At 41.0% G+C, this 236,515-nt stretch overlaps 1 protein-coding gene across 2 annotated transcripts; it reads right to left on the bottom strand.

Annotated features, from left to right (window-relative positions):
- Positions 1 to 46,248: 46,248 nt before the first annotated feature.
- STAU2 (staufen double-stranded RNA binding protein 2) lies at positions 46,249 to 217,327 on the bottom strand. Of its 2 annotated transcripts, none has more exons than XM_056854148.1 (14): positions 217,138 to 217,327; positions 216,056 to 216,186; positions 214,905 to 215,064; positions 211,101 to 211,236; positions 191,218 to 191,377; positions 182,711 to 182,818; positions 170,784 to 170,996; positions 161,232 to 161,369; positions 156,392 to 156,523; positions 153,593 to 153,653; positions 140,871 to 140,920; positions 122,669 to 122,782; positions 47,939 to 48,027; positions 46,249 to 46,631 (listed from the first exon to the last, which is right to left on the bottom strand). In XM_056854148.1, the coding sequence occupies exons 1-14, from the start codon at positions 217,325 to 217,327 to the stop codon at positions 46,538 to 46,540; spliced, it is 1,776 nt and encodes a 591-aa protein (XP_056710126.1). In that variant the 3' UTR covers positions 46,249 to 46,537. The 2 variants fall into 2 exon arrangements, with proteins under 2 accessions (XP_056710126.1, XP_056710125.1); XM_056854147.1 differs by having other exon boundaries at positions 46,250 to 46,631; positions 140,871 to 141,178.
- Positions 217,328 to 236,515: the final 19,188 nt, after the last annotated feature.

The raw sequence follows: 236,515 nt of genomic DNA, 5'->3' as shown, positions 1-236,515 counted from the left end.
ATTTTGCCTACCTAAATGTGTAAGTACAACACTGCCCTCCTTTAGAAATGTAAATGCAAAGCCTGGAAAGATGGCACAATATATTATTATAGAGAACAGATCAGAATCATCCTTCCTCCCTCCCCTTCTTTGACTTTGGCCACATGTCTTCACTTTAATTTGATCCCAGCTCATGATGATGATCTCAGATTCAGGTCCAATAGTAATGATGTAGTAAAGAGCTGGAAAATGACAAAGTCTAAACCTGGTGTTCAGACTCTTATAAGTGCCCTCCACCTGAAGTTTCCACTGCAGAGTTTCTCTGATTTGATTTTGGTTCTGTTTGTCTTGGCACATTGGCTTGTGGGTCTGCTGGGATTACTGGGTTCTGCAATAGTTCTGTGGAGCTTGTTGTTGGTTCTTCTATGGGGTGCATTTGACCAGTGATTGGTGCTTGCAGGCATGGCTTTTGCCCTGGAAACAGCTTGGAGGGTCCCCTCCCCCCCGAAAATAATGGAGAATAGCCGTGGGCACCCTGTTCAGGGGCCTATAGAATTGGACCCCTTGGTCCAATCTACTTGAAATTTGGTGGTTATTTAAAGGACAGGCACCAGCAGCTCCATTGTAATTTTGGTGCCTGTATCTTTACAAATACCTCCCCAGCCAACAGGCAATTTTCCCCATAGGGAATAATTGACCTGAAAACTTCAGAAATCTGAAAAAACCTGAATTCAAATAACATACTGGTATTTGGTATTCAGGAATATCAGGAATACCAGAATTTTGTGTCCAACATACCTGAACCCAAAAAATACTGAATTATTTTGCACACCCCTAGCAGTTACTGAAAAGTAAACAATGCCTATTACAGAGGCAGTTCACATATAATGGAGCAAGAGCCTAAATATGTCTATATCTATCTAATGTAACTTACAAATCAAATTTCAAAGTGCTATGTGTGCTGGTAACACTTTGGCCAGACTTCTTTATCTGGTTTTGTTTTCTATCAAAGATGTAACTTCCAAGCTCTGAATTCTCAGGAGTGCAATAGGGCAGTTCCCTGAAATCACAAAGAAGAGATCAGAAGCAGCTGCCCTTTAAAGCAGGCCTATCAATTTCTCCTGAAGCCCTTGGAAAATGAGATAGGGGAAGTATCTCTGGGAAAAAAAGATTAACACATGCCATTAATAGATAGATAAAAGGAAATAGCCAAAAGTCTTTGGCACCTTTGAGGGGTGCATACCACAGCATATAATACAGGCAGAACCATACAGCTGTCAGGTTTATACTTGGATAAAGCCAACTCCATGGAGTAAATCTGTGTGGAAGCACCTGTAAAATACTTATTTAAAGCCTGTATTTGAATTTCCTCTTGGAGGCAGGGAAATCTTATATTAAGCATACACAATACTTAAACTGAAGAAACTGTGATGTCCAAATACACTGTAGTCAGAACTTAAGTCAAAGTAAGTGGTCATATCTGTACTAAAATGCAGTCTAATCACAGTAAAATTACTGCAAATTGGTATAATTCCTGTCTTGATAGCTAGATAACAATGCAGCTATTTTGATCATCACATCTTGTCCAGTTGAGTCATAGTGTATGTTTGTAGAAAATCTTTCTGACACTGGCCAAATACCAATAGAACTCAGATGGAATGATCTGGCCCTACCCTGAGATAGAAAAGACTAGGACAGTGATGAAGGGAGAGGAATTGCAGATCCTTTTAAGACACACAGAAGTTGACACAAATGCATAAATCTTTAGTACTTGCTACTCAGTTTTGAAAACGTAGTCCTTACAGACAAATGTAGTCATTACAGAAAGGGCAGCTGTAAATACTTTCAGCGCACAGCTTGCACTCACAATTGAAATGAGTTGCTAAAAATACTGGTGATTATAGGCTATATAGGAGTAGCCGTTCGGTGTATATGAGTTTAAAGAATGATTACTCAAAGATGATGAGCTGTTTGTATACAACTGCTTAAAGGAAGAATAGTTGTACACAGCTGGGGGAAAAATACAAAGCACAGAAACTGTTGGTGATGCAACAGTAAAAAAATTCTTCTAGTAACCAGTGGTTATAATGCATAGTCGGCACAGGTTGGTTGGGGGGGGAAACAAAACAAAAAGATTCTCCCCACCAATATGTGAATAAAATGGAGAAAAAAGTCAAAAACAACATCAGCACATATATTAACAGACAATAATCCACGTAATCACTGATGGGCAGCCCATTCCTGAGGGGGGGTAGTTCCGTGGCAGCTGGGAGCAGAGCACCCACACCTCCTCCTCAAAGGATTCCTGGCCACGGAGGATGTAAAAAAAGTGATTTTTTAAAAATAAAAAAAGGAAAATACACCCCATTGAGAAGAGCGAGGCTATGATACCAAAAAAGGTGTTGTAGCTACACTGCCATGCCAGGGGACGTTCCCGGGGTGAACTGCATTAGGAAGTAGCCCAAAGGCAGCTCCATCCCCAGGAATGCCCCCCATGCCAGTACGAGCTTTCCCTTCTGGGAAATCCCTACCGATGTGCCTGAGCTGGCAGCGGGGGCTGGTTGCTCCCGGATGCCGGCGTGTTTTCCCCCATGCTGGCATAGGTGCCACCTTATTCTGTGATAAGGTGGCATCTATTCTGGCACAGGGTCACACCAGCTCCTAAGAAGCTTCAGGATTGGGCACAAAACATGTTTGTTTCAAAGAACTCTGCATTATTCAATCAGTCATTTGAAAAAACCGTAGAACAACAGTGGGAATGTAAAATTACAAAAAACATGATGTCAAAGTGCTCAGAAGTCCATGAATACACATAATAATGTGCAATGTTCCAATTAATTCCCTGGTGTTAAGTTGGTCTATTGGTCTACCGGTACTTTACAATCACCCTTATTCATGGAAAACACAACAAATGGGGAAATGATATGTTCCATATTCCCTGGAAATATAAATGCTACAACAATCCATTGATAGCAAACTGCTGATGCAGTAATTAAAAGAACCCATTTTATTCCAATGAAATCTGGAATGAATATCTTTCCCAATATAAAGGATTAATCTTGGCAACAAAATCTTCAGATCTAGGGGATCATAGGCTTGTGGGGATAAGACAGATCCTTCATATTGAAGTGAGCTGCTTATTCATTCTTTATAGGAAACCCACATGTAAATTTTGCTGTGATAACAGGTATTTGGTGATAGAAAGTGCTGTCAAATTGCAGCTGATTTATAGCAACCCTGCCAGTCAGTCAATCTTTATTATAGACCACAAGCCATACATGGGGTTAATGGTGACCCCATCAGGTTTTCAAGGCAAGTAACATTCATAGGTGGTTTGCCATTGCCTGCCTTTGTGTAGCAACCCTGGACTTCCTTTAGAAACTGACATTTCCTGCATGCCATGGCAAAGGAATTGGCATCAGCTGAACTTCCTCACACAACTGCATAAAGGCACCTGTGCCGATAGCTTGAATAGGGTTGCCGGGTCCTCCTTCGCCACCCGCAGGAGGTTTTTGTGGCAGAGCCTGAGGACGGCAGGGTTTGGGGAGGGGAGGGACTTCAATGCCATAGAGTCCAATTCCCAAAGTGGCCATTTTTTCCAGGTAAACTATCGGCTGGAGATTAGTTGTAATAGCAGGAGATCTCCTGCTTGTACCTGGAGGTTTCAACCCTAATCTTGAAGCAGGTGTGAAGCCTGCTTTGTGTTGAGCTGCACAACCACAATGAGTAGTACCAATGTGTCTTCATAATGAAAATAAATATTAATGAACATGTAAAAAGAATGTAGAAAAGGGCAAGAATCCAGTAGCACCTTAAAGACTAACTTTAAGTTAACTGGTTTGTCTTTAAGGTGCTACTGGACTCTTGCCCTTTTCTACTACTGCAGACAGACTAACACGGCTACCCACTGTGAATTATGTAAAAAGAATGTTTCACATTGTTCTAAAAAAGCAACATTTTCCTGGCAGATTCTGTTTTTTTTTTTTTTGTAGAAAACCCTTCTTCTATGTAGAAAAGTCTCTCTAGCTATTTATAGCATGTCCAAATGTGCTTAATTCTTAGCCCAGAATCCTATTTGCAGAGGTCAACCAAATTGCATTCCAAACCTAGTACTGATTTAAAATAATGGTTTCTGCAAAACTTGTCACTGGATTACTCTTTCAGAGACGTAGATAACTGGCTCCTTTGTTTTCCTAATCCAATTAAGATCCTACATAGCAGCAAAATCTGAGAAACAGCAGAAGCTCAGTGAATAAGAAAGTTAGTGGTCTGTGACTCAGATGCTGGAGAAGAGTTTTGGTTGTCTAAAAACTGTCAGAACTTTTCCAGATCATACCTATAACACACTCCAAATTCATTGCCCACCGAAACGTCTGCCTGTTTCAGGTTTTCAGTGACCCTGCAGACTCCTTGTTCTTGCTGCCATTTTCTTCTTTTCTGAAGGCATATATGGATAAATAATGGAAATAATAGAAGTGTATACCTGCTACAAATAATTATTGGTTTTATACTAGTTGGAATTATACACAATAATTCCAAGCATCCTGTGAACTGTAGTCTTGAGAGAGTGCTGATCATTTTCTGTTAGATACACTTAAGTGTTTGGTCATGAAACAGTGTCCCAATTTGTCTAAACAAATTTTTTTTTTTAAACGAAGACACCCACAATAACAGCATAAACACTCAGAAATATCCTGATCTTATGTACGTTTCTAAGAAGTAAGCCCCACGGTATTCAAAGGAACGTTGTTCTTTTTTTGTACCATCAAGTTACAGCTGATTTATAGTAACCCCATAGTTTTTCAAGGGAAGAGACTTTCGGAGCTGGTTTGCCATTGCCTGCCTCCATGTCATGACTCTGATATTCCTTGGTGGTCTCCCATCCAAATACTAACCAGGGCCAACCCTGCTTAGCTTCTTAGATCTGATGAGATCAGGCTAGCCTGGGGCTATCCAGGTCAAGAAAATATTAGACCTGCAGCCAAACCTGGGCATTACTATAAGAACATCATACCTGACCTCCTCCTCACCCCCGTTACAGTTGCCAGTTCTATAGAAATGAGGAATAACTCAAAACCAACTAGCCTGTAGTGTAGAAGCATCTTCGGTTTCTTTAAATTATAACACCATGGAAGATCAAAAGACCACCTGATCCAAGACAAGACCTTCCACCTGCCATTTCTCTGCAGGTCAATCTGCACAATTTAGACATCAATAAGACTGTTAATTGTGTACTTACAGATGGATAGATCTTTGTAAGAATCATCCCCTAAACTGGGTATTTATAAAGAGTCTGCAGTGTAATGGGGGTTGCGTGTTCAAGCTGATCTGCCTTTGATATATGGTATTGTGGTAATTACACACAAGATTAAAGGGGAAAATGGAGGCCAGAAAGATTTAGTCCTTATCCACTAGCAAATGGACCTTAAAAGAGGAGTCTTTTCAGGGAGAATATCTATCTTTGATTTCTGGCAGATACATTTTTAGGGCTATTAGCAAGAAATGGTAAGATTGCCTACTCCATTTTAGGAAATTCCTGGAGGCTTAGAAGAGTGAAATTTGGAGAGGTAAAGGAGCTCTGGAGGGATGTGATGCCATTCTAGGACATCCATTTCTCAAGATATACCATAGAGTCTGCCCTCCAAAAGTTTCCATTTTTTCCAGAGAAACTTTTTTCTGTAGTCCAAAATCAGTGTAATTCCAGGAGAGTGTCAGGCCTCACTTTGAGGTTGGTAACCCTATTCCCTGCTATTTTAATATGCATATATGTGCACACACAAACACAATATACACATGTTAGAGTAAGTGAAACAAACAAGCTCAGTCTACTTATGTGACTTGACGGCAAAAAACGAAAATGAAGAAGCTGTCCAAAGTCCCCTGTGGGGAGAGGGTGTGGGATATAAATACATAAATAAACAACAGGGAGAAATTAAGCAGGCTCTCCTGTGGTGGAGGCAATTCACATTTCTCTACACCAGAGAAATAAACACACAGGGTTTATCAGGCTTGATTTATCCAAAGGTCATCATACACTTTATTATCAGGTCTTTTAAAAAGATATGGAAACATACCTTCTGTCTATTGTATGTCAGCTCATATTGTATATGACAAGGCTTAATATCCTATACCGTTCCATATTTTTTACACCAGGCACAAAGACCTTCAGAATTCCAATGCTTACAATGAAGCAAAGAAGTAAAAAAGGTCACCTTCTGACAATAACAGATCCCAAGTGAGACATGCCTCCAAATCTTGGATTCAAGTCTATATGAAAATTGTGCAAAAAAATATCAAGATTCCTTCCCAATTATGAGAGAGAAATTAGTTACCACAAACTGGTTTCCAAGTTGCCCTGTATTTTTAAATATTTAAAGTCTTAAGGAGCAGATTTAAATATTTAAAGTCTTAAGTAGCAAACACAGCATCAGGCAGCCAAGCTATCCCTTTTGTCTGTAGGAGGAAATCATCCTTAATTCCTGACTTGCTGGCAAAATCGATGCTGTTTTGCTTTCTAGCAACTGCAGTTTTTTGTTTCCGTTTCCCTTCCTGTCCCCGCACCTGACCAGTCAGATGTAGAAATATTGTCAGTGTTCCTAGGAATCACCTTGGGGGCTGAGCTTTTGTTACTGAATTGTTGAACCTAGAGCTAAATTTACTCTTTCACATGAGACCCATAAGGCAATCTGGTGTGCTGAATATTCTTAAACTAAGGAAACTGAAGGACTGAGATGGCTGGGAAGCACAAAAATTAAATGTGCACAAGGCCTGAGAGAATAAGATGGAGTAAATGCTGAAATCCCTTCGGGAAATGCAGTTTCTACAGCTGCTGGTGCTTCCTGTTCCACGATGCCTGGAGGTTTTTTGTTGTTATCCTGGTCTGTTCTCCCTCAAAACAGCTTCAGAATCCTATATGGAATCCTAAAGGTCTTTATGACCATGTCATACACTACATTTTTAAAGTGTGCAGCTCAAAACGTAATGACCAGGATCCCGAAAACCAAATGCCATTTTCTGCTCATGGACCCGCCCTGAGCCCAGCCTTGGCCGGGGGAGGGAGGGCTAGAAGTACAAAAATAAATAAATAAATAAATAAATAAATAAATACAATCCCTACCTTCTCTCTACATATTTCACCCATACAATGATATTTTCTTAGTAATATATAACTAACAAGCTACATGGCCAGATTTTGCCTACCTAAATGTGTAAGTACAACACTGCCCTCCTTTAGAAATGTAAATGCAAAGCCTGGAAAGATGGCACAATATATTATTATAGAGAACAGATCAGAATCATCCTCCCTCCCTCCCCCTTCTTTGACTTTGGCCACATGTCTTCACTTTAATTTGATCCCAGCTCATGATGATGATCTCAGATTCAGGTCCAATAGTAATGATGTAGTAAAGAGCTGGAAAATGACAAAGTCTAAACCTGGTGTTCAGACTCTTATAAATCATGGCTATTGATTACTGCGGAGCAGTTCTTACCAGCCTATTCTTGGGAGATTTGACACTTCACCTGCTTTCAAGTTAAGAGTGATAAATTTCCTTGAAGGGAATTTTCCATTCAGAGCCCTCTTTATGGCTTCAATGGTATAGGGGAAGGATAGGTAGGCAAGCTCAGAATTCTTGATTTCAAAGTACTGCACCAAGGAGTGATCTGGTATATTTATTGTGATCACTGCTTTTAATTGGAATTAAATATATATTAAACATATCCAAAACTTGTGTGATCAATTATTTTGTAACTGGTTATTCTTTTTAAAGGCATGTTTAATTTTGTAGTGTACTGTGGTCCTTTATGGGACATTAAAGATATGGTTATCTGTGTGTGGATGACTGGGGAAGGCACTGGCAAACCACCCCGTAAACAAAGTCTGCCTAGGAAACATCGGGATGTGACGCCACCCCATGGGTCAGGAATGACCTGGTGCTTGCACAGGGGTACCTTTACCTTTTTACCTATCTGTGTGTGGATTGCCAGTTTGCCCCAAAAGTGCCTGTGGGCCTGAAAAGCTTTAGTGCTTTGGATCAATACATTTTTTTTTAGAGTAAACATAGTATTTGGGTTTCTGCTTCTGTTGCCTCTTGCGGAATCAGTAACTATATCAGTAACTTCCTACTCAAACCTAAAACAATGTCACAAAAGTGTTTAGGGTGGAGTTATGCCTTTTCAAGACCTCTTGAGGATGCTTCATTTATTTAGGATTAGGGCATAGAGGGGAAAGCCTAGCTTTGTTGAGAGGCCATATGGCCAAGGACATCTTGAAATGGTCCAAGCCTAAAGAACAGGGACAGGGGCTGTGGCTCAGTGGTAGAGCCTCTGCTTTGCATGCAGAAGATCCCACATTCAATCCCTGGCATCTCCAGTTAAAGGGACTAGGCAAGTAGATGATGTGAAAGACTTCTGCCTGAGACCCTAGAGAGCCGCTGCTGGTCTGAGTAGACAATACTGACTTTGATGGACCAGGGGTCTGATTCAGTATAAGGCGGCTTCATGTGTCTGTAACTCTTGGAACTTGTATGTTGGGCTTGACTGAAACATGATGCTGACAAGGCTAAGACAGGCTTATGATCTTGTTTAAATTGTGCTGTAACATGAACGCAGCAGCTACTTACCTAGCATACTGGCACAATATCCACAAGTAGCTGCTTATAGGTTGCAACACAGTTTACATGAGATCCAAAGGTGCAAGTCACATAGGAAAGCTCTTTTCTCACATTTAATTCAGGTAGGGTTGCCAACTGCCAGGTATTAGCAGGAGATCTCCTGCTAATTCAACTGATCTCCAGCTGATAGAGATCAGATCGCCTGGAGAAAAATGGCCGCTTTGGCAATTGAACTCTATGGCATTGAAATCCCTCCCCTCCCCAAACCCTGCCCTCCTCAGGCTCCGCCCCAAAAATCTCCCGCCGATGGCAAAGAGGGACCTGGCAACCCTAAATTCAGGTCTACATCTGAAGCCCTGCTTGGAATTTCGGTCTTAGCCAAGCAGTGAAGGAGGGCAAAGTTCCTAAGCAAGTGGCTTGTGTTCCTAGTTGTATTTCAGCTTTTATGTAATAGAGCATTTTATTTAGTCTAAATTTTATCTTGCTGTATTAAGGTTGCCAGGTCCCTCTTCACCACTGATGGGAGGTTTTTGGGGCGGAGCCCGAGGAGGGCGGGGTTTGGGGAGGGGAGGGACTTCACTGCCATAGAGTCTGATTGCCAAACCAGCTATTTTCTTCAGGCGAACTGATCTCTATTGGCTGGAGATCAGTTGTAATAGCAGGAGATCTCCAGCTACTACCTGGAGGTAGGCAACCCTATGCTGTATACATATTTTCTTGAAATTAGCGTCATACCAGATTAGCAAGGGGGACTCAGAAGCAGTTTTTAACAATGGCTTGTGCTTTTTTTGGGGGGAGGGCATGCAATCGGACCTTTGGATGACAAATGAGTGAAAGGATTGCTTAAGGATGATGGTGAGGTGGCAGAGAAACTGTATTAATTGTGCAAAATGTGGGGGCACATACCAACTCTGGAATTGTTGTTTTGGAGAAAAGTGCCTGAAGAACTCAGCCAAATTGAGGAGACGAAAGAGGAAGCTCAACTTTGCAAATTAAAAGCTAATAAGTCTCTGGGTCCAGAAGACCTACTAGCAAAGTGTTCTTAAGAAACTCAGATGTTGATCTTCTTATGCTCATTTTACTGTAATGTGAATTGAGCTGGAAAATGGTCCACAATCCACATTCACATGTACGCATGCCCTTCCCAACCACACACGGTAGCAACACACACAAGATGCAGCATGCAAACACCTGATTTTTCTTGTAGTTTCTGCTCTGTAGCATAACCAGGACCCCACGGTTCATAAATCACTTTTATATTAGTTGGTGTTGGGATGCTGTAAATTAGTCTGAAAACTCAGGAGAAGTACTATTGAAGAAAAACTGGAAGAAAGGCTTTGTAGAGCAGGGTTATCATCACCTCTTATTCTTCACAGAAATTTTTCATGTTCTACATGGCATAGTTTTATATGGTTACCAGTATAATCCTAAGTAGTGTTAAACCCATTGACTTCAATGAATTTAGAAAGGTGTAACTCCACTTAGTGTTACCCTGCCTATGTTATTGTGTAAGCCTCAGGTCAGTCTGCAGTTATTATTCATTACACCTATATGGGTCCTCCATGCAAAGGAGCTACACTGCTGATTACCAGATACTGGAGGCAAATAAAAGGGTAATGCCCTACTTTCATGCCTAGAAGCATACAGTGGGCCGGGGCTACAATGACAATGCTGTAATAGGTGGACCTGTGATGTGAACAAACATCACATCTTATGTATATTGTTATGGATGCTAACACTTGCTAATAGTACACAATATTTAGATGATGTTTCTTCAGTGGGAGCTAATGGAAGGAGATGATCTCCTAATAGCTGGAAATCTCCAAGTGTTTTGAAATGAGATACTTGTCAGAGCTTGGGAAAGATGACACCCCCTTCTGTTGAGAGGTAGGGACAGAGAGACTGGCAAGAACCCAGGCAGAAAAGTTTGGCCTTAGACAACAAAGAAACTGAAAGGAGAATTCTAGCTACAATTAACTGGAAATTGGGGTCCTGCTTTTAGATCTGTGCAAGTTTCTTTCTGGAAATCAGATGCAGAAATTCTCTCCTGTATTCTTGCATGAGCAGAACAAGTTCCACAAATGGAGCAAAAGCTCATGCAAGGATGTGTGTGGATTCCTTCCTATCACTCCATCTTGTGGTAGACCCCGCAAGTTTGTATCCCATATCATGGACAAGAGTCCCTGATCACCACGTGTAGCTTTTGGACATCACAAGTGGCTCTACTAGGAAGAAGGTAGCAAATGTCCATTTTATGAACTCGCTCTATTTATGAAAGAGTGGGATTCAACATGGTACTCTTGAGTGGCTGAGTGTAAGTGAAAAGCCTGGGAATAACATTGGACCCCCATGTTGCTCTTAGAAAAGCAAGTTGGAGAAGTGGCTACAAACACTTTCTATTATCTGTATCAAGTGTTGGTTGCCTATCTTGATTGTGTTGACCTTGCCACACTGACCCATGTCACTGTAACCTCAAGGCTAGATTATTGTAATGTTTTGAATGCAGGGCCACTCTTGAAAACTGGAAACCTCAGTTGGTACAGAATGCTCATGTCCAATTTGTTATCTGTCTTAGTGGCCCTTATGAGGGCAAAAAGACAGAGTATAAATGTTGTAAAACAAACAAACAAACATAAATAAATAAAAATAAGTGACTATTTCATTGTTGCCAGTATTATGTTCTGTTGTTGACATAAATGGTTGACTCCTATGATTTCCTGAAGCTAGCTAAGCAAGGAACAAAGGCAGGCTTGTTCTGGTGGAGGAAGGCACATCGCTTAGCGAAAGTGAGTCATTAGATCTATTCCATTTTGTTTTAATTTTCTACTTTATTCAGCAAAGGTTCAGGGACTTTTAAGAGAAGTGAGCAATAAGCATTATAGATGGGTGGCTGGCTAGATCCACCCTGCACAAAGGAAAGAACCTTTTTCAGGTGCAGACTGTATTCATAATAAAAAATGCCGTCCCTGTTTAATTTCAATATCCTAGTCTTTCTGGTGGGGGGGAGCTTTAATGCGCCTGAGAGATTAAAATTTCCTGTTACACAATAAGAAGGCGGTAATATCACAGAGGAGACGGAGGTAATAAAGGAATACCACTGTGATATTGAGAGTGAAGCAGTCACTACTGCATTGCTGTGCAAGTACAGATATTTAGGATTGGAGTACTAATGTATTGTGACCTGCAGTATTGTCTGTGGAAAGCAAAGGGGAGGAAGAGAAAATATATATGACGTTTTACATCTTATATGTTTTCTCTAATCACACCAGGAAAAGAAGAAGACCCAACATGAGATGAATGGACTCAATAAAGGAAGCCACAACTCTCAGTTGCAAGACCTGAGCAAAGCTGTTAACAATAGGAAGTTTTGGAAGTCATTAATTCATGGGGCTGCCAGAAGTCGGAAGTGACTTGGCAGCACTTAACACACACACAACCATTGTGTGTCTTGCAATCTTATACTCAGAACAGTTCCAAGTCTTAATTCCAACTCTGCAGTTTCTGGTTTGTAATGATCTTATTCGAGCCTGAGGCTGTATTTAAATGTGTGTGGAGTGTAATGGTTATCCATATTTCATGAATAGAAATGAGAATGGCACCAAATCACGCTTTTCTTAGTAAATGCAAACCTATAGCAGCACAGGAGTTAAAGGAGTACTGAACGAAGCTCTTAATGTTACTCTGCAGTTAAGATTCCACAAGCTCATTTACAAGAAAATATACAAAGAAGCCATTAATTATCCAGAATGTCCTCATATAAGATGATTTTAGCAGCAAATCCATGCAGCCCCAGTTTTACAAGAAATCCGAGGGAGATATTCAATCCGCTTGACAGGATTACGGTAAAAGGAATGCTATTTGATTGGTTTGCTGGTGATTCAGAAAAGAAAATCCAATACACAGTCTTTTGGCAGCAATGCTGAAGTCTGAATGGACCTTGACCCCTGAATAAACAGTGACTATCTCATCCACCTACAGTGCGTGTAGGAGTTTCTATGTAGTAAAATGAGGCTGAATGAGAGAGAAAGTACTTCAGCTGGGTTTTCTTTTCACATTACGGAAAATGAAGCAAAATCATGAATGAGCATAAGAGTAACAATACTGGAATTCCCCCTCTTCCTTCTACTAGGTTGTCTGGTATTTTGTGATGTCATCTTTTCAGCTTTTTATCTCAATCTGCATTGGCAAAAATTCCTCAATATGTCAATCATAATTCCAAGTAAAATGTTTTTAGTGGATTCTGTTCCCATGTGGTAATTAAAATTACAACAGGATGCAAAAATTAAGATAAGCCCCACAGAAATTTATCTTCGGGAAATGCTCCAAATAAGAATGCAAAATGGAAAAGCCATTTATAGATATTGTGTGCATCTCACTGTCTGCCAGTTGCTCAGGGGACTTAATATTTTCCTCAGAAATGTAACTTACAAAATGTGTCAGGAAAGAATCCTTTCTTGAGCAATAAGTGAGGGGAAAGAGCTGCTACAAACCGTATCTATTGTTACAATGAACTGAGGCTCTAGCAGCCATTTCCACTTTTTAAAACTTGGAATTAATGTACCTGTAAGAGGGGGGGAAAGACCTATCAAAAAGGCTATAGCATGAACGCACTACTTGTCCCCAACGCAAATGTTAACATTCATATGGAAAAATGAATGCGTGAAATATTAGTCAGAGGCAAATCACAACAATTCACCTCAAAAACTAGCTGACCTGGAAAAGCAATTCATAATTTTATTACTATAATAAATAAATTACCCTAACAACAGGGACTGCAGCTGAGAAGTTTCTGTTTGGTTATAAATGCCATTTATGCATGGAAGGTTTTGTTTTGGATTTGCTGCTCTGTAGATGCACATTTTCTCCATCCAGATTCTCAAAACTCAATGATAAGGCCCCCATGCAGAGCTTTGAGAATTCGGATGGGGGAAGTGTGCATCTAGAGAGCGGCAAATCCAAGGTAAAACCTCCCATGCCAATGTGTATTCAGATAATTTAAGTTTCCTTTGCCATCCTAACCCTGGTCCACTATGGGCCAGGAAAAGCACTGAAATTCATCATAAAAGATGCAATTACAGGCGATCATTCTTTCACGTGTAGATTCTTATTTAAATAAAAATTAGTTCAAACATCATATGAATCCATGGTTTAATCAAACTAACTATGGTTAGTATGATTGCCGGAACATGAGCCACTATGGTAATTATGGTTAATTAAGTTATGTCAAACTTGGATCTGAAACCATAGTTTGAAGTTGGTTTATTAGCCTCAGTTGGGTCCTGTGGTTTTTACATGTTGTATTAATGCAGACACCCTGGTTTGTTCTCTGATACTGCTCTTGCTGCAATGTAGTCTGAATACTGGCTACGAGTCTGCAGGGGGGCAGCAGAGAGAACACTGGGGCAGTTCTCTGGAGTTGAATACTGGTTTGCAAATTAACAGCTCATTCCTGAGCCTTGCAGCAGCTGGGGAAGGCATGGCTGAGGTGCCGCCATGGCCCCTCCAGAGGATTCACTGCCGCTGCAGGGGGAAAACCCCCTTAAAAAAAAAAGCAAAATGGGGGAAATAGCCCCATTGAAAACAGTGATGTTGCACCAACAAAAAGCTGGTGCAGAACCACTGTTTCTGAAGGGGGCATTCCCGAGCTGAAAGGGGTTAGGAGGCTGTCCACCGGCAGCCCTGCCCCCCCCAGAACGCTCCAGGAAAGCCTCCTAGGATGCCAGCAGAAGCACTTGTGCCAGCAGGATGCTGGCAGGAGGCTTAGCCAGCATCCAAGGGCTGGACTGCCACGGCAGTCCTGGGGGGGCACTGCAAGTGGCACTATGCCGGCATCTGTGCCAGTTTGCATGGCACAAGTAGCATGGATGCCAGATTGGGGGCAGGTCATCTCCTAAGCCCATTTGGCCCTCTGGCTCAGGAATGGGCTGTTACTGCAGTTAAATTAAATGTGAAATAAACCATGGATTCCCATAGACTTGGATCCACTTGTAATTTCTGTGGCTGGAAGAAATTTCTGTCCACAAAGCAAGAGTACCTTTCTTCTCTCTCCTGCTACAGTCTTATATGCCCCCATAGTACTGTTTCTGTGGATTGGGAACCCTCAGGAACAGCAAGAGCAGAAAATCAGAGGTCTGCAGAGTGAGGGAACAACTGGTGTCAATTGCCTCTACCTTTCTACAGAAATCCTTGGGTGGATTCAAGCCATTATGACTGTTCCAAGAGTAATTTCCAAAGAAGAGACCTTTGGTCAATTTCATGAGTAATTGCCATGTTGATTTTATCAGTTGAGTTACTTTAGTACTAGGCTATGTTTGGTGATTGCCAAATATGTAGAGATTGTAAATATGGTATTTATGTTTCTATACAGAGTTGAGAACATCCTGCTAATTCCCCTGTTAGTTTCTTCTCCAAGTTGCCCTGTTGACCACCATCTCCTTAACCTTCTTTCTAGTAACGATAGAGGCACCACACTGATGGCTGCCACATGTATAAATGTAGCTCTGAGACTCCATGATACTTGTTTAAATACAGGTTGATCAGCACTCTGGAATTTAATCTTTGATTATTCTATTTTTACTTGTTCAGGTTTGTTTTAATCATTGGATTCTGCTGTTCATTTGGTTAGTTTTAAATTGTTTAGATGAGGGGAGGTTGGTTCTGTTGCATTTTACTCTATTTTAAAACTTTCTACAAGAGTCCATGAGCTCTGTAGACAAACCTGTTGATAAATTGGTGGAAGTGATAGTTATGTTTTCATCGATTTAACATTTTAGCCTCTTCTGAAATTGTGGGAATTTGCAGAGTTGTCTATGAAATTTATGTAGGATCACAGGTATTTTGTGCTGCAGTGGGACAAGGGGGAGCTCGTGAAGTCCCACTCTACAGAAGCAAATCCCTTTTGTGAACTCTCCAGTGGATTTAAGCCTATGTTTAGGCCAAAAATTGGCCAGGTGGAGTGACTTGCTGGGTCATTGTTTCTTATGCTGTCTGTGTAAATAATACTTGTCTTCTGTTTAGCCAACCAACTCAAAGCTTACCTTTGACATATAGACTTTTAAGTTCTGTAAGGATAATCTGACCAGGCTAGCCCAATCTTAGCCGATCTTGCAAGCTAAGTAGGGTCAGCCATGGTTAGTATTTGGATGGGAGACCACCAAGGAATGATTTAGCATCTGATTCCCCACGAACATGTGCTATAGATGAGAGGAAGCCCCCCCCCCTTCTGGCTGTGCTCTGCTGCCAAGGTGGATGGCTCTCCACACTGGGCCAGGTGGCCTGGCTGTCCAGTGCTAGACCACCAAGGAATACCAGAGTCACTGCACAGAGGCAGGCAGTGGCAAACCACCCCTAAATGATGCATATCTATAATCTGGATATTTTCTTTATGGAGCTTTCCAGTTTTATTTTCTAATCAAGCTGGTTTATTTTGTTACAGCTTTATATCATTGACACATCTGGCAAAGTGGGTTCTGACTCATGAAAGTAGATGCATCAATAAATGTGTCTTTAAAGTCTTAGGAGACTTTTTGTAAAGTTGGCTGCAGCAGAACAACATAGCTACCCTCTTGAAATCTGCTGTAAGAACCATCCTGTCACTTGGTGGTGTGACCTTGAAACTGGCATTCTTCAAATTTTGACAGTAAAACTTGTTTTTAAATGTTTATTAAAACATTTATAACCCTGTCTTTCCCCATTGCTTAAGCATTGTTGAACATAAACCGGGGTGGTGGGTTTTGTGTATGTGTGTGTGTGTCTGCAGCCTAATTTTTAACAGCATGGTGGGAAACTGAATGATTATTTATGATGCATACAGGAATCAAGAAAATGGTCTGCCTATAAGAAATATAAACCACAAACCACTGCCTGCTATGATGTAGGGTGTTGTGGAACCATGGCTTAATAAATTCTCCTCTGGGAAGAGCTGTAAGGCAGGCTTTAGTCTGGCTCTGACCACCCACCATATTTAAGTATAGGAAATAGTTCTTTCCCAGCTCATCTTGAGCTTTTCATTTGTTCCTTTGTGATCAAACTGCATAGCTTGACTCCCTCTGCTTTGAGTCATCTGGAACGATTACTTTACAAGCAATTGATTGCAGTATACTAGCTCTCAGGGGAGGTGGCTAATGCAACATGAAAAGGAAAAAAAAAAAGGGAAATCCCCAGTGCTCCAGGGGCTCTTTCAATCCCAATCCGTATTTCCGGTTATTACACAGATTTCCGGTTATTGCCTTTTGCAGCTTTTCTGTTTAAATGCCCATCAATATGATAGGCACACTGTAATGCAACAGATAATATGTGATGAAATGGAATTAAAATAATAGCAAGTGGGCAGGAGAACATTTTTAAGCATTTGAAGAATCATGTTCTGCAGATTGTACAATTCTGCACACAGTTGTTCATTGTTACTTACTTCTGAGGTTTCATGCTTTGTGAAGGAGAAGTTCGCGACACATCGTGAAGGAGAAGTTCATAAAATCTGGATTTTGTCTATTTATTTAGAGCATTTATACCCCACCTTTCTACCAATATTGGCCTCTAAGGCAGTTTCCCACATTATTAAAAACAGTTTTAAACAATAAAAATGAAAATATAATGAAGATAAGAACACTGGGCTGAGATTAGACCAAACTATTTCTTTTTCTTCTGGGGCACAGCTGAAGAACAGAGGAAGGAGAAAGAGATCAACAAAAGTTTGCACCTCAAATGGTCCTCCTGCTGCCGTGCCTTTCTGAGTTCTGGCATAGGGGTTAGAATGTTGAACTGACCACCAGATTAAAATCCCCATTTGCCAAGAAATTCACTGGATGATCTTGGGCCAGTAAATTCCTCTCAGCCTATTGTGAGGGTGGTGGAGGAGAGAACCATATGGGCTGCTTTAAGCTCCTTGAAGGAAGGGCAGGATAAAAATGTAATAAATAAAAGTAAAAAATAAATGAAGAAGAAGAGTTGGTTTTTATATGCCGATTTTCTTTACCTTTTAAGGAGACTAAAACCGGTTTACAATCTTCTTCCCTTCCTCTCCCCACAACAGACACCTTGTGAGATAGGTGAGGCCGAGAGAGCTCAAAGAGAACTGTGACCAGCCCAAGGTAACCCAGCTGGCTTCATGTGTAGGAGTGGGGAAACCAACCCTGTTCACTAGACTAGAGTCCGCCACTCATGTGGAGGAGTGGGGAATCAAGCCTGGTTCTCTAAATTAGAGCCCACCACTCTTAAACACTACACCATGCTGGCTCTCACAGATGAAACATGTGGCTGTCACTGGTGGACCAGGGCATTTTTTCTTTTACTCCTTTTATTGGTTCCCATTTTTTAAAGATATTTGTATACTTTAAAAAGAAAATGATGAAACAACTTTCTTATTGTAATGTGTATGGTTTATGATAATCTACACTGTCCTAAAAGCACTTAATGTATTGGTATTTCTTCCCCCTCCCTTTCTACTTCCTTGTGTTAATTGTCTTCCCTAGACCAACAGCTGCTTCAGCTGAAATGTGCATAGGTTTGTAAAGTTTCCAGTGTCTCGTAAGTAGTATACAGTCATTCATAATTAGTATTTTTGGCAGCAATCTAGCACTGATGCAGAAAATGTCTGTCTACAAAAAGAGGTCAATGATCCAGTGTCCACAAAATACTTTCCCCTCCAAAATGTTTATCTATACAGTCATTAAGTGTATTCTTGAGCAATAATGTTCAAGTCTTGAACTGAACTTTCCTACTGTTTCCCAGTAGTTCTGTTGGGGGTCACATAAGCATAAATAGGAGCCATAAGAATATTTCCCAGTAGTTCTGTTGCGGGTCACATAAGCAAAAATAGGAGCCATAAGAATATTCATTTCCTTGGAACGTCTCTATTAATACGCTAAGGAGTTCAGAAATCCTAAAGTGCATTGACTGTAACAAAAAAAAAGTCTGCAGAAGTGGTATGGAAGATGATTAAACTCATTTTCAAGTAGATTGTTTGCAGGAATTTAAGGTTTCAAGTAAGGGAAGCAGAAAACAGGAAGCATCTCTTCTTTCCAAGTAAAGAGGAGCCAGATGTCATTTGTTTGTTATGGGAACTTGGAGCACACTGAAATCTTCACAAGAAAAACAAAAATGATAATAGAAAATAATTCAACAGCAGTTACTGTAAAGTGAGGGATTTCTTTAGAAAGGAGGCAAGAAAGAAGAATTCGGGAAGGCAGATCTCCAAAGATGGGTATACTAGAGAACCACAACATTTGCAGATGCATGTTTATTTGTAAATTAATACAACTTGTGTCCATTCTCCTATTCTCTCACTCAAAAACCCATTCATAGTAATCATACTGTAGCTCTCTTCAAAAATACATCCATATAGAATGCACACTTGGAAGGCATATTGGTATTGTGTCTACTGGACATAAGAACATTAAAAAAAAACCATGCTGGATCAGACCAAGGTCCATCTCCTCCAGCAGTCTGTTCACACAGTGGCCAACCAGGTGCCTCTAGGAAGCCCACAAACAAGACGACTGCAGCAGCACCATCCCGCCTGTGTTCCACAGCACCTAATATGCCGGTATTCAGCATACTCCTGTGATGATGGAGAGAATAGGTATGCATCATGACTAGTATCCATTTTAACTAGTAGCCATGAATACCCCTCTCCTCCATGACCATGTCCGCTCCACTCTTAAAGCCTTCCCAGTTTGTATCATAGGTTAGGGATGCCAGGCTGGCTCCCCCAGCATCACAGCAGCACACGAAGTCACTTTCCACATAAAACTGGAAGTGATGTCCTAATGGTGGTGGTGATATTCTAGGGTGATATTCTAGGGTGGTGATACTCTATGGTTAAACCACAGAGTTTTCAGCAAACCCTAGACTATTGCTCCCCCAATGGAATGATGTCACTTGCAGTTTTTGCCAGAGATTTGACCGTTTCCATTCAAATGTCTGATCATTCTAGGTGTTGGTGTTTCCTGGCCACTCATATCCTTGACATTGTCATTGCAGTTGTACCTGTATTTGACATGTACTGACAAGAGCTTTTGTTTTAACCTAACTGGACCCACAACTGAGTTTTAAACAGAGATTGAAGCCAACTGCACAGGGACTGGCTGAATTATCAGGCAAGACACTATTAAACAGTGACTGTCAGATAACACAGTGTGATCTCCTCAGCTGCCTTGAGTCTGTGTGATTACATCTTTAACACATCAGTAACTTAGCCTCTGGTTAGCGAGCTTCAACGAAGCATGACTAATTGGCAGATGAAAGTGTCTTTGTCGGGATTAGCTTTAATGAAAAGAAAAGGGATCGTTATTTTGGTAGGTTGAAATCTTTCATAAATCAAAGCAAATACTGACAAAGCAGCTTCGTACAGTAAGAATGAAGCTACTGTGGGTGAAATTAAGGGAGCAGCTACTTTTATATAAATCACAGGCTAGGGTAGCATTTATAGAAGAGTCCATGGGAACGAGACCATTTAACTTCAGGTGTAAAGAAAGTGATGTTTGGCCACCATTAAAGCATTGGCTTACACCCCCCCCAAAAAAAAACACCCCCACCCCAAACAGATGGATGAAGCATCATTATTAGTTTTTCTTTTCTTCACAGAGGAGGCTTAGAACTTTCACCCTGGTTCTGTATCAAGGCATAACAGTGTGTGCTGCTGAGGGCATATAAACTGGTACTAAACATGTGTTCTAGCCACAAGGCCACCATATTGAAAGTGACCCTCCAAAGGCCAAATGGCCTTTCCAGAGGAGTGTGCTATTGCATAAAAAATGTACAGTCATCTATCAGTAGATGCAGGACTCCAAAGGCTTTTTCCTATCTGGCACATGCAGCATGAAGGAAACATGCTCTCCCCCATTTAATTGTGGCTTGAAACACATTGCTTCTCTAACTCTCAAAATGGCAGCCCTGCTAAATAATATGTGAAGGTTGTATTTTATGCCGTTGGTAAATTAAATTTGAACCATCATTTGTGCTGCTGTTAGAAATAAGCAATTAGGTTGCTTCTGAGTCTTTGACAAAGGAGAAGCCATTTCACTCCCAGTGTATTCATGTGGTCCAGATCTTTTAAAAAAATCATTCTAGGAGGAGTGAAAAAACCCTGAATGATATGGGGGGGAAAATTAGATGTGTTTTGTTTTTTTCCTAGAGGACACCCCCCTCCCGAAATCCCCTATTTATGAAAAATGCTTTCAGTTTAGTGGAAAGATGACTACAGCTGAGCATATGAATATTGTATAGTGTCATCTACGAGGACAGAGTCATCCAAATGGTGTGTGCATCTTGGTGCACAGGGCATACAAGATTAATTCCAGCTATCAGCAGAAATGAGCACCTTTAAACAGATGGCAAGCCAAGTCCATTACTATCACTTTACTTAGCAAAATGCAAGATTAACATAATGAAACTGCATGTTAATCTTTCTCTGCCTCCTCTTCACATCAGCATCACTTAAGTTTTCAGCAATGGCTACTGCAATATCAATTACAGCTGCCAGAAGGCATTTCCCCATTCTTCCTCCAAGCCCACAAATGTGAGTCTCTGTGCAGGCAGCTTTCAGTTGACTTGCCAGCACAAATAGTTATCAGGAGGACTCTGCAGATCTTCTGGCCTTTGCCACAAATGGAGGAATGTGGACTGGAACTGGTAGCATTCCCCTCCAGTACCTACCACTGTATCTCATGATACACTCTGCCATGGACATTTTCTGGGTGACCTTGGGCCAGTCACACAATCTCAGCCTTAACCCCGGCAATTATTTGAATGGGAGACCTCCAAGGAATACCAGGGTCATGATATGTTGACAGGCAATGGCAAACCACCTCTGAATGTCTCTTGTCTTGAAAACCCTACAGAGTCACCATAAATCAGCTATGACTTGATGGCAAACACACACACCAGGTTTATCAGTCATTTTGAATATTAGGGAACTCATCCGAATATTCTGTTTATTGTCTGGACTGTGTCAAGTAGATTATACAGGGCAGGGTCCAACCCGCTTTCCTACTGGTGAAAAGGGGAAGAGCCACCAAAAAGGCTATGCTGAGAATCATGGGACCTGTATGGACAATACACATATTCCTTGTAAAGATCCAGCATGGTGTAGTGGTTAGACTAGGATCTGGGAGACCCAGGTTAGAATGCCCGCTCTGCCATGGAAGGTTAATTGGGTCAGTTTCATGCTTGTAGTCTAACCTACCTAACAGGGTTCTTCTGAGAATAAAATGGAGGAGAGGAAAACCCTATAAGCCAGTTTGGGTCCCTATTAGGGAGAAAGGCAGGGTATAAATGGAGTAAACAAACAAACAAACAGGGGCCGAAGTAAGATCAGACTGAATGAAAAAAATGGTTGGATCCAATCTATACAATATACAAATAGATGTGTACACCTTTGCTTATTTTCCATAATTTGTTCTGCTTCTGGTGGGCCTGTGGAAGAATAAGGAGATCTATTGAGACTTAAAAACCCTATTCCTAACTTCTGGAAATGTTGTTTGGCTCTTCCTCTGGTTCTGCGTTTTTACGAAGTACTACCTACAGATTTGCAAGTTTATCTTCACTTAATTATATATGGTTGCCAAAAAGGCAATGGAACTTTGAGTAAAGCAAATTTTAAAAGCAGCCCATTGTTCTGTTAATTTTTATATTCATATGTAAAATATCTATTGAGAAAGATGAGCTGGTTGTTTTAAAACTAAATCTTTCCATGTGGAATTTAAAGCTTTGAATTCTTAATGAAGCATAACACAATTCACACTTAAAAAATGTCAAGATTCTAACAAAGGAGGCAAAGGGAAATGAAGACATACATACCCACACACACCGTATATTAGCTTATGCCTTTTGCACTTGCATTATCAATCTGAAGCAGCAACAGATATCCATACTTGGAACCTAGCAAATGCAAACAGGTGATCTGAAACCCCAACAGTGTCTCCCCTTTTCCTGCTTCCTTCTCTTCTTCCTACCATCCACCAATCTACTTTTATCTGCCCCCTCAACTTCAGCTTTCCCTCCTTCCTTCCCCCAGCATCCTCTACATGGGAAAACTATGGACCAGTTGCATGGCAAGAGGCCTGCCAGGAATTCCCTGGGTCACCTCATTTTCCCATGTATCTTCTTCCCAACACTATTTCCTCTTTCTCTCCTCCTGGCAACCCCCATATCCTCATCTTTTCCAGCTTCCTTCTCTTTTTCCAAACCACAAACAAGCCTACCTTTTATCTCTCCCCTTCTTTAGCTATATTATTTCATTTATACCCCACCTTTCTCCATAATCAATACCCAAAGCAGCTTACATAATTCTTCCTTCCCCCATTTTATCATCACAATTACTATGTGAGGTAAGTTAGGCTGATAATGTGTAACTGGCCCACAGTCATCCAGTGAACTTCCATGGCAGAGTGGCAATTTGAACTTGAGTCTCCCAGATCCTAGCCTAAAACTCTAACCACTTCACCACACTGGCTTTTGTGGTGTGGATGCTGTTGAACAATAGCAAGCAGTTGGACCCTAGTGAGCTATGCAAGTCAGGTGGTAGCAATTCATCTGGTGTTTGCTGATGGACCCTGCCTGGCCCTTCCTTAAAGTGAAAACAGCCCTGCAAAGGGCTGCTCCCTTTGCCTTTTACTAACAGAAACCAAGGCCTGAAGGTTGGCAATACTGTTGTGGTTGCCTAGCAACTGCCATGAATGCAATTTGTTTCTTAAAGATACAGGCACTGCTACTATAATTTGGGCTGGTTTAACCCCTCCGATGTGTGTGTGTTTTTTTTTTAGGATTTCAGATTTTTCTGCAAACCTGGGGCATTTTTCAGGTTTGTAGAAAGATCTGTTTAGTCTGTTAATGGCTCCAATTTCTAAATGTAAGTATGCACAGATATGGCCATATAGAGAATTAGCTAGATTGATGATGCACAGATCTGTGGGACAGAGAGGAGATCTGAATTCTGGCACCTGTCTGTATGCCAGGTGTAACTCAGAGACCACAGGAAGCAGTCCCACATCTTGCATGGAAGGGATTTGCATCCTACGTGAAGACAGTTTGAACGGTTTTATAGCCCACTTCATGCCAGAGATTCCTGCATTCAGTTTCAAATATTTCTTACAGTCTAAGGTTCCTTCCTGATAGTTTCTTCTTCCAATTCAGAAGGTCTCCTGTCAACCATCATATCTATTTTTACCCAAGGCACCTCCTGAATCTCCAGTCTGACACTAAAATGCAAAATATCCATTGGAGAAACCTGTATTCAGATGTGCTGGATATTGGCAGCCTTTCCACTATTAAGGATACTGACTATACCTATACTGCTAAATGTCATTCATGTATGTAGTTAATTCCTACCTGGTACCCTTAAGAGTTTTGAATAGTCTCTGTAGATCTCAGAAGAATCTCATGCTTCATCCTTTGTATTATGAGAGCTCTGTTGAGAGCTGAAAGAGTAAAACTTTGTAGAGCAAAATTAACCACTCCTGTGCTTGCAGAACGTTTTTTTAAACATGCACTAATCCCTATAAGATGAGAACTCCTTGCTCAAAGGGCCTTCCAGCTGCTATGAGTCTTGCTGTCCATCCTTCCCTAACACCAAAGTTTCTTTCCCTGATCATGTCATGCTTTTACTCACAGCCTAATTCTGAATTTCCACCCAACTGAATCCTTCATGCCTTTTAAAAAAAATTCTAATGAGACTATCCATGGGAAGAACAGTGAATGCCGGGCTTGAGTTGGCTCTTAGATTGCAATCCTTTAGGGGAATGTTGCCTTGTTGTCTCTAAACCATCTTGCACACTTCTGGTGCTGCATAAATAATGGAAAACAGCAATGCTCACATCAGATCAGAACACAGGGGAATTCAAGCAGTTGGCGTTCTTGGATGCTAAAAAGAATATGGCAGAAAGATGGATGTCAGAAAAATAAACAAACCCATAAATGCAAAATCTAGGCTAATAGCATTTAAACCAACATGTATTGCAATCCAACATGTGGCTGCCTAACTCAAAGAGTGTTTTCATACTTGGGGGACAATTGTAGTTCAGTTTAAGGTGTTTCTGGGGTGGGGGGAGTCAGATGGCAGATCAGGTGATTCAGAATAATAGACACTTGCAAGACTGTATTGCTGATGTTACTGCTAAACCAAATAGGAGAACAGGGATTTGAAGGACTGGTGTAAACTACACAGTCCAAAACAGTAACTGTCACATAAACAAAACCATGTTAGATAGTAAATTTCCCTTTCGCTCTGTCCTATCAGGAATTGCTACTTAGCCCCAACCTTTTGTGTTAATGGTGTGCATCTCCCACAGTGAAATGGAGGGATTTGTAGTGGTGTGGCTGGACTGAGATATGGAAGTAGGCAGTTCTGAGGTTGACAGAAATGAACCAGGTCCATAGTGTTTGTAGGGATGCTAGGCAGGGTTGCCAACCTCCAAGTACAAGCTGGAGATCTCCTGCTATTACAACTGATCTCCAGCCGATAGAGATCAGTTCACTTGGAGAAAATGGCCACGTTGGCAATTGGACTCTACGGCATTGAAGTCCCTCCCCTCCCCAAATCCCGCCTTCCTCAGGGTCTGCCCCAAAACCCTCCTGCCGGTTACGAAAAGGGACCTGGCAACCCTAATGCTAGGGTTGTGAACTTTTAAGCTGAATCCACCCATTGATCCCTCTGTGATCAAGAACAGGATAGAGGCCTATATCCATCTCCAGGACAGTGAAATATCAACAGCAGAACCTAGACCTCTCTGGGAGAGTGGCACTGTTTCCCTTGGTTTTTTACTGCAAGGAAAGCAATTTAACCCTCCCCAAGTCATTATTCAATTTGAAGTTTCTTTAAAACCTCAGTTATGAAAACTAATTAGCCTGGGTTCTGAACAGCTACAGACACACATAAGATCTTACAAAGAAGATGAGAAGAATGTGTTCTTAAAAATAAAGGGGGGATTTAAACAAAATGCATGATTGTCTGCGAAGAGAAGTGACAAAAATATTTGGTAGGCCTTAAAAGAAGCAAATGAAGGGAAATCAAAGATACTCTCTCTAAAAATATCCAATATTTTTCCAAACCCAGAAATATTCTTTGCTCTTACATCTGGCATGCATCTGACATTTCATGGAATAGGCTGGAAGATACTTGGAAAAGGCAATTTGGAATGAGTAGCTGATCTTGTCAAATCTCAGGACCTAAGCAAGATCAGCCCTGGTTAGTAATTGGATAGAAGTCCACCAAGGAATGCCAGGGTTGTTGTGCAGAGGCAGGCACTGGCAAACCATCTCAGTTGTCTCTTGCCTTGAAAACCCTATGGGGCTGCGATAAGTCGGCTGTGACTTGAAGGCACTTCACACAAACATACAACTGGCAATTTTATGGATCAGCTTAAGTTATTTTTTTCTGAAGGCACCTTTCTTACCTTGCTCCTTCTTGTAGCATACTTGAATTCTGCAGGTAGCTGTTGAGGGGCCTGTTGGATGGTTTGGCTTGCCTTCCACGTGGACTAGGGGTTCATCTAGATAGTTTTGAAAAATGTCCTTCGGTGATCTTCTTTTACCAATTTCCTGGAATAATTTTGTGATGATCCTGATATTGATTTGTTTGGCAGCCCCTCTTCCTCTTCCTTCAGCTGCCCCTGTGAGTTCACAAGCCAGCCCAACTTGTTTCAAAAGTGAGAAGTGTACCAGCCACACTCACAGCCACTACAACTGGATATCTAGGGTTGCCAGGTCCCTCTTCACCACCGGTGGGAGGTTTTTAGGGTGGAGCCTGAGGAGGGCATGGGGATGGGAGTGGAGGGACTTCAATGCCATAGAGTCCAATGGCCACCATGGTCATTTTCTCCAGGTGAACTGATCTCTATTGGCTGGAGATCAGTTGTAACAGCAGGAGATCTCCAGCTACTACCTGGAGGCTGGCAACCCTATGGATATCTGTATTATTTCCTCTGATAAATGTCTCTTACTAAATTGCCTCCCACTTCCCAAGGGGCTGCTGCTAGTTTATTTCCTTTGACTACTATCATTCCCTAGTGCCTGTCAGACTTCCATTCCTTCCAATCAAGTTGTTTGTCTTCGTGTCCCATAAAGCCCTTCATTTATCCATTTATTGCTGCTGTCCCTAAGGCCACAGAAGCAGCATTGGGACTAGGAAAGCTGTGCACAGCTCCTTGCTTCTGTTTCTGCAGCAATGAAAGCACTGCTCTAGACATTGCCACGATGAGATATGGAATCCTTTCCATGCCCACCTCTTCTTCATGCAAGACTGATTGGGACGCGGCCAATTAATGCTGGAAGTTGCCCAAGCCTCTATATTAGCTTCAGTTACAGTGTAGCTAAGAGGTAACTCGTGCTTGCAGGTTACTAAATTGCATGGCTTCCAAAGGCATGCTGATATTCCTGAAATAATGCTTCCTTCTGTACTAGTGGCAAGGTTGTAGCTGGGAGAGCCAGCGTGGTGTAGTGGTTAAGAGTGGCGGACTCTCATCCGGAGAACTGGGTTTGGTTCCCCACTCCTCAATGTGAAGCCTGCTGGGTGACCTTGGGCTAGTCACAGTTCTCTCTGAACTCTCAGTCCCAACTACCTCACAAGGTGCCTGTTGTGCGGGGAAGGGAAGGTGATTGTAAGCCAAATTGAGAAGAGGGGGGAAATCCAACTCTTCCTCTTCTTGTTCCCAACAGTTTTTAGGGTTGCCAACCTCCAGGTTGAGCCTGGAGTTCTCCAGGAATTACATTTGATCTCCAGACGACAGAAATCAGTTCCTCTGGAGAAAATGGCTGCTTTGCAGTGTGGGCCCTATGGCATTATACCTGCCAAGGTCCCTTCTTTCCCCAAACCCTGCCATTCCCAGGCTCCACCCCCAACTCTCCAGGGATTTCCAAAAACGGAGTTGGCAGCCCCAACTGCTATGGTTTCTGCTCTTTTACTGGGACTGGGATTTTTAAATCTCACTCTGTGCATAGACATGCGAGACTACTGGCTTTCCAACAGTCAGTGCAATCCATGCAGAGTTACACTCTTTTAAGCCCTTTAATGGACTTTAGAAGGGTGTACCTGTGCTTAGTATTATCCTTTGTATTCCCTAGAACCCCAAGATTCTGCAGAGGATGACTAATATCGGGGAGCAAACTGCCTACAAGACAGTTGGTGGCAGTTGCTGCTGATTTTAGACCTCAACTAGCAACCACAAGAAATGTTGGGTGCATCTCAGGTGCACGTTCAATTTGCACAGGATGACAACTTGGCTTACCAGATCTTGCTAATATCTAACACAAACGGAGAATGAGCCTTACGCCTAAAGAGTTTCTGCTTCAAACTGCAATGACTCATTTGAAATATTTTATCTGATACCCGTGGAAGGCCTTTTGTGGCTTAGCATGATTAGAATTCTAATCAACATTGTTTCAAATGGTCTGTAACTTTAAAAAAAACATGGTTTGTGCAGACAGGCTTGGTGAATCGTGCAATTTCCAGCTAAGAAGGAATTACACTAATGCAGGCCTGCTTTTATCTGCTCAGCAGCAAGCCTTCTGCTTATCCAGAATTAAGGATAATGAATCTTTTGCACCCACACAAACAGGTATAATGTGCTGGCACAACAGTTTATGGGACTGAAGAAGGGATAGTATTTTAGGATTAATGCAAGGCTAAGACACATCCAAAGGGAAGGCAGGATGGCATAGCCCAATCTCATCAGATCTTGGAAGATAAGCAGGACTGGTACTTGGGAAGGGAGGCCACCAAGGAAGACTCTGCCGAGGAAGGCAATGGCAAACCACCTCTGCTTGTTACTTGCCTTCAAAGCCGTTTGCCGGGGTCACCACAAGTTGGCTGCAACTTTACATGTGTACAAGTCACATGCCCCCTTGCATTTGGTCTGGAACCCAACCTCAACTCTAGTCATGGCAACACAACAACCATGCACTGCTTTGTCAGTTCTTCCTACTTCAATGTGGCACTGCCAGCACAGTTGGTATTTCCCTATGACAACCACCAAATAACAATAAGCCCACTCCAACAAATTTAAGCACCTATAAATCTACTGGTTTCAATGGAAAATTAAACATATACTGAGCTTTCTCCTACTGAAAGCAATGGAACTTAGACCTGGTCTGCACATGCAGCTTACGAAAGTGGCAAAATGGTGGAGGAATGGAATGTATGGCTCCAAATTACTGGTAGAGCAAACTGCCCATGATATAAATAACTCCCAGCAAATAAGAGCCAGGAAGCTCAAGTAAGGCAAGCACCAATTGTGGTACTGTCTTTAAAAAGGAAGAGGGTGGGGAATCATAAGGACATGCCAGTTCCTGCTCAAAACTGCCGTGGATCAGGGCCAGGAAAGAGGTAGAGGATGACAGTGATCCTGAACACTTTGCGTACCATGACTTGCCCCAGCTCTATTGATACTGATACTTCAGACAAAGAAGCATTCCTAGTAGGCCCTGAGATGCCTATGGTACAGGTTGCTCTGAATTAGTGTTGCCAGGTGGGGCCTGGAGAGCTCCCAGAATTACAATTGATCTCCAGATAACAGAGATCAGTTCCTCTGAACCAAACAGCTGCTTTCATGGGTGGACTCCATGGCATTCTACCCCATAAATGTCCCTCTCCTCCCCAAGTCCTGCCCTTCCCCTAGGCTTCATACCCAAATTTCCAGAATTTCCTGATTCCTAGTGGGAGTCCTGGTGGGAGTCTGAGGGCAGGTCATGAGGAATCCTGGAGGTGATATCATGCCTTTCTAGGAATTGCCAGAAGCGCTATGGTAAATCCATACATTTTCCAGTGATTCCTAGAGTGGACTGATGTCACTCCTGAGTTTTACCATGTTAGCCAAAATGCTCGGTTAAGAATTATTATATGGAAGAATTAGCATTCAATAACCGGCACTGGACATAACCTGCAGGATCTAACCTGTGCCTACAGGAGTCCAAACTGTGATTCAAAGAATAAAGCGGAGTCAATGGTTTCAGTTTCAAGGATTTACTTATTAATTGTATGTACACAGACACTCAAATAACATGTACACAACAACACAGAGAGCCTAGGAATTAAAGAGAGTAGTATAGAGACGTTTGCCCATGTGGCAGGCCCTCTGAAGATGGATAATACTGCACCTGATCCAGAAGCGGAGATGTCTGGGGTTCCGTGGGCTAAGATACTGGGAAAGTGGGGAGAAGAAGAGGGGTTCCCGGGACTCGACCAGCGAGGTGGGAGGGGAGCGTGGTCAGGCTGCGCAAAACCTAAACCAACAAAGTGACAGCAAGTATGCCAGGGGAAGACCTAAGATAACGTATGGACTAAGGAGACCCCAGTTATACCTTTTCCTGGGGGCGGGGTAATGAGACTACCCCTTCATGGTTCCCGTTGTGAAACAAAAGGTGACAATAACTCTAATGGTCGGCTGCCGGGGTGGGGCAAAAGGGCAATTGATATGCGCTATTCTACTCCTACTGATTTGTGCAATTCTGGGGGAACCGGGAGTTGGTTGTTGATGAGGTTAACGAGCTGGAACAAAGACGCGTGCAGCTGGGTCCGGGGTGGGTCGCTTTGCATTGTCGGGGGAGTGATCCTCCATTACTGCTATCTTGATGCTTTCCAATGGGCCATCAAGCATGCAGATGATGCAGGGAGGGGGGGATTGGCGACAACTACGTGCTTGGCAATTCCTTGCGAAATGGCTTCTGCTGGAACGGGCGCACAGGAAAATGGGTTCCCTCTGGTTCACATGAGCGGTTGACCTGGCCATGGTTCCTTGGCTGCCTGTTTTGCGGGACGGGATAGGAGCCCTTTCAGTGGCGATTCGGGCTGGCTGTCATGTCTGGAATGGTGGTGTCATGCAACTGTTGGGGTTGCCATGACCAATCCGGGAGATTGGCAACCCGTTTGCTTACAACCAGGAAGTGACTTCACCCCATCACCTGCTGGTGTTTTGTTTTAATTTACATTATTTTTCTTTGTGCAGGAAATGGGAGCTGGGAGTGGGGAACTGGCGAATCTCTTCCCAATCTAAAGTTAGCAACCCTACGCTGAACAGACCCTGTGGTCTTTTCCCAGGAACCAGGCCTGGTCCACATTCCCAGGGATTCAACTGACCAGGAGCCTCCTGAAGAAACTTGTACCCTGTCAGTACCTCGGGCTGACCTGGTGCCAGTACAGGAGCCCAGACAGGACCTTGTGCCCCCAGGGTCTCCCCCAGACTACAGGGTACAGAGACAGAGAATGAGCGGGGCAGAGGAATGGACCTGACAAGGAACACATGATGGGCAGTCTGGGGCCTACTTCATTTCAACCTTTTTCAGGAAGAATGAGGACTGCTGTAAATCTTGGCAGGAGCTGGGATGTTAACCAGGCTACTAGGAAGGACAAGGATTACAGTCTTCCATGTAAACCTGCAGGTTGCTAAGCACCTTACTGGTTCAACAGCTCCCACTGGTCATTTGTGCCTAGCCATAAATGAGCTGATCCTTCCTCTAGCCCTGTGGGGTTGCTGAGTCTTTCAACCAGTGGGAGGGTTGGGTGTGGAGACATGGGGGGTGATGTCATCTCCGCTGCTATGTCACTTCCAGGGAAAATCTGGAAGTGATGTAGGGTTGCTCTATGATACTCTAAGATAAAACCTTCCGCTTCCCCTCTCTCCCTGCCTCCCTGTCAGAAAACTGCTGCAATCTACTAGAGACTGAGGGACAACAGGCCTATGCTGCAACCAGGCCAGAACATTCCAGTCTTCACACTGAAGCTACCAGATTTAGGGGCCGGGGGCGGGTAGTGGCCCATGGAGCAAAGGCAGGCCCAACGGAGTGGAGCCAAGATGCAGCACAACTGCCACCCTTGAGAGTGAAACTGTGATTTAAGTGCTCTTGAAATCAGCTAAGTTCTGGTAGCAGTGTATGCTGTTAAGAAAGGGAATACGCTCAAAGCAGTTAGATTTCCTTGTTTGGATTCATGACTTGGTATAATCCAAGTGAGAGACAAATGCATACATAATCAAGGTTGCTCTCAGGCTCCTTCCATCACCAAAAGGGATAGTCACACCATGCTATTTAAGTATGAATGCTTACCAATGAATACTGGGGAGAAAATCACTTTGTGAAACAGCAGGCTATTCCCAGTCTTTGATCTGAAGGTTTTCCTGAAAGGTTCATAACTTGGGAAGCATTTATAAATTGTTGCAAGCTTCCTGTGGCCTCCTTTTATCTAATTACATAATAAAACTTGAGATTCTGTAACAACTGTAGTAGCTGCCATTTAAAGAAATAAATACAATAATGATACACAAATTAGGAGTTTGCACAACCACTGCAGTTCTTGATACATACTTTTCCATCCTTTGTAAAAATCAAGCATCTTTAATGGAAGATAAAGGACCAGGCACATTTTTAGCAAATACAAAACCAGGAGATGCTGAGAAGAATAGAAGGAGAAAAATTGCAGTGCCATCCCAAGCAGGTCTACCTGCAATATTACTCAGTTCTGTTCAATGGGGCTACTCGCAGTTAGGTGATTGAGGGTTCACTATAACTCTCCTCAGCACAAGCTTAAAAGTAGCTTGATAAGCTTGTTCGAGCATTTTTAGCAACCCTTCATTGGAAAAGAACTTTCAGACACTTGTCGGTTTCCTAGCGGTAGCAGCCAACATATACTATGTTTCTTCTCCTGTTTGATCTCTTCAAGACGGGTTTTCTTTTAATATATAGAATTATTTCAGCCTGCATAGAGATGAAACATGGGTGTCTCTTTGATCTGAATACAGATGTCACAAACTTAAATTGCTCTTGTGCTTGTTTACTGCCTCTCTCTGCTGCTTTCATCTTTTCTTTATATGTAGAATACACTTGGAAGTTTCCTGGTTTCAGGAGCCTTGAATCAGCCTCCAGTTTGCTGTGATGACTGAATACAGGTATCAGGGAAAATCAGTTTGTTTAGTCCTGACAAACTGGATTTCTAAATCAGGATTTGACCAATATTTTACACACATTCAAGGGAGAACACTGTAATTTCGCTCATAACGTTTCAGCTTGCTCAAGAGTTTATATGGATTGTTTTTTGAAATCTCTGCAGACCAGAAACTTTATCAGTTTGAGCTGGGTGGCAAAGACAAAGCATTACCTCCTTCAAGAATTATTGTGAGGTAACTTGCTTTCCTAAGCTCTAACAATTAAAATAATGTATGGCAACATGGCATTGATTAATCTTGTAGTGATATACCAAATTTGAAATGCATTTGTTGAAAATTTAGTCCAGAACATGCCTCTTGAAAATCCATGCTATTAGTGTTTGGGGGTGCGGATGGACTAAAGAAGAGCATGCAAAGGGTACCTAGGCCTTCCCAACCTGTTTTATAGGTAAAGGAATTTATCAGAAAATGCAGACTTCTGTGCCCATCCTTCTTGACTTACTTGGAAGATCTTGAGTGTGTGTAGAAGAACATCTGAACCCTGCCAGTCTTTGCCAACTAATGGTATCTTCTGTAACATCTCCAGTGAAACAAATGCAGAATCACAAGAAAAGAAAGGGGAACATGTTTTTAAAGCACTGACAATCTAAAGTTGGTCTTTGCCTAAATGATCTCAGTTACATGAACTTCAGTTATCCAAACCTCTTGAACATTAAGGTATCAAAATTAAGACCATATCATAAGCATTCCCTCTTCTGAACTGGATGGTCCCACATCCAAATAAATCTGAACTTCTGACTACCCAAATGCTTGGGATGAACAGCAGAACAGTTTAAGCAACAACAGTCAGCTTAATGAGAGAATGAACTAGACCAGTAATGGATACAAAGGATTGATGCATGTCCTTAAAAAAAAGTTCTAGTACTATTACTGCAATCCCAGAATTAAACTGGGATTTGCACAGATGATATTGTAAAACGGCTTGGAAAATCATTGTAACATGCACTGAAATATACTTCATTTGAAGATTAGAAATCCTGAAAATTCCATATTTAAAGAAGGCACCCAAATCAATAGAACCTTCACCTTTTGCTATAGAATATTTATGACTACCCAATCTCTTGCAACGGTAAATTCTACATGGTAGATTTTGCCCGAATGGTTCATTCATTTCCATCTTTTTCTTCAGAGCCATGAGGTCTTCTAAACACAGTCTTTTAGAAATCAAGGCTGCAATCCTAAAGACACTTTCCAGGAATAAACCCCGCTGAATAGCAGGGGACTATACTGAGTTGAATTGCTTAGGATTACTTGGATCTATTTAGTGGAGCTTACTCCCAGGAAAGTATCCTGGGATTGAAATGTAAAGCTCTTGTTTTTCAGATGTTGTAACAGCAATCATACTCTGCAATAGTCTTGCCTTTGCAGGGCATTTATAACCAGGCCATGATGGGTTGCCAACTCTGAGTTGGGAAATTCCTGGAGAGTTAAGAGTGGAACCTGGGGAGGGAACTCAGCAGAGATGTGACGCCATACTCCCCTCCACCCAAACTGCCATTTTTTCCTATAATCTGGAGATCAGTTGGAATTCTGGGAGAACTCCAGGCCCTACCTGGAGGTTGGCAAACTTATTTCAGATGCACACACATCTCTTCCATGGTTCTGATCAACTACAATACAGCTGCAGAATATGCATCAGTGGTCTTGGGGGGCATAGTAATCAACATTCACTCGTGAATATAGAAATAATTCCTAGAATACACGCCATCTGTTGAAAGGTTAAATGTGCATTTGGAGGCCATCATTTGGGTCTGAAATTAACCAGTTCAAATTCCTTCTTTTTAATTGCATTAGGCCCTTCAGTTTTCCTGATGAAAATCCTTCTCTTGTGTGCAACTGTGTGCTTCGTTGGGCCTTGGGGCCTAATTAAATATATCTCGACAATAAAATTAAGCTTGTAACCTGTTACAAATGGGTCCCTTAGCCCTTTAAAATAAGAGTAGATGTACTACATAATTTCAAGTGGTTGTGCTGAGCCACAGTCCTTAATGAATCTCAAACCTGGATCTACAAAATGGTATCATGGGTAACGGAAACAAATCCTGCCGGTGGCTCTGCAGGACTAAGTAGGAATAAAAATAGCAACGCTTATGTTGTCAGGAAATTGCTCAGATAGGTGTTGGAATTCTCAAACAAGAGAGCAGGCTTATGAACAGACATATATGGACCATATTGAATAGTGGTCCATATATCACCCCGAAAGCCAGTATGGGGTAGTGGCTGAATGCTGGAGGATCTGTGGGACCTGGTTTCAGATATCCACTCAGTCATGAAGCAGAGCCAGTTACACTCCTTCTTAACTCATGGTGTTATGGTGAGGCAAAAGTCAGGAAGTGAGGATCATGTATGCAGCTTTTTGCTCATCGGAGAAAGAGCAGGATAAAAATGTATTAGATATAACTAGAGATGTGAGGCCTGGGGGAAAACAAAACAGTTTTTTCAGGGCCTTCCTACCCCCAATTTTTCTGAAGAAAAAGTGATGTTTGGGGAACCACTGTAAAAAAAAAACTCATGTCATGTATTTTTTTCATTTGAAATGAGTGAAATGCTTTTAAAAACAGTGTTTTACTCATTCCAAATGTACAGCGTTAACAACGAAGGATTCCGCCCCCCAATATTTTTTAAATGGGAATTTTGCTGAGCAGTTTAAAAATACCTATGAAACTTTCTTTCCTTCGGGAATGAAAGAAATTCTTTTTAAGGGAAGGTTTTACTCACACAAAAAGTGTAGTACCAATTTTTCTGATGGAAAAATTTGCAGAAACCCAACAAGGCAATTTTTCTAGGTCTGGAAAATGGTGTGTGTGTGTGGGGGGGAGGTTGAGGCCCCTCCTCTCCCCACACCATGGTCCCAATCCAGGTCAAGCCCTTGCAGTGCTACGGAGTGGAGGTCCCACAGGAAACTGACAGCTGCAGTGCCACCGCCACCAGTGCCCATGGTGGTCACACACTAGACGTCATGCCCAGATAGGGTCTAACAGCTCATTCCTGAGCCTTGCAGCGGCCAGGGACAGTGTGGCCAAGGCACCGCTGTGGCACCTCCAAAGAGGTTTCCTGGCTGCTGCAAGGCTTAAAAACCTCTTTAAAAAACCAAAAATTCAAAAATGGGGGGGGGGGAAGTCTCATTGAAAACAGCGATGCTGTACCAGGAAAAACCTGGCGCAATAACACTGTTGCTGGAGGGGGCGTTCCCAGGCTAGAGGGGCTTTGGAAGAGGACTACCGTCAGCTCCGCCCCCAGGAATGCCCCCCCCCATGCCAGCACAACTTGTCTCTTCTGGGATTTAGGTCCTGGAGAGACTGCAGCGTCAGAGGTTGAGGTCCCTCCTCTCCCCACACCATGGTCCAGCTCCATGGCACTCAGGACCGACAGAACTGCCCCCACCGCCAGCGTAAGTGCCTCTTATTCCTTTATAAGAGGGCACTTACACTGGCGGTGACCATTTTCAGCCCCCCCCCCGTACCTAAGGAATGGGCTGTAAGTCTGCAGCCAGTCAGAACCCACCCCCCAGCACTATATTATGCAGGACACCCATAGCTCAATGAGAAGGCAAGTGGAAGGGGGCTGCGTGCAAGGCAGACCAGTAGTTGCTCCTCATGGGCATGTAGTGACAACTCTACCTGTGGCTTGCAAGTGCAGCTTGCGTAGGCAAAGACACTTTGCTGAAACAACAGAACTGGCAACCCCATTCATTAGATGTGCTCTCCTTCCTGATCAATAAATGTGTGGGTTGCTGTACAGTCATAGAAGGTGGGAAGTGGAAATCATGCACGAATGAGTGAATAAGGAGGAGCAAAGGCTCTTGCAGAGCATAATACCTTAAAAAAAAAAATTAAGATGAGCAATAAGATTTTTTTTTTTAACGAAGAAGCAGCCGGAAACTGGCCTAGGAAGAAGCAGGACACTTAGGGGACAAAAGAGACAAGGGATTGCTAAAGGAAGAGAGGGAGATTGCTTTAAAAGTGACTGGATTTTTTGCATCTGTTTTCATTATGGAAAAAGTTGCTGAGGATGCTGCATTCAGAAAGGATGTTGGAAGAAATCAAATACTGGTGATGAGAGGTGAAATTCTAAGGCTAACAAAAAATCAAAAGCTAACAACTTAGGTAAAACCTTTGATTGAGATAATTGGAAGCTTTGTAGTAGGGCATCATTGGTATGCTAATAACAGCTCCAAATTTCTTTGAATAAACCATCAGAGGAGGTGACTTTAGTGCTGGGCCAATATACAGAGGCTCTGTTCAAGTGGCTGACAGAAAACAAGGTAAAGCTGAATACAGATCAGATGGGGGTGATGCCTGTTGATAAGGCAGAGACCTTGGCAGGGTTTGCTCTGCCGCTTTGGATGAGTTAGCACTGAATGGGCTACCTCTGCAAAGAGTTTAGGGGGTATTACTTGGTTCTGCAATTTTGTTAGATGAGATAAATACAGTGGCAAAGAATGCTTTCTATGTGCTTCATCTGAGGCAGAAACCTGGCCATGTTGAATTTGTACTTCTATAAGGGTAGGCTATTGCTACACATTCTGTGTAGCTGTTCTTGAAAAATATACAGAAGCAAAAATTACTGCAAAATAGGGCAGCTCTTAGGAGGGAAGGCAGCATGGTACAGCCCGATCACGTCAGATCTCGGAAGCTAAGCAGGGTCAGCCCTGGTTAGTATTTGGATGGGAGACCACCAAGGAATACCAGGGTTGCTGGGCAGAGGAAGGCACTGGCAAACCACCTCTGTTAGTCTCTTGCCATGAAAGCCCCAGAAGGGGTCGCCATAAGTCAGCTGCGACTTGACGGCACTTTACACACACACACAGGGCGGCTCTTGGAACTTCTTCACAGACTACTGTTTTACACAGACTACTTCATGGACTACTGTATGCATAAGAAATTCAATATGTTGATCTTCAAAGCCCATCACAACTGTGGGGCAGCTTACCACAGAGATGGTCTCTTATAAGCCTATTTACTATCGCAGTTCTTCCCAGGGTTTCTTCCTAGTTGAACCCTTTCTTCAAGCTTTCCACTCTTTCTCAGTGGCATCACTCTCCAAAGAGGTGGGTAAGTCTTTCACAAGAAATGTAAAGACAGGGATTTAGTAAGTAATTTAATTGTGCATTGTCTGATTTTGATTTTGCTTATTGCCCGTTGGTCAGACTTTTTTGTAAATCATCATCACTGTGGTCAGAAGGGAAATTGCCATAAAATAGTTCAAAAATTAAGCAAGTAACCAGGTTTGGATGGCATAAACAAGGAGTCTTAAGGACCTCAAATGTGAAATGGTTGATCTAACATAAATATACGTTGCTAAAAAAACTAGGGTTGCTGTGCAGAGGAAGGCACTGGCAAACCACCACTGTTAGTCTATTGCCATGAAAACCCCCAAAAGGGGTCACCATAAGTCGACTGTGACTTGATGGCACTTTACACACACAAACTGGCTTTGCTTCCAGGGGACTGGAAGGTAGCATCCCACATATTCTCAGACTGAAGGATCAAGAATATGAGGGAACACAGAGATCCCTAATTTCCCTGTGCTAATTTCCTTGTGGGACTGGATTCTAAGGCTCAGTTTAGCCATCTTGTCAAACCATGGCTTAGGCTAACCAGAGTTTAAAACTCAAAGAGTGATTTAAGCTTCCACATGTATAAAGGCAACTTATGGTTTTGAAGTGCTTGTCTGCTTTCACATACTACTGCCCTGGAGGCAGTCATGGCTATAACTGTCAGTTCAAACATTATTTCTACACTGATAGCATAATCTGTAACAGGATGAAAGCAAGTCTATGAGACATGGTCAGGGCTGAAAATATATTGCGGTGTGTTTGGAGAACTCCTCCAGAAGGCAAACATATCTGTAGCTCATGCAAAATTCATGTTATCAGTGGATATCCTGGGAGCTTCCACTCTAGCTCTTTCATCCTAATTGGAAGTATGAGAGATCAAAACCCAGAGCACAATGTGGCTTACAATTCGACAGTCTTTCTGTGCAAACACCAAAGTTCATATCAGGTTTAAAATCTGTGCATCCATTTCTTTTAAAAAGAAAGCTTAGTTTAGACATTAAGACTGTGAAAAAAAGCCTTGGAAATTTGTGGGAAAATCTCAAAAGCTATTTATCCATTTCATTTATATCCCACTTTCCTCCAAACAGTGCAGGATGTTGAGGGAGGGGAGCCTGGGAGACACATGTCGGATAGGTTGAGCTTCTGTTTTCCTTCTTGTTGGGTGTGGCCAGAAATGCAAGTCTTTTAGCAAAAGCCAAAGGGCTCTTGGCTGGCAGCCTTGAGTGAATGTCCCAGTGGATCCAAGGCAAGCCCAGGATGTTGTTTCGTGTACCTTTTGTTCTTTTTGTCTCTTTGTATTGTATTCTGGTATTTTGGTAAGCTGCTTTGGGTCCCCACTGGGGAGAAAGGCAGGATAAGAAATGCATTCATAAATGGGATTATTCCTGTGTTTTAGGCTGGAAATGTAACTATCAAGGGCACAAGGGTGCAATATGGCATAAGATTCAAGTCCAGGCCTGTGGGTCCCAGTCCAAAAGTTTAAACACTACACTGCTGCTCTAGATGTATGGCCAAGCTGGTTTTCCAGTACTTAAAGAGGTGGGGCACCAGCTCTGCATTCTTCTCTGTGGCAAACAAAAGCGAGGAACAAAACTGATTTCCTGCCTGGATCGTTGGAGGAAGAGAAATTGACCTGGCTTGCGTAATGGAGACTTGTTTGGAAGAAAATGATGTGCTTCATGTCCCAATTAACTTGTCTGGTTTTGCAGCCTTTTACCAATTTCACTTTGGAGAGTGAAGAGGAGGAATGGCTGTCATCCTCCATGAGTCTTTCCTCTTTTCGCAGACTCCCAGCACAAACTATCACTGGCATTGTTTGTATGCTTCTTATGTTGGGGGTCTAAGGATAGATTAGGTATCCTGCTGGTTTACCTACCCGCCTAGTTCCCCAGTGGGCACCCTGGTGGAATTAAAGAAGGTTCTTGAGGGCATGATGCTGGAGACACCAAGACTGGTTGTTCTGGGGCACTTTAACAGTCACTCTTTGGGGATTAACGCATGGGCAGAATGTTCCTGGTTCGCTCCTCTGTTATCTCACAATATTTTAATCCCACAATATTTAAGTCTGGATAATCAAACGCATGATGCCAGCCTATCCCACATTAAGTCTGAAACAAGTAGCTGCTGGAGGCTCCCCGTGCGTTTGAACCAACCATATAATGTGGGATAGTTCGCAGTGCGGGATAGCAGGGGAGTGACATCGCCCAAGGATTGGCTGAGGGGTTATCCAATCAAAGGGCGATTCTCCCTTTTTTTCTTGGAACACCAGCGTTCCGGTATACCATCGTCTCGACCTGTTAAGCATTGATCTTCTCAGGCATAAAATGGCTTTTTGGAGTGGGGCAGTGGAATGCATACTAGAGTGAGGGAGGTGCGTTGGTGCTACTGAAAAAAAGATGTGGGTATTTTTTTGCTGAGATTTTAGAAAACCGGCAATCTGGTGAAGCTAGCATACCTCAGAAGTTTACAGGCATTGCAAACGAACTCACTAGTAGAAGCTGGTGTGGATGACAGGATGGATTGTGCTAGTCCCATGGGATGTCATCCCAGTCCCAGAGCTCTGGGTTTAGAGATCTTACTGGAAAATCCATTCCACATTTTCTTTGCAACTCTGTTTGTGCTGTAATGTATTTCAATGGAGCGCATGCAAGGCAATTGGCAATCCAGGCTCCTTCAATAGGCTATGCATTCTCTCCCATTGTTTCTAATCGGCTAGCCTGTCATTCATTTTAGTGCATCCCGACTTCACCTCTTTGCTTCCACCCACACCCGGAAACTAGCTGCGATGATCCCGAGGTGGCCAGCCCAGAGGAGAGGGGAAGGAAAGCCTTGTACATTTTTCAGCGTGCCACTTCAGAGGTTCGCAACAGCACAGCGGATGGGAACGTGTTGATCAGATTGACAGACCACGTTTTGCTTCCACCCAAAGCTGGAAAGTTGTGCCTTTTCCTTCCGAGTGTAAATAAAGCTGTGTTGTGAGGGCGAGGCAACAAGACTGGCTTGGCTTATTCAAAACAGGACAAAATGGGCATTTTAATTAAAAAGACGGGACGGCCAGGAAATGTGACAAAAAATGGGTCAGCCTATACAAAAGGAAGGTAGGACAGGACTGTGCTTCAGCTGCCATTTGCCTTGGGGTGGGGGCTCAGTCCCCCCTCGCAAGATCGGGGGGGGGGTGGCTCGAGGGCTTGAGCCCCCCCCCAAAGTTTACGCCTATGTGAGGGAGACCAGTAAGGGGCGTGTCCTTGAACGAAAGGAGATTAGTAGCGGGCTAGTCATGTGATTATACGCACGCCGGCGTTCCAGTAATGTAGCGAAATTTAAAAAAAGTAGCGGTTTAGCACTGAAAAGATCGCTAGAAAACAGGGATTGCTTAACCCGGGTTTTTTTGCCTTAATTCGCTATTAAGGTGGGTCCGATGCGCAGCACTTGGACGGTCATGCGTGTGGACCACGGAGATTCGCTACTATTAAGGCACAAAAGCGAGACAAATTGGCCGTGCGTTAAACCCCTTTGTCTGCCATTGGTATCTCTCAAGTCATCACGGGGCCAACATATGAAAAAGGTCACACCTTGGACTTAAGGGAAGGTCTGATTTCCAGGTTGGAGGTTCAGCATGTGCCGTGGTCTAACCACTCTCTACTCAAAGCAAGGGTGAATGTGGCTCCAAAATTTTGTAAGGGAGGGGGATTGTTAAAATGCCCCATTCATGGAGACTCATGTATCCTACTGGAGTCCAGAATACTCTAAGGGTTGCAAACAAATGTTGAGGCTGCAATGGGAGCTTGCAACATGAAGCTCCTATAAGTGATCTGCAAGGTTCCCTCCGGTTGACCTCTCCCACCCTTGGAGAAGAAACTGGCCCTGTGGTTTACAAAGCTGGATGACCTGAAGAGAGCTGGGAGTTATCTAGAGCAATGCTGGTGGAATGGTCATACAGAATCTTAGAAAGTGTGCTATAGAGCTCTGTGGAAAAATTCCCCCCAACCAAGAATTCTCTCCAATATTTCAATCATTATGATCACTCTGTGTGTGCTCAAGAACTCAGCTGTAAACTTGTAGCTGGGTGACTGAAGGGGTTGAGGAAGGAGCAATCAAGCCTCAAGCATAGAGCACTCAATCTCTTGGTTATGCTAATGACTCCAGCTGAAACAGGACAATGGTTTACCAACTCACACCCAGCTAGAATGTCACACCCAAAAGGGTCAGTGTGTGCGTAAGTGCCATCAAGTTGCTTCCCGCTTATGGCGACCCTATGAAACAGTGTCCTCCAAAACATCCTATCGTTAACAGTCTTGCTCAGGTCTTGCAAACTGAGGGGCATGGCTTCCTTTATAGAGTCAATCCATCTCATGTTGGGTCTTCCTCTTTTCCTTCTGCTTTCAACTGTTCCTAGCATGATTGTCTTTTCTAGTGACTCTTGTCTCCTCATAATATGTCCAAAGTATGACAGCCTTAGTTTAGTCATTTTAGCTTCTAGGGACAGCTCAGGCTTGAATTGATCTAGAACCCACTTATTTGTTTTTTTGGCAGTCCATGGTATCAATAACATTCACTTCCAACACCACATTTCAAAGGAATCTACTTTCTTCCTGTCAGCTTTCTTCAGAGTCCAGCTTTCACACCCATACATAGTAATAGGGAATGCAATGGCACAAATTAATTTGATCTTGGTTGTCAGTGACACATCATTACACTTAAGAATCTTTTCTAGCTCCTTCACGGCTGCCCTTCCCAGTCTCAATCTTCTTCTGATTTCTTGGTTGCAGTCTCCCTTTTGGTTAATAATGTAGTCAAGGGGGAAAAAGTCTTGAACAATTTCGATTTCCTCATTGTCCACCTTAAAGTTGAGCAATTCTCCAGTAGTCATTACTTTTGTTTTCTTTTTGTTAAGTTGTAATCTTGTTTTGGCACTTTCTCCTTTAACTTTCAGCAGTAGTCGTTTCAAGTCTTCGCTGTTTTCTGTCACTAATGTAGTATCATCAGCATATCTCAAATTGCTAATGATTCTCCCCCCAATTTTCACTCCACCATCTAAATCTAATCCAGTTTTCCTTATATGTTCTGCATACAGATTGAAAAGATATGGAGATAAAATACACCTTTGCCAATTGGAAACCATTCTGTTCCTCCATATTCTGTCCTAACAATAGCCTCTTGTCCAGAGTACAGGTTGTGCAGCAAAACAATCAGAGAGTCAGAGGGTCAGAGAAGGAAACTGCTAATTGACTAGAATGTATTCTCTTTTTTGAAGCAAGAAGATCAAAATGACCCCAAGGTGGGATGGGCTCACCAGGGCAGATTATAAATTCTCTGAACACAGAGAAGCTCTCTTCCATTTCCTCTTTCATCTGGAGCAGGTCCTTGGATGGGCACAAGCCAGCAAGGGACAATGGGGAGATGTCCCAAATCATGAGAACTAAGGCAATGCTTAGCTTTAACTACTCAACTTCAAGTAATACTTGTCCCATTTAAACATTGTTTAGGATGACTGCCGAGTGTAGGGAAAGGGGACCGCATATTTTCACCCTTTCTTTGTTTCCTTGCTCAGCCCGAATGCTTGAACAGACCATGTGTGTGTTTTCTATTATACAAATCCATGTATCAAAACAAATAGAAAACATCTTTATAATATTATCCATATCTCTAAATTGAAATATAAATCTCAAAATGATAATGCCCAGAGCTGCACTGATTCTTCTGGTTTAATATTATTCCAATATTTTATAAATAAGAGCCATCTTTGTATAAACAATTTATGTGCTGGAAATCTCTTTTCTTCTCTTTGCCTATATGATGTTATCCATCAGCATAATATACCAACATCTCCTGAGCCAAGACTCAACAGAGGGACTCATCTTTTGATTCCATTGCTTAGCCACCAACATCCTTGCTACCAAAATCAAATTCCTTAAAAAAAATACCCATTTTTCTCTCCATCTGCGGGAGCATCTGACCAAACAGGATGAACATTGGAGTACATTCCACCTGTTCTCCTACTATTTCACTCAGGATTCTACAAATCTTTTGCCAGAAACTGGAAAATGCTGGGCAGCTCCACCATAAATGGATATGAGATCCTTTATCTGCGGCACAACGCCAAAATTACTCTGATGTCTTTTTAATAATCTTTTCCATTCTAGAGGGGTGTAGTACCACCTAAAAATAAGCTTTAACTCATTTTCTCTGATGGTAATGTTTATTGAGGCACTCAAAATATCTCTATATATACCATGTGTAATATTTTTATTCATTTATTAAAGTCTCATATTTTGAATAAGCCTGATCTCTGGAAACACATCACACCTATTCAGTCTTGCTATCTGAGGGTGGCTAAAGGTGAGGAACAGTGGGTAAGCTCACCCTCCCTGGAGCACAATAGCTCAGACTTACAAAGTTGTGATAGATCACCCCTGTGTCAACTTGTAGGAGTGGAGAAGGAGGCATGGCAACTAGAAGCGTCTGAAGAGGCAGGTAGCGAGTGCCAGACATGGGACTCCATGTAGCAGGAGATACTCTCCTAGTTGCTGGTGGCAGGGGGTGTTATCCAGTTTGTTTTTGGAGACTGAGGGGATGGGATGGCATCACTGAATGAAGACTTGGGATGGCTGTGGGGTTTTACAATTTCCTGGGGACCAACAAGGAGGAATGGGGGGACGGGGGCGGGTGTGTGCGCCTGTTCCTTTACAAGCTCATTGGAAGTCCTATGAGGCAGCAATGACAGGACCAACAATCTTTCTCTGCTACTATTGCATCAACTAGTTAACAACCATCCCAGCTGTTTAACGTATCTCACCATCTGCTGACTCCTAAATCTGAGCCTTTATTGTCTCAGAGACACATAATTGTGATGCTTTTGCAAAAAAATTTGCTGATAAAATTTCTCGAATATGCTCTAATTTGGATGCCTGTTGTAACCTAGCTCAGACAGGATGTCTGGTCAGTTAGGTACCATTTTGACCCAATTACTGCGATGGACATTGGTCTGGTAAGGCCACTACTCGTTCTTTGGATTCTTGCCCATCCTGGCTGCAGAAATCAGGTAAGGACCCACATCAAAGAGTCCCTGGTGTCCATCATAAATTAATCACTGTCTTTGGATGTCTTAGCAACTCAAAAGATGTGGTTATCCACCCACTTCTTAATAAACATAAAAATTATGTGGCCAATTATCACCTAATCTCTAATTTACCCTTTTTGGGCCAGGTGACTGAGAGAGCAGTGGCAGACCAACTCCAGGTCTTCTTGGATTATTAATCTGATCTGTACCCTTTTCTGTCTGATTTCAGGCCGGGTTATGAGATGGAGATGGTACTGGTGGCTTTTGTTGATGACCTCCTTACATGTTTTATGTAAAACTATTTTCTGCATTGTTTAACACATTGCGTACAATACTCTATGTTTTACTTCAGATTTATGTAATTCTAGTCCTCGGACACTGCTTATTAGATATCTCATCACACTGATAGCATCAACTTACACTGTATAATACGCCTTGAAGCTCAGTGAGAAGGCACACTATAAATATGGTAAATAAATAAAGCCAACATTTACTAAAGTCACAGAATTGGTCTTTGTCCAGGGAAAGATTTTTTAAAAGTAAAGAATATTTATGAAAGTTCCTAAAACACACACAAACACACTTCAAATTCGTCCTCCTTAGGGATTCTATGTCTTTTGGTGGCAAACTCTTATTGTGAAATGTATATATTTGCAGTTACCTTATCATGTTTATTATGCAGTTGGGGGCTGAACGTGATTAAAAAAAACAACCTTGCTCGTAAAATAGGTGGGGCAATATCGTCATAGGACAAAGTAGCACACTAGAAAACACAACCTTGCTTCTCAATATATAGCAGGAGACAGGTGAAAATGTGACTGGTGATTACAAACCAAGAAAAAGACCATACAAGCACTGTATACATGAACTGATGTGGTTTTACTGCATTTTTCTGCTTGCTTAATTCAAATATGTTGGTACAAAATGCAGGTGCAAATCCCATCTCTGTCAACTGTGGAATTTGATAGCAGTTCTTTGTCACCCCTTTTTGTCCCTCTTCGTAGCTGACATTTCCATGCTTTCTGCTGTTCTTGGCCAGAATGCAGATATTAAAAACATTCAGTTGATGCAAATGATGGGTCAACACCAAACACAGAACGGGGTGCCAACGTGCTTTCGTACAACACAGAGCAGAATGAAAGGGGTGGGGGGAAGTGTTTGTGGGAGGCCAGGTGCCTCTTTAATCAATACATGGCAAGGGAAATCAAATACCATCACTGCTTTCTCTTGGAGTACATCGTTCAAAACATCTGTTCATATCTAAGAAAATACTTGTCATGATTTAAATTTTCAGTTTGCGAACAACTCGGAGTAGTGCATCATACAATCATAACGTATTCCATAAGGATACGAAGAATGCATAATGTTGGCATAAAAAGAGAAGCCGTATGACTATATATGAAGACAACAGCTACAACTGTCACAGCACTGTCATTGGTTAATTTTCAAATATTCAAGCATAATTTTGTTTTTTTAAAAAGAGAAAAGCTAAACTTATGCTAGGCTATGAAAAAGTAATAATAAGTCCACATTGGGTTGAGTTCTGTTTCTTCTAGATAATAATCAACCGTAAACTTAACTTCTCCCTACCTCATCAGACTTAGTTAATTACTTGCTGTTTAAAAAGCCAGTGGCCTGGTCAGTATTTTGCTGTCTCTGGAGTAGTTCTGAATTATTAGATGTTCAGAATTTGGAGGGAAACAGGCAAAGGTTTAATTTATTTCCCTCTTCTGTTCAACAAACAGTACCATGTACATCATCTCTTGTGTTAGAATAGTGTTGTCTTCACATAAGACTCAAATAATGGTATTAGTCATCCATTTCCTTGTACACATAACACCCTATTGCGTGTTGACAGGTTTATAAGGATGCAGTGGCAGCCGCGGGTGCTGGGAGGCTCCTAGACGACAGCCTTTGAATCCTTGCAGTCCTGAGCGTTGGTGCCTGAGTTAGTCTGTTTATTGTCTGCGTTTTCGCCCAGATGCTTGACTTGTCTGAAAGATTAATACATTAACAAGAGTGGTAAGGTCCAGGGTTGCACATCTTTGAGACATTTTTATTAGCAGATGGCACATGAGATTCAAAGGTCACCACAAGGGGGGACATTTTAGAGTGAAAAAACAATATTTATGTTCGGATACTATGCTGGTGAGATCATGTAGTAAATGTTTCTGATTAAATTAGTTTACAAACAGCCACTATATATCAGTTGAAAATTCCAACTCCAACTCTTGCTTTTCTGCTACAGTGCCTGCTTATTGAGGTCTTTCCCCTACAAGGAGGAATGTGTAGCCATCTAACTGCATCCTGTGTGTGAACAATCTGGTGACTTATGGTGCCTTTAATAGGTCCCCCCCCCAATTTCTTTCTTTCTTTAAATGTCTACACAATGTTTTTCCAGATTTATGCATTTCCCCATTCTTTTAAAAAGCAAGACTGCTTTTAAAGAGAAAATAGTGGGAAATTTGCTTGTCTTTATTTAGATATAACATGATTCAAGGGTACCCTGCATCTACACTGCTGTATAAGTGCAGATTTCATGAAACTGCACATATATCATGGTACTTCTCTCACAAAGCAGATGCGTAAAGAATCTGGAACTACCTGCAGTGTACAGGTAATGCAATGCGACTAAATTTGACCACTGTGCAGTTCTGATTTCTATACTGATTGCTTCTTGTATTTTTAGAAATCCACTACAAAGCATCGTTCTATTTGACCTTTTATTTAGGGGATGCTAATGCACACACAAAAACTCCCCTGTTCTTACAGGTTTCTTCATTCACTTACGTTGATGGGACAGTACTCAAAACATAAAGGGAGTCACAGGCTGTGCTCTTTACTCCAATGAAATGGATGAGCAGCTTATTTGTGTGTGGCACAAAGGTATATTCTGATGTCTGTGTGGACATCAGAATATACACAGCACTCTAGATTATGGTGGAGAACCTTGTGAGACTGGAAATAACACTACCCAACTCTACCTTTACATGGCATATCTTAGCTGACAATAAGGAGGGATTCTTTAAATGTGACCTCATATCACATTCACGGCACTAAAAGCACAGAATTCATGCATTCAAAAGACCTTGTTAAAAAGGTTGGCTAGGAGATCACTAGTTAATCTAACATAATTTTGAAAGTTATTCTCAGTGATGCTACCAAATTGTTACAACCTCTATACAAACATTAAAGCAAAAATATTCTGTTACAATCTAAAGGGCATTACACCTTAATTACTTTTAAAAAATCTTACCTGGCACATCTCCGAAATACTTAAGAATACTGAATACTATCTTACTTTTCAAGGGATCCATTTTCAACCTTTGTAGTTTCATCCACTGGATCCAGGCCTTCTTCTGAAAACTGTTTCAAGGCACTTAAAGCTGCCTGTAACACAGAATAATTTTTAAAAGTATTACAAATACACAGAAAGTACATTATTAATTCTGCATATGGAAGGTTTTTTACACATCAGCTCTGAATGAGGGACATAGCAGGAAATGGTAAATATCAGCGCAAGAAAAATATCCTAATAAAGAGGAACAAGGCACGTTTTATCGCATGTAAATGGGGCTGCCCAACTTTAATGATGGTTACTATTCTTTTATCAGCTTTAGTAGTACTCTAAAACAGGGGAAGGCCAGAAAGCCAAAAAATGCACAACGTCAATCTGTAGAGAAGTCGGTATACTGGCAAAAAAGGTGGGGGGAAGAGGAGAGGTGAGGGTTGTATTTGGCTAGACAAGCTGGGAGCAAGACGAGCCCCAGTAGCTCTGGTAGCACAGTCCTCTGGTTAGAAAAGTGGCTTGGCCAACCAAGAAAATGGTCTTGTGTACTACCATTTGGCAGAGGTGGTGAGCGTTGCCTACCTTTTCTCTAACAAAAGTGCCTGTATAAAATAGGCTGTATAAAAAGAAAATATTGAAATGTCGCTGTATTGCCCAGATGCTTGTTTCCCTGCTTCTAGTATTACTTAGAAGCCACAAATAAACATTGTACTACATACTGGCTGCCAAAAAACATACCCCCCATCTCTTTCTTCCTCCCCCATAACATCTAGAGATACAAAATGTGTAATGTTCATCACACTGTGATTTTCCTTATAAGTGGCTGCCAATGAAAAGTAGTGTAGTAGGGAAACATGCACTATGAAGTCATTCCTTTACAGACATTAAAGGAGAAAGGAGGAGATGTAGGGCCATGTTTTCTGGCTGTAGCCATGGATCTACCGAGCCATATACTTCCAGTTTAAATTCACAGTATTGTAAGCACGCGGCTTCTACAATCTTCTTATTTACAGAGGCCAAAGTCTTTGACATACGGATTAACTGCTGGTATCACAACATCTCTTCTGTTTTTCTTCCTTCATAATTCAACTATTATTATTTTCAAATGAATACCCAGCTTGCTGGGGGTAAAGGGAAGATGACTGGTGAAGGCACTGGCAAACCACCCCGTAAACAAAGTCTGCCTCGTAAACGTCGGGATGTGATGTCACCCCATGGGTCAGGAATGACCCGGTGCTTGCACAGGGGACCTTTACCTTTTTTAATGCATTAATATACCTTGGTTTTTACCCATCTGCACAATGCTCAACATTTTCCTGGATAACAGCAAACAAAAATAAGCAATGGAACTAAAAGGAGTACTTGTAATGAATCAAAGGCAAAAGATGCCATTTTGCTGTTCAAGTTAAGCAGGCTCAGTGCTGTAACTTTGCCTGGGTACTACACGTATACCACTATATGCTTTCCAAACGAAAAGCAGGGCATAAGTGTGACAAATAAAAATCTCTCATAGGGCTATCCAAGAGACTCCTTTCTATTAACATGTTTAAAATATTTTAGAATGAGAGTTCCTTTCTTAGCAAATAGGATTAAGCAGCCAAAAGTTTCATTGTGGTTTCACTAAGTACTTCTGGTTTTGTTCCGGCTGCAAAGCTATTTTGTAGCACCTTAATGAAATATTAACCTAGTTTCTCACACAGTTTAATGAAGCAATTCGTGGGAACATCTGTTTCTTTCTTTACCCAGGACATCTTTGAAGGGAAAATCACAACAAAAGCACAAGTAATGCTGACTGAAAGTTTTACTTCTCATTCAAAGAATTTCAGGGATAAAAAGGTGAAACTTGTGTATCTGACTTTTAAAAAATCCCTAAAAACAGTTAGTACTGGGTTTACTAAGGATTGGCCATTAACTGGTCAAAAAAGATTTGGTGAAATAAACAAACATTGTCAAATATGGGTCAAGAATCTTTAAGCCTTTAACTTTATTAAAACAACAAAAAAGATACTTTCATAATCAACAGGTCTGATGCTTATGGTAACCACAAAACTAAATTAGTGAACTATTGTGAAGCAATGAAGTTATTGAAAAAAATTATAATGAACTACTGTAACTTTTAACAATGTTATGATAAGTTTGCTATAACTGCAAATGGTTCACTGAACAGTTCTTCTTCTCCTTAGCTTTTATCCTGGAATTTCAGAGTTAGCATACAATTTCATTTTAAAAAGCTAAGTAACAGCAACTATCATAGTAAGAGCAAAAAAAAAGAGTTTTTAATGTCCACTCTGTTCTCATCCCAAGGTTGGAGTAGCCCCTTGGTGGTTCTGGTCTTTTTTGTTGGATCAGACACAAAGAGATATATGAGATAATTGAACGAGTTCATCTGGAGTTTTGGGACTGGCTGTTATCAATATATGGATGACACTCAGTTCTGTTATTTCATTATTTAAGCCTCCATATACACCCTCCTCAGTTCTGAACTGATGCCTTGAAAATACTCATGGACCCAACCTTGCTGGTCCAAGAGTGCTTTCCACCAGCTGCAGCTGCTTCACACACTTCCCTTTTCTTAGACTCAGCTGACCTGGTCATGCTAATCATTTTGTAACCTTGTGGTCTGACTACTGTAACATGTTCTATGTGGGGCTTCCCTTGAATATTAATTTAGAATGTGGTACTAGGCCCTGGACTTACCTATCTGAAAGACTCTTTCTCACCTGTCTCTCTCCGTAAGTCCCCATGCACGAATGACTGGCCTTTAGCTGTCACCTTCTGTTTGTCCCCCCACCCTACTTAAGACTGCCTGCCTGACACCCACCAGAGCCTGTTCTCTTTCAATTGTAAGACCCTGCTGGGGAGTGGGCTCTCAGGGAAGGGCATTGTCCTTAGAAGGTTTTAGGAAGGGTTGTAAAGCTGTTTTATTGGATAAGGCTTTTAATCAAGCTTGCGATGCAGACGTTTTCTTGGGGGAAGGGGCTTAATGGTGTTTTACTTTATTATGGGTGGCCTTATTTTAAAATTTTAAGACACTTTGAGCCATAAGAGAAAGTTAAGAGATAATGTGTGTGTGTGTGTGTTAAGTGCCGTCAAGTCACTTCCGACTCATGGCGACCCTATGAATGAAAGTCCTCCAAAATGTCCTATCTTTGACAGCCTTGCTCAGGTCTTGCAAATGAAGGGCTGTGGCTTCCTTTATTGAGTCAGTCCATCTCTTGTTGGGTCTTCCTCTTTTCCTGCTGCCCTCAACTTTTCCTAGCATGACTGTATTTTCCAGTGACTCTTGTCGTCTCATGATGTGACCAAAATACGATAGCCTCAGTTTAGTCATTTTAGCTTCTAGGGTCAGTTCAGGCTTGATTTGATCTATAACCCACTGATTTGTTTTTTTGGCAGTCCACAATATCCGTAACACTCTTCTCCAACACCACAATTCAAAGGAATCTAACGTTTCATAAATAAAGGCAGCTATGCAAAGTAGGTAAAAGGCCAATGAGTCTTTTTTAGAGAGACCTACTGTTATAGCAGGGGGTCAGATGGAGAAATTTTGCCATACTGCTTGGCCTGCCCCTGCTGTGGGATGAGGGGAAAACAATCTGCATTCTGCTCTTACTAACAAATGATAATAGTGAAATGAAAATGGGAAGCTGCCACCTACACAGCAGAATTCTCAGCTTCATGGAATATTTGACTACAGTCAAATGATAGGCTTCCAAACTGGCAATATTTAGGGTTGCCAACTGCCAGGTAGTAGCAGATCTCCTGCTAATTCAAGTGATCTCCAGCCGATAGAGATCAGATCACCTGGAGAAAAATGGCTGCTTTGGCAATTGAACTCTATGGCATTGAAGTCCCTCCCCTCCCCAAACCCCGCCCTCTTCAGGCTCCTCCCCCAAAATCTCCCACCGGTTGCGAAGAGGGACCTGGCAACCCTAGCAATATTGGACCAAACTGACTAGTGAGACAATCCTAACTTCAGTACTTTAGGTAGCACTTTAAAAAGGTGTTCTGCTAATCATGTAATGAGTTGATGTGCTGCATTCTGCAATTTGTCACTCTTTACAGTTTCACTTTCTAGATTTTGTGTGCAAAGGATGGTGGAAAAGATCCAAGCTTTCCTGCAATCAGTCAGCACAGAGGTTTTCTGCATACTGTCCCTCTTCCTGGATATTATCCTGTCCTTGCTCAACTGCTGGAACTTTCCCCCTTAACACCGTTTTAAAATGTTATCACTTGCACTCATGTATTCTTTCATCATTTTCACCAGAGTGCTATGCACATTTCTTTTAGAAGCTGAAAACTGATCAATGCAAAATCCCAGAGCTGGTCTCTTTACATTCTGTATTATAATCCATTCCTTTTCAGAACATTGCATTAATTCACACTTGTGTATAGTTGCATATTTGCACAAGCAAAACTACAGGCAAAGGTTGCATTTGTGCACAGAAAACCCAGAAGATAGGACTGGTCAGTAAAGGGGAGAAGTGTGAGATAAAGTTAAATAGACCCAAAGTATTAGCAGGTTGAAAGAACAATGTCTTTGTGCTGCAGCAGTAAACTTGACAAAACTAACAGCGCAATCCTAAACAGAGTTACACCCTTCTAAGCCTACTGGCTTCAAGAGTTTTAGAAGGATAGAACTCTGTTTAGGATTGCACACTAATAGCATTTAGCTCTGGCCCTACAAGTAATTGCTAAGCTGTGACATCCTGACCATTAGATAAGGAAAGGTTGGACTATAAGATGTGCCCTTGAGCCCCTGACAATTGTACCCCCACCCCCAATTTCTGGCTATGGCCCTGTGTATAGAAAGGTAGATTAAAGACGTTAGAGAAAATATATTAGAAAGAGTGGGAAGAAGGAGACAGCATGGCTGAGTTGTCTCAGCAGTACTATTTCCTTCCCACTCTGCCCACCGATGAAGCTGAAGATAAAGGATTTGTGTGTGGGTGATGCAGAGAGAGTGAAATCAAACAAGGGACAGAAGAATGTCAGAGTATATAGGACAGAATGAGAGATGCTATTGGTGAAGACTTGCTGTACTACTATATTTTGGGGTCATTAGCTTTCCTAGGGCCTCAATCCCGACAATACCAGCTCACCTACCTGTATTTCTGACAAGGTTTGCTGGTTGACTCAAGAAGTTAGGTAGATGTATAAGGATTCAATTAGCTAATGTTACAGACTCATGAGGATCTACAAAGTCCCAGTACTACTTATTACACTTCGGATGAACTGAACTGATATACGGAATTGTTAAAATCTAGTAAACTCTTGATAAATGAATAGCAGAGAAGAGATATGGGCTGAATATTTGACATGATTTTAGTAGACAAATTCCTCTTCTGAAGCCTGAGCACTTCCTCAAATGATTTTTTTCTTCCCAAACAGCATCTGCACAGATATATAGAAATATTTCTCTCCCCCAGAAGATTTTACAACTGCCTTGAGAGCAAAGCCCCACAGGTTATGAAACAGATGTCTTTACACATTTCATATATCACTTGTTTTCTGTGCAGATACAGTGATGCCAAAAACACAATGCCAACAGGATGCTCTTTGTTTGTCTTGGCTCTTCTCACTCGAAATATGTGTTTGGATCTGGCTGGAAGTGGATGTTTCCAATCATTTTGGTCACTTTTAGCTTTCCTTAAGCCAATTAGCAATTAGCAAATCATATTGAAATTTGTTAATTCCACCCCCCTCCCAATTCTTTCTCTGTAGGGAATTCAATATTTTGTAATGGCAATTTAGTAACATGAGGTCATCCTTGCACAAAGCAGTTGCATACAGAGGCTGTTCAGCTTGCATTCCTATGATAACTATTTAATCCTTTTTAGTACAACATACAGATGTAGTTCTTTCTCCTTTTACATCTATGTTTCATTTCCACTTTTTCTCAAAATGTTCTTTAACAGTACTCTTGTACGAACCTTCTTAGATCACCTTACTGAGAGTGACACACACATCTGAGAGTAGGAAATAAATATTTTCTGGTCACTCCTATGATGGAGCCGATACAGAAGCTACTAAACAACTTAGTCAATCTACCAGTACGGTTTACTGTCTTCCATTCCTTAATAGTGTGAGAGACTACTATCTAATTCTTGTGGCCCATTTTGCTGCATGCCCTTCATTAGAGTATTTTTGAGAGCCAAAAGGGTTGAGGTGGAGAAGGGAAATGGGAAAAAAGAAGACTTGGACTTTAGTTCTGCATCATGAAGCTAAAGTTGCTATCGGTTTACAGCCACCATTTGGTATGGCTTTGAGTTAAGAGCTTCCTACAGTTGATACGGGGGTTATAATAACTTAAGCTACAGAAATACCAAAGGCTACAGAAGTACCAAAGGTAATTACTTAAACAAGCACTAAATCCCCATCCCTACTTCTATTTTTCCTGTCCTCCTTTTAAATAGCAAGGGAAATTGGGGGCTGGATCCAACCATCTTTTCTGCTGGTGAAAAAGAATGTTCCCCAAAAGGCTGTGCTGGGGATCATGAGACCTGCATGAACGAAAGACACATGGGATGAGGCAAATTCAATGACACTGAATGAAAAAGCTGGCCGGACCCAATCCTTGTAGCCTGGTGTTTGTAAAATTACTACCAGACTTGTGGGTCAAGAGCATAGACCTCTGCTTCAGAAAGTGGCCAAGATAGAGTTCTAAGGGATCTGTCTCCCCAACCCCCTATCCATTGTGCTATCAGCGACAGGGGCTTAAACATTTAACAGGCCTCTAAACGCAAGGCAGATTGTTGAGTGAACGAAAGTGCTCCATCAATTAGTTCTGCTCTGGAAAACTGAAGTCAGTGGACTGACATCTGGCTTTAAATTTCTCTGCTGTTTTAAAAACAAACCACAAAGGATTTCCATTTTAATTTTGTCCTCTATGGGCAAAAATTCATCACCGATATTCAAGCTCTTGAATTTCACTGAAGTGAAAGGTGTGCATATTAAACTACTTTAAAATGCATGCTATTTTCTTAAAAGTAAGCTTTGACATTTAAAAAAACAACATGCCTGTTTTTAGTGTGTCACTGTGAGAAGCTAGTTTTCCAAGTATTTAATCTTTTAAATTCTATGCACGTATTTTAAAACATTCTTTGTCTTCGACATTCTTGGCCTGACTCTGGCAGCTTCACATAAATGATACTGAATTGGCCTGACACAGCAACACCAAAACCAATTCTGTCAGCCGCAATTGTAATAAACAGGCAGGCAATTGAAAGCAGGTGCACGGTGGGGAAGGAATTGAGGGCATCTGCTTATTACACAGCCATTGTGCCCATGCAGGCTTTAGTGCCTCTTCATCTTTCTTGTATTGCAGTGGACACCTGCAAAGATCAGGTGCCAGTATCCTGTCAAAAGCATATCATTTTTAATCAGTGCTGGGACAGGAAAGACCACACAATGAGATCCAGGGGAGAAAATGGCACTGCGCCAGATCCTCTGGCTGTGTTCAAGCTGAGGAAAATGGGCATGAGAAAACAGTGTTTCACTTACCTGTAACTGTTGTTCATCCAAGGTCTTCTGTGCAGGCACACATTGGGGACTGCGCACGCGCAGGCCTGCCGCCGGGAAGATTCCATAGCTTCTAAAGGCTAGAATAGGGGGCGCCGCTCCGTCTGCGCATGTGTCCGCTTTCCCGCCGAAACGGAGCCCTCTAGGGGCGGCGCCCCCGTATTCCCTCTCTCCTGCCAAGTGTATCTGCAAGCAAGCATAAAGAGTAAGAAGCTCACAGCGGGGCAGGAGGGAGGGAACATGTGCCTGCACAGAAGACCTTGGACGAACAACAGTTACAGGTAAGTGAAACACTGTTTTCGTCTACAGGCTTCTGTGCAGTCCCACATTGGGAGATTACATAGCTACTCACCAAGGAGGAGTGAGTGAGCTGTCAGTCAAACAAAGAATGTAAGACCGCTCTCTCAACTGCAGCATCCTTTCTACTTTCAGAGTACACCGCATAATGCTGAACGAACGTATCCGGAGACGACCACGTGGCTGCTTTACAGATGTCCTCCAAGGGAACACTGCTCCGGAAAGCTGCAGACGAAGACAGTGCTCTAGTAGAATGCGCCCTGAGAGAACTTGGACAGCACACACCAGACAGCCGGTAACAGGTACGGATAGTGTGAACAATCCACCTGGATAAAGAAGCAGATGAAGCTGGGCGACCCTTCTTAGGTCCAGCAAAGCAAATAAATAAAGCATCAGATTTTCTAAAATGCTTGGTACGGTGTAAATAATACAATAAAGCTCTTTTAACATCAAGTGAGTGTAGTGTGATTTCAGCAGAGGACGTCGGCTGTGGAAAGAAAACTGGTAAGGAAACAGTTTGGGATAAATGAAACTTAGAAACTACTTTTGGTAGAAATTCACAACTGGGCCTCAGGACCACCCTGTTAGGAAAAAACTGGATAAATTGGGGGGGAAGCCCGTAGAGCCGCCAGCTCACCAACACGGCGAGCTGAAGTGATAGCCACCAAAAAGCAAACCTTCTTGGATAACATAGAAAGAGATGCAGTGGCTAGAGGCTCAAAGGGTGACAGCATCAACCTAGAAAGGACTAACGACAACGACCATTGTTCAATTTTCCTAGGAACAGGAGGAAGCAAATTGTTAAGACCTTTTAAAAACAGTTTAGACGTGTAATACGAAAAAAGAGGACCATCAATCCATGCATGAAAGGCAGAGAAAGCTGCCATATGCACTTTAACCGAAGACACAGACAGACCTGAGTTCTTCAGTGTTAACAAGTACTCTAAAACTTTAGACAAAGGAGCTGAGTGGGGTCGCAAGCCCTGAGCCTTAGCCCATTGGGAAAAACGGAACCATTTACAAGTGTAGGAATAACGAGTAGAAGGCTTCCTAGAACTAAGAAGAACCTTCAACACATTTGCGGGAAAACTCAGTCCTGCGGCAGAATCCGCCATGCTGTCTGACGGAGCCTGCTGGGATCTAAGGTAAGCGATCTAAGGACAGCTCTAGGAATTGAGAATTTCTTAAATTGTGAATGAGCAAAGGGATTAAACACTCTTACGAACCAATTTTGTAGGGAGCGCATATGCAGTCTGGCGTAAGGGACCACTGCAGTAGTGGAGGCCATTAAACCCAGGAGCACCTGGATATCATGAGCAGGGCGAAAACGGACTGACTGGAAATTTAAAACCAACTTCCTAATAGCACAACGTCTATCTTCCGGTAAAAACGCTCTACCAAGGGAAGAATCCAGGATAACCCCTATAAACTGGGTAGATCTAGAAGGGTCCAGCTTGGATTTATTAAAATTGATCAAAAAACCCAGGGAATGTAACAATTCCACAGTAGTTTGCGTATGATGCTGAACCAAGAGGCTTGTGGGTGCAGTGATAAGCCAGTCATCGAGATAAGGGTACACTGTTATACCCTGGGACCTAAGGTGTGCTACAATTACCGCCATGCTCTGGTGAAGACATGTGGGGCGGTAGAAAGGCCAAACGGGAGTACCAAGTACTGGAAGTAGTGGCCGCCCACCTCAAAATGGAGGTACCTGCGTTGCTCAGGGGAAATTGCAATGTGGAAATAAGCTTATTTCAAATCAATAACGGTAAACCACCAACCAGGGTTCAATAAAGCAAGAACATGTTGCACAGTTAACATTCGAAACTTTTTTTTTTAAAATAATTTTTTTATTATTTTCACAATTATTTACTGATAGGTAACTTTTCAGCAACACATTCATTTGAAATATAAGATATAGAATAAATTTAACAGCGTCGTTGAAAAGCATTTCATCCATTAATAAAATGTTATTAAAATAAAAGACTTCCCCCACAACTTCCTCCACCTTGCTATAAATTTGTCTACTCTTTTTGTATTGAGATTCTAATCCAAAAATATACATCAAACTTAATTACTAAATCAATTCTAAAATATCTAATTCATTACAGTAGTTACGTATTAATTATTAATTTAATATATAATAAAAAAGAACATTTTTTTCAAGAATATTCCTTAAGCAAAAGAATTAGATCAGTAGTAACAAAATTCACCAGTTATCATTTAGTTTCTTATTTAACCCTCCATATCTCTCTATCACCCATGAACTGCATGCTTCCTGTTAACTTTTTTCTTGTTGTAAGCTTTGATTTTTCCAGCACTTCTGTTATTTTTAGGATCCAGTCTTTTTTGTTCGTGTGACAAGGCCAACTTCTTTCCCTCTTGTTCTTGTTGTTGGTCAGGATTAGGGCCAACTAGATCTTTTTCATGGTTTTCCAAAAAATGTTTTACGTCCTCCTGTGAAATGATAGTAAATTTGATCTCTTTATAAGTAAAAATGAGTCCCTGTGGAAAGATCCAACAAAATCTTATTCCATTCTTCTTCAATGTCCCAATAAAATCTTTATAGATATTTCTCTTCATCATCAGATGTCGCGGAATGTCCTTGAGAATTATAAGTGGAGTTCCATTCACGGACAAAGGGTTGTCATATAAAGTTTGCATAATATAGTCCTTCATCCTGATGTCATAAAAGGAAATTATAATGTCCCTGGCTTTTGTCTTCTCCAATCTGGCAGGTAGAGGGATTCTGTATATTTTATTTATTGAATAATCCAGATCTTGTTCATTTATATGGATCAGGTCAGCCAATGATTTTATAATGGTGGTTCTAGAACCTCCCAGTTCTTCTGGAAAATTACGAAGACGAACATGTGATTGTCTTAGCTTCATCTCCAACATAGCGAAATGATCTGTAAGGGTTTGCTGTTGAGAGTGAATAGTTTGAATTTGTTTATCTTGAATTATCTGTTTACTTTTGATATCTTTCTGTTCTTCAACTGCCTGTTTGATTGACATGTCCATTTTTCCCATATCGGTTTTTATTGTAGAAAGATGAGATTTCATATTTTTAACCTCACTTGTCAAAATATCCAATTTCTGACTGGACTGATTGGTAGTTTGTGTCAGGCTAGTCAATATGCTGGTTAGCTGAACCAGTTGCTGAGATACTTTCTCATATTGTTTGGTAAAGATATCATTGTGTTTTACTAACATTTCCTGTATGTCCTTGTCGATCTTGTCCATTTTTATTTCTGAGATTAATTCCAAACATTTACCAATAACAAAAGTGTGTTGTAAGTGTGCTGGCAGGAGCCAACTTTTTAATAACTAAAAACTTATTCAAACACTTGAGATCGAGGATGGGCCGGAGGCCTCCATCTTTTTTCTCAATTGAAAACAACCTGGAGTAAAACCCCGAACCCAGGGTGTTCACAGGCAACACTTGAACTGCCCCTTTCATGACCAGTTCTTGCAAGGCTTGCCCCAAGGCAGGATGTGGCAGAGGAGACGGTTGTGGAGGAGACCTCAGGTAGGGCAATGAAACAAACTCCAATGAGTAACGAAACTGAACAATGTGGAGAACCCAAGAATCAGTAGTAATGGCCCGCCATGACTGCAAGAAGGGGGCCAAGAGGTCGCCAAACCGAACCATAGAGGGTACCCCTTCCCCCTCTAGTCAGAAAGCAGGCTTCTGGTCCTGCCTGGGTGAAGCGGCCTTATTCCCCTGATTGCGAGGTCTGTTGTGCCTGCGCCTGCTCTGGACCGGTTGGTAAGGTTGATAGGGTTGGTAAGGCCTATTTTGCCAATATGAGGTCTGGTTTTGTCCCTGACGAGGCCAACGACTCTGGGACTGGCGATCCCTATAGGAGAAACGAGGCCGCTGGAAAGTAGTAGAAGGTGGTGCAGAAACCCCCATATACCTGGGGGTCTGTTTCCGGGCTTTCAATTGCTTCAAAGCCTTGTCGAGTCAGCAAACAGAATTTTACCATCGAAAGGTAAATCTTCGATGTGATTCTTCACATCTTGGGATACACTGGTAGAACAGAGCCAAGAAAACCTCCGGAGAGATACAAAGGTAGCCATAGCCCTGGCTGCGCAATCCGAAGCATGCCTCCCCACATTCATTTGGTTGCTGGCTAACTTAATTCCTTCCGTCATCACAACTTTGGCCAAGGATTTCTGCTCGTCAGGTAGAAACTCCATAAACGTACTCATACGGTTCCATAAGTAACCTTGATACGCAGCCATAAAAGCCTGGTAATTGGCTATACAGAACCCAAGGGCGTCAGCAGAATAGCCCTTTTGGCTAAGGACCTCAATTTTCCTGCTATCCTTATCCACAGGAGTAGAATTGATGCTCTGGCGATGTTTAGCCTGAACCTCCGCCACTATCATTGATGAGGTTGGGGGATGCGAGAACAAGAATTCGCACTCAGATGGCTGGATCTTATAGATGTTTTCCACCTTGCGCGAAGTGGAAGAACAAGTAGAGGGTTTCTCCCAAACTCGTTTAGCATTGTCCATAAAGTCCAAGAGGACAGGCAATGAAATGGTTGTTGGAGCGTCAGAATAGATCGGCGCCAAAATCTTCTCTTTGGGCTTAGGGATAGAAGAGGTGATGTCAACCTCCAAGGACTTAGCCAAGCGCACCATCTGATCCGCAAACCCCCGGACATCCTCATTAGGAGAAAGCGGGAGTCCACTAAAGGCTTCATCGGGCGATGGATCCGAGGGAGCCTCGAACCCAACATCGGAACGGTAGTGTGCTGAATCTTTATCAGAGTCCGAACCACTACTGCAGACTGAAAACTGAGAGTCCCCAGCCGGACCTGGAACGGGAGGCTGAGCTTGGAATGAAGTTGACCAAGGAACTGCTTGTTGATGATAAGCAGGAGGGAACCAAGGCATCATATAAGGGTTCCATTGGGCCGGAGTCTGCATAGGCCATTGTTGGGGCCATCAGTTCTGTGGAACTACAGGCTGCTGAGATGGTACGGATCCAGCTGCTTGAGCCGAAGTAGAAGGCTGGTTCGGAGCTGGAGGTACAGGCGGTAAAAACATGGACTTCGCCAATTCCAAATCCGCCACTGAAAAGTCAGGGAAGGCTACCTGGGAGCCAGGGGACTCAGAGCCCAAGCGAGGAGAAGGGGTTCTAGGAGGAGGAGGTGTAGCAGAATCCTCCAACCCCGTCGGATCCATAGTGTTTGGAACCGAAGAGCCCGCAGTCACGGCTTTAACTGCTTTGGAAGACTTCACCGGCTTATCAAGGTGCTTAGTCTTACGCTTGGCTTTCTTAGCCGTCGGTTCAGAGGAGCCCTTTTTCTGTGTCTTGGATGCAACAGAGGCTACAGGGCATTTGCTCTCAGCAGAGGATGGAACCATAGCCATGGAACCGACTGGATCCAATATGGCAGATTGCTCACGCCCGGCTGAAACATTCGAAGCTGGCGTCTTTGAGCTCAATAAAGCCTTTTCATACAACCAGGACTTCAACTTATCAGACCTGGCAGACCTGGCTCTGGGTGTAAAAAGAACACAAATCTGACACGATGCCATATTATGGGCCTCACCCAGGCAGTACACGCAAAGAGCGTGATCGTCCGATTTAGGCATTTTGGAGCTGCATTTTTGACATTTCTTAAACACAGCAATATCCGAAGACGACATAGTAGATTTTTAGTAGGTAAAATGAACAGATACGTCACCAAGAACAGATGAAGAGACTAGCGAAGCTAGAAAGGTCCTTTCCCGAACGGCGGCAGAGAAAGAACTGAGGGAATACGGGGGCGCCGCCCCTAGAGGGCTCCGTTTCGGCGGGAAAGCGGATGCATGCGCAGATGGAGCGGCGCCCCCTATTCTATCCTTTAGAAGCTATGGAATCTTCCCGGTGGCAGGCCTGCGCGTGCGCAGTCCCCAATGTGGGACTGCACAGAAGCCTGTAGACGAACAGCAAGAACTTTAGCAGTGTGTCTCTGTGTGTGTTAAGTGCCATCAAGTCACTTTTGACCCATGGCGACCCTATGAATCAATGTTCTCCAAAATGTCCTATCATTAACAACCTTGCTCAGATCTTGCAAACTTTCCTCAAATTTATTATGTGTATTAATTTGACTCACTCATGCAATGTACATGAAAATACACTAATTTATGCATAAAAGGGATATTTGTATGAACTAGGGTATAGGTAATAGCTGCTTTGTACAGGAAGGGACTTATCAGGTTAGGGGAGGGCTGACCTATCCAGTCTTCTGCCATAGCATTTAGGTGGTACATGGATGTACTATTTAGCGCTGGCTTTGGGCTACATATCCTATGCAAATAAATATGACAAATAAGTGCTGCAGACACAGTTGGGCATTATGGGAAACTTTAAGCAAGGATTAACTGTTCTTGAATTATTTTCGATTGTGTTGGGAATAAACAGACTTTCTATCAACATCAGTAAGGAACATCATCTACCCACTTTTGTGTATATAGAGCTTCATTTTCTTGTGTCCTTTAATGTCAAAATCCATATCATTGTTCAATTCCCATATATTATTGTTGGAATTTCCTCTATCTATCCACAGCAATGAAACAAGCTGATTTTGTTTACTTTTGATGCTTTCACTTTCATCAATATTAAGCAGGTAAACAACCAGGGTTTCATCCCAGAGCAGGTAAATAGGTTTGAAACTAAATCTGTTTGAAGCAAAATCTGTTTCTGATGAGATTGGATTGTTCAGACCCAATCTGATCTGCAGAGAGATGTTTCTCAGGAAAGAAGGGCAACAGCATTCCTAAAAAAGGAGGGCCGTGCACCAGTATGGCAGAGTGCACACCACATTTTGAAATGGGCAATTTATTTATTACATCATGAGATCAGCCCACCAGCATTCTGAGGTGGAATAGTCCCAGGTGAGACCGAGTAGGTTCATACACAACAGTTATTTTGGGAAGGGGCTAGCTTATAAAGTGTTTTCTACTTGCACAAGGCTAATTTAGATCTGATCCTTTATCTTTGTAATAACCCATCTTTCCCAGGTTTCAGCCACTGTAACTGCCCCCCTTACATGTGTTGGGTACCCAAGAGGTTGGGTGAAATAAAATTCAATTAAACAATAAAGTACATTTATTACAAAGCACTCTTGCATACATTAAAAATAAGCCCTTATGGCAACAAATACAGGGTTGATAATCTAAACTAGGGGTCTCAAAACTGCGGCTCCAGAGCCGCATGCGGCTCTTTGGCCCGTTGAGTGCGGCTCTCCGAACTTGGTTCGGAGCCCCTGCTCTTGCGCCCGCTCACGCCGGCAGCCAGGCTGCGGAGCCGGCGCACCTGAGAGAGAGAGAGAGAGAGAGAGAGAGAGAGAGAGAGAGAGAGAGAGAGAGAGCGGGTGAGCAGGCACGCTGTCTCTCCCCTCCCCCCGCCGTGGAGAATGGCCGGGTCCCCCTTTCCCTTGCCGTCAATGGTTGGGAGGCTAAAGCCTCCCCTCCCCTCTAGCCGCACGATTGCTGGGCGGGCGACTCGGCGGTTCCTGGCCCCCCGCCTATCAGCTGTTGGGCGGGCTTCCTTTGGTAGACCTGGCCTCCAGCTGAGTCCCATTGGGAGCCATGTCTACTCACTGGCTTTCTTGGCGGTAGACCTGGACTCCGAGAAGGGGAAAAAGTCCCCCTTCAGAGGCCAGGTCTACCCATTGGCTTCTATGGGCCTCCGGAGGCCAGGTCTACTGCCAAGAAAGCCAATGGGTAGACCTGGCCTCCCAATGGGACTCAGCCGGAGGCCAGGTCTACCAATAGGCTTTTGTGGCGGTAGACCAGGCCTCCAGACGAGGACTCCGGACGGGGAGGGGGAAATGGCAGGGACTTACAATTTAATTTTTATCAATAAATAAGATCACTATTAAGTATATCAAGTTTTATTCAGTGTACCTATAGTTTAATTAAGACTTAAAACTTTAATTAAAGTTTATTAAGTTAATAAACAGTGTACCTACCTATATAGTTTAAGAAATTTGCTCTCAAAAGAAATCTCAATCGTTGTACTGTTGATATTTGGCTCTTTTGACTAATAAGTTTGCCGACCCCTGATCTAAACCCACATGCCAAGCGTTTCGGCCACTAGGCCTTCTTCAGTGATCTAGTAAACCATATTATGCACAAAAAAACCTTCATTAACCGATAAAACTATTCTGTATCAGCCTGGGTATGTATTATAAGATTTATTCCAAATTGACTATGCGCCTATGGTATCAGAGCGTTACTGAAACTTTCATTTTTTGGGTTGATACTGATATGCACATTTTGAATGTAATGCCAGCCCGTTCCAGAAACATTCATACTGCATTCCTTGGATGTGTGCTTTTACGATTCAATTTTATTTCATCCAACTTTGTTTTTAAGTTGGGTCATTCCCCCCCCCTCTTTTTTGTCCATATATTACATGTGAACAGATGGATGCATAGGGAATATTAACTGCAAATACTATCTGTGAGGTTTGAAGGGAAGTTCATGTGAATGAGTTCTAGACACTGAATAAGGTTATCCCCCCCCCCCCATCCCCAAGTAGGTGGAGAACCATTAAAGAAATCCATTTGTTTTGCTGGGATGGCTTACAGAAGATTTTTCACTATTTGTTTTGCTTCTCTTGAAAGAGGGGGAAAACACGCACTATTTTTCACTTTAAAGACAGCCAGGATATTATTTCAAAGGACTATTTGTTTAGCTACAGATACTTTTGCTCCAGAAACAAGCCTTGGAATATCACGTTTATTTTAAGAATATATTAAGAACGAGAAAAGAAGGATTATATGACTGTTCTCCCATGTAAAAAGATCTTCAAATTGTACTGCCTGTCAGTCTTTGTACAGCTTTTTCTTTTTGCTGTCAAGTCACAGCTGACTTATGGCGACCCCATAGGGTTTTCCAAGTAAGAGATATTGGGAGGTGGTTTGCCATTGCCTGCCTCTGCATCAGGACCCTGGTATTACTTGGAGGTCTCCCATCCAAATACTAGCCAGGGCTGAGAGTGTGTAACTGTCCCAACACCTTAACCACTATACCACACTGGCTCTCACTAAGGTTAAATTATTTGTAAGCAGCAACACAATTTCCCCCACACAAATCCAAGATTAAACTAAGATGTACAGTACAGAAAGTGTGCATTTATATTATTTTTGCATCATATCTGTTGCACAACATTTACACAGATATTTCCTAATAACTTTATTCAACCTCTCAACAACCCTGTGAGGAAGGTAATTAATATGTTATACAAGTGGGAACCTGCAAAGATTTGCAAGTTAAATCTCCCTCTTCCCCACTGTCTTCTCTTTCCCTCCCTTGAAAGTCCCTGTACCTCTCCCCCTTTCCTACCAATCCACCATCCAACCTACCTTTATCTTCCCCCATCTTCAATTTTCTGCCCTACTCTACCCCTGGCACCCTCTATCTAGAAAAACTATGCCTCAGTTGCGGTGCTGGTTGCCAGGGTGGGCCCAGTTGCACAGTGGGGGACCTGCAAGGACTTGTGAAGGGCACTGTTCTCCCCTGTCTCAACTTCCCCACACTATTTCCTCTTTCCCTCCACCAGCCAACCACCATATCCTCACCCTTCTCTGCTTCCTTCTCTCCTTCCCACCCACCCACCTTTTATCTGCTCCTCCATCTTTGGCTATATTTACTATTTATTTACTTCATTTATAGCCCACCTTTCTCCACAATGGGAACCCAAAGAACTTGACTGCATTCTCCTCTCCTTCATTCTAAACTCAGAACAACCCCGGGAGCAAGGGTGGACTGGGAGTGAATAACTCTGGGAAGGGCCCCTTCTCCAGCCTGCCCTGGGCCTGTGTCTTAAAGCAACTCTTTTCTATAGTTCAGACTTTTTCTGCAAACCTGGGGGTGTTTTTAAAGATTGTAGAAAGATCTGTCTTGTCCATTCAAGTGTCTAATCTCTACCCCTAAACACCCTCAAATTTGGCTGACTTGTGTATTAGAATATGCAAGCGACAACCCACAAAGACTTGTGGGGGGGATCTCATTTCCCCCCCCCCACTATTTTCTCTTTCCCTTCCCTGAAAGCCCCCAAGGGCTTTCGTCGGGTGGTTGCTATTGAACAGTAGCAAGCAGCTAGGCCTACGTGAGTCATACAAGTCAGGTGGTATCAAGTCACCCAGTGATTGCTGTCAGGCCGGGTCCTGATGAATCTTCCTTCAAAGGCCAAAACACCCTTGAAAGGATCCTTCCCCCTCCTCTTGCCTTTTACTGACAAGCCTAGAGTTGCCAACCTACAGGTGCAACCTGGGGATCTCTCAGAATTGCAACTGAACTCCAGACAACAAAGATCTGTACCCCTGGAGAAAATAGCTGCTTTGGAGGGTGGACTCTATGGCATTATATCCAGCGGAGGCATCTCCTTTTCCCAAACCCTGACCTCCTCAGACTGCACCACAAAATCCCAACCTGGAGCTGGCAACCCTAACAAGGCCTAGCCCCAAGGTGACTTCCTTCAAAGACCAAAACAAGCCTGGAAAGGGCTCTGCCCCCTCTCCCTGCATTTTACTGACAGAACCAAGCTTGGAATGCTGTGCTAGCCTAGCAACAGCCATTGAGGAAATTACCGCTTAAAGATACATGCACTCATTTTGGGGTTTTTAAACCCCCCAATTAAAAAAAAAAGATTTCCCTGCAAATCTGGGGCATTTTTCAGGCTTGTAGAAAGATCTGCCTTGCCCATTTGTCATTGGATTTAAGTCACCTCAGATCTGGCCAACTTCGCTCTAAGAATATATGATGATTACAGTTGCAGAAATTGTGACTTGTTCAGGACCGGCCAGAGAATTTATGGCTGATTAGGGCTCTGCCTCCCAATCATGCTGGTCACTATACCATACTGGTACCTTAATCCGGAGTACATGAGAATTCTGTACCCAAACAGAATCCAACCTCTTACAATACTTCTTCATTCATGTTAATGGAAGAACAGTTTTATATATTAAAATGGACTTACATAAGAAAGTGCACACTATTAAAAAGAAGGAGAAACCAGCAACTTCAGGAGCTCCATGGATCAACATGGATCTCTAGATGAAGATGTGTCCCTTGTACATCTTTAAGCCTAAAGATGCTTAATTATGGACAAAATTCAACCTCTCTCCTAGCAGTTTAGAGCCACACAGCATGTTCTAGTTTCCAGTTACAGACTCGGAATGCTGCTTCCACAAAGCAATTATTTTCCATGGAGCTCTCAATATGGCCATGCATGCTAGAAAAGGATGCGCTGCTGCTGCTTGTAGAAAGGGAGGTTGAATTTTGTCCATAAATAAGCATCTTTAGGCTTAAATGTTGATTCAGTGCACACATGGAGCTCCTGAAGCTGCTGGTTTCTCCTTCTAAACAAATACTTCTAAGTAAATTTATGTCTTCATAAATTTTGTCTGTAACAAAATTTTTTGAAGCACCATGTGCTGAAAGTTGCATTTTTATCCTTTCCTTTCCCCCTTAGAAGCTCCTTGATTCATATATCTTGAGCAGCATAATTATAAATCTATTTAAGGGATATAAGGACTCAGATAAATTTTGTTACTGCCAATGTAACTTTAGGACCTCTGCACTTAATAAATAGGGGCTTAACTCAGACACAGAGGTACTAGGTTCAATCTGTTAGAAGAAGAAGAATATAACTTGATCTTAGATCCTCATAAAAATGACACTCCAGGAGCACGTGTGCCAGAGAATCAACAGAACCAGAAAAACACAGGCAGGTCCTTTCCGAATATGGTAGGTTCATGTATCTACCTTGCATAACCATAGAAGGGTTAGCATTTAGTCTAGCAAGAAAGAAAGCTCTTATGAAACAAGGAGTTGTCAAGAAATCAGTATAAGCAGGAAAGCAACGTGGGGGAGGAATTTCAAAGAACTGAGATGAGCAAACACGACAAGCATGAAACGATGTGCACATCTTCATCAGTATACATATATTACAGTTAATATTGAGTTGTGGTCCAGTGCTTTTATTACAACTATTGAAACAGACTTTATTTAGTCAATCCAGTTATCAGACATGAACTGAAACATGATCAATGCAGGAGTATATGCTAGGCCACTTTTAGAGGAAGCTGAGTTTTTCACCACTGGATTACAGTTTCACACTGATCTCAAGCTTTTCATATAGCAGAATCTGTAACTTTTAAAAACATAAATATCAAACAAGAAAACTTGAGAAACTATTCAAGGGAATCCCTTATGACAGTAGACTGAATTCATGGACTACTGAAGCCAACAGATCCTCAAAGCATTCCCAGGGAAGTTTAACTAGGTCCAAAGACTCACTCTCTTCTCCCATTGCCAACTTATTATGCTTAACAATAGTGCAAAATTTCAAAGTACAGCCAATAGTTAACCTAGAGAAATAGGTTAATATTTGCAGGACCTCTGTTGCCATAAAAAGGAGCATTTCCAAGAGTATACTAGGTCAAATTCTAAAATTGCAAACAGTTTTAGCCTTCATGCTGAAGAAGAGTAAGAACAGCCACATTGATTCAACATTGTCGAACCTTGTAGTGCCTGCTATTTGTGAAGAATGAGAAGGACTTTATTTTATTTGTTTTTATTTAAAACATTTGCATGTAGTGTCAGTTAGGGTATGCTAGATGAAACAAAAAAAAAATCTCCACCAGTTGGCAGAAGACAATGATCGAGTGGGATAGGGAATCCTGGGGAGGGAATTCCATAATTTTGGTATCACAACCAAGAAGGCTCTTTCTTGTATTGCCACCCATCTAGCCTCAGAAGATGGGAGAACTCAAAGCAGGCCCCTGACAGTGACCATAACAGTCTGGTACATTTCTTTTGGAGTAGGCAATCCTTAAATTATGCAGGTCTCAGGCAATATAAAGCTTTAAAAGTCAATACTAGTACCCAGATTTAGGCCCAGAAGCAGACTGGAAGCCAGTGCAGATGGAGCAAGACTGGAGTGGTATGGTCTTTATGACCCACTCCAAACAGCATTCTCTTACTGCAGTACTGCAGTAATCTAATATAGATGTTACCATGTAAGCACCAAGACCTTTCTTACTCGAGAAAGACCACACATGGCTTGCAAGCATTTTCTGTGGTGGCACCTCACCTTTGGAAAGTGCTCTCCCTTGAGGCTTGCCTGGCACTTACTTTACTTTCCGTTAGGCACCAGGCCAAAACCACATCTTCTTAACCAAGCTTCTCATTAGAGGTTTTATCTTGTTTTTTAAAATCACCCGCTTCTATTTCATGGCTTGTTTTTACACTGTTGTGCGGTTAAGCTGCCTTGAGCAGGACCCTGAAGGGGTGGCCCAGAAATATCCTAAATGAATAAATAACTAGAATCCAAAAAATGCCTAACAGTGCTCAGTCTTACAAAGGCATAGCATTTCTTCCATTGTGCCTTGCTCCTGACTCGCACGGGAGAATGTTTGGTTGGAAAGCAACCCAGGAATTCCATGAAGAACTGCTGTCAAGCAGTTAGCAGTGCAATTTTGTCCTTGATAATGGCTGATGACTTGTCCGCATCCCATTTCAACCTCTGTTAGCTCCTTTAATGGAAGTGTCTATAAAGATCCTCCCTAAAATATGCTTTTCCAGCACACTTAATGTCTTTTAATGTCTTTCCAATTAAATCCAGATGTGAAAAGCTTAAGGAACAGTTCTCAGGATTGAAAAAGATGACATAAATCTTGCAGCTGACAGAGATCCCACTGAGCTTGGTTGGGGAAACTCACAGAGGACTTGTTGTGGGCCAGGAAAGCTGCTGGGTATAAAGACAGATGTGTACACTCCTATTGAAAATGCTGAAATAAAGAAACAGCCTCCCGAAACAGGCCAGGGCACTGACAAATACTACAAGGAGAGCAGGCCAATCCTGCAGGGTATAGGCTGCACCCTGTGAGGTTGTGATCTCTCTCAGTTCCCACTACCCAGAACAGTTAATTTGTATAGAGAGTGCTGAGCATTTCACAAGAGGAGGTCTCTGCTTTCCTTTTGCTAATAATGAATAAAGGGTCTCCTCCTGCAAGATCCCACTAATTCTAGTGGGAATCGAGAGTTCTCTGCACTTCTCAGGAAGTACTCATCACCTATAGAATCCCAACCAGCTTCCTTTCTTTCCACAAAGCAGGTTACCAGCCTGTTTTTTTAAAGGCATACGAACTGCCATATTAATTGCAGATTTCCATAATCAGATGAGAATCTAGGCACTCCCAATGACTGAACAATGCCGCTGGGCGAAAGCTGTTTATGCAGCTGGCAACTACAATTATTCCCAAAGCTAATTTGGACCACAGTAAGTATTCTTTTTCCTCAGCAGATGCTAAGAAGTGGCTTATTCCAAGCCGTATCTATTTAGAAAGAACAACAAAATATCCCACAGTCAAATTTTATAGATTTTCTAGGAAGGATAACTACAGCTACTGAATTTTCACATCTCTTCTTTAAAAGAGTTAATTCTCCTCTTTCCCAGAGCTGCAGTCCCAATCCATATCCAGTGAACTGATCACAGACCTCACCATAATTCATAGTCTGGCCTCGAGAGACTTTTGCTATGAATGACATGACTGAAAAAAAAAAACACCCTATAGTTAACTTCAATATCAAGCCCAGTATGCTATGGCTCACATCGAGAAAGTTGAAATTATGCCTTCTACAACTTGTTTGAATATGTGGCTGTTGTTTAAGGGCTAACAGTTTGAAAATGACCTTAGAATACATAAACCCTTTGGCATTTTGGCTGTGGAACCTTCAACCAGACATTATTTTTTCATTTCAAAGAGAAGTCTTGTTGAATGGACAGGTCTGCACTGAGCTCTCATAAAATGCCAATCAGGTGGAGCTTTAATAATCACACTACAGAGGCACATGGTCACTCCCTACATCTCCTGCCCTTGGAATGGGTCATGCTGCCTCCAGAATATTTCCATTCTCAGTGTAATGGGGGAGGGGAAGGAGAAAGAGTGCATTTAGATCTCTCCCCCTTAAACTAATGGAGACCACCAGGTTGGCTCTGATTTATGTATTTTCTTTGCATTTTATGATACAGAAATATTCTCTTCTAATTACAAATTGCATTGTTCTGGCTCACTGCCATTGCTTGGATATGCAAAATGCTACATTCCACATTCTGTCAATTCTGGCCGCAAACATGATACAAGAAACACTACATACATGATTATATATAGTTTAGCACAGTGAAATAGTTTGGGTCCCCTATAATCTTGGACAATGAAAATCTAACACAGTGCCTAGGTTTCAGAGTCCTGGTTCTGCAAGTATCCTGTTTTGCAACAATTTCCCCATCAGTAATGCAAGATTACTAAGATTTACATTGTAAACTTTTTGCTGAATTCTGAAATGTTTCTTTAAAAATCATTTTGTGCATGCCAACTACAGTGCAATCTTGTGCAGTGTTACTCCAGTCTATTGAAATCAATGGGCTTAAACCAGAGTAATTCATCGTAGGATTGCAGTTAGTCTTTGATTTTCATATATCCTTTTGTTAAAAAACAGACAGCAATAAAGTAACTTTTAAAGAGTTTTATACAAAGCCCATCTCTGTTCTGGGTTAATTTATGCTACGTATGTCCTGCTGAAGACCTGACCTAGATGCCCAGGCTAGCCTGATTTTGTCAGATCTCAGAAGCTAAGCAAGGTCAGCCCTGGTTAGTACTTGGATGGGAGACCACCAAGGAATGTGTGTGTGTGTGTTAAGTGCCGTCAAGTTGCTTCCGACTCATGGCGACCCTATGAATGAAAGTCCTCCAAAATGTCCTATCTTTGACAGCCTTGCTCAGATCTTGCAAATTGAAGGCTGTGGCTTCCTTTATTGAGTCGATCCATCTCTTGTTGGGTCTTCCTCTTTTCCTGCTGCCCCCAACTTTTCCTATCATGACGGTCTTTTCCAGTGACTCTTGTCGTCTCATAACGTGACCAAAATACGATAGCCTCAGTTTAGTCATTTTAGCTTCTAGGGTCAGTTCAGGCTTGATTTGATCTATAACCCACTGATTTGTTTTTTTTGGCAGTCCACGGAATCCGTAACCCTCTCCTCCAACACCACATTTCAAAGGAATCTATTTTCTTCCTATCAGCTTTCTTTACTGTCCAGCTTTCACACCCATACATAGTAATAGGGAATATGATGGCATGAATTAATCTAGTCTTGGTGGCCAGAGTCACATCCTTACACTTCAAAATCTTTTCTAGCTCCTTCATGGCTGCCCTTCCCAGTCTCAATCTCCTTCTAATTTCTTGGCTGCAGTCTCCCTTTTGGTTGATGGTGGAGCCAAGGAATAGAAAGTCTTGAATAATTTCAATTTCCTCATTGTCAACCTTAAAGTTGTGTAATTCTCCTGTAGTCATTACTTTTGTTTTCTTGATGTTCAGCTATAGTCCTGCTTTGGCACTTTCTCTTTTAACTTTCAGCAGTAGTTGTTTCAAATCTTCACTATTTTCTGCCAATAATGTAGTGTCATCAGCATATCTCAAATTATTAATGTTCCTCCCTCCAATTTTCACTCATCTAATTGGCACTCACCTTCATCTAAATCTAATCCATCTTTCCTAATTATATGTTCTGCATATAGATTGAAGAGATAGGGAGATAAAATACATCCTTGTCTGACACCTTTGCCAATTGGAAACCATTCCGTTTCTCCATATTCTGTTCTAACTGTGGCCTCTTGTCCAGAGTACAGGTTGCTCATCAAAATGATCAGATGTAGTGGCACACCCATTTCCTTTAAAACCAGCCATAGCTTTTCACGATCCACACAGTCAAAAGCTTTGCTGTAATCTATGAAACACAAGCTGATTTTCTTCTGAAATTCTCTCGTACACTTCAGTAACCAGCGAATATTTGCAATATGATCTCTAGTGCCTCTTCCGTTTCTGAAACCAGCTTGAACATCAGGCATTTCTCGTTCCATATATGGTAACAGCCTTTGCTGTAAGATTTTGAGCATCACTTTACTTGCATGAGAAATTAATGCAATGGTCCAATAGTTGTTGCAATCTTTGATGTCTCCTTTCTTGGGAATTGGAATGTAAATGGATCGTTTCCAGTCTGTGGGCCATTGTTTTGTTTTCCATATCTGTTGGCATATTCTTGTCAAGATTTTGATGGACTCCATTTCTGTGGCTTGGAATAGCTCTATTGATATCCCATCTGCTCCTGGTGATTTGTTTCTCCCGATTGCTCTCAATGCAGCTTTTACTTCACTTTCTAAAACTGTAGGTTCTTCTTCAAAAGATTCTTCTTGGAAAGAATCTTTTATCCTTTCATCTCTTCTGTATAGTTCTTCAGTGTATTGTTCCCACCTTTTCTTTATTTTGTCCTGTTCAGTTAATGTATTTCCATGTTGATCTTTCAGCATCCCTAACTGTGCTTTAATTTTCCCTTTGATTTCTTGGATCTTGTGGAACAGATCTCTTGTTCTTCCTTTTTTGTTGTTCTCTTCTATTTCTTTACAATGGTTATTATAAAAGGTCTCTTTGTCTCTACATGCTAGTCGCTGGAACGTTGCACTTAGACTTTTGATTCTATTTCTGTCACCTTCTACTTTTGCTTCTCGTCTATCTCTGGCAATTTTAAGAGTTTCCTCAGACATCCATCGAGGTTTTTCTTTTCTTTTGGCTACAGGAATAGTCTTTGCACATTCTTCCTTGATAATATCTTTAGTTTCCACCCATAATTCTTCAGGTTTACATTCACTTGAACTCAGTAATACAAATCTGTTCCTTACATGGTCTTTAAACTCTTCCGGAATATTGCTTACATTGTATTTTGGTGCTATGAATGTTTTGGTGTTTTTCTTAAGCTTTATCTTGATTTTCGATATTACCAATTCATGATCTGTACCGCAGTCGGCTCCTGGTCTTGTTTTGGCCGAGAGAATAGAGCTTCTCCATCTTCTGCTTCCAATTATATAATCTATTTGATTTCTATACTGGCCATCTGGTGATGTCCATGTATACAATCGTCTATTTGGTTGCCTGAAACATGTGTTTGCAATGAACAGATTGTTGTGTTCACAGAATTCTATGAGGCGTTCTCCTGCTTCATTCCGTGCTCCTAGCCCAAATCTGCCAACAACATTTGATTCTGCTTTGTTTCCTACTTTTGCGTTCCAATCACCTATGTTTATCAGCATATCTTGTTTAGGTGTGTGATCAATTTCTTCCTGAACACTGGCATAAAAACTTTCAATTTCTTCCTCATCAGCATCTGTTAGTCTCTTGCCTTGAAAACCCCATAAGGGGTCGCCATAAGTTGGCTGTGACTTGATGGCACTTTATATACACACATGTCCCACTCTGAAAGTGTCTGTAATCCACAAGAAACTGCGTAAGTAAATTTTTTTGCATGAACATACGGAACGACACATTATTTAAAAGCAATAAACTATTCAGGACTGCGACAGAAAAATTAAGAAAAGCCCACATTTGTTCCTGGCAACTGAATGCCTAACCCAGGTTTGCTGCCCCACTGTTAAATTCTAACATATTTACTTCTATCCCTCACTATTCAGTAATCTTAACTTTTGGTGTTGGTTGGATAAGAAGTGTAGTCTAAAGTAGGGCAGTGGTGGGGGACATAATGGGCAGATTGGCTGGCTAGTCTCTTGTCCTTGTCCAGCAATATATTAAGACAGCCTAAATTCTACGCTGTTAGAAAGGGGTTTCTTTGATTGCTGTTTTTAACATTAGACATGGCAGCATCCAATTTACCCTTTTTCCCTTGGGAGGCTCTGACAATCAGCAGGGAATTCAGAATGTACTTTTAAACTGGGTGACTATTGCCATCTTTCCCAGCCCCAGGTTCTAAATACCCAGGATTTTTAAGTGCACAGAGAAGTTCTAAGTCCAGCGACTAATCAAGCAGGTCTATTCAGAATGCTACATAGTAAGGATGACTCCCAGGAAAGTGTTCTTAGGATGGTTCTGTTAGTTATCTAATGTAATGTTTATATTCTGTGACTCTTGTAGATCTGAGTAGCCCTATGTTTATACAACATTTATTCAGGGTTCCAGTCACCCAAATGACACATATGTACTTCTCTTATTTGAAAATTATGAAATATACCTATGAAAATTATCATAAAGAACACCCTTCACATAAACAGCACAAGAACACATTCTTGTTGCTCACTGGAGTTCCACTTGTAAAGAATAGCTGCAGAATGTCATGACGCACAGCTCAATTAAGGCACTGACTCTACATATGGCAACTGTAAAAAAGGCAAATAGTATGCTAGCAATTATTTGTAAAAAAAAACAAAAACAAAAAACACCTGAGAATAAAGCTGCCAGCATCACAATGCCTTTAGATAAATCAATGGTATGGATAAATTTAAAATTCTTTGTACAGGTCTAATTGGCTCAGACAGCCCATTCCCGGGGGGAGGTGCGAATAACCTCAGGAGGCGGCGTGACCTTGCCGCCAGCGTAAGTACATGTAATCGTGTGATTACACGTACTTACGCCAGCGGGGAGGCAGGGCTGCCGGCGGACAAGCGCTGCGGGGCCGCGCCTCGCCCCTCCGCCGGCACGACCTCGCCATGGCACTGGCCATGGCGTAGAGAGGCTGCTCTGGCGCGGGGCGTTCCAGGGCAGAATAGGGGAGGAGCCGCTTACTAGGTGGCTCCCTAACCCGTTTCGGCCTAGTACGCCGGCGCCGGGAATGGCGATATTGCAGGCGCAGCCTCGCTGTTCCTTATGGGGCAAAAAGCCCCGCTTGATCACGGCTTTTTTTCCTTCAACGGCGTAGGCAAAACGGCTTAGGAAGAGGTGCCACTGTGCCTCTTCCTCGCTGTTCCTCTACACCGTCAGCTCAGGAATGGGCTGTAAGGCTAATGTAGAGTTAGAAAATATGAAGGGGAATCGAAATGCTCAAGGAATTGGAGCACCTTTGCTATGAAGAATGGCTAATGTATTTGGAGCTCTTCAAGTTTAGAAAAAAGACAAAGTGGACACAATAAACTTTTATACAATTACTCATATATGGAGGAAGTGAACACAGCATACTTTTTCTCCAATGATGCAAGAACTCAGTCAACGAACGTGATTAGCAGTTGATTCAAAAGAATTTCTTAATACAACACATCATTAAATTATGTATCCTGCTGCTGCAAGGGGAGGTTATATTTGCTAACTTTGATGGCTTTAAAAGAGAATGACAAATGAATGGAAGACAGGTTTATCAATGGTTATTAGATATGATGGCTAAAGGGAACTTCTACCTTAAGAAACAATACACCACTGGATACCAGCGGCTGAGAAGGAGGACAGTAGCAGAGGAAGTCTATTGTCTTCTTCCCTGCTCAGAAGCTGCCTGGATGGATTTAGTTCCACTGAGGAAAACAGGATGCTGGAGTATATTAGTGTTTTGCCAGATCTGCCAGGATTGTTTTTATATTCTTTATGTTCTAAGAAAAAGAAGGAAGCAAGAGAAAATAGATCCTTCTCCCTTTTGGAAAGAGCTGGCTAATGTGAATATATCCTAAGTTATGTTGGTGGGCTAATTTTGGCCTAGTTTTATATGTTTGCCAACTTCTGAGAGACATCATCTGCCAGGTACCAGGTTTCCTATAGTATTTTAATTTTAGGAACCTATCCAACTTGCAGTCAACATCATTTATTTGACACTGCTTAACTCCACAACTGCAGGCCTGCTTTTTCTCCATTTACAGTTACAGTCAAAAAAGAAATGAATGTGTCCAGAACTATCTCAGGCAGCTGTATCTGTTAACTGCTATTTTATCATTCCTACTTAACACTCATTATTAAAGCCATCAATTATAGTTTTTTAAAAACCTTCTTTTAAAATCTGGCAAATTACAACGGCATCTAAACTGTGTGCAGGATGGCTGCTAGCTGGACAGCAGAATCCTAGGACTGATGGTCTTCCACAGTGCAGTCCAAAGCAACAGTAAACACTTCTAAGTCAACTGAAGTCAATGGGTTTAGAAAGATATAATTCTGCTTAGGACTGTACTGTTAATAACTTTAGTATTAATAACTATATGCACAGTACCATCATCCCTTAAGTGTCCACATACACACACACTACCCCCCAAAATGGCTGAATTTTATGTTGTTGTTTTTTAAGAACAGTTTTTGAGATAATAAAATAGTTTTTCTGGAAAGCAACGAGGTTTGTCAAGCAATTTGAATGCCTATAACTTAATGAGCATTACCTGATGTGTGTGATATATTTGTCCCTAAAAGGAGGGTGTGTGTGTGTGTGTGTAAAGTGCCATCAAGTCGCTTATGGTGACCCCTTTTGGGAGGTTTTCATGGCAAGAGACTAACAGAGGTGGTTTGCCAGTGCCTTCCTCTGCACAGCAACCCTGGTATTCCTTGGTGGTCTCCCATCCAAATACTAACCAGGGCTGACCCTGCTTAGCTTCTGAGATCTGACGAGATCAGGCTAGCCTGGCCATCCAGGTCAGGGTATAGAGTTGTAAATAAACCCAGAGGGAAAAAAAAAATAAAGTAATTCAAAACCAGTACTTCACATTAAACTTGAAAATGCTGGAGTGATTTATGTGGAAGTAAATGGACAAAAAGTTGGGCTATTTATTATATATACAGCATTTGTCAAGATGCAATCTAATAACTGGACCTCCAGCTTTCTTGCAGGACTTTCCTTCTTTCATAAGCAGAGAGAGTTTAGCAAGGAACAATATTTAGTTCAGCAAGTATAAATACAATGTGATGCCCATCCATTCCAAAGTAAAACGTATTTTATTCCTAAAATACAAAAAAATGGACCATATATATCTACTTCCTCCACTGTCAAAGTAGCCAAAAATGTCTTGAAACCAAAATCCTGAAAGTCTATAAAGTTCTCATCAGGAAAATGGAAGCTCTTTATGGGCTAAAAACAAGGCTTTCCCGGCAAGGAGCTACTTTCCCAGGAAGCAACTACATATTTGTATAGAACTATCAATTTCTTCACTTGCATGCTGGACTAGAAAAGGTAAATTTGATGTTACAGTTCTTACATGCCATCCTTAAGATTAGATTGTAAGAGCTAAAGTACAAGTAAAATTCTAAATTTTCACCCAGGATGTGGCGATGACCACCAACTTGGAAGGCTTTAAGAGGGGAGTGGACATGTTCATGGAGATAATTCACAGTGGGTAGCCGTGCTGTCTGTCTGCAGTAGTAGAAAAGAGCAAGAGTCCAGTAGCACCTTAAAGACTAACAAAAATATTTTCTGGCAGGGTATGAGCTTTCGTGAGCCACATGTTCATGGAGGATAGGGCTATCCATGACTACTAGTCAAAATGGATACTAGTCATGATGTATACCTTCTCTTCTGTATACCTTTTCTTCTGTATCAGAGGAGCAAACCTATTATATTAGGTGCTGTGGAACACAGGCAGGATAATGCTGCTGCAGTCATCTTGCTTGTGGGCTTCCTAGAGGCACCTGGTTGGCCACTGTGTGAACACACTGCTGGACTTGATGGGCCTTGGTCTGACCCAACATGGCTTTTCTTAGCTTCTTATGTTCTTAACTGTTTCTCCTGGGTTTCTCACATGGGCATTCTCATGGAACCAAAGGATCATATAGGGAATGGAATGACATCACACCACTGAATAGTCGGCCAAGTTAGGCTATGTGACTACAACACTGAAGACAAACAAAGCTATCCAAAGTGAGGGTTAGTAAAATAGATTATTCCAGCCATTTGGGAATGACAGTGAGTTGGCCAATGGCGCAGTGCTACAAAGCTAGCCAGATCAATGTTACACAAGAAAGTCACTGAAAGCATGCAAACTCAATTCAGAGTAGGGTTGCCAACTCTGGGCTGGGAAATACCTGGAGATTTTTGGGGTGGGGCCTGAGGAGGGAGGGGTTTTGGGAGGGACTTCAAAGCCATAGAGTCCAATTGCCAAAGTGGCTATTTTCTCCAGGTGAGCTGATCTCTATCGGCTGGAAATCAGTTGTAATAGCAGGAAATCTCCAGCTAGTACCTGGAGGTTGGACTCAAAAGATTCAAATTTGATAGGCCCAAACCTTATTGTACAGTACAAGAGCCTTCTAAAAATTGGTGTGTTTTTTGTTCAGGAAGAATGTTTGAGTGTTTGTCCTACTGGTTCATTTGAAAACAGCTTATTAGTTGCTTCTGGATATCAATGACAGAAGTTTGAACCTTGTGCCTTGGGCTGAAACTAGTCTTTGCAAATCAAATATAATATGCATATTCCCACAAGTAATCTGGCATGATCGCCCACATTTGTCAACCACCTGGTCACCATCTTGCTGCATGTTTACAAAACTCATATGGGGGAAGACAGGCCCTGTGAACGTACCCGAAAGTGTGTGACTTTCTTTGTTTCTCAAGTTTTTGGTATAAAACATCTGGTTTATTTGCTCACTCATGGAAAAAAATGCTTGTAAAATAAATTTCAACTTGAAAATCTGTTGTAGTCAGTACATTATTGCTGTGACAGTCCAACAGGTGTTTTGAACTTCAGCTGTATCAACAAATTTATTTGGCTAATACAAATGACTGCTAAGTACCACGTAGTATTTTCGAGACATGGACTGGGAAATATACACTTCTCTTACAGGCCCTCTGCATAGAATAGGCAGATTCCAAAACAAAGATTAAAAAAATCTCCCAAATATATATTTTTTTAATCTGAAGGGAAAATTTACTAAAACCAGTTCAAATGAAAAGAAATTTTGAATGTTTGCCAAATATAGGGCTGTTGCCTGAGTAACAAAATTTCATTTATTTATTTACTTACTTTATACCCTGCCCTCCCCAGCCACTAGAAGGCTGTGCCCCTGCTGCTGCACTTGTGGATACTGCAGCTGGTACGCAGAAGAGATGGGACACTGCTAATGCATTCAGACTGGAACCAGTTTTTTTAAACCTTCTTGCACACTAGATGTAAAGAAACATCAGCTGCATCCTCTGGCACATGAGTCTTGCCACCTGGTCAATAGAAACCACCTGAACAGGGTAGAACTGAATTGGACAGCATGCAGAGGGAAAGGGTAAATAGAAAATGTTATGAAATGAGAAGTGTATATGGAAATGTTTTTATTTACGTTGTAAGTTCACTCCAAGGCATAAGTCAAATAACAACAATTTTAAAACCTATATTTTTCCCCATTGGGCAAACAGAAACTGGTAGTGAGGAGCCAGATCAGGAAAAAAAATTAAGTGGCATTATCCTGCTGTATTTATCGTGGAAACATTAAAGAAACTTCGAACCAGCCTTGTTTAACAGATAGTTGCAGTTTTATATAGGAAAGCTCTGTGGGAAAAGCGTTAAACAACTCCATGCACCGTTTTTTTTAATTTGTAGTTTTTTTATTTTTATTGTTTTTATCTCGCACATACAAACAAACAAATACAATTCGTAACAATTTAACATCACACATTATGATGAATTGGATCAAGAGGTAATGACTTTAAGAATAGTAGGTTAAACCTTTACCCATTGGAACGTATTGAGTAGTTAAAACAGGTATTTAAAATCGGGAAAAGCCAACATATCAAATTTTTCTAGGATTGGGAACCATGTTTCTAAGAAAAGTGACTCTTGGTTGGGGTTTTCCATTTGCTTACTTTTTCTGATATTTTTTCCATAATCAGGAAGTCTTTGATACGATTCAGCCACATAGAAACTGTGGGAGGATTTTTGTTTCTCCATTGTGATTCTATTATTATTTTTGCTATAGAAATAAGAATTTGTATGAGCTGGATTCTAATCTTGGGAATTTTGGGATCATAGCCTTGATTTAGTAGTATGAGTTCTGGTTGTTTTGGTATGGAATAACCTGTGAGTAAGAGGATTTCTCTTAGAATATCGTCCCAAAAAGAATTAATGTGTTTGCATGACCACCAACAATGTAAGTAGGTACCCAGACTACCACAATTTTTCCAGCACTTTGGAGAGAAGGAGTTATTAATATGGTTTAATTTCACAGGAGTTAGATACCACCTTGTCAACAGTTTCACCATTTGCATCTTGACAGAAACTATTCTTGATGTATAGCTGTATGATTTCCAGGTTTGTAACCAATGTTTGTCTAAAATTATTTTTCTACAATGTTTGTTCCACTTAGTTAAGTAGGTAATAACTCCTTTTTCTAATGTTTTCCCCAGTAAAATATGATAAAGTTTTGAGATTAAGCCTTTTTGTCTATTGGTGAGTAATTTAACCAGAGTTTCAAAATCAGTTAGGGTTTTTTTAAAAGCTTGTATAAATCGTTTATTATTACATAAATGTTTTAATTGGAAATATTGAAACCAGGGTAACTTAAGAGCTAGTACCAGCTTCAATCCTGGATTTATCTAATAGATGTCCTGCTTTGATGATGTCTTCAAAAGTAATTTTTCCATTTGTCCTCCACAAAGTAAAGTCATTAGTGCTTAAAGCTGGCTTAAACCATTTTTGTCCTGTAAAGGGGGATATTCTAGATGGATGGGGCGCTAAAGTTTGTCGATATTTGTCCCAGATCTTTATACTCAAATTAAGAAAGGAATTCTGAGTTGTTCTTTTTGGTCTATCAGTGGGATTATTCCAGAGGAATTCAAATTTTGAGATTTGTGTTCTGCCAGAGAATTCCAAGTCTAACCAGTCTGGGGCAGGCTTATCTTTCATTAATACTATTATATTTTTGAGGTGAATAGCCTCATGGTAGAGGCGGATATCCGGGACATCGCCTCCTTTCACGGATGGAGACCGAAGTGTATTCTTGGTTTGTGATTATTCCAAATGAACCTTTGGATCTTATTTTGCCAATACTTCCAACAGGAGTAAGAAAACATTGATGGGAGAGATCTAAATAAGAATATAAAGTGGGGAAGAATTAAACTTTTGATAAGGTTAATTATTTCAAATAGGGAAAGTTGTATTCTTTGCCATTCCAAGTATAACTGGTTGAGTTTCTGATTTATTTTAGTTATATTGATTTTTTCTAGATCAGCAATATTGACAGGGATTGACAAACCTAGGTGGTTCCTGACACCCACTTGTAGTCAAAATTCTCTTGGATTGTTGAGAAGGATTTAGGTGTTAAATGTATAGGGTAACGTTCACTTTTATTTTTGTTAATTTTTAAACCTGAAATACTGGCAAAATGCCCAATAGGTTCATCCACAAAGGGAAGTGATGAGCAGGGTTCTGTGATATAAAGAACCATATCGTCTGCAAACAGTGACAATTTGTATATCTTGTTTCCTACGCTAATACCTTCAATTTTTGAATTAGTTCTAATGTGATGGGCGAGGGCCATGCACCGCTTTCCTGATCCAATTTCCCCTTCCACCTACAAGTCTATTTAACTGAAAAATGACACACACACACCACAAGCAGCTACATGAGATTTCCACCAAGGACTTCCCATTATTCAGCCACCTCATTCTGCTCCCAGGGCATGTAAACAGCTCTCTCCTATTGTATGTACCCCAGAAACTGGTTCTTGCAACCATTCTATTTCCAGATATGTAAGTTTCACTTAGCTACTATGGTTAACAGTTATTGCCCCTTGATTATTTTGGTTGTCCTTTTCTGCACATTTTCCAGCTCTATAATATACTGTTTTGAGGTGTTTTTTTAAAAGCAATTTATATCCTAATTTTTCTATCCAATGGGGACCTGAAGCGGCTCACAAAATTGCTCTCTCCACCTCCATTTTACCTCCACAACAACAACTGTGTGAGGTTGGTTAGACAAAGAGAGAGTGACTGGCCCTAGGTCACCCAGTGAGCTTTCATGGCATAGTAAATGGGTGACCAGTATTCCAAATGTGGATGCACCACAGATTTACATAAGGTGGTTTGATTTCTAATCCCTTACGTACTTGATTCCAAACCCTTCAATCCAAATAACCACATTATTAAAGGAATTTATGATGCACATTGACTTACATACACCACAGCCTAGGATCTCTTCCTCAGTCAGTTAGGGCTGTTGATTTGGTTCAGCCCGAACTGAAAATCAGTCAAATTTCCCCTGCGCCGGGAGGCGCAGATCTATTTAAAGGGCCCGCCGCGCGCCTCCAGGGAAGCTCCCTGGAGGCGCGCGGCGGGTCTTCTACTCCGGATCCCCCCGAATTTCCAGGGATCCGAAGCGGGGGAGTTTGGACTTCGGCACGGCCCGAATAAAAACGGGCCGAATTTTGCCGAAGCCGAACTATACCGAATTTTTTTTTTCAACAGCCCTACAGTCAGTCATCACCAATTCAAATCCCATCAGGATTTGTGAAGGTAGGATTGTTTTGCTAAAGGTGCATCACTTTGCATTGGCTCACACTGAACCACAGTTATTATTTTGTTGCCCATTCACCCAGTTTGGAAATATGTTTTTTTCCCCGTCTGAAGCTTGCTTGAGCTCTTACTATCCTTTGGGGAGGGGCTTTGGCTCAGTGGCAGAGCATCTGCTTTGCACGCGGGAGATCTCAGGTTCAATACTCCAGTCAAAAGAATCATCTGAGACCCTGGACAGCTGCTGCCAGCCAGAATAAACAATACTGACCTTCATAGACCAATGGTTTGATTTGGTGTTAAGGCAGCTTCATGGGTTCAATAATCTGATGACATCCAGAAACCTGGCTACCTCACTACTCATGCAGATGATTTATAAATAGTGCTGTCAAATTTTGTGCTCCTCCACAAGGCTGTCAGGGTTTTCTACCATGAAAGTGGGCCTGGCCCAGTGGCCAGCATTATCCAAATGAGCCATAGTTTTCTTACGTAGAGTCTGCTGGGGGGGGAAGCTGAAGACAAAGGGGCAGATAAATGAAGGTTTGCTGTTGGCTGGGAAGGAGAGAAGGAAGCAAGGGAAGGGGAGGGGCTATGGGGCTTTCAGGGAATAGAAAGAGGAAATATTGGGGGAGGGGAAAATGAGATGTCTCCTGTAATACCTTGCAGGTTTTCACTTGTAAATGGTCTATTAATTAAGCATGGCCATGCAATAGTTTAATACTCAAGAAGATCTTCAAAAGTTCTTGCATATTTCTCCCTCAAAAGTACTGATTCTATCAGATGTTTTTATATGGAAAATTTCGTAATGCTTTCCACCAATTTACTAGGACAAAACCGGGTTAGTGGAAAAAAACTGATTTAGTGAATCTGTAATTTTTTAGATTCCCCTGGATCTCTTTTTAAACATGAGAAATGTGGTGTAGTGGTTAAGAGTGGTGGTTTGGAGTGGTAGACTCTGATTTGGAGAACCAGGTTTGATTCCCCACTCCTCCACATGAGGGCGGAGGCTAAACTGGTGAACTGGATTTGTTTCCCCACTCCTACACACGAAGCCAACTGGGTGACCTTGGGCAAAGTCACAGCTCTGTTAGAGCTCTCTCAGCCCCACCTACCTCACAGGATGTCTGTTGTGGGGAGGGGAAGGGAAGGTGATTGTAAGCCGGTTTGAGCCTCCCTTAAGTGGTAGAGAAAGTCGGCATATAAAAACCAACTCTTCTTCTTCTTCTAGAATGGAGGCTCATGTTCTTGACAACAAAATAAACACTATACATATAGTGCAATAAACTAACTATATTTCTTCATAAAATACACCCTCCTAAATTTATATTCTTTTTCTTCTCCTCATTTTAACTTTTTAGGAAGTGTTCTTGTAATTTTATAACTTTCTTGATTCTGCCTGTTAACTATAGTGGAATCTTCTTGAATGTGATGCTATCTTTCCCAATCCTATTAGAGCTACATTAAATCATGCATCAAAAAAACAATGAGTTTAAGTAAGTTTAATACTTTCCCCCCTATATATAACACATGTAGATACAAATCTTCAGCACTACTTCCTACAGGTAATTTTTAAGAATGGCAAAAAAGCAAACATAAACCAACTGTTCTTGTTCACCCTTAGTCTAGAAATGCACCTATTCCCTTCCATAACAAAACTGGATTTCTCTCTAAAATCTAAGGCTAGCAGTCTTAAAATGCATAGATCGCTACATTTCTCTTATCATGGGACAGGATCTGTCCAATTATATCCAATATAGAGAACAAAGATAACAGCAAAAATCAGTTTTGACATTTAGAAATGTCATGGTATTCAGTGTAAAATAATTAGTTGAGAAAGGAAAGCAAAAACAGAAGTAGAAGAGAACGTCATCCACTGACCTCAAATCAAGAGTCAAAAATAAAATATGTAAACAGATTAATTCACTCAAAGAATTCAAGCCCTTGCATGCCCTTAGTTAGCCACAGTGGTAAAAAGGCCAGTTCTTTGTTTGGTTCCCATATTTTAGTTTAACAGTTTATTTTTCTTGATACTTGATAACCCTCCCCCCAATTAGCCTTAGTATGAAGATGAAAAAGGAAACCTGCCAGCAAACCCCCACCCCCATTCTTAGAAAGAAAAGTTTGGGGATGCTTGTCATTCTGGCTCAGACAATCTGGGAAGAACAAAATAATTCTTCACTCAAAATGTTATTACTTGCTATGTCCCTAACATAGGTTCTCTGCATGGAATTCTTATAAATATGTCTTTCTGCATTCTTAATGAAGTGAGAAACCAAGGAATTTTGGACTTCTAATGGCAACATAAAGTGTAGATTCCACATGCAGCTTTTGAAACCTAATTAGATCAAACTTTTCAAATCAAATTCAGACTAGACAGGATGGATTTTATCTAGATCTGTGGGCTGCAGTGGGAGGGGGAGGGAAGAAAGTTCTGTTCTTCTTGCAGATAATTTGTTACAGGATGCAGGTCTCAACAGCATGCTGTTCCCCTAGGTTCAAGAGACACTGGTTATGGCCATTTTAGTTTTACCTCACACAATAGAGCAGCAAGGGTGGGGTATATTGATGGAGAAAACGTGCAGGGGGAAAGAGATGGGGGTAGATTGACAGAGAAGGGGAGAGGTAAATTGACATAGAAGGGATGGGGACATGATAACCAACTTCAAGTACTTGAAAGGCTGTCATATAGAGGATGGTGCCGAGTTGTTTTCTGTTGCCCCAGAAGATTGGACCAGAACCAACGGGATGAAATTAAATCAAGAGTTTCCCTCTACACATTAGGAAGAACAGTTACAGTGGGTCCTCAGTGGAAGAGGCTTCCTCGGAAGATGGTAAGCTCTCCTTCCCTGGAGTTTTTAAAGCAGTGCCTAGATGGCCATCTGTCAGCAATGCTGATTCTATAACCTTTGGCAGATCATGAGAAGGAGGGCACCTTGGCCATCTTCTGGGCATGAAGTATAGGTCATTGGGGTTGTGGGGGGAGAGGTAGTTCGGTATTTCCTGCATTGTGCAGGGGGGTTGGACTAAATGACCCTGGTGGTCCCTTCCAACTCTATGATTCTATGAAAAGAGATGGAGGTAAGCTTACAGATAAGGAGAGGGGGAGAAAGAGGGGGAAGATTGTTAAAGAAGAGGGAAGGAAGCAAAGTGGGGAAGGGATGCACCTTCTCCACAAGTTTCTTGCAGGTCTCCACGTGTATATTCTAAGAGCTAAATCAGCCAAATCTGAGGATACTTAAATCCAGAGACTGGAGGGGTGAATGGACAAGATGGATTTTTTGAGAACCTGAAAAACCAGTTTTTCCATCCACTGCTAGGGAGTGAGAAGGAAGGAAAGCTGAAGACAGGGGGGGCAGAGAAAGGTAGGTTGGCTTTTGGGTGGAAAGGATAGAAGGAAACAGGAAAAGAGGAGAGGCTATAGATGCTTTCAGGAAAGGGAAAGAGGATGTAGTGAGGGAGGGGAAAATGAGGTGCGGGTCCCCACTTGATTCTCTAGTAGCTATTTCTTGGTTGATACTGATATGCACACTTTGTATGTAATGCCAGCCCGTTCCAGAACGAAATAATTAAACTGCATTCCTTGGATGGGTGCTTTTACAATTCAAAACATATTTTAATAACATTCTGTAGCATAGTCCACTTGGAATATATCTTATAATACAAAACCGGGCTGATATAAAATCGTTCCATTTGTTTATGATTGTTTATGCGTGCATAATATGTTTTACTAGACCACTGAAAAAGGCCTGGGGGCCAAAACACGTTTGGCATGTGGTTTTAGATTATCAATCCTGTGTCTGTTGCCATAAGGGCTTGTTTTTAATATACACATTTGCTTTGTAATAAATATATTCCATTGTTTAATTTTAGTTCAACCAACCTTTTGGGAACCCAGCTTTCTTTGTTAGGTTGGGTCTTGTTCCCCTCTGACTGGTACAGAGGTTTAAAAAGAAAACCCAAAATGATAAAAGGACTGCCCGCAGCTTTTACAAATGGAAGCCCCCAGTGGCTGTTGCTAGGCAACCACAAGTTCTAGGCTTGGCTTCTATCAGTAAAAGGCAGGGGGAAGGGGCAGGACCCTTTCCAGACCTATTTTGGCCTTATCAGGGCCAGGCCTGGCTAAGGTTGCCAGCTCCAGGTTGAGAAATTCCCGGTGAAGTCTGGAGAGGGCAGAGTTTGAGTGGTGAGAAGCCTCAGTTGGATATGCCATAGAGTCCACCCTCCGAAGCAGCCATTTTCTCCAGGGGGACAGATCTTTGCTGTCTGGAGATTTGTTGTAATTCTGGGAGATCTCTAGGTCCAAGCTGGATGTTGGCAACCTTAGGCCTGGCAGCAACCACTGGGTGACTTGATCCTCTCTGATTTGCACGACACTGCTAGTAGGGTTGCCAGGTGGGTGGTGTTGGCGGGCAATTGCCTGCCAATCCACCCAGCCGCTCTGGAGCCTTGTGCAGGCGCATGCAATGACAGCACTTCCGGTGTTACTTCTGGAAGCGCCGCATCGCCGTGGCTGCTTTTGCACTCAAACCCCCCAAATTATGGATCTACCATAAGTAAAACCTCAGTGCTCAGGCAGTATGCTGCTGAATACTAGTTGCTGGGGGCAGTAGCAGTAGAAGGCAGTAGTCTCCATGGGCTTTTCAGAGATGTCTTATGGGCCACCATAGAAATAAGGATGGACTAGTTTATTCTGTCTGATTCAGCAGGGCACTACTTATTTACCTTTGTGAACTACTGGTAGCCAGACAACACTGGGCTAAATGGTCTGACTCTGTATATGGCAACTTCATATGCCCCAGAGAAAGGCAGCTAACTTTGCCTCCAAGATGCCACATATTCAGTACAGAATGCCAGGTGACCAGATGGAGAGGCACTGGCCTCTCTTAGGCATTAACCAGTCTGTACTAGCAGGGATTAGAAAACACCAGTAGCTTCAGCATTGTTGATTTAAATTCTGAGAGTTTTTGTTACGTAGTTTTAGTCTACTTTTTTATAACCTCCCACTCTAAAATGTATAATTTTCAAAACTTGGCCTTAGCTGCCTTGGTCAAAGGAATGCATACCCTGACAAAGCTTCTTTATTTCTAATTATTTTAATTACTTATCCCACAGTTTGGATCATGAATACTTCTATGTACACTACGAGCTTACTCACTGTACTACTTCTGCATGACTGCTTGTACAACAGACACCTCAGGCCGCCAGAAACAGCCTCTTTCCTAATTAGAAATTCAAGGTTGGGTTTCTTTGTCCTTCTGCTTTTTTAAAAAAAAGTTGAAATAAGAGTAAGTTCTTTTTCAAATAAAGGCTTGTAATCTAGTGGGAGAAATGCTGCTGGCTTTCAACAGTGACTTAAAACCTAAAATAAAGTCTAGAACTCATTAAGGTCTTGTGTTATCTTTCAAGAACAAAAGAAGCTTACAGATGTGAAAATGGCTTTTTTACACATCCGAGAGAATGCGTCTACCGTATTTAAACGCTGTGGCGATGAAAGGGTGACTCATCAGAAAATAATACTAAAAAAAAAGGTTTTTTCACATTTTTAAAAATGATGAAATCTTGAGTTGATGGTATCTGTGTGTGAGACAGGGAGAGAGCAGAGCCGCCGTGAGTACAGCTGTGTGCCTGTTACCAAGCAGCCTGCTGGAAACAAGGTTAAATTCCAGATTGTGTTAATAAACACAGTAACATTTTATATCTTGTTAAAATGTTTTTGTTTTGTTTTTTACACAATGCACAGTGCCAAAACAAAGTGTGCACATTCTTAGATATCATGAATGGGTGTAGCTAAGCAGAAGTGACAGTTAAGTTTTGAATCCAAAAATAAGGACAGTTAATGGGGGAGCTCTGGCATACCCTTTTTAGACACAGCAGAAGAACCCAATGTGACAGTGACATGCCCGACAGTTTTGATTCATAAAAGCCCTCCGAGACAACAGCCTTCCTCTCTTTGTACAGTGCGGCAGGGAGAAACGACAATGGAGCACTCAAAGAAAGTTTGTCTACTCTAATAAATTTAGACAAAAAGAAGGGCACAAATGATTTAGAGGCAGAAACCCTTGATTTACAAGGAAAGCCGGTGGAATACAGACTGCTCATTAAGCAACTGATTCTGTGATGTGCTGGGATCTCTCAGTGCCCTATCAAAGAAGTTCTTAGGATACCAAAGGTATCCAAGTACCTCTCAGGATCAGGCCCTACTGTACTACACTGCATTTCTAAAAATATATATTACTAAATTGGGGGGGGGGGGAGAGAAGCACCAGGCTCTAACAAGTAGTGCAAAACTGAATTCCATTATAATGTGTGGCAAATTTATACAAAACAGGCCTTTAAAAAAAGTCGAGAAAGGTAATCTACAACACAGTGGTTGCGTGGTTGGTCTTTTATTATATTTGTTGGTAGAAAATATCAATAAAGTAGATGAAAACCTAAATGTGTACAAATCTGCTGTTAGACATTCAGAATTAATTTCAGCACCCACCTAAGTGCCTTACTGCTGCCATCTATAACAACAGCCCAACTACTCCGTCACCATTTTGAACTGTCCTTGGGAGGAGTGCTTTGCAGTGGAGAAGAGGCAGGTGGTTGCTTATCATTATCTCCACCAGAAACTTTCCATTTAAAATGTATGCTCTAGCTGTTCCTCTGCCCTCCATTCTTGGGTTTCAGGCCCAGGCCAGATAAATACGTGTTGGGATCAACAGAGAAAGAAGAGCTCCAAGACCCTTTGCCACTGATAAGAGGCTGTCAAGGAAATAGTACACATGGAGGTAGTGAAACATGTTCTTTGGACAACTATAACATAGTATTAACAACACCAAGAGATCATAAGAGAACAGAAGTATAATAAGGTACATACTTTAAGATAGAGATATAATTAATTGCAAAAGCCATTTCAACAAGAACAGTCAGATATAAGCCAACTGTGATTTTTAATACTGCCGTTTAGCGAGTACTAATGTTGTGCTGAATGTTTACGCTTCAAACATTTTTAAATGAAAAGTGTGCAGTTTTGAGGAATGCAAAAATTCCCCTCAGTAACTCCTAAACTTTGTCTTAATTGCATGCCTGTTCACAGTGCCCAAAGGGTGCTGTTTTCTTGCCATTTTTATGGATTCTATTTCTTTCCTCTTTAATGCATGATTAGGGTTGCCAACCTCCAGGTAATAGCAGAAGATCTCCTGCTATTACAACTGATCTCCAGCCGATAGAGATCACTTCACCTGGAGAAAATGGCCACTTTGGCAACTGGACTCTATATTATTGAAGTCCCTCCCCTCCCTAAACCCCACCCTCCTCAGGCTCCGCCACAAGAATCTCCCACTGATGGCGAAGAGGGACCTGGCAACCCTATGCATGATCCCAGCTGATCAGGGATCACATAGCAAACTGATGTACCAGGTAGACAATCAGATATGACTACATGATGTCACTACTAAGGGCTAATGAAGCCCTTGAGTTATACTTATTCTAAAATGAGGAGGGGAAAGGAAATGCTTAGGCAACTGGGCTGAGTTTCACAGGTTACTTGTGCTGTACTGGCAGTTTTGTTGTCTACCTGCACTGTGCAGCGAGACTTTCATCCCAGTCCAGCTCCACACAGTTGACTGGACTGGCGCTATGGAAAGTAATGCAGTTAAGATGGATGATATCCAAATTCAAATGAGAACCAAAGCATTGCTGTCATCCATTGGCCTTCAGATATTAATCCAAATATGCATCTCCTCCAACATACTGCTGCAAAGAGAAACTATTCACAACTGGATTTGGGCAAAGGACTATTGCCCTTACTGCCTTTGAAATAGGGATGCATCCCCACCCCCCACCCCAGCTTCATTATTATTTTTACATAAAGTTTGTGGCAGATTGGGAAGCATGCATGTTCCCAGGCTAAAGCCATAATAATGGGACAGTGGGTTCAATCTGCAGATCTATTCCACTAATGGTGGTGGTTTTCCTCTGGCGCAAGGAGCCTCTACTTTTTAAAATAATAATAATAATAATAATTTTTATTGTTTTTCTGTCAAATAAACATATACATTTCTACAATTGCTAACAATCATAAAAAAACACGTTATATTGTTGTTGAAAGTATATCCAATATAAAAAGAAAAAAGAAAAAAGAAGACTTCCCCTACATCTTTCTCCATCCATCAATAAGCCTATGTACTCTTTAGAATAGATAATTCCAATCCTAATATTTTTAATTTTATTCATTAAACTAAATCACATGTAGTTTTAAAGATAAAGCATTGAATATATTTGTTAAAAAATTAATTGATACTAACACACACAAAAATTAATAAATCTCATTAATAGTATATAGATTAGAACAATAGGTAACATTTATTACCTCCTTTAAAAGTCAATTTCTCTGTAAACCCTCCATGTCTCTCAATCACCCATAATTGCAAATTATCTTTCTAGTATATTAGTATAGTAGATTGTTCCATTTTCACCAAAGCTAAGCTTTTTAACCAGTTCCTTTTTTGTTCCAGAAAATCTAAACTCTTTTAACCAGTCCCTTTGTCCGGAATTTCCAGCTTCTTCCACTTTTCCTCTTAACGCTAAACGTCGAAGAGCATCCTTGGAGATGTTGGTAAAATTCCCTCTGCAGACATAAGGTTCTCATAGTAAATCTGCATTGTAATTTCTTCCATCCCAAAGTCGTAGAGATCCCAGTAACTCCAGCCTTTCCACCCTTCAAATCCTCCAAGCTAGCATTAAAGAGTTCTTCAGTCAGATTGCAAAGACAGAAATCAAAGTCTCTCACATTCAGATCCATTGTAGCCAGCTGATCTATTGCAGTTTCTTCTTGAAGGTATGCAGCCTCTGGTTGTTTATCACAGCTTTCCAGTTCCTTTACAGGATTTTTCTGTTCTTCAGTCGTCTTCTCAGTTAGAAAGTCCACTGCTCCCACATCTGGCTTCATAGTAGTAGCTTGGTTATTTATATCTTTAAATTCGTCTAAGATGATGTCCAATTTTTGGTTGATAGATTGATATTAAGAGTTTATCATAGCAAGTAGTTGATCCAGCTGATTAATCGCACGTTCCATGGTTGCTGCTTTTAAAAATTCTGTTAAAGCTTAGTTGGTAAAGTCCAGAAAAATACACCAAAAAAAAAGAGAAAGTTTGTAAATAGTTGATGCAATGATGCAAGAGGCTCTTCCACTTCAGTATTTTCTTTCCATCGCTTTGAATGGGTATCAATATTACGCTCAGTAATAAGGAAACCTATACCAATACTTCAGAAGCAGGAAACTGGTGCCTCACTCTCTGCAAGACTATGGCAGTGTGCCAGAGAAAAGAGATGCTGGCCTGCTTTTTGCTGTGCTACACAGCCACAAGGAGCCCCGTGGCGCAGAGTGGGAAGCTGCAGTACTGCAGTCCAAGCTCTGCTCACGACCTGAGTTCGATCCCAATGGAAGTCGGTTTCAGGTAGCCAGCTCAAGGTTGACGCAGCCTTCCATCCTTCCGAGGTTGGTAAAATGAGTACCCAGCTTGCTGGAAGTGTAGATGACTAGGGAAGGCAATGGCAAACCACCCCGTAAACAAAGCCTGCCTAGTAAACATCGGGATGTCATGTCACCCTGTGGGTCAGTAATGACCCAGTGCTTGCACAGGGGACTACCTTTACCTTTACACAACCACATCTGTCAGTCAAAGTGTGGGTACTCCAACTTGGATGACAGGAGGGACTCAAAAGAATTCTATCTGATGCTATGAAGCACCCCACTATGTCCTAACTTCTCAGTTTGAGCAACTTGTCACTTAGGTGTTGGCTGAAATGCTTGTCAGACTGACTCACCCCAATTACCCGCAGACTGATGTGACTTCCTGCCTACAAGGCCTGCTTCCAGGCTTAACTACCTGATGGCTAAGAACCACCTTGTCTGCTTGGCAGTCCTAACAGAAATATGATTTATTCTTAAAATGAGTTCTTTATTTAGAAAAACAAAAAGACCTGTCCTATTTGTGAAGACAATGCAGAAGGAAGTCTATGCTGGTTTTATGTAGCTGGTATTATAATTACGAAATAAATAATTGTACAGTCACTTGACCCCACAGTCTACAGGGATGAAATGACAACATAAGGTGCAAAGCAGAACTAAGCATTGTTGCAAATGGATTGCTGCACTGATCAGGACAGACACAGCCTCAGCCTGAACAGGACTTCAACCTCATGCCTTTGACTTATATGTGTAGTCTGGTTAATGGGTATAATACTGAGTGATCCAGCACTTGAATAATTTCAGGTAAAAGCTGAAGAATGTACCTTGCGTTGAATGCAACTGAATTGTTGTCCCTGAAAGGTAAATCAGGACTCAACCATCATACATTCATGCTCCCTAATACTTGTTTTTATTGGAAACTCTGCGTATTTCCTTCTGATCGGAGCACTAAAAGCCAGGAAAGCAGCAGAGGAGAAAGTAATGCTTTGTTCTTTCCACATTCCTAGACTTAAAATTGTTGGGACAAATTTATCCGTGATGTAATTCATCTGAAGCCTTACGCCCTGGAGGAATCAGGCCCCTGAAAGTTCAGGTGGCGATTCCAGGTTTATTTTATCACATGAGATTGCTTATTCACCCGTTAGGAGCCCCATAACATTTTCATTCAACAGAGACATTTTTGCTGGATTCCCACCTCTCAACGAAGAGAAATTAACATGCAATCATGCATGAAGACGTTTGAGCCAGCTGCTGTGTATTTGAAGTACGCCCCAGGTTAAGATTAAAGCAGGGTATCGAGCCAAGTAAATTGACCTAACCAGCAGTTTTCTCTGAGAAGAATACTGAACAGAACGATAATACCTCTCTTAATTTCCTTGCGTCAGCACCAAAGATAACATTTGATAGTAGCTTCACATCATTTACAAGGAAAAGAAAATCATTTGCACACACACAGCAAATGTTATCTACTTACTAAATTGGCAAGAGAAGCAGTGAGGTAGCTAGAAATTTACAGGAAGGAATTAGGTGGAGGAGTAAAGAAGGCTCTGTTTCCCAGCCTCCTTTCTCCCGAGTTGCATAAAAAGAGACTTAACTCAAAACTGAACAAAACACTATTTAAAGATTACAAATTGAAGACAGTCTTAAAGCCACAACATATTTTTAATATTCTATTATTCTTCGGTGGAATTTTTAACATGTCACATTCAGTGGCTTGGATGAAGAAACCTGCAGTATATTCCCTAAAGAGGCCCTTATAGTATCCTGCCAACTGGCCTTACTTCTGACCTTGAAGCTCAATTTCCCAGTGCAATTAATACCCCAGCATGAAGATTCATGATGATGAAAGCATTTTCATAAGGTAGACATCTGTCAGTTGGCTATTAGACTATACTAGGCTTTTCTACATTATATTACTTAACCGTTACATTCAAGATTAAAAAAAAGAAGTATTCATATACAAATATGAAGTGAAAATGCAATGAACCGATGTTTGAAAACATATATATCATACAGGAAAGTCACCAGAAAGCCAGGGCTGGCTGCAATTGTGGTTTCCTGTTCAGTGTACTCTTGTTGGATAATTTAGGTTTGCCCATGTGTGATGTGTACAACTGCCCCATCCTGAAGTACACACTCTCTCTCTCTCTCTCTCTCTCTCTCTCTCTCTCTCTCTCTCTCTCTCTCACACACACACACACACACACAAAACAAAGTTGTCCTTCAAAGATCTTATCTTCATCCATCATAGCAGGAGTCTGCATTCTATGGCTCTAGAGTAAACAATGGTTCTTTTACACAGAAAATGAAAATTGTGGCGTAGTGGAAGGGTAGGTGGGATGCCAGAATAACCTGTATTGGTTATGACTGATAGGAAAATATTTTTTTGTAATATATTTTTATTTATTTTCAAGAAGAGAAAAAAAAGAGGAAACAAAAATTGATAGGTACATATGTACAATCGATACATAGATAATAACATAGAGGGGGAAAAGAACAAGACTGGGGAATGGAAAAAATCCAACCTATTACAAATAACCTTAATATTTATAGCTATAATTATAGCTATATTTATAACTATACTCAGGAAAAGATTTTTTAAGGGGCTAAATGGTTTCCTCGAGATGCTTTATAGGAAGAGAAATGACAAAGGTGAACAGCTGCCAGTAATCCAAGTGCAACCCATGCACAAATTCATGCCAGTGCACTAAAGCAATCATGCAGGGAGGTCTTGCATGTTAGTTACTGTGAGATCTCATGTGAGCTGCTTCCTAATAAAGGACTCACCATAACTAGTGTCTGGGCTGCAGAAACTATGGATTATTAATCAACATGTCAATTATTAGTAATGTTAAATTGTACATGTTCCGTTATGCAAGTTGGTTTGCTTATACTGGCTCTGGTGATCTCTTGCTCTGAATTTTGATATAGCTTAGCTATTTAATTATAAAAGCTTGCTGACCTCTGCATCATAGCCATGGTCAGGATAAACTGTCTTAAGTATATAACACCTGACAATAAGGAAACCAAACAGTCAATTCAGAACATGTTGTGCACATTTGCTATAACATTTCAATACATTTGCTATATAGTTTCAATAATGAAAATTTCAGAAATATGTTGTCTACTGTATGCTTAAGAGTTTCATGTGCCCATCTCTGCTTTTGTTTGCAAACAAAAGCCTGCTGATTCAGAACATGTTTGAATTTAGGTATCAGCAGTATACTGACAGGTCTTGGTTCTGGCTCTCCTTTTCCTTTATTCCTTGGATGCCCAACGTGCTTAAAGAGTGCCTCATTTCACAAGCAATTCCTTGGATGGACAGGATACAAATCAATTACTGCTTGAGGGTGCTTTTGAAAATGGTTCAGAAATTTCAGCTAGTACAAAAACTGTGGCTGCAATCCTCATGATGAGATTAGAAAAGTATAAGCATTTATAATCAAGGCTGCTTGATCATCTGCAGGTTTGGCCTGCAGCCTGCTCACAAGCTGAACATTTGATGCACTATTCATCTGGTCTGAACAGCTTTAATATATTTATGAAAAAGGATGAACACACACACGCACACAACTACTCACTGCTTAGCTGCAGCTAACTTTTATCCCTACACCTCATCCATCACTTTCAAGGCACATTTACTTTAAACAAAAACAAACAAACAAAAAAGTTCACATTTTGAGATGAGGTATAGTCATTGGTAAGGCAGTATCTCTGTGTCAGTTATGGTAGTGTTACTAGGTGTTTGTTAAGGACTGCTAAACAGTCCAGATATGGATAAATTAATGCATGAATGCTGTCGCACTGCCTCAGAGATATGGTAGTTTCTCCTTGCCTCCAATGTCTGCAAAAATCTTGTTTTTCAGACTTCTATACTAGTTAAAAAGATGAGTCTGGAGGGGGTTTTATGCCATAATACTGCTCATATGCAAAGCCCATGCTGAAAACCAACAGGAAAAGCAGGCTAACTGTCTTCACAATGCCTGCTCTTGCAGGCAGTATAGTGACTGTTAACAATGCATCTGACTGCACTAACGCAAAGGGGGCAAACTGGAAACAGTTCTCTGTTTCCCAAGTAGGTCACTTCAATGCCCCTGGAAGATACATGCCTTCTCTTCCAGTGATCGATATGACTTAGTTCACTGGCTGTGCAGGAGCAGCCACAAGCTATAATGCATAAATTACCAATGTAAGTGGTAAGACAAGTCACAGCCATGGCCCTGTAGTACAGGCACAAGACTGCTCAGCGTGGCATTTGAGCCGAACTTCAAGCAACAACACTGAGGTGATTTGATCAGGGGGTTTCTAAATGAACAGTATGGTCATGGCAACTGAAGTTTTCAGTATTCTTGTATATAATCAATTCTCTGCATATGGGACTCGTTCTCAGTTTTCAAGTCCAATCCAAACTATCCCTACATTGTCTGAGTGCCACATTTAACACACACACATATTAATTGTTACATCTTGAACACTTATATGTCCTGGCATGTTAAAGAAGATCTAAGATTAACTGGCCAATGGCGCTGCCCCACAGACACATGGTATTTTTTTTCAAAAAGGCTCTCACAAAGGTAAAGCTAGAGCTTGTTTGGTTTAAAGTACAGGAAAACAAGTATCCCTCTTTCTGTAGGAGCCCTCACGTTCTTTGAGATCCGATGTTAAATCCAAGAAATGGAGTAGAACTTTTTACAACAGTAGCCCCTACCTAGTGAAATATGCCACCAAGGAAAACCAGAAACTTCTTATACATTTGTATTTATTGATCCATTCTTGCTTTTAAAATAAAATGCAGTCCTTTCCTGTGCAGCACAAATTTTTTAAAACAATTTTTTTATTATTTTTCCAAAATTATTAATTACAGGGTTTAACAAAGATATAAACAGTAAAAAGCATTAACAGATAGGTAGCTTTGTTAAATTATATATATATATATATATATATATATATATATATATATATATATATATATATATATATATATATATATATAAAAAATAAAAAATTGGTACAAATTTCTAATCTTAGTACTATTGTTAATATTTATTAATCTCTTTATCATTGTATTTTCCATAGAAGAAGGAAAAAAAAGAAACAAAAAGATTTTTATAGTTAATACCGTATATACCCATGTATAAGCCGACCCGCGTATAAGCCGAGGTGCCTAATTTCTCCCCAAAAATGGGGAAAAATTAGGCACCCGCGTATAAGCCGAGGGTCGGCTTATAACCCCTCCCCCCCGCAGGCTTACCTTACAGGGCTTTCCAGTGGCGTGGGTCCGGCGGCGCGGCCTGGGTGGGGTAGCCTTCCTGCAATTGCAGGAGGCTGCCCCAGGCCGCTCCCGGCGGCAGGAAGCAGCAGCACGGGCTGGGGGGCCCCGGGGCAGCCTCTCTGCAGCTGCAGGAGGCTGCCCCAGGCCGCTCCCGGCGGGGAGAAGCGGCGGCGCGGCGCGGGGGCCCCCGGGGCAGCCTCTCTGCAGCTGCAGGAGGCTGCTCCAGGCCGCTCCGGGCGGGGAGAAGCGGCGCCGCCGCCCTGGGGTCCCCGGGGCAGACTCTCTGCAGCTGCAGGAGGCTGCGGCAGGAAGCGGCGGCGCGGCCCGGGAGGGCCCGGGGCAGCCTCTCTGCAGCTGCAGGAGGCGGCCCAAGGCCGCTCCCAGCGGCAGGAAGCGGCACGGCGGCGGCGGTAAGTTTCCCCCCTTCCTCCCTCCTCTTTCCTCCCTCCCCACGTATAAGCCGAGGCCGGCTTTTTCAGCCCATTTTTGGGGCTGAAAAACTCGGCTTATACGCAAGTATATACGGTAATATCATATAAAGGAGATAATAATAATAAAACAGAAGTAAAAAGAAAGGGAAAAGAAATAGTAAATCTCCTTACATATAAGTGGATTAGTATAGTAAAAAGCCTTTAATTATTTCCATTAAAAATTAATTGTTTTATAAATCCTCCATTTCTCCTTAATACTCATTTAACATATATTGTTTTCTGTAAATTGATATCATATATAATTCTATTTCCATTATAGCCAATCCTTTTAACCAATTGCTTTTCCATCATAACCAGTAAAGAAAATAGACTCTTTTAAATTAATCTCTTTATCCTGAATTTCTAGCATTTCCTTCTTCTCAACATTAACAGTAATTGATAAGCGGCATCCTTAAAGACTGTTGGTAAAAACTCTTCTGCAGAAGGACCATAGTAAAGCCATGTTGTGTTGTCTTCCATCCCAAATTCTGAAAGAAAACTTCTGATAGTCTCGGTTTTCCTATTCCTCAATTCCTCCAAACAGCTGTTGAAAAGTTCATCAGACAGCTCCAAATGACAAAAGTCAAAATCAGTCACTTTGAAGAGTTCCTTAGACAGATCCAGGTGGCAAAAGTCAGTGTCAGTCATTTTCAATTCCATTATTATCCAGTGGGCTGTTGTAGATTGCATTTTATAATTCCTCATTTCTTTTGCAAAATTCTTCTGTTCTTCATCTTTCTTGAGAACTGGAGGGCCCCTTGGTGTCTCCTCTGATCCAGTTGTAATAAGTTGGGTTTTTAATTCTTTAACATCATTTAGGGTAGTGTCCATTTTTTGAATAAGGCATTGAAATGAAGTGCTCGTCAAAACCAAAAGTTGTTCCATCTGCTTAATCAAATTTTCCATGGTTGCCCTTCTAGAAGTCTATTAAAACTCAGTTAGTAAAATCCAGGCAGTTTCCAGAAACAATGTAAACCTTCTCTCTTCTTATTGTCAGGAACTTGGGAATTATTTACCAGTAACACATTGGTGCTTCACTTCCGATTCCAAGCTCACTGGTTCTCTCGCGATAATAGGACAGTTCCAGGAAGGACGTGGCAGGAATGCATTATTTAGTGAGAAAGACTGCCTTCAGGGTGGGGGGGGATTTAGGTTCCTCCCTCCCCTTAATTCGTAATGGCTCCTGATTGGTAATTGAAGCGTCTTTCAAAACTCTTAATTGTTATGTTTTCCCAATGATCAAATTGATAAAGCTCCTGCTGAGTTATCTGATCTTTTCTTGTTTTTAAAGAGTCATTTAATCATTGAGTGGGGAGATACAGATTCACCAGATAAACTTAGCAATTTCCTGGGACTTCCAGATCCAGGTAAAACAAAAGAGTTCTTTCAAACTTACTCAGATTTCAGGAGAGCAGGTATTTTTCTTGTATAGTTGCCAGATGTTGATAGGGGGGAGCAAAGCCAATAAAAATTCCAAGAGACGTCTTCGGCGATTTATTACTCCTTTGCTGGCGGTGAGTCTCCAAGTCGTAAAACCCAGAGATTATCAGGAGTCTAACCGCACTCCGAGGCTGCAGGAGATTTCCTGTCACCCGTTCCACTATTTAGGAATCGGGGGGGGGGGGCATTTAAGCCCCTATATTTGACGTTCTTGGTTCCCCTCTGGGAGCCCCCAGGGAGACGACTGCTTCATTCCGCTCCCTAGAGGAAGTCCCCCTGCGCAGCACAATTTTTGAAGGCTTTTTTTGCAATTTATGGGTGGGCGTTTGAACACTATCTTTGATCACACCACTGAAATCAGACATTGTATGATCAATATGATTATATTTTTGTTTTGTGGTTCCATTATTGCATTTTAGAGGGAACTAAAAGGTGTGCAAGCTGTTTTGAGCAATGTAAATTGTGTGGGATAATTAAACAATTAGAATTAAATGTCTATGTAAGAGAAAATCTTAAAATTGACTACTTACTAGAAGTTGTGTGTTTATAGTTGTTATAAAGTTTTATTTACCTTATTAAATAATGTAAATATTTTCAGTTCTTGTGGGATTCTTTAACATCTAACTATTTCACAATTGGTGTAGAATAAATAATGTTTTTATAACTGAAGGTGAGCAAAGTAAGTAAAAGATTGTGCTGAAATGTTATCACAACATGTGGTTAGAACCAAGATCTTCTTCCCTGAGCAGAAGGGTATTTCTATTTATGCATGGGTTTTCTTCCAGTTATGAAATCTACAGCAGACCCTCACACCACACTGGTCCTAAGGGTCCCACCTGACCTCCAGAAACTGTGTTTTGGGTCAGGCTATAGTGAAAAGGAATAGATGAAAAATATGTTCTGTGAGCTCTGCTCTGATTGCAATTCTTTGGATTCACACCACAATGACGAAGAATGCTATGAGTGAAAATAAAGAAGTGACTTATGTGATGTGGAGGTAAGTTTGGAACTCTCTAGTAGTGTTTCACTGTTTAGTCCAAGAGTAAACCTTCTAAAAACAAGGCATGAAAAGATGAAGCCAGAATTTGTCTAAGATTTGCAGGAAGAACTAGTTATCTGAAATAATATCTAACTTGACACTGTGAAAGGAACACTTTTTGAACAGTGCTGAGCGCTCAGTTTGAAAATTGTTCTTTATGTATTAGACACTTAAAGGTTTAGATGCCAAAATGGATTTTATTTGTAAAAATTCTATTTCTGAATGAGATCTTCTAAAACCTTATTCAAGTCCAACTTTCTCCAAAAAAGAGAGATCTTTTTCATACCAATGGCAGTCTCAGAAGATGGGAAGACAGTAGTAATATCACAACTGCTTCTTTGTGATTGATTTCAGACACAGAGAATATCTTCTGCCTTTGTGAAGCCACAATGGACAATGAACATTCCTTGATAGCCAACTGGTATGTTTCTGTCAACGCAATCCTAAGAAGAGTTGTTGAATTTTATCAACAACAAAAATTGAGGGCTTATGCCAACATGTCAGCAGAGCAAGAAGACCAACTAACCTTTGTTTCGGGCACCATATCATGCCATAATTTCTTTGCTATTCACATTAACAGTGCATTTCTAAGAAGAGTAACTCCAGTCTAAGCCCATTCATTTCAATGGGCTTAGACTGGAGTAACTCTCCTTAGGAATGCACTGTAAGAGTCCAGGAGCCGTGTAATTCTCAAAAAAACAAAAAAACAAAAACTATCAACACAAGAATATTAGCTGTCCTTTGATGAAGACTGTGCTCACATTCCCAGTGCTGGTATAAGAAGATCCTTTTCTTCCAGTTACTTGAACAATAACCACTGGTACTGAGATTTAATAACCTGAAGGAATGGACAGTCTATATAATACAGTACCGTACTAGAGATTTCAGGGGGATAGAGATGGCACATCAAAAGATTAGGCCCATAGTCCCCAATACGAGAACAGCTCTGCACTAGCCAGGAAATGTAACAAGGTTAGGCCATTTGCACCAGAACCATAATATTTTTTTAAAGAGCAAAATCTTTTGAATTATACAATTCAACATACACACGGCTCTGCAGAATATTATATTAACTGGGATAACTATAATTAAGCCAGTAAAATAGGTATTAAAGCTGACAATATGTGCAAGAGAAATATATATTCAGAGCATAACATTAATCTTGTAAAGATGTTTCTGTGCTATAGAATACAGTATTATCATTTTGCTGCTTCAGTGATATAAAACCATAATAAATTGCTTTAGGGCAGAATTCTAATGGTCAAAATGAGTCTAGGCAATTAAGCCATAATTTTAAAATTCACTGTTGAGGTTAACAGGAGAAGACATATGAGGAAAAGGGCAATTGAACACTCAACTTTCAATCTAAGCTTTCACCGTATCAAAGATTCTGTTACCTAAATTGTTTCTCACTATTTTAGTGGCAAGCTGGCTTTAACAATATTTCATCTCTCTGCAGAGGAAGTAAGGAATGCTCATTCAAGCGAAAGCGTTACCAGGCTATCAAAATCTTTACTAAGAAAAATAAACTAATCAAGATTGATCTGAAGGGGTTCTCTGACATTCACAAATTCCACATGTTCGTGTTACATTTTAAGAATAAACCAACAGAGAAAATTCTGACCACTGTTTTTGGGATCACAACCTCTAACAACTGCTATTGCAAGTGAACAAAATGAATAATGCAATTAAATATAAAAAGCAATTAAATATTATTACTTACAGTCTAAAAGATATTGTCGAAAGTAATACATTTTAAAATACCATCAGATCTAGTCCTGCATACATATGGTTTGTTAAAATTAAAGAAGATGTTTCTATCTTTCCAAAATGTAAAAAAAATCCCTAAATCTTTTAAAAGGTTTTGCAAATAAGTATTTTTAAAACTGCATTTATTGACTCAATAATTATTCTAAGAAAGCATCTGACATATCACAACCTGAGGTAAAATAAGGTTTGCATATGATATCCAGCAAAATGACCACATTGCTACTTCATATTTTTCATTTTTCCTCCCTTCTAATACTTTCTAAATTGTTAATTTAGTAACCCTGTAACTATATCCACCTATAGCACCCTACAGAAGATCTTCAAAATAAAGCCTCAAAACATGCTCTTGAGATAAGAGATATCACCCACCCAGAATTTGTGAATGGATTTTTCCATACCAAAAAAGTTTACTCCAGAAACACATAGCAGATAAATGACAAAATGGTTACCAGGACCTTTTACAAATGGGAAGAGAAGAATTTTTAGATGCACATTTTGCAAGTTATGGTTACCAGGGTAAATTATATTGAACAAGACAGTAAACATACAATGTGAAGAGGACTCATGTGGGAGAGAAATCCCATCCTTTGTTGCCCCCCTTCTTCCTCTCCTGCTCACCCTACCATCCCATTCATTTCCCCCCCTTCCAACACCCCCCACTTTCTCTCTCTCTCCCCATAGCTGTTTTCTTTCCTCCTCCAGTTGCGATTTTGCTCACCAACCCTCCCATTATCTCTTTTCTGTCCCTCTTGCTGCTTTCTTTTTAAAATATCTCTTGCTTTCCAACTATGATCTCGTGAGATCTCAGTTAGCATGGGGGGGGGAGTTGGCAAGTGTTCTTCTCTATTTTCTTTCTTTTTTTTAACCTTAACTTTGTAAATTTGGGGAATTTTCTGCAAACTTGAAAATTCTCCAGGTTTTGTAGAAATTTCTTTCTTTTCCATACCTAACCTCACTGTGAGGAATTTTTGATCTGCACTGATGCCAAATTTGGCAATAGATACATGATGGATATTGCTTTCTTCCTAAAATCATACTCCTTGATTCTCATGCCATTCTCCAATATAACAAACTTATTGTACATTTACACTTGTACTGAAAAGTGAAATTTTTGTCAAATGTTCAGAAAACATCATTCTTTACAAGAAACGTTACATCCTGATCGTAAACCTATGTACTGGCACATCTGCATGGTTAGATAAACCATTGCATGAAGCACTGGTTTAAAGAAAAACTTTGTGGGAAAGAATTCAAATGATAGTGTGTATATGCCATGCAACCCAGACTGAAAAGAAGACAGCCAGACCATATACTAAAGGCCTTTTCTGATTACCAGTTTCACAGCACAGCAAAATGTGAAAGTTTCTCTTAAAAGCTATTTATTATATGTGAACTGTGAAGTTAATTTCCAGATACACATTTCACACATACAATAATTCATCCAGATTACTCCCTTCAAGAAATCACATTTTCTAGCTCTCAGAACACACTATATTTTTAATGAGCATATACCAGCTAGTTCCATACTTCGTGGGGTCGCAGTGACTTAGCGTTGCTAACTCTGGGTTGGGACAGTTCTGGCGATTTAGTTGTGGAGCATGTGGAAGTTGTGATTTAGGGATGGGAGAAACCTCAGTGGGGTATAATGCCATAAAGATCACCCTCCAATGCAGCCATTTTCTCTAGGGGAACTGAACTCTGTAGTGTGGATCAGTTGTAATTCCAGGAGATCTCCAAGTCCCATCTGGAAGTTTGTTTATTTATTTATTTAGTGATTTATAACATGAATGGCTGCTTAAACAAATGCATGTTGGATTTGACATGAATGGCTGCTTAAAGCCCTGCTAATACATGGTCTCACTTATGTACAGCCAGCGTGGTGTAGTGGTTAAGAGCAGTGGTCTGGAGTGGTGGACTCTGATCTGGAGAACCGGGTTTGATTCCCCACTCCTCCACATGAGAGACAGAGGCTAATCTGGTGAACTGGATTTGTTTCCCCACTCCTACACATGACACCAGCTGGGTCCCCTTGGGCTAGTCACAGCTCTCATAGAACTCTCTCGGTGTCTGTTGTGGGGAGGGGAAGGGAAGGGAAGGTGACTGTAAGCCGGTTTGATTCTTCCTTAAGTGGTAGAGAAAGTCGGCATATAAAAGCCAACTCTTCTTCTACACATGATCCCTCACCCACCACATCCAGGCTCTTCTATGTGTATACAGCCCAACACACATGAGTCAAATCCATGTGATAGTTTCTTTGAGGGATAACAGTTGCTTGAATCAGGGTTTTAAGAGTTGGCCTCTATGTACAGAGGCTCCTTTTCCAACAGCATCCCTAATGTGTGGATGTCAACTGATTTACCGGGGCAGGTAGGTGGCCATGTCCCTTTATATAGGTAGAACTACAACTGAACAGGTTTAAAACGATTCTCTATCAGAGCCATAGGCATGTATGAGACTCTGATCATGGTGTCATCTAATGGTGAGTAACATAGCACTTTTCTATGGCTTGACTCCTAAAACCAATGCACCAAAAAAAATTTGCACAGAAGTCCAAAGTTAGCTTCCAACATCATTAATTTGTTTCATCCTTTTGCCAGATTGGTTCCCAGGTGCTGCAAATAGGCTTCTCCAAACTTTGTATTAAAGTGTAAGACAAGGCTCAGAGACTGGATGATCCCCTCATCAAGCCTTTAACATCAGCAAGACTCCCCCTCCTCCTCCCCAATTGCTTATGTATGAGCTACATATTCAGCTATTGCCATTAAATATAAATTTGCAGAACTATCCTGCAAAATCTACAAAGTCTACAACACCCTTTAAAAGTGCCATTTAGATAAACCATTGCCATTTGTGGTCAAGATCAGGTTTGTGTGTTAACACACACCTTAAAGTTAAACTCTTTAAATCTGATATCATGATTTTGTTAAAAAGAAAAGATGATCTAGCCCACTAAAAAGCTCAATGCAAACAAGAAAACTGATATTCTCAAGTTATAGAAACAATGAACAGATACTGAGCAATTAGACCTGGGAAGGATGACTTCTCTTTATTTCTACATTCATCTTCCTCCTCCTTCTCCTCCTATTGCAGCCTTATTTCCAATTTTCCACAATGTTCTGCTTCACTAACTTAAAAGTCATTTCCTTTAAGAAAACAGATGACAGACAACTTGAGTGACTGATTATATTGTGCCAACACTTTGTTTTTTCTCTGAGGCCTTGGTTTAAGAGGATGGATGTTAGTGTAAATGACAGAAAGGGAGCTTCACATAGGATTTCACTCCTGTTCAAAGACAAGCAAAGGCAACCTCATGGAGGAGCAATCAACTTGACAAATGGATGCTGTGCAACCCTGTGCCTCCCACTGAAACCGGAGAGCCTGATTTACACAGTATTTTCCCTGTAAACTGAAAGAGCAGCAAATTCCAGACAGACTTAATGCTGCTTTGCTGTATAATGGGTTGAGCTGATAATTCTTCCCATATAATGAAATCTGATAATAGTGGGGAGGAAAAAAAACACATCACAAAGAATGGAACGCATTAACAAACTTGTAAAAATACACTTAAGACTTAACAAGATTGATAAAGAGAAAAGAAAATAGGTTGGATCAGGAGTATTTATTTTTATGTGGTTAAATTACCTAGGGTTAGACAAGTCTCCTAACTCAGAAGGGTAGAGTTCTTATTTACCATCGACAGTACATCCAGCAAATATAGGTACTTAAATATCAAAGACTTTGAGTACTGCTGTGTTGTACCATTCCCACCCCCACGGTATTTTATTGATATTCTGGATCATAAAAGAGGGGAAAAATGGGTTTCCCTCTAAATATAATGCTCTCCTCGACTATAAGCATCAAACGTATATCTGAAAAGAATGTTTTAAAAAAGAAACCCAGCAAAATCAGTTTCTTTTCAGTCCCTTCCCAGAGGGCACCATATGAACAATGTATTCAATAACTAATGATGGTAATCAAAAATAGTTTTTGCTTGTGTAAAAGTTGAATAATGCAAACATTTTAGTGTCCTAAAATGTTAGCTGTTGTCACAAATAAAATAAATTTTAGGGTGGGGGGGAAGTCCTTGTGTAAACATTTCATGCCGAAGTGAATGGACCTCAACAGCTGCTGATTTGGTGACACTGAGAACCCCAGTGGAGATGCCCTGCTGAATTAATGTCTTGGAAATGTTAAAAAGAAACTTCAAACAGACCTTGTTTAGCAGGTGGCCAAAGCTGTCTCTCTGTGGGGATCATGTGAAGACTAGCAGAACAGTCACTCAGTCATGAATCAGACCTGTCAATAGTTGCCTATTTTCTCAACCGTTTTCTCAATCATACCCTAAAGTCTCTGTCCCTCCCTCCATAGTAGCTATTTCAGAAACCACTACTGGCATTGCAACAGGATTTTTCTAATTCCTTTAATTCGATCGCTGCATATTAACAAGAGCCATAAGAATATTACAGTTATGCAGGAACGACATCCAAGCTTTTAAACTGCAAGTAAGTACAGCTTTTGCAAAACTATTATTATCAGGGGTCTCTGCAGCCCTTTGGGTCACTGCTGTTCTATAAACCACGTATTTGAACAGAAAGCACATCATGTCCGCAAAAATATAATTTGACTGGGCTTAGTTCTTAGTGGGGTGATAAATCTGTACCATGGTCCTCTGTAAAGAAAAAGAAAAACCCTACACATTAGATGGTCACGAAGCAGCACAGGCTGGAACCTGCTACGTAGCAGGATTTTATGTATGGAGAAACATCTGACATCGTGAGCTCTCACTTGCAGACTGAAATAGTACAGCTCAGACACAGGTTTACCCCTTCAGTGAGAGCTGGGCCTTGAATAAACAAAAATGTAGGGGAAAATAACTTTAAATTGAAAGAAAACTGTATTTGTAATTTTTTAGTTTATATTTTTCTGTGGGGAAAGTAACCCTTTTCATTAAGAAATGGTCTCAGTTTGCAAGAACAATAAAGGTATGGCTCAAAACATTCCACTAAGATTTCAAATAAATAAAGAAATGGCTAAAAAGTATTGCCTTGCCTGTCCTATGCAACAAAGAGTTCATTAAAAAATACTGAATTTCACCTCCAAATTTTGCCTCCCCCCAGCAAATTTCCACACTATAGAGACCTGTGAATCTCTGGAGTGTGCCCATTATCTGTCTATCCACCTGATCCCTATTTACAAGTCCATCACTTTATAAATATAAACCAAAATGGTTGTTTTTTTTTCCAATTCCCATAGTGCCTATAGATAACAAGACTGGTTATAAATGCAAACGGAGCAACACGGCAAGTTTCTCTCTGAATCTTTCTGTGCATTCTTCTTAGTAAAAAACAACATGGAGCTTCAGTCAGGTTTGTTTTACCTGAGCAGCCTATTGATTGGTCAGCTAGTAGTTCTAAACAAGAATAAAGTCCAGTCAATTTTGACAATAGGTGGGTTGGCATAAGGAACAGGGGCCTTTCCAGCTGTGGCACTCAGGATCTGGAACGTGCAGCCTTAGAAAACCTGTCTTGGAGAACAAGCCTAAGCAGGTCTACTCAGTGGGCTGCCACACAAAAGCACGTTAGTTCTCTCCCAGCTGGCCTTTAGACACCAGGTCAAGATGGAGTTATTTCAGTACGCCTGTGACCTGATAGAATTTCACTGATTTCACTGCTATGATTGTATCCATTTACATATATGTAATGCCCTTGTATAGATTTTGGGTGCATCCTCATTAGGAACACTGTACACAGTCCTGGCTGCTCCATCTGACAGAGGATAGAGCTGGAACCAGTGCACAAGAGGGCAACCAAAACTATGGAGTTAGACCACGCTTCCTATGAGATAAAGAATCTGGGGTTTTCCAATTTTTCAATTGGAACATTGCTATCACTGGTTTTCAAAGACGGTTAAGTCTATTCATGGAGGATAGGCCCATCAAAGATTTTGGCTGAATGGGATCTCTACATTCACAGGCAGTGTGTGGCTGAATGCCAACTGTTTGCAAACAACAGTAAGGTGAGGCTGCTGCAGGGAGCAGTGCGACAGCAGTAGGTGGGAGGCCTTTGTGATCCTGCTCTGAGCCTTCTGGGAATCTGGTCAGCCAATATGGTTTGAAAAGATGCTGGATGAGATGCACCACTGGTTTGATACAGCAGCACTTTTTATTAGGTTCTTACTGCTTATTACTTGGGGAGAAAGACTATCTATGATATGCTATGAAAACAGAAGTCTTAATTAATGGTCCCATGTAAGACAGGAGGGAGGGAGTACGTGAGCCTGTGGACCCCTCAAGCTCAACACTCGTGATTTGCAAATTAAATACATGAAGACACGACAGGAAAGTTTTTTTTTAAAGGGTCTCAAATTTTTCTGTCATGTTTTCCAATCACAAGGCCCTCCATAACACAGCTTCATAAACAATCTTCCTGAGGAACTTAAATCCAAACACACATTGTAAAGTTTAATAATTTCCAAGTGCCTCTGAGTGTCACGTTGAATAGCGCTAGAAAGGAAAATTAGTTCAGTTTGATCATTTCAGCTGTATGTCAAAATTTCTTCCACATCGCTGGACAACATGAAAGTACAGCAGCAGCTCCTGTCACCCTTGGCTTAAAAACTTATGATAAGCTACCTCAGTGCAAAGACTTGTTTAATACTGTATCATCACTGAGATTAGAGGTAATATCAGCACTTTAACTTTAATTACCAGGATTGCATAAAATTGAGATTCCCATCAAATATCCACTCAAATAGTCTAATGTTATAATGTGGTAACATCATATAAATACACAAAACATTCCCTAAGAGAAAAGACCTTCTTATGAATGCCACAGAGTAATTATGTGCCTGTTTTCAGAAGCAGAACAGTTGTTCTTTCTTCACTATAAAGGGAGAGAGTTATACCCACATTTTCATAATTATCTATCAGCTGGAAGAATAATCAATGTATTTCACAGGAATCACTCACAGTTTTAGGCTAGGGCTCACATGTTTTTGTTGAGACCACTTCTGAGAAGACTCAAGAACAGCAGACGAAACATAACCTGTCCCCACAGTATGACAGTACATATATCCCTCTGATATGTACTACAAAATGCTTAATTCCTATAAAAATCAGTGTCAATATCATAGAGGGTAAATGTCTTGGAGATTCAGGATGCCATCTCAACAGGGGCTCTGTGGGCATTTCAGTTTAACTGTGACAATTTACAGCCTCACAAGGATGGAATCTTGCATATAAAAACACCCAGATTAAAATAGTCCCCTTGAATCCAAGGAGATGGGAGGTATAAACATGTTATAAATAAATAAATGAAGCTTGACATGACTGCAAATGAAAATGCCATAAATACATTTTTGAACACCTATGCTAGGATGCAAAGGACTTTGTAACTAGTTACACATGCCCAAGTGACTTGGTGATTCTGTTTTTTGAACAGAAGCTGATCTACTGCATGGAAAAGCAGCTCTAAAACCTAGTGTATTTTCAAACACAGCCTGTGATATAACATAAGGGTCTACTAGTCAAAGGAAATATTATGTATGCACGGGCGAGACACGAGACCGGAGACGGAGTTCCAACAGCAACTGCTTTATTAGGTGAACAGGAACAGAACTGGAGAACTGTGCAACGAACCCCTGCTTATATGCCCGCTCGGGGCCACGCCCCCCAAGTCCATGACTGGGCGGCTGCAACCCTTACAGCTAATAGGGACACACAAGCACAGGAGCCTGGAGAGGCTCCAAGCTCAACATGTTTTCAGCTTCCTGCTGCATACATAACAGGAAAAATGTAAAAAAATCCCAATAAGGTCTTGGAATCACCAAAGCAGCTCTTTAGATTACAGTCTTACAGCCCTTTCCTGAAAATGCGGCGTGCGGAGTCGGGGTGGGGGAAGAGGCGTGGTGGCGCCTCTTCCTATGCCAAATCGCACACGCCGCAAAAAAAAAAAAAAGGTTCCGCAGCTTTTTTTTGTTTTACCGGGGCCTTTCGCCCCATAGGGAACAGCGAGGCTGCACCTGCTAAAAAGCAGGCACAGCAGTGCAGTTCCCAGCACCGGTGGCGAGGGCTGAAACGGGATAGGAAGCTGCCTACCCAACGGCTCCTCCCCCCGGAACGCCCCCGTGCTGGCACAGCCTCTCTACTCCCTGGCATGCGCCACAGAGAGGCCGCACCAACGGAGGGGGGAGGAGCGGTCCTGCGGCGCTCTGCGGGACTGGCCTTGCCACCAGCGTAAGTGCCTTTAAACACGCGATTACATGCACTTATGCTGGCGGCGAAGTCACGCCGCCTCCTAAGAAGTTTTGGGCCAATTTTCAGGAATTGGCTGTTAGTCATTATCAGTGTAAACCACTAGTTCTGATGCCTGCCCTTTTCTATTAGATCTGTGAGTTCTCAGACATAGTACACAATTCTCAAAAATTCACCAAGTTCCATTTCTTGATCTACATAGGATTGCCAACTCCAGCTTGGGAAATTCCTGGAGATTAAGGACGGTGTCTGAGAATGGCAGAATTTGGAGGGGGGAGGGACCTCAGAGGCATGTAATGCCAGAGTCTGCCATCAAAAGCTGCCATTTTCTCCAGAGATGCTGATCTCTGCAGTATGGAGATCAGCTGTAATTCGGGGAGAACAGGCCTACCTGGATATTGGTAAACGTGGTTCCACCACAAATGGTCCCTTGATCAATCTCCGCCCTTAGTTTACCTAGTTAAAAAAATTCCTGATGTGGACGACAGTGCATGAGTGCCAAATGCCTCTTAACTATGATAAACCATTCTGGTGCATGGCTTATTCCATCCGTCCCATTATCTGCAGGTTTTCTTGTTATGAAGCCTCCTCCCGTCCCTGTACACTGTTCAGCTGTCAGAATTTTGGCATGCATCAAATCCTTTAAAATTATTATCTCAAATAGACTGCATGACCCATTCAGTTTTGCAGAGTTCTGAATGTTTAATCTACGATCCTAAACGTGCTTAACTAAGTATGTTCCCAAAAAATATTTCAGAGCAAGTAAAGAATTCCACGACAGCAATCCTATGCACAGCTGAGTAATTCAAAGATGGGGTAATTTAGAACTGTGGTCTGTTTTAAAATGAGCCAAGTAGACTAGACCTTCAAACAGCTTTTTGAAACCGATGGCTCCAGTAATGGTGTCACAGCCATTGCACCAGAATTACTTTAGTAGCTACTAAGGCTCATGAGATGTTAGTGGATGCCCTTCCATTCAGTCTCCAAGACACCATAGAAGCACCTGAAGTCTTAAAATCCTCTAACGTCCACTGGTCAAGATACTATGTTCCCACATTCACTTCTGACTAGTAAATTCTCTATTACTACTGACATTCCCCAAAATAAAAGCTTTTTGCTACTTATACTTTTCCATGTGAGCACTCTATGGGCTTTTCCACAAGTACAACTTACTCCTAATTTTTTTGGTAATCAATCCACAAGCGTTGGAACAGTCTGGGTACAGTTCTGCATGTCTGCCCCTCCCTCTGCATCTTCACAGCTGTGCAGTTTACCTTCTTCAGCATGTGCCTTAAATAGTCAGGATTTTCAAGGGAGGGTGCTGTCATCACAGCTTCCCCCCTTTTATTTTTTATACATGCTTATAATATTGACATCATGGCTGAATTGGAGATTGAAAATAAACACATGCTTAGGGATGGCTGCTGAAAGGAAGAGTAGCACTCCTAGTGCAGTGGGGTGGGCTGCAGCTGGCCATTGGGGAGGGTCAATGCAAGTCCCTCCATGCCTGTCTTTACATGGGGAAACCTAAAAGAAGAGCAGAACAGCCACCCGTCTGTTTGTGAACCATGTGTGAAGTTCTATGTCTCTTTCAAACTGCATTGCTTTTTCTGGTGCTGCTCCACCCCCATGGCTTTTGCATTTAAAAAGGCACTAAAATATCATTATATCAATACACCATTGTAATGACAGGTTTAGCGGGTTCTCTGAATTCCCATTTTCATTTTTTAAAAAGTAAGTATCTAGCACTCTTTTGTCAAGGAGATATAAGGAAAAAGGCATATTTCCACTAGGGACAGGGCTAGTGACTTACTTAAAAAATGAAAGCTGGGAATGTTTGAGAATAGTTAAGAGTCAGTTAAAAGAAAAAGTGGATGGGGGGAATTAGCCTACTCATATCCCTGAGAACTTAGAAAATTCTAGAGGAGAAAATTGGGGGGGGGGGCGGATTTTGTAAGACACATACTATATAAAGATTTTAAAAGTTTGAAAAGTTTGTTAGGAATTAATATATGTCAAGACAAAACAGATGATTTTTGATTCTATTAAAATGCTAAATAATGGAAAACAAACCACTGTGTTTATATACATAAAACACTAATGATGATTAACAATTACAGAGATACTATAAAATATTTTATTGTTACAATTTAGAAAGATATAAAGTATCAGAAATAGCTAGAAACTATTGTTAAGAAAAGTAGTTTCATTCCTTGGAAAAGTTGCTGGTTTTTTAAAAAAGCAAATAAAGTCACTGTGATTTTTTATGAGGCTCCAATTTGTCCAGTATGTACTTTAGAAGCCAGATGCAACGATGGCTTGTTAACTTTATTTTAACAAATGCACAACTAGTACAGTTTTCTAATTGAGTTCTTTTTATTTAAAAAAGAAAGGGGAAGTTTACACAACAGAGGTTCTTTTTCTATTCCCAAATTAATTACTTTGAAATATCTCTCAGATTACATCAGTTTCTTACTCATGGTCACGTTGTAAGATGGCATCTATTGTATATCCTTAGTGATGCATTAAATTAGTTGTTTATATTATAAAGTCTAAACATAGGAGAATCTTTTGTGTGAGATCTTCAAAGATTCCTTGTCTAATAAAGCCTCCCGAAACAAGTAAAGATGTCTTTTTTGTTTAGTTAATGCACCACTGGAGACCCTAAAGATGTGTAATCTTGTTGCCATCTATGCCTAGAATATAAGGTATTTCTATGAGAATCTGTACTTAAAAAAAACTTAACACTATATAGCTATTGAGCATTTCTGACTGAAATTTTGACAGATTGAGATATAAGAATTCACATTTGCAACTGTTTGTAAAAGATCACATCTAAGCAAAAGTGGTCCAATTTTTATTTACCCTACAGTAAAACTCAGTATAACTCCACCCGCATAACTACTTTTATCACTGGGGTACACAATAACCAAGACCCTTTTCAGAACAATGCCATTATCTCATAGTTTTATATTTAATTTTAAGAATGGACCAAGAGTGTGATAAAATAATACACATAACAGGGCCATATACAGATGGGGGGGGGATTATCTATAGGCCCCAGGTTTGCAGAATAATCCTATAAATAAATAAAAAAATTAGGATAACTCCTCAATATCAAAACATGTTGCCTTTAGTTGGAATTAAGTTTTTCTTGTCCTTTTGCTTCCAATTCACATTTCTTCCACCTTGCAATTATCACATGAAGCAAGCCACTAATATTCTTCTCTCTAGGCTAATGAACTACAGAGACTCTCGAATACAGCTGTCCTCAAAGGTTTGCTGGTGGCTGGCTCCCCACTGTTTGTGGAGGTACCTTGTGGTGCCTGGCACAGGAGAAGGGAGAGCAAAGAGAAAGAGGCAGTAAAGCTCAGTGGTGTGCAATCAATGCTATTACTCTGGCTCGTGGTTACTGCACTCACGCCTTGTTGGCCATGGGTTAACAGGGCAAAGAAGGGCTTTTACCAGATTTAATTGGTTAATTGGTTATTAATTGGTTTTTTAAATCTTTCTCATAGCAAACAATCCTGTCTATGTACAATTGATTGTGGTGCTGCTGCGTCAGGCAGGAACCATAGTTCTAAGTTTAAGTGAGGATGGGCTCTACATAGCCTTATGGGAGGTCACTTATGACTTCAGTGAACACATGAGGCTGCCTTATACTGAATCAGACCCTTGGTCCATCAAAGTCAATATTGTCTACTCAGACTGGCAGCAGCTCTCCAGGGTCTCAAGCTGAGGTCTTTCATATCACCTACTTGCCTAGTCCCTTTAACTGGAGATGCCGGGGATTGAACCTGGGACCTTCTGCATGCAGAGCAGAGGCTCTACCACTGAGCCACAGCTTGAGTTTGCCTGTCTCAGAGCTGCAACACAAGCTTGTTGTTAGTGAGCGTGAGCAGTGCCTCTCACTGCTTTGTGACATTTTCATCCTCCAGTTTTTTTTCCTGATTGTTATCCCTCAGGTTTGGGATAGGCAAGCTTGCTGTACTGTTGCACTGGACATTTCTTGCTGCTGAAATACCAAGCCAGTGTGGTGTAGCGGTTAAGAGTGTCAGGTTAGTACCTGGGAGACCTGGGTTCGAATTCTCACTTGTGCCATGGAAGCTCACTGGGTGACCTTGGTCCGGTCACACTCCTTCCGCCTAACCTACCTCTCAGGGTTGTTGTGAGGATAAAACGGAGGAGAGGAGAATAATGTAAGCTGCCTTGGGTCTCCCCTTGTGTAGAAAAGCAGGGTTCAAATTAATTGACTAATTAAAATTTTAGGAATCTGTGTCAACAATGTTATGGCCTTGCTCAATTCCTGAAATGTACTGGTGTCCCATCCTTCCTTGCTCTATCCTCACTGGGGGGGACGGGACTGAACTAAAACAAAGGCTGTAAGTGGTTTCCACACACAGATTAGCAGAGGAAATCTTGGGGACATCTCTGCCGAGTGAGATCTGGGCTGAGCTTCTGCTGCTCTTGGCCTTTGGCTCTTAGCTCACGGCTCACATTCTGTGGCTCCGAATGAGCCAGGCCTGTTGATTCAGCCCATGGTGATGGAGTAATATTTTTGTCTGTATTTTTGTTTATATTATGCTTTGAGTCACAAAAGAGAAAAGAATTTGTTTTTTTAAAAATGTAAACAATCGAATAAATAAGTGTGAAGTAAAAGGCAGCTAGTTGGCATGTAAGCCAGACAACTGACTTAAAAGTAAAAATCAAGAAAAATAAACCACAAGATTGAGGCCAAAGAGAATTTTAAAAGGGAAAACATTCTCTTTTAGCACATCTTCCTACACATTCCACTGACAAGTAACAAATGGCTGTCAAATAGCTAAAGTGTGATTCATGCATTTCCTAATGAAAAAGGTTTGTTCCTTCCTTCCTTCTTTCTGAATAGGTAGGAATGGCTTTTTGAATATTTTAATTTCTTGAAAATTCAGTATTGCTGTGTTACAGTAGATATCAGAGTAGATTTTAGATATTCAACTCATATTTAGTCCTTTTTTAAAACCCTTGCCTTTTCTTCTGTTCCTCCCTCTTATGCCATAGCAGCCAGTGCAGTGCAATGGCTAGCAGGTGGAACACCTGGACTCAACTACCTGCTCACAATATATGGCTTTAAATTTACTGTCATATGATTGCAAATCCAGAAGAGCATGTGGACACATCTATGTGTTCAGCAGAAATGTTCAAACTTTTCCTCCAAAGAGCACCTTGTGCAACATGGCAAGAATGTAAGAACCACCCTGCTGAGTCAGACCAAAGGTCCACCTAGCCCAGCATTCGTTTCCAAAACGAGTCACTGGAATACTTTTGGGAAGCCGACAAGAATTGCACAAAAGCAACAGACATCTCCTACTGTGCCTCCATCAACTGGTATTCGGCATCATGTTGTTTCTCAACATTGAATTTCCACCTAGCTGAAATGGCTAACAATGATTCATAAAGTGATCCTGCAGGAACTGGTCTGATCACTCTTTAAAGCCAAGTAAGCTCATGGCCATCATCGCTTTCAGCAGCAGCAAATTCCTTGAGTCTTTTTTCATGGTGCTTTGTCCTACATGCACAAATCATCCACTATTCACTTCCTGTAAGCTATTGATACCTCTCACGCTCCCCTGGGATTTTTTAGCTGTCCAGTGCCCATACAGCTTTTACTTATCTGATTATCATAAATGAGAACTAGGAAGTCTCCAATACATATGCCCAGGGAAATAGTTCTTGTAAACATACGGATGTCAGGCAATCCACTACTTTTATTATTATTTTATTCTGGTGTCTCCCATAATGGCTAAAGCAGCTAAGTTGTAAGAGACAAGAAAACATTACTGGCAAGAATGGTAACTGCATGCCATAAAATAATTTTAGGTAAGTGTAGTACTTTGGAGTATGTTTGCTTAGCATAAAACTTGAGGGGGCTAGGCAGGAGGGGGAGCAGATGGCACTAAGCCACCTGCTTGCTTCCCCCCACTGTGAGACCTCTTTATCACCAGTTTAATTTTAAACATCAGCCTAAATTATGATGCTCTAAACTACATTGGCAGGAAGAATCTCCTAGCAACTTCTCTCCTGGCCAGGTATGAGTAACTGTGGAACAAATTGTATCCCAGCCACCCTCCCATTTGCAATCTCAGTTCTTCCACTATGTCAACATGACAGGGAAAGAATGACACAGTTTGTGTGTTTTGTTATCACTCAGTTTCCTCCCATTTCAGTGGAATGCTGTGTTATTCCACAAGAACAGCTTCCAAGATTATTTCTTGTTTGGAATTCATAACAACTATTAGTGCTAAAAGATCAGCATAAATGGTAGTTGAGGACTGGAATCCACTAGAGAACTATTCTCAGTGTTTCCATTCAAGACCAGAGTCATGGTGACTAAGGAGCGGCAGAAGTGTGGACATCTCTATTCTCCCAAAGGAGAGCCAGTGTGGTGTAGTGATAAAAATCGGTGGTTTGGAGCGGTGGACCCTGATCTGGAGAACCGGGTTTGATTCCCCATTCCTCCACACAAGTGGCAGAGGCAAATCTGGTGAACTGGATTTGTTTCCCCACTCCTCCACATGAAGCCAGCTAGGTGACCTTGGGCAAAGTCACAGCTCTGTTAGCGCTCTCTCAGCCCCATCTACCTCATAGGGTGTCTGTTGTGGGGAGGGGAAGGGAAGGGGGTTGTAAGCAGGTTTGAGTCTCCCTTAAGTGGTAGAGGAAGTCAACCCCCATACCCTCTCCCCTTTTCCCTGTCTCATTCTCTCCTTCGCAGTCATTCACCAACTTACCTTTTATCTGTCTTCCATCTTCAGCTATATTTATTTACTTCATTTAATCCCCATCTTTCTCTGAGGTGGGGACCAAACAACTAACATTATTCTCCTCTCCGCTTTTTTATCCTCACAACAACTCTGAGAGGTAGATTAGGTTGCAAATATGTAACAGGCCTAAAGTCATCTAGTGAGCTTCTACAGCAAGATGGGGGTTCAAACCTGGGTTTTCCAGACCCTACTCTGAAGTCTAACTGCTATACTACGTTGGCTTTCATAGGGTGGCTGCTGTTGACCAGTAGCAAGCAGCCAGGCCTAGTTGAGCCATGCAAGCCAGGTGGTATCAAGTCACCCACAGGATGCTTCCAGCCCTAGGGTTGCCAATCTCCAGGTGGGACCTGGAGATCTCCCCAAATTACAACTGAACTCCAGAAGATAGAGATCTGTCCTCCTGGAGAAAATAACTGCTTTGGAGAGTGGTGTCTATGTCATTATATCTGGCTGAGGCCTCTCACCTCCCCAAACCCTGCCCTCCCAAGACATCACCAAAAATTTCCCAACCTGGGGGTGGCAACCATAGCCAGGCCTTCCCCTGATAAGTTCTCCCTCAAAGGCCAAAATAGGCCTGGAAAGGGCTCCATCCCCTCCCCCTTGCTTCTACTGACAGAACCAAAACATGGAATGCTGTGGTTGCCCAGCAACAGCCACTGAGGGAATCCTTAGCTTAAAACTATAGGCATTCCTTTTATTTTTTGAGATTTTTCAAATTCCCGTGTTGTTGTTTTTTTGTAAGATTTCAGATTTTTCTGCAAACCTGGGCCCTTTTCACATTTGTAGAAAGATCCATTTTGCCCGTTCAGAGCTCCAGTCACCAGATTTGGCCAACATTACTGTTAGAATATAAGATGACCCTTTGCTTGAAGCTTAATGTGTGAGTTCAAAGTATGGTTATCTTCATGGGTGCATTGATATCTTCAACATGTACTATCCCGTCTTTGTTCCATCATGGTCCTCAGAAGATCTCCCATCTAGACACCAATGACAGCCAGACCTCCTTAGCTTCAATTGTATCGTTCAGCTTGCTGTATTATTTCCTTTCCAACCATACTCCCGGGCTTGAAACCTTGTTCATAATATACTGGATAGATCCAGTATGGCCAGAATGATTGTATAAGCCATGAGTTATGTAACCTTGTTCATTTTGAGCAAGCCCATGACGTAGACCACATGATTTCTCTAAGTGACAAGTTGGAAAACTGAATGACGAGCAAGATTTTGTTAATTAGTCATTGTTTTCATAACAGTCGACAAGATCACAAGTATTTATTATGTGTCAAATGCAAAAATACTGTTGTGAATGTAAAGTGATCAAAGAAATGTGGCGTGCATTACTGTGGGTGGAACAGGTTCAAATACCATTCACATAATTTGTTAGGCAATTGAGCAATTTCACTGAACAAGAGTAAAACTGGTAATTAAATACCAGCAACCAGATCAGTTAGCAGCAGAGCTGGAATTGGTAAGTGTGTGAACTTACTGGCAGCAATCCATCACAAACATGAAATAAAATATTTGTACACTGAAAATATTTCAAGAACCATGTCCTTGTACAGAGGTAAGCACCTATGTAAAGTGTTTCTTAATAAATTAAGGGACACTGCACTATGTGTGTGCATGCATGGGAAAAGGGGGCACTATGTGCACAGAGAAAGGGGATTAATGGTAGGAGAACCTGGCACATGTGGTATATTGTGGAGTGGAAGGGAAGGGAAGAATATGGTAAGGCTCCTACATTTTAAACTGCCATGTTTTTCTTAGCAACACTGTGAAGGAACTGGTGGGAATACATAGATCTGGTCCCTTCTGCTGTATGTGATGAAACAGAAGGAATAGAGGTTGGATTGTTCCCTGGCAAGCAAGTGGTTTCTTAGCTGCAGAGCACCTCCTTTCACCCAAGCTATTGGCTGCCTCTCCCTTACCAGGTAGAACTACTAATGCTTCCCATTCAGACTGGGACTCTGTATGAGCAGCAATATTCTCATCATCTGATTCCTAGCTGGAAAAAAAAGTCAAACATGAAACAATTCCTCACCTTTTGCATGCTAAATGGTAGAAAGCTCTCTGCCTTTTCTCCTTCCCAACTTACTGTTACTTTTCTTCCCTGATGTTCTTCCATCGTGAAGAGGTGATACTTTTATTTTCTAAGTATTCTGATCTTTGCTTGCAGAAGAAAAGGAGTCAGATTTGTTTTTTTTTAAAAACCTTCTCTTTCTGATCCAATGTCATTTTTAACACTATTTCCTAAAATGCATGGTGGGCCCTCTGATATTTATTTGTTTCAGCACCATCACAATCCTATTCTTTGCACCATTGCAGCTATTTCTGCTAGCTAGTGTTATGTTCCCAACTAAATGCTCTTCTTCAGAGATAAAATATTCCACTGTAGGGCAACCCTTTCCCCATCCTCATAATGCAATAAGCCACACATAGGAAGCAACTCAGTGGCATGGGGAAGGGTAGCAGGAGGTTCAGTTACAGAAACACATTCACATTCACCCAAAGCTAGTTAAAAAGATCAGCCAATAAACAACAATCATATAGGTCACATTTGTTAGAGTAGCACTTTTCTTGTAAAGTTTTTAGGGTCTTAACTGGCCTTTCTAAACAATATTTAATTTTAGTAGGCATCATTAAGTATTGTTCATAAAGTAGTTCTCATAAATGTTCATGTTACACAATGCTCTTTTGAAAGGGCAGACAGCCAACCTACATTTCTTTGCTGGTAATTAACTCTTGTGCAATGTACTGATGTAATTGCTGCAAAAAAAGCTAAGAAGCTATCAACAGCATTAATCCAAGGTAGTGAAGAAGATGGCGCCCCCAAACCATATGGTTTTCTGATCAATCTCCTTGACCTTAAGCAAAGTTCTCTTACCTAATATGCAGGAACAGGAGCCTACTGTGAATCAGCACCAGACAGTGATAGCAGTTAGAACCGACTTGACCAAAATTTTGAGATGGTATAGTTTTTTTAGCCAAGCTTTTTGAGATACTTTTCGACCAATCCTCTGAGCAAAACTGTGGGAACTGCTGTTCTAAGGGGCCAGTTTGACCTATCTTCTCCATTGCAACATACCTTGCATGGTCTCCAGTGCAAAGGAACACAAGCAGGTATCAACTAAGCCATATAAATGAAGTATTCATTGCCCCTTCTCGGGAACTTGAAATACTTAACAATACTTAACAATTTAGTAATAAACAGGCCCAGTACTACTATGGGGGAAAGTGTGAGAACTCTGACATAAACACTGAGGATGTTAACCAGAGACATAAGGCACAATATGTTATGTGTGGTCATTATTCTGTGCATTACCCAACCCTCACTTCACATCATAAACTACTGTCAGCAGAGATAGAGTGATATACTGTGTAGTGATATTAGTCACACGCTGAGTTTACCTAAATATTATGACAAAGATGGGTGAGGGAGATACGTGGAGCACTGGTACCCCTGTGTCCCTAGTAACATCTAGTTAAATGCTTTGATTTTCATTGTAATAACACTGGGGGGTTAATTAATAACTTACATGAAGAATACAAATCAAACTCTACAAAAATGGGTGATTTTTGAAGATGTGTGCCAAAGAAAGCTCCAGCTGTAGCTAGGGAAGAATAAATATTCTGTCATGTATTTCCTACACATGAAGTCATGAAGTAACGCAGAAACTGAGTTAACAGGAAATAGAACACAAAGAATAAAAAGATTGAGATTTTATATTAAGATATATTAAGATTTCTATATGTGATTGCCAGTATCAAGCAGAAGTCACATACTAGGCATATATACAAGCTTGTTGATAATAAAAGAAATATTATTCAGGGACAGATGTATGCTGAATGGTGACAACTGTCAAACATGTTGATAATAAGTTGGACCCAAGAAGGATTCCACAGTGGTTTACACAAATCATTTAAAGCAGTTTCAAACACCGTATTTTTTGCTCCATAGGACGCACCTGACCATAAGACGCACCCAGTTTTTAGAGGAGGAAAACAAGAAAAAAACTTGTTTTCCTCCTCTAAAAACTTGTCTTATGGAGTGAATGCCGGCTGGGCGCCTGCTCGTCGGGACGGCGCGAGCCAGCGTTCCCTGCCCCAATGGCCAGCTGGGAGGCGGGCGGGGCCGCACAGAGCCACGAATGCGCATCGGGATGGCGCAAGCCGGCGTTCCCCGCCCGGACTGCCAGTTAGTTGAACCTCCATGTTCAGAGGAAGTATATCTAATTAGCAGATGTTGGGGACAAACAACAGTCCTTGTGATCCTGAGGTTTGTTTTCTATCTCATCTTATGTAGCAATGGATGGGAAGGGTCAGAACATTTTGTTTGGGAATATAACAAAACTCCATATGGCCATGTTAAAAGGGCCACAAGGTATTCACCTCTAAGATTACGCCTCAGAAACCTGTTACTACTAATCAAAAACTGTATTTTTATCTATTTATTTATCTATCTATTTTATAGCCCACCCTCATTTCCAGCAAGCCGGGCTCAGGGTGGGTTACAACCTTAAGAATACATTAAAACTTCAGTCAACAATAAAACATTAACACAATAATAAAATATTATAATATAACTTTACACAGATGGCCTTAAAATTTCCCCAGATGCCACCATATAGCAGGGTTCTAGCAGTCACGCCCCACCAATGTCAGGAGCAGGGGAGAAGGATGGGGAGGCCAGTAACAATGGATCAACTTGCGGCTGTTCTCAATTATAGGCCTGGTGGGATAGTTCCGTTTTACAGGCCCTGCGGAACTCCCTAAGGTTCTGTAGGACTCCAATGTCACCAGGAAGACTATTCCACCAGGCTGGGGCCGAAAAAGCCCTGGTCCTTGTAGAGGACAGCCGCAAACTCTTCAGGCCAGGGACCACCAGCAAATTGTTATGAGAAAAGCCATCACATTTTAATGTAAAAGCCCTAGCTCCTGTGACAGCCCAAACACATCATTTTTAGCTTTTCATTATAAGTCACAAGGAATCAAGAAAATAATTAAGATTGCCCCTTATTCTGAATAACTAATTCCTTTCATATTTTAATGACAGCACAGACATTTATTGCAGCGCAAATCTAAAGTATTAGTTTGAGGCATTGTAAATGCAATTTCAGATATAGTTGCAGAGATTAATACTTTACATGAAATGCAAGGCTAGCAACTCTCTCTATATACCTGGTCATGGCTGGTTTCAGTGGAGCTTCCGACGCCGTGGAAAGTCATCTGCAAAGAAGACAGTGTCAAACAGGTCATGCACTCTTTGCCGTTCTGTCTGTCGCTGTACTGTACCTACAACAGAACAATTCATCATTTGTTAGAACTCAAAGCTACTCAAGAGAGTCATTCTAACAGCAGATGCAAAGATCTTCTGAAATAAAATCAGAGGGCAGCTTACATTGCTCCATCTCCACTTCAGCAAAAGGCGAAAGGAATACTAGAAGCTCTAATGCTAGAATAAAGAATGAGCTATACTAAGAAGCTCACCAAAACAGAGTTACAGGAGAAGAAAAAATTCAACGGTGCTAGTTGATCTGTGGGGACCTATGACCATCGATTGCCACATTTAAAATCAGAACTCTGGTTTGCAACTATTTTTCTGATTAGCCCCTTTGAATGGGCTGTAGGGTTAACAGTTCAAAAACTCATTGCCTTCACTAAAATCAGCCTTCTAGAAAATCTACAGAATTAATAACACTATGAATATGCTACAGAAGACATGGAAACTGGAAAGTAGGTGAGAATTATTTTCAAGACAATAAGGAGGAAGCAAAATCATTCTGAACACTCCCCTGAGAGCTCAGATTGTGAGTGAAGATTTTGGGTGAGGAAAAAGAAGAAGAAGAGTTGGTTTTTATATGGCGACTTTCTCTACCACTTAAGGAAGAATGAAACTTGCTTACAATCACCTTCCCTTCCCAACAGACACCCTCACGTGGGGCTGAGAGAGCTCGAAGAGAGCTGTGACAAGCCCAAGGTCACACAGCTGGCTTCATGTGTAGGAGTGGGGAATCAAACCCAGTTCTCCAGATTAGAGTCCAGCGCTCCAAACCACTGCACTACACCATGCTGGCTCATCACACCACACTGGAATTTCTAAACTGTTCCCCCTCTTGCAATTCACTGTGGGCCCCATTGTGTCACTGATAATACTGAAAGCTGGTCTATCTGCCTATAGATGGGATCTCCGGCATATACGTGTGTTGTTATTTTTAAAATATCACGTACAATAACATCATTATTTCATTCAACACTTGATTTTTCAATGTACAAGATCTGATAAATTTGCTGGTTTACACAATTGGAGGCTATGACATTTCAGTGAAACTCAGTCCGATTGTACACATATTTACTCATAACAACGTCTCCCTGCATTTAATGGGGCTTACTTGCAGGCAAGTAGACTGCAGTCTTTAATATGAAGCTGCCTAATACTGAGTTGGACCATTGGACAGTCAACTCTGGCACTTGTATGAGTAGCAATGGATGTCAGGGTCTAGCCTACAGATCATTCAAAACCCTAGTCCTAAAGATCCTTTTATCAGAAGATTTTTTTGTTTTGCCTTCAAGTCACATCTGACTTATGGCAACCACTGGAAGGGTTTTCAAGGCAAGAGACATTCAGAGGTGTTTTGCCATTACCTACCTCTGTGTCATGACCCTCATATTCCTTGCAAGTTGCCCATCCAAATACTTGCCAGGGTCGACCCTGCTTAGCTTCAGAGATCTGAAGAGATCAGGCTAGCCTGAGTATCAAGGTCAGGATTATCAGGAAATAATCTAAATTTGGCTACTTCCTGCATGCAAAGCAAAATGTTTATAAATGTGCCTTTCTCCTGACCAAGATTACACTCCCCTTGTCCTCCTCTGAAAGGAAGAAAAAAAACATCCATCGGGTTAAAACCAGGTCTGAAATCAGATTGAGATGAGTCCAGATATCTATGGTATTTCATCCAAGAAAACATGAAGCTGAATGCCCACTACTACTTCATCTGGCCAATAATAATTCAAATATTGAGAGTACAAGGAAGATATCTTAAGGAGGAATCTCACAACTGCCTCCTTCAAATCAGCTTTGACCACAACCACTACAGCCTCACAGTAAACCGAGACAGGCAACGATTGAGAGTGAAAGCAGTAAACTGCACTCCTTTAAATAACGTATCAAGCTGCAATAACAGAAATTCATCCAAACAAATCTGGTAAGACCACCTTCTAATGTCATTCTGGGACTGATCTGCTATAACAATGGATCCCAAATCATTGCAGATAAGAGAAATTTTATTTTTGAAATACTGCTGTGCAATCCAGGATCATATCATTGTGGTCAAACTGTAAATCCCCCCAATTATCCAGAAAAACTTCACTGAACTGTACTGAGCAAATGCAATGGTGGTGATGGGTCTGCTATCACTACCATAGAATAGGCATATTACTACTACAGTATAAAGTTACCCCTTCCAAATAAGACAAAACATCGGATTTCAAATTGTAACTATATGCTTGAATCAGCATGTGTGCTTAGCTACCAGACACCGAATTCTAGAATTCTTGTGCCTAATGGACCACAAGCCCTGCCCCCCAATTTCCACAGCTGTACTAGCCAACTGCTTCCTACTAAGGTTCCCAGGAACGTCACTCCCTTCTCTTCACATTTCTCAATGATTCCAGCTCTCAAAAGGCCAGGGGTGCTCAACTCTCCACACCTGGCTCTAGGATTGCTGTTCTTCACTCTTTTCCCCTCCTACATACTCCTTTGCTCCCTATTACTTTTACTTGCTCTGCAATGCCTCTGTGTCTTTCCAAGCCCATTCTGTGCCTGTCCCTTGCTGAGTCTGTGCAGCAGAAATCTGTTCACAAAGACAGTACAACGGTAGATAAAAACCCCATCAAATGCTAGAGCATCGAATGCGATACGTATGGTGGCTACCCCAGCAGCTCTTCTAATAAGGCTGGCTTTCCTTTGCAAAGAAAACCACCACATCGGAAGCTAAAAACAAGATTTGTAGGTGAAGGGTTTCAGCCATTACTGTTCTTAGGAAGTAGCCTTTTATTATTTATTGCCACTGGCTATAAATAATTAAAATTTATGCACTCTATTGGAAAATGCATTAGCCTTCCATTAACCAGATACTAACAAGATTACAAAAAGCTAGTTTATGTGAAGAAATTTTCCCACACCATGGCTTTGCTGCTCACAGTTTGAAAACACATTTCTGTCTGGTAAATGCTTTCTTCCTTTAACATTTATTAGCTTTAAAAATTATTTTAAAAGTCATGGGTGACAGTGGAGTTCACACATCCAACCCCTGAAACATACCCTGTATGATTCAAAGCACCAGCAGGAGTTTCAGAAGGCTAGACAGAAATAAACTGGTAATAAAATGCCCTGTGTCCTTCGATGCACAAATCTCAGCAACTGACAGGTCTGTGCCATTTACTAGGGGGGAAAAAAAAGAAAAGGGCTTCTTTAAAATCTCTCTTCCTCTCATATTTAAATAATACAAAAAAACTACCCCAAGAAGTTACTACTGATTTCACGTGGCTCTATTTTTCAGCTAGTACAAGGCAGGACTGAACACAGTAGCAACCTATACAATCACTCGGTGCCACAGTTTTAGGGGGACGAATGGAGCAGCTCACAACGCAAGAGATGAACCTGGATGGGTGGCAACCAGCGGGGGGAGGGGTGTGTACAGGGACAGGTGGAAATGGTGCTGCGCCCGTGTCATGATGTAACTTCTGGCTATTCGCCTGAAGAGATGTTATATCACTGATATGGTGCCTCTTTTTTTTTTTTTTACTTTAGCAAGTGATGAATAGGGAGAGGGGGAGTTCCCCCACTGAACCAAGAGACCTGGTCTCCCCTCACCCCACAACCCTGTGAATTGTTCACGCCGGCATCCTCTGTGACTCTACCAAGTGAGGTCTGCATGTATGTATGCGATTGAGCAGTGCAGTAAAATATCACAGGCTTATTGTGAGACAGTGAAATAAAGAGATGACAATTCCGTATGTGTGAGCATGCAAAGTGCCATCAAATCGCAGCTGACTTATGGCAACCCAGTAGGGTTTTCAAGGCAAGAGACTAACAGAGGTGGTTTGCCATTGCCTTCTCTGCATAGTGACCCTGGTATTCTTTGGTGGTCTCCGATCCAAGTACTAGCCCTGCTTAGCTTCTGAGATCTGATGAGATCAGGCTAGCCATCCAGGTCAGGGCACAATTCGTAATACTTTTTGTTAATTTAAGTTAAATCATAATGATTCATGGCAGTCTATTTGCTTTCTCCCAGACAACTACATAAGTCGTTGTGCCTCAGATCCACCGAATACCTTGATCAGTACACAATTATTTATTTATCAAATGTATAGCCTGCCTTCATTCCCAGCAAGATGGGCTCAGGGCGGATAACATCCTTTAAAATACATAAAATCTTAAAACATCAGATCAAAACATCATTCCATAGATTATAAAACAATCCAGAGTTCAACAGACCATCACCCCCACAGATGGCAAGAGTAGGGGGGGAGGGATGGGGAAGCCAGCTATAGTGGATAAACGTGTGGCTGCCCTCAGTTATAGGCATGGTGGAATAATGCTGTTTTACAGGCCCTGCAGAACTCCTTAAGGTCCTGCAGAGCCCTGATGTCCCCAGGAAGACTATTCCACCAGGCCAGGGCCGAAAAAGCCCTGGTCCTTGTAGAGGACAGCTGCACACTCTTCAGGCAGGGGACCACCAGTTGATTACTACATGTAGAACATTTAGCTCATTGGGGGGCATACCAGGAGTGGCAGTCCCCCAGGTACAACAGTCCCAGATTGTGTAAGGCTTCCAGATTGTGTAAGGCTTTAAAAGTCAAAACCAGCATCTTGAACTTGATCCAATACTCCAGCTGGAGCCAGCACAGTTGTTTCAACACTGGTATTATATGATCTTGTGGCAAGGACCCCATAAGGAGCCTTGCCGTGGCGTTTTGCACCAGCTGGAGCCTCCAGATCAATCTCAAGGGCAGCCCTCAGTAGAGTGAGTTACAGTAATCTAATTTTTCACATATTCAAGTCATTTTATAAGTTCCTGTGTGCATGCCACAGATTTCCTAACGTACTTCTCCAGCTCTATCCCCCATCCTGCATCACATTTTAGAATTTGCCACAATAAACACTGCTCAAGTTTTTTAAAAAATCATATACTACTGGCTTTATTACCACATAGGTTTACAGACTCTAGCTACAAACCTGTGAATTTATCTATCCTTAAGAATATTTTTAAATATATTTCAGTGGAAATGAAACAAGCTATAAGAACAGTGACACGAAAATTACAAAATAAGTCATAAGGACACCAAGACAAACTATTTTCATTTCATATGACTGAACAAAAATAAAAGCTAAGGGAAAAAATCCCATTCTGAATTGATTTAACATGACATTAAAATGTCTGGGTTTTTTTTGTTTGTTTTTTTAAAACGTGTTTCCTGTAACACTGGAGTTGCTTGATCTATGGCACAACTAAATATAGTATTTTACTAATCTCACTGGGGAGCTGGCTAACTGCTCACCCCCTGTGGAACAAATCTAAGGAGTACATGAAAAACACCCACATTTAAGCAAGACCCCTTGCTAGATCATTAAGCTCAGATAAAGGCCTGTGATATATAACACAATCATTGTGTCAAGAAAACATATGTTTGATTAGTACGCCTCAGGTTCATTAATCGCTGTGTCTACTTCACAGCTGTGGGCAAAGTTTCCATTGTAGCTACTGCACAGGGGGAAGATACTCAGCGGCTAAAAGACAGACAGCTCCATTCAATATTGGGAAACATTCAAAATGTGATCTCTTCTTGAATAATCTATAAACTTACCTTTAAAAGTCATTACTACACAGCACAGGGCTAGAATACAGTTTCTACATCAGTTAGATGTAAAAAACAAAACCCAAAGTAATGACAAGTTACTCTTTTAAGATTGCTTGTTAAAATGAATTTGAATGTGAAACTGAGCAAATAGAACTTTGCATGCCTGCAGCAGTAGCATTTCTTTCTCGGTGTGGAATACCATGCCATACCTACAAGGCTCAACAAATCCCAGGTGCTAGGTCACCACAGAGCCTAGAAATCTCAGCATGATGAAGTATATCTGTACTCCTTTGAGTTTGAGGGAGGGGGGAACTTCCATCTGGTGGAAACTGGTGCCTCCCTGGTGAGGCCTAGGCATTGCTACCACCACAACTGCACTCTCTTGATTGGCTCAACTGTGATGCCCAGACATTTTGTGGAAGGGAACATGGGAAGGGCTGCCTGGACATGAAGATGGCTGTGGGGTTCACTCACTGGAGAAACAGCAGTGCAGCTTGGTCTCCGTTAACAGAACAGGGACGTTTCTTTCTAAGCCTTCTGGCTAATAGCCTACAATATAATTTTGCCTGAAAGAAGAGGGCCCATAGATGTTAAAACTGTATTCCCTTTTGAAGCAGATTTGGGTGTGAATTGTCTCCATATAATGATGCTTATATGTTCTGGGCAGAGGTAAATCTGGATGAAGTTTCACCTATGAGAAAAAGAAACTCTCCAGGCTTTGGGCTTTTCTGTTTTTATCAAGTTAATAAATAAATCTTCTTTATGCCAGATATCAATTGCTTAAATGAATTAAATCTGGCCAATTTCTCAGATCTACGTATCCCAAAGAAATTCAATTTTCCCCAGGAAATTTGAGCTCGGCAGAAACCAAAGAGAATAAAAAGCAAGGTTTCTTGTTTTGTTTTTTAAAATCATGACCATTTGGGTCAGGGCCTGGTGATGTCATGTGTTGGGTGAAAAATGAGTCTGGCTCCTAGATCTAAAGAAGGTTTGTTAAGGCCTGCCATACCATCCTTGGAAGTTACATCAGTCCTGTCAATGTGCCACATTGGATGTAAAAAAGGATTGACACAGGTTAAATGCACAAAAAATGCTGAAGGTCAGAGACAGTTGTATGGCTCATGTGAACATATGAAGCTGCCTCATACGGAGGCAGTAATGGTTCTTTCAATGTTACTATGATCTATTCTGACTGGCAGTGTTGTTCCAAGGTCTCAGATAAAAGTCTTTCAAATCACATAACATGCGATTCTTTAACTGGAGATGCCAGGGATTGAGCCCGAGACCTTGTACTTGCAACGCATATGCTATATAACTGATCGATGGCTCCATCCTAGAGTTCAGGCAAAACGGGAAATTAAACTATTGCTAATCTGATTATCTGACTATAGGTCACCAGGCTAACTGGTTTATTAGGGCCTGCCAAACTAGGATCTGAAACTAGGATCTGAAGTTGGTTTACTCAGCACAGTTGATCTTAACTATGCTTTTGTGTAACATACATACAGGCCAGAGTGACTAGTATCTGTCAAGGTAAACCAGCATCTGAGAGATGAGCAGTAACATAAATTCTGGTTTCAGAAACTAATTCTAGTTGCAATAAACTATGGTTTTGTGGTAAGTCTGAACCTAGCTTGTATCAGATCACAGGAAAACAAGTTAGCAGGAGGTATGAATTTTGTATCAAAATGGCAAATCAATATTAAAGCCCCCTTTATTAATTATGGAATAAATGTATGAATTTGGGCATTAGTAAGTTTAGAAAACTGGAAAATGTTTTAAAATGTTATACAGAACAGTTATTTCCAATCACATACATTTAGCTAGTGAAATATTTTTACCATTCAGGCAGCCCAATCCTGAAGGGGGGGCAGTTCTACGGCAGCTGGGAGCCATGCAGCTGCGGCACCTCCTCTGAGCTTTCCTGGCCGCCATGGAGACGTAAAAAGCCTCTTTTTAAAATATAAATTGAGGACATGGGAGCAATCCCCCATTGCCTCCAAAGGGGCTGCGCCACTGAAAAAGGTGGCACAGCCCTGCTGCTGCTCGAGGGAGTGCTCCTGGGGCGAAAAGGCTGTGGAAGCTGCCTAAACACAGCTCCACCCCTGGGAAAGCCCCCCCCTGACGTGGGCTTTCCCTTCTGGGAAAGCCGGTGGTGCCTGGATGCTGGCTTGTTTGCCCCCTTGCTGGGGTAGGTGCCACCTTATTCCATGAAAAGGTGGCACCTATGCCATGGGGTCATGCCAGCTCCTAAGGAGCTTCCCATCCCCCACTTGAGGAACAGGCTCTTAGAATACTTTCAAAATATGGCTCAACCATGTAACGAAGTGGCCAATGTTAGGAAGTGGCCAAAGAATGGGTAACAAAAAACATTGGTACAATCCCACAGCCCCAATACAAATGCAAAGGAGCAGTGGAAGATCACTATTCTATGTAAAAGAAGCAGATGAGCTATCTAGAAATGCACACAAATAGGAGGTTTGTTATGTGTGTGCCCCTATTTTCATCCATAATCATACCTCTAGTTAAGTTAGATGGTATGGATGTTAGTTTTGTTTATATTTCAAATTTCATAGTCAAAGTAAACATAAACAAAGTAAACATCCAAAAACATCTAGAGAGGTTGCAGTAAACGTGTATTTTATTGTAGGTCTAGAAAACAATAGTAGTAGTTGAAAGCCTGACAATATTCTAGGCAAGAAAGGTTTCTGATAAATAGCTATAGTAAGCTGTGTCGAATCTTTGTAAAGTATTGGTAGGCTTAAAGAATACTCTCACCCTCTCTCGCTTTCTGTATTTTTTGAAATAACATTTTGATTTCTGCATCATTTAAAATATGCTTACACCTGCTATTAATATTCTACTTGGTTATCAGAACTGTTGTTGTTCGCCCACAGTGAGTAAAGAGAAAAGGCTATGCAGCACAAATGAATTTGGAAACTAGAGTGCATACCCACTAGAGTGGGTAAAGGGAGTAGATCAAGCTAAGTATGTTCTGGGAACTGCTGAAAAAAAATACAGTGCTAATTCAATTATAGCTTAGCAACATGATGCACACAAAACATAGCTATTTCCATTTATGTGAAGCAATTTGAATACAACACCGTTCTTTGTGTTTATAACTCATAATCTTATTTTCATCAGAAGCTCCTCACCAAACATCCACCCTCTGGAAATCTAGAATTCTTACTTCAAGAGGACCCATTTTAATAGCACTTCCCCAATTCCCTTTCCCCCGTATAGCTGTTCCTTGCTATTTCTCTTTTGAAATCTACACTTCTCACTTCAAGTAGACCCATTTTAATGGCATTTCCTTCAACTCCCCTTTCCTTGTAACCGGTGTTTCTTGCTACTTTTCTTTTGAAGGATTGTGTTTCGAAATCAAATGCACAGATTACAGATGAACAACTAAGCACCAGCCTACAAGCAACTGAGCACGATGCCTTTGCAGTTCTGTCTGTAGTGACTTGAGCCTCCTAAAGTTTTGGCTTCATCCCAGTGCAAGGTTGGCATCTAACTTTATCAAGGATTTACTCAAAAGGAACTTGGCAGGGAGCATAGGCGGCTTTGTTTAGTACTGGCTACAGTACTTTGAGAGGTCCTGGCAGCTTTGCTGCTATTTAGAAGCCAAACAAAAACCACATGTACTAGTTTTAAAAATATAATTTACATTTTTCCATGTCAAAGGTTAGTTACAGGCATTTGTCACAATGAACAGGATGTTTATAAGTGTGGCAAAACTACTTTGTTCAAGTCTTAAACACTATACTCGGCTTATTTGTACAGGATCCTGATATTTCTGTGAACCAGTCTTTTTTTTCCCCCTTGCAAGACAAAAACTTGGGAGAAGAAAATTCCATTTGTTTGTTGTTTTCTGCACAAAGTCATGCCAAGAAATCAAATGCTGGGCTTTCATGCTTTCCACAGTGTCAGCAGTGGGCAGGTATATGATTACCAATTCGTGGAGGTAGCGGTGGTGTCACAAATCCTCTTAATTTCAAGGTATTTTAGAAATCTTTCACTGTTAAAAAATGAAATGGAGGCTATGTCCATTTACTATACTTACAGTGCAATTCTAGAGAGTCTACACCCATTGATTTCAGTGAGCTTAGACTGAAGTAACCGCACAGTAATATTACACTCTGGCTGTTTCCCCCCCCCCCTCTTTTAATGCTGTATTAATAGTTAGTTAATTTTTAACTTTTTTTGGTGCTTGGTATTTAGTTTTGCCTGTAAGCCACCTCAAGCAGGTTTCCTTGAAAGGTGGTCTAGCAATGGTATGCATGATCTTCTGTGAAGATCATGCGTCCACAGATTATACTCAAACATAGACAGATGAGAGGTCTGTCAAAGGCTACAGGCCATAGTGAATAAAGGGAACATACATTCCAGCCATCCATGGAGGCCCTTATGACATTCTGCAATATGGACATGAGGGGTAAAGCAGGATATACCAGCCCAATCCCAATTTCCTACAGAAATAATATTTGCATATGTTTTACAAGTCACTCAATAACTTAGGAAAGTTATGCTCATTGTTCCTTTTATAATAGTTTGGATTTCAGGAGTCAGTGGTACTGGTCATCTAGTTAGATGCTGTACAATGAACTAATGCTTACTTCTCAGTATGCAATCAAACCAACATATAACAATATGTACATGCAAACAGTTTCATGCCCAGCATCATGAATAGCACATCCTACCTAGGGACAGGAGGTTGAACCTGTTATTTTACTGTGAAATTATACTGTGTATTAACAATAAAAATCCTGCTTTGAGTATGAAGAAATTATTAGTCTGCCTATTTTCTGATGTAAAATTGTAGACTACGGATGCCATCACTCTATAGTACCATAATAGCATAAAATGTAAGTAGTGATTTGAGAAACATGAACCCGATTGCACATACAAGGGCTTGGATCCAGTGATGTCCAATCAGAAACATAAACGGACCTAGCGCAGTTCTGCTTATGTAAGATCTTGTGCAACACCTAGAGTTTTCCTCCCTATATATTACAGTGCCCAGAAACTGGTTTCACAATAACGTGCACAAAGGGAAATGTAAATGGGGTACAAGAAGTGTGATTTAGCACAAGCAGCTAATGTGGTCTGTTCCTTGTATTCCAGTTTGTCCAACAGCTCTAGTGTAACTTGAAATTTCAAACTTGATCCATCCTATGAACATTATTCAGCTTTTCATCATTCAGTTTCTTATCAGACAATTATTACCAGCTGAATATTTGTCAATGCATTCCAAATGCTGGAGAAGTCCACTTAAGGAGAGGACAACTGGCCGCCATGTGATCATTCCTCAGATACACATATACTTCTGACTATTACGAACCTTACAAATGTGACTAACAATGTGCATCAAATGGTTTTTTAGAAACTAAATTTGAATATATCCCAAAAAAAAGCTTTAAAGTTGGCTATGAGGCTGAAAATCTTGTCCTGCACCAGAATGAAATGGTGTCCATGTTTGTTGATCTGCAATGCCTCATTCACACATGACATGCAGCACAATGAGGCAATTATCAACAACAACAAAATGCCCTACAATTCCATGATAAAAGATTTATTTAAGACCTAGGGTTTGTTCATACATGAACACTGTGTTTGCAATGACATGGTGAAAATGGCCACAGCAACATGGTACCCAGGTCTTACAAAGAGCTGGCTATGTAGAGTTAAGTGCACATAGCTGCCTTTCCAAAAGCTACCATGCTACACTTTGCACATATGGATTTAGCTTCAGGTTCAATCAGGTGAATAAAAATACACAAACCTTATATACAGAATGTTTCTAAACTTGAGACATATGAGTAAATGACAGGAATTGGAACACTATGTTATTGTTCTATGTTTTTCAAACCAGTCCTCTAAACCATTCTGCATTGATTACTTTACAGAAAAGATTCTAGTCTAGATAGATCACTACTGACTTTAACAGGTTACTATGAAGGGCACCAATTAAGTGTTATTTTATCTGAGGAACAATGATAAGAAGTATCAAAGAGCAAATTTACTTGCTGCACTGTATAGCATACCTTGTGCATTGAAATGTTCTTACCAGATAAAGAAGAATAAATTATTACTTGACTGTTCCTTGAGTACCACTATTATGTTTTTGGGATGTGGAATGGTATTGTATAGCATGATCTTATCAGATCTCGGAAGCTAAGCAGGGTCAGTACTTGTTTGGGAGACCACCAAGGAAGACTTTGCAGAGGAAGGCAATGACAAAACACCTCTGCTTAATCCCTTGCCTTGAAAACCCTATGGGGCCACCATAAGTTGGCTGCAACTGGACAGTGCTTTACACAAACACACTGTGTTTTTATCCCAACCTCCATCCAAGGAAGTCAGGGTGGCAAGGCTGAGATTGTATGTGATTGGCTTGAAGTCACCCAATCAGCATTATGGCAGAGCAGAAATCAGAAACTATGTCTCACCAGTCTGTCTCTTACCACGCTAGCAACTTTAAGTGCCAGATTCCTGATACTCAAATGGGAAGAGAACTTTGTTTCGCCTGAATGACATATCTTGCTATGAAAATTGTATGATGGGCCATACAAGGAAGACTGTTGCCTGGACTGGAAAAAGGTGGCAAAATTATTTAATAACTGCATAACTAACTGAAACTAAGTAGGTGAAGTTTTTCTCTCCTTACACATTCAGTGATGGAAGTGGGCACACATGCTTGTGCTGAATTCTTGTTTGGTGTGCAACTGTTAAAGGTGCAGAATCCTGTCTGCTGTGTGTTCTGGTACACAGTATTCAGTCAAATTACATTGATTTGGGTATTTTAAAAGAATGTAAAAAGAACTACTTTTGAAATGACCCATTTTTTATACAAACGGGGGGGGATGTCCTTATCTAAATGGGGGGGAAGCATTTCCTATGAAACTTGGGAATAAGTTAACTTTCCTGCAACTGACTGTACCTTGTAAAGATGCTGTCAAATTATCTTTATACCTGGCAAAGCTTCAGATATCAAATTCTGAAGTAAATAAACTATACTAGGATTAACTCCCCACCCTGCACACATTCTGAACAGTACTACCCTAGGCCATTTTACTTAGTACACGTACCTAGTTCTCCACCACAGCAACTGAGGCAAGAACCTCAAGCACTGACAATGCCCGTGGGGCCAGTGACTCAAATGGCAGGCTTATGCCTGCTATTGCCTCCCAGGCCTGTACAGCTGCCAGTCAAGTCCAGGATGAGACCTGAGGTGCAAGCAGTGCTGTTGAGGCTTGGCTTACTCCCAGAATGACTGGCAAGTACAACATTCAGCCTGCCCCTCATTTTATTTGCCAACACACCAACATCTTCAGAGGTAGGCAATATACTTTTTTTTTTTTTTTGTGGGGGAACCAGGCCAAAAACATTCCTAGCCCTGAGCAATCTTACTTTTAAGACAGCATTGAAGTTCACTGCATTAGTGCTGCAGATTCTCCCAGGAATATGGCTGCTTGATCATTTGGATCACCAACTGTTGTGGTACTTTGGTCTAGATACTGTCTACAAAGACCTACAGCGGACTTATGGACAGCCCAGTTAATTCTAGTTAAAGCTTTGCCTAATAAAGAACAGCTGGAGTAGACCATTCCTGTTAGCTGCGTAGACCATTCCGAGAGGCAGCCAGAACATTTTAATAATAAATAAATGTGTGGAATAAATGTAAATAAAATATTTGGAATATTTCATTTACACTCATTTTTTAAACTATTTCTATTTAAGTTTCAAAACAATGGACTAAATGGTATGTAATAATTAAAAATAGCTACCCTAATTTTATATGCAGCTGATTTTATTTAATAACTAGTCTCCAAGCAAGTGGCTCAAACAAAAAAACTCAGAGTTTACACAGACTTAAACTGTAAGAATGCTTTATTCAGACTGCAACTTTTTGTTAAGTATTTGGCTTCATTAATTTCAACTGAATCAAAGTACAGCCCCGCTGTTTTAATAACAGAGGACTGTAATAGTAGGCAATGAATAATTTCATATGCTTTATTTTATATAGTGATCTCAATGGTCCTGAAATGTTTAGGTTTTATAACACATGTGTCCTTATATATGAAATGAATTCAGTAAAGTTTAAATTAAATAATCGAACATTTTAAAGGATATGGCCTCTAGCTGGAGATTCTCCAGTTAGTTTATAAAATCAATACGTATTTCCCCCTTATTATGGTAATAAAGCCTGGGGCTATTTTTGGTTTTTTAAAATTAAAACAGAATGCTGGAGACCAAACTGGGTACTTATGATCACCAATGAAAGACAAAGATAGGTTTATAAGAAACAGATAATTAGGAATTATTGTTTCCTAACCATTTTTGAAACTTCCATTCTAAGGCATTCACTAAACATGAAACAAGTGCCCTTCTAATAAATGTGTTATTTTTTTATAACTGGTAAACCTACATGGTATAACTAATCTGTAAAGAAAAAGGCTTTTAAGACCTTGAACAGAAAGCGCTTTCTGTGGTGAAATGGTGAAGAGACCTGTGATAGGCACTTGACAGCCCACTAAGCTATTTCCCACAGAGATTCTGTTTAACACTCTGCTCGGTGCTCAGTGATCCAGTACAGAGCTTCACACTCATTCCAAAAAACCTCAGGCAGCCAAGGTATTAAACTGAACTAAACAAAAGGGCTGTGGGTAGGAAGCCAAAATCACCAGTTCCCTGATACATTGAGAGGAATTAGAGAGACGGGAGGAAATTAGAGAGAATATCTACAGAAGTTCATGTAGAATCGAGCATAATAAGCAACAACCTGAGTTAAGGGGAACAAGGATTCTATTTTTCAAGCCAACCTGAGAATTGCCAGGGGGGCGTTCAGCAGAAGAACGGTGCAACAATCAGCACATAGTAATTGTATACTACAGCTAAGCAAGAAGACACTAACTTGAAGGGGAAAGTACTAATGAATTATGTTTTTGCTGTATAAAAGTAAAACATTGACTTATTTTTTTTGCACAAGCATACGTGACAAGATTTGAAAGAAGAGAGAGAAAATGGAAACTACGAGGTCTGAATTTGCTTTCAGCAGGTGTGATCCTAGTGTATGCAGATGAATTGAGACACTCAGCATATTCAGTTCTCCCTGGCAAGCTGACTACATTGGGGAAACCTTTCAATTATTGTCTTTCTATTATCAAGATGATCTGCAACTGTACATTGATTTGTCAAACCAAGCTTTCCTATGTGCGAAAACACTTTCTTCCATATATGGTGTGAGATTCCTCCCACTCCAGCTCCACTGGCTTGCCCTCCACCATCTTGCTGGGTGTCTCAGGCAGGTCTCCCCAGGCTTCAGAATAAGAAAAGGGGATTGCACCACCTTATTGCTTCTCCTTTCCCCAGGACCAGAGTTCTTGACACAACAGAGCTGTGCCCTCTTCTCCTTTGCCTTTCCCAGGAACCTGTCTTTAAATGTTCAAAGAGCCCTGGCCTCTCTCTGAGGGCGGTGATTTGCTCCTCCCATGTCCCTCCTTCTGAGCTGCTGGATGGCTCCACCCCCCCAGCTGCCCTCCCTCCTGCCATATTGGTTATGCCAGGACTTGGGTGGGATAGGCTGCCAAGCGCTCAGTCCCTGTCCCTGCTTTTCCCTGGCTGCTGGGCTTACTTGCCTGGTGCAGGCGTCTCTGGCCCCGCCCTAGCTTCTATCCTGGCTTGCCTTTGTGCAGGCTGCTCCACCCCTGTCCTTGCTTCCGCCAAGGCTGTGAAGGCTGCTGTCCTCTCTGGGCCACTCCAATGTTGGGCCCCAGATAATTCCTCCACCTGCGCCTGGAGTTGGGGTGCCAGGTAAGAGCCTTGTGTTGTCACCTGGGAGGTTGTCAGGCTCTCTGTCAGTGTGGGGTGGGGCTGCTGGGAGCTGTGGAGCACTGGAGGGTCTGGTGTTGAGTCCATCGGCATCTCTGGACATATGGGGCTATAGCTAGAAAGCTTCCAAGACCTTGTATTTTATCATTTAATTCTCACAATGTCTGTCTACTTAACATTGAGTCTTATACTCCATCTAATCAAGGCCTCTCCTCAGTGCAGGAAATCCAGAGCTAGAGCTTTCCTGGCAGAGAGCTGGCAGCCTCTGACAAGGGACAGCCCTTCCTCAGATAACTGGTTCCTTGTCAAACTGCTCTCACCATTAGGAAGATTTCTTAATGTTTAATCAAACTCTACTGCCCTGAACATTAAGCCCATTAGGTCTAGTTTTCTGAAGCAGAAAACAAAGTATTTGCCCTATTTCATGCAATAGCTCTTCAAGTATTTAAGCATGTCTCCCCTCAGTTTCACTTCACGGGTTAAATACACCTAAGTTTCTTCAACTTTTCCTTGTAAGTTTTGTTTCCAGACCTTCAGTCAGCACGGTTGGCTTCCCATGAATCTGTTCCAATTTATCTACAGCTTCCTTAAAGTGCTGAGCCTAGAACTAGACACAGTACTTCAAAGTAAGTCTGAGTAGTGTGGAGCAGAGTGTAACTATTACTTCTTATGAACTGGATATTTTGCTTCTATTAATGTAGCCTGAAATCACAGCCATATCGCACTGTCAACTCATGTTTAACTTATGTTCAATCACAATAACTGAGACTCTTGTCATAGGTACTACTGCCAAGATATCCTTGTTCAGCATGTGTGCACTTGATTCGTTTTGCTAAATGGAGAACTTTGCACTGAATTCAGAATGTTATTGAATTTGTTTTGATTGTTTCAGTTCTATTTCTAATCTATCAATGTTATTTTGAATTTTATTTCTATCAGGTAAGGTGTCTGCTATACCTCTTAGTTTGCATCATCTGCAAATCTGACAAGGATTCTCTCTGTCCCTTTATCCAGGATGGCCAGGCCAGCCTGATCTTGACAGATTTCAGAAGCTAAGCAGGGCAGGCTCTGGTTAGTGCTTGGATGGGAGACCACCAAGGAGTACCAGGGTCGCTATGCAGAGGAAGGCAATGGCAAACCACCCATTACTCTCTTGCCTTGAAAACGCTACAAGGTTGTCATAAGTCAACTGCGACTTGATGGCACATTACACATACGTCACAGGCTTTAGTGAAGATAAAATAGAGGAGGGGAGAGCCACTTATGCTGCCCTAAGCTCTAGGTATGTGACAGAGAGCTGGATTCTAAAGAGTCATAAAACTCCTGTGATTGACAGGGAGTTCGAACAGAATTCTGAGAGTGGCAGTTAGAATTCTGACAGTTAAGAACTGACAGTTAACTGGGAGAGAAAACGAACAGACAGAGCTTGAAAACAGTGGTGTTAGGTGTAAGCTGTCTAGTGGAGATTTCTTCTCAGGAGTCATGTTTTGGGGTTTTGGGTCAAGACAGGATCCATAACCAGTTATATAAGGAAAATCGCTCCAAGGTATATGAAGTGATTCCTAAGAGTTTAATGGGAGATAGTTCTGGTGAAATGAGTGATCCTGGGCCAGTTTAAGAGAGAAACTGGGGAAGGGTGTTAATATTCCTAACTCCGACAAGTAAAGAAACTGTGTAAAAGAAACTTCAATTTAAGAAACAAACCAGAGACTGCCAAGAGAAAGCCCTCTCAGTAGAAAATAAAGATTCAAACACTTGTATGTGAAACACCTTGATATATTTAGAAGTACAATATATCACTTGAACTGAACCATCTCAAACTTCTCACTTCTGTTAGTCTGTTACAATTTACATTTCCTCATAGTGAAGATTTGCTAGCCTGACTTTTAAATCCCACAAAAAGAGACAAAACTATTTTTAAGTTGTATTTTCAACTTAACCCCCTCTGTCATAGGGTGGAATAAAAATGAAATACTAAATACAATTTAAAATAAATTAAAATGCATTTCAACTAAAGCATATAAAAAACTAATATATCTAACATACGTAAAATTAAAAAATCCAACACAAAGAAATATGGAAATTTGCATAAAGCCAGACCAGACCTCCAGTGTAGATATACTTATTAATAGTGAACTCGTGTATCTAAAATTACTGAGGATGTACTGCTCAGCTTTATTAAAGTTTTTTTTAAATCTTCCTATAACTGTCATGAAATCCTGATGGGCTAATGATCAGATCTCAATACGATAATACTATGGTTGGAAGCTGACAAAATTTAAGAAAGTTAAAAATGGTTTGAAAGTTGTATACTCCTCTTTCCTGGTATAACCCCGGCTGTACAGACTTTTGAAACAACACAAAACCTGTTTAGCCAAGGCAAAAGTGGAAGTGCAGATGCGAACCCTCATCAATTTCCAGCCTGTTCGTATGTCTTAACTTCTTTTGATAACACTCCAGACAACATACAGCATTGTTATTTAGGGATACATCATTTGCTACCATCCCCTCTATTAAAATTAAGTACCAGAGAGACCTGCACAAACAGAACCCTGGTTTTAGAACCCTGCCCGGTGACAGAAATGATGAGCAGGAGTCTCTCTTGAGAACCACAATGAAAATACAGCAGTGCTACAATACCAACTACACTGTCTGCACAACATTTTTATTCCAAACCTACACATACCTGAAAGCCTTGGATTCTTGCCAAATATTCCAGCTGTTTTGAAGGCTGCACTATAGAACAAGGGGAAGTAAGTGACATTCCTTTTAGACCTATGGCTTCAGCAGTTGGGGATGTTCCATTCATGAGTAGTTCCCTGGCGATCGTAGCTGTACTATTAGTGGCAGGAGATATGCTGAAGAAACAACTAGAAGTTTGGCTCATTTCCTTGGATGATATATAGTTTACAGTGGTACCAGGGGATGCTTTGTTGCGGCTGGCTTCCATCTCTTGATAAACATCAGGAGAGAGATGGAGAATTCCCTTTGGCGCTGGAAACAAAGCAAAAACATCATTCTTATTATACCTATAACTGTTTAAACACTACTAAACAAAACATTGGGTCAGATCCAGTAGAAAAACTTGTGGAAGGAGCTAGAAGAGAGGATTTCTCCCCAACCTTTCTGTTTCCTAAACAGCCAGCGGTTTGTCTTGAAACTCTTTTATGAAGTTGAAGGAGCCTCACAAACAAAATGAATCATGGGACAAAGTGCTGCAGCCACAAGGGGGAAAGGTGAATCACCCCTTCCTCTGCTAATGCCAGTTGCTAGCAGAAGTGTCCTGTCTAACTCACTTTCTTTTCGAGGTTCTCCCTACCCTCAGACAGGTGCCTTGAGACAAACAGCAGGCTACTTGGGTAAGGGAAGGCAGGGAAAGGTTCAGTCTGACAACTCTTTCTGCAATGTTTTTCCTGTACGGGGGGGGGGGGGGGGAAACCAGGTATGACTTCTCTAAACAGAGTTGAGGTTGGATCTTCTTGAAAACATTGCAGAAGGAGTTGTCAGACTGAACCTTTCCCTGCCCAACTTCATAATATTAATCATCACCATTATACAGGAACAGCTCCTTTTTACTTATACAGGATAATAAGGGCATTTTAATGTTAATCATCACCTAGAAACAGTTTTTAAAGCAGGGATTAGCATACAGATTTAGACCTAGACTCCTGGTCTATCTGCCTACTGCCCCAGAAACTAGATGGACAGCCCATAGCTGAGCATTAAAGAACATGCTTTGTTCACTAAGATATCAGGTTTAGTTCCTGGAATATCCATGTTAAACGGTCTTAGATAGCAGGAGTGGAAAAGTTCTAAGATTTTGGAGAGCAACTGACAGATCAGACAATACAGGGCTACATGGAGCCATCTTTGTCAGTATAAGACATTTTTATCTGTTCATCTGTTCATACGTGTACTATTAACAGCATATTACAGCCATAATATAGTGGCAGAAAACATGCTTAACACATATAAGATATATAGCTGGTTTGTTTGTTAGACTGTCTGAACAGAGCTCGATTCAAGCCCTACTTAGCCATGAAACTCACTTGATGATCTTGGGCTAGCCACTCTCTTTCAACCTAATTTACACAGGATTGCTGTAATGATAAGACAGAGAGGAAGAGAACCTTGAGCCACTTGCATGTAAGACAGGATAAAAATGTCAGATAGCTAGATAAAATGAAAGAAGGTTCCAGGTTCAATCCTCAGCATCACTGTGAAAGGATAAAGCCTTGGAGAGCTACTGCCAGTCAGAGGACACAGCACCGACCATAATGGATAAGCACAAAACCTTAGGCAGGTCCATATTTGTGCTGTCAAAGGACTTCACAGAGCCAGAAGATACTATTTTATGGATAACTTTTCATTACACATGGTTCAGTTCAATGTTCAGGATCTGAGTGACAGGATTCAGGTTGGAAGCCACAGTGGAGTCAATAAATTAGTTTAATTAAACAAATACCTTTAATTTGTGGCCTGACACTCACAATTACGAAGCAACTATCTATGGTTTGTTTTGTAACAGAGGGATGGATTACAGTGATATGTGATAGATATATGATTTCTACCAGCCTATTTGCAGACAAAAGAAAAAGACAATGCCAACACAAGGAAGTTGCCAGTGCTCCCATTTCCTTTGAATTTCATCTAATGAAAATTTAATTTTCATAAAAGTGCTTCATACACACACACACACCATGGAACAGTATAAATGAAAAAATGTGTTTGTTCAGAAATAATAAAAGAATTAATACGATGAAAGAAAACCCATTTAAAATTCCAGTACAATACTATAAAACTTTTTAAACCACATCAAAAAGTACAGATGTCTAGTCCACTGATGTAATATCACTTCAAACAAACATTTCACATGCTCTCTCAGCCTTTTCAGTGTTTTTACATGATCCACCCAAATATCTAACTGCTGTCTGGAACAATAGTTGGGAATTCTTCCAGGTTACTAATCTTTCTAAATGTTAAAACAACTAATATGGAGCATAGGATGAATTAAAAAAAAACTGTCCTGCATAATATACCATATGTTTTTAAATTGTATCCACATTACTGTAATAACATCACTCAATTAGTAATAATGACAAGGACTTTCCACTTATGTAACACCTTTTGTTTTGAAGATTTTGGAAGTGCTACACACGTCAACAAATTATGTCACACAATTCTTCTTTGAGGTTTGTGCCATTCTGAAACTACCAATGATATTTCTAACAGAAATCTTGTTTAAAATCATGTCATATAATAGCATTATTCATATTTTCATTATTAAATGGGGGTTTCACTTCAGAGAGACTGAAGTAATTGTATTATCTTTTTATATTCAGTGAAGACGTCACTGAAGAGCTTTAATTGAGCAGCCTTGTTAAATAATTCTGCTTATCTTCTTGTTTACATTATCTCCCCAACTGTTTGATATCTGAAACTGTTAATTAAAAAATCACTTTTTGCAAATGGTAATCAAACTGTGGGAAGCTGGTGTTTTTAACAACTCTGAAAAGATTCACAGCACAATCCTGAGTGGGGGTGGTGGTTTGGGAGCGTCTAGGGACAGTGCAGCTGTGATGCCTCCTGAGCGACTTGTGCCGGACGCAGGAAGCCAAAAAGGCTATTTTGTAGAAAACTCTGTGAAACGGCTCCTTAGGGTTTCCATGAGGCTGAGCTACTGATTTTGCAGGTGCAAGCTGGCGCCTGCAAAATGGGGCGTTCCTGGGAAGAAAGGAGTTAGGGAGCTGGCGCAAGCCCTTGCACTGGGGAAATGCTAATGATGAAGCTGCGCCAGCGCCCTAGCCTTGCACTGCCCCAGAGTAGGCATAACTGGCCCTGTACCGGTGCTAGTGCCAGTTTAGCTGGCACAAATGGCTCTAATGCCAGCGCAGGGGTCACAACGGCTCCTGAGGGCATTCACCCCCCCCCCCCAGGATCTGGCAGTCACTAACTGCACTTGTAGACATATAATTCCTGCAAAAGACTAACTTGATATAACCACATATGCATAATGTATACATTATGTTAGACCCTGTATTTTAAAACAGTTTTCTGAAAACGCACTACTTGCACCTGCTTGTTATTTCTTCTTTGAATTTGTCAACTTCTGTTTGTACATAGTTGTTACATTAATAGTAACATTAAAAAGGAGGTTTTTGTCCACAACCCAGGATACTGCATATGCAGGGAAACTGCACAACCAGTGGGGAGCCCCTCTGTTTGCACCAAACTTTCCCAACGAATGTAAAAAATCCAGGAAGGCCCTGCACACATCACACTTCATGAACCTATGATAGTAAAGTTTCCTTTAAAATAAACACTCTAGTTTTATTTTTATATATATTAACAGCATTTTACATTTACTAACAACACAAGCAAGAAGGGAAACCATGGGTAGGGGAGGGAATTACAAATTAAAATATACATAACAGCAAAATTCTAAATATTTTTCATGTTGTTCACCATCCCAATTGTATTTAATTGGGTTCGGTTAAATGAAGCAGTGTTTTTAAACTTGTGGCTACTATTGGTTACACATTTTCCAAGTAAGCAAGCAAAAAGATAAACGTTCAAGCACAAATGTGAAGCCTGTGTATAATTAAGAACATACGCACATCAGAAAAAACAGTTACGCTCAATCCAGATTTCACAGGTTTGTTCTAACCTCCGTTTATATCTGAAATGTACCTGAATGATATGGTTTAAATATGGCTGTTTGGGGTTTTTGTCCCACTCTGGTTCCCAAACTGCTTTGTCAGGTCTTACTGTTTGCAAGTGATACCAGTACTGGCTTATGACATCTCATTACTAACTGGTGGTATACCCAAAGCATGGAAAGCTTTTCAGTTGTGCCAATTTAACAGCACATTTATGCATCTTCTGGCACTCTGCTGAGGATTATACTCCTTCCGTATTTCCTTAATTCATTCACTATTGTCTACTGCTTTTGCCCTGAAAAGTATAAATACTATATATAGGAAAATACAATGATGTAATCACAGCAGTCAGCTGCAGATAGGACGTACAGAACCAATAGAACGTTCATGATCAGAACAGCAGCTCATTTTTACTGAGACTCAGTATGAGTCTTTCACAGTGACTTAGCTTTTTTTCACTACTGCCTGACTAAATTCTTCTAAAGACCCAAGGGTTTTGTTTTTTGTTTGTTTGTTAATATGCACTGAGGTCAGACAGCAGCACTCTTACTACAAACAGAACTTCAAGACTTATTCCCCTTTTGCTGATGCCATCTCAAATACTCTTTGTATTTATTCTACCTGGTTTCACCTAGATTCTGCTCTAGTCACTCCCATGGAAGTACTTACATGACTCGTTGAATCAGAATGTGGATGGGGATATGCATCCCATTGAAAGCAATACAGCACAGCCAGACAGCATCCACAAAGAAGCACGGGCTGTGTGCGTTTGAATGTGTTAATCTAGCCCCTAAAGCTAATCCTTGAACCCAAAAGAAGTTCAGTCTAATCACTCTGAAAAACCCTGAGTCTAGCTTGTTACAGGCCTAGCTATGGTAGACAAAAGGAATATTTTGTAAATGTAAGTAGGCTAACCATGTGATCTCAGGAGCTGGAGATGCGGTGAAGGCTAAATGAAGACAAGGATGTAACACTTAGTGAAACAACAGAGGTGGCATGTCTTGGCTGTAAATAAAGCTGCTGCAAGTTGAACACACCCCTGCATGGGCATAGAGAGACAGGATGGACAATTGGCAGGACTCCTTTGTTGAAAGCAAAGGATGAGAAAGGGAGTTTTCATGAAAAGTATTCATCACATTGAATCACCCCCAAAGAAAGTGATTAAATAACTGGATAAGCTGGAAAAACTTGCAAAGTTTCCTAAGGATGGGAGGGACTGCATCAATGAAAAAGTGTATAAACAATCCGAACACACTGGAGTCAGACTTTCCTTTCTGAAGTTCTAAAACTTCGATGTAATCCAAACTGCACCCTCTCCCACTTCATGCTGGTTGTAGGGCTTTCATGCTTTACTGAGCTATCCTAACTAAGGGGTTTTCAGCATGCGGGCACCTCTGGAATAGTGACAGAGGGTATGAATGCAACCATGAAATGACTGCCATGGGAGGTGGAGCCAACCACAAAATGGCTGCCACAAAAGGTAGAGCCAACCACATGACATCATGGAGTAAGGCTATGCATAACTCTGACAGTAGCTCTTCAGCATTTCAGGCAGAAGCTCTGTTTAATGGAAAACATTTTAAAATGTACACATTGTTTAGAAATATTTTCTTGGACACACACAAAATAAATGTACATATTGAAGCCTTAAGCTAAGAAACCCTCATCAGGCAATATTTGTCTTTATTTTCCAGGCAGGCATCTAATGTACTTATGCAAAAGGAAAAGGGAAAATGCCTCTTCTCCCAGCCCTTCTCTCATAAGCCCATACATTTTAAACCTGCATTATTACTTCAAACAATGCCAGTTAGTACTGAAGGGCTGGAGGGAATTCCTAGCAGATGCATTCTGCAAAAGAGAGATTCCGGCTAGACTTTGACAGGAATATAAATCATTTTTGAAAACTGAACAACTCTGATGTATTCATAATGTTATCAACTTCTAATTAAATTATAAAAATACATTCAAATTGGGAAGATCTGATGACTTCAACAGAAAATCCATCTTAGATGCATTAAGCTACGCAGCCCCATCATTTTAGTCAGAATTAAGTCCCACAGTGTTTTTAGACTCTACTATTTGCATACTTTACATAAAGCCACCGTGTGCTTTATACCATTAACATCAAAAACACAGAAAGTCCCTCCCGGCCCCACCTACTTACTGAAAATATTTGGTGGACGCCAGGAAAACTGCTGGTGGGCACCATGGGGACCATGATGGGGACCCCTTGTGTAGCTTTTTGTATTTGCTCAACAGGTTTGCTTTGTTTTGATTTGAATATTGTTCTTTTCATAATCTTTAAGAATTTCACCTGGGAACTCTAGAGGGTTGCTAAGCAAACTGCTTTAGAACAAGGTGAAGCTACAGGGGAACTTAAGAAGATTCTGCGTGGCTCTCAGCTAGATGAGCTGGAGCTATTTGAGAGTTTGGCTATTACATATTTTATTGTTATGTAATCAATTCTATATAATCATTTACTATTGGTCCATACAATGTCCCTTTTCTGCATTAGTAACTTTTTTTGCCTGAACAGCAGCAGAAGTATGCCCATTTTTTCAGTGCCTATGTTCTTTGTGTTTTTATATTTGTTCTTGAGTGTATTGCTTTAATGTGACTTCATTTGTTGGGTTGCACCTAGTGCTTAATAAATCATTTTCACTAGTTTTAATAAACTAATGAGTCTGTTACTTTCCTCAGTGATCACCATTAGCTCACTGAGGCACATTAGGACCCAGGCTTTCCGGATGCCCACCTGATTTACATTTGAGGCTCCTTCAGTAAGTGACATGCTTACCTCAGCTGAACCAGTGTGGATTCTTCAATGTTCATTTTTCTATTATTCTTTCATTTATTTAGATATTTATACCCTACTTTCCTACCCAATAAAGACCCAAGTGGCTTTCAGCAGCATTTTCCATTTTATCCTCACAGCTACCACCCTGTAGAATTGGTTTGAGTGAGAGAATGGTCCAAAGTCAACCAGAGAGCTTCCATGGCTGAGTGGGTTTTTGAACCTGGGTCTCCCAGATCCTAGCCTGACAATTAACTACTATACCACACTGGCTGGGTTTTAGAGGTTTGGGGGCAGGGAAGATCATGATGGAGTGTACTGTAGTTCTGATGACATTCCCACTCTCTCTCTCTCTCTCTCTCTCTCTCTCTCTCTCTCTCCTTGGTAAGATAGTAGCAAATACTCTATTGCCAGAAACTTGTGTACATAAACTTTACTCAGTTTTGTTTGCTAGTGCACTTGATTGTACTATTAAGTTAGTACCTAAATGCTTTTTTAGAACTTTACAAAACAATCTTAACCGAGAGAGAGAGAGAGGGGTTGGAAGGGATATAACAAACATTTGAATGAGCCCCAACATATGCAACTGAACTAAATATGATTTACAAAAAATTATTAAATGATCAATAATCTAGTTCATTAGAAGGCCAGGAATGATACAGGAGGATACAATCCATATACAACCATACTCCAGAAATTTAAAAGTAGCACTGGAAAAACTGAACACCATACTTTATTTTATTTTAATTTATGTAGAGCATATTTAACCTGCCTTTGTCCAGTCACAGACCAATACAATCTTGGGTATGGGGAAATCAATAGTACACAATGAAGATACTGAAAATTGTAATAGAGGATAGAACTTTGCACACCAGATCTGATTTTAGCATATCAGAAACATAAGGAAGACATTTGATTAAATAAACTGAAATGACTTCAGTTATCATCCATGGAAAATGTATGAGTGTTAAATTAGCCACAGGAGGGCTCCACTAACATTCCCTGTCCTGGATCAAAAGAAACATATGGAGGTTTGCAAGAAAGAATTCACAAAATTATTCAACACAAGGGCTATAAACTTCAAATAAATGTGTTTCCTATTTTAGATGAAAATCTACAGCCCATAGATTTCCTAAAGTCCTGTCTTAATGTACTTTGTCTTTAAAAAAAATAGTAACAATGAAAAAAATGAACATGTTCTGACAATTTCCATGTATTATTTTTCCTTATACAGTGACAAAAGTATGTCTATGGGATGTTGGTAATCATAGGTTAATAATGTTATGATAAGCTTTCCTACCTGTTTTTTTTCTGAGGAAAAAAAAAGCTGTATTCATTACAAACTTTGCTTTGAAAAAAATAACTATGACATGAATATCTGTTTTTCTCCACGCTAATTCTTCTTTGTTCCTTAGGAGTTCATTATTTCCTGCTGGTTGTACACCACCTGAAATCATAATCATCTGTTTGTGACATCACAATTAGTTACTGCGAAAATGATTAGTGTGTCACAAACAGATGATTATGATTTCAGATGGTGAACAAACAGCAGGAGCAGATGAACTCCTAAGGAACAAAGTTCCAGATTCCATACAAAGGTCCAGAGTAATAAATGAGTTAGGGAAGAAAAACAAGTGTTTTGAAATAAAATGCTTTTAAAAATTTTGCATGGCCATCTCAGATATAGAGAGAATTTAATCTTGATGCATACAAATAGATTTGTTTTTTAATGAACTACATTCTCTAGCTTTCTTTTGAAATTCAAAAGCTTTTCTACTTCATATGTTCAGGATTTGCCCAAACCTTATTATTTTGAATAAATTACTATTTTCTATGGTTCTTCAGATGCAACTAGGATAAAATTACTTTTACAAATAGGTTTATATAACCATTGCCTGCTTCTGCATAGCTTTCCTGGACTTCCTTGGCGGTTTCCGATCCAAATACTAACCAGGGCAGACCCTCCTTAACTTCCAAGGTCTGACAAGATTGGACTAGCCTGGGCCATCGATAACCACCCTCCAAGCTGAAGGTGCAGTATAACCAGTCCAATTGCAGCTACCTGAGGAGTTCATCAAGGCTATGTGTTGGCACCACAACTTTTTAATCTTTACTTGTATGACCTTCCCCAGAAACATCCTGCAAATGACATACATGCCCATCGGCAGGTCATCCAGTCCTTATTCTTCTCTATACTGACCATGCTGTTTTACTTTCCTTCTCAGCAGCGGACTTGTAGCAAGCTCTTAAAATCGTTTCACAATACTGTGTGGCTGAATTTCTCCACATAAATCATCATAAATTCAAAGTAAAGGTCTTTCCCAAATCTAAACAGCACCAATCATTCTCTTGGTCTTTAGATTAACATCATCTTGAGGTTTATTCATTTATTATTTAGGTTTCTTACTTCATGCCTCTCTTGCATGGACTTCCCATTCCTGTTGTACCTTAGCAAGTACAAAGACCCAAAGTACAAAGACCCACATGGCAGCTATCCAAAGATTCTTTTTTACCAGTGGTAGCCAACATATCCCAACAGCTTTACAGGTGTTTCGGGCAAGATGGAAAACTTTCACTGATGGGGATGTAATCCAGGTCTGAACTGAGGCAAAAACTATAACTGAAGGGGGCACATAGAGGGCCTCGCTATGGGCAAGGCTAGGTTGAGCCTTGATTTTTCCCAGTTAATAACAAGGCCTAACCTTTCATAAGTCCAGACAACAATAGAAAAGTGCGACCACAAGGTTTCCCAAGAAGAGACCACCATTAGCCAATGATCCAGATATGGAAATACAGTACATCTTTGAAGTCATAGAGGGCAACTACCAGGGCCATACACTTTGTGAAGATCCTCAGGGCAGTGGCGAGACTAAAGGGAAGTACAGTATACCATATTGGAAATGTAGGTACCCGCGATGGTGAATAGAAACATGAAAATAGGCATCTTTTAAATAAAGTACTACGAACCATAGTCCTTTTTAATAGTTGCAATACTGAAAGTAGTGAAACCATACAGAACTTAGAAATGTATAAGAAAATACTGAGGTTACACAAGTCCAGAATTGGCCTACTCACTTCATCTTTTTTTACAGAAAAATCTGGAGTAGAAACTAGGGCTGTCAATTCGGTTCGGTCCGAACTGAAAATCAACCGAATTTCCCCTGATTCGGTGATTTTCTGTTCGGACGGATCCGAACTCAAAACTGGCGGGCAACCAGGGGGGCCGAATTCAGCGAGTTCGGGAGTTCGCGAATAAATTCGGCAAATTCGGCCCCCCTTCAGGGGAGCCCGCTGAAAGGCGCGGGCTGCCCTTTAAACTGATCTGCGCCTCCCAGCTGGGAGGCTCAGATCAGTTTAAAGGGCCCCCGCGCGCCTTCAGGGAATCCCTCTGAAGGCGCGCTGGGGCCGAATTTCCCCCCGAACTCCGGATCCCCCCAAATTACCGGGGATCCGAAGCGGGGGAGTTCGGACTTCGGCACATACCGAACCCACAAGGGTCAAATTCGGCCGAATCCGAACTGTACCGAATTTTTTTTTTTTGACAGCCCTAGTAGAAACCATAACGTGAATCTGGTTCTTGCATCCTCTTGATTGACCCTTTGTCCAGGAGAGCCCAGAGCTGGATTACCAATTCTGAGAGAGAATTGTTTACAGCCCCATGGACAGTTTGGCAGGGCAGAGGAGCTACACACTCGAGTCTGTAATCCTGCTGTACAATGGAAAGCATCCAGTTATCTGATGTGATAGCCCCCAGTCTGCACTAAACCATGACAACTGGTCACCAAACTTAACAGGTGTAGGGGACACTAGTCAGAAAGCAGCTTTCTGTTGAGACTGCTGGGAGTTTTTTGTTGACTGGGCCTGGTGTTCAGGTCTGGATCTGGAGATGCTCCTTCTCTTACCATAGCCCTGCTGCTGTAGGAATGATTTACTGGCAGAATACTGGTGCCTAGTGGAGCCAAACTAGAGTTGCTCCCTTTGATAGGGCTGCCACTTATGATGGAGGGGGAATGCTGTTTATACTGCGTAGGACCCAAAGGTGTGATACACTTGGCTGTTTGCCGATTCTTCTTGATCTGTGAGAGCATCTCATTACTCTTTTCTGAAAACATCCTTGTCCTCAAAGGGTCATTTTAGCACTATATTTAGTACATTTCTTAAACAGTGCCTTTTGGGCCATAATAGCAAGTTGAGAGCCCCTCAACCTGCTGCACAGTAAATGAGGGGATGGTAGAAGGGGGATTTAAAAGTCCACAAGTCCTTCCTTTTGCTAAAACGTTAAGAGATATATGAAAAGTCACAAAAACACACATAGATGAGGGAGCAAGCTAGTCGAGCAACCTACTCCTTCAGCGGGAAAAAAAATTGTGGGAAGGGGACACAATACCACTGGAGCATATGATTATTTAGGCAGAATGGCTTCCTCTGATTACGGCGCACAGCACCCCTGGTGGTTATTTTTGCTTACAACCTTTCCATGGCCGGCCAGCTCATGTGCAGTCCCAGTGTGGGACTGCACAGAAGATCGAAGATTGAAGAAGAATGAGTTTCCCAGATGATCAAAGATACTTGCCAGGGTTTTCAAACACTCTGGCCTCCAACAAATTGCATTTGGCAATGGAAGTTATGCACTTTCATTTTTTTAATTCTGTAAAATAACAAAATGTTTAATAAAGGACCAGCGCAATTATAGTTCAATAGGAAGTTAGGTCCACCACATTGATACTGAAGGATGTAAAGAAAGTGATACGCTTCCATAACGGGTCTCTAGATCTTTTTATTCGAACTCTGTAGATCATGAAGTCATGACTTTACTGATCTCAGCATTCCTTTGAGATCCACTATCAAGAGGGAAGCAACAACAATCTGCATACTTGCACGTTAGGTAATAATCACTGACACCCTCTATAGGGTCTGCAACTCTCTTCCTATCCTCCACCTATGAGATATCATCCATGTGTTGGTTGCTAGACACAAAGCAAATGCCAAAAGCCACTGAATACGTAGTATATCAAACACTATATTTCAAGACTAAGAAATTACTGAGCAAGTGCACCATTAAGTAAGTATCATAGGCTAGAAGCATGTACATTATGATACTCAGTGGCTCAGGAGCCAAACGTGGCTCTTTGACATGCCATCTGTGGCTCTTCTGAGCACTGTTCCCCACTGTGGCATCCACCCCTTTTCCCAGAAAACTGGCCAAGGCAAGTGCCCAGTAAGGCTTGCGGTTGGCAGGTGGTTTTTATCTTGAAATAGACACTGTTGGAGGGATTGGAGGACAGGTGAGCTGTGAGCCTTCCTCATCTGTGGGCCTCATGCTATGGATGGAAGTGAAGGGCCTGTCTGCTCCAACAAACTCTCACCCTTCTCCACAGACTGTGCATTTTCAACCCAGTACCTGGCTGCCAGGAGAGTACGTTGGTCATGCAAAAGAGTCAGTTAAAGCACCACCAGCACCACAGCAGCCTACCAGACAAGGAGCAAACTGCCCACAGTGGGGAGATGATGGTTTTAGTCTTCTTTCTCCATGGCCAGCTTGCTCTTCTCTGGATGCCTTGACACACTCTTGCCTAACCTGCTGTGTATCATGCTGAGGATAAAGCAGGCATGTAGAGAGGGACGCCCTACTCTCACTCTAAGATACATACATACATATATGTATGTATATACACACATACATACATACACACAGTATAGCTATTACTATGTGTGTGTGTCTGGTGGAGTGGCACCCAGGGCTTACAATAGTCATTTGGCTCTTTTGGTTGATGGAAATGTGGTTCTCCGTGAGTGTCGGAGTGAATATAACTGATGGACACTGATAAAACAGATACATATCCAGACATTTAATACATGCCCATCTGGCTCTGCATTGCCTGGAATAATTAACAGTTCAGATTAACCACACACTGAATGGAAAAGGAAAAAAAAATCAACAGAAGTGGAACTTACTGTTACTTGTTGGTTCAGGGTATCCAACATTTTGGCCGTTCCATCCCTTAATCTCTCCTGGCTGACAAAAATAAAACAAGAACACAAGAGGCAGCATGCTATAAGACATACAAATGCTACGGAATTGCTTGTGGGGACTGGAATAGCCAATGCTTGCAAGAAATCCACTGGATAGCCTGAACAAATTTGTTCAGAAAGCTCTTGTAGACTGCACCTACTAAAACTGGTCAAGGATTAGTCTGACTATGCTTAAATACCAACTTTTTGGCAAAATTCAAGGCAACATTACAATTGTGTACTTCTGAACTGGTTGGAGGGATGAAGAAAGTTCTGTTTCCCCCCCCCGAACCCCCCCTCATTTCCCCAAAAACAGTTGGATGTACTAAAACATCTCATATGAAAGAATTTCTTTTGGAATGAGTAAAATGCTTCTGAAAACAAGGTTCTACTCTTCCCATTCATTTTTATATAAGATAATATATAGTGTTAGAACATTATCATTACTGTCTGTACTGTATATATGTACAACACTTTCAAGGATTATATTTATTGTTTAAACAGGACTGATTTTGTCCACAATCTTCTATGTTTATGATAAAACACTACAGAAGAATTCATAGTTACAGGTATCCAATTCACTACCACTGTTTACTTATTATTAACGCTATTTATAGCCAGTTTCTCACTGAGACTCACAGTAAATTACATTGTATACAACACTGCAAGAACACTGCATGAATGTACAACACTACAAATACAATACTTTCAAGAACACATTTACTGTTTAAACATAACTAATTTTGTCCACTATTATTATTCTGTTTTTGATAATAATACACTACCGAAGAATTTGAACTTATATTCAACATACTGCTACTCCAACTATTTATTTATTTACTGTTTATTTTGTTATAGCCAACTTTTCTCACCGAGACTGAAGGCAAATTACATGATATACAACAGTAGAATCAAACAGTTTACTATATGAGAATGTTTCTGTCCAAGCATTTATTTATTGCTGTCAAGTCACATCTGACTTATGGTGATCCCTAGTAAGGTTTGCAAGGCAAGAGATGTTCAAAGGTGGATTGCCATTGTTGGCCTTCACATCACGACTATGGTATTCCTTGGAGGTCTCCCATCCAAATACTTGCCAGGACTGACCCTGCTTAGCTTTTGAGATCTGCTGAGATCAGGCTAGCCTGGGCTATCCAGATCAGGGCCCAAATAATATACTCTCTTTTAATTTGTGTTTTCTATACCTGAAGGACCAACTCCACTCATGGTTTTGCAGCCTGCCAGTAAAGATCCTCTTCTGAAGCCCTGCTCTATGCACCCCCAGGTGAGGCAGGTAGCAACCAGAGACAGGTGTTTTTTTTTTTTTCAGTAGAGGCACTTTGCCTGTAGAATGTCCTCCTCTGTGAGGCTCACCTGGCATCCACCTTACTTTCTTTTAAGTACTAGGCTAAAGCATTTTTTTTCAATACCCAGGCTGTAACTATTTTTTTAAATCTTTTAAATGTTTTATGGTCCACCTCTGGCCCTTTAACCTACATCATTTTAGGGGCTCAGTGTTTATTTTATGCTGTTACAATGTTCTGGCTTATTTTAATAGTCCTGGCTTGATTTTTAGAATGGCTTGTTTTAATGGAACTGACTTGTTTTTTAATAGCTTTTGGTTTTCATGGTTTTATTATCTTTCATTTCTTTATTATCTTAGTTGTAAATTGCCTTGAGCAGGACTCTGGAGTGATGGCATTAAAATTTTCAGAATAAGTGAGTAAATATTTTCAACCTTTGCTTTCTCCTATGCCTCAAATAACAAAAAAACAAACAAAAACAAAACAAAAACCCCAAGGATACATATGTTAAGGTAGCACAGGCCTCAGCAATTATACTGGGTATAATTGCAATTTGACTTTGTGGAGTACGAATGAATTTATTCTTTTATGTTTCATAAATATACCAAAGAGAACAATTTGATAGGCGATGACCTTCATGTTGTTAAAGCAACAAATAAATTTAGATTAAACAAGAAATAAGTACTTTGTTTTTCTAGTGAGGAAGCCAGTTTTTTTTAATGGTTTCAAATATTTCCAGAAATGTTCATCCCTTATATGAGCTTTGCTTTTGCATTTTGCTTGTTTGTATCTCTTGTACTGTGTTCTGGTTTCAAAAATAAAAACTTGGATAACATTCTGGTGTTAGAATGACAAAGATGTACTAAATGTGAAGATATGGTGAAGGCTAGTCACATTTTTTTCCAAAGTCGGATATGAAAATACAAGCTTTTTGATACAAAGTGTTAATTATATTAGTATTTTGACTTTTAAGAGGTACAGACCTGAAGAGTAAAAAAAATGCTCACAAGGCAACCTTTGTCGGTAAGACCATTTTAGCCCATGTATCTTGTTTTATCTGGCCAAAGGCCGCAAATAAACAATCTAATCTGTTCACAAGGCATGAACAGATGATCACAAAAATTGTAAGTTTTTTTTTAACAGAAAGCATTTACCTACAATTGAATTCGTTTGATCTGTTGAGAACAGCATTTTGTTTGTTGTCTCACTTGAACAGCATAGCCCATTTTGACTAGACCCCTTTAGAGAACTGCAAATAGGACTATAGGCCCAACAAACTGTGAGCAACTGTAGTGGCAGCATTGGGACTTACTTTGGTCCTGAGATGCTCAGGAGAAAGACAGGCATATAAATGTTAAATAAATATATTCAAAGTTCTGCAAAAAAAAGCAATGTGTTGAGATCACATGAAAAATATCCCACCAGGGTCACATTTTACCTTTTCTGCCTGTTCTTGAAGTGGCAAAGAGGCCTTGTAGCCAAGCTGTAGTAACATGGCTTCAGCAGCATTTCTTTTTGCTATTTTCTTGTTGGGGCCTGTTCCGGTGGTAATGTCATTGCCCACTTTGACCTAGTAAAACACAACAAAAAGATGAGTCATTAAAACTTGGTCCTCTAGCAGTGCCGTCCTAATCAGTTACACCTTTCTAAGCCCGCTGGCTGCAATGGACCTAAAAGGGAACGCTGGTCAGGATTGCACTGTTAAAACACAATGAAAAGGAAACCTGGGGAATTGTTCTTTTATGTTTTTACATCTAGAGCCATGTTTATGCTTTATCTGTAATTGCATATAAAAGACAGTGAGGTATAGTGGTTAGAGTGTCAGACCAGAATCTGGGAGACCCGGGTTTGAATTCCCACCCTTCCATAGAAGCTTGCTGAGTGACTGTGGGATGGTCCCACATTCTCAGCCTAGCCTACCTTGTTGTGAGGATACAATGGAGAAGGGGCAAATGTTATAAATTCCATGGGGGGGAGGAGTCAGGTAATAATGAAGTATATAAATAAAAGGTAAATAAAATAATTAACACCCTTTCATCCAAATCCCTAGCATTGTCCTCCAACCCTTTAATTTCTAGGTCAAGATGAATGATTGACTAACACTATTTCGGATTTTTTTGCCAAGCAAGTTTAGTAGAAAGTCTAGTAGCCCTGACAGTCTTCCTACGAAAAAAATTCAACAAATATTCCTCATGTAAATTTTATTCTGATCAAACCTTTGAAAAATCTTTATTGAGTTCATGAAGACTTAGATACACTAAAAACCTTTCTTCTTTGCACATATATGTGGAAATGTACAGCCTACTGATTTCAGTTATCCAGAACTGTCATTTCTTTCTGTCCTTTTTCCAACAAAAATGCAACTTCCCATAGCAAATTAGGAATGAAAAACAAAAATCAATTCAACCTATTCAACCCTGCTGCTTATTTTATCTTCTCATGTGTTCACTTTAAAAAGTGGCATTCCCACAAAAAGTTACAGCAAGACTTTGCAAGCAGCTATGGGACCTGCTTCCTGATTTGAAGCCAGTACATTACTCTTTCATGAAGCCTGTGCATTATAGCAGATCAAGCGTCTCACTTGGACAAGGGAATCCTGAGTTCAAATCTACAAATTATCTCTCAGCGTAATATCCTTAATTACAGCAACAAAATTAATATTGTTTTTCCTTCACACCTGTTTAGAACTTATTTTAATTTGATGGTTGTTTCCCAAAGTACATACTGAATAAACATACAAGCAATTCTCTTCTTTACAAGAAAATCCACACATTTAAAAAAAATCAAATGTTATAACTTTACTTTCCTGTTTTTTTAAAATTAAAGTACTATAACTACCATATGAAACTGTACAAATGCAACGAAACACAGCTCACTGATCACGTTTATTAAGAATGTGAAACAAAATTAAAATGCTATAATTAAGTGAAATTGATTGTGTGATGCTATTCTCTGAACTGCTATTTCTCAGACCTGTAAAACTGGCTTAGGTATTATTGTAACATCTATCAAGGATTAAAGGTCTGACTACAAAGAAAAAGCTTTCTGAAATTAACTCTGGGAACAGAACACCAACTAATGTCATCAGAGGTTTTCTTCTGTTTATTTAACGGTCAGCATAAGTAATTGGATCCATTTCATCACATCTAAACTTGCTCTTTGTGTGACAGATAAAAATGAACATATTATCTCTGGATACTTTACTTCCACTTTCAATTAAAATAAATGAAAACACAGTTTAAGAAGTTAATGCAAAAGACATTTTACTTTTTGAAGGACATAATAAATCTACTGGGAATTCAGAATGATATGATTTTAGTGTGAAACTTTTGGAACTATTATAGTATATTATATAAACTGTAACAGCTATGAACAGGGTATAACCAAATACAATATTTATTTGATTTTTGTTTTCATTTGCTTTTTGATTAGATGCCCCAAAGCAGCTCACATTTAAAAATTGCAAGATTCAATTTTTAAAAGAAATATATATTCAGACTTAAACACTTTGAAGTCCTATTGCTTTCGGGAAAGAATTAAACACATGCTTAACTCACCCATTAAATTAACAGGGTTAATCTATGGCTGGATCTGGTCCTTTCAAAGGAACAGAATAATTTGCAATATCCAATAATAATTTTCTTTGACTATAAAACAGTCAATACCCACGTTTTATTAAAATTTAACACTTGCCCGATGGGACAAAATATATGGCCAATTTGAACTAAAACATCAGTTTTTCTATCCACGCTACCTGATTTATAAACCCAACCTTTCCAACAGGTGGGAGAAGTTGGTTTTATAGATCTAGCATAGCATTATGTATTCTCTGTGGATGTTTGGCACTGAGCTCTTTTACTGAAGCTGATGTGGTATGGCGAGCAGCCCATTCCTGAAAGGGGGGTAGATCCACAGCCACCAAAAAGAAATTTAAAACGTTTTACAAATAAATAAAAAGAAAATGTCCCCACTGACTGCAGTGAGGCTGCACCACCCAAAAAGGTGGCGCAGCAATGCAGCATCAGAAGGGGCATTCCCCAGGCAAAAGGGGTTAGGAAACTGCCTAAAGGCAGCTCCGCCCCAGGAATGCCCCCCCCCCCCACAGCTGCAGGCTTTTCCTTCTGGGAATGCCCTGCCAGTGTGGCTGTGCTGGCGGCAGGGGCTGGTGCAGCTCCGTGGCTCCTAGATGACGCTGTGTTTGCCAGGACAGTGTAAATGCCCCTTATCCTGGGTAAAAGGGGCACTTATGCTGGTGTGGGGTCACGTCAGCTCCTACAGAGCTTCCCCCCCTTAGGACTGCATGCATAATGATTATTTCCATATATTGTTCTAAAATCTGTCACAAATAATTATTGCTCCTAAATTCTTTTTATAAATTGTCAAATAAACTGTAAATTACTATATTAGCATTTTTGCTTTGGAAGTTTGCAACTTTATAGAAGTGAGCTTCACAATATATATTTCACAATTTGATATACTTGGAACTATATAGATTTATCTGTCAGGTTATTGGCTTTTTTCTACTCCTGTTTCCCATTTAGACAGAAATCACGATGGCTTTTTTAGAAAGGCAACGTAAGATGTTTCTGCATGAGGTATTAATATACCTTTCAAGGACCTTAACATATTAAAGAAAACACAACAACAACAAGGTCAAAACAAGAAGAAAAGAGAAATTTGAAGATCTGCCCTGGCACAGCTTTAAAACCAACCTCCTGACCTGGGGCTCTGTCTTTCCAATGAAATTAAAAGGATTCACTTCTGAGTAAATTATTTAAGAGTGGAGTTTAAGCATTTGGAAAAGTCAATTATTTGTACTGAAGTGTGTTCATAAGTATATTAAGGTTTGCTTCTAAAAACATACCCATTTAACAAGGGCAGCAGGGCAGCATAAACTTAAACAGAAATAATAAATGAAAACCATGAAGGTAAAGTTGGCAAAATAAACCAAATAGGTGTAATATAATGAAGGAAAAATAAAGCCAAAGTAAAACTTTTGGAATATCAGTGAAGAAACATGAACCAGTTCAAAACTCAGTAATTAAGCGTGTAAGGATTGGCTCTTTGGCTTTCTACAGCTTTTGAATTCTTTTCTATGAAAGCCACAGAACTATCTCTACTTATGTATTTTACAGCATCTATAGCCCACCTTTTGCCCTCATAAGGGCTGGCAAGGCAGCTAATGAATTAAAAAATACAAAATAAAAATCACATAAAATCTTTAAAACCATTAAAACCAACAAAAACATATAATTAAAACCAGAGGTAAAATACATACAGAAACATAAAAACATCAATTAAAACATTGCATAGGATGGAAGGATCTCTAGTTCTACAGAACTAATATTGATAGTGCAACAGACTTACAGCCCATTCCTGAAAGAAGAGGCCGACAAAGGCCTCCGCCAGTGCAGGGGCCCACAATGCGGGTGCCCGGAAGGTGCACGCCAGCGTGAGTGGCCCCAGCACCGGCATGCAGGCCCAGATGCCAGTCCCTGTCCACCGCCGTGGCAGCGCTGGGCCTGCTGCCGCCACTGCCGGCCACTGGCACAGGCTGCGGCAGCGAGCCGGGAGGCGTTCTGGCGCCCTAGGAGACATTCCCAGGGTGTTCCGGCACTGGCCGGGGGGCCAGTTTCGGCTCGGGAACGTCCCTTTTTGTTTTTGTCAAGATATGCCAGGTTTTTGCTTTTTGATACACTTTTTGCTGGCGTATCTCCTATGCATGGAGTTTTGGTACCAAAACCTCTGTAAGAGGCAACACCGCTGGGTTGCCTCCTAAGCCCGGCGCAGGCATTCCTCTCAGGAATTCACTGTGAATCATTTCTTGAGAATTAGATTAAACATATTGCATTAATAGTTACATCAGAATTAGATTAAACATATAGCATTGTTACATCAGCACAGAAGAGTTACATCAGCACAGAAGAGAAAGACAGCCGAACAAGGAAGGGGGAGTCTGCTATTGCACTGCAAATGGGAGAATATCTACAGCTGAAAAATGGGGTACCTTCCCTTTGTGACATTTGAATATTAACCCAGGAAGTGAAAATGTTTAAACTCTGCTAACACTGTTTGGTTCTTCAGCTTGCTTTCACACTACAAAAAGTCAAATGGATAATCAGAAGAATTAAGGGCACTGGAGAATATCATCCTTGTATTATAATCATAAAGTTGTATACAAAGGTGCCTTTCCAATCTTATCCCATAGTCTGGATCTTTTCTCCCATTTAGTCAGAAAAAATTAAAGTCCTTCATCGAAATATTATAACTGAACATACCTGCATAACAAACTCCCGGCGACGAGGCATACCTCTTTCTGAAAGAAGAAGATATTCTGGCTCCTTCTCCCTTTTGGCTTGCTGAATCTGAGCCAGACGGCTAATGGGGTTCATGCCTTGGCCATATTCTGGTCCAGTCTAAAGCAAATTAAAAATTAAAGCCTGGTTGTTTTTTCTGGCACCTATCATAAAGTATGTTGCAAAATTTATTGTTTTAATGATTTTTCTGTCATACACATCATTAATTTTTATATACATTGGTTAACTCCTGAAGAGATTTCCATAGATGTCTTCACATGGAAATATACAACAGAAGGAGTCAAATTATTTATTTTACTTGTGGACTACCCTTTCAACTATATCCATTCAGAATGGAATAACCTCTTACCTGTTAGGAACTTCCATGAACAAGGTCAGTAACAACCCACTCTACAACTTCACACCTATGCAAGAGAATCTTATGGGGAGGGGAACCTTGCTGTTAAAAGCTTTAGGGTGGACTGACTTAGTTCCTTAAGGCAAAATAGCAAGATAAACAGTGCCTTCCATCTCCTAATGACAGAGATGGATGATCAGGATTATCACATAAGGATCTCTGTGTCTAGTGAGGGGGGAAAAGCAAGGCAAGTGTAAATTTCAGACTCCCACATACACTTCTTAGTGAGCAACTATCGTATTACAACAATATTTCCCACAAGTGTGGTATAATGTGAACCCAGAAAATAACACAACGGCAAAGAAGATACAGAGCGTGCAAGAGAAAGGCGCAAGCAGGATCAAAAAGCAGCTTAGGCACAGAAGACATGTGTGTGGCTGCACAGAAACCACAAAGAATCTAAGCAGATCTGGTAAGAGGCCTTGATTATAAAAGTGGAGAAGAAACAAAATTGATGTACTTGTTATTCACCCTCCCTAACTTCACCCAGCAGTTCCAGTTCAAGATACAGCCTTTGGGCAAAACATCCCTTGCATATTACCTGCTCGGGGGTGATCAGAATTGGGCTCCTTGGCTCTCCAATGGCACCATTTCATATCTCCTTACCTGCCAGCATTACGGTAAGTGCAGGAATACTGGCAAGAACAGGCATTAAAATCATGGCCTGAAACATCTTTTCTTCTGCCCTCTCTTTTATTCTTTTTTCTTCTACCTCTCTTTTATTTTGTAACATATAGCCTGATGAAGAATTCATAAAGGTATGGATACTGCTTTGTTTCTGGATTTGACTTTGGACCAGAACAGCTGCAAATTACTTTTGTCTCCCTTTAAGGCATCAGGGTCTGGAATGCCTCAGAGTCCAAACCATCTTATATTAACAACAAATCTGCTATATATCCTCAACTGCACATCATGTAGAACAACCAAGTGTGTTTTCCAATCAATTTCCTATGTCAGCTTTCCACATTCAAGAGATCGTCACCTGTATCCTTCAGAATAAGTAGAGTTCTAAAACATTTTCAGTCCTCTTAAGTTTCTGAATGATAAAAATGGCTTTGAACAGAGAATTTTCTTTTCAAAATGTTTAATCCACATAAATCCTCACAATAATTCAGTGAGGTTGGCAAATTTTACTGCACCATTTGGGTAGATGGGAAAGGAGAAAGGTCAGAGAGATTAGTTTCCCTAACATTATACAATGAGACAAGATTGAAAGACAGATTGACCTCCCTCCTGCCATCGTATATAAAACAACCCCATGACAAATTATGTGTAAGAAAAATGCTTACTTGGAGTAGATAGCTATCAAAATTGATACTGTGGAAGTGTGCACTGGGAGTAACTTATGCAGGAAGACTAAGGCACAATTTATCGGATATCTCATGTGTTTGGTTCATGTGCCACAATAGAAAGGAATAATTTATAAGTGAAGTATAAATGAACCTTGCATACAGAAGACATAGGAACTGATTTGCAAACCAAACAAGCAAAGTTGTTAAACTTAAGCATGTTACTCATTCAAAATTTATTATACTTAGTTATAGACCATAACATTATTAAATATTAAACAATAAAGGAAACACTACACTAAAAGAGAATCACAAATACAATTAGATATACAATTCAAAACAAAACTTAAGTTAAATTTAAGCTAAAGCTGATTACTTTGCCAGTGTATGAACCATAGGATTTAGATAAGGTATACATAAATATAAAGAATAGCAACTCTTCATAGATAAGGTCTCAGTCTGTATCGTCAAAATAATCCCTGTATTTATATGCTACATTTATCAGAATTTACATCCAACACAAGACACATTTCAGGAGAGTTGCAGTGCCATCCTAAGCAATTATACCCTTCTAAGCCCACTGACTTCACACTATTAGAATGGTAGTGTTACTCTTGTCAACTTCTATGGGACTAAACTGGCTTACATCCAAGGACTCCAGGCATAACTGTTTTTTGCTGACTCTGAAGGAACCTGCTTTGCATTGTACTGCTGCAAGTGACTTAACAAGGTGCAAGGAAACATCACTCATGGTCAAATAGCTCTGACTGCTTTACTACATAATTATTATTAGCCCCCTCCCCAGCCAACTCCAATAAAATAAGATGTGGGAGGGGAGGGACACTTACAAAGCACACTGCAGAGATGAGAGGCTAAAGAGATTGCTTTTATGATGCTAAGCCTTAAGTGGTAATGTTTCACAAATTATATAGGGGGTGGCATATGGCTGACTTCCACAACACCTGAGTTTGATCAGATTTAGTGCAGATAAGTCCAACTCTGCCCCTTCCCCCATCCACCCTTTCAGAAGGAATTTCAGATGAATACACAAATCAGGACCAGCCCCTCTACAATGAAGCTCATGAATCCTAGAAGCAGCAATAAATCCACTGCCACCAGGAATAAACACTCAATTTAAGAAACTTGAGCTCATAGGAATTTAGAAGGCTCAGGGGAAAAAAGCTTCATTTAGAGCACTAGAAAGCACACTAATATCCTGTAAGGGGTGGGGGAGACCATGGTGGGTGGGTTACGAGTCAACAAGCATTTATGGACATGATAATTAAAAGGCAACTTGGACATGGCACTCCAACAGGTTCTTGAAAATCAGAGTGAAACCAGACAACTTCTAAGTAGCAGTTAATCAACATAGTAAACAAAACAATCAAAAATCCTGAAATGCGCACACATTTGAACAAGTCTTTGGGTTCACTGCAAGGAGCAATTACTGATCTTTTTTTAAAAAAAAACACACCCACACACACAACACCAGGAATTAACATCTGTAGACCCACTAATTTCAAGCACTAAGGTCTTGACTTTCAAGACCATGTATAGTAACAATAAATGTTTCTGGATAAAGCCAGAATGTTTGACAAATATCAACATACCTAAAAGCGTGTGTGGCTCTTGATCACTCTGAGCTCCTAGGTTTGTGTCCTCCCAACAGAGAGGCGCTACCCATCTCTTCAGCTTCCTGAGTAAGAATACAGTGAACTACTGGGCTGGAATTAGTAAATGAAGGATGGGTTTGCAGTTCCCAGATCCAGTGATACTCTTCCACTACCATACAACAGCAACAACCTGGTGACCTACAGGCCTTTTCCCCAATCCTTCACACCACAAGAAGAGCAATCTGGCAGTGTAGCACATACTGGCTACAAATCGTACATTTAAACACTATGCCAGATTGCAATCCTATTATACCCCAATGAAAAGGTTTAAGTCACAGAGGCACAAGCAGTGATGCATTCTACTGCAGATGAAGCACAATCATATATTTGGCAATACATGGCAAACAATCTTCCCTGCTTATCCTCTAGACTAATCAATATGTCAATTGGAAGGGTGTTAGAGGGAAGCCTGTGTGTCTGTCAGAGTAGAGCAACAAGAAAAGTAGAAGGTATATATAGCTGGAGATATCTGGGATCTGGAGGATCTCAAGTTTTCTACTATGGATACAGGGAATTGGAGCTGCCAGAATTTGATGTTGCCAAAATTAGATGGCAAGCCCAGATCACCACTGAATAGAATAATAGAAAATCAAATCAAATCTTTAATAATACAGTCAATGACCAGCAAATACACATACAGCACACAGTAACCTGTGCCTATTTTCATATTAAAGGTCTAAAAGACAGGGTTAAAAATGCAAGACATCATAGGCTTAACGATGACCCCTTTATATAATTAATTGAACCGCTTATTCTTTTCCTAGCTGGCTATGGCAGATTTTAATAGTTGCAGTGCAGAATCTAGGGTCTGGATAGAAACCTGAGGTTTTTCATCTTTTAATAACAGCTTGGCCAGGGTAAATCTGGCCAAGGAAATTTTTAACCAGTGGGAAAATAAATCTTATGCGAACTTTCTGATAATATGGGTATGTAATCAGGACATGTTCTGTGGTTTCAACATCCCCTGACCTGCAGGGACAGAACCTTTCCGCTATGGGAACCTTCTTGTATCTTCCTTCCAAAACTGCTGATGGAAGGACCTGGCATCTGGCAAGAGTACAGGCTTTCCTATGCTTAATAATTTCCAGATGAGTTAGGTAGGCTGCAGGGGAGACAATATATTTAGATTTTTTCAGATGACAAAAAGGACGGTGATCTCCCAAGATCTGTCTGGCATTCGGTGTCATGTACCCTTTGTTTCAGAAAGCGTATTGCCTGGTCTTTGCCCTGTTTCAAAAGAGATAGCGGAAAGAAGCACAGCCCCACCATTTTGTCAAAGACCTCCTTAAGCCACAGGGACTGAAAACTGCCCTGCAGAATCAATGGCATCAAGCCTTGGGGGTTTAAATGTAATTTAAGCCACAGAATGATGGAAGCAAAGCAGACTCTTGATTCTACCCTCACCATTCCTGTCTCCAGTCGCATGACTGCATTAGGCACGCAACGGAGCAAGTGTAAGACTGCTCTCAGGAATTTTGATTGAACTCGCTCAAGTGGAGCAAAGCACGATGAAGGTGGTCCTAACACGGTCCCAAACAGCATTTGGGCCAACGTTTTGGTCTGGTATAGTTTGAAAGCAGCTGGAATATAGTGCCCTCCTTCAGCTCTTAAGAATTTAATTATTTCGAAGGCAGATTTTTGTCCTCTGCTAGATATTCACTATGGGCATCCGTTGAACCAGAGGCGTGTAAGACTACTCCAAGATATTTAAACTTGGCCACTTGTTCTATTTGATGACCATTTGAACTCCACGCTCTCACTTTCAGATGTCTACCAAAGGCCATGGTTTTGGTCTTTGCATAGTTAATCTCTAGCTGTTCATCAGAGCTGTATTGAACTAGCCTCCACATGGCTCTTCTAAGGCCCACTGGGGTTCTAGATAGTAAAACCGCATCATCAGCATACAACAGAACAGACAAGTTGCAATCAGCTAGCTTGGGAGGATGGAATTCAGGATCCCTTAGACTGCTGATCATGTTGTTAATATAAAAAGAAACAGCTTTGGCGCAAAATACAGCCTTGTTTAACGCCTTTGAAGGTACTGATTGCCTTTGAGAGATGCCCTTGCCTGCTGCATCTGACCCTTAAAGCAGTATCATCGTATAGCACGCGAATTAAATGTAGGAGCCTGCGGTCAATGGTAGAACTCTCCCACTTCTCCCAGAGTTTAATCCTTGAAATGGAATCAAAGGCTGCCTTTAAATCAGTAAGGGCGGCATACAGGGAAACTGGGCCGTTAGAAGAATATTTTTCGGCTAGGTGCTGGAGGATTAGACAATGATCTATGGTAGACCTGCCTTCTCTAAACCCAGCTGGCTCTTCAGCTATTTATGGCCTTGTATTCTAGCCAGGCTGATAGTTTATCATAAAGATGCTTTGCATACAGTTTGCTGATGACGCTGAGCAGACTGGTAGGCCTATAGCTTGTAGGGTTGTCTCTCCTTCCCTTCTTAATAAACGGCACCACTATAGCCATGCCCCAGTCCCTTAGTATATGTCCAGTTCTATCAATATACATGAAGAGTGATGCCAAAAAAGGGCCCCACCAATCTTTGTTTTTTAGTAATTCGGGTGGAATGGAGTCTATTCCAGGGGCTTTGCTTCTTTTTGGCTGGTCAGTTAGGGATTCAGCTTATTGTCCCCACTCCATCTTCTCTTCTCCAGATTAAATATTCCCAACTCCCTCAGCCTTTCCTCATAGGGCTTGATCTCCAGGCCCCTGATCATCCTCGTCGCTCTCCTCTGTACCCGCTCCATTCTGTCCACCTCCTTTCTGAAGTGAGGCCTCCAGAACTCCACACAGTCTGATACAGCCTGACCAATACAGTGTACAGCGGGACTATGCAATCTGGATGTTTTGCCTCTGTTGAAACCCTCCAAGATGGCACTAGCCTTTTTTGCCACAACATCACACTGACTGCTCATATTTAGCTTACATTCCACCTGCACCCCAGGATCTTGTTCACACACACGGCTACTCAGACGTGTATCCCCCATCCAGCCTGCATGCTTCTGTTTTGTTACCCAGATGCTACAGAATTTATGCTCATTTGAAGGACTAGTGCAATAACTACAGGTTATTCTCTTTGATTTAAAGGTTATTCTCTTTGACAAACAATAAAAACAGATTCCCCTGAAGATGCCCCTTGGGTGAAACGCATAGGGAATATATATTCTGAGTAATAAAAAATCTTTTAACCTATTTTGCACCATTGGCCTTGGCGTTTTTTTCATCTCCTGTTACTGGTGCAGGCCTTTTATTTCTCTTTGCTCTCAGTTTCGTTACCCAGATGTAGAACTCCGCACTTATTCTTGTTGAATTGCATGTTGTTCGTATCTGCCCATTTTCCCAGTGTGTTCAGATCCCCTTGGAGTCAAGATCTGGATACCTACAATGCAGTGGAGGAAGGGCATAACTTGCAACTGAGCAGCAGCGGACAAGAAAAGTAGCGGAGCTCTTCCCATGCAGACCTGTTTTTCCTCCGCAGCTACCTTCCCTGGCCGATTTTCACTACAAAACAAAGTTATCCAAACCCCAACTGTGATAAAGTGGCTAGGGAACAGGTTCCAGGTGAAAATCAGCAGGTAGGAGGAAAGTTCAGCACCCTCTTCCACCTGCCACTTTGCTACAAACCGGCACCCTCCACTGGCCCTTCCCCTGCCACTGCGGCAGCTGTTTGGAAGTGACCAGGGTTTCCTTCTCAGCTGGCTTCCGGTTTGGCCCTCAGAATTAGCCCTTCAAGTGCCATTTTCATGGCCAGACTGGTACAGCAGTGAGGACAATGGCTTGGCTGCAGCTAGTTTAGCTTTTGCTGGGATCCAAAAAAGTATTGCTCAGTTTTGTCTATAAAGTTTATGAGCCCATAACAATGTAACTGGATACAGCTGGATTTCTTTGTCTCGGTGCTAAACCTTTGAAAAAAAGATGACAAAAATAGAACAAACAAAACTGCTCATCAGATGGGAGCCGTAAAAGCAGCAAAAACAAACAATGCAGAGACTTCATGGGAGGATTACTGCCATTTTTTTAGAACATTCTGGTGACACAGACTCTCCTGGGAGAGAACAGACCTAGCAACATCAGGGGACTCTATATTCTGGATCTATAACAAACACCTAACCAGACAACCACTTATCTTCCTTATGACTAGATCTCTTATGCATCTAATTTTAAAATAAACTTAAGATCAGACGCAATTATTTTTAAAATTGCCTTGGCATTTCTCATATGGGCTAATTCCAAAAGGTTCCTTGCTGGCAGGTGCTGCAGAAGTAAATGTATGGGTTGACACTAATCTCAGAAAGCCTGCCATGACAGAGAATGAAGGCAGCAACATTTTTTCTTTCATTTGATAAAGGGTCTGTCAGACTCTGTCATCATTAACCTTCCTAAGGCAGGATGCAAACTATTAAAACTCCCTTACATAGTTCAAAGAAAGAGAGATTGCCTGGTAGCTCTCAATTTAATCCGCAAGAAAGCAGAACAAAGAAAAGAAAAGGTAGCACCACTCTAGGGTCATAAAAGGAAAGTGAAAAACATTGAGTGGTTCCAGTGATTTCCTGGAAGTGGCACACAGATCCTTGCTGTTCATCTCAGAGCCAGGGCTCCAGGTCCGATAATCAGGTCCCAACAGGACATGAGGTGGTAGGTCTAAGGGACCAAGGATAGTTACTAGAAGCTGAGATGTTGCTCCAACTGAGGCCAGAGTTCAATTAAGGACCACTGCATGATCATCTATGAGATATATGAAGAGAGGCTAAAGGACACTGGCTTCCAGCCTTGCACTATGGTACTGCTGGAGAGCCCCATGACACGTTTTCTGCCTTCTCAGCTGGTGTTTCACTGGATACTGAGAGGTACTGCGTTAATGATACTTCATAGTTTCTAAATTATTTTCAATTATCTTCCAAGTATGCAATATCTGTGTACATAATATCTGAAAGGTGTCAGGTAAGATGCTAATTTGGGCAAATTCAGCAAATACAAATAAATTACTTCTGAGCTTTGGCACTGCCTTCCTTTACAGACTCGTTAATGCAGACATCCCAGCATGGGGCTCAAGCCCCTTGCTGGTTTCCTTACCTGTCCTCTTGTGTGTGTGTGTGTGTGTGTTAAGTGCCGTCAAGTCGCTTCTGACTCATGGCGACCCTATGAATGAAAGTCCTCCAAAATGTCCTATCTTTGACAGCCTTGCTCAGATCTTGCAAATTGAAGGCTGTGGCTTCCTTTATTGAGTCAATCCATCTCTTGTTGGGTCTTCCTCTTTTCCTGCTGCCCTCAACTTTTCCTATCATGACGGTCTTTTCCAGTGACTCTTGTCGTCTCATGACGTGACCAAAATACGACAGCCTCAGTTTAGTCATTTTAGCTTCTAGGGTCAGTTCAGGCTTGATTTGATCTATAACCCACTGATTTGTTTTTTTGGCAGTCCACGGAATCCGCAACACTTTCCTCCAACACCACATTTCAAAGGAATCTATTTTCTTCCTATCAGCTTTCTTCATTGTCCAGCTTTCACACCCATACATAGTAATAGGGAATATGATGGCATGAATTAATCTAGTCTTGGTGGCCAGAGTCACATCCTTACACTTCAAAATCTTTTCTAGCTCCTTCATGGCTGCCCTTCCCAGTCTCAATCTCCTTCTAATTTCTTGGCTGCAGTCTCCCTTTTGGTTGATGGTGGAGCCAAGGAATAAAAGTCTTGAACAATTTCAATTTCCTCATTGTCAACCTTAAAGTTGTGTAATTCTCCTGTAGTCATTACTTTTGTTTTCTTGATGTCCTCTTGTACTGAGGAAAATGCTATGCACACTGCTAGCACTAGACACTATCAGTTTCCAGGAATTCAGGAACTAAATGTGAAAATTACAACCAAGGATTTCAAGTTGACAGTATAGAGACAAATACTGGAATAAATGTCAATGGTCAAATCTTTCCTGACGGCAGAGGCATAGTATTGTGGAAAAAGTGATCTGTCATCCCAAACGAAGTAACAGTTGCAGTCATCCCTGCTTGTGTTAAGTTACATTAAAATAAAACTGCTAGTACTCAAATAATTGTGTTGCAAAACAAGAATTGAACAAAAGGAGATTTCTGTTTGCAGTGCTATTCATCTACATCAGGGTCTTTCACACATATTCAGATCCTTACCTTTAATATAGTTCTGGGACGTTTTTTAAAGTGAAGTTTTGGCTTTTCAACCACAGGAAGAGGGGAAAGTTTCCGAAGTTCTTGCAGGACAGCTATTGCAGCACGCTTCTTTGAGAGTTTCTTGCTGTTTCCTTCACCTTCTGCTGAAAACTCTCCTACTGATACTCGAGTGACAAAGCTCTTCATATGTGGTGGCCCACTTTCCCTTATTACCTATTTCACAGGAAAGCACAAGAAAATCAAATAGTTATAGAATTCATTATAAAACTTTTTACCTAAATCAGCATTTGTTACAGTTTTGAGGAGCATGATTAGCATTAATGGGAAGATTAATTATGAGCTTTTGTAAATGAGTCTTGATAATGAATATAATTGTTTCAGAGCATAAAATTTAACATGTTAATTTCCATTCCAATTTAGCAATCTGTTTCTTACACTATAATCTTTTTTTCAAAGTATTTTTAAACCAGACCCTAACCATACTCACTTGGTAAGTCCCTGTGATGTCTACTGGATTTACTTCTTAATAAGTGTTCTCAAGTTTGAAGCTTGCTACATACCTTTAGAATTTCAATGGAATTCAGGCATGCCTAAAATTCTCTAGATTACGCCCACGTGGAATCAATTGATTAGAATACATTAATAATGTAAATTTCCTTTCACCTTAGGATCATTAAATAAGGTAAAAGAAATGTCTTCTGTTTTACTGAAAGGATAAATTATATATGTTCCTAAATGCCTCAGAGGAGAATGCAAAATATCCTGGAAATCTTACAATATACTGCTGACATTAAAAGGGGGGGTTCATATTAATTTTCAGGGTTTTTTTAACTGATAAAGACTCATGCTTGCAACAAACCAAAGCACACACACAAGATTGACCAGTAAACATTAAGTATTTAATGGTTCATCAGTATAAACGGAGCCTTGATTATTTACCGTGAAGGCTCCTTCTGTTCTGAGGCGACGGGCATCTTGAAGCTGTGGGTGTTTACCAATGCTCTCCGGGGAGGCAGGACCAAATCTTATTTGCTGTCTCCTCTAGGCGGGAAACAGCTCTCAACTCTCACTTTCAGACTTGACAAGCCCAAAGTAGAAAACTCCAGTAAAAGGTAAAGAGGAAAAAACTTCCAACAGTATGATTAGTATACATAGAAATAGAGTAAGATCAGGACAAGAAACAGATTCTGAAAACTAAACTACCATAACTATTTAACTTTTCCCAAGGAAAATAAGGTACCTGAAGGTAAACCTATGGGAAGTACTGAAGGCAAAACCTATGGGAAGTACTGCACCTGCAACCGTGCTGTGTGTGCGGGAATATATAGATAGTGAGTGTGTGTCCCAGAAATTTTGTTGTCTGACCGGGTGGGCAAGATGCCCATCGCCTCAGAACAGAAGGAGCCTTCATGGTAAGTAATCAAGGCTCCATTCTCTTCTGAGGCTAGGGCATCTTGAAGCTGTGGGACGTGCAAGAGCTTCAACCCGGGTGGGAAAGGAAGACAATTTACTCCACTATATGTTGCAAAACCCTGCGGCCAAAGGCCGCACGAGCAGAGGACCAGGTGTTGATTTTGTAATGTTTAATGAACGTTGATACATTAGACCAGGTCACAGCCCTACAAATCTCATCTACTGGTGCCTGTTTCTCAAAGGCCACCGTAGTGGTAGCACTACGTAAAGAGTGTGCAGTGATGTCAGTCGGGATTGGCTGGCCGCTCGCTTTGTATGCCTCTGAAATGCAGAGCTTCAGATTGTAGCTGATAGAAGCTGCTGACATCTTCTGACCCTTGTTAGGGTTAGAAATTGCGATGAACATAGCGTCCGATTTTCTGATCTCTGTGGTCCTTTTGATGAAAATGTGCAGGGCTCTGCGCAAGTCCAGGGTATGCCATTGCTGTTCTTTTTGGCATGACAGCTTGGGGCAAAAGGATGGCAAATTGATTTCCTGCACTCCATGAAATGACGAATTCACCTTTGGTAGAAAGGTGGGATCCAAGCGCAACACAATCCTATCCTTATGAAAAGTGCAAATTCCTTTTCGAATGGAAAGAGCTCTCAACTCGGATACTTGCCACGCTGACGTGATGGCCCTCAAAAACAATACCTTCATCCTCAAATACTTCAATGGAAATATTGTCGAAGGCTTTCACTGTCAGAGTTCATTGGTTCTTGTAGTTTATCCGGGCTGTGTAACCATGGTCTTGGTATTTTCTTTCCTGACGTTTCGCCAGCAGCTGTGGCAGGCACCTTTAGAGGAGTAACACTGAAGGACAGTGTCTCTCAGTGTCAAGTGTGTAGGAAGAGTAATATATAGTCAGAAAGGGGTTGGGTTGAATCAATGTCCTGCAAAAAGTATCAAAGGTAATGTGCTAATCATAGTCCTGTTAAGTATCAAGATAATGTGCTAATGAGGGTGTGGTATGTTAATATGGAACCATTGTATCCTGAAGTGATCTGTTAATGTGTGAAATCCAAAGCTAATCTGCATGGCTATTGTGGACTGTAGTCTTTGTTAGTCTGGAGGTTTTCAGGACAGGAAGCCAAGCCTTATTCATTCTTAAACTCTCTTCTTTTCTGTTAAAGTTGTGCTGATGTTTATGAATTTCAATGGCTTCTCTGTGCAATCTGACAAAATAGTTGGTAGAATTGTCCAGTCTTTCAGTGTCTTGGAATAAGACCCTGTTTCCTGTTTGGGTCAGTCCAAACACAGCCTGGATAAACTTCAATGGAACTTCCACGAGAGGTTCAAAGGGTGCCTTTGTAAGGGCCTTCAGGACTAGATTAAGGTTCCAGGTCGGAAATCTGTGAATAACAGGAGGGTTCAGTTGAGTCACACCTCTTAGAAATGCTAGTACATCTCTATGCCAAGAGGTGGGAAGACCTTCAATCGATGGGATAACTGTGGAAATAGCAGCGATCTGACGCCTTAATGTGGAAGCAGAGAGATGCATTTGAACTCCCTCCTGTAGGAACTCTAGAAGCTTTCCAACGCCTGGATTGATAGGCGAAACCTTCTTTCTACGGCACCATCGGACGAAGGCCTTCCAGGATGTGTTGTATATGCACCTTGTTGCCGGCCTTCTTGCCTCAATGATGGTATCTATGACTCTAGGAGAGTAACCACATTTCAGAAGACGTCCCAGCTCAAGTTCTATACGGTTAAACAGAACCATAGGGGGTCTTGGTGAAGAAATGGCCCCTGTTGTAGAGAGATCCGATCCCGAGGGATTCTCCAAGGCTCTTGTACTGACAGTTGTTTTAGGGTGACAAACCAAGGCCTGCGTGGCCAATAAGAGACCACTAGCAGAATCCTGGCCGCCCCGTGCAGAACCTTCCTGAGAACTTTTGGGATAATGGGAAGAGGGGGGAATGCATATAGAAGACCCTTGGGCCATGGACTCAGAAGAGCATCGACTAACTCTGCTCTCGGATGGAAGAATCTCGATCCGAATCTTGGGAGCCTGGTATTGCTCATCGAAGCGAAGAGGTCTATCACTGGCGTCCCAAACCTGTGGCAAATGGCTTGAAAGGTCTTCTGGGATAGGGACCATTCCCCCCTCGTCCAGCATGTGGCGACTGAGCCAGTCCGCCTGCACATTCAATATTCCCTTTATGTGCTCTGCATGGATGGACCTGACATTGTTCTGCGCCCACCGGAAAAATCTGTTCCATCTTGAGGAGGGTCGATGATTTTGACCCCCCCTGCTTGTTGATATGTGCCTTCGTGGCAACATTGTCCGTTCTTATAAGGATGTGGTGGTCGGTAGCTGAAATGGAACTGTGCCAACTTGACTGCCCTGATCTCCAATAGACTGATGTGAGACCTTTTGTCCTGAGTGGACCAAAGTCCCTGAGCTATCTGGCCCTGAAGGGTGGCTCCCCATCCTTCCTGGCTGGCATCCGTAAAAATTTGAATTGGATCCTCGTGTAGGAACTGAGAGTGCCGACGGAGGTTGCTGGTACAATGCCACCAGGCCAGAGAAATCTTCACCTTTTTCGAAATCAGGACCAATCTGTCTATTTTGCGTGTTACATCTCTCTGATATGGCCGTAGAAACCACTGAAGGGGCCTGGATTGAAATTGGGCCCATGGTATTATTGATATACATGATACCGTGAGACCCATTAGTTTCGCTAGAAGCATCAGTCTGGCCGCTCTGGTATTTGAGATGGCTCTGGCTATTCTGGAAATCTTGTCTATTCTCTCCTGTGACAGAGACAGGGTATTCGCGGCCGAGTTGATGACCACTCCTAGATGCAACATAGTTTTGGACGGAACTAAGGAACTTTTGGGCATATTTACCAGGTAACCATGTTCCTCTAGGACTTGTATGACCCTCTGTGTATGTTGTATGGACTGATGGTAAGAATGTGCGCATATGAGGATGTCGTCCAGGTACGGGTGTACCTGGACTCCCTCTAGTCTTAAGGTGGCCATGACAGTGACCAACACTTTGGTAAAGATTCGCGGGGCAGATATCAAGCCGAATGGGAGGGCTCTGAATTGATAATGCTTGTCCACGTGGGTAAAGCGGAGGAACCTTCTGTGTGATCGGTCTATGGGAATGTGCAAGTATGCCTCCGTGAGATCGACAGCCGTCATGTATGTGTGTGGTCTGAGGGATTCCACCGTGGACCGGAGGGTTTCCATACGGAAGTGTTTTGGAGCTACTCTTTTGTTGATGTACTTTAAATTTAGAATAGCCCTCCAGTCTCCATTGCGTTTTGGAACGGTAAAAAAGATTGAATATACCCCCAGACCGATCTCTTCCGGAGGAACCTGTTCTATAGCCCTTATGTTGTACAGGTGCTGTACTGCCCTCACGGTTCTTAAGTATTTCTCCTTTTTTATGGGTACAGGAGACTGGATACAGCGATCCAAGGGAAGTCTTGCAAACTCTATGAGGTACCCGGTAGAAATAATCCCTAGTACCCAGTTGTCCGGGTTTGAGACTAGCCATCTGGGCAGAAAGCGTTGTAGCCTCCCCCACACCTGCAGTGATATGGCATCACTGGGGGTTGGTTTTGGGGAACTTATCCCCTTTCTCCTATCTGAACTGTCCCTGTTTCTGAGACTTTCCTCCTCTGCGAAAGGAGCCTCTGTTAGACCAGGAGCCCCTTCTATATTCGGACCTGTAACGGTGGGTTGGCCTGTAGGGATGAAAGGAAGGATAAGAAGGATAAGAAGGACCCTTATTGTCCTTCCTAACTTGCCTTTTTCTTATCCCTTGTTTCAATTAATATATTGTCTAACTTTTCTCCGAACAGGCAGCCACCCTGTAGGGGATAAGCCATTAGGATTGCCTTAGATCTGAAGTCAGCCTGCCATGGCCTTAGCCATAGGGCCCTCCTGACTGCTGATAAGGATGCAATTGATCTTGCAGAAAAGGACATTGTATCAAGGGAGGCGTCTGCCATCAGAGAAATGGCTTTGAAGACTCTATCTAGGCCTACGACGACCCTGCGGTTGTCCTGTGGGATTAGCTGAATGAGCTTTCTCATCCAGATAGTGGATGCCCTGGCGAATATAGAGGTTGTGGCACTAGCCTGGATGGCCAGCGCAGCAGCCTCGTGAGCCTTACGTACAAGGAACTCAGATTTTTTGTCCAAATGATCCCTAATGGATCCTCCCCCGTCCTCAGAAACTAAGCTTGGGTTCTGTACATCCACTACTGGTGCTTCCACCAGGGGGATCTTTAGAAGATCCATGGCATGAGGAGCCAGTCTGTAAAGCTTACGCAGGTTAGCTGGGAATTGTCTATTAGATATGGGATTATCCCACTCAGATTTGACCGTCTTTTGGAAAAATTCTGGAAAAGGGATCAAGTTATTTTGAGTCTGAGACCTTGGGAAGCATTCCTTAACCCCTCTGTTTAACTTTGGCTGAGGCTCTTCCACTGACTCTAATTCTTCATTGAGATCAAGCGCCACCAGTGCTCTGGCCAAAAGCTCCTGAAAATCCTCAGAGGAAAACAATCTAGGTTGTTGTCGAAGGCTTTCACGGTCAGAGTTCATTGGTTCTTGTAGGTTATCCGGGCTGTGTAACCGTGGTCTTGGAATTTTCTTTCCTGACGTTTCGCCAGCAACTGTGGCAGGCATCTTCAGAGTAGTAACACTGAAGGACAGTGTCTCTCAGTGTCAAGTGTGTAGGAAGAGTAATATATAGTCAGAAAGGGGTTGGGTTTGAGCTGAGTACTGTCCTGCAAAAGTAATGTGCTAATCATTGTCCTGTAAGTATCAAGATAATGTGCTAATGAGGGTATGGTATGTTAATATGGAACCATTGTATCCTGAGTGATCTGTTAATGTGTGTAATCCAAAGCTAATCTGCATGGCTATTGTTGAATGTTGTCTTTGTTAGTCTGGAGGTTTTCAGAACAGGAAGCCAAGCCTTATTCATTCTTAAACTCTCCTCTTTTCTGTTAAAGTTGTGCTGATGTTTATGCATTTCAATGGCTTCTCTGTGCAATCTGACAAAATAGTTGGTAGAATTGTCCAGTCTTTCAGTGTCTTGGAATAAGACCCTGTGTCCTGTTTGTGTCAGTCCATGTTCAGCCACTGCTGATTTCTCAGGTTGGCCAAGTCTGCAGTATCTTTCATGTTCTTTTATCCTTGTTTGTATGCTGCGTTTTGTGGTCCCGATGTAAACTTCTCCACAGCTGCAAGGTATACGATATACTCCTGCAGAGGTGAGGGGGTCTCTTTTGTCTTTTGCTGATCATAGCATTTGTTGTATTTTCTTGGTGGGTTTAAACACTGTTTGTAGGTTATGTTTTTTCAAAAGTTTCTCCATCCTATCAGTGACTCCTTTAATAAATGGCAAGAATACCTTTCCTATGGGAGACTGTTTTTCCTGAGTTTTCTGATTTTAGTTTGGTTTAATGGCCCTTCTGATTTCATTCTTGGAGTAGCCGTTTGCTAGCAGTGAGTGATTTAGATGATTAGTTTCTTCCTTGAGAAACTGTGGTTCACAGATCCGTCTTGCACGGTCCATTAATGTTTTGATTATTCCTCTTTTCTGTCGGGGGTGGTGGTTGGAGTTTTTGTGTAAGTAGAGATCTGTGTGAGTTGGTTTCCAGTAGACCTTGTGACCTAACTGAAAGTTTGTTTTACGGATGACAAGGGTATCAAGAAATGGGAGTTTACCCTCAATTTCCTTTTCCATGGTAAACTGAATGTTTGGATGGATATTATTAAGATGGTTTAGAAAGTCCATTAATTTTTCTTCACCATGGCTCCAAATAGTAAATGTATCATCTAAACCTCCAGACTAACAAAGACAACAAAGAAAACCTCCAGACTAACAAAGACAACATTCAACAATAGCCATGCAGATTAGCTTTGGATTACACACATTAACAGATCACTCAGGATACAATGGTTCCATATTAACATACCATACCCTCATTAGCACATTATCTTGATACTTACAGGACAATGATTAGCACATTACTTTTGCAGGACAATACTCAGCTCAAACCCAACCCCTTTCTGACTATATATTACTCTTCCTACACACTTGACACTGAGAGACACTGTCCTTCAGTGTTACTATTCTGAAGATGCCTGCCACAGTTGCTGGCGAAACGTCAGGAAAGAAAATTCCAAGACCACGGTTACACAGCCCGGATAACCTACAAGAACCAATCTAGGTTGTTGTTCCTCTGCTACAGTAAAATCGCCATCTGAGTCTATCTCTCCTTCCTCAGACTCAGTGTCATCTGAGTCCAACGGGGAGGATGGAGATCCCTGCTGTGGTTGAGAAACCTTAGCAGGGTGTGATTTCATGGCTGCTTTAGTGGGCCACGGCTTAGGACCAGATTGAGTCAAAGTAGCCCCCCCCAAATCCTCTACTACCCTAGAAGTAGTCTGAGAGGGAGAGGGACTGGGAACAGGGTTCCATTGCTGCCCTGTATTAAGGTTTTGGAAACAGGGCAGCATAGACTGCATAAAATGCCACTGCCTATCTAGAGCAGAATTAAATAGGACAGAGACCTGCTCCAGGGTAGCTGGGTTGCCACCTCCCGGTTGCCCTGGGAAAGAGGGATTAAAAATGGCCGTCCCCACGGCCCCGCCATTGCTATACCCTGCAGCTGACTGTAATAGCGGAGTAGGGGGCATGATAAAAAGAATAGGCGTCTGTGGTAAAATAAAGGGTAAAGGAGGCTGAGGCACAGCTAAGGGGACTGCCAAGGCAGATTGCCTTACCTTCCCCTTGCTGCCGGTGGTTTTAAAACCGCGTATTTTTTCTTTGTGGCTCCCGGCAGCAGCGCGGACTTTGGTGCCTTTTTTCCCTTGCCGCGCGAAGGCATCGCCTCCTCGCCCGTCTTACAAAGATCTTGCAGGCTTTCACTTTCCAAGGGTCCGCAAGAGCGGCCATTGGAAACCTCTGTGTCCCCGCGGGCGGATTGGATCAGCCCGCTTCCGCAATCTCCGACACTCCCGTCCTGTCCGCCATTTTTCCCACCCCGAAGACAAAAATGGGGGGGGGGAAGAGAACGGGATGAGGCAAGAATTGGAAATGCAGAGAAAGAAGATACTAAGATAGGTACACTAATAAGCAGAATAAGGTAAGAAAAAACTGTAGTAGAAAATTAGAACAATTAGTACTCAACACAGAGCTGTGTCTATACACTGCTCTCCCCTCAAGGCAGGACAGAAAGTGGGAGTTGAGGGCTGTTTCCTGCCTAGAGGAGACAACAAATAAGATTTGGTCCTGCCTCCCCGGAGAGCACTGGTAAACAGCCACAGCTTCAAGATGCCCTAGCCTCAGAAGAGAAACATAATTCAATATTTGTTTTAAAGTTATTCACACCAATAGACATAACTCAGTACTCTAAATTTATTAAATCTCAACAACGTATTCCAGTATATATCCAATACAACCTGGGCCCTTTGCAAAGCAATAAGTATAACTAATACATACAACTTCCTAAATTCCAACCACTCATTTTCTTGGGGACATTTAACTTCTTTTCATGTGACTCATGAAGAGTAACCTTTCATATCAATTTTTGATTACATTTTTGTGGCTTTGCCATTGTCTTCTTAACTACTGGATAATGCCTGTTACATCACTGCTGAAATGCAATACACTCCCTGTTTTCCTTGTCTAAAGCAATTACGGAATTGCTTTTAAATTTTCATTCATTTTGGGTATGAGAAAGGATAAGAATAAACGCAATGAATCGAGAGTACACATTTAGTGCTTTAAAAAGAAGAAAAATGCAAGGCTACTCTTTCTCATCGCATCAATTGTGCTACCATTTCAACAATCCTTATTTTTAAAGGTTATTCTCTTTGACAAACATGAGCTTCCCTGGTATTAGAGTATACATCTCCCATTCATCACCACTAATTTTTTAAGGAAAACACTGGCCTCAGTCAACCATTCAAAAGCAAAGGTCCTCCGTTATGTTTATACAGTTATCAACCCACTACTGTGGGATGAGGACTTGGTAAATGGGAAATCATTCCCATTGTTCTAAAGAAACAAATAGCTATGCAAACTGCAGCATCAGTCAGCGTAAGTGACACAGGCCAAAACAGTGACTGTGACACACAAACCTGCAGCTCCACTTGCGCATGGTATCTTTCCTAGCTAGTGGGAATGCTAAACAGCTGTATGGGATGTTCTTATCTTTTACTTCAGAAGGGCAGTCATTAGACTTGTGAGCAGCAGAAATGTTAACCATCTTGCAAGTCAAGCATGAGCATTAACAAGCAGTCACAGATTATTATTTTTTACTACGATAAAGCTATTAATTTTTCGGTTCTAAAACCAGTTCTCTTATTAAAGAGTCCTTCGGTATTTCTAAAAGATGTTTGATATCAAGCCCATCTTACTTGATCAAGCACAGTGAATGGGATTATGCAACTGTGCAGTGCCTCTGGGCTAAATGTTTAGGGCAAAATCTTGCCCTCGGGCCATGGCTGCTGACATCATAGGGCAGAACTTGGCTCAAACTTGCATTGCACACACCGCACCCGTTTTCCAGATATTGTGCAAGGCTGAAAAGCTGTTTATGTGAATCATGAAATACCTTTTAACTTTTTGCTAACTTACATAAGAGTGATGATATAATGTTGTCTGTGGTTTTTGTAACATTCATAAAATAGCAAAGCATCTATGAATAAGGACCTTTTGAAAGCTTTAAGGCATGCCTGACAAAATAGTGTCAACAGCTCTTAAATTAAAATCCTATTACAAACACTAGATCCTGTGGCCTGTTACAAAATAAATGAGTCATTGCACTTAAATAAGAACTTGCTTCCAAATATAGAATTTGGGTTAAACCTGAATTTTATCTGTGCATGTATCTATACTGCCTTTTTTCTACATGATTTTTACCTCAGAGATAGCTGCCTCTGGTTAGCAACAGTATTTTTGACAAGAGTCCACAGAAAATTGATAGAAAGGCTAGGTTTAAATTTGAGAAAACCTAATAACATAGCGGGGAAAAGAACCCCGATAAAACATCTGGCACACATTCATCTGGTGTTTCTAAGTACAAGGCAGGTGCAAAGAGATGAACAGTGATATATGCATCTCAGAGAAGTTAAACTGGGAGAAAGGAACCACATCAGAGCTACTAGAAAATGCTGACTGCAGTAGCTTCCAGCATCCCTGCAAATAAGCCTGATGGAAATTGAAACCCTTTTAAAGAAAACCTGGGAAAGAAAGGGCTGGGCACAGATGTCAGGTACCTTATTCCTCAGTAACAAAGCTACAACAGTGGCTGGCGATCAAGCAGACCAGTTAGCCACATCTTTAAATTCCTAGCATACAACCATATAGGACTGAGTCTCTTTCTTGTTGTACCCTGGTGTGGCATGAATTGCCTGGCAGGACAAGCCCTTGGGCCCAGGCAGTCAGACTCACCAGGACAGAGCAGGGTGGGACCAGGAGCAGAAAGGTGCAGCCAGGATTGCCTCGTCAACAGAGCAGCCTTGACAGCCCGGCCCACTATTCAAAAGGTGTGGAGGCAGTGAGAAAGCCTGGGTGAGAGAACAATGGGTCTCTGGACCCAGGTGTTTTGAGGCAGGGCAGGGAACAGAGAAGAGGGTGGAGCACAGCTGAAGGTGTGAAGCTGGGACTAGAAAAAGAGAGGAAGGAGGAGGCTGGCAGGAGAAGAAGGGAGAATGGGGTTGTTGTGGGCATGAATAAGATGGTAAATACTATTAAAATGCTACATAAATGATAAATAGTGACTTTAAAAGAACCAGCATGGTATAGTGGTTAGGAGTGTTGGACTAGGATTTGGGAGACCTGGGTTCGAATCCCCATTTTGCTTTGGAGCTGGGTGACCTTGGGTCAGTCACAAACTCTCAGCCTAACTTATCTCACAGAATTGTTGTGAGGACAAAACAGGACAGGAGAATAAAGTAAGCTGCTTTGGGTCTCTATTGGGAAGGAAGACAGGGTATAAACTAAATAAATAAATAATAAAACCACATATATGACATCAATTGTGAGTGAAGTATTGGTGCTTTGCTTCAGTTATTACCTCAGTAGCTACAACTTTCCACCCATCTACCCTCCAATTATTTTTTAAAAATGATGCAAATAAAAGTTTAAATAATCTGCTCAGCAGTAAAGGCTGTTAAAAATAAATGAAAACAAAAACTACCAAGTACTCCAGACAGTAAGGAATATTTAGAGAGTAGCCATTAGAGTTAGTAACACTAACAGAAATTAGCTGGGCTAGATTCGAGTCCAGTAGCACCTTAATGGCCAACAAGATTTTCGGGGAATAGGCTTTAGAGAGTCAGAGTTCCCTGAATCAGATATGAACTGGCAGAAATAAGCTGGCATCCTTTTTCTAGTCAGTCCACAGATTCAACTCAATGCTGTGTACTAACCACCAGGAAAGGAGGAGGGAGGTTATATGTTTATACTAGAAGAATCCAAGGTTAAAACTTACTTCAAAACTGACAGGCATGTTGCGCTTCAGTGCAATTTCAAACACTACGCTGATCTCCGACTTGTTTGCGTCTTTTTCTTCTTCCAGTTCTTTTCCTGTCTCTCCATTCTGGTCAAGCAAGATAACAAAGTTCTATGAAAACTTTCTAAGAACAAAATTTCAATGCTTTTTGTTAAAATGTGAAGTATGTTTTCCCAAAGGCAACACTGTATGAAAGAATGTCAATTTTTGGATGCAAAATACTGGTGAATTTATAGATTACTGCCTGCTTTTCAGGAACCGGTTTCCCAAAGATCTTCACATAAATCAAGTGACAAAGGTCCTGCCCTTGAACTTACAAACTAGAAAGGGAAGGGAAGGCTGTTTATCATCTTCAGTTATGGAATCATAAGTGTCAAACTGATACGAAACAAGACCCTTCCATATTCATTCTGTAGTTCCTTTGATTGCAAAACTTTGGAGAACAGTTCACCAAGAAGAGTTGTACCAAATATCTTTTATATTTATATCCTGCCTTTCTTGCTGGAAGTCAAGATGATATTCATAGAGCTGGATCCCATTGTAAATGTCCACTAAAAAGACAATTTTCTGTAGAATAATTCAGTAATTGTACTGTTCTCCAAATACTTTCCTGAGACTTGAGATATATGTGCACAAATAATTATTCAGGCAACAGTTACAGAGTAACTAAGCTACAGGGAACTGTAACCTGGTTGTAAGCACAATTTTAAGCTCCAGTACTGTTTTTCAATGTTATATCACTCAAGAATCACTCACTTGACGAACTAGTATCACTTAGTAATTTCATAATTCTGTAACACCTTCAACATTTAACAGAAGTGAACTTGATGAACATGTATGCTATAAAAACACATTTCAACCTACTAGTGAAGGGAACTCAAAAATTTTCTTTTAGGTTTAGTGGTTCTGAACACTTTATCCAAGAGAATAGTCTTTATGCACCACCAGTACATCACAATCACTTCCATCAAGGAGAAAGGGCTTGATTCTGAATGGGGGGGGGGAAAGCCCTGTTCGTTCATCTTAAGAAGACATTGGCTATTCTTAAACATTGAACCTAAATAGTACTTGAGTCAAAAGATCAGCTTCTCACTACTGTTAATAAAGATATTTTCCACCTGGAACAGGGTTGTGTAGCCATTTCTTTGCGGAGATATAATAATTCTGCCTATCTCTACACGAGAAGGGCTACATACTTACTTTATTTAAAAAAGAAAAGTGGGAGAACCAGATACACAGATTGTAATGTTATAATGTTCAACTGCCAATTTTTAAAGCCCCCCCTCCCAGCAATGAGGAAGTGGGAGACTGCTGTCGGGGACAGTGGCAAGGAAAATCCCTGTCATAAGGGTGGGACCCAGAAAATCTGACCTGTCATGCTTACACAGCAGCCAACCAGGTTTTGCTATGACATCCTTCCAAACTTTGCAGCAAAGCAGGTTTGTGAAACACAGGAGAAAACCCAGGAGGTATACAAATACATTCTAAAGCTATGGGGAAAGTGTATGTGTGGTGGGGAAACAGCACTGAACCTATGACAAATAAACCATGTGGAAAAGGTCAAGGAGCAAGTTTGCTGCTGGAAGATGAGAAAACAATGTCCTGGTAAAAACATTAAATAGTTAGCACTAGTCAAAGGTTTGTGGCCTCAACGGTGGTTATGATACCAAAAGTACAATAAAGCCATGGATTAGCTTGTGAAGCTAAATCCTCAGTTCTCAATAAAGGGGGAGCAAGAGGAAACTGCCTTAACTATAGTTTGCTTCAGCTCAACACCATTACAACATTTAACTATAGTTTGAAACCCCTTTTAAACCATTGTTTCCATATCCTCCTCTGAAGCCTCGATTACACTTTAAGTAACCAGACACAGACTTTGTATGCTCGGTCTGTTTCTACTGGATCTGCTGCTCTCTAACTGCACAGTATTTGCAGGCAAATTCTCAAAACACTATGCGCAGAGGCTTTCCAACCAAAGAAATTCCAGGAGTACCTTGTGATCAATTATGCATCCCCAGCAAAAATGCAGAGCTTCTGAACCATGCGTGAGTCCTTCCCCCCTGAAAATGCTGCTTTGTAACTGGCTGTGGTGTATTTTTTTAAAATACATCACCAGCCCCCACAGTGGGATTCTTTAATTTGAAATGAACTGAGTGGCCATTTTACAGCCAAAGCAGAGAAGGGTCCAGACACCCCCCCCCCAACCAATTAGTTTATGGCTATCACAGTGCAGGGTCATGAGAACATAAAAACACTCACATCATTCCATTGATAGTCTTGCATTCGCAAAAAAAAAAAAAAGGCTTTAATGCCTATAAGAGTATGCATATAAGGGGATGGCAACAGATCAGCCCAGCTCTGTTCCATCCTGCCGAGAACTGAAACTGACCCACACTTGCTGTGGCTTGCTTGCTACAGGGAACACCTAAGCCTGAAGAGGGAGAGGAATCTTCACTGGACAGAGGCAGCACTGGAGTCATGGGAAAAGCAGCTGGGCATTTAAAAGTCCGCCGGAGAATAGAAGGGGCAGGGACAAAGAAGCCCAGAGGAGAGCAAGGCTCCGGGGAGCAGAGTAGGGTTTGGGTACGAGCTCCATTTTTGCCAGGAAAGACTTAGGCACAGCTCTGGGTGACTGGCTGGGGTTTCCGAGCCAGAAGGAGAAAGCCCTTTGTGCATGCTCAGAGCCACTCTTGTCCCTTTTCGTCCTGAGCCTGTGCCTCAGGGCTGAGTGCTTGCCTTTACTCAGGTTCCAGGGCTTTCTGGCTCCTCCTGGGTGGTTGCAGTGACTCTGCCCGCTAGCAGTTGCAAAGGGAAGCCTGACAGTTGCAAAGGGAAGTGCTCAAACTGATGTTGAATTTTGAAAACAACCCTCCTCTATGGGCAGTTACTTCCTTTTCCCGACTCTTCCAGCGTACTTATTGTCACAATGAATTATGAATACAGAAAGACTTTCACTAAGGCATGCCTGGATACATATCGTGGAAGAATCTGCTCCTGTGACTGTAGGTCCGGTGAGGATTTGTCCCATGTCACATTCCAGTGCCTGAGATGTGAGCCTGGGCGAATATGCAACCTTTTAACTGATGTGCCTCAATGTGCCTTAACCATCAAATACTCACCTTATAAAAGTGGGCAGCTAGAGCCTAGCAGAAGCTAAACAGGGACATGAGTACTCTCCTGCCTTATTCACAGTTATTGGAACAAAGCAGCAGCTCTTGAATCCCTTTCACATAAACTTCCTTACCACCAAGACAAAAATAAAGGGCCCAGGGACAGGTTGATGATTGGTAGTTCTGAAGATCCATGGCTTACGTGTGATCCTCATCACAGCAGCAAAGCTCTTGGCTATGCATTCCCTTCTCAGGCCTCACTTCAGCCACTTGGCAGGAATAATCTGGCAGCTGTATAGCCGTTCTTTCATGAAAGCAGGTTCGTGCTCCTCGTTTTCCTCACCGTTGTTTTCGTTGTGCTTTCCCCAAATAGACACAATGTCTATCAAGTCTCTCTTTTTAGTTGTAAAATACTTTACGTGTACTTCATTTTAAGTAAAAGGGAAAATGCTTAGGAGACTCTTATTTGTTTAGTACCAAACTGTAGCCACTGTGCATGTAGAAATTTTTGCTTTTTTTATTTTCATTTCAGTCTAAAGCAGTCTCAAATAGAAGCTCAGATCTACGATAAACCAGGTCTACCAGCCCAACTTCACTGTTTCTTGCTGGGAAGTTTTTGTAACTGCTCCGACCAACTGTAAAACTTTCCAACTAGAAATGGAAAAACTGCAAATAGTAGTTGCATCTTTGACATCTAGGGTCCAAATAGACCTGTGGTTTGCACTGGCAAGAGAGAAATCTGCAATATGGAAATGATATTTCTGGCCTTTTAGGACTGTTGTAAGGATTTTTGAAAATAATATATGTGAAGAGCTTTGAACACCTGAAATGAACTAAATATTATTATTATACTCAAACAGGGTGCAGCTCATTGAATAATGGCCAAAGCACTGCTAATAGAGCAAAAGTGGCAACAGGATCACTTCTTCCTTCAAGTACATACATTTTTTTTCCACAGTTAAGAAAATCTGAAAATAATTAAAATCACAATCAACTTCCATTAAAATAGATGGGACGTCATTTGTCATTTCCCAGTCCATTGTTTTCAATAGGACATGCCACCTGATCCTTTGTTCACTTACAAAGGAACATGCCCACTGCATTTACAGCGCAATCCTGTGGGGAAGGTAGTTGGGTTGGGCCCAGGCTTGCCAGCATGAAAATACAAGGAAAAAATGTTAGTTTTAAAAGAAACCCATTAAACTCCTCCACAGAGTTTCGCGGGGCTATGCATGCCTTTTTTGCCGGCGAATCTTTGTGCGGGCTAAAGGGAATGTTCCCAGGGCAAAAGGGCTTTGGGAGATGACTAAAGTCAGCTCCGCCCCCAGGAATGCCCCGGGAATGTCCCCTTCACAGCTGGCGTGAGCCTTTGCTCCAAGGAAATGCTGCCAGCGAGGATGCGCCGGTGCCCGAGCCTCACGCTACTGTACTGCTCCCCAGAGTCAGCGTAAGTGGGCCTGCACCGGTGATAGTGCCAGTTTAGCCGGCGCAAGTGGTACTTACACCAGTGCAGGGGTCGTGCCGGCTCCTGAGCCGGTTCCCCCCCCCCCTTTCAGGTTTGCTCTGCCCATGGACTTACTTCAAGTAAATCCAAGTAAGTTCATAGTCACAGCTAACTTTGACTAGATTATGCTTTAACGTTACTGCTCTGCATAGGTTTTTAATATGTGTTTTCTACAAAGGAAATGCATACTCTTGGGCTAAACTACAAGCAATGTTAAGGATCTGTTATCAGATCTCTCCACATTTAAGCTCTAAGCATGACTATTCCAGAGCAGGGGAACCACACTTGGAATAGAGCTACAGCAATGAAATAGGGAAGGAGGTGAACACTTTCTGTGCTGCTTAAAGGAACTTGATTTTTCCCTATGCAAAGAGCGAGTGATTTCTCTAGGGAGAGCTGCTGGCAAACCTTGAACACATTAAACTGCCTTCTACTGTATCAGACCATCAAGGACTGGCAGCAGATCTCTAGGGTCTTATGTCTTCTTATCACTCACTGCCTGATTCTTTCAACTGGAGGAGTAGGGATTGAACCAGAGACCTTCTGCATGCCACACAGATGTTCTTCAACTGAGCCATGGCCCCTCCTCTGCTCCAACACTGTGGCCCCAACCTCATCCCCCACACCTTTTGAGCTTAAACTACATACGAGGAGATCTGATCACAATTCCCAACATCATGCATAGTCTGGCCCTGTGTCTAAAATGTTTGAATCCAGCATTTCTTTCTTTACTAATCTTTCATTATGTGCTTTATATCCGGAACAATATTTATTCATTTACCTTCTCATTCCCTCAAAAATGCTTCCCCAGTAAAATAATGAAAGTATTACATTTTAAAACTAGAGGGCTGAGTAAACTAATGATCCACTGAAGACCCAAACTGACCGAAAACCTTAACCCATCTGACAGCTGTTCAGAAACAGTATCAAACTGAATCTGTAATCTCATTTACATGCACAAGATTTCATATAAAATATTATTTGAAAATTCTGAAGTATTTAAGAAAAAAATCTATACACCATTTTGCATTGTCTTATCTGACTGATCGCTACTATTTTATGCCAACAATTATTAAACTTTTACTGTTCTTTTGCTACTGATTGTTACTTTTTAATCTTTTTCTAGTTTGGGTTATTCTGATTTTATTGCTCTTTGTTTTTTGATCAGCTGTGTTTAGGGATTTTAATTATTTTATTTTTGTTTTCTTTATTGATATACTTGTATTGTATGGAGGTCTTATAGAAACATGCTCAATATATAAGTAAAACCATGTAACAAAGTGTTTGGGGAGGAGGGAGATGACAAAACTCCTGTAGTTTTGGGGCTGTAGGGAATACAGATGTAGAATACAGATCTTCCTTCCTGGTTCTACCTCCAATGCTATTTTACCAAATTGCAATTCGGGGTTCCTTATTAAATGAGATTATCCCGCCACCTAGTGCCTTCATTGCTTTAAGACCATTGTGCAGAAAGTTGCTGATATGTGTGATAGTGCCCGTAATATACAACTCATACCAACATTCCCTCAAGTATCTGGCATTTTTAAACACTAGAGTATTTTTCTGAATTTTATAAGTCAATAGTTTTCTGGTCAACAGTGCCCCTTAAAAGAAAACTTGTGGCAATTTTAAGTAAGGCAACCTTTTCTCTCATAGCAATCACCACACCATTTTGGAATGCAACTTCTTGTAAAGAAACTTTATAGAGTTATGAATGTCAACACCAGACACTAGGGACTTACAACGTGACCATCATTTGTATAATGAGAAACACTCCATGCACACATGGGAACTAAGCGAATGCAAAAAGCTCTAACCAGGAACTGGATTCCTTGGAGTAGAATTTTTACTTTATATTTTTATTTATTTCCCTTCTGAGGCAGAAAAATTAAGGGTTGGCTCCTTAACATTGTGAGTTAAACTATGCTCACAGAAAAAAGCCTGCTTACCTGTAAGAAGTCAAAGGTATGAGGTTCCAAATCCACTATCACCATATGTTGCCAGTGCTTTTGCAAACAGCTGATGTTTCAGCAGAATCTGTGTTGTACATATAAGAATACTTGAACATGCAGAATATCCCTTTGAATCTTCAAGAGTTAAGTGTGAAAATTGTTTTTGGCAATGAATCTGCTCATCTTAAGGAGAGAAGCAGTAGTGTGCGTGCCATATGTGGATGAAACGACATCATCCTGCTCAGTTTTTCCCAAGCCAATGCAACAGGAGAAACACTGATCTGTTGCATGGAAAGAGGGCAGGTTATGTGATTGCATGGATGACCATTCCAAGAACATCAGCTACTTGCAAAAATGTTGGCAACATACAACGGGCAATAGTGGATTTGGAATCTCATACTGCTAACTGGAACAACCAGTCATTGAATGATGCTTAACTTCCCCAAACCCACTAATGCAGCCATCCAAATGAGTTGCTCTAAGCAAAGCATGGAAAGGAAGTCTTCTGTCCCAACAATGTTGGTATGGGTGATGAGATATCCAAATTGGAGGAATCTCCTTGTTCTACAACTGGAATGATTCAATGGTGCTGGGGTGTGGTGGAAGGCCTCTATAGATCCTGGCACCAGAACTGAATCCATAGGGTTCAAACCAATGGTCAGAAGCAAAGCTATGAGGCATGTAGTGGTCTTGAGCAAATGACACGAGGTAAGGAATCGAAGCCAGTGCAGTTGTTTGTGGTGGCACAATGGCTTCTGGGCTGAAAGGATGCCAAATAGACTCTGTGCTTTGATTTTGCCTCGTGTCAGGATCTCTTCAGAGGTGAAGAACTGCTCTCTAGCTGCTCAGGTGTACAAGACAAGCGGACTGGAAATGGAGGCAATTTTGAAGAAGATAATTTTGATGGTTTAGTCCTTGGTCTTGCTGACACTGAGGAAGTTGGTACACACATTAAAAACACTAGGGCTGATTTCAGGCCTAGGGTTTTTAATATGTGTACACTCTATAATAAATTATAATAACATTTTGTATAATATTTGGCTCAACTGAGCAAGTTGGTCCTGATGCATTGGATGGGGGGAGAATCAAGGCATCTGCACAAAATGTCTTCTCCCAGAGTGTGGCTCTAAGAACTTTTCCCCACACTTCTTTTGTGACCTTTTGACAGCGTTGACAAGAATACAGTTGATGTTCTTGCTCCAAACAGAATAAGAACAAGGAGTGTCCATCTGTGCGTGGAAGTTTATTGCTACAATTCTGACACAGTATGAACACAGACCATAATGCCCTAAGATACAAAGAAATTGGCGACCTGAGAAGATCCCATGTTCTCCTCAAAATGCTGTGTGTGTGTGTGTGTGTCAGTGGACAGCATGGGGAATAGTGGGGAGTCTGTAGTGGGAAGGGAAGTCAGCAGAACTCTTACAGAAAGAGACCTGGGATCCAACCATGTCTATCTTTCCCATACGACCATTACAATTTATTCCACATAAGGGTACAATTAAAAATATTTGCTTGCTATGGATTGTAGATGGTGGATGCAGATTTCCCCTGCATTCTACTCCCCCCTCAGTCCCCTTTAACTCCAGAAAAGCTAACACTAGAGAGTACAGAACTGGCATTGACAAAAGGTATGTGGGTCAGGAGGCAACCATGAGAAGGGGAGAATTCCCACCCCCCACTCACCAGTCCTCCTAGACTCCACTGGCTGATGAAGAAGGCAGGCCAGTTTTCCTGCTTATACCTCCTCCCTACATGACGTTTTGTACACGCAGGTCTTATAACCTCCAGCACCAGCTTTTGGGAATCAAATGGAATTGTGGGAGAGGGAGAACGAGGGAAGCTCTTTGTTCACCATCCCTTTTGTAGAAAGATGTGGGGAAATAACTGGTACTGGTAGAAAGGGGGGGGATCACTAACCTGAGGTAACTTTTTGGGAATTGGCTCATTCTGAAGAGCTTGAAGTGCTTTCATTGCAGCATTGTGTCTAGCAGCTTGGCGAGTCTTCCCTTCACCCAAAAACTCACGGTCACCCACAGTCAACTGGACAAAGAAAATCTTAGGCACTGGGCAGTGATATCTAAGAAAAGGTATTGACAAATTAATTCCCCATTAATTATCAATAATATATGAACATTCTATGTAAACTGACTTTCAAATATACCATTAATAATAAAAACAAGCTGAAAATTTGTCAGTGAATCAATTATATAATAGATTAAAAATCCTTCAGAGCGTTCTGGGCTACATGCAAACTAGAAGGCAATGGCACCACACTACTCTTGTCCTGGACAAAATCAAGTGTGAGGCGTCTTTTCATTTTTGAAAGCTGTAAAGCAGGGAACTTTTGATTTTGAAAAAGGTACCCTAATTTATCTGCAGGTAAATTTATTAACACAAATATTAACAAAAAACACACACACACAAAAAAAAAACCCGTGCAGGGGCCAACTGAGGTAGATAATAAAGAAAAGTGAACATAAAAGGCACTGTGGCTCTTTAATAACATTATTGAAGATTATTCAGGAGGTAGCAGTCAAAAGCAAGGATGCATCAGAAGACAGAAGGTTCCACTGCTCCTTCTCTGCTATATACTACTGCCCCTGTGAGTCAGTCCTAAATAAATACAATGTAAAAAATTTTAACATCATGCAAGTTATAACAAACTAGTTATGCTATGAGTTCTTTGAGTGCTCTCAATTGGTGGTGGTGGTGGAAAGTGCCATCAAGTCACAGCTGAGTTATGGCAACCTTGTAGGGTTTTCAAGGCAAGAGACATTCAGAGGTGGTTTGCCATTGCCTGCCTCTGCATGGGCTGAGAGACTTCTGAGCAAACTGTGACTGGCCCAAGGTCACCCAGCAGGCTTCATGTGGAGAAGTGGGGAATCTCCAGATTAGCGTCCACCGCCCTTAACACTACACCACACTGGCTCTCAACTATTTACTACAAATTCTGCAGCACACTTCAAAGACCCTAAATCTTGGTTTTGAGCTGCGCCCTTGAAAACAGATTCCTTGATTCTCCAAAGCAGTCAACAGACCTGCTTAAATTTTTATCTGCTTGCTTAAAGAAATATCATAATCAGCTTCTTGATGAGAACCATGCCATCTACTAATAGCAGAAGTGAAGGAACTGTTTTAATATGATGATATATTCTGGAAGCATCCTGATCTGACAGGGGGGGAAAACCACTCTAACACACTGGTTTTAATTTTTATAAAAGCACTAAATATATTTTCTGATAACATAGTTATGACAGAGACATAAGGAAAGGAAATGAATGAATTAAATTAAGTAGCTTGATGTCATTTCAGGCATGTCGGAACAAGAGTGGAAACTTCACAGCCAAGGTAAACTCTCCAGTTTTCTTACCTGTTGTATAGTTTACAGGGCCCAGTAATTGAGTCACATTATAGAGATTAAAGCTTACACCTCAAGAGAATATGCTGTACTTTTTTAGTTTTGTCCACATATTATGTTACTATTTTTATCAAAAAGATCTCAAGGTTTTTGACTGTTATAAAATAGGTTAGCTTGATTCTCTGCTATAGAAGGAACTGTAAATCTCTAACAACAGGAAGAACTAAACTCAGTTATTTATTTACTTATTGGTTTTATCTTGCTGTTAATACAAGGAATTCAGGGTAGTGTATGCATAGTCATGCTGGTCTGCAGTAGAAGAGCAAGATTCAAGTCCACTAAAGACCAACAAGATTTTCAGGATATATAGTTTTGAGAGTTAAAGTTCCCTTGGTCAGACAAGCTGAATACCCTCGAAATCTTGTTTATCTTTAAGATGCTACTAGACTTGAAACAAGACTGTAAGTTAGACAGAGTGGCAGCAATTTTTCCAGTCATCCAACAGATTTCAACTCAAAGTTCCCAAGATGTTTTGCAACATAGCAAAATACAATAAATATCAGTAAGAACATTTTGACATAAGAATTCAATTACAAACAGTAAAATCAATAAAGTATTAGTTAATTAAGAGTGCAACGCTAAGCAGAGTTAAAACCTTCTAAGCCCACTGACTTTGTGGACATAGGACTGCACTGTAACTGTCTTAAATTTGGCAAAGAAAAGTATTTGTATGGAATCTGTTTGCTCTCCACTCATTTACAGAGGCTTTGGTCATTTACTCATGGGAGTTTTACCTGAGGTTCATTGCTTGCTGGACCCACACTTTCCTGTTGGGAATGTATGCACCAGCAGTCACCAAGCTCAAATCAAGTCCCCGCATCTTTAAATGCTGCTTTGTAATTGGCTTAATTTGTAGAGCTTACTGTGAGAGAACCCCCCCCCAAACCCAATTGCTGCATAAAAAAGCATTTTAAGAAGAAAAAACAAAAAATGGAGCAATCTGAAGGGGGGGGGGAGAAATCCAAGCCTTGGTTTTAAAAAACCTTTCTTCTGCTTAGAAAGAGCTCAGAGGAAGCAGGAAGCATTTGAATCTCCACCTCTGGACATGCTGCTTTGTAACTGGCTGTGAGCGAAATCAAGCTTGTGTGTCCCGCACTTTGCCTTATGCACGGAGATTTCACCCGGGCTGAGCTCGGGGGAAGAGGAAAGAATCAGGTTAACAGAGGAACGGGAAGTCCCAGGATTTGTGAGGGCTGGCAGCTAGGTCATCTCTAATGGACGGAAAACTCATTCATAACTCCCAGGAACAACCGAGATAGACCAGGGGTGAATGTGAGTGAAAGTACCCATGAATAAACAACCTTTATTTCAAGTTCAAATTTTATACATACAGCTTACCCAAGAAAGGAGGCACTAAGATTTATAGATATAGATAAACCCCAGTGACATGTATAGCATTATGTGCATAAAATGAGAGATTCTAGAAGAGTACCCATAACGAGTCTCTTTTAGCTTAAATGGAGTTATGTAGGATCTTAAAGATTAACACAATATATTGTGTATAGTTTTGAAGGACCAGAGAGTTTACTTAACCAGCTGCATGAAGTGGACAGACTCTCACAGGAATCACACATCTGTTACAAAAACATCTCCTTTAGCCCCAGCTCTGTCTGACAACACATGGGAAGGGGCACAGCTGCTCGGACTGAGATAGGCCCAGAATGGAAAGGGCTAAGTAAGGTATTTTTGTCTCCTATACCAACCTCCCATGTCTCTATCAAAAAGCCTACCTAATATTTGGAAAATAGTGGAATTGGGGAACATTTAGTTAACAAGTACTAAAGTGCATGGGAACATTATACTACTCCAGCACAAAACCTGCTATTAATGAGAAGTGCACAGGAGATGCCTTGTTCATTTCAACAGGAATTGCACAGGTAAAATTCCTAGTGAATTGTTCCCAACATATTAGCACAAGATTCACTAAATATACTTCCATATACTCAAAAAGTTACTTCTTATTATAGGTTTCTACGTTTAGCATGCCACTAATATCACTGTTAATGTGTTCAGCTGGAAATCAGCTTTAGAACTATGACCCTGCATGCAAAGTTTGGCAATGAGAGTATGTTTACAGTTATTTTGTAAAATGAAAACGGGTTCATAATGTGCCTTCAAGTTGGTGAGATCAGGCGCCATTGTAATTAAATAAATCACTATAGTCTGTTGACAATTACAAAACTCATTTTGGTTTGCCACAGAGGCAAACAAAATTTTGCTTCATTATAATTTTACAGGAATATGATGTCATAACATATTATCATGCTGAAACAATCTGTGGCTTTTCTTGCCAAAATATTAATTGCATACTAAGGATCCCAAGGGGCCTCTTCCTGTATGGTCATCAGATACACACACAAATAAAGTATTACTATAGCAAGTAATGTGTTTATGTTGCATATCCTGTATTTCTAGATTCTTCAAGATCATAAGCATTCCTGGAAAAGTATGTACCTTTACAAACCCCTTAAATCAGGTAACATTTCACACTGACGGGTAATTTTAATTTTCTGATTATGCAGGCTATATGTGCCAGTTTCCACTAAAAACAATTTGTATTTGGTATATTAATTGCTCTTTCGGAATTTCCAACATGGTATAGTAACCAGACTCTAACCTGGAGAACCAGGTTTGATTCCCCACTCCTCCACATAAACAGTGGACTCTAATCTGGTGAACCGAGTTTGTTTATTCCTACACGTGAAGCCTGCTGGGTGATCTTGGGCTAGTTACAGTTCTCTCTGAACTCTCTCAGCCCCACCTGAGGGGGAAGAAGAACTCTCTGAACTCTCTCAACCCCACCTGGGGAAAGAAGAAGAGTTGGTTTTTATATGCCGACTTTCTCTGCCACTTAAGGGAGACTCAAACCAGCTTATAATTACCTTCCCTTCCCCTACCCACAACAGACACCCTGTGAGGTAGGTTGAGCTGAGAGAGTGTGACTTGCCCAAGGTCAAATGCCCAAAGACAGGATTTCTATCTTAAGGACAGCCCAATCTAATTTTATCTTGTATTTCAATCTTCAGCTAATTATTTTACATAGTTTTAATAACACATTTTTTAAAGAAGAGTTGGTTTTTATATGCCGACTTTCTCTACCACTTAAGGCAGAATCAAACTGGCTTACAGTCACCTTCCCTTCCCCTCCCCACAACAGACACCCTGTGAGGTAGGTGGGACTGAGAGAGCTGTGACTAGCCCAAGGTCACCCAGCTGGCTTCATGTGTGGGGTGAGGAAACAAATCCAGTTCACCAGATTAGCCTCCTCCACTCATGTGGAGGAGTGGGGAATCAAACCCGGTTCTCCAGATCAGACTCCGCTGCTCCAAACCACCACTCTTAACCACTACACTATGCTGGCTGGGAAGGGGAAGGAAAGGTGATTGTAATCCGCTTTGAGACTCCTTAAAGGTAGAGAAAAGGGGGGTATAAAAAACAACTATTCTTCCTCTTGTTAACTTTTCTAGGTAAATATGAAGATCTGAACTGTATGTTCAGCATGGAAAAGGGTCTTCCGGGGACCCCAAAAGCTTACTTTTAGGGTACGTTCACTGCGAATGCAGCCATGACTAGCTGTGGCTCTGGTGTGTCACTGAGCAAGAGTAGTCAAAAGATTCATTCGTTTGCCCTTACTGGTATTGTCACTGACTGACATCAACTTTGCTAAGAAGCATAATGTTTACTTGAAAAGAAGTGATGCCAAAGCTGCGTATCTCTTTCATCTGACGTTCCCTGAGTTTTGTCGTAAGAGAAACATATTAGTCAATTCTAGAACAGACCACTGTTTCAGATGACATTCTCTCAGTTAGGATAGGGATGATCTACTTGGCTAGCCCCTACCTTGCAGGAAGTAGTTGCCTTATTCTGTTGGTTGACTGGTCCACCTAGCCCAGTTACGTCTATTCTGCGAGTAGCTGTTAAAGTAGCAGAACTCCTGACCTTTCATTTCTTTTAGTAACTAACTCTATCACTTGCACTGCTTCCAGTTGTTTTACAAGGATAGCCAGTTTCTGCTAGCCCTCTTCTGCCTTGTTACATACATAGGATTATGAGAAAAATAATTACACCAATAGTTAGAGAGAATAGCGGTTGCTTAAATTGGCTGACCCAGAGACACAAAATTACTTTAATGAAGAAGGCTTTCAAACTAACCAGAAAATCTTAACAAAGCTTGTTGTATTTTTGAAAGGCAGAAAAATAATCTTTGTTTCAGAGCCATGAAATTAAAGGCAATTTCAATTATTTTTTAAAATCTCAATAGATAATCCATTTGAAAGATGCTTGCTGGCCCTCAAACATTTGTTGTCTGTTTAAAAGTAGCAATCTTAATTTAAAAGTAGTAATCTTAATTTTAATCTTAAATTTAAAAGTAGCAATCTTAAACATTTTGAAATGCAAACCAAATATTAATATGTATGATTGTTCCTTGGATTTAGAAGGTCCTCTCCCCTTTCTGTTTTTGGCTCACTGAAAAGGCCATCATGCTAGCCAGCCCTAGTGGGGTCTCTAACTTGAATACTCAACTTTACTCCTCTCAGCAAGGCTCAGATCCAAGTTCTACAGCTGATAATCTACTTATATAACTTGAAACCAGCTCCACTGGACCTAGCTTCTACTGCCTCCAAGGCCTATACAGTACAATATGGTGATAAAAAAATTTGGACTACAGGTAGGGAATGCCTTTTTTAATATATGAAAACACTCTGTTCATGTGGAAAAACAGCACGTTGAAGAAAAGTTCTAGCCCAGCCCAACTGATATAGCAATTTTCTGTTTACAAAGGTTTTTATTAATATGGGAGACTATTAAAATGTATGATTCCTTAACAGCACATTTCAGTGATAAAGTACTACTGTCTCAACTTTCCACCAGTCACATGCTGCTGCATATGTATACTAGCCTTGACTATCTCTACCGTAGCATGTGGCCAAGGAAGCAATGGAAAGAAAAGAAATTCTTAGGTTACTACAGCATTCTTACACTCCTTTGTTGGCCAGTGATAAGTCCAGAATAGCAGAAAAGCAGGTTTTACAGTGTGCTGCTAGTACATTATTTTCAACGGAAGGTATGCTTCTCAGTGATGAGAAAGACTGCGTCATTGTTTACCATAAGAAATTACATTCTTTTAAAATCTTTCACGAACCAGAACACCACATATCCGCTTCCTAAAATTGAGTGATCTAATCACAAAAAAGCTCAAAGAGCTCACTGGTATACCAACGTATATATACACTAATAATTCAGAGGAATCGATATTCTTGCACTTTACAGATGCTTTCATATTTTTGCCCTGCTTGTTCATTTTCTGCAATTGGGGAAAGTAAAATTGTAAATGGGTTTCCACTTACAGCAATATTCCCCATAAAAAATTCTGGCAATGCTCACTCCACAGACAAGATCCTACTGCGATTAGCTGTCTGTTCAAATGTACCTCTTCTTGAAATTTTACTTTTGTTCTTTGTTCTAGTGTATTCATTACTTTCTGCTTTCTCAAACATGGCAGACTGAATTCTATAGAGCACTACCAAAAGAAAATTGTGGAAGCAGATTTCCCCCAACTCCCATTTTCCTCAGCAGCTGCCTGAGCCTCAAGAAGATAATGCCAAAGGTTAGGGGACCGCATGGATCCCCTAAAAGCCACTCAACACTGGAGTCTTCACTGAAGATGAAAGCATATTAAACCGCTACTCTCGGTCTTTTCCATCAGGAAGTTCTGCTAGAGCTGCACAGAATTTAGCCCAGCATTCATGAATCAACTCACATGAACACATGAAGTTGCCTTATATTGAATCAGACCCCTTGGTCCATCAAAGTCAGTATTGTCTACTCAGACAGGCAGTTGCTCTCCAGGGTCTCAGGTAGAGGTCTTTTACATCACCTACTTGCCTAGTGCCTTTAACTGGAGGTGCCAGGGATTGAACCTGGGACCATCTGCATGCCATGCAGATGCTCTACCACTGAGCCTCAGCCCTCCCCTAAAATTAAGCCCTGTGGTGCCACAGGGAACACATGAAGCTGCCTTATACTGAATCAGACCCTTGGTCTGAGCCACAGCCCCTCCCCTAACTCCTAATTATCACTTCTTGTTTATGGAGCAGGAAGATTAAGTATGCTTTTAACATTGTAGTTAAAACTATTGCTCATTATTTATTTGTTATGATTATTTAGTAGAGCGGTGAGAAATAAATATAAACCAATCCCCACCTTTTTGCTTTGGGCAAGTTCTGATTCCTTTGCAAGTCCATGATGCCAGCTTCTGGATTCTAAAATAGTAGGGCTAGGCATTTCCCTCTCTGCTAAGCTTTGACAGAGCTTGTACTTTGACTGAAAACACCAGGAACTATTAGATTAGAGTCATCTTCTATCAGATCCCTAACAAATTTGCTCCCCACTGTATTTGGGTTTTACTCCTTCAAGATAATTTGTTGCCAATAAGTATCTACATTCTCTCATGGCTCCCTCCTATTGCCATCTCTTCTCCCTGGCTCGTTTTCAATGCATTATCTGATCTTTTTGGGAGATTTTCTAACATATCATGTGATTTTCTAACATATCATGTAACGGGTTTGCTCCTGTGGTCTTGAAGTGCCTGAAACCCTCTCACTTTTTTTTCCTCATGCAAATTCTATGGCAGTTTAAGAGCCCCTCTAATAGCCTCCTTCTTGCAACTTTTCCCAGCTGCTCGAAGGATTATCACTTATTCAATCTTCTGTCTGGAAATGAATATCATATATCTCTGGCAGTAGCCAGATATATCTCGGTTGCACTAACAATTTGAGCTACTGTCATTAACTCAGTGTCCAGTTAAATATCCTGTGATTCTGTAGCTATTTTAACCGCAATTTTAATTTGCTATCTTAAAATATATATTTGATATTTCCCAAAGCAATTAAAGTTCCTTTTCTAATGTATTTTAATTATTGTTATATTATTTTGTCTAAAAGCCTACGTGCTATACAGACTTTTTAAAATAAGAGTGCAATCCTGAAGGTGGGAGCCGAATCGGCACAGGAGCTGGCATGACCCTGTGCCAACGTAAGTGCCCATTTATCCTGGGATAAGGGGCACTCACATTGGCATGGGGGACATTTATGCAAGCACTGGTAAGCCACGCCACTGTGAGGGGCTCCTCTGCCAGCGCAGTCATGCCAGGAGCGAAATCCCAAAAGTGTGAGCCTGCCCTGGCATGTGGGGAGGGGCGGAGCTGCCTTTAGGCAGCTCCTCATCTCTTTCGCACCAGGATTGCCTGCTCGAGTTGTAGTATTGCTAGGCCACCTGTTTTGGTGGAGTAGCCTCACTGTTTTCTATGGGACATCCCCCCTTCAGGAATTCCCTTCAGGCTGCTAATGTAATATAAACCAATAAAATCAAAGGTTATAGCAGCAGAAAACTATAACAATCCAAACATTGTCGAAGGCTTTCACGGTCAGAGTTCATTGGTTCTTGTGGGTTATCCAGGCTGTGTAACCGTGGTCTTGGTATTTTCTTTCCTGACGTTTCGCCAGCAGCTGTGGCAGGCATCTTCAGAGAAGCAACACTGAGAGACCCTGTCCTTCAGTGTTACTACTCTGAAGATGCCTGTCACAGCTGCTGGCGAAACGTCAGAAAAGAAAATACCAAGACCACGGTTACACAGCCCGGATAACCCACAAGAACCAATATAACAATCCAACATATAAATCAACAAAAGCAGCAGTAAACGTGCCCAATAAAAACTCTTAATACCAATCCAACACAAACCCCAACACGCTAAAGACAGCAGAATATATAACCAATTTTATTTTATTCTTATTATTGCAATTACAATTATAAAATTATAAAGCAATTTTTAAAATGAACAATGGCTTTGCTGTACCTAATTTCCTTTTCTCCACAAACAATATTTTATTCAGGAATTCTGCATGAGGTAACAGGAATTAGAAGCAGAAGAAAAGGAGAAAAATGTAAAGGGCCAAAGGGCCTGAAATTTCAGCAGTGCTTTGACTTGTCTACACTGGAGCTCCTGACATTACAAGTGTGATTTGAGTTTTTAGGAATCTCTACAAATAAGAACTTTAAAAAGATGGGAAGATAACAGGGAAACAATGAAATGCCACAGGTTGCCTGTGGCGTTATCTAGATTCTCTTTTTAAAACTGAGTGAATGATTGATGGCCATTTCAGATTAAACAGCTAGTGTGGAATCATTCAAGACTGATTGCTAACATTACCTGTCTGTGGTATTACTATCGAAAAGGAGACAATTTTTACATATCAGATTTTCCTAGTGATTCAGCTAGGAAATGTTTTATGTTGAAAGCTGGAGACAATAAGCACATTCTTTCACAATACAGCATTTTGTAAGCAATCTGGCGAGAGCTAATAACACAAATGTCACTGTTTTCACAAAATTGTGGTTCCCAAAGTAAACTGTACAATGCAGACACAGGCCTTAAATAAAATGTTAATTTCAGCTGTATATCAACAAAGTTCTTTAAAAAACATAGTAAGCTTAGACCATTTGGCTCCTCAGAGCAGACTGTCAAAAAAGAGAACACAATATTAAAAGTCATATTATATTAATGGGCATTACAATGTGTGTGCTGTGCCAAGGTTTCTGGCAAATAGGTTTGAGAAAGTAGTTGAAATGCATATTAAGTGTTTAGTATTCCTAACCCTACACCCTTTCCAAAAGCTGATTCAGCATGTGCATAAGCTCTGCTTTTTTAATGGACAAGGGCTCAGCAAAAGCCTGGTTATCTATTTTTAAAAGGGACACAGAGGACCACAGCATGCTGAAAAACAGGGAAAGAAAGTATGTGATTTAAAGAGAAGAAAGAATAGAGAGTACCTGCAGATATGCAAAATGAAATTTCTGAGACATTATTCACATTCACATATCCATGAAGATGGCATACACATGAACATTTTAAACTCTCTTTTCTACATTTGTGACTCATTTATAGCGGGCAATTATTGATAAAATGAGAACAGTACAAGACCTACATGACATTTTACTACCTCTTGGAAAAGTAAGAACAGTAAGACTCCAGAAATGGCCACGTAGTTTATAAGTCTTCCCTCAGAGACAAACCTCTGTATTACATTGGAAGGGAACTGATTAGATGCCTGTTTCCGAGGGTACAGGCCGCACCAGAGGGTTTTTTCATTCAGTATTCATCAGAGGTTTCTCCCTCCCCCCCCTTTTGTTTTTTTCGTTTCAGAGGGTAGCCATGTTGGTCTACAGTAAAACTGTTAGATTCGAGTGCAGTAGCACCTTAGAGACTAACAATAGTTTCAGGGTACGAGTTTTCGAGAGTCAACTCTCAAAAGCTTATATCCCGAAACGCTTGTTAGTCTCTAAGATGCTACTGGACTCGAATCTAATTGATTAAATGCTGTTTGCATATTGTAAAAGTGATGTGGAGAGTAGTTCTAAGGTAATTACTAGTGGACAGTTTCATATATGTTTCCTGGTATGTTCCCCAGAGAAGCTTACGTTCATGTAATACCAACTTGCTGGTGATCCCTGGCCCAAGGAGTATCCAGCTGGCCTCTGCCTGGTGGAATAGCCTCCCTAGTGAGATCAGGGCCCTGCGGGACCTTCAGGAGTTCCGCAGGGCCTGCAAGACAGAGCTATTCTGCTGGGCTTATGGTTGAGGCCAGCGACGGTTTTCATTATAATTACTGGCCTCCTTAGTCCTTTCACCGCTGCTAAGCACCACCCCTTCTATGCCACCTTAGGGTGTGGTTAGATTAATTTATTTCCTGCAAATTTCTGTCTCTGGAGTTTTGGTGCCATTGAGGGGCATTATTGGGCTATTTTAAATTGTATTTTAAACTATTTTAATGGGTTATTGTTTTATTGTGTTTTAGACTGTGTAAGCCGCTCTGAGCCCAACCTTCGGGTTGGGGAGAGTGGGGTAGAAATGTAATAAATAAATAAATAAATATATCCTATATAAAGCAAAGTCAAATCCACTAACTTCCTATAGATTCATACAAGCTTTAAAAGGACAAAAGAAATGTTCCCCAATATGCCTCAGCAAATCCAAGATTTTAATAAGTCTATGAATACCTACTTTGTAATGTTTGTATTACCTGGAAAGATCTGGATGCACACATGTACTATCAGTATCTAAGGCCCATTTCATATGTTATATAGTAATAAATCCAGGCTTGCCACCAAGTATTTCCTCAAGAGAGGTCTGCAGCAAATCCAAGTTTTATAATAACTATGATTGCATGATAAATCTGTTTTCAAAAATCTGCTTCATTTTAAGTTTTTAGGAACACAGCTAAAAACGTAATACACGAAAAATAATTTGTGTTATGAGGTTAGGATGATTTACAAGCCAAAACCAATGAAATGTAAAACTGAACAATTTTTGCTCTCGCAATCAGCAGGGTACCGATCTCTCCACTGTTATACCCAGCATTTAAATAACTCATCAAGATGCAGTCATCAAGCCCCTGTTTGGCTTGCCTTCTTCCCCCATTTCTCCCTTTGTCCAATTATACTCTCACTAATGCACTCATGGTGCAGTGCAAATGCAGCGACTTTTGCTACTCCCTGTTGCCTGGCCTGGAAGGGAGAGAAGACATACTGACAGGAAACTAAGGAAGTAGTTATGGTAACTTTACAGAGCAGGGCTGGGAGTTAACATGGAAAATAGTTACTTTGAAAAAGTTATTTTATAAAAAATATTATTATCAGGTTTTGTATCATACTTTAGCTGAGGTCTAAAGAAAAGAATTCTGATGTTCCTTACACAAAGTGGAAAGATAACATCTGTGACATGAACATCCAAGTGTCTTATCTCCTTCAGCTTATAAAATTTCCCATGAACTGTATTACTCACCAATCATAACAGAACACAGAGTGGTTAGTAAGTGGTTAGTAAGAACATTTTCCAAAAACTCATTAGGGCAAAAGAACATAAACGGTGCTATATATCCAAGTGCAGGATTATTTTCTTCCTACATAAAAGAGCACACTGAAAAGAACATTGTACTTGCCAGCATAGTGGTTATGTAAATAAAAAGAACAAAGTGCTTCAGTTATTTAGTTCAGTACTATATTTACTGCTGTTGATGTTACAAAGACCAACCAAATTATTTAGGCGAAATTATTTATGTTACATAATGCAGGAATGGGCATAAGCGTTCAGTTCTTTTAGCACAGAAAACTAACCCATGGGATGTTGAAGCGTTCTGCAGTGAGGACTGCTCTTTTTAATGTATTAATGAGCCACCTAGAGAAAGGAATATATATCAAAGTGGCAAAATGTACTGAAAATACAGAATTAACAAAGACATTGTGTCTAGCCAGCAATAAATGTACTCAATAAAAATAAAGCTAAAATTCGGAAAATCCACAGAATAATCAATGTACATGATATTGTCTCATTGGGTAACATAAACAAATGGAAGAGTCCCTGCTATGAAGAAGTTACTATTTGCATTTTTGTAGTGCAACAGACGAGAGAAAGCAATGGTACTGTCATGGATATAGCCAGAAATATAGGAGAACAGTTGCTACACTTGACCAAAACAAAATAATAGAAAATGCCTCTGTACACAAAAACAGAGCTAGCCTGGCCTCCCAGCTAAAGCATGCCAATGAGAGAGTTTAGAGACCCAGAACAGAACAGTCTTGGAGATGACCATAAAAACAAAGTAGTAACCTAATTATATGGCCTTGTGCAGATTATAAACCATCTAACTCATATCGATAGATATCAGATGTGTTGAAGTCCAGCTATAGAGAGTGTCTGAGAATGTCCAACTTCACTGAAGATATGAGTCAAAGATGGGTGTGTTGGCTGAGGGCCAAAATATAGTAATATGTATGAGAAACTTGTAATCACTGTTTTTTAATAGACTTTTAAGATAAAAAGCAGCAAGAATGAACCAAGAGTTTTTATATATTTTAAGAAAACACTTCAAGTATAAACCTTGCATGGTGTTTGAAGTTATAAGGTAATGTGTTAGCCCAGAAGGTGCACTCTTATCATGTGGGACGGTTAGCTATTGTTAGCAGGTTATGTTAATATCCTATAAACAGGGAAAGTTGAATTGATTGAGAGCTTCTTCTCAGAAGGGTCTCCTGGCTTGTGACTGGCTTCTTTTGGGGGTATGAAACTTTTATGGCCTCATGTAATTGTTCTCCTTTAATTATCTATGTAACAATGACAGGTGGATGGTATAATGTTTTGTTGATTTAGTTAAGAAATTAATAGTTATGCTCTAATAAAAGCTTAAAATGAAAGCAGAGATTCTCTAATAATAGTTGTGTTCTATACTTGTAACGATCCTTAAGCATTACTGAGGTGTACCTCTGGCTAGGAGTTAATGCTCTGATAAAGGAAAGCTAGCTAGACTTTTAGAGATTCTTAACTGCACGTCTATATCTGAACCAGGCCTTGCCAGAGTCATCAAGAACAGTATGAGGAAGGTTTGGTGATGGAACCAAGGAAGGTTTGGGGATGGACGGCTTGAACCACTCGTAACCAAAGAGCTTACACCTAGTTTGTCTTATTAATTTATTTATTTGGAAAATGTATGTGCAATCTTTCAATACATCTGCTCCGGATGGCTTACAACTAGAACAATGAAACAAAACTATTAAAATACAACCATCAAAGAACTAAACACAGTCACTAAAAAACAAGCCAGGGCATAAAAACACACAGCAAGCTAGTTAAAATGATATTGATAAAACAGTCCTCGGGACAGAGACCACAGAACAGCTAAAAGCCTGGGTAATAGCCTTCCCACCCTCAACACACATCCATATTTTAAGATGTAATAAGATGGGCTTTTCAACATAATTGACATGCGTAAAAGAATACCCCTTCTAGGCAGATTCACACAAATGTTGTTTATTTGTTCCAAAGTCCTAGAGCTAATCACTATCCTCCAAAGTGACAGGTACTGGCAACAGCACAACACATCACCTGCAGACTCCCCTGCCACAGTGCTCCAGGGACAGCTTTCTTAAACAGATGTTTCTACTTTTTAAAAAGTCACAGGAAATGGACTGACTTTCTCCTTTTCCTTTCTTAGAAAGAAATACTAGGCACAGCTGTAGCCCACACTTCCTTTAACACAATATGCGTGGGGGAGGGAGGTACATGTTGACAGTAAACAAGTCAAAGCTAAAGGTACTACATAGATAATTAATAACAATTAATTCAGTTTTAAACTGTGATGTGTAATCTAACCTGCCCAGCTGCCATCTTCACAAGAAATTAAGGAATACCGATCTGCTTTTCCATTTGCCAGCCCAAGGAAAGGGGGGGGGGGATAGGTAGTCCTGAACTAACTAATGTCTGGCTCTGCAGCAGCTCACTTCTTATCAAACTCAGCCATACAGTAGGGAAGCTTGCATAACCCTGTTGAAGTAATTTTGCAATCAAATCCCCCCAACAGTTCTTCAGGATGTAGCTGGATCTTGAAAATGTTCCCACAATTATACACACTACAAACACTGGGGAAAATTTCTTTTCAAATTCTATACTTCTATGAGGCTGACAGTCAGCAATCCAGGGAAAAGCATACCTGTGTATTGCCACATAGAAAGAAATAGACAGGACAGATAACATAAAGAAACTCCTTCAAAGCTTTTAAATAAGCAGCATTCAACAGGCTAATTTTGAAGGGATTCTTATTTTGTTTACTCTGTGCCTTACATCAGGACTCTTCAATCCTGAGGCTAAAAACTACAGGGCTTAGACTGTGAAATAATCTACCCGAGCTTGTGATCAAGCATTCATTTTCTGCTCTCCTGATCTGCCTACCAGTAACCATCTGTCTGTCTACAGTCCTGTATTGGATCTGAATGGATCTGCCTGCATACAGTCCTTACTGTTCTTGTCTCCCAGTCTTGTCTACTGCTCTTAGCTTCTATGGATATCTAGCTGGCTGTGATATTGGCTGCCTTTGATTTATCCTGATTATGCTTATTGATCTGACTGCTTTCCTCATCTTGTGATTTGCATTTACTCCCATCTGGTCCTGCTAAGCTTTCCCTATTCAGCTTACCAGAACTTTCCAGTTTGTTGGCTGTGTTTACTCATTATTTACTCACTGGAGTTCTGATCCTGCATGTACTTTGGAAAGACTGACACTGAACACTGCATAATGATCCAAGTTTAATAAAAATGCAGCCAAATTCTGTTGCGAATAAAAGAGGCAACAGGAGTAGAGAAGTATGATGGGGGGGGGGGGGAGAAGGAAGCGCAGATCAGGGAAGATGTCAAAGAATGTCAATAATTTTTTTGAAAAGAACAGCACAGATCAAAGACACATCATAGAAACAGAGTAAACTGTACTGCAGTGGGGGAGGTTTAATTTACATGGCACTTTAATTTTCATGGTACCCAAGAATGTACATACAATCAATAGATTAATCTTAAAATAAGAAAATGTTATTATGGTCAGGACATTATAGTCTTGTCTATTGTTTTAAAACACTTTGAAAAACACTGTAACTAAACTTTGCAGTGATCTATTTCTAGTCACTTTAAGATGAAATTATGAAATAATATGCAATAAGTAATCCAAAACGCTTTTCGATGGACCTTCTGCAATCAAAGCTAAACCAAAAAAACGAATTCATACTGCCCTCTGATGGCCTCGGAAAAGTACTCTAAGAATTATACTCACTTTGTTAGCAATATTTTTAACTTGTTATGTTTATAGTGGCAATTGCTCCCTTGATTCTCGGATCTCCGACATAAGGGAGAAAATATGCAATATGTAAATGCATATAACAAGGCACAAGAGTTTTTTGGGTTGTTGTTTCTGAGTGAAGATAAGGTGAGGGTGAGGACATGACACTTCACCCATTTGCTACTAGCCATTTTTATGTTCAAAGTAATCCCTTGCTGCTTCAATACATACACACAAAGTTCAGGACACATGTGTACAAGAGTAATTGTACTTACACAGGTAAAAGCATGTAGAAAAAGCAATTATAAATGGAAAAACAGATGGCAGGGAAAGAGAAAGGAAAGGGTTAAACATACTCAACTAATGCTCAAAATGGCAGCCTCCTAAAGCTGCCTTTATTTTATTTTTTAAGCAACTGTAAGAATTCCCATATTTACATTTCTGTGCAACGTGCAGTTTGCTTTAAGGTCAGACCTTTGCACGATTAACTTCTCAGTAAAAAAAGAAAGGTGTGGAGGTCTTTTAAAAACAAACAAGATGGCTAAATCTGTTCATAGTATCTCCACAATAAATACTGGGTACTACTGCCAAATCCTTAATTTTCTCTGTTCGCTGATTCCTCTCTGAGTCTTTTAAGTTTCAACTTTAATAGGACTTTCTCTACTTTAATAAACCGAATGAAATTAGTATATTGGTAAAGACCTTCATAGGCCCATTCCAACAAGGCATTTCAGCTATTCTACTAAATAGCTGGCAGCGTGCTAGCCTGTGAGGTTTGAACAGTGACAGATTTCCTATTGTACACCTACATTTCATGCCTACATTTAATCAAAATATATCCCAGAGCGGGACTATGGCTCAATGGTAGAACATCAGCTTTACATGCAGAAGTTTCCAGGTCCAATCCCTGGCATCTCCAGTTAAAAGGGTGAAAGATGTCTGCCTGAAACAGTGGAAAGCTGATACCAGCCAGAATAGGCAATACTGATCTTGACAGACCAATTATTTGAGAATAAAAGACAGCTTCACATGGCAAAGATTAACATGATTGGACAGACGAAAGCCAGTTCTCAGAACTCACTCCCATACCACAGACTAAGGGGACAGGGTTGTAGCTGAGTCTGTGAAATTATGGCAGTTTTTATTGCATTTTTCACTTTGTATAATAGTAATAATAATAATAATAGTTGGTTTTTAAACCCTGGTTTTCTCTACCTTAAGGAGTCTCAAATCGGCTTACAATCATGTTTCCTTCCTCTCCCCACAACAGGTGCCTTGTGAGGTAGGTGGGGCTGAGAGAGTTCAGAGAGAACTATGACTAGCACAAGGTCACCCAAGAAGCACTCATGTAGAGGAGTGGGGAATCAAACCCAGTTCTCCAGATTAAAGTCCACTGCTCCAAACCACAAAACCTCACTGGCTCTCAAACCAGCTTATAATCATCTGTTTTAATTGAACAGTTCTCTAATTTTGTCATCCAGGTTTACTACACTGTTCATTGTATGTAATTCACTGTTTCACTGCACTGTTCTCCAATCCTGTAATTATCTGTATTATATTGTCTTTTTATGTTGTTCTTTGATTTAGTAATCTAGTTTTATTATTGGTGTTAATTTTGAGTTTTTGTTGGTTACTGATTTTTGTTATTGGTAATAGTTGCACATTTAAGGTAGTTATGGGAGTATACGAGAAAATTTCAGAAGAAAATCAGCTTGTGTTTCATAGATTACAGCAAAGCTTTTGACTGTGTGGATCATGAAAAGCTATGGCTGGTTTTAAATGAAATAGGTATGCCACAGCATCTGATTGTTTTGATGCACAACCCATAGTTTGATGCACAACCTACAGGCTACTGTTAAGACATAATATGGAGAAACAGAACAATTTCCAATTGGCAAAGATGTCAGACATAGATGTATTTTATCTCCCGATCTGTTCACTCTGTATGCAGAACATATCATAAGGAAAGATGGATTAGATTTAGATTAACGTGGAGTGAAAATTGGTGGAAGGAACATTAACAATTTGAGATATGCAGATGACATCATATTACTGGAAGAAAATAGCGAAGACTTGAAACCACTGATGAAGGCCTGCCTCCGGTGATGAGCAGATCTTGTACCATTTAGTCTGACTGGTGCGGGTGGAATCCTGATTATTTGTGAGAGGATCCAACCTAGAGGCTAATCAGTGATAGCCTGTTTGTGTCTGAAAGCATTAAGAAAAAAGTCTAACTATTCTCTAAACCATAACTGATTTAAATTTATGTACCTCAGCCAGGTTTCTCCATTGTCTGCCTGGAGACCTGTGCTGCTGATCTATTCCTTGAGACTAACCTGTAAATAAATAAACCTTCGCTGGTTCTGTTCAGATCCTGCCTCAGTGATCTCCATAAACTACTTGTGCACTACAAAACTTACCTCACAGCAGTGAACCCAAAGCCTATACACTCACTACCTGTAGAACACCTGGAAACTGAGGGGGAGATATATCATTCAAAATGAACCTATATCCCAAAAATCATAGGAGTCTGTGTACATCCTCTCGTGTGGGGAGGGGCTTGTCACAGGCACCACTTGGAGCAATTCCCTCCAAATAACACAATCAATAAAACAAAGCTACATGCTGCAGGGACATTTTTACAAGTCTCTGGAACTTAACTGTTCCAATTAATTGAGCACTGGTCTTTTCAGAAATCTGATTATTTCCATTACTGCCAAAACTTTCCACACCCAGAATGCTGGTGTAATGTCTCTTGCAAAGTGCCAACCTGCACTAGGACTCTGATAGGATTCCAAAACAGACAAGAAGAGCACAATCATCTGAGTGTTACCATGGCTTGCCATCTCTGACTGGCTGGAATCCTATCAGGTTATTGTCAAGTTCAAATGTAATATATTTCACACTGATTAGTAATATTAGCCAGAAAATGTCTTCACATTCAAGAGTGGATGAAAATGAGGCAGAGAGAGAGAAAAAAATGGGATGTTCATATTGTTCCTCTTGGTGACTTCCATTTGCATTTTCTATGGATATCATAGTCTAAGAATGCCCCTGCAGTTTTCCATCCCAGTAAAACATGGTATGCAAAGGAGAAAACAATGGATGCAACATGGGCCAAGAATTACATGTCCTCAAATGACCAGATTAGGAAATCATACTGAAATTAGCAATTCTAACCAGCATACAGTAAGGACCATGCTTGAAAATGCTTAGAAACTGTCTTTCCTAGAAAAGAAAATACCCAGATGAATAAGGAAGTTCTAGAATTCCAAACTGCCAAAACTACTTCTATACTTCTCTTTCACAAGCTCCTAAGTTCAGACTTAGAAAAGTGTCCAGCTTGAAAAAACAAGGCTTTCTCATATAGCAGCTGTGGAGAGATCACATCCATTCCTAGGAATGTCTTAAATGGGAGGTTTGCAAATTATGAAACGAAGTTTTAAAAAATATATATTAATAAGCCAAATGCTATCGAGTAACAACATCTGCAAACTGAAGAATGCCATAAATATCTACTGGGATGGAGGAACAGTTCCGTTTCCTGCTAGGTGTCCAGATGCAGTTTCTCAATCTCATCCAGAAGGAAAGGGAAATCTGGGGAACACTTGAAGCAGATATCAGTATCAAGCAATGAAAAGCAACACAGAGAATGAGAAGCTAAACATCTGCCTTCAGAATGCCCCAGCTCTGGCTATATTTTGAAAAGCACTTGAAAATGAACAAACCTCTGATTGTACATGCCTCGAAAGTTATAATTTGCTCTGTAGTTTGGGACTGGCTTTTGATCTAATGGCCTATAGATGGCAGGCTCTCCCCTTTTCATGGCAAGACCATTCAGCTCCACTGTCGGGGTAATACTTCCTGTCAAAAGAAAGAATAATAAGAATATAGCAATCATGCTGTACATAAAAAGACCAATCACACAAAAAACTTTTATAGCTATAAACTATTAGGGATCAGAAAGAACTGCAGAGTTACAGAGGGACTTTATGGGGACAGGGGGCAATGGCTCCATTAAAAAGAAGCCAAATACACACATTTTTCCATACACGAGTTGGGATTTCCGTCTCGTTTCACATGTTACACTTAAAGCATTACCATTCTAGAATTGTTTATCTGGAACTGTTTATTTTCAAAACATAATTTATTGTGTTTTCTGCAATAGTAACACCTGAAATACTATCAAAACAAAAAACAGTAAAAGGAAAGGTCTTGGATCCTACAGCTGGTTTCGTTCCCATTGGCAGAAGACCAGGATGATTCTCAATTATTCCACCCACCCACTGCAGACCTCAATTTTCCTGCTATGCTGTTCATCAGGTCCCCAAGAACAGAGTTTCCGGGGGCTCAATGAAGGCAGGAAAATCCTTCTCCGCATGCTTCACTCTGCTCACAAAACCACATAGCCAGGAAAAAAAACAATAGAAACAGGTTTAACAGTAATGATGTGAAAACAGTCTTACATTGAGGAATTGTAATATATGTTAAGCTTCCTATACATACAGTAAATAGGCTGAAAAATCTCCCCAAAAGGCACAAGGACTGAGCAGGTGTTCGTTCCTTTATTCATCACAGCTCTTTTACCTTTAGAATCTGGACAGTATATTGGTCTCAACAAAGAACAATCTTGTGAATTATTTTTTTCTGTAATAATCTGCTACACTTGTAAAAGTCGCTCATCTCACTTTGGCGAAAAACAGAAAAGTGGTATTAACACTGGTGGAACCCTAAGATCAGTTACATTAACAGTGACCATTTCTGTAACAAATAGAACACGTCAAAACTCATGTTTTTTTTAAAAAAAAAAAAACCAAAAGGGGTCACCATAAGTCGGCTGTGACTTGACGGCACTTTACACACACACACACACACACACACACACACATGTTGCTTCTTATGATTTAGGAACCCAGCATCAAACCATGGGCACTGCAGCCCTCTGCTGGGCAACTAGTATATCAATATGCACAGCATGTTTGAGAGTCTTTATTCTCAAACATCAAGAACAAATCTCTATTGAACTAGGCTTGTTTCCATTCTCACTCTCACCTCCCCAAGCATGCAGAGCATAACTGAAGGAGCCCTGGTTTCAGAAGCCTTGGAATAAAACCCCAATTTGCTGCGATGTCTGATGACAAGGCCCTGGGAAAACTGAAGCCTTGTTCCTTCCCACAAACCAATGGCTCAGAATCCCTTACAAAGCTTCAGGCTTCCTCACGCAAAACCTCTTCTTGTCTCCCTTTCCCATTACACACAGTGAGCTAATAAGCAGCTTCCACTTTCAAAGCAAACCACTGTTTAGCAAGCCATGTGCAACAGTAAACAGTGATTTCCCTGTCATAGTGTGCTTGACTATTACTGAGAGTCTTCTCAGTGGTGGATACTGCATTATGGAACAGCCTACTGGATAAAGTAAAGATGACCCCCCCCCCAACTCAACTTGCTTGTACTCTGAATAGAGGGTACAACTCAGCATTTAAGACAACTTTTAGTACCAGTTGAGAGAACGTATGGATGGTATCTGTGAAAACAAGAAAGTATGCTTCTTGGGTCCTCACTCATAGGTCAGAAGTTTTTCTTACTGTTTTTTAAAGTTTCTTTGTACCATTGTAGTGTACTATTGTCTTAATTTATCCTATTAACTGCCTTGGGTCCCACTTCAATGTGGAAAAAGGCAGGTCAAAAAGAAACAAGCACACGAACAAACCTAAAAGGAGCCTTATGGCACCTTAAAGGTTATCAGATTCATTGTGAACTACATTTTCACTGACTAAAGCCCACTTCCTCAGTTGCACTTCATGCATCTGATAAAAGTGACCTTGATTCTACAGACGTTTTTAACACAATAAACCTTAGTCTTCAAAGCAGCACAATACTTATTTTTGTTTTTGCTTTAACAGACTAATCCTGTTATAATCCCAGTTTGGAATCCTGGTTTACAAAGAGTACAAAGCATGGTTTGCTAGTTCAGATTTAACAGCAAACTATAATTTGCCACAGAAGTAATTAACTAGCAGATTTTTAATTTGTTCTTTCTCTAGTGAGCTCAGAATGTGACTTTCTTGCCTCCCGCTGCAGCCCAAAATACCCACAGAAATGCTTTTTCTGGGAAGGGGGATGTTAAAAAAATCACATTCTGAAGGCAAAAATTGTTCTGTTCATTGAAATGCTCCAATGAATCCAAGCTTATTTCTTATTTACAGCCAATCTGAAAATGAGAAATTTTTACTTGTAAATTTCAGGAAGAAAATATTCAAACAAAAACACAGTGTCATGAGTCAGCCTGCAGAGACCTCCTCTGACAAAGAGGGACATCCTCAGGCAGAAGTCCCACAGGAACAACCACAGGGCCTACAGCCTGCTGGAGGGGAGGATCAGCGAAGGTCAGGGGATGACTCACCATGTCTGCAGCCAGCCAGCTCAAGGACTCCAGTTGGACCTGACACCTTGCAACATGCAGTGTCTCCAGAGGCCTCGCCAGGGCCACTGGAGCAGAGGAGAAAACAGGTCCGTCTGGCAATGCAGCAGAGACGGCAAAGTGCTAGGCTGAAGGCTTTACAGAGGAACCTCCCCAGTAGCAGTGATGAGGAAGAGCAGGGCTGAAGCACCACCTGTGAACTCAGCCTCATCAGCATCAGCTGGCTGCTACAGCAGCAGGGGAAGGGATTTAAGCCATCAGTTAGGCTTGGCTGTTGTGCAAGCAACTTGTCACCAACCTCCTTGAGTACCTGCCTTGTTTCCCTGCTATCCATTGGATTCCTGGTATCCTGACTTCTTGGACTGGCTCTGACTAACGCTTTGGACTTCCCTTGTCTGTATTGATATCTCGGACTCTGCCTTCACTGTGAATGACCTTGGACTGTTCCCCAGACTATGCTTACAGCCCTCGCTCCTCGCCTGTACCACGACACACAGGTACATTTGCAACACTTTTTTTAAAAATTTCAGCAGATGAGGCAGACTGGACACTATTTAGAATAAAGACATCCTGAGTTCCTAAAAGTAGTTTGTTTAGAATATTAGTGTTGTGTAAAGAGAACAAATGTGGGGGGGAAAACTCTAGGACACCATTACCAGAAGGCAAGAGTCCATTAACTACAATTACGATGTCATTTGGCTGTGGAGAAGAGGAATGGAGAGGAGGAGATGGGTAGAAATACCAAATTAAATTGGTCCTTACCTAACTTTATCAAATTAAGAAAAACAGTCTGTTTTGTGTTCTTGTTTTTTCTCTCTGGCTGCAACATGACATTTTTTGCCAGACAACTAATCTTGTTTACAGATTAATTATTCAAAGTTGAATCTTGTAGATAACACACACACACACACCCAGAGAGATTCAAAAATTCAATGACTTCTGCTATGACAAAAAAGAATAACCACATGCTCAACATAAGATTCACATTTAAAGGTGATCATGTCTACTTCTATTTTTCAACAAAAAAACAACAACAGCTGAAGTATGGGTAACCAAGCTAGGCCAGGCTGAAGATATAGATAAATACTATGGAAAGTGGAATGTGTCTTACCTGGGTTGTTATTAACATTATTTTTGGGTGGTCTAGGTGTTGGCTTAGGTAGAGTAGTTTCACTCAGAGCTTTGCTAGCAGCAGAATGATGAGCCTTTTTAATACTGCTTCCTTCAGCTTCCCATGTCTGCTCTCCAAGAATCAGTTGCACTGTGAACATCTTCGAAGACATAAAAGACAAATGTCAGTAAGATCAACCCTTGTGAAAAAGTCTCCTGCAAAATAACTGCATTCCTTGACATGTCATGAAATCTGAGTCTAAGTATCAGGAGATGATTATAAAGCATTTCGATTTAGGGCTGAGGTACAATCACTAAATGCCTACATGTTCAGAACAAGTATGGATTGAACAACTTTTATGGCATACTTCCCACTATCAGAGTGTGGATATCCTTTGAGAAAACAGGTCTATTGATTCATACTTCATGCCCACACTTCTGGCTTGGAACAGCAGCACCTAAATGGCATAACAGATATCTGATGTACTGTTGCTGTCAGATGCCTGCATAGAATTTTATTTTAGACCTATTTATTTTAGACATTTTAATAATCAGAATCTAGTTCTTTCAAGGTTTAATTTTTTCTCCACAGCAGTCACATCTATTCTATGAAGAACAAGTGGGGAGATGGCTATAAACTTCTTTGTGTAATGAATCTGTTTTTTTGTGATTTTTAAAGCATTCACAGATGAAGAACTAACAATACATTGCTTTGTTTTTTGCCTTGGCTGATTTAGCCCACTTAATATAAAAATGCTGCATCACGGCCTTGAAAATAAAGATGGTGTGGATGGTTCTTCAACCTCAATCAACCATCACTCCCTGGCTACTCCTGTGTCTATGCTCTCCCTCTCCAAGAGTGGGGTGGGGTGTGTGGAGGGGGAGAGAAAAAGTAAAATTTAAGGACTGGAATTTCAATAATTTCCGTTTAGAGATTTCTATAAAGCAAACTAAGGAGTTGCCATAAGCCGGCTGCGACTGGATAAAGCTTTACACACACTCACACAAGGACTGTGAAGTAATGTACGTAACAACTGATACTTAGGACCAACTAAAATGTAACATTTTCGCAGGGAGGTTACAGTAAGCAGAAATTATTCTCTTGAATGGCTAGTTTTAAAGTTAATATATGAATACAAATACAAATGTTACCTTTGCATGAGCAGGTCCTCGTTCATTCAGGAGCTTATACAAAGGTTGAATTCTATTGAAACGGGCTAACTCATTTACCAGACACATTGGGGTCTTCTCTTTGGGGTTTGCCATGTTATCTTGGAAAGGAACTATAAATAAATAATTAACAAGCTTTTACATTACATTTTCAAAAATAATATTTATAGAAAAGGAATAAAAATATAGATTAACTAGACTATTTCAGACACCCTCCTTTACACAGAACTCCATCTGGATTATTATTTTCTATAACAACAGAAGTTCATAAAAAAAATTTCAACAGAGGTTTTTAGAAAATCTTAAAATAAGAAACTTGATTGGAACATTCTAACTTTAATTAATCACACTTCTGAAATTTAAAAACTGTTTGAACTTGGTCTTTGTGTGTATAAAGTGCCATCAAGTCACAGCTGACCTATGGCAACCCAGTAGGGTTTTCAAGGCAAGAGACTAACAGAGGTGGTTTGCCATTACCTGCCTCTGCATAGCGACCCTGGTATTCCTTGGTGGTCTCCCATCCAAGTACCAGCCCTGCTTAGCTTCTGAGATCTGATGAGATCAGGCTAGCCTGGGCTATCCAGGTCACGGCACTTGGGCTTTAGAGCCAACTTTAACACTCACTGTTTCCCTGGCTGGTTATCTCTTTCATCCTATCTAAGCATTCTAAAACTCTTTTTATTAAACCCAAGAATGCTTGCATACTATCAGATTTGCGAATGGTTTATTTTCTCTGTACTTTCTTCCCTTCCCCCCTCCATTGTTCAACACCAATTCAAACTTTCACTGCAGGTTTGCTTTCTGGGGCCAGTGTTTCAATGTACAACACCAGGAATTACACTTTATTTACAAAGGTACAAAAGAAATACCAATTACTGCCAAAACACTGAGATATTTCATTCTAGAGGAGGAAATGCAGCTGGATCACTTCTGGCAGTCTTAAACGTTTCTATACAAATACTGATTTGGCTGTTTTGTGTAAATTACCATTTTGTGCTTACTCCAAAACACCCTAAAGTTGATTATAAAAATAACAAAAAAGCTAAAACCAATCACCAACTTACCCTGTGAGTTGCTGCAATCCACCAGACCAGTTATAGAATTATTACAGTCAACAGCTAACTCTGGAACAGATCCATTCACGGAGGGCTGAAGACCTACTGAGCTTGTTGCCGTTACTGATGGGACTAGTGCTGCTGGGGTCAGAGTAGGCCCAGAGTTGTTTGTTGTGGTCTGCGCTTTGACTTGTGCCATTATTTTTTCACTGAAGAAAACAACAACAAATATATTAAGGTGTTGTTGTTTTTGCCCATCTTCCATCTCCAAGGGAAACTCAAGTATGACCTGCAACCCAACTGCACTGTACAAAAAAAGGTCTTCTGCTAATCAGTTACTCAGTATCCAGCCAAAGCTCAAAGAATATAGCAGAACACAGAAAGATCTAGGTTATATAGGCACCTGATACTGAGAAAAATTATAATGTTCCTAAATTAGGTATATTTGCCTAGGCTCTATTGTGACCTTTACATCAGCTGAGAACCTACTCAGAAAAACCTGTGGAACTCCCCATAACGGCGTGTTCCCAGCCTAAAAGGGTTTACAAAGCTGCCTAAAGGCAGCTCCACCTCCTGGAATGCCCACTGGAAGGCAGCAGGGGGAGATATGCCGGGAAAATGCCACCGGAAGGCAGCACTGGCACTCAAGTCCTGAGCAGCGAACATCCTAGGGAAGGAAGTTCCACAATTTAATTATGCATTGTGTGAAGAAATACTTCCTTTTTTCTGTTCTGAATCGCTCACCCTCCAGCTTCTGCAGATGACCCAGCATTCCAGTATCATGAGAAAAGCTTTCCCATCTTCACCATGTCTAATTTTACAGACCTCTATCATGTCTCCCCTTACCCGCATTTTTTTCTAAGCTAAACAGTGTTTTAACCGCTCCTCATAGGGCAGTGGCTCTAGCACCCTGATCATTTTGGTTGCTCTTTTCTGCATCTTCTCAAGCTCTGCAATATCCTTTTTTTAGTGTGGTGACCAGAACTGTACAGTATTCCAAGTGTGGTCTCACCATAGATTTGTATAAGGACAGTATGACAGCAGCAGTTTTATTCTGTATTCCTTGTCTAATTATTTCCAGAATGGAATTTTCCTTTTTCACAGCCGCCGCCCACTGGATTGACATCTTCCTCGAGCAAACTACTACCACCCCAAGATCCCTTTCTTGGTCTGTCACTGCCAGTGCAGATCCATCAGTGTATATGTGATGTAAGGATTTTTTGCCCCAATATGCAACACTTTACACTTGCTCACACTGAATTGCATTTGCCATCTGAATACCCATTCCTTCGATTTGGACAGATCCTTTTGGAGCTCTTCACAATCTGTTTTTGTTTTAACCACCCTAAATAATTTGGTGTAATTTGCAAACCTGGCCCCCTCGCTGTTCACCCCCGGCCCCAGGTCACTAATAAACAGGTTGAAAAGCACCAGTCCCAACACAGATCCCTGAGGGACCCCACTGCTCACATCTCTCCATTGGGAGAACTGACCATTTATGCCTACTCTCTGACTCCTATTTTTTTAGCCCGCACTCAATCCATAAGAGGACTTGTCCTCTTATCACAAGACTATGAAGTCTGCTTAGCAGTCTTTGGTGGGAGACTCTGTCAAAAGCCTTTTGGAAATCCAAATACACAATGTCTACAGGCTCACTTCTGTCCACATGCTTCCTGATACTTTCAAAAAAAAAAAACTCTTAAAAGGTGAGACAGGACCTACCTTTGCAGAAGACATATTGGTTTTTGCTCAGCAGGGCTTGCCCTTCTTTATGCTTGACAATTCTATCTTTAATAATGCTTTCCATCAGTTTACCTGGAACAGACGTTAAGCTAACTGGCCTGGAATTGTTAGTTTGCAGTTTGTCCAGACATTCAGAACTTCCTGTCTTGTTACCACTATTTGCCCCAGCTCTTCATTCTCCCTTCCCCAAAGCTCCTCATTCTACCTTCCCCAAAACATCTGTTCAGGAAAAGGTATCTGCCTTATATCTTCAACAGTGAAGACAGATGAGAAGAATTAATTTAGCTTCTCAGCAATTGCTTTATCCTCCCTTAGTGTTCCTTTAACTCCCATTGTCATCCAATGGTCCAACTGCTTCCCTAGCTGGTTTCCTGCTCCTGATGTACTTAAATAATTGCTTATTGTTGGTCTTGATGTGTTTAGTGACATGTCCTTCAAAATTCTTTTTTGCATCTTTACTTGTTTCCTTGCATTTCCTTTGTGCAAGCTAGTGTTTGCTTTTGTTTGCCTTGTGTGGCAAACATTTCTTCCAATTCCCTGCAAAGATACAGCATTGTCCTATTATGGATTTCTCTACTCATGGCAGCAAATGACAGAAGGCAAGTTCACAGCATAAGTACTACTACAGTGCAATCCTAATGATTTCCATGGGTTTAGAATGGAGTACTCTGCATAGGATCGAACTGTTAAAGAGTTGCTACAAGGAAAGTATTGATGATGGGAATGCTGTTTCCAGCAGCTTGGCACTTGCAACCTGCAACTCTGTGAAACTAAAACAGACACCACTCTTGGGTTAAAAATTCTAGATTAGAGGATTAATAAATTTGGTCCAGCAGGGCAGTTCTTTTCTTAGGGCATATCTTCACCACATGGTGAATTCCTTCAAAGAGCAACAGCATTCAAAAGAATTCATTTCTGTACTGCCATCGTAGTACTCCCAGCTGAGTTGACTCTGTAGATGGTACAGCCAAAGTAACTGCTGGTGTAAACTTCAGAATATAAATGTAAATACATCTGTAAATACATCTGTACTATCAGCTTCTTTCTCTCCTTTTACTGTTCTATGTGCTTAAAATGAAGGTCTATGGAGGCATTCAGTTTTTAAATTCTACAAAGAACCAAAAGTCAAGGCATTAGAGTAGATGTATGGCTCAATCACCTAATGTGTGTGTAAAGTGCCGTCAAGTCGTAGCCGACTTATGGCGACCCCTTTTTGGGGTTTTCATGGCAAGAGACTAACAGAGGTGGTTTGCCAGTGCCTTCCTCTGCACAGCAACCCCGGACTTCCTTGGTGGTCCCCCATCCAAATACTAACCAGGGCTGACCCTGCTTAGCTTCTGAGATCTGACGAGATCAGGCTAGCCTGGGCCATCCAGGTCAGGGCCAATCACCTAATAAGTGCAAGTAAAGTATGAAAGCCTCTATAGACTGGCCATACTTGTTAGGATATTATATACTTGCAGCCTAGTCCCACCCATGCTTATTCAGAAGTCCCACTGATTTATTTTGATTAATAATGTAAGTATAATGTGGAAGTGCTTAGTACCTAGTAAAGACACAAGTTTTTCACAGAACAAAATGTAAGTTTAAGAACCAGTTTTACAGTCAAGCTATCTGGAAAACATTTTGTCCTCATATGCTATGATGAGTTCTTTTTAAAGAATGTTTCAAACAGCTGTAATAGTTCCCACCAGAACATGGCTAGTTTGATTACAGTCTTTTTCTCTGCTTTGCTCATCTAAACAAGGCCTTTTGAAGGTACAAACAGAATACTGTTGTAGTTTTTAATGTCAAATGTGTGCCACTGATTTCTACTGTTATGCATTGTTGGCTTTTAATTTTTGTAATCTACCTTATTTACTTAATTTATACCATGCCTTTCTCCCCAATGGGGACCAAAAGTGGCTTACTTCATTCTCCACTCATTTTATCCTCACAACCTTGTGAGGTAGGTTAGGCTGACAATGTGTGACTGGCCCAATTTCAACCAACAAACTTCAACAAGAAGAACGGGGATTCAAACCTGGGTCTCCCAGATCCTAGCCAACACTAACCACACTTGCTCACCTTGAGTCTTCTGTAAGAAAGGTACAGTATAAATGAAGTAAATAAATAAATGTCCCAGTGTTCATGTAACAAACACACACACACACACTCTCCTTCTAGAATGCCTTAATGAAATCACTCTTAAGGTGGCTAAATGTTGCACTTTGGCTCAGTTGATAACGAAGCAGATACTTTCAATCCTTTTATTAACTACCTTGTATTACAAAATTAGCAATTAATGTAAGATTTTTTTTATTTTATGTTTTATTTGTGTTTGGCTTGTTCCATTATGTTGGCTAGTCTCTGATCATAATAAATGAAATAAAAATATGCATTATAGTATCCAATTACTTTACTGTACCTCTGGCAGCTCCAAATTCAATGGGCCAATCTTAAGTACACCTACCCAAAAGTAAGTAGTAATGTGATGAATGGGCCTTTATATTTCTAAAATGTTCATAACCCATCTAGTCCAACTCCCTGCTTAATGTAGGATCAGCCTTGAGCATCCCTGACAAGTGCTTGTCCAGACTCTGCTTAAAGATTGCCAGTGAGGAGGAGCTCACCACCTCCATAGGTAGCTGATTCCATCGTCAAACAACTCTTACTTAAAAAAACGTTTCCAAATATCCAGCCAGTATCTTTCCACCTGCAATTTAAATCCATTATTGCGAGTCCTATCCTCTGCTACAAACAGGAACAGCTCCCTGCCCTCCTCTAAGTGACAGCCTTCAAATACTTAAAGAGAGCAATCATGTCCCCCCTCAACCTCCTCTTCTCCAGACCAAACATTCCCAATTCCCTCAGCCTTTCCTCATAGAGCTTGGTCTCCAGGCCTCTGATCATCCTCGTCGCTCTCTTCTGTACCCACTGAATTCTGTCCACATCCTTTTTGAAGTGAGGCCCCAGAACTGCACACAATACTCCAGGTGCGGCCTGACCAATGCAGTGTACAGCGGAACTGTGACATCTTGCAATTTGGATGTTATGCCTTTGTTGATGCACCCCAAGATTGCATTGGCTTTTTTTGTCACTGCAACACACTAGCTGCATCACACTGGGTGCAACTTGCGGTCCACCAATACCACAAGATCTTGTTCACACACACTGCTGCCCAGAAGTGTATCCCCCATCCAGTATGAATGTCCTTCATTTCTGTTATCCAGATGTAGAACCCGGCACTTATCCTTGTGGAATTGCATCCTGTTTGCAATTTTTTTTGGAAGCTGTTTTAGGTCTGGGGGAGGGGGGTTGAGCAGCCAAAAATTACTCCTATAAATATTTTTTCCTTTTTTCACAACAGATGCTGATCATCAATTCAACCAAAAAAAGACAAAACTGGGCAGAGATCAGTTCATGAATTAGAGGATCGGGTGTACTAAAGCAGGGCACTGCTCTTGCCTCATTGGAGATTCTGCTTTGTTGTTTCTTCTATAATCTGTAGAGATAGTACCAGGAGTACTTTCACCACTGGTGGGATTTGAACAGTATCATTACATCATTATATCCACCAAGAATAGAGCTATATCAGCTGTTTATGGTTCAAACTCTGAACTCAAGTGGGGGCTTCTAGGGTTATTTTTAACATATTACATGTTTAGTGAAAGCAAAAGGCATCCATCTAAAAACTGTTAGTGTGCTAATCACCCAGAAGGGGTGAAAATAACCTTTATTGAATTTACTTTTGTTTGTATACACAACTTTTCGACTAAGTAGATAAGTGCAGAATTCTGTGTTCTTTAATCATTTATCCTACTACTTGTCTAACACAAAGAGTTTTTCTGTCTCTCAACACTTAAATTACTAACATTTACTAACTGGAGTAATACCTCAACTGGAACAGATCAAGCTATACAGAGCCTGGGTATTTTAGCAGCCAAGAATATAAACCACAAAATCCTTGGTCCAACTCTTATCTCAACCATGAACTCTCGTGGTTGCCTTAGGCAAACCAGGTTTCTTGCCCTCACATATCTGCAGCATGAAGATAATAATACCAATCTACCTTACCGAGTTGATACAAGGATTTCTGAGCTAAGGCACTAAAATTCCAAGGAATTTGAACATTCCAAAAGCCCTATTTATTATATATATATATTAAACTGAAGGCATCGCACAAAAAAACTCAGCTAAACTGAACTCAAAATCATATACAAAAAGGCGTTACAAGAAGTTAAACCTAAGGAACCATTTGGCCAATCAAGAATTCATTATTAAGTTAATACGGCTTCTGCTGACCTGAATATTACTGTCACCCACATGGGTTACTTTACCTTCCCAAATCTCAACCTTTAAGTAATAAAACAGAGAGCATCAGATCAGGATTCAGACTCAGTACTCTGACCTAGGAACAAGCAGGTGGATGCGTATGCAAATCGACGCCCATTCACACTCTGCGCTGCACCATCTAATCCAGAAAAAAAAGGGTCACACCCTCCAGGGATAACGACGAAGGACAGCCATTGAACATAATTCACAGTGGGTAGCCGTGTTAAGTCGGTCTGCAGTAGTAGAAAAGGGCAAGAGTCCAGTAGCACCTTAAAGACTAACAAAAATATTTTCTGGTAGGGTATGAGCTTTCATGAGCAAGAGTCCAGTAGCACTGTAAAGACTAAAAGGGCAAGAGTCCAGTAGCACCTTAAAGACCAACAAAAATATTTTCTGGTAGGGTATGAGCTTTCATGAGCAAGAGTCCAGTAGCACCTTAAAGACTAAAAGGGCAAGAGTCCAGTAGCACCTTAAAAACTAACAGAAATATTTTCTGGTAGGGTATGAGCTTTTGTGAGCAAGAGTCCAGTTGCACCTTAAAGACTAACAGAAATATTTGGCTCATGAAAGCTCATACCCTACCAGAAAATATTTTTGTTAGTCTTTAAGGTGCTACTGGACTCTTGCCCTTTTCTACAGCCATTGAACAAGTTACCCGTTTTCTGAGTCTAGGCACAAAACTAGAATACCGTAGCCATGTCTTTTATTTTCTTAAGCGCGTGGGGGGGGGGTGAATGGGGGAAGATAACTAGTTTCCTCTGGAGAAGGGCACTTATTCCAAGACACTTCGGTTCCACAAAACCGGGGGGGGGGGCTTGCACTCCTTTCCGGCCTTGCCATTCCCCCTTTTCCAGGACACTTGGGAGGGGGGGCGTGCATCCCGCAAGGTAGGACTCGGCCTCACCTGCGTACCTGCTGCCCTTCCCTAAAGGGCAGCCGACTTGGGGGAGAGCTGGGAACACGCTCTCCATCCCCCCCCCCACAGGTGGGCTAGGGGGGCGTTTCCTGGGGCGGGCAGGGGGCAAAGAGAGAGAGAGAGAGGCTGTGCATTGGATTTGCCGCTCTTGAGATGGCCTTTTCCCCCATCCCTATTCTCAAAACTCAACAATAAGCCGCCATGCAGAGTTCTGAGAATTCAGAGGGGGAAAATGGGCATCTCGAGAGCGGCAAATCCGATGCAAAACCTCCCGTGAATAAAGGGCTGGGGCGCAGCAAGTCGCTCTCCTTCGGCCAGGCCCCGGACGGCGCTCCCGGTTCCCCCGCCAGTCCCCTTCCACCGCCGGGACGGAGGAGGCGGCGCCTCCCCGCCTCGCCTCCCGGCAGCCACGACGGCGCCCAGCCCTGCCCGCCTCCCCCCCGGCGCTCGCGGCCGCGGGCCTCCCCCAGTCCCCCCCCCGGTGTCCCCGCGGGGCCGGTCCGGGCGCCCCCCGCGGCCCGGGTTACCTGGTTCCCAGAGACGCTCCGGCGACGCCTCCGACATCGGCAAACCCTAAAGAGAACTGACCCCCCCCCCGCCGCGCGCGCCGCGGCCCCAACCAACCGCCTCGCCACCCCCGCGCCGCCCGGCCGCGACCACAGGCCCGGAGTCGCCGCGGCCCGCTGCTCGGCCGCCGCCCCGGAGCTGAAGCCTAGGCCTCCCGGGCCCATCCCGCTCCGCGGAGGCCTCGCCGCGCCGAACCCGCTCCGTCGCGCCCCCCCTCTCCCGCCGGCACAAATGGCCCCGTCCGCATCCCCGTCCCTTGCGACTCCCGAGCGACGCGGGATACCCGACGCCCCCTAGCGGCAGCTCCGGGAACGAACGGCCTGGTTTGTGGCCTCTGGTCCCTTGACTGAGCGAGCGCCCGGGCCCGGACACAGGCGTGGGGCTGGGCGCAGGGATGTTGAGTCGTGCGGCGCAGTGGTGCGCTCATCGGCGCGGATGCACGCTTTGCTCTCCGCATTCATATCGGCTGCTGCTGAAGTGCCTATGAACTTCATTTATTGGAAAACATATATTCCTTTACATGTAGAAGTACTCATGGGGTGAAAACGCACGGTCGCTTTATCCTCCTTTAATCCCGGTTTTAACCAGGATCGAACACACATTAAGCGAAACGCATGCCTCTGATCCTGGCTGAATCCTGGCTGAAACAGGGATTAAAGGAGGATAAAGTGACCATGCGTTTTCCCCCATAGGTTTATGAGGTGCTATGCTCAGGTATAAGAGCATAGCATCAGGCACATATACATTCTGCACACATATATAAAGGCATTGCCCCATGGATAAGGGGTAAAGAATTAATCTTTGGTTCAGAGATTCACTAGTGTGTGATCACTGGGTCAGCAGAAGCGGGCAGCCATTTCTAGTCAAGTACCAGTGAGATCATTCTTTCTCTGCTGGTACAACCAGGCTCCTTAACAAGGCCTAAAACCAGTGATTGAAGACACCAGACGTGTCAGATAGGAATGTTAGGTTTCGTTTCTTCAGTAGAGATCATAGAGCCATCTAAGTGAACGCCTTAAGACCACGCTCATAGGACATGCAAAGGATGGTACATACACGAATCTAATGTGCATTGGCTGATTGTTATACGCAATGCTAATTAGTGATCTATAAAACACGATGTCTTTGTTCTGGGTGGACTGTTCAGACGCTTCTTGAGAACAGCTCCACACGCGCTACTTCTTTTATTGGCCTAATAAAAGAATCGTTTACTCCTGATAACCTCTCCTGAATTACTTTATTGGGCAATTGGAGGTAATTGAGGCATTTCACTGCAGGGTCTCGAAACAGATCTTAGTCAGAAGTGGGTTTTTTTCCTCTGTCAACCTCCCGCTTCACTCAGGTGAATGACACTTCGTGGCCCTTTGACCCTGCTGAGCCTTTGCACAACTTTTTTTTTCCTTCGCAATTTTCCGCATATTTTCCCTAGTGAGAGAGTCTGCTACGTATATCTGGCGAAGAAACTCTAATCCACGGAAACTTTTGCTGGAATTTAAAAAAGTTAATCTTTAAAGGGAACTCATGTTTATTATTTGTCTGCGCAGCCTATGAATTTTATCCTAAGGTGAATGCAATCTACTGTTTTGTTGCATAACTAAAAACATGATAATGATAAAATGCAAATGCAAACATTACAGCAACTAGCAATGCTGCTTTCCTGGGAATAAACTGCATTGAATAGATCTGAGGGGGTTTGGAGTAGACCTGCATAGAATTGATAGTGCAACAAACTAAGCAGCACACAAATCGAGTAGTAAGCTAAGTTTGATCCAAGCAAACAATGCAGCCCAAGAAAACCTCTACATGGGGGCTAGCAGAGCTGTACCTTAATCAGAATTTATTAACATATATACTATACTCGGGTACCATCCTACAATAACTCCACAATATAAAGCACCACTTGTTTCACTGATACTCAACTGTATCCTTTACAGTTGCTGACAATGCTTTATGAGTAAATTTGCTGTAAAAAACCAGCAAATATTTTAAAATAAACAATTTGAATGATTTATGCTAATACTAGTCAATTAAGTAGGCCCTCGAGTCATTCTTGAAACAAAGGATTGGAGGGGGAGCACCCTGAGTCCTGACTCCAAAGACCTATGCTACAATCTTATGCATGGTGCTTCACAGAACACAGTGCAACTTGGAATTTACTGTGGGTAGCCGTGTTAGTCTGTCTGCAGTAGTAGAAAAGAGCAAGAGTCCAGTAGCACCTTAAAGACTAACAAAAATATTTTCTGGCAGGGTATGAGCTTTCGTGAGCCTGGCTCACGAAAGCTCATACCCTGCCAGAAAATATTTTTGTTAGTCTTTAAGGTGCTACTGGACTCTTGCTCTTTTCTACTATTGGAATTTACTGTGCACTGTGCAGACAATATGGGTCATGTATTTCTTGGTCAAATAACTGGCAAAAAGCTGCAAAACCTAATACAAAAAAATGTTTTACTTGAAAAGAAACAGTATATAAACCTAGTCTACAACCAAATATACTAGTAAGGCCCCTCACCTCCCTCTCCAAAGCCAATCTAGTTGCTTCTTCCCCATAATTCTCTCCCCTATTAAAAGTTGACTGGAAGGAACAGGAATCAGAGTGCAGGAGGATTGCCTTCTTACGCTTTTTCATAAAAAGTGATAGGACATGGGCTCAAAAGGAATAAATCATGTCCCTCACATTCCCTTCAGTTCAATCACATTTGAGAACACAGAGGTAGCAAAATACAGTTCAGTAATCAAGATTTCTATAGCATGATCCACTACAGCATGACAAAGGGGGCCGGTTTACTTCAAATCTTCTGATTGGTTAACATTAAGTACCATGTCATCTTAAGATGAGTCACATTAGATACCTTTTGAAGCTTTCTCTCTCATGTTCATCATGGTACCAAATATGAAAAAGCTACCTGAGTTGTGTAGATATATATTAAAGAAGCAACTTTTACAAATGTGTATTTTAATAAACTGATGCTGAACACATGGCTTCATAAAGTTTCTCAAAAGCTGTATATATATATATAAACCATTGGAGGAAAGTATATTTTTATTTTTTTGGTCAAATGACTGGCAAAAAAAGTTACTGGTATGGTACACAGCAGGTTCCAATTTTTCTGTTTTCCCCCCTGCAGTTTCTGTGCTTTTACATACCTACAATGTTCTGATTATCCTTTGTCTAATTGTCTAATGCATTTAGCAAATTTTGATGGCTCAAATTATGGAGGTGGGCTATCAGTGTGCCCACTCCTTGCCATAGGTTGGCAGTTTAGCCCATCAAATTGCACCAAAAGCATAGGTCCTAACACCTTGGCCTAGAGGGTATTTGGCCTAGATGGGGCATTTAGCTATCCTATCCCCTATGTGAGGTTATCACAATTAGATCGAACAATTCAGTGAGGCAAAACAGGCAACAAAATGGCACTTTTGCAGTGGTACAGCACTACATGAAAACTTGCACCTTGGATTTTTACATTTAAATTGTGTGGACTAGAATTTGTACCCTGCAGAACTTGAAGACTTTGTGGAATATTTTGTTTTAGACATACCCAAATATCTTTAGTGAGTTCGTGGAACTTAGCTGAAACAAGATAAAACATTCATTTATGTAGAAAAGTATAAAACAAAATTAGGTTAACAGATCATAAATTGCTTTTTGTACACTTGATTCAGATGATGCTGTAGACAGAACATGAGAAGCCAGCACTGAACAACCATTATTTGTCTTAGTTATACACAGATATCAGCCTGCTAATGATTGATGTGAGAAAGGATAAATTTTTATGGACCGATGATAATCAAATGTGATGCAACAATATACTGTTGCCAAAGGAATGCATAACTTTTGCTGCCTTTGGAGGTAGGTATTCACTAATAATGTGGCTGATGGATTTGGAGGTGACAGGAATTATTCAGCCTAAGTATAGATAGCAGTGCCAGGCTATAACCCAGAAACAATTTACCTTGTCAACATCTCAGCCAATATTTCATCTTGAGGATAGAGGAGATACTGTACCTATAATTAAATCTACCTTACATTGCATGCAAATGATACAAGAAATGTCATTGTATTGCACCCACCCAGCTCACAGCCAAAGACTCCTCGAACATCTCCAATGTCAGAATGATGCTACTGCCTCATGCTTATGAATGACTAGCTAACCACTAGCTAACCCTAACCCAATTTTCTGTAAGTGGAAGAGTATTTCAGAGAACTTGTTCATTGTGTGTTAAGTGCCGTCAAGTCGCTTCCGACTCATGGTGACCCTATGGATGAAAGTCCTCCAAAATGTCCTATCTTTGACAGCCTTGCTCAGATCTTGCAAATTGAAGGCTGTGGCTTCCTTTATTGAGTCAATCCATCTCTTGTTGGGTCTTCCTCTTTTCCTGCTGCCCTCAACTTTTCCTATCATGATGGTCTTTTCCAGTGACTCTTGTCGTCTCATGACGTGGCCAAAATACGACAGCCTCAGTTTAGTCATTTTAGCTTCTAGGGTCAGTTCAGGCTTGATTTGATCTATAACCCACTGATTTGTTTTTTTGGCAGTCCACGGAATCCGTAACACTCTCCTCCAACACCACATTTCAAAGGAATCTATTTTCTTCCTATCAGCTTTCTTCACTGTCCAGCTTTCACACCCATACATAGTAATAGGGAATATGATGGCATGAATTAATCTAGTCTTGGTGGCCAGAGTCACATCCTTACACTTCAAAATCTTTTCTAGCTCCTTCATGGCTGTCCTTCCCAGTCTCAATCTCCTTCTAATTTCTTGGCTGCAGTCTCCCTTTTGGTTGATGGTGGAGCCAAGGAACACAAAGTCTTGAACAATTTCAATTTCCTCATTGTCAACCTTAAAGTTGTGTAATTCTCCTGTAGTTATTACTTTTGTTTTCTTGATATTCAGCTGTAGTCCTGCTTTGGCACTTTCTCTTTTAACTTTCAGCAATAGTTGTTTCAAATCTTCACTATTTTCTGCCAATAATGTAGTGTCATCAGCATATCTCAAATTATTAATGTTCCTCCCTCCAATTTTCACTCCACCTTCATCTAAATCTAATCCAGCTTTCCTAATTATATGTTCTGCATATAGATTGAAGAGATAGGGAGATAAAATACATCCTTGTCTGACACCTTTGCCAATTGGAAACCATTCCGTTTCTCCATATTCTGTTTTAACTGAGGCCTCTTGTCCAGAGTACAGGTTGCGCATCAAAAAGATCAGATGTAGTGGCACACCCATTTCCTTTAAAACCAGCCATAGCTTTTCATGATCCACACAGTCAAAAGCTTTGCTGTAATCTATGAAACACAAGCTGATTTTCTTCTGAAATTCTCTCGTACGCTCCAGTAACCAGCGTATATTTGCAATATGATCTCTAGTGCCTCTTCCTTTTCTGAAACCAGCTTGAACATCAGGCATTTCTCGTTCCATATATGGTAACAGCCTTTGCTGTAAGATTTTGAGCATTACTTTACTTGCATGAGAAATTAATGCAATGGTCCGATAGTTGTTGCAATCTTTGATGTCTCCTTTCTTGGGAATTGGAATGTAAATGGATTGTTTCCAGTCTGTGGGCCATTGTTTTGTTTTCCATATCTGTTGGCATATTCTTGTCAAGATTTTGATGGACTCCGTTTCTGTGGCTTGGAATAGCTCTATTGATATCCCATCTGCTCCTGGTGATTTGTTTCTCCCGATTGCTCTCAATGCAGCTTTCACTTCACTTTCTAAAACTGTAGGTTCTTCTTCAAAAGATTCTTCTTGGAAAGAATCTTTTATCCTTTCATCTCTTCTGTATAGTTCTTCAGTGTATTGTTCCCACCTTTTCTTTATTTTGTCCTGTTCAGTTAATGTATTTCCATGCTGATCTTTCAGCATGCCTAACCGTGCTTTAAATTTCCCTTTGATTTCTTGGATCTTGTGGAATAGATCTCTTGTTCTTCCTTTTTTGTTGTTCTCTTCTATTTCTTTACACTGGTTATTATAATAGGTCTCTTTGTCTCTACGTGCTAGTCGCTGGAACGTTGCACTTAGACTTTTGATTCTATTTTTGTCACCTTCTACTTTTGCTTCTCGTCTATCTCTGGCAATTTTAAGAGTTTCCTCAGACATCCATTGAGGTTTTTCTTTTCTTTTGGCTACAGGAATAGTCTTTGCACATTCTTCCTTGATAATATCTCTAGTTTCCACCCATAGTTCTTCAGGTTTACATTCACTTGAACTTAGTAATGCAAATCTGTTCCTTACATGGTCTTTAAACTCTTCCGGAATATTGCTTAGATTGTATTTTGGTGCTATGAATGTTTTGGTGTTTTTCTTAAGCTTTATCTTTATTTTCGATATTAGCAATTCATGATCTGTACCGCAGTCGGCTCCTGGTCTTGTTTTGGCCGAGAGAATAGAGCTTCTCCATCTTCTGCTTCCAATTATATAATCTATTTGATTTCTATACTGGCCGTCTGGTGATGTCCATGTATACAATCGTCTATTTGGTTGCCTGAAACATGTGTTTGCAATGAACAGATAGTTGTCTTCACAGAATTCTACAAGGCGTTCTCCTGCTTCATTCCGTGCTCCTAGCCCAAATCTGCCAACAACGTTTGATTCTGCTTTGTTTCCTACTTTTGCGTTCCAATCACCTATGATTATCAGCATATCTTGTTTAGGTGTGTGATCAATTTCTTCCTGAACACTGGCATAAAAACTTTCAATTTCTTCCTCATCAGCATCTGTAGTTGGGGCATAAACTTGAAGGATGCTTATGTTGATAGGCTTTCCCTGAAGTCTGATTGATATTATTCGGTCAGACTTTGCATTATAGCTCCTGACTGCCTTTGCTACATCTTGCCTCACTATTAAAGCAACTCCGTTTCTTCTCTTTTTGTCATTCCCTGAATAAAACACTTTGTAATTTTCTGATTGAAAATGTCCTAATCCAGTCCACTTTAATTCACTTATTCCCAGGACTGAAATGTCCATACGTTCCATTTCTTGTTTAACAATTTCAAGCTTACCCTGATTCATGCTTCTCACATTCCATGTTCCTATTTTATGCGTCGAACAGCTTCGGACTTTCCTTTTGCATCTATTCATGTCAACCACTGAACGTCCTTTCGGCTTTAGTCCAATCGCATCATTAAGAACAGCGCTACTCGTACTTGTCCTCTGCTCTACCCCAGTAGCAGATTGAGTGCCATCCGACCTGGGGGTCCCATCTTCCAGCACTATATCTTTTTTCATTTTGGTTTGTCTCATCATAGGGTTTTCAAGGTAAAGGTTGGTCAGAAGTGGTTTACCAGTGCCTTCTTCTGCGCAGTACTAACCAGAGTTAGCCGTAGTGGCACTGCCGTTGTCTACGAAAGATCTTCCGCCAGTGTCACCTTCCACTACTGCTGCTGCCCAGTAGCTAACCTTCAGGGATTCCTCTATCCCCATCCCCATTGGAACTGCCTGTTCTCTTCTGCGGATGTGGCCATTGATCCCTTAAGGGGGTGGATGCATCTTCGTCTGGTGTCTCAGCTGTGACCATTCCGTCTTGAGTGACTCTGCTAGGAGTTTAGTCTCTTGATAGAGTTTAGACCCCTTACGGTATTGCTCTCAGCTTCCCTGACACTCACAAACCCTCTCACCACGTTAAGGTGTGCATCCAGAAGGGGAACTTGTTCATTGCATGTTGTAATAAAGCAGCTGCCTTACCATTCCGTCTTTTTTTTTGCTGCTTCCATAAGACCAAGATACTCAATTTCTCTTACATGTTATAAGTGTTACAAAGGGAGGCACTATTAAACTCCTAGGCTCTCCCCCAACCCCCACAAGCTTTTTCTATAATAAATTAAGTCTACTGCAAGATTAGTTTTGGTTGCTTTTTGTTAAACTACCCACTTTCATAGTGTTTCAGATTATTATGTAAATGTGAGGTTGACCGGAAAGAGTTCTTACTCGAAGGACTTTTATTCTGCTTCTGAGGATACTCAACCAATGGCACACATAGGTAGCCACTGGAAAACAGCTCCTTCATGCTGCATTCTCCCATAACTTGCATTTGTGATGACCTATGGCTAGAAACAAACAAATTCAACTGAACCAATAATGTCGTCATTTCCCATCTCTGTTTCATATCTTTAGATGCTGATAGTGAGAAAATGTACGTGCCATGACAGGTAAATGAAACAACCTATTATGGAAAATAATGCAATACAACGAATACCCAGATTCCCCCCATAACATGAAGTCTGGGGCTGTCTGAAATGAAAGAGCTACAAATGGAGACTTGTAATCAATTTTGCAAATTATAAAAAAAAATGGAATGGTTCTGAGTTCGCAAAGCTCATCCATAATGTCCTTCCCTCATTAACCAGGTTTAAAAAAAAAAAAAAACAGCAAGGTTTGATTAGACTAATCATACCATTGCTCCCCAGCCAGCGCTACAGCTAATCATTTTGGCAAATACCAGATACTCACCATCATGTTCAACACCCTGACTAGGACAGAGATATGCAAGTGCAGAAGATCACAAACATGTATAGGATTTGCAGAGATTTTTCAAGAGGGGCCTTCAAATTATACCTATGCTGACCCAGGTCTAGTGACAATGGAAAGAATGGGAATCCATCCACCTACACCATAGACAACATCCTGACAGTGTACGTCTCTAGATCAGATGACACCTTTTTTGTCTTTCTATCAATACTTAATGCAGCCGAGAAGCATGGATGGAAAAGGTAGAGAGACTGTAGTACTTGTGAGTGGCATTTCATTTTGGGCTGTACAATATATTAAATGTATTTCTCAGTTTTCTAGCCTCCATTTGATGGCCAAAGCCCTCAATTCATTATAGGACCAAAGGATGCAAAGCCATAGGAGGAAGCAAATATATACTGCAAACAGCTTTCTTGAAGTACAGGCCTCAGTAGGAAAGTTTTCTTGTTTAATGAAGCCTTTCCACCATCCAGTAAAGTGGTTCCCAGCTTTGCTGAGTTTATAGACACTTCTGAAATTTTGAGAACACTGAGAACCACCACAAAACGGCTATCATCTGGGCTAGGGCCAATCACAAAAGTATTGAGAAGTTCCAAGCAAATCATCTTGCTACAATAAAGGCAATGTTTCTGAACAGCCAGCTCCCTCTTGCCATGAAGGTGATGCCTCCTCAGGTCTTCTGAAGCACCTCCTGTTGCAAAGAGGTGGAAGAAAGCAAGAACTGATTCTTTGTTTAAGGGAAGAAAATAGTGGGTTGCTAAGATCTCAGACAGTCATGCTAGGAAAAGTTGAGGGTAGCAGGAAAAGAGGAAGACCCAACAAGAGATGGATTGACTCAATAAAGGAAGCCACTGCCTTCAATTTGCAGGATCTGAGCAGGGCTGTCAAAGATAGGACATTTTGGAGGACTTTCATTCATAGGGTCGTCATGAGTCGTAAGCGACTTGACGGCACTTAACACACACAAGATCTCAGAAGCTAAGCAGGGTCAGCCCTGGTTAGTATTTGGATGGGAGACCACCAAGGAATACCAGGGTTGCTGTGCAGAGGAAGGCACTGGCAAACCACCTGTTAGTCTCTTGCCATGAAAACCCCCCAAAAGGGGTCGCCATAAGTCGGCTGCGACTTGACAGCACTTTACACACACACACACACACGAAACACATGGATGGGCAGTACTTTGGGGACCACTACTTCAGATCAACCAATTTTAATATTACTGATTCTCTGCACTCCTGCAAGGCAAGCAATTGGAGCATCCATAGGAGCCTGTTGTCCTTAACCAGGTCTTGATGACATCTTAACAAGACTCAAGTAATAAATATTGAAAATAGGGTTCATTCCATTTGCACCAAGGCAAAAGTGGTGCTCTGTTTGAAAAAATACTTTATTGAGAAATAATAATACCGCAGCAGAAGAGACATACATAAAAAATTAAGTTCATCTTGGTAAACTAGTTCAATACCTTTCTGCTTGCAGGAAGTATAACATTCATCTTTCTAAAAAAGAAGAGACCTACACTGAAGTTTGATGACATAGTTAAGTATCACAGACAACAGCCAAATGGATTTTTCTTCTTTCAGTATTTGTAGAGTTTTAAAAGATTTTTCAGCAGAATGTTTTATAGTAAGTCTCCAAATCACCAGAACCAAAAAAAGGTCTTGAAACAAAAAGTCTGTCATTTCTTCATAAGAGTTCCATGTTGACTGCTGCTTACAATAAATAACCTCTACGCCGCATTCAGCAAAACATCCAGCCAGTACAAAATAAATTATATTGGTTTCATATATTTTCTGTTTTCAGCAGCAGTTTCAGTGAGCTCACCTCATACGGGTGCAAGTCCTATTGTGGTAGCACATACATATTGCAAGTTTGTGGCTAATGATGTATGATGACATGTGTCTGTAGCCTACTGGGACCTCATATTCATAATACACAACTCCATTAAAGACATTTGAATGGAGATTCTTTAAAAAATAATTTTCAAGCAGATGAATCTACCAAAAAGAAAAGAAGAACTATGAAGTTAATATGCAGTGTGAACGCCAGGATTTTCTATTTAAGGTTCATTCTAGCCTATATTTTTGCTTCAGTGCAAGAGCGACAGTATTTTTAGATAACAGTATTTAACACATTTAAAAGAAACAGTAGTAGCATAAAGAAACCCAGATACTTCAATGCTTGCTTAGTAATTTCTATTTAATCCATACTGTGGTATTTATATAAGTGAATCAAAATAGGTGCAACACTAATGCATGGATTTTGAAAACGTACACAAAGAATCTTTAAAAATCTTTATAATCCACAGTATGGAATAATTACATTGATCTTTTAAATGTACAGATGAAGCCATTCTTTCAGGTGTATTAAGGTGTTCCAACACTGTGGACAGGAGAACAAGTTGACATGATTATCCAATTCTGCAGTATGAACAATATACATAGTTTTCCAACACATACATCAAGTGAAAAGTTATGCAAATATGAAGATATGGGTGAAATATTCAGTAGTTACTGCTCGTGCATATATCAATTTGTAAATATCTTCTAGTCGATTGTTGTAGTTTAACTTACAAATGAAAATATTATAGAAGAAACTACAACAAGGAATACATGTCCTAACTCCTCAATAGTATTTTTGGCTTAACAGAAATTCAAAAGTAATACATTTCATTTTGTAAAGGAGGATTGCGAACAGCTATACACAAGTTTATATCCACAGCGTCTGTAAAAATTTTAAGAGGCCAATAAAGATTCCCTCAAAATAGAAAAAGCAACAGTTTCTTGTTTGAAACACCACCTACCACATCAATAGCTTGCAATTCAGTGCCACCAATGAACACCATTATATTCCCATTTGATTTCTACCCACCCCTGAGTTTATCAATTGTATGTTTTAGATATTTGCAAAGTACAGTAGTATGTACATATCTATAAAATTTGCAAGTTATTATACAGCAGTTTAAAAAACTACTAGAATTATCTTCAGCCAACTCTGGTAGGCTTTTTTAAGCTTTGCTGATCTGGTTCTTACTTTAAAAATCAAGTAAGTTTTATTCAGTTCAGACATTCATTTATTGACTACTGTGTTTTGATTTTTTGTTGAGTGCAACAGTAAGGCAACATTAAAAAGAGTATTGAAATAGAAAGTTTGCATATGTGTAAAGGTAGTAAGTTTATAAAAGACATCAGTGCTTCCTAAAAAGACAGCCTGGATGCAGTATCATAAAATTACAGAGGTGAAGAACAATTCACTGTTATTTAACAATTGTTTTTCTATATAAAAAGGTAAATCTAGTTGTAGTCAGATCTTTGAAGAAAAAACCTGGAAAATTGCTATGGCTGTATGGGACAAGCAAGGTAAGAAAAATATA

Source organism: Euleptes europaea, chromosome 8, assembly GCF_029931775.1.
Source record: "Euleptes europaea isolate rEulEur1 chromosome 8, rEulEur1.hap1, whole genome shotgun sequence".
Classification (NCBI taxonomy): domain Eukaryota; kingdom Metazoa; phylum Chordata; class Lepidosauria; order Squamata; family Sphaerodactylidae; genus Euleptes; species Euleptes europaea.
The sequence above is the reverse complement of the archived record's forward strand: the minus strand, read 5'-3'. Positions and strand labels throughout refer to the sequence as shown.

What these genes read in the sequence shown, in the direction of transcription:
- STAU2 (XM_056854147.1), bottom strand. Translation starts at nt 217,327, where the DNA reads ATGGCACAAGTCAAAGCGCAGACCACAACAAACAACTCTGGGCCTACT. An exon ending in GTCCCAGAACTATATTAAAG is followed by an intron (nt 161,370 to 170,783) that starts GTAAGGATCTGA and finishes AATTTGCTTTAG; the next exon opens with ACTGGACCAGAATATGGCCA. An exon ending in CAAGAATCCAAGGCTTTCAG is followed by an intron (nt 122,783 to 140,870) that starts GTATGTGTAGGT and finishes GTTCTGTTGTAG; the next exon opens with GTACAGTACAGCGACAGACA.